This window comes from Mus musculus, chromosome 10 (assembly GCF_000001635.26).
Source record: "Mus musculus strain C57BL/6J chromosome 10, GRCm38.p6 C57BL/6J".
NCBI lineage: Eukaryota > Metazoa > Chordata > Mammalia > Rodentia > Muridae > Mus > Mus musculus.
The window spans coordinates 111131815-111420172 of record NC_000076.6 but is presented as its reverse complement, the minus strand read 5'-3'; the positions used below and the strand labels follow the sequence as shown (position 1 = coordinate 111420172).

Here is a 288358-nt window from a genome sequence, read left to right as displayed (position 1 = left end):
GTCTCGGCATTTTTTTTTAAAGGGGGGGAAAAAAAAGAAGACGGTTCTCAAAGCAGTTAGCGTTTATATGGTGCATAGCTGGAAATAATTATACGATAATCAAAGAATCTGGGTTGCCTGCAAATCATGTGCAAATCACAGAGGCAAGGGGCTTCAGGAAAGCAAGGGACCGTTCTGAATCTCAAAAAAAGACCACAGGGCAGAGGGACGCTGGAGGATCCCCTGGCTTCCTTCCGTTCAGTGGTAAAACAACAGCACCGAGAACTTTAGCAGGTCCTGCAATTCCCTGCCTCCCACGCAGGAGCCCCTTCTAATTAGGGCATTCCTCCCACTGCTTAATTAAATGCCTTCTTGGAGCAGCTTCAGATCTGACAGGGACAAATAATCGCTCCTTCCTCGGCTCAGGATGTATGTAGGTAATCTCGCTCCAGCTAACAAAAACTGGCCCGAAAACAGCAACGGAACCGTGAAGGGTTTTGGATACTGGGTAAGGCCTGGTCAGTGATGCCCAAGTGTGAAATGAACAGGAGGTATGAGCTCTGAGCATGCCACTGTTATGCTGGGCAATGTGACATGTTAGGATAGACTGTGTTAGGAGACAGCCACAACGATTCGGTGCTCAAGTGTATACAATGTTCTAGTTTCTTTCGGGATTCTTTATGTCTCCATTAGCAGCAGCTCAGGAAGAAAACGCCTGGGGTGGGGGTGGGACTGATTGGGGCTGAGACTCATGTGTGTTCACACACTCCACGTCTGTGACTCGTGACTCCGTGATCTTTGCTGGATGAAAACTGGGGCCATTTGTTATCTTATCTGCAGAGGGGATGGTGGGAAAGAAAGATAAAGGATTTTGAAAGTACTTTTCCAGCCCTAATGTTGGCTTATTTTACAGCTAAAATCTATACCCCATTAATTGGATTATTTAACTCCCCCCACACACACACCAACATCCAGTGGATTTTACAATGATGAGGTGTCTGTGGTCTGATATCCTGTAGTAAGGAGTAGGGTGTCCTGACTACTACCAGGAGTGGCGATTCAGGAAAGGATAAACTGTGGTGCAAGAAGGTCTGAGTGCTACAACTTAAACAATGCAATTCCTTCTTCATGTGAAAGAGTATCCACTGCAGGAAATCCAGAGCTGGCCCTGTGACATTATAAAGCCTTCAGAAGAAGCTCCATTGTGTTTGACAGTAAACCTCAAGCATACCATATGGCTGCTGGGGTGCCAACCATTACATCTGTATTCCAAGAACAAGAAGACACAGAGCACCTCTTTTTTTTTGAGATATACTTTTTTTTTATTAGATATTTCCTTCGTTTACGTTTCAAATGCTATTCCCAAAGCCCCCCCATACCCTCCCACTGCCCTGCTCCCCAAGCCAACCACTCCCACTTCCTGGCCCTGGCACAGAGCACCTCTTTTGACTAGGGAAAGTTGTTCTCTCTCTGGGCACACTCCTGCTGCTAAGACAAAAGGGAAGATGGGTGCCAGGCAGCTTAGCAGCTCTGTCACAGTCAGTGTCTTGGCAAGATTCCTTTGTTGAAGGTCACTTTCCTTCCCTAGCCCTGTGCATCCTTCTCTGAGAGGATGAAGACAGATGCCTGTTTCCCACACCCTGAGTCAAAGAGGGGAACTGTATTATTTCTGAGTACCCCACAGACCATCTTCCCATGTAGAAGTCACCAAAAAGCTTACTGCAGATGATGCCATGGAAAAGTGGTATTTTTAAAAGCTCTTATAAGAATTTTTCAATTTTGTCTAGGAAATAAACTAATTGCTGCCTTCCCTAAAACATCCCCAAACTGTTTTTAATGGCTTTCTCGCTATAAATAAGTTGCAGTGCTTAGCAACCAGGAACAGAGGGGAGACATATAAAGCTCTTTGTTTTTAAGATAACAGCTCTTCCCAGGGCTTGCATTAGGTGAAGGGACCTCACTTCCTGACACTGTTTTTCTGTTGTTAAGAAATGCTGTATTTCTCATTGGTCTTGGTTTGTTTTTAAATTCTAATCAAAACAAAATAAAACACGCATGGATTTTAAGAAGTTAAGATTAGCCGGGTGTGGTGGCGCACGCCTTTAATCCCAGCACTTGGGAGGCAGAGGCAGGCAGATTTCTGAGTTCAAGGCCAGCCTGGTCTACAAAGTGAGTTCCAGGACAGCCAGAGCTATACAGAGAAACCCTGTCTCGAAAAACCAAAAAAAAAAAAAAAAAGTTACGATTAGTTCATAGAAGAAATACTGTGTTGGTTGGGGTTTGTATGGCTGTAATGAAACATCATGACCTAGAAGCAAGTTGGGGAGGAAAGGGTTTAGTCAGCTTACACTTCCACATTGCTGTTCATCATCAAAGCAAGTCAGGACTCAAGCAGGGCAGGAACCCGGAGGCAGGAGCTGTTACAGAGGCCATGGAGGGGTATTGCTTACTGGCTTGCTCCCCATAGTTTGCTCGCTCAGGACTACCAGCCCAGAGATGGCATGGAGGCCAGGGACAACAGGTTGTCACTCGCAGAAGAGCTGAGCACAGAGTGGGATCCTCCGGGGAGTGAGGGAAAAGGGCAGGAGGAGAGCTCTGGCAGGTTACCGTGGGGAGGAAAGTCCTTGGCTTGCTCAGGAGGCTAGCTTGGTTTGGCTGACTTGGCTGCCTTGGTTGGCAGCCATGGCTGAGAGCGTAGGGAGGCCTTCTGGCAGGAGGTTAGATGCGTGGCTCTTTAGAGGGAAACCTGCTCCATTGCTCCAGCATGGTGGATCCCGATGAAAAGAGGCAGTCCATGGTTTTGAGGTGTTTATTGTAGAAAGGCAGAGAGAGGGGGGAGAGTAGAGAAGTAGAGGGCAGCCATGGCCATGTGGAGAGAGGGGGGAAGGGGATGGGGAGAGAAGGGGAGCTGTTGCGTTCAACTCGACCAGCAAGGAAAACGCAACCACCGGTTCTTCTTCTTCTTCTTTTTTTTTTTTTTTGGTTTTTCGAGACAGGGTTTTTCTGTGTAGCCCTGACTGTCCTGGAACTCACTCTGTAGTCCAGGCTGGCCTCGAACTCAGAAATCCGCCTGCCTCTGCCTCCCAAGTTCTGGGATTAAAGGCGTGCGCCACCTCTGCCAGGGTACAAGCGTTTTTATTCACTCAAGCCACAATCATGCCTCAACCAATCACCACAGGTCACATCACCTCACCAGGCAGGCTTGCTCAGTCAATCAGGGATTAAGGGCCAGCCATCCACCAAATATGGGCTTGTTTACTGCCTGGCACAGATTTCTGGCTGGCTGGCCAGGGAGTCTGGAATGGCTTCCCACAGGGAGCAAGAGTAAGAGCAAGAGAATAAGAGGTAAGAGAGAAGAGAGAGAGGAGGGGCCAAGCAGCTCCTTTTATAGTAGGCTGGGCCATCCTGGCTGTTGCCAGGTAACTGTAGGGGTGGAGTCCAGACCAAATACCAGGAGTTTGGGGCATTGCCTATGTGATTTATGGCCACACACCTCTCTGCAGGGGTGGGGGACTATGGGAAGCTGTAGCTGCGACAGGAGCCAGGGGCCCAGGAGGCATGGCCGAACACTTTCTGTCCCTTATGTTCACTGGGGTTCCAGGCCTTTGCTTGACTGGGGATCAGGCTGTCTGTGCACAGCTCACTGCCCCACACCATGTCATAGTTTAATTTACTGAACCTCTCATTTCTCTACTCCATATATCCATGAGTGACTGACAACGACTGTATGGCTGGGAGTGGTAAAAATGAAAGACTGAAATGGAATCACAATCCCTAAGTTCTGTCCTCTGACAACCCTCACACTCTCTGAGCTCTGGCAGCCACCTCTGTAAAATGGACCATGAAATGACTCTGTTTTAGGGACTAGATGGTCTGAATAGTCATGACAAAAACTGAAGGAGCCCACTGTCAAGGGCACTTGCTAATGCTATCTAAGCACAGGTTCCCTTTGGCTTCCCACGCTATCAGACATACTATCAGAAACTGAGGCACACACACATTTAGGAACATGCTGAAGGTCAGAGGTCATGAGGAAGAAGCAGAACCACAGCGAGACGCCTTTGTAGTTGCCCAGCACACCCTATAATCACTATTGGGCTTTGATCAATTTAAGTCATTTAAACTTTGAGAAGATTCCACAAAGCCTTTTTTAGTTCAAGCTTGATTACTTCAGAGCTTCTGTGTGCCAAGTGCTATCCTTTTAAAATTGAGCCTTTAAAATGTAAAACCCCTTTTAAGAGTAACATTTCAAACTTTAGAACATAAATATTTTCATAGTCTGAGGTAGCTAGTGACAATTGTTACTTTGTTACAAGTCTGTGCTCGCTGCTTTGTTTGTTGCTGGGACAAGATACCCTGAAAACAGCAATGGAAGGGGAGGCCTTTATTAGGGCTCACAGTTCCAGGGGATCCAGTCAGTCCATCACAGCAAAGAAAACATGGCAGCAGGAGCTGGAGAAACCTGGTCACACCAGATCCACAGTCAGGAAGCAGAAAGACAACAGGAAGTAGGGACAAGCTATAAAAGCTCAAAGTCCACCCAAAGGGACTCACTTCCTTCAGTGAGGATGTTCCACATCCTAAAAGTCTCACCTGACCTCACCAATCATCACCAGCCTTTAGGAATGTAGTATTCAAACCTATGAGTCTCTAGGGGGCATTTCACATTCAAGCTTTCATTAAACTATATCTTCACCCCTCCCAGCATCCATTGCTGCCATCTTCCCCATCAATGCCGATCTCCCCTCTGGTCCATGAGTATACTCTTTCTCATGCCATGAATGTACTATCTCCTTGGTTTACCTTGGTTATCTTCTTTTCCTTTGTTCTTCTAGTCCTACATTTCACAGACTTGACACCCAGATCAAATGCTGCCTCCTATAGGACGCTTCTCTCTCTGAGACAGTGTCTCACATTTTTTTCCAGATTGGCTTCAAATTCACTATATGGCTTCAGACGACCTTGAATTTCTGATATTCCTGCCTTTACCTCCTGTAGTGGTTTGAATAAAAATGGCCTCCGTAGGGAGCAGCACTATTAGGAAGTGTGGCCTTGCTAGAGAAGATGTGGCTTTGTTGGAGGAAGTGCATCACTGTGAGGGCGGGCTTTGAGGTCTCAGATGCTCAAGCTAGGCCTAGCTTGGCATTTTCTTCCAGCTGCTGGCTGATCTGAATGTAGGACTCTCAGATCCTTCTCCAGCAACACGTCTGCCTGCATACTGCCAAGCTTCCCACCACCCACGATAAAAGACTAGACCTCTGAATCTGTAGGTCAGCTCCAATGAAATGTTTTCCTTCATAAGAGCTGTTATGGTCATGGTGTCTCTTCACAGCAGTAGCAACCCTAACTAAGACACCTCCCAAGAACTGGTATTAGTGATGTGCACCACCAGGCTGGGTTTATGCCATGCTGGGGATCTATGGGTATTAAGCAAACATCCTATGAACTCAGTTGCTTCCTTAGTCACAAGAAGCCTCTCTTGATTTCCTAACACTACCTCTTGGATCTCTCCCATCTCTTTCCCCCCAATCCCCTCCCTCCAATCTCCCTCTATAGCACAAACTGGCCTTGAGCTTGTAGCAATTGTCCTTCCCCTACCTCTCAAGTACTGAGCTTTGAGGTGTGAGCTACCTCGCTCTTACAAATTCCCAAAGCATACAATTCCAAACAAGTCCAACTCCAAATGAGCTACCTCAATCCCAGAAAGCACAGGAGGCATCACACGAAGGCCTTAGCTGCAGGAAGGAAGAGATGGCTACCGACAATCTTATCTGGTGCTTTAGAGATGAAACAGCCGTCCAAGATTCTGTTTCCCCCTCGGCCCCCCTAACCAGATGGCAAGACTCATCTATCTTAAAGATGATTTGGGAAATGTTGGATGCATTGGGGAAGGACCCATCCTCATGCCTTAGGGTTCTGCTGACACATGGTGACCTACATTCTGCCTGTCATCAGTGAGTGAGTCTATAGGCCTGTTGGTCCTTCCATACTTGAGGCCATGGGGAAGCCACTACCTTTCCCAAGCTCATTGGATGTTGTCTAGTTATAGTACGATTTTGATTAATGTACAGCATAAATATAGAAAAATCTATACATAAATTGAGTATACAAATTGATGGGTTTCTTAAAAAATGAATGTGTGTATGGTGAGACAGTGGTTCCCTGAAGCCCTAGAGGTCGCCCCCAAGATGATCCAGCTACTCCCTTGACCCCAAGGAAGTCATGTGTAGTCTTTTAACACCAGTTTGTATTTCTGCCAGTTTGGAATTTTGCACAAATTTAATCAACCATGGTGCTCTTTTATTGTGTACCTGGCTTCTTCTGATCCCTGTTTGAATGTATGTGGTTTAGTCTACAGCTACAGACAGTTGCAGACAGTTCAGTCTTGGGCACTACTAAATTTTATGACCATACCAAAGTAGGGCAAGAACCTGGAGGCAGGTCTACTGGCTCCTTGCTCCCCATGGTGTGCTCAGCCTGCTTTCTTACAGCACCCAGGACCACCAGCCCAAGGACAGCCCCACTTACAATGGGCTGGGCCCTCCCCCATCAATCACTAATTAAACAAGTACCTTATAGGCTTACCTGCAGCCCAGTCTTATGGAGACATTTTCTCAGTTAAGGTTCCTACCTCTCCAATGACTCTAGCCTGTGTCAGAATGACGGCAAACTAGCCAGCACACCTGGAGAACACTTCCTTGGAGAATTCTCTCTGGATGCTGCTGGCATCTAGTTCCCCCAAATAATTCATATAGGCATGTTTGTACCTTCCCTTGTGCTTACATTTTCTCCACTGCTCCCTTTCCTAACTCAGTCTGACTGTTGTAAACACAGGTGAGGAAGTAGGAGTGGGGGATGGGTGAGGAAGTAGGAGTGGAGGATGGGTGTGAGGGAAACAGACAGGGTTGGGGGGAGTGGGCAGGACGAGAGTGTGGGAGAGTCAGTGGGGTGGGTAGGATGGGTGTGAGGGAAACAGTGGGGGTGGAGAGTGGGGATGGGGGGGAGGGGACGAGAAGGGGAGTGGGCAGGATAGATGTGAGGGAGACAGTGGGAAGTGGGGGTGGGAAGAATGGGTGTGAATTGAATGGGTGTGAGCGAACTGGTAAGTGAGGGAAGAAAGAGAAATAGCAGAAGTGATGAGGACAAATAGCATCAAACTGCAAGTGAAAGATGCTCTGGATCTCTCACATCCGGAAGCCCAGCACTTGGGAGGCCGAGGCAGGCTGCTGTCTGTGAGCCAGAGGCCACACTGTTCCACATAGCAAGTTCTAGGCCAGCCAGGACTCCATAACAAAACTCTGTATCAAAAAAGATAAAAAAAAGAAAGAAAGAAAGAAAGAAACAAACAAACAAAATAGGCCTGGCAGTTAACAGTTAAATAAGGTTTAAATGTGCTGATTAAATAAAAATAAGTAGCTTAGGATATAAGGGTTTAGTTTTTAAAAATTAGACTTGAAAGGGGATATAGAAAAAAATCGAAACCAGCAAAATGAAAACAATTTGTGAGTAGAGCTAGATATTTCGAGTTAAAATTAGCAGATGATATATGCAGAATAAGTATTTATTTATTTATCTTTGGTTTTTTCGAGACAGGATTTCTCAGTGTAGCCCTGGCTGTCCTGGAACTCACTCTGTAGACCAGGCTGGCCTCAAACTCAGAAATCCGCTTGCCTCTGCCTACCAAGTGCTGGGATTAAAGGTGTGCACCACCACGCCTGACCTAAAATAAGTATTTAAACTTTAAAAAACCCAAAAAAAACAAAAAACTGGGGATTAGCAAAATGAGAGATGAACGCTTTGGAAGGGAAAGCTGTTAAATCAAAATGGAGCCGAAACCAAAATGATAGGTGGAAAAAGGTAAGGTAAATGCGGTTTAAAAAGTGGAAGAAAGAAAAATAACAACCCCCTCCCCCTCCCCCCAAACAGCGCATGCGTGCATTCGTGGGTATGTGCGTGGTAGAAGTTGGAGATTCATAAAAACAAAACCTAAAACAAGAACCTAACCATCCAGGTCAGGCAAAGACAACTAAGAATTAGGAAGCTCTTTGGGCAGCTACGATTTTGAAGCCCTTAGACTGGGGTAGGATCTTCACATATGTGTACAGGAACATTCAATGGAGCAAGTCAAAAAGAAGGCTTTGCCTCTGAAGTTTATGGCTGTGGCGGCAGCAGAAGGAAACATTCACTGAAGAAACAACAACAAAAGCGAACCACTAAGTGCAAGTTGTAGTAACTTATCAAGAAAAACCCCAGGAGTTATGGCATCTCTGGCCAGCTCCGAAGCCGTGCGTCAGTCTGGGATGCTCGATGGCTGTGGGGGTAGGTGAGCATCAGGGAATCTTCTGTGTGAACAAATCAGTACTGAGATCTGAAGGGCTCAGGGATCCAAGGAGACAAAGCAGATAGCCAGTTTTGTCAAGTCCTGAAACAGGAAGGCTTTGGCTGATATGAGGAACTAGAGGAGACCCGGGTGGGAACAGACAGGGCTCTCAAGGGAGAAGTGAGAGATGCGGTTGAAGAAAGGGCTTGGGGATGGCTTATCTCCCGAGTTAGAAAAGGCGCTGGGGGGCTAGCAGGTAATCAAGTTAAGGGGGGTGGGGTCCTCTGTTCTCAGGAGTGTCTGGAAACTAGGTTGTCGCTCATAGGAGTGAATTGGAGGAATAGATCAGTGATTAGTATGAGGTTGATATAAATCACCTCACGTGCTTGGTCTCTTCTGCATGTGGTCATTTACATCTCTGCTTCTCTACTGTATTGTGATCTAGTCATGGAGGCCTCATCAGGTTCCAGCCCCCTGCAGTTTAGTCTTCCAGCTGGAAAAGTCATAAGCCCAAGAAACCTTTTTAGCTATAAGGTAGCCAGCCACGGGTACTTTACTATAGCAACACAAAACTGACTAGTACATCAAATGAAGAGGGTGGGTTATTTTTGTTTTTGTTTCTGTCATTTGTCTCAATCCTAGAAATAATGGGAAACTATTCATGTGTTCATTTCATGGCTTTAAAGACAAATCTAAAGTGCTTAACCTCTTAACTGTTTAATTCCTGTTGAGAAAGGCAACATCTGTGCCGGGCATGGTGGCGCACGCCTTTAATCCCAGCACTCGGGAGGCAGAGGCAGGCGGATTTCTGAGTTCGAGGCCAGCCTGGTCTACAAAGTGAGTTCCAGGACAGCCAGGGCTACTCAGAGAAACCCTGTTTCAAAAAACCAAAAAAAAAAAAAAAAGTTTTATTTGTAATTGAATGTATGTATGTATGTATGTATGTATGTATGTATGTATGTATGTATGTGTGTGTCAGTGTGTGGGTATGTGCATATAAGTGCTGGTGTCCACAGAGGCCAGAAGAGAGTTTTGAGTCCCTTGGAACAGGCATTATAGGTTGTAAACCACCTCATGTAGGTACCGGGGGACCTAAGTTGGGTCCTCTGCAAATGACTGAGCCATCTCTCTAGCCCCAAGAATAACTGTTTAGGGGGCTGGAGAGGTAGGTCAGTGGTTAAGAGCACTGACTGCTCTTCCAGAGGTCCTGAATTCAATTCCCAGCAACCACATGGTGGCTCACAACCATCTGTAATAAGATCTGCTGTCTGCTTCTGGTGTGTTTGAAGACAGCTACGATGTACTTGAATAAATAAATAAATAAATAATCTTTTTTTTAAAGAATAACTGTTCACATGAATTAATATCAAGTGACTTTGATAGGATGCTGACTGAAGGGCACATATTCTTGTGCTTGCCCAGGAAACCGTATTACTGCCTCAGGAGAGTGCATTCTGTCCTGTCTGCTCATGCAGATGGTAAGTGCTGGATGTCCCCTTCAGGGCTCTGCTTTCCCTAGCTGTACCAACTTGCCCTCTCAAGCATAGGTTACTCCTGGAAATTTTGGGAATCGCTGGTGGGCTCCAACTGTCTCCCATGGTAACAGCTGGATGTTGTGGCTAGTCATCTGTGACCAGCTGTGCCAGTGGATGAAAGGCAGCTGTGGTTTTTGCTTGTTTTGTTGTTTTACTAAATATATACAGGCCTGACCTTTTTCCCCGAAGAACAAAATGACAACTGCTCTTGTCATCTTTACAAGTCTCAGAAAAAAGTCTTACTGACCCTCGGAGAACAGTGGTGGGAGTAGTCTTCGACACCTGGGGTAGACGGCTTTAAATACCCCCAAGTTGTATAAGACAAGGCTATTGTAAGACTCTGGGGAGCCTTAGCTTACTGGGGACCCCCTGAGTGAAGCATGTGGAGTCAGGATCAATGCAAAAAGCAAGAGGAATTTATTGTTGAAGTGCATTGGGGTCGTCCCAGACCCTAAGGAGAGGCGCTGATCACCAGCACCAGTTCAGTGAGGTTTTATATGGTTTCCAGGGGCAGAACAGAGCATCAGCAACTAGGCACAATATGAATGGCGGAATTCTGCACCCTTTAAACTGATTGGTCTTTAGGGAAAGAGGTGACAAGGACTTCCCTTGCCTGAAGGTGGGCAATAGGTCCTTCCTGTCCCCACCTTCGGGGCGGTTCTGCTCTGTTGTCTTAGAAATGTTAATTAGGCTCTCCCATCCAGAGGCACGAGTGTTTCAAGACCTTCTCAAAGTTCCTAAGCTGACCTTTTCACCATCTTTAGTAATAGCCACATAGTCATTAGGACTAATAATCCACCCCTTGGTTTTTGTTTTTGTTTTTTTCATTTAGTTTTAAAATTCACAATGTAAAATGAAGACTTCCAGTATTAAAAATATTTTTCTAAGTTTTTCTAAACGGTGTCACCCACCACTAAAATTTGCTCACACTCAACGGAAATATCACACGGTGCCTCTTGCGTTCTTCATCGCTGCTTTCAAATTTAAATACAAGTTAAAAAGGACTCAGCAGACGTCAGAAACGAAGTCAGTCAAATTTGGCTAATTATTTTTGGTCTACTTTTCTTTTTTAGAGTTCCACTACTTTGCATACTTAATTAGTGTTCTGAGGTGAATTGAACCTATAACCTATAAACTCGCTCTGCGCAAACACTCTGCCACTGAACTACATTATCAGCTCAAACCCCAGGTGTGTAAGTTGTGGAGAACTATTGGGCCTTGAAGGAATTTGGCAGGAATTTGTCGTTGGGCTAGGACACAGAAGTAGGCTCAGGCAGGAATTTGACTTTGGGTTGGGGCTCAGGAATTAGGCTCAGATTAAGAACATTTACATTTGGGCTAATGCAAAGCTCAGAGAGAGCTCACATCATCCTGAAACAGTGATCATGGGACTTTTGTGTTTATTGCCTTATCTGTTCCTTAACCTAGAACTGAACTTATTATTTGCATGTACTTAAAAGCAGACTGGGAAAAAAATAAACCCGCTTCGGCCTCAGCACAGGCTGGGGTCATGCTACAGTCTTGTCTAATTGTCTTTTTCTGTTTAATCTTCGCTCCCTCCCTGGAGAACCCTTTGGCTGACTGAGCTGGCTTGGTCAGTCAGTGTAGGGATGCCCAGTGCTGCAGGACTCGGAGACAGCCTAGGCTGACTCAAACGATCCCCGGCTCCCAGAGTCTGCCCTAACCAGGTTCTTTATTGTGATTCCACACGGAGCTGTGGGAAGGAGGTGTAGAGGTGGAGGGTCAGCGTTCCTTCTGGGCTCTGCCGGACAGTTACCTGACAATAGACTGGCAGGCCTGCCTTACTATAAAAGGGCCTGTTTGGTCCCTCCTGGCTCTCTTACTCCCTTGTTATCTCTGCCTCTTCTCTCCCCCACCCCTTTCTCTGTCTCTCCCCTCCCCCCTCTCTTCACATGTTCCTGGCAGGCCTTTTCTCTCTCCCTATCTCTATCTCCCTTCTCAACTCCCCTGTCTTTCTCTGCCTCTGCTCCCTTCTCAACTCCCCTTCCCATGTCCTAAATACACTCTGTTCTATACTATACTCATTGAACTTATGGCTGGTACCTCAGGGGGAAGGGATGCCTTAGCATGGGCAGACAGAGGCACCCCTCCCACCTCAACATACCTGACATATCCTGACTCTCCTTTTTCATACAACACAACAGAGAGGGCAGAGAGGGTAGAGAGCGAGCAGAGTCTGCGCAACTGGGGCTCCTCTTACCCCTACAGGAAGTACAGTGTTTGCTAAAGGATCAGGGTAAAATGTGCTAAATTGAAGCATTTGCACGTTTACTTAAACAGTCAAAAACAACCTGCGGGTCACAACCCCTCTGGAGTCCCAGGGGTCACCTGAGACCACCCGAGAACACAGCTATTTACCTTCTGATTCATAACAGTAACAAAATTACAGTTACAAAGCAGCGAAGAAGATGATTTTTTTTTTTTTTGGTTGGGGAGTCAGGACAACATGAAGAACTGTATGAAAGGGTCGCAGTGTTAGGAAGGTTGAGAACCACTGCTCTAAAACTTCAACCAACTAAATATATGGGGGCGGGAAGAGTCTAAACCTGATGTTGTTTAGAATTGCTGTCAGGTGATAATAAAGATCAGACTGATGTTTAAATTCATTGTTCAGAATATCTCCATACGAAATCTTCTACGGTAGCTCAGTACTCCTCTACGGTAGCTCAGTACTCCTCTACGGTAGCTCAGTACTCCTCTGTTGCCTGGACCCAAGGGGAACAAGACCTGAGAGTCCTTCATCTGCTACTTTGGGAAATAACAGGAAACCTCTATGTGACGGTTTGTATATGCTCGGCACAGGGAGAGGCACTATTAGAAAGTATGGCCCTGTTGGAGTAGGTGTGTCACTGTGGTTGTAGGCTTTAAGACCCTAGTCCTAGCTTCCTGGGAGTAGTATTCTGCTAGCAGCCTGAAGATGAAGGTGTAGAAGTCTCAGCTCCTCCTGCACCATGCCTGCCTGGATGCTGCCATGCTCCTGCCTTGATGATAATGGACTGAACCTCTGAACCCATAAGCCAGCCCCAATTAAATCTCGTCCTTTAAAAGAGTTGCCTTGGTCATTGTGTCTTTTCACAGCAGTAAAACCCTAACTAAGACCCTCTAGTAACCTGAATCTTTAAAAAGGTTTTAGGGCCAGTGAGGCATTCAGCTGGCAAAGGCACTTGCCAGCAGGCCTGATGACCTGAGTTCAGTCCCGCAACCCCACATGACCGAAGGAGAGGTGACTCTCACAAGTTGTCCTCTGATCTCTGCATGCGTATGCACCATGACACTCATGTGTGCGTGTGCATGAGTCAAGTTGTGTGCACACATCCACTAAATTAATAATAAATTTTAAAAATTTCAAACAAATATTCTTGTATACTATTCCCTTATTTCTCGGGTGGGGGGGGCCTGCAGATTATATTGCCAGCCAAGGAGTTCATGAGTTTGAAAGTCTTTTTATGTCTGCCATGCATTAAACTGACTGACCTGGAACTATGAAAAATTATCACTTTGTATCGCAAAAGCTCCTCCTGTAGCCATAGAAACTGGTTTTCTTTGTTTTTTTTTTTTTATATCCCAACCCTTCTCTTTCTCTTATGACACAAGGTCTCACTCGCTCTTTGTCCCAGCTAGCCTGGACTGGAACTCTCTATGTAGCCCAGGCTGGCCTCTAACACCTGGCATCCATGCTGAGATTATGGCCGGAGCTGCCACATCCAGCTTGATTTTTTTTTTTCTTTTAATAACTGAATTTAGACTTTCTGGGCTTTGAAATAGGAAACATTTATGATCAGCAGGACAGATTTGGGGAAGACAGAGCTCTTGGTAACAGCTAGAGTAAGCCTGCTCCATAGGATGCTATAGGGTGTCACATTCAGATCAGAATAAAACGCCACCCTGCCCCGGACTGATAATAGCATCTATCCTCCTGCTTATTTTACCAAGTCCTTTACAGAGATTATATTCCTCCAAACAGATGCCTGAAATTTCTACAGTAATCAGGGTGAGTTTTACCTATAGTTGGGGTTTGAGTCATAAAACACGAAAGACTAACAAAGATGGAAGTGTTTGTGCTGGGGTATGGTTCCAAAGTAGAGCATCTGCCCAGCACATGAGGCCCTGAGTCTAATTCCCACAACTGTGGACATACATACATACATACATACATACATACATACATGTATGTAACAGGGACCCAGACCTTAGCACAACTGACTCCATGATGGAAGTACCACTCAGGCGATGAAACTTAGCGTGTAGACAGGACCATCTGCCAAAATGAAAACAAAGACCTGCCAGGCAGTGGTGGCGCAAGCCTTTAATCCCAGCACTTGGGAGGCAGAGGCAGGTGGATTTCTGAGTTCGAGGCCAGCCTGGTCTACAAAAGTGAGTTCTAGGACAGCCAGGATGATACAGAGAAACCCTGTCTCAACACCCCCCCCCCAAAAAAAATCCAAAAAACCAAAACCAAAAACAAACAAAAAAAACCAAAAACCTAATCCACCAAAGTCCACAGTTTTGGGAAAGTCTCTAAATGTGCTAACCTTGTTTTTTATCTTTCGTAGTTTCACTTCTGGCTGGCGGTTCTTGTTAAGTGAAGTATGCCAACCCAGAAGATGGGTTTGTGTGCTTAAAAGCTCACAGTGAGAAAAGTTCCAGGCTACACTGGGATCCTGAACTGTGTAGTTACCAGCCAGCTAATAAAGACTTCCTATTGGCTTACAGCCATGTCTGAGCAGCCTTCTCTGGAGGATACCCGACAACAATGTGCATTTTCATTAGGATGCAGGAATACCATGGACATTGAAGGTTATGGGATGGGGAAGACAAGGGACACAGACCAACAAGAGTGTCAAACTCCCAACTCATTATTTGAAAGCTGCCCAGGGGAAAATATTCTTTTTTCTTCTTATTCACATTTGAGTGAGGATCTCAAACTCAGAAGTACATGGATTTCACCACATCCTGGGTCAAAGGTGCTTCAGTAGGAATCCGGGTTACACGTGTAAACAGCCGTGCTTTGACGACATTGTTTCTGATCAATGGTGGAGTGTACACACAGTGATGGTCCCCTCTGATTGCCTAAGCAGAAGACGGCGGCACATAGCTACAATCCCAGTATTTGAGAGGTCAAGGATGATGAGACCAAGGCCACAGTGAGATCATATGTCCCAACCACAAAACAAAAACCAAACAAAGGCAGCTGAGATTCCACACATCTGTTTTCCCAACATTTTAGAGGCTGAGAGCCTAGGATTTAAGGCCAATTTAGGCATTCTTCTTTTAAAAACTACCTTTTGTGGGAAGCCACATACGCCATTACAAGGTGGCGCTGGCTACCACTGGCCACCACCCATAAGTTTGGGTAAACAACCAATGTGCGCATGTGCAGTAGAGTTTTTTGCCAAGTCACTGCCTGGACCGGGGCATGTAAATGAGGTACTGAAAGCATAACCAATCAGGGGCAGACATGTAAATGAGGTACTGAAAGCATAACCAATCAGGTTTAGACACACCTCTCCTAGACCTATATAAGCAGTGCCAGTTCTGGGGCTCGGAGTCTTTTCGCCTCTGCAATCAAGCTCTCCCAATAAACATGTGCAGAAGGATCCTGTTGTGGCGTCTTTCTTGCTGGTGAATCGGGTGCACACACCTTTAATTAAATTATATTAAAATATTTTCATTATATGTGTGAGCATCTATCTATCTATCTATCTATCTATCTATTTATCTATCTATCCATCCATCTAAATGTATGTGTGAGACTCGGTGCATGTATTATAGAACATGTATTAGGGTTCACTGGAGGAATAGAACTGATAGAATGAATCTCTACCTCGATATAGAAAGAGGATTTCTAGAGTGGCTTACATGCTGTGGTCCAGCTAGTCCAACACTGGCTGTCTACTAATAGAAGACCTAAGAATTCAGTAGTTGTTCAATTCACGAGGCTAGATGTCTCAGCTGGTCTTCAAGTATAATCCAGAATCCAAAAGAGATACCTCAGCTGGTATTCAGTACAAGCCAGAATCCCAAAGATGGAGGTAGGCTCTAATGCTTGTGGAAGAACAAACTTGTCTGAGAGAGCAAAAGCAAACAGGCAAAGAGCAAAGGCTTCCTTCTTGCAAGTCCTTTATATAGACTTCCAGAAGAAGTTGTGTCCCGGAAAAAAATTTTCTCACCTTAAAAGATCTGGACTAAAGGTGGGTCTTCCTACTTCAAATGATTTAATTAAGAAGAATCCCACATAGGTGTGCCTGGCTGCTTGGGTTTTACTTAAGTCCAGATGCAGTCAAATTGACAACCATGAACAGCCATCAAAGACCATATATAGCGATCAAAGGACAATCTTCAGGAGTTGTTTCTCCTTTTTTACCACAGTGGCCCCAGGCATTGAACTTATGTCTTTATTAGCCTTGGAAGAAAGCACCTTCTTTTTTTTTTTTTTTAACAATTTTTATTAGATATTTTCTTTCTTTTTTTTTTGTGGTCTTTTCATTTCTTTTATTTTTTAATTTTTTATTAGGTATCTTCCTCATTTACATTTCCAATGCTATCCCAAAAGTCCCCCATACCTACCCCCCAACTCCCCTACCCACCTACTCCCCCTTTTTGGCCCTGGCGTTCCCCTGTACTGGGGCATATAAAGTTTGCAACTCCAATGGGCCTCTCTTTCCAGTGATGGCCAACTAAGCCATCTTTTGATACATATGCAGCTAGAGACAAGAGCTCCGGGGTACTGGTTAGTTCATATTGTTGTTCCACCTATAGGGTTGCAGTTCCCTTTAGCTCCTTGGGTAGTTTCTCTAGCTCCTCCATTGGGGGCCCTGTGATCCATCCAATAGCTGACTGTGAGCATCCACTTCTGTGTTTGCTAGGCATAGTCTCACAAGAGACAGCTATATCTGGGTCCTTTCAGCAAAATCTTGCTAGTGTGTGCAATGGTGTCAGAGTTTGGAAGCTGATTATGGGATGGATCCCCGGATATGGCAGTCTCTAGATGGTCCATCCTTTTGTCACAGCTCCAAACTTTGTCTCTGCAACTCCTTCCCAATTCTAAGAAGGGGCAAAGTGTCCACACTTTGGTCTTCGTTCTTCTCGAGTTTCATGCGTTTAGCAAATTGTATCTTATATCTTGGGTATCCTAAGTTTCTGGGCTAATATCCACTTATCAGTGAGTACATATTGTGTGAGTTCCATTGTGATTGGGTTACCTCACTCAGGATGATGCCCTCCAGGTCCATCCATTTGCCTAGGAATTTCATAAATTCATTCTTTTTAATAGCTGAGTAGTACTCCACTGTGTAAATGTACCACATTTTCTGTATCCATTCCTCTGTTGAGGGGCATCTGGGTTCTTTCCAGCTTCTGGCTATTATAAATAAGGCTGCTATGAACATAGTGGAGCATGTGTCCTTCTTACCGGTTGGGACATCTTCTGGATATATGCCCAGGAGAGGTATTGCGGGATCCTCCAGTAGTACTATGTCCAATTTTCTGAGGAACCGCCAGACTGATTTCCAGAGTGGTTGTACAAGCTTGCAATCCCACCAACAATGGAGGAGTGTTCCTCTTTCTCCACATCCTCACCAGCATCTGCTGTCACCTGAATTTTTGATCTTAGCCATTCTAACTGGTGTGAGATGGAATCTCAGGGTTGTTTTGATTTGCATTTCCCTGATGATTAAGGATGTTGAACATTTTTTCAGGTGCTTCTCTGCCATTTGGTATTCCTCAGGTGAGAATTCTTTGTTCAGCTCTGAGCCCCATGTTTTAGTGGGGTTATTTGATTTTCTGGAGTCCACCTTCTTGAGTTCTTTATATATGTTGGATATTAGTCCCCTATCTGATTTAGGATAGGTAAAGATCCTTTCCCAATCTGTTGGTGGTCTTTTTGTCTTATTGACGGTGTCTTTTGCCTTGCAAAAGCTTTGCAACTTTATGAGGTCCCATTTATCGATTCTCAATCTTACAGCACAAGCCATTGCTGTTCTATTCAGGAACTTTTCCCCTGTACCCATATCTTCGAGGCTTTTCCCTACTTTCTCCTCTATAAGTTTCAGTGTCTCTGGTTTTATGTGGCCTGGATGTTTTGAGTTAGGATCTTTTTGCATTTTGCATTTTCTTTGATTGTTGTGCCGATGTTCTCTATGGAATCTTCTGCACCTGAGATTCTCGCTTCCATCTCTTGTATTATGTTGTTGATGCTCGCATTTATGGTTCCAGATTTCTTTCCTAGGGTTTCTATCTCTAGTGTTGCCTCACTTTGGGTTTTCTTTATTGTGTCTACGTCCCTTTTTAGGTCTAGTATGGTTTTGTTCATTTCCATCACCTGTTTGGATGTGTTTTCCTGTTTTTCTTTAAGGACTTCTACCTGTTTGGTTGTGTTTTCCAGTTTTTCTTTAAGGACTTGCAACTCTTTTGCAGTGTTCTCCTGTATTTCTTTAAGTGAGTTATTAAAGTCCCTCTTGATGTCTTCTACTATCATCATGAGATATGCTTTTAAATCTGGGTCTAGCTTTTCGGGTGTGTTAGGGTGCCTAGTACTGGGCTAGGTGGGAGTGCTATGTTCTGATGATGGTGAGTGGTCTTGGTTTCTGTTAGTAAGATTCTTGTGTTTGCCTTTCGCCATTTGGTAATCTCTGGAGTTTGTTGTCATAGTTGTCTATGGTTAGAGCTTGTTCCTCTCGTGATTCTCTTAGCCTCTATCAGCAGACCTGGGAGACTAGCTCTCTCCTCTGAGTTTCAGTGATCAGAGCATTCTCTGCAGGCAAGCTCTACTCTTACAGGGAAGGTGCACAGATATCTGGCATTCAGACCTGCCTCCTGACAGAAGATGAAGACCTGAAACAGGGCCTGTCCCAGAAGTGGTTAGCTTCTGTAATCCACACTCTCACCTGCGCAGACTAGTCTCAGAGGGATCCAGGAACCAAGATGGGGCCCCCAGGTGCTCCAGCAAAGCCCTCCTGGGCAGGGCGGACACCTCTCCTCTGGCAGGGAAGGTGCCTGGATGTCTGGAGCCTGAAATGGGGTCTGCTTCAGAAGCTGTCCTCTAGGGACCTTGGGGGTGTCTGCCGACTCATCGCCCAAGTTGACCTGGTGCTGGTACTGCCCGGAAGGGATTTGTGACCCTGGTCAGGCCAGCTTTTCTGCTTTCCTAATGCTGTCTCAGGTCCTGCGCGATTTGATTGAAAAAGAAGTTGTGTTCCACTCATGGGTGGTCCTAAGATCGCGTGGAGAGTCCTCTAGGGGACCTTGGGGTTGTCTGCCGACTCCGCGCCCAAGGTGACCCGGTGCTGGAGCCGACCGGAAGGGCAGAAGAAAGCACCTTTACTCACTGAGCCATCTCGCCAGCCTCTAGCCTGGACTCTACAACCTGTTTCAAAAACAAAATGGTTGTGGCTCAAGGTAGCCTGACTTCTTGGCGTGCACAAGGCACTGTATTCTATGGCAGTCACAACTTAAAAAGATATTATATGGCCTAATGATATCCAAGGTGTTTCAGTTTGTGAAAGTATGTTGTGTGAGACTCACACAAATCACTTAACTATACATTTCTCAGAATATACCCCAGTGTTTAGGAAGTGCCTGGCTGTACATACAGTGCACATAAAACCACATATATGACTCATATATACTATAAAGCTTACATGGAAACAGGTAAGTTCCATGCAACCACTTAAAAATTATTTTGTCAGCGCTGGTAAGATGGCTCAGCAGGGAAGAACACTGACTGTTCTTCTTAAGGTCCTGAGTTCAAATCCCAGCAACCACATGGTGGCTCACAACCACCCATAATGAGATCTGATACCCTCTTCTGATGCATCAGAAGTCAGCTACAGTGTACTTATGTATAATAACAAATGAGTCTTTGGGCCGGAACAAGGAGAGATTGAGTGAGCCAAGTTGACTGGAGCGAGCAGGGCTGACTGGAGCAAACAGAGGTCCTAAAAATTCAATCCCCAACAAACACAAAGGCTCACAACCATCTGTACAGCTACAGTGTACTCATACATAAAATAAATACATATTTAAAGAATATTTTGTCTTTTTTTCCACAATAAACATGTAGATTGAGATTAATTGAGTTTTGGAATATGAAGTAGATTAGTTTTGCAGTTTTTAATGAACGGAAACAGAAATCTGTAAGTCCATCAGTGCCTGCGAAGCAACAAATATCTGTGAGCTAAAGTAAGGTGTTTGAAGAAATCAGATGGTGAACTAAAAATATTTCTACGTACCTTGTGGATCAAAACACCTCTAGATTATTAACAAGATACTACAGGCATGGGTTAAAGAAAAGGCTCAGTGGATTAGACTACTTGATAGTCTTCCAGAAGACCTGCGTTCAATTCCTAGTACCCACACTCATGGCTCACAACCACCTGTAACTCTAGCAACAAGGGATCCAGCACTCACAGGTGCATATACCCCTACATAGATACACATCTACATATAATTTTTAAAATAATAAAAATAAATCTTAAAGTTTTAAAATAAGATACTACAGTGCAGAAGGAGAGGAGGAGCCAGTGAGGCTGAGTTCAGCTTCCAGAGCCCATCTGTGGACTTGTAGAATGCAACTCACTTCCTATCATGTTAGAGCAGTGATCAAAATTAGAGAATCTTTTGATCAAGTGACTTTATCGGAGAATTTGCTATGTGTGTTGGCATAAATGTATGGCAAGGATTTCATACCCAGGTAAATGGAAATTGTCACTAATTTTACCAGCTCACAAGAAACTGAAAGTCTATATATTTTATTTTCCAGAGAATTTTACTGTACTCACTCATTGAGAATTGACAGCAACAGCATAGTAATCAATTTTGTGAGATGACAATTTTGTGAGATAATGACTATCAGAAGCACAAAGGGAAAAAAAAAAAGTGAAACACTTCTACCTTCCCCCAAACCCTTTGAAGCCAGAGACTTTAAGCAATTAAGGCACCAGAACACAATAGGTGCATTATAAGTGCAAAACAAAACTGACTGAAGCTGTGCCTGCTGATGTGTTTATAAAAAGATAGAGAGGAGATATGTTCTATGGAGTTGTGATGAGGTGTGGGGGAAGGGGATGTCTCAGTGGGCCCATGCCAAGGCAGCCCTTCCCCTGAGGGACCAGTCATAGGACAATATATAGAATAGAGTTTATTCAGGGCATGGGGAGGAGAGTTAAGAGGTTAGTAGAGGCAGAGAAAGGGAGAGAGAGAAAGAGAGAGAGAGAGAGAGAGAGAGAGAGAGAGAGAGAGAGGTAGAAGAGAAGAATAGAGGCTGGCCATGGTCATGTGGAGAAAGGGGGGATGGGAAAGGGGTGAGGGGACAGAGAACAAGAAGGGAAGAGCAAGAGAGGAACAAGAGAGGGAGGAAGGGGCAAGCAGCTCCTTTTATAGTGGGTCAGGCCTACCTGGCTGTTGCCAGGCAACTGTGGGGTGGAGCTTAGACAGAATGCTAACACCTGCAAATGAGGAAGACAGGCCATAGTTCATTTTAAGAGCCTTTAGCCCAATCAGCCAGGAACTAGATGCTTTGGCCCATGAAAGGAACCAAAGCAATTTAGCAACCATGTGCTTAAAGGCTTATGCTCTAAAGAAGCTAAAACACAGAGCCATTAACCACTGATGGAAACAAAGGCCCATTTCCAACAAGGCAAACCTCTTGACCCAAGCCAGTGTGCTAGAAGGCAGGGGAAGCACCTAGAAGACCACTAGAAAGAGATTCTTTGGTAAGAAGTTGTAGGAACAAAATAATACACATTTAGACGGTGAGGACTTAAGCCACTATGGGGAAAAAGTAGAATGAAAATGGTCTCTTCATCCCAGCATTAAAAGCTTATAGTAAACTGTTCATAAACCCTTGGGTTTCCTGAAATCACAAAAGCAGTCTTGCTGTCTGAAGTCTTAAAGAGCCAGTGCCCTAATGTGCTTTGCTAAACACCAGAACCCAAAACGACTTGAGGGTGGCAGGATAGGGGTGAGGCAAACGGGCACCATTTCAACCTGGAGAGAAGCCAAGGCAGGAACTTGGGAGCAGAAGCCATGGAGAAACTCTGCTTATTGGCTTGCTCCGCTGCCTTTCTTATACAACCCAGGCCCACCTGCCTAGGGATAGCACAGCCCAGAGCAGGCTAGGACCTCTGACATCACTTGACAATTAAGAAAATGCCCCCATAGCCTCAGCCACAGGCTAGTCTGATCTGGGTGATTCTTTAGTTAGGGTGACTCTAGGTTTGTGTCAGCTGTGGAACTGTGGCAGCCAACACATAAGGCGCTGGAAAAACGGCTCTATAGACAGAGTGCTCGATGAGAGAGCATGAAGACACAAGTTCAGACCTGAGGTACCCTTGTTAGCCAGCTAGTCTTGTGGACTCAGGCAGATCCAGTCCATGAAGAGCTCCCGTCTCCAAAGAGAAGGTGGAGAACATTAGAGGAAGATGCCTGATACCCTCTGGCCTCCACACACAGGTGGACAGCGTGCGAATATATGCTGCAAACATATGCATGCATACACACTCACACTGACACACCCATACATACATATACTCACACTGACATACACTGACACATATACACATTCACACACACAGTCACTAACTCATATACACATACACACACAGTCACACCCTCACATACACACACATTCACACACACTGACACACAGTGATACATACATATATACAATCACACACACAGTCACACACTCACATACACATACAAACACACAGTCATACACTCACATACACATACAGTCACACACATACACATACACTGGCACACACACACTCACACACAAATACACACTCACACTGACACACACACACAACTCACACACACTCATACGCACTCACATACTCACATTGACACATACACATACACCCACTGACACACATAGATACACAATACACACACACTCAGGCACACTCACACTGATACACATACACACTCACACACACTCATACACACATACTCACACTGACACTCATACACACATACACACACTGACACACAGATAGACAATACATGCACACTCACACTGATACACATGCACACACACCAACACACAGATACACACTCACACAAACACACACACACACATGTACACATGTATATATCATCCATATAATAAACACAAAGAGCTGGTGAATGAATCTAAAACTTGCCCCTTTATTTGCTTCTAGTGAGTTCACTGGTTCTCCACCGTCCCAGTGCTGTGAGCCTTTAATACACTTCCTCACGTGGTGACCCCCCAACCGTACAATTTTCATTGCTACTTCATCTTTGCAATTTTGTTACTGTTATGAATTGGAATGGAAATATCTGATATGAAGGCTATCTGATAGGTGGTCCCCGGAGAATCGATGCCTACTGGAAAAGCTGTTACTTTTCAGGAAAGCTGGACAGAAACACTTTGAAGGTGCACTATTGGGATAGTTCCCTGCGTTCACGGGAAAGGTAATGAATGAATTGTATCCCTGTTATTGCCAACAGCACTAAGAAAAACGTTGTGAGGCTCGATGAAGGCTTTTAGCTCAGTGTAATCTTCTCAGCTAAAGTCTCTTAGCTTTGAGGGGAAATGTATTATTAATTAAAGATGCTACCTAAAAGCATGTTCCAACCACTCACACCAACAGGCCAGCCTGTACCTTCCGAACCAGCCACAGATATTTTATGTTGGGGCCTTCCTTAGCACCTCTTTTTTGGTTCTTTGTTTTCTCTGTGATACAGTGGATTTATGAACACAGACAAAAAGCTGTTTCACACTCATGGTGTATTTTTTCCATTCATTTCTTTGGAATCTGAAATACAATTCCTTGTGTGCAATTTTATTTCTAATGTAGAGAAAGCAACATTTAGAGACAATAACAAGCTCACCACTTGGCTCTCAGGCTCCATTTAGGCGTTGCTGTTGCTTTGAGACGGAGTTCAGTATGTAGATTTTGTCTGGTCTAGAACTCTCTATGAGGATCAGGCTAGCCTTGAACTCACAGAGATCCACCTGACTCTCTCACCCAAAAGCCGGAATTAAAGGCATACACCACTACCGCTGGTGGTAATTTTGTTCTTTAGGTTTGCAGAAAGAGAAAGTGGAATTGGTTGCAGCTGCTATGGAAAGGGTAGTGGAAGGTGGTAGGGTGGAAAGCCGGGCTGTGGGTTGAGCGTATGTAGCTGCAGGAACAGTTGTGTTCCTCGGCTACAGTTACTGCTCAGTTTCACCAACCATCAATCCTTCCTACTTCGCCTTTTACCCCAAAGCAGTCAGTGGTAGCATTCATACGGGAAACAGCCGTTGCGACTTTCGAAGATGTCACTGTTGTGAGGACTCTCTTGAGCATGCCTTGGTCTTGTTTGAGGTAGTGTTCGTCTCTGAAGATGTGCAGCTGGGACAGCCCCCATGTTCTATCCTCAGCACTAGCATCCAGGCAACATCCGTGGTGTACAATGCTCCATGGGTCCTTCTGTCCCCTTCAGTGCTGTCACAGTGAAACCCATTTTTAAATAAATAAATGATTGAAACAAATAAACAACCAAGTGAATATCAGCATGCACACAGGTCTTCGAAGGATGCTTAACATGCAGAACATCAACGAAATAGCTCATGCCTTGCTCGGCAAGCATCAGGACAGTGACCGCAGCTCTCTTGGATGCGATCGCGGGTACAGAACTGGTACCAGCAGTGTAAAGGTTCAGCTATCCTGGTAGTTTAGAATGCTTTACTCTTGTGACCCTGAATGCTTTTGTTAGAGGATGGGACAAACAGGTATGGGTCTCAAATGACAATATCCCTATCCTCAGATCTTAAGCTACCTGAGAAGACTCGGATTCTGTACTAGGCATGGCTGTTCTTGGCCAGACTCTTTCTCTCCAGCGGTTTCCACCTGGATCTTCTTTTCCTCACCAAGCCTTGGTGTTCTTTCATGCAAAGAGAGGTAATGAAAGTGCCTAGCTTGAATGGCCCTTGTGGAAATGGATATGTTATAAGCAGTGGTATGGTACGCAGCCTTTAGCAGAGGGGGCTGGAAAACATTAGTAGTTATTATGTACTTATATCTCACACAGAGTAACTGACTTCTCTTTCTCACTATTCATCACAAAAGACCACACTCAAGAACCCGGCAAATTGCAAGTCACGGTGACACACGATTATCTGAGATTACCTTCAAAAATGTCTCCACGGAAGTTGGATCAGTGCAGACACAAGTCCTTTGATTGGTACAGACACAAGTCCTTTGCTCTCTGTCCCTATAGCTATCCCTTCTGTTCCCCCTTTTGTGTCACCGGGCTTTCTTGTCAACCTCGGTAACCCACTGAACACAGCAACTGATAGGTACCCCTGTTGCCTCGGAGATACTTGATGGCGTTGCGTGCTTGTTTCTTTGTACTTGCTGCCAAGCTGAAGAATGATCATCACTACCCTTGGTTCTGTGCCGGCTTTGGTATCTATAAATATGAGAAAAGGCATAGAGAAGATTTGGGAGAAAGTCATGATTTTAGAATATGTGACGATCGAGCTTGCAGGTGACAGAAAAATCTCTTCCGGTGGGTAGGATGGCTGTCGATGAAGATTAGCAAGGAACACACTCAGAGGCACAGTAACCAAGCCTGAGAAATACCCTGTCCATAAGCTCTTGAAGGTATCCAACACTCCCACCCACCCCACCGCCACCTCCGCACAAGCTCTAGAACCTAGGCGAGGAGGAATTTACAGAACCCAGATGACTCTGAGACGAGCCATCACCTCCCACTCCAGCTCTGACTTCAGGTCCCAAGAATAGCAATGGGATGGAGTCCTAGTATAATTCCGGACTTTAGATTGGCTTACCTAACCCGAGTTTTGTCTTGCTCTGAGCAGTGCCCAGCTCTCCGAGGTAGGACCAGGATCCTCCTTGTGATCTCTAGTCACTTGTCTGAGACTCTACGTCATGACGAAACTCTCTGACGTCAACTGCCGTTTGGCACAGACTCCGGGTCCTTGTATCTTTCTTCCTCACCTGAACCCTGCCTCTTCGGGACTGCTGTCGATGACCCTCGTTATCAGTTCACCCATCCTACTCACCAGAGCTGGGTTTAGCCAGCCTGGCAGAAAACCCATTCTCAAGTCTGACTCAGCTCTTAGTTAACGAGTACTTATGGCTCCCTGCTCCTCTCAAATGTTCTTGCCAGTGTCTACCAAGTGTCTCCATAGACAAAAGTCTTCACGACAATCTATCATGTACTGTATGATAAGTATCAGCACTTGATAAGCCAGAAATCAAGTTACCCATAGGGAGCAAGTGGCTGGATAAGAACATAGAGTAACCACAGAAATCAGGAAACACAATGGACCAAAGGTTGGGAAGAGGAATTGTAGGCTACTGTGGTGGATTAGATATGCTTAGTTCAGGGACTATTAGGAGGTGTGGCCTTGTTGGAGGAAGTGTGTCATTGTGGGTATGGGCTTTAAGGCTCTCCTCCTAGCTGCCTGGAAGCCAGTCTTCTCTTAGAGGCCTTCAGATGAAGAGGTTGAACTCTCAGATCCTCCTGCACCATGCCTGCCTGGGCACCAGCATGGCTCCCAATGGACTGAGCCTTTGAACCTGTAAGCCAGTCCCAATTAAATATTATCCTTGTAAGAGTTGCTTTGGTCATGGTGTCTGCTCGCAGCAGTAAAACCCTAATTCAGACAGAAACAGATTATGTAAAGTGGGAAATGGAATAACAGGGAGGGAGCTCCAACTGGGAGAGAAGCAAAAGACATCAATCAATCCAAAAGGAGAAGGGACAAGGGACACATCACACCAAGGTTGTTTGAGAAAGATTCAAGGAATCACATTATTTATGTTTACCTAAAATTATATGTAATATATAAATACATTATATATAGTGCATATATACATCATCTAAATTTATATATATATGGAAATTAAGCCACTTCTTGTGGGGAGTATAGTCCCCACAAGAGTCACAGACTAATAAAAACTCAAAGACCAGTCACCTCCATTTGAATGGTTGGCCAAGGTAGTTCAAGTGACTCCAATAATAATAATAACAATATGTATTTTAATAATTTATTATTAATAATAAACTGTTACTTTAGCTCTTGATTGCCTCTCAGGGGTTGAAGGTGGGCCCCTATTGTTGAAGACACTGGACTCTTGGACACAGAACTTAGATGGTTCTAGCTGAATCTGATCTGAAAGTCTCTTTCCTGTAGTCTAGCTTCTACAGTTCCAAAAATACTATGCAAACTGCCAAGTGAAGGAAGGAAACAAGTCTGACTAATTGAACTTAAGGCCCACTCAACAGGGGAGAAGTCATTCCTGGTACTGGAAACCCAGCTTCCTGGGGACCAGTGAGGTCATAGACCATAGAAAATAACTGACCACCACCACCTTGCTAGACTAGCATAAGCACTTACTACAATCTCCATCTTATCCTTATACTGTATCCATATGCTTTCCAGCAAATGGAGATGGTCTAAGGGTTATTATTGCTGTGATGAAACACCACAACCCAAGCAATCTGGGGAGAAAAGGGTTTGTCTGGCTTATGCTGCTACTTTGTAGTTATCACTAAAGGAAGTCAGGTCAAGGGTTGGAACCTGGAGGCAGGAGCTGATCCAGAGGTCATGGAGGAGTGCTGCTTACTGGATGGCTCCCCATGGCTTGCTCATCCTGCTTGCTTGCTTGCTTGCTTGCTTCCTCCCTCCCTCCCTTCCTCCTTTCTTTCTTTATATTTAAATGTAGTCTTCTCCCATACAATACATCTGCAGCTTCCTCTTTGTCCACTCTTTCCAGTATCACCCCCCCCCCCCCCACCTTCCCTCTTCCCCAGATCCACTTCTTCTCTGTTTCTCTTCAGAAAAGAGCACACTTATCTCCCAGGGATATCAACTACACATGGCATAACACGTTACAATAAGACTAGGCACAAAATCTCATAGCAAGGCTGGACGAGGCAACCGAGGAGGAGGGAAAAGGGCCTAAGAGCAATCATCCTGCATTCTTATAGAACCCAGGGCTAGCAGCCCAGGCATGGCATCCACTGGGCTGGGCCTCTCCCATCAATCACTAATTAAGAAAAAGCCCTATGGGCTCGCTTATCGCCTGATCTTACGGATTTAATTGATCTAAATTGAGGTTCCCGCCGCTCAGATGACTAGCTTGTGTCAAGTTGATGTAAAACTACCCAGTGAGACCATCTCAGAAATCTACTACTGCACACAATGCAGAGATCAAGAGGGCATGGGGAACCCAAGCCCAACAGCTATAGCTACGTTCCAGCTCCTGCATCTACGGCTCAAGAAACATCTCAGCTGAGGAAGCAGAAAGAGTATGAGAACCAGAATACCAGAAAATCTTCTGTGAGACAGTCCCTCCTAGAAATGACTGCATAAACAAGACTTGAGCAATGGTGGTCTCAATGGACATGTAAGGGAGAAGGGGAAATTTTCATGGGCTTCCAATCCTTTTGACAAAGAACTGCAGGCAATTAATGACTACTAGGAGACAGAGAATTAGCCTCTTTCCTGGGACAAGTACCTTTATATGTTGTCCAATGAAGGGTGGCCATGCCTGGATCCATATACATACAAACGACAAAAATGGACTTAGTGGCTGTATTTATACACACACACACACACACACACACACACACACACACATACACATCAACAATAAGAAAAAAGAAGGATCAACTTGAGAGTGGGGGGTGCATGGGAGGGGCTTATGCGGGCTGGCTGGTAAAGGACTAGATGGGGCAAGGGAGGGGAAGTGATATAGTTCAGTTTCAATTAAAAACACATTTTAAGACCGGCTGGCTACAGGACACAGAAAACTAGATTTTCATTGCCATTCAACCTAGACGGTTACTTACATAGGAGATATGCCTTCCAGCTCTGTGTCTTCAGTTTTTAAAAAGAAGCTAGAAAACCAACCCGGGGGGGGGGGGGGGGGGAGGAAGGCATTTGTCTCTCCTTCTTATGATAAATATAACATCTCACATTTAAAGGACTTTTACATTCATAATGAAACTTTCATTACAAAAGGTATCTAGCCCAGGAATATAGCGAGCTATTCCTGGGAAACTTTTGACAGCCGAAAGACTTGAACGCGTACAACCGTATACATAAAAGCAAACTTTATTTATGACACTTTTTATCTCTCTCCTTCTCACAATTCATCTCTGCCAAGTTCCTTAGAAGCCCAAACCTCTGGTCCTTTCTCTACCTAGGGATGATGCATATGTCTTACCGCTCTGGCTCCACCCTTGTATCCCACACATCTGTGGGACTTGTGTACATGTGTATACTCTTGGTGGGAGTGAAATATTTTAAGAATATCCTTATGCCCTTCCCTTCAGCTATCAGACTATCAAGATGATAACCCAAAGAAGTCGCTACTTTCCCAGAAGTCTCAAGCTGGGTCAAAGAAAAGTCTGGAGCTCTTGAGGTCAGCCAGAAGAGAGGAGTTGACTCCCAGGAAGAAATTTCAGAGTTCAGACAACTTGTCCCCTCTTGTCCCCTGTTTAAACCTAAATCTCACATCAGGATGGACTGGGTGTGGGGTCACATGACTTCATAATTTCTCATTTCAATGTGACCACATTGAATGACTATCTTTTTTCTCTTTTCCTACCATTATTTATCTGTTTAATTGGCTTAGTGAGAGTGGGTGAGAATGGGCGTCCATGGTAACCTGTTAGCGCCTAGGTTCTGACCCTAACAACTCCAGTACCGTGAACTTTATTAAAATTGCTTTTCTCCTGTTAATCTGTCTTCTGCACATTTAATTCTTAGGCCAACCATAGAACCCATAAGGGCAGAAGAAACTGTTGTCTTCTCTAGAATAACTATCCATTCCAGATCAAGAGAATGCAGGAACAAGGACCCAGTCTTTAAGTTTGGAGTTTTCATTATTATGTGAGACTGAATATGTTACATTTCTAAAAATAAGGCTGCCTCACAGCAAAAAGCAATTGACATCAAGAGCTTAAAAAAAAAAAAAAAGACAAGGGAAGTTCGTCTCCACTGAATAGAGTCTAACGTGATGGAAAGAAAGAAAAATAATGTTGGGATCGCGTTCTGTGGGCCGGCTGGCACAGCTGTACGGTTATGTAAGCACGGAGCATGGAGCAGCACCTTCCCTAAGAGAAGCCCTGAGCTAATTCTGTGTGCTGCATCCCCAGTCCCAGCTCCCAGGATAAAAATGTCTACTGAGAGAGGATCTGAAACAGCCCAGCCTGGAATTTGTCAGCTGGCAGGGTGCCAGGTGACTCAGAGCCTTGTAATGCAATTAAGTGAGTTGCGTCATCTCCGCGTGTGCTGTGGGAACATGTGGTCTTGAAAGTGGTGGCTACCCTTCTCTGAAACACAACCCTGTCCCCCAAGCACCTATGAGGCACTATCGGTCAAAAATGCACAAAGCCCAGACACCAACAGTACAATCTGCTGTGTTCATCTCAGGCAGGGGAAGGAATGAATCTAAGAGAGGGGGCGGCTAACCCGAGTTTCTGACTAGGGACCAGGAAACTCTCAGCCTCCCTCATCCCTCCATGATGTGCTTGAAATCACTTGAGGTACCTCAAAACCGCCATGCCCCATCTTTGAGAAATTCCAGTTTATTTCCCACGTTCATGCCTGGGTGCGAGAATTAATTTTTTTAAGCATATACACACACAAACAAATCACACACCACACAGATACACTATATACATACACACACCATGCACGCACATCATACACACATACCTCACAAATGTCCCACATTTATACACATAGACCACACAAGCGTCTATACTACCACCAATGGTCACCACCTTAAGGCTCTTTGGGGACTTTGTCTTGTTTGCCTACTATACTAGTTAAATTTACAAGTAGGATTAGGGTGAAAAACAGATTTCCTTCCTTCTTGTGTCATTGTGCATTTTCACACACACCCCTTAAAGCAGTCTTTTCTCTTGGATATTTTTTGTTCTCTAGCCTTGCTTCCTATCAGACACCTATCCGCCTACTTGGTCCACCTAATCTTCCCTGAACCCACTATTTGTGATCTGACAGTTCGTTCTATTCTAGTTGACTGTCTTTCTGAAGATAATGCCATGTGATGTCAGAACTTTGAAGATAAAGAACATGTTGATTTCTTTATTGACAGGCCGAGTAGCTTGCTTCATGCTTCAACTTCTCTGAGCAAAGTTTAGTTAGTCATCAACATGTTGGCATATAACAAACCGGAAGTGACGTCTCAGCCAGTCTTTCACACACTTCCAGCATCCCTCTCGCAGTGCCCCACTATCCCTTTCCACCAGGTGCCTCTTCACTGCATGGAGAGGCTAGGGCAAGCATAATTCATGCTTGTAATTCTTCTAAGTTCCACCTTCTTCATCCCCTGTCCCCGATTTTTTTTTCTCCTTATTTACATGTTCGCCTCTGTCCTGTGCCTACCTATGTACAAAGCCAAGAGGCAATACATTCCGTCATCAGAGGGCCTCTGAAAAGGGCAAAGCTGGTCAGTTTGCTCACCTCAGAACAATGGATGACTGGTCAATAAGAGAGGCAAGTCCTAAAAGGCAGATGGCCATGTGACAGCTGTGCTGGGTTTCTGTGGCTGTGTTAGGGCATGTGACTCAGGGCCGGGTGGCAGCTGGGCCACCTCTCCAGCCCCATGGCTCCCTTTTGACCTTAGGTTAAGGCAAGCCTAGAAATTGGAGGTACATTGTCGGGTTCAAGAAACTGGGCGCACTGTGGATATGGACCCTTTGAAAATATGCGATGCTTACTAGAGATCCTAGGACCTTAATGTTTGTCCCAGATTCGGGAGATAGCGTCCACACTGGAAAGCGCGATCCACCTTTTTCAAGCAGAAAGACCTGGGCACAGAGCTTCGACTCTGCTGCCTCCTCTAGTAGCCTGGGGCGTCCCTGACACATCCTCACAGCAATGCCAACCCCCGTTCCCGGAGGAATCAGAGTTCTCACGCTCCTGACTCCCTTTGTCCAGTTTAGATTTTCTGCCAATCAAAGATAATCCCTGAGGGGAAACTGTCACTTCCACTCAGGCGAGTCTCCACAAGAGTGCCAACGTGACTGCTACCGCAGGGTCTTCCCCATCAGCGATTGTGAAGTCTGAGAGCACAGGGGGGTGAGGGTGGGGGTGGGGGTAGTGCAGGAATCCTAGCGGGATGCTGAGCCTGTTCGCTTTCTCCTCAGGCTTCCACCTGCACAGTGTTAGCCTAAAATCTTAAGGGGTCTAAAACAAATAACAAGATGAGCTGGGGTGCAGCTATGACGCCTGCTCCGGAGTCTCAGACAAAAACATGAGGTCTGCGCAGACTCAGAGGGTCTCACTGGATCCTACCACACTGAACTCTCCTCTCATTTGCCCTCCCAGGGAGGATGCAGGAACCAAACTTCCTCGTTCTGAGAGTCTCTTCTTTTTAATGTCAGGAGTTCTTTTCTGTTTGTCTATTATAGTACTTTTAGGCCCCCAACATCTTGAATCTCCGACAGTTTTTATATGCAAACCGTGACATTTTGAGTGGTACCAAGTTGAAAGGTGGGGAAAAGGTGAAAATTTTGAGTTTACGATTTTTTCAGAGTTATCTGTGGCTTTAACATATTCTTTTTTTTTTTTTTTTTTTTTTTTTTGGTTTTTCGAGACAGGGTTTCTCTGTATAGCCCTGGCTGTCCTGGAACTCACTCTGTAGACCAGGCTGGCCTTGAACTCAGAAATCCGCCTGCCTCTGCCTCCCGAGTGCTGGGATTAAAGGCGTGCGCCACCACGCCCGGCTAACATATTCTTTAAGGTATCGGAGTATAGTTCCCATGGTAGAGTGAGTGCGAACAAGGCCCTGGGCACCACCCCCACAAAACTGTGTATGTGCACGTTGCAGATTCCTTAAATGTAAATCAAGATAGATGCAAAAATAAATCCGGACCTGGTAGCGCCAATCCTAGCAGTCATAAGGCTGAAGGGAGGAGATTGAGAGTCTGAGGTCTGCCCTAAGCTCCAAGGTGAGATTATATCTCAAATCAACAGGAACATGGGAAAAGTCTGCATCAGGGTTGAGTGATCGCTGTCTCCCAGGGCCACGTTAAAGAGTGGGTAGGTGACTTTTGTAACAATATCTCTTCAAATCCTCCAAATAGCCCAATTTCCCCCAGGGAGATATTTTTCATAATACCAACGCATTTGTCAACTCTCTGGACACAAGCTGCACATCTTGCAATGTATTCACAATGCCAGTGACCCAGAATTTGCGCAGACCCCACAGGCTAACTGCTCAGTCCCATGGAATTGTCTTGTGCTTCTGCTTTCAAAGGTTCCAGATCAGCACGTGTACTCCTGACCAGTTTGCTATAAACTGGAGAGACCCCTCCCTCCTATAGATAATTTTCCATAACTGTTCATGGTATTGATTATTATGTCTACTGGTATATCATAAAGGACATAAGAGCTAGGCACCGTAGCACATGACCTTAATCCCAGCACTCGGGAAGCAGAAGTAGGAGGATCTCTGTGAGTTCAAGGCCAGCCTTGTCTACCAGCCAGCGCTTTGTTTCTTAACCACAAACAAAAGGATACAATAAAGGATGCAGGTGAAAAACCAGACCAAGAAGTTCATTGAGGGAGGTTTAGAAAAACTCAGAGAACAGCAGCTACTGTCCCTTTGGAGTTAGGGTCCATTGCCCTCTTGGCAGGTACCTGTGACCAGCAGCCCAGCAGCTCTGGACCCATCTTTTGAGAGTTTTTATGACATCATCACCATACAGGCATTAGTATTCTCCAGTCCCTATCATCTCCCCAAAGGGTGGATGGAGCAGGCATCTGACTGAAGCTATCATCCTTCTGGTAGACCTCCTGCATCCTGAAGCTATTAAAGAATCCACCAAGAGTCACTTCATCAGAACAAGAGATGTTCCAACCACCCAAGAAGTCCCAAGGGATTTAGGAGCTTTGAAATCAGGAGTCAGAGGTACAAACCAAATATTAGAACACAGGATGCTCCCAGCATCTTTATCACTCAGGAAATAGAAGAGTTTTAGGGCTCTGTCAGAAACTAGGGGCTGAGACCAAATACACACACACACACACACACACACACACACACACACACACACACACACACACACCGTGTATGTGTATGTATATATACATATATGTCACATGTATGTGCATATCTATATTGTATTTAGCTGGGCAATATTATGTATCTATATACACTGACATCAAGCCCCTGTGCTATGAATCTGAATGGGGTTCTGCTGCCCACTTTTGGCAGTTCTCCTGGTTTCCTCTATGCCATGTCTCCCCGAAGCAGCAGGAGGAATTTATGTAAAAAGGATTTCACAGAGTTTTCCTGAGAGAGTTGCTTTGAGTTTCTGTTGTCTGCACTGATTATCTTAAACGCAATACCTGACCTACTTTATTTCTTATTTCTTGGTTTTTAAAAATTCCAGTCACGAAACAGCCTCCTCCCCCCACCTCCATCCTACCCTGTTATTTTCATAATGGATTTGTGGAAGTCACCATGGAAGCTTTTTTAAGACACATGGGGTTGGGCTGAGCTGTCATCAGGTGCTTCAGAGAGAGCTTCAGGGTGTGGAGGTGGCTTCAAACACCTGGGACGGAAACTTCCACATCCGCTGTGCTCAGGAACGGAAGCCACCAGCGGGGAAGGGAGAGGCTGCTTACTGATGGCAACTCTTAAGATCAAGTATGAGCACTGGGGAACGGGAGTGAGGCACAGGAAGATGGCGTCTTCCAAAAGCAGCCAATGATTATTCCGGAGCATAGAACAGAAACAGAAGGAGAGAGTAAAACACGGGAGACACAGGAGCAAAGAAAGCAGAACTCAGAATTAGCAAGTCACAATCTGCCCCTCCTTGTGGGATAGCATATCGCCACCACTAAAGAGTCAAGGGGACAGCAGATTCACCAAGACTCGAGAATGGCTGTTTGGACTGAACAGAGACAAAACTAAGTCTCCATAACAAACAAGCAGGCTTCAGCCTGCATGGACTAACCACTTAGCTCTTACCTACTTTAGCCCTCATACAAATTTCCTAACAACTGTCTATAGACTTGGTATTTTGTTTTAAGGTACTTTATTTTATAGTTTTGCTAACAGGGTTTCACACTATAGCCTAGGCTAGTCTAGAATTCACTATGTAGCTCAGGCTGGCCTTCAATTCAAGGGATCCTCCTGCATCAGAGTCCCGAATGCTGAGATGATAAGAATTAACCCTGACCCCCTGGTATAGAGCTGCTGATTCAAAACAGCAGAAATTGGTGGGTTTGGTGATGCAGATTTGTAATCTGAGTTCCTAGGAGGCAGAGGTAAGGAGAGCTGAAGTTCCAGGCCAGTTTAGGCTACAGCAAGACCCTCTCTTAAACAAAGCAAGTAAAACAAAATCGAACAGCCTTGAATGTATCCCTTCACAGTTACAGAAGCCAGGAGTCCAAAATGACTCTCAGTAAATATCGTCTCTGGGTAGAACTGTGTCTGCAAGCTCCAGAGAGATCGCCCTTCCCTGGCCTTGCTCTGCGGATACTTGGCATCTGTGCCTTGTGGCCACATCGCTCCAACTTCTGCCTTCTTAGCTATGTTGTTTCTCTTCTGTGTCCTCTCTCATGTGTGTTGTCTCCCTCTGTACCCTCTCAAAAGATATGTGCAATGGTCTTTAGGGCTTACCTGTACAATCCAGTATAATGTACCTGTCTCAAAATTCTTAATATTACCACAGTAGCGAAGGGCTTTTGTTGTGGTTGTTGTTGTTGTTGCTGTGATTTGGATGTGTCCCTTTCCCAGGCTATGGGTTAATGGAGGAAGGAGCTCTCACGAAGCATCTGGGCTTGCCCAGGGTGTCTCCTCTGAGCACTCATTTGCCTTCCGACTTTTCCCCATGGCGTGATGACATGTGGCATGTGATGATGATGACATGTGACATGTGATGACATGTGACCCTGGAGCTGCCCCCATGCTTGTGGGTCTTTATGGTCTCTAGAACTGAGCACATAAACATCTCTCCTTTTAGTTATGTTTGAGACAGGACCTCACTGAGTAGTTCGTGGTAGCCTGGAACTTATTATGTAGACCAGGCTGGCCTCAAACTCAGATCTGCCTGCCTTGTCTTCCTGAGGGTGGGATTAAAGGTACGTTCAACCACTCCCAGATCCTTAAATTATTTTCCTTTATAAATATTCACCCTTTTCCGTGAGACCTGAAGCATAGGTTATGACAAACTGGAAGAGATGCAGGTGAGCTTTCCAAGAATGGGAAGGTCTATTAGATACATATCAGCAGGGGACTGATAGGTTTTGTGTGTGAACTTGACACAAACTAGAGTCATCAGAGAGGAAGGAGCCTCGATTGAGGAAATGCCTCCATGAGATCCAGTTAAAAGGCATTTTCTCAATTAGTGACCAATGAGGCAGAGTCCAGTCTATTGTGGGCTGTACCATCCCTCGGATGGTAGTCCTGGGTTCTAGAAGAAAGCAGGCCTGAGCAAGTCATGGGAAGCAATCCAGTAAGCAGCATCCCTCATGGCCTCTGCATCAGCTCTCTGGCCTCCAGGTTCCTGCCCTGCCCATGTTCTAGTCCTGACTTCTTCCAATGACAGACTATGATCTGCATGTGTAAGCTGAAAAAGCCCTTTCCTCTTCAACTTGTTTGGTTTTTGGTCATGGTATTTTGGCCCGGTAATAAAAACCCTAACTAAGATAAGCATATCAAAGCAAAGCAAAAACAACCTTAGTGCTCTGCGGATGGTAAACTCCTGGACCAATCATAGCTGTTTCAAAAGCTGAAGCAGGAAATCATGAACTAGAGGCCAGCCTGGTCTATCAAGCAGGTTTCAGGCCAGCTTGAGATGTCAATCAGTCAATGAATCAATCATTCAATCAATCCTTAGACACAGAAGTGCTACAGTCTCCTGTTCTTTCTTCCTTTTTGGGTGTGTTGGGGCGACGGGGTATAGGGAAATAGGGAAAGCTTTTTTTTTTATTTTTTAAATTCCTGAACCTGGATGTTTCATTTGGAACAGTAGGTGATAATGATGGTGATGATACACACACACACACACACACACACACACACACACACACACACACAGAGTGATTCACTGACCCCTAAACTCCAACTGGTCATGTTGCATATTTTTGGTTAAATATTTATGATCTGTGTGTGTGTAAGAGACAGAGAGACAATGTGTGTATGTGTACGAAGCATGTGTGTTTATGATGTATGTGCATGGTTGTGCACATATCTATGACACTGTTTGTGTACATGTCAGAGGACATTTCACTTGATGAAAGAGATTTTTCTCTTGTTTCTACTGGGACTACAGGAATTCAACCAACATGCCCAGTTTATGGGCTCTGGGGATGAACCAGGGCTTCATATATGCTGCTAGGCAAACACTCTACCAATTCTACATATCCAGCCAAGAAAAATGCTTTAAAGATAAGTGTACACACACACACACACACACACACACACCAGCAAGAATGACACCAGGAACAAGTCTTGTCAAGACATATAGCATGGCTCTCTCTTGATAATCTCAGAGCCTGTATCCACCCACTGTCTTTTCCTTAATAAGCCACAGCTTTTCTTGACAAGGACTCTCCCTGCAGCTTAAGCCAAGATCCTGGCTGTATCAGAATAGAAGTCTTTGGACCCCCCCAGGCAGCTGACAGCGAGGGGCAGTGCCTTCCTCTGGCAGTGAATTTCCCCTGGAAGGGGCTGCTTACCCCATCAGTTGCAGCAAAGCCTGGCCTTTCCCTATTTGCTGCTTTTAATGCCACCCTCCCTACATTGTGACAATTAAATGTCTCCACCTATTATCTCTGTGCTCCAGTGGGAGGGTGAAGGTTGGCAAAAGTACTCCCTGTCTGAACACACCCCTACTCAATGGAAGACACCCCAGTCACCCCTTCCCCCTCCCCTCCTCCTCTCTGTTATGCAGCCCAGGCTGGCTTCCCTCACTTCAGCCTCCCAGAGAGCCTCGGACTACACATGTGTGCCACCACGCCTGGAAGAAGAACTATTTCTAAATCTGGGACAAGAGTCCCCTGGCAGGAGGAGGAGGAGGAAAGCCACCTTCCAGACAAATGCCCTAAAATCTTTTCACCAGAGGTAGTCGGTGCCTAAGGATTCCCGTCCAGTCTGCGGTCGTGAATCTCCGCTTCAGAGAAGCCCTTGGTTTTTGATGTTTTGCTCTTTCTCTTTTAGGTGTTTCTCACTTCTTTACTGGAAGTACTTGAAAAGCTCCTACTGTACTGATGTAGAGAGAAGAGGATTGCTGTATTTTTGGTACTCAGCAGGGCCATGGCCTGAGACAGAGGCAGATGGGAACCTAGGGAAGATGACGGAATAGGTCCCCGACCGCTCCACGCTCAGTGCTGGCCTGCTTCACAGCGGCAGCTGGCATCCAGCTAGAGAGCGCGTGCGCAGTAATCTGTCTGAACTTTCAGATCTGGGTTCTTTAAAACAAAGAGTGTATTTAGAGTGCCCACGTAGTACATGCGTGTGTGTGCGTGTGTGTGTGTGTCCACATGTCACAGTGTGCAGGCGGTGTCAGAGGACAACTTGTGGGATCAGTTCTCGCCCTCTCCCATGGGTGCTCGGTATTTAATTGACAGCAAGCGCCTCTGTAGGCTGAACCATCCTGCCAGCCCATTTCTGAGGATTCTTTTTTTCTTTTTTCTTTCTAAATAAAGCAAAGCGAACAGAGGAGCTTAGGAGAAATCATGGGATGTTTAAAAAACTTAGTTATATTTGCTTCTGCACCTTTCAGGCAGGCGGTCTGGAATTCTTCTCCATAGGAAATCCATCCCTTTCTTGTTTCCTCTTGAGGACCCTATGAGGAAATAGCTTAGCAATTGAATATGAGCTTAAAAAACTTACAAAGCACGGAACCTTCTCTCTCTTCCTCAATGAAGCACTTGTACCTCATGAACTCCCACAGCAGCCAAATTGAGGGGAGAGAAGGAAGATGTTCTTTTATAATCAGTGCTTAAAATATTTGGGTTAGGGCTGGAGAGATGGCTCAGCAGTTAAGAGCACTGATTGTTCTTCCGAAGGTCCTGAGTTCAAATCCCAGCAACCACATGGTGGCTCACAACCATCTGTAATGAGATCTGATGCCCTCTTCTTACATATAATAATATATATAATAATAAGAGCGAGTAGGGCCTGATTGAGCAGAGGTCCTGAGTTCAATTCCCAGCAACCACATGAAGGCTCACAACAACCATCTGTCCAGCTACAGTGTACTCATATGCATAAAATAAATAAATAAATCTTTACAAAAATATTTGGGTTAATGTACTTTGTGTGTGCTAACCGTTCTCATTGAAAAGCTGACTTCCTAGGACGGCTGGGTTTCTCCTCCCCTCTCTTCCCAGGATTGGGGTGTCTATGGAAGGGATAGATTGTTCCTTAGTGGCACTGGAAGGCTGGTGTGCTGTCTATGTGTCCGTGTTCCTTGTGACAGCTGTCTAGCCCATCCGTTTGGTGTGGCAGGTTGGTACCCCCTGGGATGCGAGAGGATGGTGATTCTGCTCATTCGTGCATCCTGCTGGCAGTGACTGTAAAGTCTATAGTTGTGTTCTTTTGGCTTGGTGAAGATGTCCTTTCTGACCCCACGGCAGCTATACTCTACAGAATATAATTCTTTAATAATAGGGCTGAAACATTGAAATCATTCCTTGATCTGTGGGTTGCAGGGTGGATATTATTATATTTTCAGGTACAGATACAGTCTCTCCATGCAGTTCCATTCTGACCAGGAAAATTATCAACGAGCAGTATATATTTTAAAAAGAATCTCCTATCGCCCCGATTTTCAAATATCTCTATCTCTATATATGCCTGAAATACCCAGTAATCCATGCTGCTGTGTCCGACAGGCTGTCTCCACACCTGGCCACTCTTTCCAGAAAGCACAGGCAGGGTAAGTGTAACAACATTCTTCAGGGTCCCAGAACTGTCATCAGAGCACCTAGTGAGTAGCCTTGGCTTCATCTTTCGGTGACCAGCGGTGTCAGCCCTGAGCAGGAGGCAGCCCTGGCGTTTTGAAGGCCAGGCTTTGCCTTCTCCTATCCAACCACCACAATGTGATAGAAGGCTGTTTTCCGGATACGGAAGACCATTCCTGCTGACCGGATCTTCTGGAGAGCAGGCTGCAGCTTTTTGACACAACCTTTCACCTCCATGTTTCTGAAGGAACACTTTCACTCTCCTCCGGCAACTGTTCCTTAAACAGCTTGACAGTAAACCCTGTCACCGGCTTTCTGTCCTTCTCACTTTCTTCGTTCATCTTTCTCACTAGGGGGTCATCACTTCCAGCTGTTCATTTAGAGTAAGAAACGTGTGATTACTCCTCTTACCTGAAACCTAGAACACACTGTAGAGTTGATAACTGGCCTGATTTCAAAACCCTGTGTCTGGGAGAGAAGAGAGGCCTGAGGACGGGGTGGGGTGGGGTGGGGGTGGTGGGGGTGGGGGGGGGTTGGGGGGGACACGGGTCAGGGTGGAACAGTCGGAGCTCACACAGATTTAGCACTTAAGTTAATTCTGTGTGGCTTGAGTGTGTCCCCCTCTGAAATCCAAGTGGCCAATGCCTAGGCCTTTAAGGGGTGATTAGGTCTTGAGGGTTCCTCCCATCATTAATGAGGCCCTTTCAAGGCGATTTCTCACAACACCCAGATCTTCCACCCTCCCATCTTTTGTCACACAGACATATAGAATTTCCCCCCTCCTGGGACTGTGTAGCCAGCTCCCACCTTGGAAATAGAAATGGAGCCTGCATCAGACACTGAACCTGCTGCCACCTTGATCTTAAATGTCCCTGCCTCTAGACCTCTGAGAAAATAAATTCTCGAAGCATTATCTAGACTAGTTATTTTGTAGTAGTGCACACAGACTCAAACGAAGGTCTAATCACATTTCCCCACCCCCAAGAGATCCATGGAAGACCTCCTTATTAAGTCCCCTTAGCACATAGAAACGTGAGAGAGTGGCCATATTAGCTACTAAATGTTAGTTAGCACCTTTAACAACCAGAGAATGGATAAAGGCAAGGTAATTTTGCTTGGGTCAAGGAAGAAGAACTGGGAAGGGGGAAACAGGACCAATTTTTCCATGCCTATAAAGGGGAAAAAAAAATCAAAGCAAAACAAAACAATAAAAAAGGTAGAAGCCAGCTTGTATTTTGTATTAGCTAAAGCAAGTTGCAAGGTCTTTTCTAACTTCCAAATGGGCCATGATGGCCACCCATGATGTCTATAATCCCCTCTCCACCCGGGAGGCTGGGGGAAAAGCAGGTTTATATGATGCATTGTGTCAGATCACAGTGCATTGCCTAGGGCTGGGCACAGGGCAGCCTGGGACACAAGCAGGATTCTGCATTGGCAATAGAGTCAAAAACAGACACTAGGTTTGTCCTAAGTGTGCAGAAAGAAGCAGGTGACAGAAAGATTGCTGCATCTCATGTTCTTCCACTTTCAATGGAAAGTGTGTGCGGTGAGTGTGTAGGAAGAAAAGGAGAGAGAAAACTCAAGAAGAGGGAGAGGAGGGGCGGAGACAGAGAGGCCCAGTGGCTTTGTCAGTGGCTGATCAAGGGAGAAGGGTAGGGAGAAGCGAAGGGCTCCTGAGTCTAACTTGGAGCCCTCCAAGAACTTCTCCAAGAAAAGCAGAGTTAATGTTTATGCTGAGATGTCAGAGAGACCAAAGGAAAAGAACGTTTTTTTGTTTTTTTTTTTGTGTGTTTTTTTTTAAAGAGGTGTGAAAAGGCATTGCATTCTGGGTGGTTGGTAGGATTAAAGCAGAGCCGGCAAGGTTCCTGTCAGGTTGGGCTTGGGGGAGAGGGCGATTCTCCAAGCATGGAAGCAAGAACTTGAGCCCAGGAGAGCAGTCCTCTCTTTGTTCTCCTCTGCGTTCTTCTGACTTACCCACAGGTTCTCCCTTTTCAGTTAAAGCTAAATCCAAAAGAATTAGCCTTCTCAGCCTCTTCTAGCGTGGTGGAAGATTAAGTTCTAGAAAAATGCTTAGTCATTTCAATGGGCTTCTTCCGGGGTGGGGACGCAGCTCAGCTGAGAAAGCACTTAGCCTGTGAAGCCCAGGAGAGAGCATCTAGCATCACGTGAGAGCCCCTCCCCACCCCCACCCCCCTCGGGCGGTGCAAACACTTGATCTCACTGCTTCAGAAAGACCAGGAGTTTGAAGTTATCCTCACTATACAGTGAATTCAAGGCCATCCTGGGCTACATAAAACCGGAGGGTGGGAGGGGGGGAAGATGGAGAGAGAGGGAGGGAGAGAGAGAGAGCTAGTTTGTCTTCTCCGGATTTTATTTATCACCCTTAATTAAACCTTAGGTCCTTAATTAATCATGGGATTTAGAAATGTTCTTGGTTGACTGGTTCGGGAGCGGCTACTGTTTATTGCTTCTGTCGTAACTGCCTCCAGTATCTTCCCTCTAAGATCCGCCACCTCTCTCTCTCTCTCTCTCTCTCTCTCTCTCTCTCTCTCTCTCTCTCTCTCTCTCTCTCCTCACCCCTGTGAATAAGTCCTCCACTAGACTCCCACCTAACAGCTACCGGTTTTCACACCTATGGAGAGACTTTCTTGGCCTAAGGATTCATCTCTCTTCCCTCCGGTCTAGTCTCTTTTCTTTTGCAAAGTCATGCTTGCCCGCGGGTCAGGGATGAGTATTTGATCAGCGTTGCGATCCCTACTTAGGAATATTTTCTCCTTTACACCGAAGCCTCAGGTTCATCTCCTTTTACCTCTTCCTTGCTGTCCCTTCCCTCCCAACCCCCTCAGGTACGTCGGATGGATGGTTCACTAGGATTCTTTGGTCTTGAGTGAACCTTGAGGGCCTGACCCTCCTTCCTGTCTAATCGTCAGGTCCACCGCCCTGACCCTTGGCTCCTTGGGCCTCTGAGGTGAGTTACTCTTCTCTCATCGTCCCTTCTTAGGAATGACTCAGAGCCTCTCTCCCAGTCTTTCCCATTTCTTCACTGAAGAACTCCCCATCGTGCAAGCGTCTGGAGATAATGAGAATGGCCGCGGTCATGGGTCTACCATGTGTGAGCCTCCGTGCTGAGCGCTTTCTGTAGAACATTATATTTACTCTTCCGGAGAAATCTGCACTGAAGGCGTAGAGCCAGGGACAACACTGGGGCACCTCCTTTATGCTTTAGGAAATCTCTCACTGTGCCAGGCTCAGCACCTTGTATCTCGCTCTACCGTCACAACACTCCTACACGCTCTCTGGATGCTCTCATCGCTACCTTGGAGAGGAGGTGACTGGGGATGGAGTTAGGCCGTTCATGAAGCAGGTCATCTCCTCTTCAGCCACACAAGACCACTTGCTATCCTACTGTGAGGTCTTTGTTCTGCTTACATCCATTATCTGAACACTCTTCTTCCACAACCACACAACGCCTAAATATTACCTTCTTCTCGGCTGCAAGTGTACCCTGCTCGCCTTTCCTCTTTGCCCCTTGCCTGCCTCACTTTTCTCTATCATACACACCAGTAGCTGACAGTCCCTCTAGCTTACTTACTGGGATAGATGCTCTTTTTCTTGCTATTTTGCAGAACTGAAGCCTGACCCCAAGGCCTCCTTCATACTAAGCAATTGCGTGAGCTACCCTGAGAATGTATTTTTTGGATCTGCCAGCACTCTTTATTAGATTGGTTCACTAGGGAGTGTACAGTCCCTGAAAAAAAAAAAAAAAACAAAATAAAAGCAACAACAACAAAAGCCTGGTCCCTAGTCACCACAAATACTCCACTAATTTATGACTGTATCTCCCCCTTGTATCTGGGCAATCTGTTAATTTGGGGTTAATGAGGGAAAGCAGAGGCAAACTCAATCTATGCTGACAGCATAGATTTCTGCTATAACAAGCATGCCCTGCTGTTTGTGACGCTCTGTTCATCATTGTGCAGAAATGCTTACATCCAACACCATCCTCCTGCCCCACCAAGAGACCCAGCACAGGCGCAGAGGACCAAATGGGGTGTATACTCTGCAGGCAACACAGACCCAAAGCTTGGGTAGTCAGGAACTATTTCAGGATGGAGAGAGAAAGAGAGAGAGGTTTCATTAATAGGATAAAATTTGTGAAAGTGTTTAAGAGAGAACCTTTCCATCCCAAATATTTCTCAAGGGGATACCATCACCAGGAAGCAGTTTATCCTGTCCATAGTCTGATCCCTCTAAGTGATCATCATTCGCTTCCGAAACATTTGACTGATAAAGCTATAATAACTTAGAGTAATATAACTAAAAATACTACAAGAAGCCTAGAACCCTGGCTGTCAGCTTGCACGTACCTCTGCACGACGGGATCATCTGATTGAGCAGCTCCCCTTGAGACCCTCAGTAACTGTAGAAGATAAATATTCAGAGGGAGTGGGGAAACTGAGAGAGTCGCCAAACTGATGGAGTGCTTCCTTTAGCAGGCACAAAGCCCTGGATGCTCTCCCAGTGCTACAGGAATCAGCTATCAGTGGCTCGCAGCTGGGATCCCAGCACTCAGCATGTGGAAGCAGGAGATTCATAAATTCAAGATCATTTTTGGCTATACAGTGAGTTGAAAGCTAGCCTGGGCTACATAAAACAAACAAACAAACAAACAAAGCCACACCTATTAAAAACATTCTTTGAATTTGATACATTTGAGCTAATTCTTTATGTAGCATTAGATAACTATTTACCTTTTCACTCAAAATTCTGCCCCCCTCTAGGACACATGACCAGTGCCAATTTCAACATTTCTGGAAATTACACAATTTGTTTGATAACATATCCGTTTTGTTTGTTTGTTTGTGTTTTAAAAGGGGGATGCTACTTCCAGCACTTGCTTACAAACTTGGTTTTTTAAAAATCAGTTTTGCACACACACACACACACACACACACACACACACACACACACACACACGAGGCTTGAGAGATGGCTCAGCATTTAAGTACACTGGCTACCCTTCCTGAGAACCTGGGTTCAATTTCCAGCCCCCACATGGCAGCTCACAACCATCTGTAACTCCAGTGGCAGGGGATCTGACACCCTCACACCAATGCACATAAAATAAATTGAGCGAATTTTTAAAACTTAAATGACACAAGCTGATGGTGTGGCTCAGTTGGTAGCGTCCTTGCAGGAAGGCTTAGGTCTGATTCTTCATATCACGTAAGCCAAGTATGATGGTATACACTCATAACACCAGGCAGGGGTTGGAAGATAAGAGTTCAAGGTCACGATCAGCTACGTGAGGAGTTCTGAGGCCACTCTAAAGCCTGGAGAAGCTGCCTACAAACAAACAAACAAACAAACAAACACCAAGATAGATGTTGTAGTGATTTTCCTATTAATCCCCTGTGCTTCAGCTCTGTGTCTTGCTTTAGTTAACTGCCTCCCCCGCCCCCAGCCCCTTTCATGCCTGTTCACTTGCTGACTGTCCTGCTTTCAGAGCCAGCTATCTTGTCACTCACTGGATGGACAGAAACAAACCACAGGGCAGGCTTCTCTTCCAGCAGGTCCCACTTTTGCTCTTAACTTTATGACAATATGACTTCTGAAGACCTTTAAGAGGTACATTATTAAACCTTTCTTTTTATTCAAAAGGTAAAACAGAATCCATGGGTTTTAGGACATAACGTTGATGGAGCTCTTGGACTGCTTCCTAACATGTAAGTATCCAATAAATCATTATTTATACAAACATATAGACTGACCACCTATTAAGCAGATAAATAAATATCTAATGGGACCTAGAGAACAACTGGAGAAGAGCCACGACGCAGCTAGATTCATGGCAAACGTCAAATTCATGACAACTACAGTAACTCCTAAGGACTCTCTTACAACATTTCTTTCCAAACAGAGCAGAATTAGAAACAGGGTCCAGCCTGAGCTACATTAAACCTTGTCTTAAAAAATATTCCTAAACTTAAATTTCTCTAAAAAGCTTTTCTGAAAGCTGGGTCTTGTGGCACAAGCCTGTAGTCCCAGCTATTCAGAGCCTGAGGCAGAAAAGTTATGGAATTCAGGGCCATCCTGAGCAACTTGGAGACCTTGTCTCTAAAAAAACGAGCTTCCTGATGCATCAGAGAAAAGTCATCGCAGAATGACATAGTAAGAAGTGACTCAAAAACATGGGAGGATGGAGCTGTTATTGCTGTGTCACTGTGCCTTTGTGCAAACACATTGGATTTAAACTTACAACCTAGTGCCCTATCCTGCAGAAAACCTGGAACACAAGTCTGTGAAGGTGTGGCCTCAGAAAGAATGTTAGATCCTCTTTTTGTCAAAGATAGAGGGAGACTTGCCTTGTAGGGTAGTCAGTAATACAGATTCTGCTTTGTATTATTCGACATTACTAGATTTTCACACATAAAACATCTGCCAGAACATAGTGATTTATGATTCCCCATGGGAGATTTGAGAGCCGTCTGGGGGGAGACAAGGACTCTACAAGGACCATGAACTTGAAACAAAACTGTATTAGAGGCCAAGGAAGAAGCACACCAAGTAACATGCTCACACCTAGAACCATGCTAACTGGAAGATTCCAGAAAGAACTTCTGCTTCTAATGTCCCTAATATTCTGATCTCTTCAATCTAGACACTAGAAAATGGGTGGATTCATCCAAGAGAAATCTATGCTAAAATCCTACTTCCAGATTCTGCACATATTTAGCCAAAATCTGATGGATTTGTGGACCAAACATTTTTTTTTCTTGCATCATAGTGATGAGACACAGAAAGTGAGTCTGTAGGATGAAACAAGAGCTTCAGACAACCATGGCTTCAAAGGAAAACACAGTTGAGCTGTAAACTACTCCCTCAAGATTTTACAAGGGAAATGAAGAGGAACCATAAAAAGATAAGAGAAATCCCGGCACATTCCTTGGGCAACAGAAAGTGTTGTCCAAACAAGCACTCAGCAGGAAATGGTATTTCTGCTCATCTTGCACTTAGAAAGATGTTATCAATTTTCGGGTGACAAAAGTCATTGAAGGTGGTTACATTTGTATGTTTGTCCTAGTAGGAAAGATTTCTTCTTCTTTTGCCTCTATTACAGTTTTGTTTCAAGTTCATGGTTCTTGTAGAGTCCTTGTCTCCCCCCAGATGGCTTTCAAATCTCCCATGTAGACTCACTAAGTTCTGACAGATATTTTATGTGTGAAAATCTAGTAACCTTTGGCATAAAGCATACATCATTATTATTATACGACAACACAAAATGTCTTGTTATGAAACCAAAGGACTATTGCACCTCATGTTGGCTGATTATGTTCTTGAATGTACATGATCATTTGTACCCAATTGTACCCAATTGTACATGTGTGATCAATGGTATTGAAGACATATGACCAATTTGACCCTGTAACAGAGGGATGGAGCCCTTATTGATACTCAGATAATCTTGGCTCAGAAGTCATGGTGCCAGGCGTCCACAGTTACATGAATCATTCGCCCGGTTAGTGACCTTTCAGGTTCTTTTCCTTCCGAACTGGAAGAGTGAAATTCACACACCACAGAGGGTGAGTTTCAGAAATAAGCCTTTTATAATAAGGAACTTAAGGGAAGAAAGAAGGCAGCTCCTCTCTGCAGCTAAAGGGGTCCCAGAAGACAGACGCCATTGACGATCCAGCCTTGGAGTTAACCAGGCCTTCCTGGATGGAGGAAAGGGAGTGGGCTGGCTAGTCCAGGTCCTAGGTGTAAAAGTGTCTCGAACTTTCTGTCACGTCTTCAGTGCCTTTCCAGGAAAGGCTTACTCCTTCAGGGGGAAAGAGCTTAGGCAAAAACCAGAGTCCCTTTCTGGAATTCCCCAGCCTCTGGTCACTGTGGAACCAGTGACATTTTAGTTTAAACACTTCTGGCATCTCTGGCCTCCAGGGACTACAAGTTTACTGACAGACTCACAGACATTTCCAACTTTTAGCTAAGAAGGAAACAGGGAGGAAAAGGAAGGACAAAGTCCTAACTTGGCCAAGAGGCTCCTCTCAACTGTTAGCAGCTAGAGACTGTCGGTTTTCTTCCACAGGATGGTAATGAGTGTGTCAGTCACACTCCAGGACAGACCTCATACTCAGGAGAGGCTGGGCAAAATGAATATCACTCCACGTTTATTTTAAGAGAGGAAAGAACATAAAGTTGGATGGGTATGGATGTAGGGAAGGATCTGGGAGGGGTTGGAGAAGGGAACAGAATATCCTCAAAATATAGTGTAGGAAGTTCTCAAGAATAAATAAGAACAGAAAAATATAGCTCTCCCCACCCCGGATATCATCCACGACTTCACCTGCTCAGAGCTTCTCATCTCTCAGGTCTCACCTGCTCTGAGAGTTTCCAACCCAGACCTCTCACCCCACACTGAACTGGGACCCTGTTTACGTCACAGAAGCCCCACTTCTCCCAATGTAAGGCTCATCATAGCATGTCAGTGTTTCTCATTCAGCTTGCTTCCAAGCGGGGAAGGGATTTGTAATCCTGTTTACTCTGGTTCCCTGGAAACTTACCCAGGGTTGCTACAGAAAAGACCCTCAGTAAATATGTGCTATTTGAAAAAAAAGTAGATTAAGATTTATTAGACTTGAGATATGGTGAGTATGTACGTAATCCCAGTACTAGGGAGGCAAAGAAAACCATAAAAACTGGTGACTACTCATCAGTTTTAATGTGCCCAAATATTCTCAGTCTGGTTTGACAAGCTTAGAGGTAATAGCTTTTTACATGTAAGAATGTTATCAGCTTGTTGTTTGTGGGCAGTGCTGGGCAGGTGGTGGTGTCTACAAAATGGATGTGGCAGCATCCCGCATCATGACCTCTGCACTTTCCCTCAAAACAGAGCCAAATGACATGTGGTAAGATGGAGTCACCCAGGACAAGATCTAGCCTGGAAGCCACTGTTGCTCACGATATGGAGCAACTTGGATGAGGCCACTGCCTGATCCACACAGTTACTTTCTTCCTAAACATGATTATCCACGAAGTTAGTAGCTTTAAACAAAACCACTGTGCCAAGAACAATGTCCTGTGTGTGTGTAATCCCAGCATCCAGCAGCTGAGGCAGGAGGATGGATCATCAGTCCTAGGACAGCCTGGGATGCACAGCAAGACCCTGTCTAAACAACAACAAAAGCCCTAGTTCCCATTACTTAAGCTCACAATCCATTGTCTCACAATTGAGTGGGGCTCAGCCTCAGTTCTTGGAGGGTTTCTTGGGCTCACTACAAAGTGTCCTTGGCTCCCATCCTGGCTAAGTGGTGGCTCATGAGGGAGTAGACTTGTATGAATACATTACTGGGAGATGCCATGATGTGTCACTCTGTCACATTATCTTAACAGCTTACCTCCTTGCTCTGGTCCCCTCTACTAGATCTTCCTTAGTTATTTCTCTCACTCATCCCGAGGCGTCACGGTACCTCCAGCCATAGCTCTCCCTCTCCATTGACCTTTATAGTGAATTTCTTATAATTTTATAAATGTCTTCCTTCCTCCCTTCCTCCCTCTCTCCTTCCCTCCCTCCCTCCCTCCCTCCCTCCCTCCCTCCCTCCCTCCCTCCCTCCTTCCTCCATCCTTTCTAAGATCTGCTATCCACACTGTTAGCCCCCAGAACATACCCAAACTGTCCTGGTCAAGATTATCAATTACTTTTGTATCGCTAAATCCACAAATCAATTTCTAGCCCTCACCTTCCCTAACATCTGAACATGTGACACAGGTCACTGTCCCTTTCATAAAGCACCTCCCTTACCTGGCTTCCCCCTGTCCTCTAGGTATTTAAGGGCACCTTCTCTCTTAAGGTCAAAGTCTCCCAGAATTGACCTGTTCATTGTTTTCTGTCTTCTCCCCTCCCCAGCTCTCTTCCCTTTTTATCGGCTTTTTTGGCATTGTCATAAGGCATTTAGTTTTAAGTTGTATCATATAGCAATAATTCGCAAGTTTATACCTAGCCTGGACCTCTATCCCAAATCCAGACCCACTTCTTTGGCAGCCTACCTGAGATTTCATGTGACTCTTGGGTCTGTCTAATGCTGATGCAGCAAATTGCTGCAGAAAAAAAAATTCCTTCCTCCCTCCCTCCCTGCTGCTTTAAAAAATGGCTTAAAACAAGGCAAGTTTATGTAGGGCAGTGGTGGCGCACGCCTTTAATCCCAGCACTTGGGAGGCAGAGGCAGGTGGATTTCTGAGTTCGAGGCCAGCCTGGTCTACAGAGTGAATTCCAGGACAGCCAGGGCTATACAGAGAAACCCTGTCTCAACAAACCAAAACAAAACAAAAACCAGGCAAGTTTATTATCCTGTGGCTCTGGAGCTCAAAAATCCAAATGATATCACTGGGATGATCCAATTGAGGTGTGAGCAGGGCTGTATTCCTTTCTGAAAGTTCTCGGAGAACATTTTGTTTTGTTTTCTTGTTTTTCTTCATCCGGCTTGTGGAGGCAGTTTCTATTTGTTCAAATGTGATCCCCTCCATCCTCAAAGCCAGCACTGGCTGGCTGAGTCTTGCACCACCAGCTCCTCTCTATCTTTATCCTCCATGTAAAAGCTTGTGACTCCACAGGGAAATATCTAAATTTCAAGTGAAGCTGATTAGCCACCTTGTTTTCCCTTTGCCAAGTGACTAAATAGACATATAGGTTCCACGGACTGAGCATTGGGAAAGCTCCTTCCAGGATCCACTAATCTAATGAAAGACCCACAACATGAGGACTCCTCCACATTCTGACTCAGGAGAGGTGACACCCCAAATCACTCACGAGAAACTGTCTTGATGCAAACCGCAAGAGGACCCACACTCATACACCATGCAGGGGTAGAGGACCATGGTGCCCCAAGTAGCTGGTTAAGGGGATATTTAAAGGAAAAAAACCAAAACTCAAGGGAGTGGGGAGGGCATTGTTGGGAAATACCAAAAATACCAGTTAAGAGCCACGAGGAAGTGCAAAGTCACAAGAGTCACAAGGAATACCTGGTAATTGTGCAGGTTATTTCTCAAGACAGTTTCTATGAGCCCCTAACAATAGCACATTTGCATAGCTGGTTTCAGGATCGGTCAGGGTGACTTTCTTTGAATGAACACTCCCTGAACCCAGGAAGCGGGTGGGTGGAAGAATGTTGCTATCTTTTTTATGATTAGCATGCCTTGGAGCACTGAGTCACAAAGGTCACATTCTCCAGCCTGGGCCTAAAGGCCTAGTTTTTTTTACACTTTTTCACTAACAGATGTCATGCTTATGTTAAACACAAAGTATTAGAACTAGATCTCAGAGCTAACTGAGCCCACCTGCACACCTCCCTGAGTCTATGCTAACCTCAGTAATGCTGCCCTCACCCTTCTGTCTGCTTTTCTACCACACATCTAGTTGACCAGAAAGTCCCGTGGACCTTTCAGGGTGCCATTAGGCTCTGGTGAATCCCATCTACTTGAGTGCAGCTGTCATGGTTCTAGCTTCCCTACCACCCTCTCAGGTTATTAGCAGCCTCCTGGGTTGTAATCACTTCCTAACCCCTCTCTGGATTCTGCCATAGCCCAACAAGAATGAGAGGAATGAGTAGAGAGAGCCTGGCAGAATTGCAGGGAAGTAGACTGCCCCCTGCATGATACTCGAGTATCGGTTGTGTGTCTTGATTGTCAAGGTTCAATGCTTTGGCAAGATTTTTATTATTTTTTATTTTTTTCATTTTTTTATTTTTTTGAGACAAGGTTTCTCCTTGTAGCCCTGGCAGTTCTGGAGCGCACTCTGTAGACCAGACTGGCCTTGAACTCATAGAGATCCACCTGCCTCTGCCTCAGGAGTGCTGGGACTAAAGGTTTGTACCACCAATGGCCAGCGCGATAAGCAGACAAATGGCTCTGAATGAGAATCTCCTGAACTTTGCTTTGTCTTTCCCTCATTCAGGGACGAGCTCTCTCAAGTTCCCTTTTCTGCCTAAAGAAACTTCTTGCAAAAGAGTTTCCTTAAAGCCCCCTTCTGGAAATACATCGAATAACTAAAAGAGATTAGCCATCAAAACCACCACCATATCCTGACAACCTTTATATTTGTTCATCAGAGGGTAGCTCAGAGAGGTGGCCCAGGCATCATAAGACAAGCTTCGAGTACAGCGACATTCACGGTGCTGTTCTCTGTCTTTGAGCTTACACGAGAAGCCATTTACTACTAATTTCTAAGGCTCCAATGTGCCCAGGGTGGTTTCAGAGCCATGGCAACCCCTTTGCCTCAACTTCTGGGATGCTGGGATTACAGATGTGAGTCAACAATATCACAACAGCCCCTTCTTCCTGAGACATCTCAGCTCCATAAAAGCCAGCTTTTGCCAAGTCTACCATCCCTACCAGTCCTCCCTCATCCTGGCTTCTTTTCCTGTATCACCTTCTACACTGGTCTTACTCCATCCACATGGCCTTCCTGCTTTCTCTAGAGCATACCAGGAAACCCCTGAGCTGAGACTCTTGGCTGTGTACTTTCATTTGCCAGGCATTTGCTTGGCTTTGCGGCTTTCCCTGTCAATCATCCTTCTAGATTCACACACAAGCACTCCCTTGGAACCACCCACTCTCCCCTCTCCCTCCACTTCATCTTCGATAACTGTGTCATTTACATATTTTGATTGTTTATTTTTTTGTCTCTGGGAAATCAGAATATGCTATCCCAAAATATTCCACGTTGGCATATGGACAATTTTGAGAAACTGAAGACACAGGATTCTGAAAACAGAGCAGAGCTTTTCATTTCGTATGAGAGATTTACATCTAGGAAGGAAACCTCCATTTAAGAAGTTGTCTCTGCAGCAAGAAGGAAAAAAAAATGCCTGTTAGTCACGGGGGCTCCTTGTCAATGGGGAAATCGTGTTAAGAGAAACCACAGCTGGGTTATTTATAAAGAGATGTAGCCTTTGTTCCCAGTTTTGGAGGCTGGGAAGTCTATATGAACACAGGGTCTAACCAGGGTCTCCTAACACGTGGCAGAGGGTATCAGTTGAGGGGCTGATTCCTCCAGCTTGAAGACATTCCTTCCTGGAGAAGGTTCCCAACACTCAGAAAGTCTGCAACCTTTAGAAAACTGTGGAAGTTCACAGAAGAGACAAGGCCTATGGAGCTCTCTCCCTGGGATTCTGGGATTATATAAGCAGTCAATAATTGCTGGAAAGAGGAAAGCTCGTCGGTAGAGCTCCCTGCAAGATGCAAGGGAACACCAGTGACAGCTTTTGTTGAGTCCTAAGCCATGCTGAGGTCCGGGGGTCTGGGAGTGTTTTCAACGATGCTACTGCCAGAGTCTCTCGTGCTTCTGTAAGTAGCTCTGCTTAGCCATATTCCTGTAACTGCAATAAGCCCATTGGTTCATGTCTTAGTCAGGGTCTTTATAAAGACCCTGTGGTAAATCACTATGACCAAAAGCCAAGATGGGGAGGAAAGGGTTTATTTGGCTTATACTTCCAGGTCATGATCCATCATTGGAGGACGTCGGGACAGAAGGTCAAACATGGATGGAACCTGCTAGAGGCAGGAGCTGATGCAGAGGCCATGGAGGGGTGCTGCTTGCTCCCCATGGCTTGATCATCTTGGTCATCGGGACTTGCTCAGCCAGCTTTCTTATGGAACCCAGGACCACCAGCCCAGGTGTGGTACAACCCACAACGTTCTGGGCCCTTCCCCACTGATCACTAAATGAGAAAATGCCTTACAGCTGGATCTCATGGAGGCATTGCCTCAACTGAGGCTCTTTCCTCTCTGGTGACTCTAGCTTGTGTCAAGTTGGCACAAAAGCAGCCAGTGCAGTTCACTAAGCTAGATGTGTGGGATTGTTTCTTTGGTGTGTTGTCAATGACCCATTTGGGGGTGAAAGGACATTTGTTCATGACTCCCTAGGAAAAGTCACACAACAACATCACAGGATAAAACACCAAGCTTGCTAGCTCTAGCATCTGTTCGTCTTTTTATACTGCCACTAATGTCACCACAGGGGCTCCATCCTCAAGACCCATCTGTGCAGGGTCTCTAACTTCACTCTTCTTAACTCTTCCACCAAAAGACTTACAAGCTCGGGTGATACTAGTTGTATGGACAAAGAAGGTGCGGTCGAGTTGTTAAGAGCTAAGTTTTGTCCCCTCGAAACTCATGTGTTTTTAAATCGTCATCGCCCACAGCTCAGAATGGGATCGTATTTGAAGAAAGGATCTTTAACCCCTGCAAAGCACTAACTGCATTTTTACTAGTTGTCTCTCAAAGCACACTGCCTGCTCTTCCTGTAAGGTCAATGAGATGAGAGAAGGAAAGAGAGACAAGAGAATGAGCATCATAAGAGCACAGGCTCTATTTGGTGTCCTGACTGGTTTAATATCAACTCGACATAAGCTACAGTCATCAAAGAGGAAGGAGCATCAATTGAGAAAATGCCTCCATAAGACCCAGGCTGTGAGCAAGTCTGTAGGGCACCTTCTTCATTTGTTGTTGATGGGGGAGGGCCCAGCCCTTTGTGGGTGGTACCACCCCTGGGCTGGTGGTTCTGGGTTCTATAAGAAAGCAGTCTGAGTAAGCCATGGGGAGCAAGCCAGTAAACAGCACCCCTCCATGGCTTCTGCATCAGCTCCTGCCTCTGGGTTTCTAACCCTGTTGAGTTTCTGTCCTGACTTCTTTGAGGATAAACTTTTTCTCCCCAAGTTGCTTTTGATCACAGTGATTCATACAACAATAGTAACCCTAAGACGTTTCGGAAAGACCTGTGAAGGGGGCAGGCAGTTCTAGTGTAAGACCCGAGCTCAGAGTTCTCTTACAGGAAGACTCTGGGTGTTCCTCCTGGGGATATATTAGTCTTCTGCTGTCACTCCTTAAAGCTTATAGCAAACAGAATCTCAGAAATTCCAGGAGATATAGGTCCATTTGTACCATCGAGGACAAAAGAGAATGAGAATTAGCCTCAGTCGAAGCAAACGTCTGACGTACACAGTAGAAATGGCAGCGTCTTCTCCAAAGACAGGAGAAATGCATCTCTCTGTGGCTGTGTGGTCAGCCTTGCTTCCTCTCTAAGGCATGGAAAGCATCCAGGAAGTTTTGTAATGAACAGGGTCAAAGGGGAGTGCTGGCTACTGATTAAAAAATCCAGTCACTTCAGAAAGAATTCTAGCACACCAGACTCTTGCCAGTCATAGGGGGAAGGGAGCAGGAGAGTAGGAGCTGAATACTTCTTTATATTCTGGCCTACAGTAGGCTATGGCTAGGGGTAGCTATGGAAATGACCTGACTGGTGGATTAAAGGAAGTCAGATGATCGCAGGGCCAGCCTTGACTGAGGATTGATAGATGGGGTGAGAATCTACAACTCACAATTGCTTTACTTCCAGGAACTGTTTAACCCCACTAGAGGGGCTGCACATGGAGTGCCCACGGCTAACATCTCCTGTCACTGGGAACAGTGTGTTAGGAAACCCAAAATACAAGTCACGAATGAGATCGAGAAATACAAAGCTAGATAAAATGTTACGCATTGAGGATATACTGGTCTAGCAATGAAAACGTGCAGTTCTTTGCATCTTTATACCTGCATTAAAAATCATACACTGTTTACCACTGGGCTGCAGGAATATGCTGAAGTCCAGAATACTAGAATGTGTTTCCCTTCCTTATGCTTGTGTGCACTGATTTTTTTCTCTGCTTTTCTTTCTATGGGGCTGAAGATTGAACCCTGGGTCTCATGCAAGCACTCTACCTCTGAGTAATGTTCTTATCCCCCACCCCCACCCCTGCCCCCAAGCCCCCGGATGCACAGATCTTATCCTCGAGGCTGCAACCCAGCAGGCTCTTGTCTGCTCGGAACTAGCACAAAGGGCAGAAGAGATTAGCTAAATCCTCCTGGCTGCCTTGTTTCCACACAGCTTTGTCAATTAGTCCTGGGATTGGAGCAGGGACTGCTGAGTCCAGAGATGCTCTATTCTTTACCAGTTCAAATACTGGCACAAGCAGACCTGACTGATCCTGTTTCAAAATGTCAAGTTCCAATGTTCGGAGCGTTTGAAGCTGTACAAACACTCTGCCCAAGCGGAGGAAAACTCCGGGTGTTCCTCCTGGGGGTGTATTAGTCAGTCTGCTGTCACCCCTTAAAGCTCATAGCAAACAGAATCCCAGAAATTCCATAGGTCCATTTTCACCAGCCAGGACAAGACAGAATAAGAATTGTTATCTGGAAGTTTAGTTTTAGTGGGGGCACTCTATTGAGTGAAGCCTTCTTGCTTATCCTCTCAGAATTTGCTATCTTGTGGCTGCTGTGACTTAAAAGAAATAGGAAGGGAGAGCGACCAATTGACTGTACAGTGACAGAGCAGGAGGGCAGCCACTCTTAATCCATGGGGACAGAAACCCTGGCTCTGCAGAGAACTTCAAGCTTCTCTCCCTTCAAAGGCCAGTCTTTCAATTAGAGACAGGGTCAGACTGCGAGCGAGCTGTTCAGCAGGATTGAGAAAGAATGTCTATCAGCTAGCTGGTGTGTGGACAGCTTTGGTTTGTAGGTGCGTTTGATTTTCAAACCGCAGCAAGTTTTTTTTTAAAGTGGTCTCTGCGTGTTCAGTCGCCCTGTGGGGGCAGGGTGTGCAACAAAATGAGAATAAAATGGGGGTGGGGGGGCTCATGTTTACCTCAAACACGTCACAGTCTTCTCCATCTGTGCACGCTCACACACACACACACACTCAGCATTGTTCTTAGCGACATCAGTGGATGTCACCTGCAGAGGGCTTCTTGAGTTTGGAAGGAAGAATTGAGCAGAGATAACCATCCGAGACCACTGCTTAAGACAAGATGTAGTTCCCAGTGAGAGTGGGCCGCTAAAGGAGAGGGAAGCTTGGCGTCCAATGTGCTCGGCTTTTATGCTATGCGCCTGCCCGCAGGTTCTCTGGGACATTTACGTAGGTAGGCTTTTTCTGCGCATGCTCTATCTGTCACATGGTTTCATGCATTGGCAGACATTTGCACCTCACTATACTCTTGAGACTCCACAATGTGGTCTTTAGTATTACCTACATTTTGGGGATTCCTCTGGGCCTGGACCAGTGGCCAGGTTCAGTTGTTCTAGGGATGGAGGTGGGAGCCAGCCTTCATCCATGACAACTTGCTCTTTTCAAACGATGTTTTTCAGATTTTACACAATCTCTGCCACAGCCTCTTGCCTCATTAATAATAGTGATCATATTAGTGTGCTTGATACTGATTGCTAAATAATTTACTTATTATACAGTTGATTGTCACCTCCAAACAGAGAGCTATATAGGTACTATGGAAATCCTGGAACAAGGATTTTCTGCAGTAATATAAATATTATATTTCTATACCAATAAGGTAGAACCTAGCACATTGAAACCTAGCTACTGTAACCAAGAAGTTAATTTTTAAAGTGTTACTTAATACTAATTTATTTCTATTCAGTGTTAATTAACATGCCAACATTTATATCTAAATAGCTGATAGTTACTTGATCTGCTCTTACATACAGTTCTCGAAGCTCCTCTTCTTCTACAAGAATATAAACTCTAGAGACGGTATCATACAAAGGGGCCCCATCGCACACTAGGAGAGCAATCACAAACTGGCATACGGCTTAAGCCATGCCAAGTACACCCACATGTTGCCCTCTGTCATCTAGTAGTCAACCTGAATGATAAGTTATCACTGAAAGGAACATGTCATAATTGGAGCTGGCTGACAGTTCAGAGCGGTTTAGTTCATCATCATCATTGTGGGAAGCATGGTGGCGTGTAGGTGTAGGCAGATGTGATGCTGGACAGGTAGCTGAGTTCTTTTTTTTTTTTTTTTTTTTTTTTTTTTTTTTTTTTTGGTTTTTCGAGACAGGGTTTCTCTGTATAGCCCTGGCTGTCCTGGAACTCACTTTGTAGACTAGGCTGGCCTCGAACTCAGAAATCCACCTGCCTCTGCCTCCCAAGTGCTGGGATTAAAGGCGTGAGCCACCACGCCCAGCGGTAGCTGAGTTCTAACACCTGGATCAGCAGCCAGGAGGAAGAGAGAGTGATTCTGGGCCTGGCTCAAGCATCTGAAAACCTCAAAGCCCACCTCAAGTGACACACTTTCTCTAACAAGGCCACGCCCACTCCAACGAGGCCACGCCTACTCCAGCAAGGACGCACCTCCTAATAGCGCTACTCTGTGGATGAACGGGGGCTATTTTTATTCGAAGCGCCACAGAAGGCTGGTGGAGAAAACGGAGTTTCAGGATGGTTGCTGGAGGCGGGAGAGGCTGAGAGACGAAGAAGGAAAGGACTGAGGGACTCAAAGATACAGGTCAATGGGAGCAGTTGGTGAGAGAGGCAGCTGGCCTGTGCTCCACCTGGTGAAAGGCTGGGATGCAAGGGAAGCAAATATGGATTCTTAGCCCTGATTGGTAACATGAGATGTCGCTCATGAATAATGTGGCCACTGGGAGGGATAGTGAGCTAAACAGAAGATAATAGACTAAAGGAGAAGGATTCTGCAAAAAATGTCAAGTGCCGGGACCAGGCCCGAATGAGGGCCTTTTGTAACTTTGTTCATTTCCTTAAACATGCTTCTACATAATTGGAGATCAGCTGGCTAGCTTGTTGGTTTGTGGGCCTGTTCGCATCATGGGTAAAAAGTTAGGGCAATAGTTAAAATACACACTGCCATTTAATATTGAAAGTAGCCCAGCCCTGTCACCACTGATACTTTATTTGCTGCTGTGATTTTCTGCTTCCTCCCTCTTTATTTGCACACACACACGCACACACACACACACACACACACACACACACACACACACACACACACACCATTTCTGTCAAACACCATTTTTAGGACACTGCTTCTGAAATTACTGGAGGTAAAGTACTTTCTTCTTCTAATCTGTCATGAACACATGTTTCATAAAATTCAACAAAAGTGTGATTCTAGAAAAATGAAAAGAAATGAAAGATTTGGGCCAGCTTCTCTAGTCTTAGATTCACTACAAAGCAATGTGGTCAGGCTGCTTTAAAGCCTTCTTCTGCATCTTAGGCTCCAGTTTTGTTTCCATGTATACTGGTGTCTATCTGTCTGTCTGTCTGTCTCTCTTTCTGTATGTATGTTTGTGTGTATGTGTGTGTGTGTGTGTTTCACTCTCTATCTCTCTGTGTATGTCTCTCCATGTGTATTTTTCTCTCTTTGTCTCTCCTCCTCTTCCCTCCCCTCCCCCTCCATCCCTTGCCTTCTTCCCTCCCATTCCCTCCCTTCCTGTCCTCTCCTGAGGGTTGACTCCTAGGCCTCAGCAGGCATGCTGGGTAAGTGTACCACCACTGAGCACCACACAGCATTATTTGTTGGATGCTGAGTAGCATTGCTTAGATGCTGAAGTGTCTGTCAACTGGTGTATTACATGTGTGTAGAAATATATGTTTTGGGGGCTGGAGAAGTGGCTCAGCAGTTAAAAGCACTGACAGCTCTTCCGAAGGTCCTGAGTTCAATTCTCAGCAACCACATGGTAGCTCACAACCATCTGTAATGGCATCGCATGCCCTCCTCTGGTGAGCATGAAGATAGTATACTCATACACGTAAAATAAATAAATATCTTTTAAAAAAGAAATATATGTCTTATTTGATCTTCTTCTGTCTACTCACATATAGCTTTAAAATAAACCTAGTCACTTTGCATTAATGATCTCTAAGGAAATGAGATTTTGTTTGGAAAGGCATTCGATGTTTTATTTTCTTATATATACTCATGTGTAAAGGAGATTCCCCCACCCCCCATGAAAACGTAACAGCATTAATCGCTCATACCTAATACGTACACCTAAGGGGTCCCAGCCAGGGAAGGGCACCCTCCGGAGAACAGTCACACACTGTGGCATACAGCTTAAATCACACCACACATCTACATGTTCCCATCACCCAGTAAGCCATCTGAGTTGTAAGAGATCGCTGTAAGGAAGGCTTGCTGAGAAAACAGTTTCAGGGTGGTTACCAGGGGCAGGAGCAGAGCGACAGGAAGGGGGACAGACTATTGATGGGTTTCCTATTAAGAACATTCTGTTTGCTCTTGAAATGAAATCCTCTAAGACAGGTGCAAGCCAGGCTTACAGTACAGCTTGTTGTCATGCCAAATACAGAGCTGCCAATAAGTGACCAATCTCCTTCACAAACACTCATATTCACTGATACAGGAAGACACTGAAAATCACACCTGGCCAAGAGAGAGGTGAGGTCAGTCTTCAACACTGCGCGGATCTATAAATGTGTAAAAGTTTAGACTGTTTCCATTAAAAGCTCATAAACGCGATCTCCTTAAAGCTTTATTTACTTCAAACTTTTCCTTACTTGAAATTCCCCTTCTTGCGGTAAAATTTAGGAGAGAGGTAAAATCGTAGCAGATGCTTACAGGGGGAAAGGCAGATGCGTGCCATTTTGGAGCAGCTTAGGGAAATGCTGGGAACCAAAGCTGGGAGGCTGGTGGCATTCACTCTCTCCTCATCTCCCTAGGACTCAGAGGAAATTGCATTTGATTGAATGGAATGCCTTCTTGGTTTAACATTTCCATCTCATACCACAAAAAAAAAAAAAAAAATCAAGGTTGACCTTCAAAATGTTTGAGACAAAGGCTTTCTTTTTCTTTTCTTTTTTTTCCTTTTAACTTTTTATTGGTTCTTTGTGAATTTTTCTTTTTTTTAAAGATTTATTTATTTATTTATTATATGTAAGTATACTGTACCTGTCACTCCAGAAGAAGAGGGAGTCAGATCTCATTGCAGATGGTCGTGAGCTGCCATGTGGTAGCTGGAATTGAACTCAGGACCTCTGGAAGAGCAGCCAGTGCTCTTAACCGCTGAGCCATCTCTCCAGCCCGTGAATTTTGTACCATGCACCCCAACCCCACTCATCCCCCCCCCCCCCCGTACCCACCCCTCACCCTTGCAACCTCAGGGGGAAAAAGCACATCATGGAAGCTGTAGTGTGTCACAGTGTGTCCCACAGGATACCCTTTTGTCCACACTTCTTTCCTCACAGTTATTCATTGCAGTGACTCTGGCCTGATTCGAGACCTCTGACTTCTGTTACACCATCAGTACTGGCTCCTCACTGGGACTCCTCACAGATATCCTGTTGTTGCCCTGTGTCTTGGAGATCCTTTAGTTTTAGATCTGCAGGACTAGCTCCTTCATGCATTTCAGGAGTGCATTGATGGGGTAGATGTTGGGGTGGACAAATTCAAAGCCCTGGATTTAGCCTTGAATGGTGTCTGAGCTGCTCAGCACCCCTGGCTCTCCTGCTCTCACGTCTGTCACAGATGTCAAGGTGCTACATCCACTCCAGTAGTGACGAGCTCAACAGGCCCTGAAAACCTGGGCACTGTCCCGAGACAAAAAGTTCATGGAAACTTAGTCTCCTGAAACCGCGGCATCCTGCATAACGAACGAATGCTCCAATGTCCTTGCTTTAGTTGGTAAACGGATCTGTGTGCTTTCCCTTAATATTGCTTTATTACAAGTGCTCCTAAGGATTGATATTTTGACATATAGTTAAGTTAGATTCTAGGCAGTCCTTGATCCGACTTGGGCATGGATAGCTAAGTCACTGCCCTACACAGACATTTACCATTATCTAGGAAGAAGGAAGTTTATGACCTAAAGAGGAACCAGAGTAGATACTTAGAACTTTAGATAGCTGAGTTACACCCATATACAAGTATTTACAATGGCCTAGGGGGAAGGTGGACTATACAGTAGACAAGAGTAGGAACTATGGCAAGGACATGAAGCCCTTGCCCCTGGCTTCTAAGGTTAAGTGGATCTTAGGTGGAGCTGTTTTTGATCCCAGTTGTTAACATTGAATTTTATCCCAGTTGGTTCCTGCCAGTTCTTTCATGTTTGCATTCCTCTGTTTTGTGTAAGAATCCAGTAACCTCTTTGTACCTTGCTGGTGTGTCACCCAACTTCCCTATTTTCTTCTGTATAAAGAGTTTGATGCTCGATTTGACAAATTACATTCAGATCCACACTCCCTTGTGTCGGGTCTGTCTGTCAATTCCCACCGACTCCTTGCCCACCTGCACTAGAGACTCGTTCCATGCAGACAAGGGACCAAGAGGGTCTGCAGCATCAAGGGATGGGGGAGGAGAGGAGGACATCTCTCTCTTGTCTGAACCAGGACAAAAAGGTACAACAGGCAAATAAAAGCCAGGACCCACTCTTCCACCAGCAACCCCCAGGTCTGGCATTTCTAAGGCAATGGGGAAATTTTGAACATAACTTGTATGTTAGATTACTTTATTTTGTCACATGAAACTTCTTTGGGGGTGAAAATGGTTTTAAAACAGGACGTCCTTGTTTTTAGGAGATGCTTCATATGATACTTGTCAGGGGGAGTCACATGGGTCTGCCACATATTTTTAAATGGCTCAGCCTTTAAAAGGTGCACATTGACAGAAAGGCACTGTGAAAACTGTTGGCCATTGGTGAACCTAAAAACAGGTTACTTTTAACCTGAGCGGGGGGCCTGGGACAAAAGTGCAGGCGCAGGTACATATACTATAATCTAATATTTTAAGTTACAAGTTGTACTGGCTGGTTTTGTGTGTCAACTTGACACAAGCTGGAGTTATCACAGAGAAAGGAGCCTCCCTTGAGGAAATGCCTCCATGAGATCCAGCTGTGGGGCATTTTCTCCATTAGTGATCAAGAAGGGAGGGCCCATTGTGGGTGATACCATCCCAGGGCTGGGAGTCTTGGGTTCTATAAGAAAGCAAACTGAGCAAGCCAGGGGAAGCAAGCCAGTAAGTAACATCCCTCCATGGCCTCTGTATCAGCTCCTGCTTCCTGACCTGCTTGAGTTCCAGTCCTGAGCTCCCTTGGTGATGAACTGCAATGTGGAAGTGTAAGCTGAATAAATCCTTACCTCCCCAACTTGTTTCTTGGTCATGATGTTTGTGCAGGAATAGTAACCCTAACTAACACTCAAGTCAACCTTGAAAATAGCAGGATATCCTTACACCTTTTGTTTTAACAATATATCTTTGCAACAATCTACAGGCTGAATTCACATTTATCATTTACACAGTCCCGCGAGTCTTGCACTAAATAGGGCAATGCAGGACAGCCGGCCCCCTCATCTGGCCAGCTATCCTTGAACTTTCCACCCCTGTATCCATTGCAACATATGAGAGCACCCAGCTTGTGCATCCAACATCACTCATACATCTCCCATTCTCACATCCGACCCTTGGCTACACCAGGATCCGGGTGGTCTACCCTCAGGAACAGACTCCAGAATATGAAAGCAGCAGTCATTTCATCATCTGAGATTCCTGAAACTTGTAATACAAATAAAGGACTAAGAATGGAAGATGGGGACCAGCAAAATATAACTCAGTGGATGAAGGTGCTCGCCATCAAGCCTGGAGACCTCAGTTTGATGCCCAGGATTCACATAGCTACAGGACAGAATCAATTCTTGTGTGTGGTCCTTTGACATTCATACATGCTTTGTCACATGTACATGCCCATACAGACATATCATGCACACACACACACATGTACATACATGGACATGTGCACACACATATAAATAAATATAAAAGAATACACATAAATAAGTTAAAATGTTTTTAAAGAGTAGAAGGTACATCCCAGATGGGTATATGTCTTGGCTCATAATTCTCCTCATTCTTTTGTGAGAGGCAAGGTAGAGAAGGGATCGGAGGAAGAAAGGCCAGTGGGGGAGGGGTATGGACAGTATATACAGGAATTGAAATCTTCTAATGAAACCAGTATTTTTATATGCTAACCACAAAAAAAGTAAGACTAGAGGAAAGCAACCAGACTTCCTTAAAGTATGATGTAGGCAAAGAGATCAGTTATTTTCATTGCGCTTAAATCTTTCAAAAAGCAAAATATATTTTAAAAATTCCTTAGCCAGGTTTGGTGATACAATCTTGTAGTCCCAGTACTCAAGAGAGTGAGATGAAGGACTGCCATAAGTCTCTGTTTATCCTGGGCAACATAGCAAAATCACTGTAACCAAACATAAGAAAATGGGCTTACAGAGATGACCCAGCAGGCAGGTGTGCTTGCTGGGCAAGCACAAGGTCCTGAGTTCAAATCCCTAGCAAGGACATAAAAATCTGGGTGTGGCCAGACACACCTATAACTCCAGTGTTGTGGGAGGCAGAGCCAGCACGTTTACTGGGGCTGCTGGATGGCACCCGGGTTCCAGGTTCAGTGAGAGACCCTGCTTCAAAGGGGTAAGACAGGAATAGAACATGGCCCTAACTAACATCCTCTTCTGACCTCCACAAGTATGCAAGGCACACACACCCATCACACATACATGCACAGATACCACCCGCATACACCTTCCCACACACATACAGAGGGAGAATAAAAATAAGAAATTTTACATTACACAAAAACTCATGCTGCATTTACACCATTTTACACGTATTAGCACTCGCTGCTTATCACGTGATTAAAAACTATCTACAGATATTGTTTTTAATATTTACAGTCCCTAATCTAATCATCGTCTCGACACACTATTTCCAAATTCTGTTAAGGTGTTGGTTTTAATTTTTGCATCAATTATTAATATAACGTCTGTATTTGCATTATTACTTCAAGGCGTTCCATCTTTAAAATGGAAACATGGCAAGGCTCATGCCATAGATGACAAAGTACTTTATAGCAATTTGTTTGTGTGTGTGTGTGTGTGTGTGTGTGTGTGTGTGTGTGTGTGTATGGCTTGTCTGTTCAAATATGAAGCAGTATTGTTTGTTTAACCTTTTCTTTCTTTCTTTTTTTTTTTTTTTTTTTTTTTTAATTTTTTGGTTTTTCGAGACAGGGTTTCTCTGTGTTGCCCTGGCTGTAGACCAGGCTGGCTTCGAACTCAGAAATCCGCCTGCCTCTGCCTCCCAAGTGCTGGGATTAAAGGCGTGCGCCACCACTGCCCAGCTTGCTTAACAAACACACAGTAGGATATTGGCTGTCTTCTTTCCTCCCCCTCAATAAAGCTTTCTTGCTTGTTCTTTCTCTCTCTCTCTCTCCCTCTCTCTCTCTCTCTCTCTCTTTCCTTTCTCTCTTTCTTTTCCTTCTTTCCTTCCTTCCTTCCTTCCTTCCTTTCTTCCTTCTTGGTAGTTCTGGGAGTATCCATGGTTGGTATACATACTTTTACCACAGTTGATATCAGGCTACTAAAGGCACACCGAGCATTGACTGGGGATTGGAGCCTAACCCTTGGCTTTCTGAGTTGGTGGCACCTGGCTCCTGCACACACTGCATTTCCCTTGCTAAAACTGCCCAGTTCATGTACTGTTGACACCAGACCTTTGCTGGTTATTTGCATGTACCAAAGACTCTAATGGTGTCCCCTTGCTTGCATCGATAGCGACTGAACCGGACGGTTCTGAAGCCAACAGGCTCCTGCCAAGACATCTAACTGCAACAGAGATGACACATTATGGGAACAAGGACATTCTGCAGCCAGCTGCACAGTCAGCAGCTCCTTTGTTTGGCATCTGCAGAGGCTGCTCGGTGGCTTTCCGCACGTGACATCAAGAGCTTTGCAAGAGCTCAGCCTGGAGACCAGCCGACAGCCTTCCTGGGCTCCCAATCCCAGCCCTGTGTCAAATCCTTTCATTTGGGTGGATTTCATTGTCTGCAGCTGAGTCCTGTTTGACACAATCCTGGTTTCTTACCACATACCCAGGCTAAAACAGCCTAGAAAACTTTTTTTTTTCTGAGACAGGGTTTCTCTGTGTAGCCCTGGCTGTCCTGGAACTCACTCTGTAGATAGACCAGGCTGACCTCAAACTCAGAAATTCACCTGTCTCTGCCTCCCAAGTGCTGGGATTAAAGGTGTGCACCACCACTGCCCGGTGATGGTTCCTTTTTTAGAAGACTTTTTAAAGTAGGAAGATTATAGTCTCTGAATAAAGTTTTTAAAGTAACATATTGAATGAATACAAAATTATTTTGCCTCCTGCTTAAAATTTGTTGGAGCAGGCTATAACCTATACATTAAAATTCCAAATTTAAGAAAGAATACTCTAGGGCCAGTGAAATGACCCCATGGGTAAAGACATTTCTGCCAACCCTAATGACATGCGTGTGATCCCCCAAGACCCACAAGGTAAAAGAGAACTCAGTGTCACAAGATGTCCTCGACTCCCACACACATATCATGGTACCCATGTAGACACGCACACACGAACACACACACACTTTTTTTGTTTTGTTTTTTTTCGAGACAGGGTTTCTCTGTGTAGCCCTGGCTGTCCTGGAACTCACTCTGTAGACCAGGCTCTCCTTGAACTCAGAAATCCACCACCTCTGCTTTCCAAGTGCTGGGATTAAAGGCGTGAGCCACCACCGCCCGACTAACACTTTTTTTTTTTTAATTTAAAAAAACAAAAAATGGCCAAGCGTGGTGGCACACACCTTTAATCCCAGCACTCGGGAGGCAGAGGCAGGCGGATTTCTGAGTTCGAGGCCAGCCTGGTCTACAAAGTGAGTTCCAGGACAGGGCTATACAGAGAAACCCTGTCTCGAAAAACCAAAAAAAAAAACCAAAAACAAAAACAAAAACAAAAAAACCACAAAAAACACAAAAATGTAGTACAATACTATAAAATATAAATAGTAATAACAGTGAATTTTTATGTAGAAAACATCTTTAGAGATAATTGTCATATTAAAAAACATAGCTTCACCTCTTTTATAGTCACTGTTGCTGTGGTTTGTGTAATAAACCTGAATCTTTATAGGCAGCGCTGGGAATCTCAATTGTATTCACACTCCCCAAATCAGAACCTGAAAATTAGAGTCACTAACTCAGTGTATTCAGAAAGTTTATCTGTGGGCTGGAGAGATGGCTCAGTGGGTAAGAGCACCGACTGCTCTTCCAGAGGTTCCCGAGTTCAAATCCCAGCAACCACATGGTGGCTCACAACCATCCATAATGAGATCTGACTCCCTCTTCTGGAGTGTCTGAAGACAGCTACAGTGTACTTACATATAATAAATAAATAAATCTTAAAAAAAGAAAAGAAAAGAAAGTTTACCTGTGACATCCCTCAACAGATCTCAAGCACGTTCACCCAGCATCTCTGAGCAGGCCAGGGGCTACTTGGACACTTGAACACAGAGGCTCATGGAGCAATATGTTCTCTTTCCTGTATTCTATGTTTAAGTTGCTTTAAATTCTAGAAAGCCATTTTTATTACATTTCAATTAGCATACAAAATAATATGCTCAACTATGACATTTTGATGCACATACAGAAAATTATTTCTGAACATCACCCCAGCAACAGTACCTGTTTTTAAAAAGCCAAAGATAAATTCTACAGACAGGCAGGTTAGCACATAACTATAGTGCCAGCGTTTAGAAAGCTGAGGCAGGGGAATTGCAGTAAATCTGAGACCAGCTTGGGCTACATATGGGGAAACAAAAACCAGAAGAAACAGAGCTGGCAAGGTGACTCACAGGGTGTATGCTCTTGCCACCAAGACTGGCGGCCTGAGTTCTGCCTCACATGGTGGGAGGTGAGAAACAATCTCTTGGCAATATCTTCTGACCTCCACGTGTGCTCTGGGGTTCTTGCATGAGAGCACACATGCGTGTGCGCGCACACACACACAAACACACACGAACACACACACATGTGAGTACACAGATACATGCACAAATGCACACACACATAAATAAGTAAATAAACATATAAATAATAAAAGCAGTTCTGGAAGGATATGGAGAAAGGAATCCTTCCTGGTAGAAATGTAATTCAGTATACCCATATGGAAAACAGTACAGAGGGCCCTCAAAATTTTTAAGGTAGATTTGCCATATGATCTAGCAATTCTACTATTGCTATACACTATATATGTGTATATATATTTATACTACTGCTATATACTACATATATTCATACTATTGCTATATACTATATATATGTATACACACACAAACACACACTAACACACACATACTCATTGGAACATCTCATGGTGCCCTGTTGATATTGATAATGTCCATTTTTTTTTAAAAGGCTTCTTTTATTTATATGAATACACTATAGCTGGCTTCAGACACACCAGAAGAGGGCATCAGATCCCATTACAGATGGTGGTAAGCCACCATGTAGTTGCTGGGAATTGAACTCAGGACCTCTGGAAGAGCAGTCAGCACTCTTAACTGCTGAGCCATCTCTCCAATCCTGTACATTTTTATATATCAGTTAAAAACAGAGTTTTAAAAGGCAGCACTGAAGCCCAAATTGAGAGTACCCCAGAGCAGTAGATACTTTCTGCAAAGCTCCTCATTGATCTCAAAGTCTCTCCATCATGAAACCTGTCTTTGGATATCAACAGAGAACACTGGAAAGATTAAGATTGACTCCAGCACCCAGGAAAACTGGGTTGGGGGCCGTTGCTCCCCTCCATTCCTTTCCTGTACAATGAGACAACATAAACTTCTAAGTCTCCCAGCCCATGGATCCCTCACTTACATCCTTGTGATGTTTTCCCTGCTGATATAGATTTGTTTTTCTCCTGCTAATCTGTCGGCTTGTCAGATTCTTTCATTAGGTTAGGTCACCAAACCTTCAGAAGATAAAGGGGACTCCCTTTTACCCCATACCAGATGATAGAAAGCAGGTTCCAGCAATCTAAATGAAGAGGGGAAGATGTTATCCTATAGACAGTTCAGAGCTTCCTACTCTTGGTTATTCACTTGCCTTTCAGCCAAGGTCTTCAGAGGAAATGGAGTTGCTCCAATTTTACTGAGAGAGCATCTGAAGAGGCCACTGAAAATGAGCCTGGTAAGATAGCCCTCTGGGGCACCTACCATCTCAGACAGGGATTTAGTCCACTGTGGTCCCAAGTGCTTGCTGGGAGCTGATTGTTATACTCAGTCATGCTATGGTTATCAGGAAACTCTGGTTCCTGATGCTACAAGAAATAATCAGCTTAGCCTTAGCTGCCAGACAATGACAGAAAAAAGAAGAAGAAGAAGAAGAAGAAGAAGAAGAAGAAGAAGGAGGAGGAGGAGGAGGAGGAGGAGGAGGAGGAGGAGGAGGAGGAGGAGGAGGAGGAGGAGGAGGAGGGGGAGGGGGGAGAGGAGGAGGAAGAAGAAGAAGAAGAAGAAGAAGAAAAAGAAGAACAAGAAGAAGAACAAGAAGAAGAAGAACAATAATAATAAGAAGAAGAACAAGAAGAAGAAGAACAAGAAGAAGAAGAACAAGAAGAAGAAGAACAAGAAGAACAAGAAGTTGGCACAGACTGACTTCCTGTTCAAGAATTACAGTTATCAAGGTGGTAAGCCCAGGGCATTGTGGGTCATGATCAGGATTCAGACGTCATGTGTTGGACTATATCCGTGATACAAGGTAATGGGGCAGAATCCTTGGGATTTGAAGTTACCTTAAATGTTGCAGGAATGACAGACAGACTTTGGGCCAAATGTACTGCATGATACAGATGTGTGGCCTAAAGGGTTTTTTTCTTTTTAATTTTTGTAGTTTTAAGTGTGATTTGGCCAGGTGTGGGAGCACACAATATTAATTCCAATACTCAGGGGAGGCAGAAGCAGGTGTATCTCAAGTTCAAGGCCGTCATAAGGTGCTTTGGATGAGAGCGTCCGTCCTAGGTTCATGTATTTGTATTCTTGGTCCCCAGTTGGTGGTGATTATTTGGGGGAGGTTCAGTAGGTGTGGCTTTACTGGAGACAGTGTGTCACTCGGAGATTTAAAGACTGGTGCCATTTCCAGCGCGCTCTCTGCTTTGTGGCTTCAGCTCAGGATGTGAGCTCTCAGCTTCCAGGTCCAGTCATCATGTCTTGCTCCCAGTCACGATGACAGTTATCCCTCTGGATTGCTAAGCCCCAAATAAACCCTTCCTTCTATCGTTGTCTTGGTCATGTATTTCACAGCAACAGTGGATTTGGAATAAGAGGATTTTTTTGTTTGTTTGTTTTTCGAGACAGGGTTTCTCTGTGTAGCCCTGGCTGTCCTGGAACTCACTCTGTAGACCAGGCTGGCCTTGAACTCAGAAATCTACCTACCTCTGCCTCCGGAGTGCTGGGATTAAAGGTGTGCGCCACCACGCCTGGCAAGGATTTTCGATATTTACACAACTCTCAGCTCCACTTTAAGGAAGGAGAGGAGGAAAGCCTCTTTCACTCGCCTGCTAGTCCATACCGAATACCCTAGTAAAGACACGAAAACTCCAAGCTCCGTCACGCTGCAGAGCAGCGCCAGGCAAATGAACTTCTTGGAGCCGCAAGAGACACCAAAGCAGGCCAGGAACCACAGCTACAAACCATGTTCAAGGCTGTTGGCCACAGTATCTGCCTGCACAGCCCCAGCCCGGGGACTCCTGGGCTGCTGTGCTCAGTGCATGGTTAGAGCAACATCTCACAGGAGCATAGCCCGACACAGAGGCAGGGTGGATCTTGATCTATGTCACTCTTCCTTGTTCCATATTTCCACCCTGGATAGCTCGTGAAAAGTAAATTTCATAAAATTTAAAATTCAAGGTCACAGATGAATCTAGTTCCGGTTAGTTCTGGGTAGTTCATTCTGACTATCTTGTATGGGTAAACTACCTAAGCTTCTCATATAAAGCGAGAAGTTTTCCCAGCCCAGAACCTTTTTGTCATATTGATGATTTCAGGCATTGAGACTGAATTATGAATAATATACATAAAGTGAAATCAACCCTTAACCACTCTGAAACAAACATATAGAAGTATAACAGGAAACACCCGCAGTGAGGTGTGACTGTGTCCCCCTCAAATTGCCCCCAGGATCCTATGTCCAGTTTAGTGCTGTGCCTGATGGGAAATTTTAAATTACTGTTTTCTTCATCCTGTCCTTTTTCAAATCGAATTTAACTTAACAGAAAGGTACACACTCCCATACTATACAACGTGAAAGGAACAGAACGTGGCAGACCTTTACCTGACTGGCTGACCTGTGCATCCTTGTTACAGAGACGTAACAGCATTTATAAATGGATTTACAGAGATATCTTTTCAAGGCATTACTTTTGGCAAGCTTTTTATTATGTCTGTGTGTTTCCACAATCAGTAGAGAGTCTTCGTTTTGTATTTCTTCTGTTTTATGTAACAGATACCTCCAATCTAAGTAATTTTTTTCTCCCTCTCAACTGTTTTTTACGACTTGAACAAAATGTTGCCTGCGAATCTAGTCTATTAATTTAATGCTGGTCTTCTGTATGTGACAGTGTTGTGGATTATTGATTGATCTTCATATTAGAAAGCATGATCTCTCCTTGAAAATAACTGGAGATTTACAAAGGCCTGTCTGCAGACGGAGATGCGATGGGATATGGAATGAGGTGTGCCTAGCAGAATGTGTGTAACTGTTAGGAAGAGTGGGGGAGGGGCACTCACTCGGAAGATGCACGAGATAAAGTACTAAGCATATCAAAGAACCTTGACTTTGTTTAGACATGGATAAATGCATGCATGTACTAGCTATGCACGGGAGAGACACCAGACACATAGCAAACACAGCTGGTAAACCCAACAGAAGCCAATAAACTAAACGTTGATTGGCACGGCAGCAGGACTGGATAGGATCGGAAAGCTGAAGATTTTTAATTTAATGTCTCTGTGGGGTTTGATTGAGAATTGCTGTTCTAACATAAAATAGCAATAATTACAAAACACTAAACTGAGAAAAACAAGACAACACTCTTTTTTGCTTCAGACTTGCCTTTCTTGATGCTAAGTGATAAAATAACACCTTCCAAACACCCAGTTCTCTCTCCTCTCCCTCAATGTGCCCTGGAGCCTCAAGTGCCAAGCTAATTCCTCACTCCTGTGCCAAATGATGAGCCAATTCACACTGCCATGTGAATAGCTGCTGTCATCTTAGCCTTGATTCTTCCCAGAGATGTTAGAGCATCTCAAAGGGCTGTGGGCTAGATGCTAGCACTAGGTGCCTCTGCTTCCTTTCTCGTTAGACACTGCAGATGACCCAGGAGCAGCCCTGGGGATAGAAGGGTCTCTGGCGGCCATCACTTCCAGAAGCTTGGCCTTACTGTCCCATACAAGCACATATGTACAGGACAGAGGCAGGGAAACAAGCCTCAACCCATTCACCCACCTGCCCACTCACTCCCACCCCAAGCCCTTCCAAAGTCACGTGGGCCCTTTCACTCTCCATCAACTACAAGAGGGGATGGGAAAGGGTGTCCTGGAGTTCAGAGGTCACGTAGCTCACATCTGCCCACAACTCCAGCTGCAAGGAAGCTGCCTCCCACCTATGGCTTCCTCAGGTACCTACGCATTCATACACATCCCACATATGCACAGTACACACCACACACTTGAAAAGAAAATCAAACTAAAAGTCTTTTGTTTCTGCGTTATTCCTGCCTGCTATACAAACTTCCTGGCTCTGCCTAGAAATCCGTAGTTACTAACAAATCCTTTCCCCGTATGAGCTGACTGCCAGGATCTATTCTGCAGAGATAGAAAGGTCTAGACTAGTCTGCCCTGTTAATAAACTCAAGGCTGTTTATTAACTTGCTTATTAATGTTTTCAATACTGCTTGGCTGATAACTTGTCATGTCACTTCCCTCGAAGCCTCTGAACTCCTGGTCCCTGCTTCTGACAACAGTCACCACCCTGTGGTAGCGCATCCACATTCCCAAAGACCCCTAGAAACTCCGCATCCCTCATTACCATCATCAGAGGAGTCCTATCTTGGGGAATTTTAGTTGCGAACAAAGTATGAAAAGATTCCATCGGCATTTTTTGAAGAAAAATATTTAAAACATTTCCATTTCCTGAGACGTTCCAAGATGTTCTACATGTGTGAACTTAGAATCTACAGGCTGCCTGAGGGAAGGTCCTCGTATAAAGAGCAATCTCGGTTCCCAGGAAATGTCATTGGCTCTGCAGTAATCAATAGCACATATCAGTTTTGTTGTGTTTTCTTGTATTTTAGAGACAGGGTTTCTCTGTGTAGCCTTGACTAGCCTGGAACTCACTCTATAGACCAGGCTGGCCTCGAACTCAGAGATCAGCCTCCCTTTGCCTCCAGAGCACTGGGATTAAAGATGTGTGTCAACACCTGGTTCATTTCCATTTATTTTATTTTATTTTTCCTTTTTATTTATTTCTTTTTACCTGACAAGGTCTTACCCTGTGTCCCTGACTGGCCTTGAACTCATGAGTTCAAACCTAAGCCTTCTGCTGAACAAACCACACCTCACAGACGTCTAGATCCGTTCATCTGCTCCCTGTGCATAGGGAGAGATTCTCTTTGTCCTCCTATGCACATCTTTACTTAATACCCCGGCTGTTCTTTGGTGGCAACACAATGTGTGGAGAGCTTGAGAGAAGGTTCCAGAGGCATTTTCCAGGGAAACCAGCCTGTGCTGCAGCTCTACTTCTGAGAAGAGACTCAGCTCCTCAGAATGCTGCCATGACTGTCTGTGGCCCTACCAGCTGTGACCCTGGCCAGCTCCAGCCTCCTCAGAGTTGGGTGTCCTGGGCAAACTCTGTTCTTTGTTTTCGGCGAATGCAGAGAATGTTCCCACAATTCATTTCTCACTGCCCTTTTCTGGACCTCATTGGGTTGAGATTCCCAGCTCCTGCTGATGTGGCCAGCTGACTATGCAGCATGAATCACCGTCTTGGGGCAGGAGACATGGCTAGGCATTTAGGAGGGCTTGCTACTCTTCTGGAAACCCTGGGTTTGAATCCCAGCACACATATCAGGTGATGAGCCAACACCTGTGCTTCCAGCTCAGGGAATCTGATGACCACAAGGGCCTCAGGGAGTTCTCTATTGCTCCTCTGACAGCATCTGTAACACAGAATGGAAGGCGGTTGTAGCTGCCTGTTGCTTGAACTGTTGCTGTACACATCTGTGCAGTAAGAAGCAATAAAAGGGACGCCCAATGTTCTAGGTGTATAATAGATGACAATTCTTTATCCCCACCCCAAGAAAAGCTGCTCTCAAGGTATTTATCCTTAGCCATCATCGAAACACAACAAAGACTGTACTGAAACTAGCCATGGTGGTGCAAGCCTGTGATCCAAGCCTCAGAAGCTGAGGCAGGAAGGTCTTCAGTTCAAGTCCAGCGGGTGGCATGGCTCAAAAGTAGACTGCATGTCTGACTCATCCCCCAGGAACACAAGAAACTAAACATGAAGAGCAAGGGCTGCGCTAACAGCCCACCTTGCAGTCAGAATGGTTATCATCAAGTAAACAAAGACCGCAAATGCAGATGGGGACATTTGGAAAGAGGAAGCCTAATTTCCCAGTGGTCACCACCAGGTAAACTAAGGGCCACAAATACTGATAAGGACTTGTGGAAAGAGGAACCTTAATTTACTGCTGGGGTGGGGACTTTTATCCCAGGGCAGCCACTGTGGAAATCAGTGCGAAAGTTCAGGAAAACAAACAAACAAACAAACAAACAAAAAAACCAAACCTAGCTAAAAGTAACTCCCTCACAGTCTAGCTCCACCTCTCCTGGGTATGTGCCTAGAGTAGAGGAATCTGAGTCAGCGGCTACCCACATCCATGATTATCGTTGTTATTCACAGTAGCCAAGATATGGAACCAACCCTGAATATTTATCAACAGATGGAAAGGTGAAGATAACATGACACCTATATGATTTATTATAAATGTATGCATTTTAAATAGAATCTTACCAGTCACAAGAAGAGTGAATTATATTGTTTACAGGAAAAAGGGTGGAATCAAGTAAAGTTAAAGAAGCCAAACCCAGAAGTACAAACAGCACATTTTATCTTCTGTGAGGGGTTTAGATTGAAGTGTTAACATACATTGATGCATATAAGACATGAAAACAGAAGGCAGATGTGAATTGGGGAGGAAAGATGGAAAGGATGGAAGGGTGGGGAACCAGAGAAGGTATTGGGCAATAAAGTCAAAATACCACACATTTTCCCTCACATGCAAAATGCACACACACACACACACACACACACACACACACACACACACACACTTCATGTGACATACAGGCAGAAGGAAGGGATCCGGTGGGGTGGAGAGGCAATATGAGAAAGTAAAGTGGGGCTGAAAATTACCATGGTTACAGTGATGCACATGTGTGAAAACGGTATGGTGAAGCCCATCATCTTGTAGGCTGTGTCAGCCAATCAGTAGAAAAGCAGGGACGCCCTGGGAGGAGGAAGGCGAGGTGAGGTGACGCTGCAATTTCCTGGACCTCGTGAAGGTACCATTTCTGGAGAGCTCACAGCAGATAACTACAAATCAGGTGTATTAACAGCATTCAAGAAACTCACGCCTTTAATCCCAGCATGCTTGAGGACAGAGGCAGGCAGATTTCTGGGTTCCAGACTAGCCTGGTCTAACAAATGGAGTTCCAGGACAGTCAGGATTACCTAGAGAAATGCCTTCTCAAAAAAAAAAAAAAAAAAAAAAAAAACAGACAAAGAAAGAAAGAAAGAAAGAAAGAGGAAGGAGGAGAAGGAGAAAGAGAAAGAGTGAGAGAGAGAGAGAGAGAGAGAGAGAGAGAGAGAGAAAGAGAAAGAGAAAGAGAAAGAGAAAGAGAAAGAGAAAGAGAAAGAGAAAGAGAAAGAGAAAGAGAAAGAGAAGAAAGGAATGTGTGGTACCAGAGAGAAGAGCACATTTTCTCTCTCTCAAGCAGAGGTGGCATAGTCGCAATCACACGATCACGGGACTCTGGGGCTTATGTAGTTCATTTAGATTCAGAAAAATAATGAAAGGGCATGGAAAGGGTTGGGTGGCTAGGCACGTGTGTTGGGGTAGATGGTGGAGACTAATGTCATAATGAGCAGGGTGGCTGCAGTTGGTGACTAACTTGTGTAGCATCCCATCCACAAAGACCAGTGCTCCTTTGGCCACTGTAGGAATGTTGGTTTTGTGAGTTGATTGAGCCAGAACAAGGACACTAGAGTGTAAAACAAGTAACGGACAGCATTGGGTTGCTTCAGGTTACCTCGTTGTACAAACAGAAGCAAAAGGCACTTTCTTCTGCTGTCTTAGACTAACGGGGTCTCTCTTAGGGTTGACTGCTAGGCGTCTTCTGTTTGTGGAAAACTGGTTGTGAGGATTAATCTCAATGGTTAGTAGGACAGAATTTGGAGTCATTGAGGAGATAAATCTCTGGGTGTATAGTAAGGGATGTAGGAAGATTCATCCTAAATGTCAGTGGTACTGTACCAAGGGATCCCAGGCAGCATAAAAGGAGAAAGGGAACTGAACACCAGCAGCCATCTGACTGTTGATGTAATGTGACCAGCAGCCAGCTCATGTCCCCGTAATTTCCCACCATGATATACTGTACCTTCAGAGTTTTTAGATCAAGCAAATCCTTCCTTCCTTAAATTGCCGTTCAATTTTGGGGTTTGTTGCTGTGAGAAATGCCAGCCAAAAGCAGCATGGGGAGGGAATGGTTTCTTTGGCTTACACCACTATGTCCCAGTCCATCACAGAGGGAAGTGGGCAGGAGCTCTGGCATGGTCTGAAGCAGGGATTGGCTTGTTCTCCTTGTTCTCCATTCCTGTCTCTCTCTTGTCTGTGAAGATACAAAGAGAAAGCAGCCATCTATAAGCCTGGAGGAATCTTCTCCAGAAACAGTTGGTGGCCACGCTGATCTGGTACGTCAGAGCCACAAGGAGCACATGCTTGTCATTTTCACCACCTGGTCTGTGGCATTTTGCTACGGCATCCCGAGCCAACAAACTCATGAGTCAAATGTGTTGATACTTTTGCAGTGAAATAATGTTTAAACTAAGTGCGCTAAAGACAATAAATACTATTCTTATTTATAACAGGTCACTAAGAGAAGTAGTTAAATATAGATCTTAAAATACCATAGTGTTTTATTCTATTCTACATACTAAGATTGAAACCAAGTTAAAGGCTCTTTCTCCTCAGCTGTTATACATGCAGATACATTGTACCAATTTCCTTGTAGAGCAGGATTTGTCTATTACGTCAGTTATCCGTCACAGATGGACAGCCGGTTATGCACCAGGGAAAGAGACACTTAGGTCCCTGACAATCAGTTTCTTATCCTCAAAGCCAGTAATGGAGAATCCATCTAACATGTGACATCTCCCTTCCTAGGCAGATAGCCTCCTTCTCATGTGCTCATATGACAACATCAGGTGACCAGAAATGATCTCTTTTTCTTAGAGAGATGTGCACCACAGGCTGCATCCTTAATTCCAGGAGTGCGTGGCTCATTACGTACCCAGTTCGTGCTTCAGTGAGGGCATGGACAGAGATCGACACCAGGAATACCAACAGGGAGCTTTGCTGTTGACAAATAAATAGTTCCACCACCAATGTTTACCTAAGACAATGCCTAATGAACGTAGCAGAATCCGAGTGGCTTCACTATTAGTGGGAACGATTACACGATATACTTCATGATGACTGTAAATTCAGTGGGTAGCTGTGATAGGTTAAACATTATATGATTTGTTATGTAGTGGCTACTTGCTTGGTCAAACTCTCCCTGGCATTGTGACATTATCTTGTAAATGTGATTGGCATTCTACAAGCATCCGACTTTAAGTAAAGGATATTAGCTTGTCAATGTGCTATGCAATGATTATGTATATACACATCAAAAATATTCTATTGATTTTTGTTTTTATGAGAAAAATCCAACCTAGCATGTTGTGCTGGCTGGTCTTCTGTCTGCTTGACACACAAACTTGAGTCATCGGAGAGGAGGGAATCTCAATTGAGAAGATTCTGTGAGATCCAGCTATAAGGCATTTCCCCAATTAGTGATCAATGGGAGAGGCACCCAGCCCTTGGTGGGTGGCGCTATCTCTGAGCTGGTGGTCCTGGGTTCTACAAGAAAGCAGGTTGAGCAAGCCAGGGATAGCAAGCCAGTAAGTAGCACTCCTCCATGGCATCTGCACCAGCTCCTGTCTCCAGGTTCCTGTCCTGACTTCCTTCAATGTTGAACAGCAAGGTGGAAGTGTAAGCCAACTAAACCCTTTCCTCCACAGCTTGCTTTTTGATCATGGTGTGCCATTACAACAATAGAACCCTTAACTAAGACACACACTAATTTTCTGAACGTTCAAACTGCTCTTACTTTTTGGTCTTTAATTTATTTTATAAGTTGCTTCTGACCAGTGATTGGTGGCATTTTTCACTTCAAGACTGCTTTTACCATGACAGCTCTGTCCTCGCCATAACAAAAGGCTCCTGCTTTTGGTGCCTTGGGGATTTTGTAATCGCTGGGAATGGATTTCGGACCTACACCTGCCTCCTGATGAAGTGTCACGTGTTTTGAGATGTGCTTGTCCTTGTTTGAATAAGTACTAAGACAGAGTGTTCTCTGCAGGGAGAGTTCTTCCTGCCCCCCACTTTGGTTGCATGTGGGGGCATTAATAAGATGACAATGATCTCATCCTCCTGGCTTGACTTCCTTGGCTGAGGCTCCACAGAAGTGGCAGCGAGAGACTCCAGATGCATTAGGCAGAGCTGGCCGGTGAGCTTGCCCAGGCCCTCAGACCTACACGTTCAGAAGGAATCCTTCACACTCTACAAGAGCTTTCTTCTCTTTTCTTCTTCTTCTTCTTCTTCTTCTTCTTCTTCTTCTTCTTCTTCTTCTTCTTCTTCTTCTTCTTCTTCTTCTTCTTCTTCTTCTTCTTCTTCTTCTTCTTCTTCTCCTTCTCCTCCTCCTCCTCCTCCTCCTCCTCCTCCTCCTCCTCCTCATCTTCCTCCCCTTCCTCCTCGTCCTCTTCCTCTTCCTCTTCTTCTTCTTCCTCCTGCTCCTCCTCCTCTTCCTCCTGCTCCTCCTCCCCCTCCTCCTTCTTCTCTTCTTGCTTCGGCCCCACTCATTCTGGCCAAAGATTTATTTGTTTGTTTGTTTGTTTGTTTGTTTATTATATGTAAGTGCACTGTAGCTGTCTTCAGACACACCAGAAGAGGGCATAAGATCTCATTACGGGTGGTTGTGAGCCACCATGTAGTTGCTGGGATTTGAGCTCAGGACCTCCGGAAGAGCAGCCAGTGCTCTTAACCGCTGAGCCATCTCTCCAGCCCCGGCTCTTGCTTCTGTTAATTACCTTTCTCGTTCTTGTGAGCAAAGACTCAACGTAAATCCATGAAGTTGGAAAGGCTTATTTGGTCTCAGGGTTCCAGAGTTTCAGACCTCCGTGGTCCACTGATGCTGAGCCTGTTGTGAAGGGGACTAAAAGGCAGTAGGTGTGCTCAGCAAAGGAGGGTGCTCACCGCATGGCTGGCAGGAAGCAGACAGCAGCAGAAAGGGTCTGGGGTAAGATACAAATCCAGGATTCATCTTTAGTGACTTATTTCTTCCATCCAGGCCCTATCTCCTAAAGTAGCGTTTACTAGCTTGGAGCAAGCATTCAGCTATGGGAAGGCAATAGCCCTGGTGAATATGCTTTCTTAATCTTCTGAATATTTCATCTGTCAAAAAGACTGGACAGACTGACGGCCAAGAGACTCCAAATACCTAAGTCCTGTTCTGAAACAAAACATGCACAGAAAACCACTTGGGACAAAGAAGCAAGTTCCCTTTAGACGGGTTTGATACAACCATCAGTGGGCCACATAGACTTGCATGTATTTTGCCCAGATTAGACTCGGCTCATAGGTTGTCTTAGTGATGGTTTTACTGCTGTGAAGAGACACCATGACCAAGGCAACTCTTATAAAGGATAACATTTAATTGGGGCTGGCTTACAGGGTCAGAGGTTCAGCCCAGTATCAAGGCAGGAACATGGCAGCATCCAGCCAGGTATGGTGCAGGAGGAGCTGAGAGTTCTGCTTCTTCATCTGAAGTCTGCTAGCAGAATACTGGCTTCCAGGCAGCTAGGATGAGGGCTTTAAGCCCAAGCCCACCGGGCACACCTCCTCTAACAAGGCCACACCTCCTCCAACAAGGCCACACCTCCTCCAACAAGGCCACACCTCCTAATAGTGCTAAGGCCAAGCAAACGCAAGCCATCACACAGGTCTTCAAACCTAGCTCTGGCTCCACATCCGGAAGCCTATAGCCCAGCCATAGGTGATGTGGAAGGAAGAAGCTGGGGCTGTCTCCTTGCCGCTAGCATCTCTTGAGCTTTGTTCTACTTATTATCCAGCCCTATTATGCAATGGGTTTCACATCCATCCCCATCTAGTCTGACTTTGAGGGGGATGAAAAGTACCCAAAGACTCAGCCTCAGCAGAGTCTCCCCACCAGCTATTAATCATGGAGAGCCTTCCACAAGAGCAGGCTCTCCAGAAACCTGCCTGAGGGAGTCATCCTGCTTTTGACAGAAAAGCAAATCACGCGGGAGGGTGGAACTCTGAGCCACTCGTGGCTGACCCAGTGGATGCCATATGAAGTACTGTATGAAGACGGAGTACAGGAAAACAACCCATCTTCTAACCAGGGGCATCCCCTCTCAGAGAATATAGTACAAAGAACAGTGCTCAAGGGACCGGGGACAGAGCTTCCTGGTAGAACTCCTGCTTAGCATGTGCAAAGCCCTGGCTATGATCCCTAGCATTGTTAAAAACCATACCCAAGCAGGATCGACTGCAAACATAGTTGCTCAGACCTCTTTTACCTTCTGCCTCAGAGGAGGTAAATATTTTTCAGCTTGGGTAGCAAATTAAAGACAGCGGTGGCGTGGCGACAACATAGGAATCTGCAGACCTCAGCAGGCCCTCTGTAGTAGAGGTCACCCCCAACACCGAAGCACAGCCCGCAACGAGCTTTCCTCATCCTGTCTTCTCAATTAGAATCTTGGCCTGATGCTCTCGTCTGTTTGTGTTTCTTCCAGGAGTGTCTAGACCTTAGATCTAATTGCCCTGCTTGTTAGAACAACCCGCACTAATGGCATTCCACCAGGCCCTGTCATCTCTGACAAGCAGCATCCTTTGGCCCAGATCTGTCTCCGTCATTTCACTTGTGCCTGGATCTGTCTGGGAGAAAGGTCGTTTTGCTATTTGGCGAGATCTGGGCTTACTCTCAAGTCTCACTGGAAACTTACTGCTAACATTAAAAAAAAAGTCATTTGTTAATTAACTGGACTTCTATCTCTGATGAGTGGCACTCTCTTATTAATTATCATATGCTAAGTAGTATGAAACACCACCCCCAGTGTAGTTAATACAGAAGCCACTTTGGGTACTGATGTAAGTAAAGGCTTGATATGTCCTATAAATGACAGGTTCAAGAAGAAACAATTTAATTTAATCTCTATCTAGAAGCCAAGAAACTGCTAAGACCATGTTCAAGCCTGGTTTGATGTCATTAATTTGAGGAGACCAAGGCACGAAGAGATGCATGCGATAAAATGTTCCGGATTACGTAATTAATAAAACTAGCTTTTGAACTTCAGAGAAGTTGCTGAGAGACACTGTATACAGCTGGGCCTCAACAGAGCTCCACTTTACCGAGGCCATGAGGACTTCTGGGACCGAGCTGCTCATACCTTAGAGGGGTCATTCTTGGTCAGGATTACTCTACTCTAGCCAAACAACTCCCTTGCTAATCCTTCAAGAATCTCAGCATACCATACTTTAGGGCACCTGAAACCCCTGTCCCCACAAACTTCCGACTCTAAATAGCCTCAAAGTTCCCCCCTAATACTTCTTTTGGAATCAAATACCACCTCACCTCAATATAGTCGCCTTTTCCTTTCTCTACACATCATGGCCCTCCTCGCCGCCAGTCTTTTCCTCTGAATCATAGCTCCTCATGGCACATACTAAATATTCCATTGTCACCAATATATTTGTGTTTCATACAGGTAAACTGGACTGCCATGTTCACCACTTTAACCAGCTCCTAGAACAGGCCCAGCACATGGTAAGCACTCAATAAACTTTTACAGAAAACAAGGAAGCAAGGCAAGAGGTTGATGGAGTCAATAAGATTGTGATGTTGGCTGTCTGATCAGTAAGCCACCACCTTGTGTGATTTTTCACGACATTCTTACCTGTAACTTCCAAGATTTGCTGTGTCATTTCTGGAATTGGCTAAGAATCCTACCTCTAGCATTCTCAGTGCCTGACAATTGCTTATGTATCTGTTACGACACTTATCAAGCCTAGTATATATAAATCGCTTAACAGGGCCAGCTTGAGAGTGGTGTGGATCAGATCTGTACTGCCAGCACACAGGAGACTTACACACACACACACACACACACACATACGGGGGGGGGGGGAGGGAGGGAGGCAGGGAGGGAGGAGGAAAGAAAGAAAGAAAGAAAGAAAGAAAGAAAGAAAGAAAGAAAGAAAGAAAGAAAGGAAGGACAACAACAAACAAACAAAACAAGCCAATAGCCAGGCTATGAGCTCCGTGCTTCCTGTGGTTTATCTCATTAGAGCGCTACAATGTTCTTTAAGAGAAAGTGTGTACAGTGTTTATGTGTTGTGAGCCTTAGGGGTTAGCCAGCCACAATTAAATGTCTTCCTTTATAAGAGTTGTCATGTTCATGGTGTCTCTTTGTAGCAATAGAGCACTGGCTAAGATACCCCTTAGACTTGGAAACATGCTCTGCCTGGGGCCCCCAGTGGCCACACCTGGCAGACACTCAGAAGTATTACCCACCAGGAACCCACAGCCACCACACACTCCTACGATCTACAGAGGACAACAGAAACCGAGGGACAGAATTCCATCCAACAAAGACAAAGCTAGGAAACAACACCTAGAATCACAATCATCCCAAACCCAGATGCCCAGACACCAGCACAAAAACATAATCACTAACCCTGAAGAAAATACACCTCCACTAGGCCGGGCATGGTGGCGCACGCCTTTAATCTCAGCACTCGGGAGGCAGAAGCAGGTGGATTTCTGAGTTCGAGGCCAGCCTGGTCTGCAAAGTGAGTTCCAGGACAGCCAGGGTTATACAGAGAAACCCTGTCTCGAAAAACAAAAACAAAAACAAAAAAATAACCCAACAATAATATTCTGCTGTACTCACAGGTCACTTTGACACTTCCTGACCAGTCGTCATTGGACAAAGCTCCCTACTGCAGGAGATGGGAATAAATTCAGAAATTCTCAACTGGACAGTGAGCAGAAAATCAGTCCTTGGAACACTCAGCCCTAGAAGGTTTTCTTCAGCAAATCTCTTCCCTCAGGGCTCGTGGAAGAAGAGTCAGAAAGATTGTAAGAACTACTGTGTGTGTGTGTGTGTGTGTGTGTGTGTGTGTGTGTGCACGCATCAAATGTGTTCCTGTGCTTTTCTTTGGCTTTTTTTTTTTTTTTTTTTTTTTTTGGTTTTTCGAGACTTTTTTTTTTTGTTTGTGTTCTCCAACTCCATTTGTTGTAGTTGCTGTTGCTAAGAAGAGGGGTGTGGATTTAGGTATTTAGGTGAGCAGGGAAGTTGGGGGCGGGGAAGACCCAGAAGAAGTTGGGAGAGGGGGAACGGTGATCAGAATACACTGTACCAAAAAAAAAAAAGCTACTTTCAATGAAAATGAAAATTGTTAAAACAACAACAACAACAAAACCCCAAAAAGTCAACAAAAGACACAGACATGAATTTCACAAGAGGTCACCAAAATGGCCAATGAAATTTGCATATATTTAAATCCGGAAAATGTGAAGAGCTCTCAATTAACACCTCAAGGTTAGGAAGTCCAGAAGAGTCACGCCATCACAGAAGTCATCTATCCAAGAACCGTCCTGCTGAAATTCCCGACTTAGTCAAGCTCCTGCTCATTAACGTGGAGCTAAGGTCTGAAGCACGCAGCGCTCACATAGCTTGAGTCTTCATTAAAGGAACAAGAAAGCTTGGAAGAGGTTGGGGCTGAACTGTGTCCTGGGGGGTGCGCTCGCGTGGCCAGAGGCAGCTTCTCCTTAGCGGCTGGGCTGCTGGCATTCAGGACAGAGATCAATAGGGGAAGTCTCAGCAAGTCTCCCAAAGTGACTCCTTAATGACAGGTAAGGCACTGGCAGTAAAAAAAAAAAAAGCTCAAGGTTGTACTTTGAGTATTCAAAGAAAATCGATCAAAAGGAAACGCCTCTGTGGGTCATCGCCCCACCCCTCCCCACACCCGCGTGGAACAGCCCCACTCCTGCCCCGGGCTTGTGCAATGCGAATCATTCCAACTTCCAGGCAGGCCTTTTCTTTCCCGCCGCTGAAATCGAGGCTTCTCTCCAGCCTGCACGGTTCCCCATTCTCTTCAGGGCTGGGGCGCGCCACTACGACTCTTTGCGTTTCCTTTGGTCGTCTGTGAACTCACTCCTAGGAGTCTTTGATCTGCAGAAACTTCTGGATACACTTTTTTCCCTCATTTGTGGGAGACCCAGAGCTGCTCTTTGAAACAGCCTCAGCGCTGGGTTTCACAGGAAGAACGAAGGCTCTATCTGAGGACCAGATGGCTGACTTCCAGCGCTCCCCTTCATCTCCTCAGCGAGGGCGCCCAGGGTCAGAGTCCTTTGATGTCAGTCGTTCTAATACAGTGGCTCTCAACCTTCCTACTGCTGCGACTCTTGATACAGTTCCTTGTGTCATGATGATTCCCAACCATAAAATTATTTTCGCTGCTACCTCATAACTTTATTCTGTCAATGTTATGAATTTTTGGAAACAGAGGCTTTCAAGGGTCGCGACCCACAGGTTGAGAACCCCTATTTAGTACTAAGCACAAAAGCATCGATCACTGTTGTCTTCAAAACTGTGAGCCTCTCGGTGTTGTTTAGTGAAGAGATTTAAAAAGCAAAACAACAACACCCCCCACTACAAAGAGCGCTTTCCAGGGAAAATAATTTCCAAGTGATTTTCTGTTGTAAAGAGGGTCTCACTATGCAGCTCAAGAAAGCCTCAAACTCCCAGAGACCTGTCTGCCTCTGCTGCTTCCCAAGTGCTGGGGTTAAAGGCATGTATCCTTATTCCCGTTCCAAGTGAATTTTTTAAGGTGTTTTAAAATTGATACATATGCATTGTACAGTGATAAGTTTTGTAAAGACATTTTCATGTCTCTATGGTCATGTGTTTTTAATCATACCATCATGCCTTCTATTGCTCCAGATAATCTCTGATGTCATAGATGTACAATATCACATATGTATATATATATATATATACACATATATATACATATATATACACATATATACATATATATACTGTATATATATTATTAATTCTAGATTGTACATATAACATTGTATATATATCACATATATATGGCACTGCATATATATATACTGTATATATATGCAGTATATACATACATATATATACCGTATATATATGCAGTGCCATATATACGTGATATATATACAATGTTATATGTACAATCTAGAATTAATAATGAGAAAAATGTGATATTTGTTTCTCTCTCTTTCTCTCTCTCTCTTTCTGTCAAATCACAGTAGTATATTAGTCAGAGTTCTTCAGTATGGCAGAACCATAGACTGAATATAAATGTGTGTGTGTGTATGTATATGTATTTATATTTGTATATGATGCCTATGTATATGACATATATGTGTATGGTATGTATATATATTATGTATATGATATATATGGTATATATGGTATATATGTATGGTGTATATGTATATGATATATATGTATGAAACAAAGGGATTATTAGATTGGCTTACACAATAAGGGTGAGTTAGTTCTACAATCATTGTCTGTATACTGAAGAGGCAGAGACTCTAACAGCTATTCAGTCCACAGGCTAGATATCTTGGCAGTCCAATCTGGTGCTTAAAACCTGAAGGAATATTAGAGAGTTGCTGGTGTTCATTCCACACTGGAAGAGCAACTACACAACTCCCGTGTCAGTGAATGAGGAGAACAGCAGCAGCAGCAGCAGAGTAGATGCACGTACCAGCTAGGAGTTAAGAAGGGCGGGCAATAGCAGCATGGCTTCTCCCTTAGGCCTCTTTATATGTGAGATTCTTGGGGATAGGGTCTTCCCCACCTCAGTTAAGTCTTCCAGGAAACACCCTCTCAGACCTGCCCAGGAGCAAGCCTCTTGAACTCACTTCCAACCAAGCTGAGATAAGCCATCTGGCATGGCAGCTTCCTTCCTTAACATTCTGCTAAGGCAAGGCAGTGGTTCTCAACCTTACAAATGCTGTGACTCCTTTAATACAGTGCCTCATCTTGTGGTGATTCCCCCAACCATAAAATAATTTTCTTTGCCACTTCCTAACTGTAATTTTGCTACTGTCACGAATCATCTGTAAATATCTGTCATGCAGATGATCGTAGGTGACCCTGTTAAAGGACTGTTTGACACCTCTTCCCCAAAGGTGTCTGTGATGGTTTGCATATGTTTGGCCCAGGGAGTGGCACTATTAGGAGGTGTGACCTTGTTGGAGTAGGTGTGTCACTGTGGGTGTGGGCTTTAAAACCCCCACTTTAGCTGCCTGGAAGTCAGTATTCTGCTAGCAGCCTTCAGATTGAAGATGTAGAACTCTCAGTTCCTCCTGCACCATGCCTGCCTAGATGCTGCCATGCTCCTACCTTGATGTTAATGGACTGAACCTCTGAACCTGTAGGTCAGCCCCAATTAAATGTTGTCCTTTATAAGACTTACATTGGTCATGGTGTCTGTTCACAGCAGTGAAACTCTAAGACAGTGTCATAACCTACTTGTGGAGAACTGCTGACCTAGGATCTTGTGGAGGATTGTGGGAAGTCAGGGGGAAACTAACAAAGATTCTTGAATAAAAAAAGAAGTTCTTAAAAGTTGGATAGGGTTTTCAACAAACTTTCAAGACAGGTCCACTGATAAATGTCTTCTGCTGTCCTTCATATGATGATGGTATAAATACTCTCCCTGTGGCTCTTCGGCCATTGAGATGAGGAATGGACACTTCCTGAATGAACAGCAACATTTTCCATCAAAGCCCACAGGCTCTCTCCTTTCCACCCTGGAGGTGATAGCCAACTATAAAAGCACTGACATTCTAGGAGTGCGGCAATTATGGCCCAAAGAGTGTAAGAAGTGGCACAGTTGAAGCACATATTATTTCACATCAGGAACTGGCATGGCTGGAGCAAGTGTTATTTTTTACATTTGTGGCATAAGAATATGGATCATAAATTTCATATGAGGCTAAATTACAACTCCCATTTCCCTAAGTGCACTGGGTCAGGCTTGTATTCCTCTTCAACATTAATAAAGTATGATGGCGGTCTCCAAGAGCATCTCTGGTTGATGTTAGTCTCAGGTCACGAGCAAGGATGAAGGAAGTACCATGAAGGAGCTAGAAGACCAGAAACCCCTCTCTTATTCCCATTCAGATAATTTGTAAAGCATCCTAACAGTGTGAGCACTAACCCTTTCTTCTTGGAGTAAAGCATAGGAATTATCCAGAAGCAACATTTAACAGCCGAGAACATGACGGCATACCTCACAGACCTGAAACTCAGTAACTCTACCTGCTTTCTGAGTCTTTACCAAACAATCATCTTTCATAGGGCCAAAAATATTTTTCATTCATTCATTCACTCACTCATTCATTCATTTAGTTGGCTAGCTGACCAGTTTTTGTTTGTTTTGACAGTTTCACTATGTAGCCAGAATGGCCTCAAATTCATGACCCTACCTGGCAAGTGCTGGGATCGGAGGCCTTGTACTGGCCCATGCATTCTATAATAGATTTTAAACCAAGTTGTTTGTGTACATGGCCTCTCCCACTTTGCCCCCATGGGCTGAGACACCCCAGAAGCAGCCCTGTTAAGACTTCTGTAACAATATCCTAATCAGGCTCGGCTTTTTGCTCTCTTCATTTGTTAGTACATCACCCAAGTTGTCAAGTGTATGGCATGTGGGACCTGTGCTACCAGACAGGCATGAGAACCGGTAAGGCTGAGTGAGCCCAGACCCTGGGAATCTCAGAGATTTGAGAACGGCAGGGGTTGAGCCACTTTCTACCTGTATCTGAGCCTGCTCTGGGACAAGTAACCATGACACCCACTGAGAGGACCGTGGGCAGTCAGTCACGTATGTAACTCGGCACCTGGAGTCCTTCCCCATGCAAATAGAGCACCAATAACATCTCAAACATCAGCCAATGGAAAACATCTACCCCCTAAATCCTATCCCATTCCCCAAGATTTATAAAGCCCCATCTGAGTGGAATAAAGCACACAGTGACTTCACCAAGGACTGTCTGACAGTGGCTGTCTTTACTGAGCTGTAACACATGGGGAAGAATTCTCTCCCCCCCTCACCCCCCCAAAGCATTCACCCCTGGATCTTGGACCCACCTGGCTGACCAGGCTCATGCCACCACCTCTGCCGCTGGCGTTGGCACTGCCACTGTAGCTGACCGGTGACCCAGGAACCCAGCTGCCTGTCCCTCACAGGCTGCCCAGACCTCTTTGCTTCTCTTCTAAGATCTGTGACACTCCCGGCATTTCTAGCCTGACTGGAGCCCCATGGAACCTGCTTCTCAGTCTTCTCTCTGGCACACAGAGGCTTCTAATTCCTCAGAGGGAAGACAGTCAAGGTGTAAATCTGATTAAGATTTTTCCTTCTTAAAGATCATCCAGTACATAGGGAAGCAAATACCAGTTCCCCGGCTCGTATATCGTTTGTGATCTGGCTCCGTCTTGCTTATTTTAACCTCTCCCTTTACGACACCCAACTCTGTGTCGAAACTACTGGAAATTTCAGAACCCTCAGTGCTCCCAGTGCTCCTCCCACTCTTGCTGTGTCAGATAGCTTTCTATGACTTTAAACAATAACTTAGAAATAGAACTCACCCTGTGCCCTCCCCTTCCCGCCTTGCTAGTCTCCTGCATTGTTCCAGGTCTCTTGAATGTCATGTATGACACATGTGGTCTTATGTATGTATGTGTAATCTATGATCCCATAAATGAGGAAAACACATGATACCTGTCTCTTTCTCTTTAAAGCCACTATAAATCACAATGTATTCATCACAGTTCAAAATTGGTAGAGGTTTCAGTCCAGGACAAGTTGGCTTTACTGTTCTGGGCAACATTCAAGCTGCAATGTATGGTATAATAAAACTGGTCCTTTCATGGCCTAGGTGGTTAGAGGAAAGATTGAGAGGATGGGGGAGGCAGACAGACACAGCCTGGGTCCACGCTCCCTGTCAAGTCCACAGGCTCAATCATCTGAAAGATCCCAACTCGGCCCATCCCCCAAAGCATTTACCATCTCCCAGTAGTCACCTGGGGAGCAAGTATTCACCATACTGTCCTTTGGGGGGTCACTGCAATTCCTATAGCATCAGTTGGCTTTGTCAATGTCTGTAATCGTGACACTTCTAATCTTATATAGTCTCTTTCCAACCTTAACCTAACACTCGGCCTCTTTGTTCCCCGAGATAACGAGTCTGAGACTGATTATGAATAATTGTGTAGGCCATAAACTAGGCTTGTTCTCTGGCTGGCTCCTAACTCAGTAAACCAGTTTATTCTATTCTATGAGTGCCATCATCTCAGTTTTTATGGGACCATCTTCCTCAGAGTTCCAGGGCTCATCTCCCACACCAACTCTCTCCCAGAATCCCGCCCCCCTCTAGGAACGTCTACCTCCCTATTTCCTGCCTAGGCTCATAGGTCAACAGCCTTTTATTGACAGGTGAAACTTCCACACAGTGCACAGGAGATTCTATCTACAAGTGACCCTGGATGTCTATCAAGGCTTACTCAGTTCCCCATTATGGCATCCAAATTCGCTCCACTCTCCCAGACGGAGGCAAAGGAAGAAGGCCCAGTATAGCTTGAAAGCAGGGGGTAGGTAATAGTTGAGGTCAGGCGATATCGGGTACCTAGAAGACCTCAGGGTGTTTTGTTCCAAAAGCATTAGGAAGTCATTGGATGGAACCTCCATCAGTTATGGTCCCCATGTCCCCGAGCTGTCTGTCTCTATGACAGTGTTCTAGATACGTGTCACGGGAGGTACAGCAGCTTCTGCTTCTGCTCTCTGAACATTCCCAAGTAACGTGTAGGATATTCAGCTACCCTGTGGAAGAGGCCATGGGAGGGGGCCAGTTGGAGAGAGAGACTCCACAAGACCATATGGTCATAGGAAGAGATCAGGTCAACATCTGTCCTTGGCATGGGGACAGGCATGTGGAGGAACTATTTTGGTAGCTCCCACCCCATCCATAGCTGCATGGGAGTTCTATGAGAATTCTACCCAACAGATTGGAGACGTGACTCCGTGAAGTGCATACTGCTCTTACAGAGACCCCATAAGTTCTCAGCATCACATCAGATGGCTCACAACCATCTGTAATTCCAGCTCCAGGAGGATCGGACACCTCTGCCCTACAAGGGCACCTGCACTTATGTGCATATAACCAGACACAGACACATAACTTAAAAAATAATAAATAAAGGAGAGAAAGAATCTACCTGAGCCCAGTGAACCCATGGAATCATGAGAAAGGATGTTTTTGCCAAGCTAGTAAGTGAACTGGTAAGCAAACCCAAAGCTCACAGATGAGAATAAGCCTTAGACCCAGGCTTCTATGAGAGTGTGTCAGGTAGTTGAGATGCAGCAACTATTAATGAGATTCACGTCTGGTGTCATAAAGCAGGATTCAGAGAAGACAGGTGAGCAGAGGGTGAAATTTCACATCCAGCAAGGTGTCACATGCACACTTTTTGACCTAGACAAACCTTGTTCCCTCTCATCCAATCGAGAGCCATAACAATGCACAACTTCAGTGTGACCTCTATCCAAAGCTGGGACAGGCGGGAAGGGAAGGCAGCCATCCAGCTGGCAAGAACGGAGGATGACAGGAAGCCAATATCTGATGAGATGCTGCAGCAGAAATGGCTGGAGCTGATTACCAGCTAGCCCTCTGAACTTCTGGTCAAGGGCACAGATTCATCCCAGCTCATTTGGCCTTATTCCACAGCCACGGACCAAACCTTTAACCCTAGCCAGCTGTCCAAATTGGATGTCCTCTGCTAGCCTTGAAAAAGCTAGAACAAGACACAATGTCCAATTCACAGCTTCCCTGCACACCCCCCCACCTCCGCCCCAGGAAAATGCTCCATTGAGTGAGCCCATCTGTAGCATCAGCATCTAAACAATAGCATCCACCTGTCTCCTCGTTCTCTCTTTTATAGCATCCTAAATTTGGTCCTCTACTTCAACTCCCTAGTTTTGTTAATAAGACCAGTTGTTTCTCCCCATTCCCTGGGTTTAAGACTGTGACATTATTTCATCTTTTCAACTATGTTTCTTAGATCCATCTTAAAGCCTTCTTCAAGCCTTGATTTTATCTAGTATGTTTGAGACAGAATCCCACTATATAAGCCAGGCTGCTCTCAGACCCACAATCCTCCTGTGTCAGCCTCCTTAGGGTTAGGAGTATGGGTGCGTACCACCAGATGCGTCTTCAGCTCCTCTTTTAAATTGCTATTCATTTTTTTAGTCAGCATATAAAATATTCATTTGCATCATGAGGACTTCAGACATATGTATCACTGTCCCTTGATTTTATCCACCCCTAATCTTCACTAATGGAACTCGCTTCTTGGTGTGTCCCCAGATTCCTGTTTCTATAGCTCTAGCTTGGGAATGCATAACTCTTGTAGAGTTCCAGTGCTTCTTAATGGTTAGTGCAGCTTTCACGTTGTTTGTTTATTTTACTCTCCTCCAATCTGAGCTTCATCTCCCTGCAAGAATAATTCTTTTGGGAAAAAAAAAATACGTCCTGATAATATTAATTTCCAGCTCACAATCTGCGCGAATTTCTCTTATACCTGCAAGAGGCCTGAAATTTCAAGACTGTAATGTGGGGAAAGTGAGGGTTTCGTGGCTCCCCTGGTGAACTGAGAGCTTGAATCCTGCTTGGGGCATTTACTACTGTCCTAACCACCTCATAAATTCCACAAAGCTAGAGCCAGTTTTCAGTTTCAAAGCATTCTAAGCTTTCCCTGACAATATCCAAGAGCTTCCAGTGTCACTGTGTAGCAAGCATGATGTGTGCGCTGGTGCCGAGACTCTCCTACCCCTAGTCAAGGACGCGGCATCATGATTCACAGCCACTTTTTCCTTTGGGCTCAGTACACCCTCAGGACCATCCTCATCTCAGCCCTCCAGAGAGCAACTACAGACTGTAAGTTTAACATATTCATGAACACCAGTTTGTCCCCATGTGCAGGCTTATGACATGAGGAAGGCCAGCACTGTACTGGCTTGCCCTGCAGACCAAAGTCCTCTGAATAAACTCCCAGATCACGTCCTCCTCTGGTACTCAATTAGCCGACCCACCAGCTACAGGGTCAGTCCTGTCTGGTGAATAGTTCTTTCTCTACACCACAGATTCTCATCCTGGTAGGTTGCTCAAGATGCCTGGCTGAGAGTCCATCTCAGCTAAAGCATAATCCACAGACAATCCCCATGGTGGTTTGACTGAGCACTCTCTCCCGTAGGTCAGGTATTTTAACCCTTGATTCCCCGTCTGAGGTGCTGTTTGGGTAGTTTGTTTAGGTCTTGTTGGAGGAAGCGCATTGCTGCGGTAGGCTTTGCGATGGTACAGCCTTGCTCTACCTCCAGGTCATCCTCTCTGCTCTGTGCTTTCATTTGCATAATCTCTTGGCTTCCCACTCCATCCACCATGCCTGATAGTGATAGGGATAAAAGACTATCCATAATAGTCTTTTATCCCTCTGGAACCATAAGCTAGAACAAATTCTGACTTCCATAAGTCACTTTGGGCCGTGGTGCCCTGAACATGCTGTTTATAGCAACAGAAAGTAATAGTACAACCCCCTCTCCCTACACCCCACGGACAGGACGGTCAGGAGTGTAGGGCCAAATGCTGGCTCCTGATCCCAGTGTCCCTCCCCCTACTCCTGAGGTTTTAGGTTACTTCATGTGCAGTCTCCCTAGTCCCCAGCATCCTGGATGTTGTGGGTCACTTGCCAGTATCTATTAACTAGGTCAGTCCCCCAGAATCACCCAATTGGCTCAGCAGTATGAGAAGTGTGTGGGAGATGTCGCTATGCTATCATGGCGGCAATGGACAGTGTGGGTGGTAAGATTTCTCCCGTGAGGACTCATTCCACTTTGCAGACAATGACTTGGGATTCGCTTCACTTTTTCTCACTGAGTCCAAAGACATCAGTTTTCCTCATTGTTTGGCAAAAATCAACTGGCTTTATTTATTTTTTATTTTTTTTATCCTATAGGAGATGGCAAGACAGATGTTAACCGTATTTCAGGCACTAACTCAGAACCTTGAGGGTAAAGATGAAGAAAGAGTCACTTATTTTATGAGTTATTCAGTGATGTCAGCTTGTCATCATTTTTGATCCCCTGAGGGGTCTTCAGCCTGATGCCTTCAGCAGTGGCCATCACACCTGCTGATGATGTGGTCATGATATCCTAATGGAGGCTTGACTGTGACAAAGTAGGGCTGCCCGGTACATTATTCTAAGTGCTGCCCTGGTTTTATATCCAGGTTAGCATGCTTCATGCAAACCTGTAGAGTGATGGGGTTACTAGGCAACCATAGCTAGAGATGAAACAGGTATGAGAGACCACAGCATGATGTTCTGCATGGATGTGGTAGAGCTGGGAGCCCAGACCTCACAGATACCCACAGGCTTCAACCACTGAGCATCATGTGTGAGGTAATAATTCCTAGTATGGGGGGCCAGTGAGAAGGAATAGAGGCACTTGCCGCCTAAGTCTGATGCCCTGAGGTTTGATCCATGGAACCTCACGGCAGAGGAGGACCCGCTGCTGAAAGTTGTCCTCTGACCTCATGTGTGCCCACGTCACTCCCAATCATGATGATAATAAATAAATTAAAAGGAATCCCTCTTATTTGTTTTGTTATATGTATTTGTCTTGGTTCAGGGGTAAATTCTGCTAAAGACTACATATATGTGTCCCTGTCATGGTTTGTTATATCAGGCAAATGAGAGCAAGCTCCCAAAGAGTTAGCTACACATTAGGACATGGATTGAGATGAGATCCATGCCCAGGACCATTTCCAAAGGCTATAGTCTCCTCCCCTCCTCTCCCCTCCCCTCCCCTCCTCTCCCCTCCCCTCCTCTCCCCTCCCCTCCTCCTCTCCCCTCCCCTCCCCTCCCCTCCCCTCCCCTCCCCTCCTCTCCCCTCCCCTCCTCTCCCCTCCCCTCCTCCTCTCCCCTCCCCTCCCCTCCCCTCCTCTCCCCTCCCCTCCCCTCCCCTCCCCTCCTCTCCTCTCCTCTTCTTTTCTTCTTTTCTTTTCTTTTCTTTTCTTTTCTTGTGTGTGTGCGTGGTGTCTAGTTTTTTTCTTACATTTCAAATATTATCTCCTTTCCTGTCCAGAAACACCCTCTCCCTGCTTCTATGAGGATACCCTCCCTTCCACCCATCCCCTCCCACCTCACCACCCTAGCATTCGCCTACACTGGGGAATCAAGTCCAAAGGTTCTTGTCTAGAGAAAGTGGTTACTGTCATCTACACAGAAGGCCAAACTCATACAATTACCTCCCCCCCCAAAAAAGAATGTGTTTGTGTCTGCTTCTGTCTTTACTAATGACAGAGATACTGATATGAATGCTGGCAAATGGGGGTGGAGAGGCTTTGTGCAAAAGACAGAACCTGGTGGCAAAGAACCCCTAGAACCCCCTATAATCCAACTGTGCGTGTTCATTATCGACAATTCTCAGCTGTGACTGTAGCATTGCCCTGCCCTTGGCTCCAGGCCTGTATGCACCCTCCCCACCTCCTGATACCTTAGATCGGATGTCTAAGAGATATCCAACAAATCTGCCTAGAGATGACCTTCTAAACCTCAAGGATGACCAAACACATGGAGCTGTCTTTGATGAAAAGATCCCCTTCAGAGAAGAAGACCACTTCATGCCAGCACCCACCACGACGCCACCATTAAGTCTTTGTTTCACCGGGGCCTAGCAAACACAGAAGTGGATGCTCACGGTCAGCTATTGGATGGATCATAGGGCCCCCAATGGCGGAGCTAGAGAAAGTAACCAAGGAGCTAAAGGGATCTGCAACCCTATAAGTAGAACAACATTATGAACTAACCAGTACCCCGGAGCTCTTGACTCTAGCTGCATATGTATCAAAAGATTGCCTAGTCGGCCATCACTGGAAAGAGAGGCCCATTTGACATGCAAACTTTATATGCCCCAGTACAGGGGAACGCCAGGGCCAAAAAGTGGGAGTGGGTGGGTAGGGGAGTGGGTGGGAGGGTATGGGGGACTTTTGGGATAGCATTGGAAATGTAAATGAGGAAAATACCTAATAAAAAGTATATTAAAAAAAAGTCTTTGTTTCATTAACCATAGGGTAACTCTGTTCATGAAAATCCACGTTGATGGGCCATACCTGAAAGTAACCTTCCAGCTGAGAACCTGTAGGCTACAGAAGAAAGCAATGTCTGGATAAGAGTGACAGAGTCATGGGATATTGAAGGTCTGCAAATGATGACCTACAGCAATGGTTCTCAACCTGTGGACCATGACACCCCCCCCCAAAGATTGTTGGAAACCCCAGATACTTACATTATGATACACACTCACAGGAAACGCTCATACAGATAAAGCAAGTCTTTTAAATCAGTGGTTTTCAAACTGTGAATCACGATCCCTTTGCGGGTTGAGGGATCTTTCACAGGGAGGGCATATCATATATCCTGTAGATGAGGTATTTACCTTATGATTCCTAACAGTAGCAAAATTACAGTTATGAAGTATCAATGAAAATAATCTTGTGGTTGGGAGTCACTACAACGGGAGAAACTGTATTAAACGGTCACAGCATTAGGAAAGGTGAGAACCACTGCTCTAGAGAATATGTTGGAAAACTGACAAAACTATCTCTCTCCCAATGGTTGTAGGAATGTTAGCTTCTGTGTTGTTAAGGTGTCATGAAGATGGGGATGATCTCAGAGGAGTTGTGGGGAGAGGAAATAATAGGATCAAAATATGTTGTATAAAAAAAGATCACAAAAAAAAAAAAAAACCAAACCAAACCCCACAAAGAATAGATCTCATTAGGAAATACAATAACCAGTAAAAGCTTTTTTTTAAATCACAAAATGTCATAAAGAAATCATTAGAAAAAAATTCCAGAAAGTGGTCACCTTTTCCATCAAGGTGTTTATTGCAAGACATCAGTAGTCAATCTCTACACAATCATTGGGTTTCTTTGCAAGGCATTAGTAGTTGATCTCTTGCTACCTCTTGGGTGCTCTTGGGTGGGTGAGTTCACTGGCCCCAAGGACCAAGGCCGGGGAAGTCACCATGGGGAAGACAGGACGGGGGAGGGAGGAACAGGGAGAGAGGGAGAGAGAGAAGGGGACACTTGTGCAGAGAAGAGGAGAAGCACCTCTAATTTTCTTAAAGTCACCCTTTCTGTTCCTCTTCACTTAGTTTATTTCTCAGCAGACACTTAGGTTTTTATTTTCCTGGTGTATATGAAGTTATAATAAATCTTCCATGACCCATCTTTGTCCTCTCTCTGCTAAAGATTGCTGTAAATGGCATGCCAGGCTACAGGCTAGGTGACACTCTCTGAGTTATTTTGAATTGGGGGCTGTAAATAAATCATAAATGTTCCACATGGTTCATGAATTATTCATTTTGCTTGTGCTTTGTATAGAACACCGTGAATCAAAATCAGATCCACTCCACCATTACCCTGGGGGGTGGATGGGTTCAGATCACTCCAATAACTGGCTATTGAGCCCTAGAAAGGGAATTTTTGTTTTTTGTTTTTTCCCCCCATGTCTACATAAAGGTTAGTACTTGGAAGAAGTAGCTGACATTCCTATACCAACCAATGGCTCAGAGAACACCAGGAGCTAATGATACACGTCGCAATGCCGTCGGGGTGTTCCAACAGGAACAGAGAACAATGCTTTCCCGTCACACATTTACCCCGTCTTCAGCACTGCATCCCAATTCCTCACTTTCTCATAGGGTTCAGCGTCTTCCATAAACAAAGTCAAGGCTGTATCCAACTTCCTAGATGCCTCAAATCGCCAAAGTTTCATTCAGAACTTGGTTGTTTGGAACAGATCCGAGGGAATAGGTAAATAATTCCATTCCCATTCACAGACTTCTAACTCACAGAGTACCCTAAATAGGGCCAAATGACAATCTGGGACGTGGCCAGATAGTGACACACATTTCCCAGGAACTCTCAGGTGGGGTTGAGTGTGGAGCAGGACGTGCGCCACACTGGGTTTCCCTCTGTGCTCCGTCTTCCTCCCTTACTACCCAGCTTCTCGCCAACTGGTCCAGAGGAGTGGGAACCAAGGAGAGGGCCAGGGTAGGATGTGTGCCCATGCGGGGAGGTTGGTCATTTATTCCCGAGGTCTGTGGATTCATACTCCTGTTTTATGTGTGCTTTCTGTACACTTGCTTTGAAGCAAGGCAGTCTGTTCAATTCTTTAAAATGCTGGTTCTCAGCCTTCCTAATGCTGTGACCCCTCGTCCCCCTTCTCACAGGTCCTTGTATTGTGGTGGTCCCCAGGCATAAACTTATTTTCATTGCTACTTCATGACTGTAATTTTGCTACTGTTATGGATGGATAGTAATGTAAACATCTGATAAGCAGAATATCTGAAATATGAGCCCTGTGAAAGGTCACCCAACTCTCAAAGGACCCGATTTACAGGTTGAAAACCACTGATTTAAAAAGTCTTAGAATTTGTATGTGTATGACTGTTTCCTGCATGCGTGTATGTGTGCCATACACATACCTGTTGTCTCTGGAGGCTGGAGAGGGTGTTGGATTCCCTGAAACTGGTGTTACAGAGAATTTTAAACCACCATTGGGTGCTGGGAATCGAACCCAGGTTCTTTGGAGAAGCAGTAAAAGCTCTTAAACACTAGCCACCTCTCCAGTCCTCCATTAGATTCCTTTAGGGCCTCAGACACCCAGACTGGAATCCCCACACCATCATTTTGCCCTCCTGGGAAGTCCCCTGAGACATTTGGAATGGATGAAGGTTCCACAGTTAAGGGCTCTGGCAAGATCAGGTTTTTAAATCAAAGTTCATCTCCCTCTGTTGCCCTGGAAATAGAAGACCTGCTCTGGAGGCAGTTTCTAATACTTCTTCTGCCTGAGAAGAAAGGAACGCTGGCTCAGGATTACAGATCTCTCCCTTTCTCTCTCTTCCTGCTATGGAGACAATTTCTTTTCTCACGGATCTGGTAAGAGGACAATGCGGAAAATGCCTCCCAGTCAATCCCAGTCAAGTGTTAGGTATGGAAGGGAGACTGTAGGGCAAGAAAACTGAGAACCACTGAGGTTGTGTGAGAGCAGAGAGAGAAAGAACTGCACCTACTCAAGTCAGATACCATGGCATGACAGAGAAACTGCCAGATTCACACAGGAAAGGAAAGGGACAGATTCACACAGGAAAGGAAAGGAAAGGAAAGGGACAGAACTGCTAGAATAGCTGCCATTAGTACACACACACACACACACACACACACACACACACACACACACATACACACATACACAAGCGCACACGCGTGCACACACACACAGGTATACGATTAAGGACTTTGAGATGCACGCCCTTGTCTCTTTTGAAAACATGATGAGAACACACACCTAGCCTCCTGGATCCTGACCTCGGGATGCTCCAAGGTTTGCTGTGTCTTCCTTGAACATGTCTGTGTCCCTCTGGTGACTGACCAGCAAGGAGTGACACTTGGAAAAGTCCAGCAGGAAAGGAATTATTGAGGCAAAGGGACCACATGTAATAGAGAATATCATAGAACTTCTCCAGTGGGGAGCAAAAGGAGTTCTTGAGTTTTGTGGTGAAAATACCCGAGTTTAGAGAGTAAAAAGTCCCATGTATCTGGAGTTTCTCTTTCCAGTTTCAGTTTCCCATGGTCAACCATAATCCAAAAATATTAAATGGAAAGTTTAGAAATACAAATGTGTGAGTTTAAAATTGTATATATTCTGAGTAGTGAAAGTGAAATCTCACACTGCCCTGCTCTGTCCATCCAGACATGAATCATTTCTTTGTCTTCACATCCAAGTGACATAAGCTATGTTGTCCTCCCTTGCCCCCACCACCCAGACTTTGGTAGCCATCTTGCTTGTCAATCTCACGATGCCTGTGTTCAAGAAACCCTGATTTTATATAGCAATAGCCTCAAAGTGCAATCATATTGACACTGGCAATTTAGACACAAGGGGCTGGAGGCTTCCTTTAAGCAAAATAAAGAAAAGGTATTAATAAAGAAAAAAGATCTTTCATGGGATAGTTCTAAACTTCACAGTAAAAACAAATCTGTGTTTGAAATTGTGGAAAAGAAAAAAAATCTGTGATTGTTTTTCTGTGTGTACTTCAAACTACAAAAGCGACCGTCACAATATGTGAAAACTGTTAAAATGGAAGAGAAATAAAATTTGTGTGCACATTGTGTTAGCTTTGCTGTGCCTGTGACATAATGCCTGACATAACTAAAGACAGGAAAGACTTATTTTGCTCTAGATTCAAACATTTCAGTCCTTCATGGTGAAGAGGGTACCACAGAGTCACCATTAGGCAGACAGGAAGTACAGTGGTGCAGTAACAGGAAGTGCTGGTGCAGGAACAGGAAGCTGTGGTACAAAAGCAGGAAGGGCAGTGGTGCAGTACCAGGAAGTACTGGTGCAGGGACAGGAAGTACTGGTGCAGGGACAGAAAACAGCCAGTAAGGCAGGATAGACAGAGAGAGAAGGTTAGGGGGACATCATGTTATTTATTCTAGCATGTAGATATTTGCTATAATGGTTGCATATATAGAGATAATATTCTTTTTATACCCAGATGTTGGAATAAGAACATTAACACAACAGTGAATCATGTTTAATGCCTAAGTATGGTGGTCTTTCTACTTTCTCACCTGTAAACCTACAGTTTTCCTAGAAATCTCACCAGAACCCCTGTTTACAGTAAAGGTCGTGTCTTACCTGCCTTGTATAACATGTGACCCAAGAGTGTCATCTTCTCAGTTTATCGTCCTGAGGATCCTTACTAGCCACTTTCTACTCTCAAGAGGAAACAAGGGGGAAACGGTTTCTAGCAACCCACTGAGATATAACTGGACAGCCAAGACCATACCTAGGCCGATCAGTGAGCTACTTACAGACAGTTGTCCTTCGAGAAGCCCACTTTTTCTTTGAGAGCATCTCTTGTTACTGACCCTGCACTTAAATCTATGCTAAAAACTTCCTTTTAAGAAACCCAGCTCTACTTCATACTAGCTTGTTCTGAAATTCTCTTCTGTAGTGCAGTCAAGGGCAGGTTGCTGGTGGCATTTCTGGGTGACGTTTTGCTATACCACCAACACCATGACAAAATATTCTCCAAGGATGTGGATCTTGTGGCTTCCTCCAGTCAGGCCCCACTTTTCACAGTTTTATACCTCTTAAGTTTTTTTTTTTTTTTTAATTAAATCCATCAATGAGTCAAACCATTCATCATGTCAGAGTCCTCATGACCCAATTCCTTCTAGAAACTTCCTTACAGAAACATTCAGAATGTGCTTTGATAACTTTCTAGGCATTCTCGATCCAATCAAGATTAACCTGGTGTGTGTGTGTGTGTGTGTGTGTGAAGAATCCCTACACACAGAGCTCAGAGGTCTCCACAGTTGGAGTTCTCAGCATGCATTGCTTGTGAATCAGGAGAATTAATTCTGGCCAGAGAATGACTGATCTGGAGATAGACTTGAGAGATAAATTGCAAAGATTTCCTGAAAGTGAAAATTTAAGTTTTTTGGTTGACTGAGCAAAGCCATGGTCTCAATAAGTAGAAAGTGGAATTACTCTACCTGTGCATGACATATGTCATAGAACACAGTGAATGGGGTCTGCAAGGGGACAGGAACATGTCCTCCAGATAGTCCACAAACATTCCTCATGAGAAAAATTGGGCCAGTTCTTGGTCTTTTTCCATGAGAGAAGATGTTCCACACCCAAGAGAGATGTCGAAACAGCACTGGCCGAATAACATTCTCTTCAAGTCCTACCACCCCTGCCCCTCTACCCTTTGCTCCAAATGTGCAGGAATCAGTGGAATCCTGGGAGGCAGAAACAGAGAAGGGGGGAGAACGGGCTGCCCCCCACTTCCCAAACATAGGTTCTGAGCAGAGAAGAGAAGACATTTTTAATTAAGGGACTGAAAGTTTGATCTTAAATCTGTCTGGATTTCCCAATAACTATAAATAAAATTGTTTTGTTATCTGAAGTGATGGGTGAAGCAGGGGATCTGGCGGAGCTGCAATTGGGAGATAAGAGGGAAGAGAAACAAGAGAGGTTGAAACAGTGGAGGAAGAAAACCAAAGGATCCTCCTCAGGGCCGCCATCTTTAAGGCAGTGAGTGACCTTGGCAGTCTGCACACACTGCAAGGCGTGGGGACACCAGTAAGGGCTGTCCTGAGATAACTGAGACAAGACTGGGGCTCAGAGAAAGGCACCCTCATGCTGTACACTAGATGTCTACATCTCCACCCTGCTACATTTGCATCGTGCTCGCTGGCTCCTGTCGCACCATTTCCCCAAGCTTGCTCTCCTCCATTTCTAGGTAGTTCTTAAATTTTATTTTTGCTTTCTTAGATTCTGCAGGTAACTAACTGGAAGGCATTACCGGGTGGGGGTTTCTCCTCAACCCTTTTCTTCGCCAGAGAAACAAATCAGCCAAGAGGCACAAGTAAAGCTGAAATTAATTTAACCAACGTGACAGGACATTCCAGAGACAAGTAGGAGTGGGCTGACCTGAAAGGGGGCAGGTGGAGTAGAGTCTCTTTGGGTTCTGAATGGTTTCTTATTAAAGTTTATTAATATTTATGAAATACATGGCATATTTGTGGAAGTAAGGTGGCCTTTCCTCCTCCTGCTGCCCCAGATCATGATGGAGCCAATCTCCCTTTTAGAATTCTTCCTCCCGTGATCTTTTTCAAGACACGGAAAGGTAGGTACAGGGGTGGGGTGGGGTGGGTGGGTCAAAAATCACAGTGGAGATGACATTAGAACAGCTCCAGGCACTCTTGGGGGTACAGACCCTTTGCTAGTGCGAAGGTGATAGCTGAGAAAACCTCTGAGGTCTGGGATTCACACATAGCAGGAAAATCCTACAGGCAGATTCAACAGTGTTTAACCACAAGGGGAATTCTTAGCATCAGGAGACAGAGCTACCAGGACACAGCTGCAGTTTCCATGGTTACCTGTTACATAACGGCTTACTTAACAGGCCCCAAGGTGGTGCAGTATCTCTCTTAGCAAAATGCCTTCCACTTTGAACTTAGTTGTCAAAAATAGCAAAACTGTTTTCTCGTTAATGACTGAATGGTATTCAGTTGTGTATACACAGAACAATTTCTCGGTCGACTTACCTGTCAACTGCACGCAGATGCCGTGAATAGCACCAAACGTGGATACACTTAGGTGTTATTTCATTTCCTTTAGTCACATACCCAGAACAGGAGTGCTGGACCCACTGCTGATTTACTTTTAGTTTTGTGGGAACCACCCACGCTATTTTTTTTTCCAGAATGGGTGCATTAATTTCCTAATTTCTAAGTGTACAGATGCGGGGAGGTTCCTCTCTGTTTAATTCTGGCAGTCCAGTCTTGCCATGAAAGCCAGGCTTACTTCATCTTAAAACCCTCTCACCCTTAGCCTCTTACATGTCCCAGGCGTTCCGGGAACTTGATCACAGGTTCCCTTTCCTCCTCGTCTTCACCAGTCCTTCCTGAACTAATGAAACACTAGGACCAGAAGCAAACTGGGGAGGAAGGAACTGATCTGGCTTACATTTCCACAGCACTGTTCATTGTTGAAGGAATTCAGGACCGGAACTCACACAGGGCAGGAACTTGGAAGGAGGAGCTGATGCAGAAGGCATGGAGGGGTGCTGCTTAATGGATTGCTCCCCATGGCTTGCTCAGTCTGCTTTCTTATAGAACCCAGGGACACCAGCTCAGGGATGTTGCTACCCACAATGGGCTGGGCCCTCCCATATCAATCACTAATTAAAGAAATTCCCTACAGGCTTGCCTACAGCCCAATCTTATGGAGGCATTTCCTTAATTGGGGTTTCCTCCTCTCAGATGATTTTAGCTTGTGTCAACTTGATATAAAAATGAGCCAGCATGTGTCCCTTATTGTCATGTTCACGGCCACTCTGCCAGGTGATTTGCAATTCCTGGATCATAACAGATGTTATCACCCAGGAAAGCTCTACTTTTTCCTTCATGCCTTCTATCTTCTGAAAATTAGAATTTTAACCAATCGTCTGTTAAGAAATAAAATTCATCATCTATAACCACAGATGTTCCTAACTTGCACTGATAGAGTTTAAGGCAGTTTGCATACATTTAATATAAGACAATATGCTATATATAGTATACATTTATAATATGCTATATATTTAAGGGTATTCAATTAAGGAAAATACTGTGTGGGTTCTATTATTAAAATAACCCCCATGGACTCTTAAAGTCTAGATTGGGTCCACCGAGAAGCTGGTCTACAAGATCCTTGCTGACACAGTGGGTCCATAAGTAGTTTAGAGTTTCTATTATGTATCTTTTAAGGATTTGATCATTTGCTCTGAAGTTTAATGTAGTGGGGAAGATAAAACTAAGGAGGTAGTTAGAGACCTATTAAGCACTGGACTATATCCCCACTGCTGTGTGAAATCAGAAGAGGCTTGTGCCGGGTGTGGTGGCGCACGCCTTTAATCCCAGCACTCGAGAGGCAGAGGCAGGCAGATTTCTGAGTTCGAGGTCAGCCTGGTCTACAAAGTGAGCTCCAAGACAGCCAGGGCTACACAGAGAAACCCTGTCTTGAAAAACCAAAAAGAAGAAGAAGAAGAAGAAGAAGAAGAAGAAGAAGAAGAAGAAGAAGAAGAAGAAGAAGAAGAAGAAGAAGAAGAAGAAGAAGAAGAAGAAGGAGGAGGAGGAGGAGGAGGAGGAGGAGGAGGAGGAGGTGGAGGAGGAGGAGGAGGAGGAGGAGGAGGAGGAGGAGGAGGAGGAGGCGGCTTGTGTTACAGGTACAGTCAGGCTTGACTGAAGTTCACAGGGGATGGAGTTTTCTGTGGATCTTTAGCAACCCAAAGGGAGAGCGTAGGCCTTCAAGGTTAAATAAAAATGAATGGCATCCCAAAATAGGAGGAAAGGAGGCAGCAAGGAGAACAGACCCTTGCTTGCATTGCCCCAGTTCCTTTTCTGTAAAAAATACAAGTATCTACATCTGTTCCTTTAATTATAGACTTAGAGGATAAAATCCAAAACGTCGTGTGATTTAAGCATTTTTTTTTCCTTCTCCAGCTTTGTTTCTAGCCACCCCCAAACTCTACACTGTATTACCAGGGCTATCAAGGGAAGAATGTTTCTCAGATGTTGCTCCATCCACCAAGTTTCTTGAGACCAAACCCTAAAAATTATCTTGGTTCCACCCTGGCTTGTCTTTCAAAAAGACCCAGACACTCCAAGTCTAGAATTTCCACATTATCTTTATAAATGCAAATCAGATTATTGTCATTCCTCTGCTTAAATTGTAGGCAGATTATATATATATCCTCCCTTTTCGTTTTGCAAGAAATCCCTATCATTTCCTTCTTTGGGTCTCAGTATAGAATGAAAACCAACCACTCTCTAGCAATCCTCTGAGCTCCAGAACTTCTTAGACACCAGTTTTGTGACTTAACAACAATAGGATTCTTAGCCTTCCTGTTGGAAGACAGGCATTGTTGATTATCCAGTCCATAGCCTATAAGCCAAGCTGATAAACTCATATGTGTGTACTCTATCAGTTCTGTTCTTTTAAAGAACCTTACTAATACTTGAGTTTGATTCCTAGCCCCACATACATGAAAAATCGGTTCTAATTCCTTTCTGAACACTGGATCAACGATTATGTGAATTCAGGGTATCAGATATCAAGATGTGTCTTTAAGGCAGGGGACTCTGAAATACCTGAGACACTTTTTGAAAACAAACCCGTCTCTGAGGGGTCATTTACTGTTTGCTTCTAAGTCTGTAACACAGAACTTATGTTACATTCTGGGAGCACAGGGCTTGAGCAATATGTAAGAAAGTTCTTGGAATTCCAGCCACAGGAGAGAATTCAGATGGGTTTCATAACCAACTCTGGCAAGCACATGGCAAATTCCGGTGAGAAAGGAAGATGATGTCACAGCAGGAGAGAAGAGAAACTCACCCATATTCCCGGGGCTGGAAAGTAGAAGCAGATTGCTAATGAGTCCGCCAGCCAAGCACATAAGAGAGCTCTCTCTCTACACAGTGGCCATCTAGCATCGCACAGTAGCATGGAAAACAGTGTCCATGATAGCAGCTGTTAGAGATCTAAGCCGAAGGCCACTCCTCTACCAGCGTGTGCGAGATGGGTGTTCAGAGATGGCATGGAGTAGCTTTAGGAGTATGGGCTTCCCCTGGAGAAATGGTGACTTTATTCCCCACACATGCTTTCTTCCCCTCTGATGTCCAGCAGTGTGGTCCGTTCTACAGCTCACAGGTTTTCAGAAGTTCTGAGAAAGGAGATCAAGTCACTTGCAGCCATGGTCCAGGGATTGAAGGCTGGGAGTCCATGAAAGCAATGCCCAGGAACAAGAGCCACATCTCAGTGTCTCTCCTCTCAGATTCCATCCTCCAGGGGTCCCCCAGAGTCTTGCTCTGCAGTTGCTCCTGCGGGGCTCAGCATCCCTGCTTTGGCTCTTCTGGGAGTCACTTTGTTAAGTGATCCAGGCATGCCAGGCTCAAGGCCATCTCTGAATTCTCCACTCGGACCCCTCCACCAATGTTCTTTTCTGCCCTGCATCCACAGCTCCCAATAGCATGGTGCAGTAGCGTGGCATAGCGGAGAATGCCCACATCCACATTTTAATCCATCTATTCTCTAACTCACTCATTTAACAAACACTGCTACATTGTGGGGGTTAGAGATAAATGTGACATCACTTCTGTCACTATGGAGCTCACTAGGACGGAATGCCACAGCAGCAGGGCAGATGACCTTGCCAGTGGGAATGAAGGCAAGCAGGAAAAGAGCAAAGGCTTCCTTTTTCCACCTTCTTTCACGTGGGCTGCTACCAGGAGGTGAGGCGTGGCCCAGATTTAGGGTTGGTCTTCCCACCTCCAAGGCTTTAATCAAGAGTATCCCTTTTCAGGCTTTTGCCCAGTTGCTTGGGTTTTAAGAGAATCCAGATGTAAAGTCGACAACCAAGATCAACCGTTATGCTAGGCAACTGCTGGTCCTCTTGAGCATTTTTGAGAAGGACTTACAAAACTGATGCTTGCTTGGTATACAGGTAGTGGCTAAATTTTTACCATAATCCCCCAGAGATTGGTCCTTCAAGGGGGTGGATTCAAAAGAGAGTGCTCCCTGAGCACAACTCTAGGTCCCCTCACACTTCCTGAGGTACCTCTTGACTTCCAACAAGCTGCGAACTAAAGGCTAGGTCCCACTTTTAGGAGACACTGCAGAACTTAGTGACAGCTTGTCTGTGTTGAATCTGTCAAGTTCCTGTCACACCCAGCGTCAGGTTTTTGAAGGATGCTCTTGTAGCTGAGGTATTTCAGGGGGAAAGGTTCTGGCAGCAGTGTAATAGGGGGTTGGAGCAGATAGACCCTAGAGTCAAGGAATTCAGCAAGCCTGATGGATGCCCTTAGTCAGAAGGTAATGCTCTCAGTTAGCTTTCCATCCTATAACAAAACATCTGACATCCTACGCGTATGAAGAGAAAGCTGGCTTGGCGCTCAGCCTTGGAGATTGTAGTCTATGACTGGATGGAGATCTATAATGAGGCAGCCAATCATGGCAGAAGTATACATAGGCGTGGAACTGCTTACCACATTCCTGGGGAGAAAAGGCAGGAGAGAGGTCATGGTCAGGTCACTTGCTAGAGGAGCTCCTGTGTATGCCTCCCAGTTAACGATTTCCCCACCTCTCAAAAATGCCTCTGATACGCAGGTCATGGAAAATGTTTAAGACCTAAGCTATAGCACTAGAGTCTGTGTTGGAGGAGAGAGAGCTGATCTGAGTGGCCTCTCAGCCCAAGAGGAACAAAGGCCCTTTCAAAGTATGTATGTTAAAGGCCAGGTCTCAGGGAGCAAGGTCAAAACTCAGTCCTTTTCTCAGGTTTACAAGGTCAGAACTGGACCACCAGCCACATCAGCCTATTATATCTAATGACTGTATCAGAGAAAGATTTAGACTAGGAAATGTGGCAAATCCCTTGTTCCACCCAGTGTGCCTCAACAGAGCTAGAGAGATGTCTGAGCAATGCTCAACACCTCAGAGTTAAGGATGCAGAAACAAGGTGCTGGGCTGAGGAAGTGCGCGGTTACCAGACAAACCAGTGGAGCATGTAATCAATACAGGTGAAGATGGAGGACAGACCCAACCTCTGCAACTTCAAGTGACATGATGTGAGGTTAAGATGGGAGTGAAGAAGAAAACGGAAGGAAAATGCAGCATGAACTACTGAATCTCCAATTACCAGACCTTCCCATGAAGAAGTGCAGAAGTGTCAGAACCCTACAGTGGTTATGTGATCCATAAATGAAACTCAGGGAGAATGCACACTAAGTTGTTGTTTTGGGGTTTTTTTGTTGTTTGTTTTGTTTTGCTTTTTTGTTTTTTTGAGACGGGGTTTCTCTGTATAGCCCTGGCTGTCCTGGAACTCACTTTGTAGACCAGGCTGGCCTTGAACTCAGAAATCTGCCTGCCTCTGCCTCCCGAGTGCTGGGATTAAAGGCATGTGCCACCATGCCCGGCTTAAGTTGTTGTTTTATAAAAACAAAAATCCCAATCATACCATGAAGACTCCAGAGCTGGGGTGAAAACCTACCTCAGAGAGGCTGAGAAAGCACCCAGCTGACCTTCCTACTCCACCAATGTCCCAGAAGGAAAAAGCCTGTTGTTCTCCACAATGTCTTAGAAACCCTTCAACTCACTGACCCTCCTTATGCTCATTCCTTGTCACTGGTTGCTTGCTCTGCCTCTTGACTTAGGGTTGACTTTAGCTCTTGGATGAAAGGTGTGTGCTAGGGCTAAGGCATGCTACAAGGTTTTTGCCCGTTTGCAGTCTTGGGATTCACAAAGCAATCAAATATCCTGCCATACTAAGTGGCTTCGTGCTTATGTCCTTCTTGATCATCTTTTGGAGTTGAATACTGACAGCTGGAGGGAGGGGAGAATGTTCTTGCTTTTGTTTCAGACGACATTACATATGGAGCAGGAGAAGGACTTCGGCTGGACAGAAAGCAGCAACAAGGCTGAATTCTGCATGTGTGCTAGACTCTTCTGGAATAAGAGGGCATGTGGAAAATCTTGGACCATTAAGCAGATGTGCCGTCATGCTAGGCATGAGCGGCAGGAGTTAGCCACGGGGTCACAATCCCACGTCCTCTCAGAGGAGCCATGAATGTGCAAAGTGATTATATGAGACCTTATTATATTCTGTTTTCCAACTCTATCTCCATGACTCCTGGCTTTTAGATTTCATCAATGACTTCACTTCCAATGACCTTGGCTTTCTCTCCCTCACAAATGTAAGTTTTACTAGGACGACCCGTGCAATCCTGGTCACATTGGTGGAGAGGAGGGAGGAAGACCTTAAGGGAGGAGGGACAGTGAAACATGGGTGATAGGAACAGGGGAAAAGGAGAAATAGGTGAGGAGAGTCACGGCAGGGTAGCGCAGAGGATAGCAGAGAGGGGGATAGCTTACACTGAGGACTAAAGCCATATAGAAGTCTACTAATACATGTCTATATGTGTGTGTGTGTGTGTATGTGTATAATGTTTATAATATATAATCACATAAGAGCAAAAGAGAGAGGGGGACTTAATTGGCATTACCCTACACAGGTGATAATGCTCCTCCATTATCAAGAAGCCATTGATTGCCAACTTAAAAGCCCAGTGCCAGGTGTGAGATACCTCCTTATGATTCGTTGGTCAGGGATATCACAGAGACACCCTCCCCCCCAACCAACACAGGATATTGTCGTTGCTCTTGCTTGTCCAGCGGAGCTTTATGATAAGGCCCTATTGCTGAAACACCACATATTTTGGTCACAGGACCTGGAGAGATCAAGTTGTCACCAAACAGGAAGCTTTCTTCCCCCAGGCTAGCTGTCATAATGCTGGAAGATGCTCTGTGACAAAGTCGTCAACAGTGTTCCCCACCTGTGACCGTATGACCTACAGTGATGACCACTGTAGTAACGTGTGCCCATGTTGTACCATACCTGCCTCAGAGGTAATCAAACTCTTTCTATTGGGTTTAAGATCCACTAGGCAAGAGGAACAATATGCCTGACACTATAAATCTGGCCAAAGACCCAGGGAAGACCTGTATAAAGATCAAGCCAGCCAGTATCCTGTCATGGAGGAGGTGGGGCCTACAAATCCCACCCCATACTGAGAAGATACTGACAGTTGAAGAGAGAGAGAGAGTCGCCTTTCTCTACAGGCGACTGGTAAACTAACCCATGCACTAGTAGATGAGTATATTTGGTCAGCATAAATGTAACTCAGTGAGTTATTACAAAAGAAAGTTGGGAGAGGCTGGGGAGGTGGGGTTGGATCTGAGAGAGATTAGGGTGATGAGCTGGGGGTAACTATGATGGAATGACTTGTGTAAGACATAAACAATCACACTGTTCTTCTGCCTCCACCCTCCAGTGATCTGTCACCTCCCCGAGCATCAGATTCAACCACTTGGCCATGGTGGCGCTGACACATTTCTGATTCTTTCTGGCACCCCCACCTTCGACTTCCCAGTTCTCTGACTCCTGTCACTGTCGGGGCAGGATTGGCCATTGCTGGTCCTGCACCTCAGAAATTCTTCCTCAGAATTCCCTTCAAGTCTCTGCTCGAACCTCATTTCTCAGAAACGCTTTCTCTCTTCCCTGTAGACAACATGGCGGCCTTGTCCCAGGGAGGAAGGCCAGGGGCCCTGCAGAAGGAGATAGACAGCAGTAGTGTGGTACCCAAGTCATTCTCATGTAGGAACATCATCTGGCTGGGTCTTTCAATACCTAGCTAGCAGCCGTGTTTCTTGGTCACGTGTGACCAAGTGACCATAGCAGTGTAAGTCGGTGACTTAGGGACTGAGCTTCCTTTTGAAGGAGGTTGGAAGGAGATTTCTCTCTGTCTACCGTGCCATTTTGAGTTTTGAATTATTTGAATATGGCTGACCCAGAAACAAAATAAAACTTAAAAGCACAGGCCCTGTCACACACAGAGAGAAAGCTCTTGAAATAGTAATAAGGGCCTTGATGGAAGAAATGCAAATGGCGTGTGGAGGCAACGCTCCGAGAGTTGGAGTGGCAAATCAGCGGGATGGGGACGGTACAAAGGGATGAGGCTACGAAAGAAAGAGAATACTCTATTAGTTCTACCTTCCTGGAAAGTTTTTTCCCCCTCTATTTGTGGAAATGTAAGCAGCTTTGCCGGGCAGGCTACAGAGAAAAGAGAGCGAGGGAAGGGGCAGACAGCTGAGCGGTGTCCGTTTCCTTGGGAAATTTCGCAGCCCTGTGCCTGGCTCCTCCTGGGCAGACTACTCTCTAACAGATTTTGCCAGCCTACTGGATGACCCTCAAGGGAGCTACTGGAACCAAGCTGTGGATGTGGCCAATTTATCACAAAAACTGTCCCAGGAACTAGACTGTTCCAAACCTAGATGGCCAGCTTTTCTTTTACTGGTAAATCTGTAGGGAGAGTCAATATGCTTTTTCGGGAAGTCAATATGCTTTGTCGGGAAGCATGGGATCAGACCAGAAGGAATCAATGCACTCCACTTCTTTCCAGGCTGTTCACGCTCCAGTTACCCAAGAACAGACCGAGCCTCCTTTCTGACCATACCCGAGTCCTAGGAGGTCTTGTTTTGCTCTGTAGTTTAGACATCATGGGTTCCAAGTTTTACAATTTTAGCTCTGACTTATTTTCTGAATGTACAACATATGCATCTAGATCTACCGAGTGCACAGAGGGTGCTCCTGGAATAGTACTAAGAACCCTGACCAAAAAAAAAAAAAAAAAGGTCCAAATGACGTGTGGAAGAGCAGCCTGCAGTCCCCTGGGAAATAAGTCCTTTCTTCCCCAACTTGCGTTTGCCCGGATATCTTCTTATAGCAATAGACAAGACACCCACAGCAAGTTGCAAAGGTACAGTGAACTGAAGTATTGCCTTAGCATTAACCCGTTTTATTTACATATGTACAGGCAAACACAAACACATATATTGGTGAACCACCTCCAAGCAAGCTGTAGACACATTTCTCCCCCTAACTGCAATGCGTGTGTCTCATAAGCGCGAATCCTCCCCTACATCGCTAGGTGCTTCTCAGGAAATGCAAATCAAATTATGTAATTCCTTAGCTAAAAATTCTCCAAAGGTTTCCCTCCACACAGAATTAAGGAAGAGAGGGATTAAGCAGGTGATGGGTTTGTGGGAGTGCCTGCAAAGGAGAAGGTACTGAAGAAGTCACGTGGCAGGAGCAGGGCCCGCAGGGCGCAAACGCAAGAACACAGGCCGGTGCTACCACTCTATTTCCAGCAAAGCATGCTGGGTCCACTCACAGGAAAGCAGCGGCTGGCAGGACGGAGAGAAAGGCCATGAAGGAAGTTTGGGGAAGTCATGATTCTTTTGTTTGTTTGTTTGTTTCTTGATTATGATGGTTAAAAAACTGGATGTACTTGTTTAAACTTAGAGCACTATATAACAAAGGAGTTGTGCTTCGTTATTATGTAAATTATTTGTAAAGTATGTTTCAATAAGTTGGACATTTAAAAATATCTTTGCCAGCTTGTCTTGGTTTTCTTTCTGTTTCTGTGATAAAAAAATACCCTGACAAGGAGCAATATAATGGAAGAAAGGGGTTGTTTGGCTTACAGTTCTAGGTTACTGCCCATCGTTTTGGGGAAATTGAGGCAGGAACTCAACAGCTGGTCACATCATATTCACACTCTAGATCAGAGAGAAATGAATACCGTCACATTACCTGCTTCCTGATCATCGAGTTTTCCACTGTCCCACATAATTCAGGACCTTCAGCCTAGGGAATGGTGCTGCCCACAATGGGCTGTTCTTCCTACATTAGTGAACAGTAAAGACAGCCACCTACAGACAACCCCAGAGACCAACCTGATAATAAAAATGTGCTCTATGGAGACTCTCTTCCCACATGATTCTGAGTTAACATTTAAAACCATCACATCAGCTTTCTGTTAGTGTACCAGAATACCTGAGATCATCAGCTTTAAAAGCAGGGAACGTTCATTTTGCTCATAGTGTTGGAGGTTTTGTCTGAGGTCAGGAGGCCTCGTTACTCCTGAGTCTGTGGCACGTTGACCCATCACATACAGAACATGAAGCAGAGGAAGCTGAATGCCTTGTGTAGCTGGGAAGCTAACAGAAGAGAACAAAGGCTCTAGAGTTTGCTCTCACTCTCCCTTTTGAGGAGATGACCCCAATGACATAAGAACTCCCACCTAGACCCCACTGAAAAGTTCCACAAACTCCCCATAGCATCAGGTTGGGGACTAATGCTAATCTGAACATTAGCATTGTTCATACAGAAATTTTAGTGCCAATGCACTGTAATACTACTGAATTTTTCTTTTCTTTTTCAGTCCAAACAGTATTGATTCCTAATATATCAAAAAGAGTACAGCGATGATATTTAACTCATATAGTGATTTATCTATAGTTAGGCCTTAAGTCAGTGATGCTGTACTGGTGAAGATACCATCTGCAGTCAAGAGCTGGTCCATCAAGCTTTTACTATTTCAAGAATAATGTTAGTAAAGAATAGAGTTTCTCTGCATAGCCGTGGCTGTCCTGGAACTCCCTCTGTAGATTAGACTGGCCTCAAACTCAGAGATTCACCTGCCTCTGGCTCCTGAGGGCTAGATTTAAAGATGTGTGCCACCACTGCCTGGCAGCACTGGACTTAATTTTCAACAGTTAATCTCTTTAGAATGTCAAGATCAGATGATGTTTATGCAAATGAAAGATGGAGGGAGCCTATCGAGATAGCTTAGTGAGTAAAGGCACCCTGCATCGAAACCTGAGGACCTGAGTTTGATTCCCCAGGACCCTCATGGTAAGTTGCCCTTTGACGGCCACCAGTGCACTGAGATACATGTGTACACGCAGGTGTGCACTCACACACAATAAATAAATAAATGAGATGCAACAAGGACTTACAGAGAAGATGAAATTGATAGTACCATTGAGTAGTCATTCCACAGTCCATCTATTCCTTACAAAGCAATGGGGATGGACAGCAGACAACAGCAGCTGCACACAACACGAGGAATGGCTCTCACAAACAGAAAGTTCCAGATGCAGAAGAGCGCAATTTCACCTATCAGGTGTGTAAAACCTGGAAAAACGACTTAATGTTACAAGGGTGTCCGCTTCAGAGGACCTGGGAGCTGGCAGCTGAAGGAAGCTAACAGAGAATGAGGCTATTAAAGGGCAACCTTAAAAACAAACAAACAAACAAACAACAAAAAACCCTACACAACTCTAAAAGGAAGTATGTGGAAGGTGGTTGCTTCTTCCCTGTGCAGACCCAGAGAGACTTCAAAGGAAAGTCATCCTTCAGGAAGGCTAATCTGGGGCTTGAGTGGGAAATGTCGCTCCCAAAGCCCATGAGTTGGTCTCGCCTTCCATGATGCAGTGTTAACAGGCAGGGCATTTGTGAAAGGACTGGGGCCTGAGGCCTTTGAACTACAAGGAGGTGGTAGGAACTTCAGGACTTGGCATAGTTGGGGCAGTCCCTGGAAGGGCATATTTTGTCTCCATTATTTTGATTCTCCATCCCTCCCTTCCTCCCCCCTCCCTCCTCTCTCCCTCTAAATCCCTTCCTACCTCCATGATGTGAGCAGCTTTGCCCCATGATGCTCTCCCCTCCCTCCACCCCATGATGTGCCACACCACAGGCCTGGAATTGATGGTGCCAGTTACCGTGAAAACACAAACCAAAATAAACCTTTCCTGTTTTTAGGACAATTTTACCCGGTATTTTATTACCGTCACAGGAAGTAAGCACACAGGCAATGCAGAGCTAGCTTCTTTCAAGAGTGGGAGTGTCCTACCTTCACGGGACAGCATTCATCTGTATTTAAAAACGAGAATCAATATCAGCTCTCTACAAGATAGCTTCGCTTCCTACAAGTCTTAAGTCAAGGATCATGAAGCCGATAACACTAGAAGAATACTTCCTCCAGAGTCTTTGCCACGTATTCAATTTGTAATGCTTAATCTCCTTCGTAGGAACCAAAGACTGGCCTCAGTGGGTGGGAGAGTTGAATAACTGAATTCGAGAACCTGTCTTCCAAATATGAAATTATAAGTTGAGTGTCATTGTGCTTTGATTCAAAGCGCCTCCCCCGCAAATCTCATGTGCTGAACACTAGGTTCACAGTTGATGTTAGAAGGGAGTGGAAACTTTAGGAAGTGGGGCTGAATTGGAAGACTTTTGTGGGGAACACTTAAAAGGGTGTACCTGGACTCTGGTCCTTCAGTGGCTGCTATGAGACAAGCAGGTTTGCTCCCACCATGACGTTGAGCCTTGCCAAACCAAGCAACCAAATACCTATCAGATGACTATAGACTAACTGCAAACCATCGCAGGATAAGTCTTTTCCCATTTTAAGTTAATTACATTAGGTATTTGGTCACTGTGGTGCAAAGCTGACTGGACTACCACAGCTTTAAAACTACAAATATTCTTCTATTTCCATAAAGCCTTCTGGTCTAATCCACGAGCATGCTGACAGCACAATAACCATGCATACTTCTAGCTATCTTCCTAAGATTAGCTGTCAGGTCAACCAGGCATTGAAAAAAAAAAAAAGAAAGAAAGAAAGAAAGAAAGAAAGAAAGAAAGAAAGGAAGAAAGAAAGAAAGAAAGAAAGAAAGAAAGCAAGCCAGCCGTCACAAGCCTGTGGAACTCCCTTAAGACACGTGTGGGGATGAAGAGCTATCTCAGGATCACTGTCTCTCTGGGAGGGAACAAGGTTTGCAAGCAGGCGCTGTGGAGTATCTGGATAAAGTCTTGGAGCCAAAATAGGTCATGACAATCAATACGCGTGCACAGCACTCCAGGTCTCTGGCAGCGCTGGCCTCTCGGACAGTCCATGCTTTTACTTAGACGCTCCCTGGTGACTTTCTGCATCAAGAAGCTCGATGCACACTGGTTCCTAGGGAAGGGTTCAAGAAATAAAGACATGGCCCATGGTGGATTTCCTCCTTCAAAGGAAAACAAACGGAAGGCGCCAGGAACACATGGAGGTGGCACCCCCATTTGGGGTTGAATAGGAGAGAGAAGCTGAGGAGGCAATGCAGTGGTCTGAATGAGGGCTGAATGGGCAAATTGTACATCAAAGGGATACAGAGCACGGGCCGCAGCTGTGCTCGTTTAGTTTTGCTTAGTCCGAGACAGCCCACTGGTTTATTATTAAGTTGGTACAGTGTTCAGTATGATAGCGCTGAGTTTATGCTTTCATCTCTTCTTTCATGTAGAACCAAAATGCGCTGGGTGGTGTTTTGATCCCAGTGACTCAAGGCCTTTGTTGTTTGGTTATTCTGAGACAGTGTCTATGGAGCTCAGGGTCTATAATCTGTTACTATTTTTATATTTAAATTTGAAAAAAATGACTTGAATTCCATGGCATTCCATATGTAGCATTCCTCTCAATCAGATTTCTCACCACCCTCTCAATCAGTCTATTCTTTTCTTCCTTCTTTTCTCTCCATCTATTGGCAATTCCTGTGCCTATTATCCCCCAGGGTACTGTCCTTGACTGTGGTCAAACCTCAGCTACAGACAAGCCCACATTCCCATTCACAGGTAAGATGGAGTGGAAACCCTATTTTTTCCCTATGTCAGCTAACGGAAGTGCACGTGTCCCTTTTGGGAGACAATGAGCAGTTCCGGATCATGCTTACATTGCATTCATCCATCCCGTTGTTTTCGGCTTGAAACGTGAATCCCGCGACATTTCTTTCCTGTATAGCATGAGTAAATATAAATAGCTCTTTGGGCGGAAGATGTTCAATTATTTAGTGCCTAGTGGTTTGAAGATAAAAATGGCTCACGCAGGCTCAAGAAGACATAAGGTTGATAAAGGTTCCTGGAGGAGGTGTGCTTGTGGGAGGTAGGTTTACATGAGAGGTCACAAAGGGTCAGTGGAGGCGGCACATTAGCCTCCTTTTTCTTCCTGTGGCACAACAGACTGCATTTCCAAGCAGCTAGCTGCCTCCATGTATCCAGTTCACAGACACTAACAATATGACACCGACACTCTCGCCATTGAGCAGTGAGGCTGCTGAGTTCTCTTCCCTCGCACTTCGGCTCACCCTGTGACCCTGCACAGAGAAGTCCAAGTGAGCTCCACCAGCCAGAGACCCAAGAGGAGTAAGACACTTTACTAAGTACCCAGATTATTTCTCATGCAGCACTAGAAAACAAGAAAACGATCTTGACTTTAAATTTGTCTCAACATCCCCCGTGGTCCCACATTACTTCAGACCCATACTGTAACTTGGTTCTTACTACAGGTCCCTTCAAATCCCTTGTGAAATTTAATTACAGCTAAAAAATTATATAGTTGCTGGGAAGTGATAGCGTTTGACTTTAATCCCAGCACTCGGGAGGCAGAGGCAGGCAGATCTCTGTGAACTCAAGGCCAGCCTGGTCTACAGAGTGAGTTCCAGGACAGCAGTCACACAAAGAAATCCTATGTTGAAAATCTACAGGGGAAAAAAAAACCTATTTAAGCCAAGGATGTAAACACCCCAGTTTTAACTCTGTAACGATCACTGACTTAACAATATCCATGAGGGATAAAACTTTAATTTTAGTATTATTTTAGAGAGCAGTTCTACATCGTTCTGTTTTCCCCTCCCGCCCCCCACATGCCGGATCTCCTTCTCAGTTGGTCTCACTTTGCCCAGACTGGCCTTCAACTCCTGACCCTTTAGCCTCCACCCTTCCAGTGCTAGGGTCACAGGCACATGCCGTCACACATAAGTGCTTTGTTCTACACCTTCTGGCCTACCGAGATTTTTTGTCCTTGGAAATTTTTAAGAAAATTATTACCCCATGAAGTTTGGTATGAGCACCATGTGGCTAATTTATTCACCAAATATGCCCTGAGCATACTCTTACCGTAAAGTCACTTCGCAACTGGAACACCAGGTGCCAACCTTTCAAAGACAAACTCAGTTTACCGAAGTCTGACTACTGCAAGGCTGAAGAATATTCGAAGCAATAAAATAGAAAATGAAGCAAAATAACTTGTCAGCCAATTAAAAATGAACAGAGAAGTCGTACAGTGATTTAATGTAGATTCATTCATCTATGAATTGAGATCATCTTCCCTATTTCAACAAAATTGAAATAATGCATCATATGGCATAAACTTTTAAGGCACTGCTATATGTAACATAAGATCTGGGTTCTGTATGAAGATACTGTGGGGCATGATACACGTTTGTACATATGTGTGTGTATGTATGTGTGTGTGGTATTCAACTGCAAATGCACATATGGAGGGGGGAGGGAGCTGACTTTGGCTGTACTTCCTCTATTGCTCTCCAGTTACTTTGAAAGAGTGAGGTCTCACTGAACCTGGAGCAATCAGTTGGCTAGTCTGGCTGGCAGGCACGCTCCAGAGATCTGCCTGTCACCACCCTGACCGCCATGCCCAGCGGCAGGGTCAGAGGCATGCTCCGAAGCCTGGCTTCTGGGTAGATATTGGAGATTCAGACCCAGGATCCTCATGCCTCTGCAGCAGACCCCTTTCCCAGAGCTACCCCAGGCCACTACAATTTACAAACATTATTCGTCAGAAGGCTTTCAAATATAAAGATGTTTTTGTTTTACTTTTCCTAAATCCAGTCAGAAGTCATCAACCTACCTATTAACTTTGTAGAAAGTGCACAAGAGCATATCAGACTCACTGTCCAGCCTAGTATTTGCACAGTTAAGAATTTATTTATTGAATGAATAACCTAGGAGCATGGACATGGGTTGAGATAACACTGTTACTTAACAAGCACATTTAAACACTGGTGTAAACAAAACATTCTTTTGGGTGTTACAGTTACTAAAAGGAGAAGACCCTGTCCTTATTTATGACTACACACACAATAAAGTGACAGGGAAGCACTTGTGATCTACACTAGAGATAACTGTCAAATTATTTGTTGCTACTGAAATCTGGCAAGCACTGAAACAAAGAACAACTAGCAACTGTACAGAATCCTTACAAGACTTAGGAGCCAGGAGAAAACGAAAGGAACGAATTCCCCATCTTTTCTGGCATTAACTTCTAATTATAAAAGGTGAATTCACAATGAATAGTCCTATTTTTGAACAGGTATTCAAAGGTGCAGATTTTGGAATTATTTACTGTTTACGTGCATGCATGTGCATGTGCAGTGCCACAGTGTACGTGTGGAGCTTTGTGGAATTGGTTCTTTCTTTCCAATTCAGGTTGCCTGGCTTGGGTGGCAAATGGTCCTACTTGCTGAACCATCTCCCCAGCCCCCAACCAACCGTTTTCAATAACTAGAAATAAACCAAATGACAACCACAAGGACAATTAACTTACATGCTTCTTACAAAGAAAAATTGACTTTTATTTACTGCTTTACATAAGAGATAACATTTTATACTCATGTTCACAAACAATGTAAGATGGCATGTGAAGACCTCGTTCAAGTGGGGAGGTTACACGACTCTATGACATACAGAAAGTTCAAGGAAACAAAGTGGGAAAAGGTACAGAAGAGGGAGCTATAGAGGCAAGCTCCCTTAGACAGACTAGCGCAGACCAGAGACAAGGAGACAGATTTAGCCAGTTTTTGTTCCATAGAGCTGATACCTGTTGTCTGAATGGTCTGGTGGACTCAATGGACTTAAGGACTGGGTTGACTTCAGTCAGCCAGAAGCCTGTTTTAATATTTAGCTTGAGCTGAATACATTTTTTTCCTAACGTTTAGTGTTTGTCTGCGAACATGTGTGTACAACAAAGGACATGTCTCAGGACTTCACCCTCTCCTTCCACCCTGGGTGATGACCGCAGGCAGTCAGTCAGGTTTGCCATTAAATGCCTTTGCCCACTGAGCCATTTCTCTGGCCCCAGACTGAAAGTTCGAGCAACAGAAAACTGAGTGTTAAAATTCGTCTTCTGATTCTTGGTCAGCAGTTTTCTGAGGTTGCCTCTTGATGTTGATTATTAAATCAATGGTTAATATTTTCATCAAACACTGAAGAACTGAAGTTAGTAATTGGTACTTACCAGCTACTGACTCGAACCCTGATTGACCACTTACCATGGGTTGACTGGCTTGCAGTGCATGGAGAGACCGCATGTATATGTGTGGGAAACTGTCCTTTCCCTTCTTAGGCTTATAAAGGATTTTAGGGATGCCTAGAAGAGCATCAGCTATTAACATACTGATGACAGTTTCATCTGATTGTCGGCATTGTTTGGCATAGCTGAGAAGGTAGTAACTCATCAAAATCTCAAAACTTCCACCCACTGGCAGCACACAGCCTGCTGGCACAGTGGATGAACAATAACCCTGACAAGTACAGGTATCTAGTGACTTGCGCATCACTGGCAGCGTGTAACCCTTTCCGGCATTATCTGAGACCTGTAAGTGTTCGAAAGAAATTTCTGTTCCAGTGTCTTCTGCTGTAGGATTTCCAGTGGAATGATTCTCAATTGACAGGTCACAGTTATCAATTATCCCGCTTCTTTCTGGAGGCAAGCACTTCAGCATTTCATCTGTTTGGGATGGAGCTATTGGTGTCTTCTTGTGTGCTGACCACGGCTTACCTGCTCTCAATTCTGTATCTGAAGCCCCCAAACCTGAATATACTTCTAAATGTGTTTGAGTTTCCAATTTATTTTTGCTCTTTGCTACTATGTCCTGATACTTATCAGTTTCTGGTGAGTGATTACGCTCTCTGCTATTGTCATAAGCAAGAGGACTTGGGTTACATTGCTGTTTGGTTTGTATGATGTAATTTAGATCAAGGTCAGTAAATAGCTGCCGAAGCATCTTAAATGCTCCGTGAAAAGCTCTCTCATGCTGTTCAACAAGACCCAGAACCGGTCCACAGAGGACCATAGAGTGAGGTATAAATGCACATGTGCTAATCAAGCCGAGATGAACATACCTCTTGGATCTAAGGATGAGGGGCTTGCAAAACTTCACCAAAGTACTATCAGAAATTTCACACTGTGAAGCAACCTCTGGTAGGACACAAGGAGAAAGACCAGTGATCCTCTGGACAAGGGAAACTTCTTCGGCTGATAAACACTCCACCACTGATATGCTATTAAGTCTTGCACAGTAAATAACCAGGTCTGGTTGCTTCACACTGGTCAGGAGCAGTTTTACATTCTGACCACGCAAGTGGTTCATTACTGTTTTTGTCCTGTCCGTGATCCAGCACTGAGATGCCTGAAACTGTGTTTCTGAATTGAGAACAAACTCCGAGCCAGCCGATGAAAACTGAGGCTGGAGGATTTCTGTTACTATCACCATCCTAATGTCACCATCTGCTGGGCAGTACATAGAAAAGTCCCTGGGAAGCACAAGGCCATCTATGATTCTAGAATCTGAAACAGGAAGGCCTGTCACGCCAACATTCAACTCTGCAAAACAGTGATCCAACAACTCAAATACTTCAACCCCACTTTCACAAGCCATACACTTGAAAACGTAGTCACACATCAACTGTGAAATGAATCTGTGATTGTTTCTTCCCACTCTTCCACAAAAGTATGCTTCCAGGAGCAACTCTAGCGAGTGCCTGCACAGTTTTCTTCCTTCAGTGGATGAAGAAAAGACAGACAGGTAGTGCCTGCTTAAACTCCGGTCTACAATACAACCTAGGGTTTGTGTCTGAAACGTTTGCAGAGCCTGGGAAATAGATTTCCACTGACAACAGTTTTTCCAATGCCTTTCATGGCTCTGAATATTTTCAGAAGTGAATGAATCTTTTCCTTTTTCTCCGATTGCATGAAGTCCTCTGAGTAAATGGCAAAGAAAAATAATAAATGTCTTAGCACCATCTCCTGTCTTTTTAAGGTGACTGGAAACACACGCCACTATCATCCTGTATAGGAAGGGAAAAAAATAACTCAGATTTTCTGGGTTAAATCCACATTTTCATAGCTATAAGGCACACAGATTGTCCTTTTGACATATAGGCTTTGCTTTACTTTTCCTTTAACTACTTCATTCAGGGATGGGGAAAGAGTAAGAAGTGTTCTGTGCACGTGATGAGGTTTGGGGCTCGGGACTAGTAGTTTGGGCAGCTCTCTGATGTCTACACTGGTTTTATCCAGGTCCACGGCCTCAGGATGGGATGGGAGATTGAGGGAGATGCGCGCCTAGTGGAGGGCAGGAGAAGTGAGGTACCTGGCTAAGGGATGCTCTAAGTGCAGCGCCTCCAGGAGGCAGCCTCCATCCCTGCTAAGCAGCACCTCGCCGGTGGGCTTCGTACACAACACTTGGCCGCCCTCGGGCCCCACGCAGCGGTTCGCGATGCTCTCCAGCACCTCGGCCACCCGCAAAGCCGCCGTCACCGACCCCTGGGACGCCATGGGTAAGGAACCACGGGTAACGCTTCCGTTAGGTCAGGCCCGCAGAAGGGCGGAAACGGAAGAGGCGGGGAAAACGGCGGAAGAGCAGTAGCTTTGGCATCGATTGGCGGAAGAGCTCTATGCCCCTCGGTGGGGTGGAGCCCCGCCAGCGGTGGGCGGAGACTCGAGTGGTCCTGGGACGTCCTTACTTTCCTGGTTCACGTCCCGCGGGCCTCCCTGGCCACTGCAACCGCTAGGTCTCTGCAGGGAAGGGCTCGGGCTCGGGGGCGTGATTACCGCCCCATCTCGAGCTTACTTCTCTAGTGCCCCTGCCGTGTAGTTTGCTCTCCTTGCCTTCAAGCAAACGGTTTTAGAATGCAGGGCAGGCGGAGAGAGCTTGGGCATAGCCATTTCTAGGCTCGTGGCTTCCGCTGGGGTGTGCTACCTTGTGTGTGTTCAGGTATGGACGAAACCCCACCTAGTTAAACCACTTGAGCAGAAGTAGATGTTTGCCTTTTATTCACATCGATGATCAATTGTATTTGTCATTTGTACTGTATACCATCCCAAAGCAGAAATGTTTCACCCAGTAAAACACAAAGGCTTTAGGGAGCGCACGAGCGCTGGATTCATAGCTAAAGGGCTTCTTTCAGCCAGAGACCATCTGTCTCTGCTTTCCTCATTTAAAACAAACAAGTTGGTAAAACAAAACAAAACAAACAAAACCAAAAAAACCTTTAAAGTTCCGAGGTGGATAAGTTAGTTTTTGTACTGTTTCTAACTCGAAGTACAGCCAAGTATTTGTCATTTACTCACAAAATTCTCATGGTGGATCATTACCCAGGCTGTCATACCCACAAGAAATGAATGCAGAACAAAGCTGTCAATGTTAGCAGGAAAGTGATCTTGTAGATAGATATTCAATGACGTTTAACACTGACAGCAGTGTCCTTACCCCACACGGGCAAGAGGATTCTGAGGGACAAGTTAGAATGAGGTGAAAGGAAGACAAAATCATGAGTAAAGCCTTCCTGAGGTTTCCTCAATAACTCAGTAGTAAACGACCGGGAGGAGAACAGCATTTCAGTGTCTAATGATACTGCTTCAGTGTTTTTTCTTGGTTGCATTCATCACTGGACATTATCTTTAGACTGAAATAGTGGGATATTTCAAACATTTAAACAGTACAATCAAGTGCACTGTGTAGTCGTGATTCAGGAGGCTTTTACCTGAGAAAGACAGACCGCCTTTATTCTTACTGTGTAGTTTTTGGGGTCATTTAGATATGCTGAGCCTCATCTTTAATGTATAAAATATGTATAAACTCCACTTATTTTAAAAGAATATAAAGTATCAAGTAAAACATATATTAGAGATTGTCAAAATTCCTGTCAAGCCTGTACCCATCTTTTTCACACACACAATAAAAAATAAGAGGATTAATTTAGTACATTATGCATTAATACATTATATCAAGAGTCACTGGATCACAGATTGCTCTTTTAAAAAAGTTTATTTAGAATACCTACTTGTAGAAGTTAACATAATTTTACAGATCATTAGAAAAATTCTTTTCTCTCTGCAAACATGACAGGTTAGGAATAATAGATTAGAAATGTATACATTACAAAACCGCCTGTGACTATCTATACATTTACTATGCACCTTAAGAGAATTCTACAGTGTGCTGTATTTACACTGCAGGTGAGAACACACTTACATCCTATCATACAAAACTGACCAATGCTAGTGCTTGACTTTATAAACCCATTAACTGAAGTACTTAAAATTAAATCTATATTTAACATGCCAAAAGTGGAAATAAATTCAACTGAGGTTCTGTGGCTCATCATTCAAATGGTTCATGACATTTTTTCAAATAAAGATTATCAATATTAGCCGGGTGTGGTGGCACACACCTTTAATCCCAGCACTCGGGAGGCAGAGGCAGGCGGATTTCTGAGTTCAAGGCCAGCCTGGTCTACAGAATGAGTTCCAGGACAGCCAGGGCTACACAGAGAAACCCTGTCTCGAAAAAAACAAAAAACAAAACAAAACAAAAAAAAAAGAACATCAATATTATGATATTAAAATAATTTTATGATAAATAAAGAGGCTGATTTTTCGAAATACTTCATAAAGTATAGTCACATTCATTTTTGTCAAGGTTTTCCTGTGGCTCTCACTAAATATGTTAATCTTATTAATAAGACACTGGTCCTGTACAATGTTAACAGTCCATCTTCAATTAAAAACTGTAACAAAATAGTCCTTTAATTGTAACAAAAATTGGATATACTAAACCCACACAATACATAACAAAATGAAACCAAATTATGCAGTGGTGGCAGGTTATACATTTTAAAGAATCTCTTTATATGTAGTCAAATATGAAAGACATTGAAATGTAAACTTATTGAATTATGAAAGGTCTCTCCCACTGGGTCAAATCGGAAAATTTGTATAAACGAACATGTTCTTTATTTATATTTAATGTAATAGTCTACAGTCTCGTGTATGGCTCATCGCGTACGTATGCCATCATACCTGAAATAAGACAAAAACAAAAGCAAAACCAGACTATTTACTGCTGACTAGAAATGCTAAACACTGAAAAAAGATGAAGTTTTATACATTTGTTTTTTAAAATTTTGATGACGATATTCTTCAAAAAGTTAAAACTGCCTTCCACAAAATTCTGTGAATATGGCACAAGTTGACACCCGAAAACAGTGTGAATTCCATCAAAAAGGCACTGTCTACAATACTCAGAGCCATCTGACAAGTTTACTTCATTGATGTCTGAGTATGAATATATTTGAAATAGTTACTACACAAACCCTTATAAAAGTACGGCATTACTGTTTACATATTCTTCAGCTAGATAAAAGGAAACACAGTGACCCAGACAAATGACCCTTTTATGACAAATAAGCTACAAACACTTTGAACACATTATGGTTCTGTAACAAAAAACTAACAAAAATATTTCCTTAAAGGCACAAAAGCATGAAATATTAAATGAGGATTGTATCTCACAAGGCCAACTTTTTAAGGGAATGCAGCTGTCAACTGAGCTGTGACAAAGATGACCACTGCCGCTTTCCAAGTCATACTAGAGACAGAAGTGGTAGGAATTACAAGTTAAATCGATTGCTGCAGCACACTAACACCACACATGCCTGTTATTGTCTTGTCTTAGCCAGCAATATCTCACTAAATGGCAGAAAACTAAAGACATTTAACAACTGTGTCAATAATTGTGGTTATCTAAATTTTTATGTGAGAAAATGAAGTTTTGGATAGATGAAAAACAAAACAAACAAAACTGGTCATAGTCAGAAACCCTAGAAATCACAATGAGTTTTCAGCAAGTTTGGAACAGTTTGTCACATATACATTATGAATCCATTTATGAAGAAAGTTAACCCTTAGATCAGATTGTTCGAGGTCTGTCACACACTGGCTAAACTCAAGTTCAATTATATGTTGTTTAAAGGACTTACATATGAATCCTCCAATTCCTGAGTTTTGTGTTCAGTTCACAGAAAGAAACTCATACAACGAAAAGCATCAGAAAAGCATTTGATTGAACATAAGCTTTTAGTGTATAAGAAACAGTCACCCTGTTCATTAGTTTCTGACTCCTTGGGTAAGGATCCATTAACATAAGCTCTAAAGTGAAATTAAAAAAAAAAACCCAACAATTACCTTTCCAGTCGTGGATATCAACACAAATAAAGCACTGTTCAGATCACAAACAACACAAAGGATTTAGAAAGAGCTCTAAGGCATGTCACCAACAATTTTACATTACAGGGTTTAACAATGAAAAGACTTTTCGTGATCAACCAATCAAGTTATATATAATATAAATTAATAGTAATTTAAAATCATATAAAGATCAAATTGTACAATATTTACAAAATATCACATCAATGAATAGGCAGTTGAGCATAATATTGGTAGTAGAATATGAATACAAACAATATATTGACAAATATGAAATATAACCCAAAACTCCATAATGAAATACTGGATACAGGTACATCTTGCTTATGCTGTTAAAAGTTTAAAATATTTTCATATGAAATACAGCATTGTTTTGCTAACACCACACTGTAAAAGGCTGTTCATAGGAACATAAGGACACCTGTATTCATCAGAAGAGGCTTTCAGTGTGAGCACTGCAGCTGTCCTCTCACAGCAGAGTTAGCTTTCCTTGTAGCTCAATCTCTTCTCAGCTGAAGGCCGATGCAGCCAACAGCAGCTCTTTCTTAGTTGTCACTCAACAAACCCTTCTAAAACCTGTAGTTTGAACAATCTACATTTTATGATGTTTCAAAACTTAACTACCTTTTAAAGAAGTGTTTTTGATAATAATAAATATTTATGTAAAAACACAATTATTAAACTGAATAAATAGGCAAAACCTCTTAGGAACAAATCTGCCTGAGCAGAGCAGAAAGACTTGTACAGAACTGGCTTGCCACAGGATGATGGGAGGAGATGACAAACTTCATAACTTGACATTCTCCAATGCTCAACTTATTGCACATTTAAGCAATTTTATTTTAATGTTTTAAAGGCCACTGCAATCTGTTCTTACCACCTTTTTTGACTTTTGAAGTAAGATATTACATTTTTCTCTTCTATTTACTCCTTGAGTACTCTTGTGTCTAAATGAAAGCTAAAAAGTTTTTCATAAAGAAAACACCGAATCATCAGGATTTCACATAACCTACTTAAACACCTCTGACCGTTCCTTTTCAGCAAGTGCTTAAGTTGGGATTGTAACATATAGATCCATGTAGCTGCTTACCAGTCTTTAATAGTGAGATATATATATATACACACACACATAACTATGTATTCACCTATATCTGTAACATTAAATGCTAGGGGTTAGAAAATCTTGTGTAAACTCTTAAAAATTTTCTACTTGTCCCTTACAATATATTAATTCTGATCACTCACGTATTTTTTCTTGGTGTATCTAAGAAGACTAACTGAACTAGGTAACTTGGAGATGGTTTTAACAGTATAATGTATTGACATTACTCATAATATGTCTATTATCTACCATTTTCCCACTGTAATTCCCTAATGAAAGTTATATGCCGGTCTTCTGAAGACAATAGTTGACCCTAGATGTATTTATAGGAGTGACGGCATCTTTGTTATGAACACTGGTATCAGAATACGTCACAGCACACTGTAGAACACAGGAACTGCTGTCAGGGAAGAGCTCTTTATACACACGTGGGTCTACGATACTCACGTGTAGGCACAGTCTCATACAAGTGTTCTGGCACTTAACACACAGCCCATTGTAGTAACCAAACACAGTAGCTCTTGTTTTGGGTTAAGGATAAAAGATGTGAAAAGTAGGTAGACATTTCTACATTTATCTCCTAGTTTTGTTTGTTGTGATGCTTTAATAAAGAGCAAGCCAATTTGAACAATGGTCCCAGATCACATCTAATCTTTCTTGTTCATGGATTCAATGTTGAGAACTTCTACTTAAATATAAAGTTTATTATGACTTGAAGCAAAATCAGAAGGAAAATGACGAAGTAGTCTTTCTGTTGCAGAAAATAATCTGTAGCAGGTGTACTTGAAAGTAAATGATTTCGAAGAGCCATAATATTTCTGCAAAATAAGCAACAATACATTTTATAATTATTTTTAGAAACATTACCATAAAACATCACGATTATAATGTTATCTGACTGTCACAAGGTATCTAGTTATATTACCTAAAGTAACCAGCTCAGTCAACTACAGCCCTGAGACTGAGAGTGCCAGGCTTCAGGCTAGGATGCTGCAAGTTCACTAAATCAAGCTTATTACTGTATGATTCCATGTCAAACATAGTCATCAGAGTTTAATGATCCAGAAATATTTCTTCTATTTTAATATAGTGTATAAATATAATTTTATATAACAGAAATTACATAAATATAAATAAAATATAATACACATTTATCTTTTCTATTACAAGAGTGGTTTTAAGAAGAACATTTGCTCTTTAGTTGGTTAAGTTTCTTTTATCTTTAATTGTGAGACAAGAGCGGAGTAAAAATTCCAAATTCTTTAAGAAAAAGTAATGGAACAAGTTTTTCTTAACACTGTCAAACTGAAGAATATTCAAGAGCCTTTTTTTATGCTACAAACTGTGAATTTAGTAATAAGATATACTTATAGAGTCTTCAAAAGGAGCTGACGAGTGAATTAACATGACTTCTTTGGAAATGTGCTATGAAGAAAAGAGGGCAAAAGCAACCAAGTAGGCTTATACAGATACTTAAACTGTATAATGTGAACACCATTTCAAGGCCTGGTACTACTCAGGGTGCACAGGCCGTCCTGCCGGCTCTGAAGAAGTGAGCAGTCCGGCGGGACCAAGAGCACTTACAGGAGCAACTCAGGGGGCTCTGAAGGAAGGAAGGTCGATGAAGTTAGGCAAGCTCCCGTGCAGGGCAGGCTAAATCATCAGAATGTTACAGAAAAGGTGACAGTGGAAAGCAATCTAATGGATAGGCTGGGTTTTTCGAGACAGTGCCCCCTGGAATGCTCTACTCAGCCCAGGCAGATGTGTGCCTGCCTGTCCTCCTGAGCACTGTGAGGGGAGGCCTGCAGGCCTCAGACTACACATGGAAACGCTCACACAGCTAGTCTCCATAATGGACAGGAAGGGGCCGGAGCTTCTTCCCTCTAGGCCCACGGTTAAGAGTTAGTAACTGTTAGGTGCTCGATTATGGGATGGCTGGGTCCCAGGGCAGTGACTGTTCTGCTATGCATGTATTTCAGTGAAGAAATGGCATAGTACAATCGCAGATTAGCCATACACAGAGGGGATGGCAGGAGCAAGTTAGCCTGCCGGCTTTCTCAGAAACAACTCTTCCTGCACATGGACCCCAGCCACATCCCCAGCATGCCATTAGCAGTAGAGCACCCTACCCTCAGAGAGAGCAAACCCTAGTGACTCCATCCTTCTGTATGGACGTAGGTCAGTATGGGAGGCATCTTCAAGTTTGAGAGTTCAGGCAACAGAGGCGGAGTTATGAAAACACAGTGCATGATTTCCTGTAACAAGGTCTGACTGTCTGCACTCTTACGACTCTTACGCCACTGTCAGAGGCCTTACCTTTTAATCTCTTCCTGTGTCTGCTTTATAGACTCAATGGAACTCTGAATGTCTCCCAGGTCTATCCCCTTCTTCCTTCGTGTACTTGGTTTTACAGATTGAGCTAAAAGACATTTAGAATCAAGTTGTAGGCACAATCTATAGTTAAATTTAATGACTTGCATAATAACAATCTTTCTAAGCATTGGTTTGGATGGCCCACAGACTAATAAAATAAATATAAATTTCTGCAGTTTTAAGTATTAAACATTTCATATATCAAAACTAGAACACCGAATAGAGTAGTGAGGAAATTAATTTGTGTAATCAGTTTTATTTTTTTTAATTTACTAAAACAAGCAAAAAATAATCCACTTAACATCTGTATTAACAGGGCTGAGGAGGTGGCTCAGTGGCTAACGCACTGGCTGCTGTTCATTTCCCAGCACCTACATGGCAGCTCGCAGCTGTCTGTAACTTCATTTCCAGGGGCTCAAAAAGCCTCACACAGACATACATGCAGGCAAAACACCAATGCATAGCAAACAAAAATAAACAAATGTCTACACATCCGAATTCCTTTGGGAAGATACTGCTGTCTTCCCTGGCCCGCTGGCCCGGATCTGGAGAGGGCGCCACTCTGAGCTCCCTTCCCCTCTAGCACTCTTGTTCCTTTCAGTTCTTTCCCACCTCTGTGTGCATCTGGTTCTCAGGGTTTCCTGATCTAAACTGAGGATCATGGGATTGCCCCCACTCCACTGCTGTAAGGCATCAAGTGGGCAATAGATATTAGCAGGCACATTACAGGTAATACAGTGGCAGGCACTGAGAAGAGAGGCAGTTAGAGTTAGAAATATCTGTACATTCCAGAGGTGAACATCCCACACACCCATCCTCCAGGCTCCCTGACCTTACACAGGCTAACTCATTCCGAGGGCAAGCTGGCCTCAGTCTCCTGTGCTGTACAGTGACACTCAGTCTCTTTCTGCCATCACCCACCCCATGCCCCAAGCCTAGGGTCACAGGCCACGGAGACTTAGAAACTCATCCATTCCCCTCCCCTGGCCTCATCTCCCTTTCTGGTAAGGCCCTCTTCACGGAGCATCTAATGGACTCACTCACTACTTAGCCCTCTAGTGTCACCACTGCACGTAAATCAGGCTCCCAGCTTCCTGTAAACTCAAGACACTGTGTTGAAAGTAGATTGAAGACATTTTTTTTCAGTTTCCTACAATGTCAAAGGTGTTACCTTAATCCCTTCTTAACTGTATCCAATATAGTTGAAGTCAGTTCACACTATATCTGACTTGGTCAAGACACTATTTAATCTAGTTGTCCATGACTTTTCCATATTTATATTCTCATTTGTCAGTGACTTCCAAATACTACTAGCTTATTTAGGAATGAGAAACTCTTTTGAAACATGAAGTGACTCAACACTAAGAATCTATGCCTTGAACTCAGTCATCAACTCCTGACCGCCATGCAGAGGGGCTGCTCCTGCAGTGTACGGCTGGCTCATGTGCAGCTTCTGTTCACCACCTCCCGTGTCTTTTCTTCAGTGACTATAAGCTGATTGATTGCCATCCATAATCCAATCAGTATTCACGCCCACTCACTGTTTGTACATCCTCGAGTTACATATACCCAACAGCAGAGTAAAAGATTTACTTAAAATGCCCCCCAGTGACAGTGACCAGTCTCTGACTCATATCTTTACCTTCACTTCCAGAGGAATCCTGGATGTCAGGTTCTGGGGAAGAATAGCCTTTTACCACTTTCTTCTGCTGCCTTGTTGGTTTATGTTTCATTTTTGGAACACTAACCTGAAAAAAAGTATTTATTATGTGAATTTTCACTATAACCTGGAATTATACCATGTGCACTTGCACATACAGCTGGCAAACCATCGATGGGGGCAATGCTTGGGAATGAAAGTGTGGACAGTCTCGTGACATTTAACAAGATACGATGCATTCAGCAAGCAACCCTCCTAGCTGAGTTTACATGAGTACTAAGACTAAACATGGAGAAATCTATGAAGTAACTTCCCTCCCATTCCTGACCTATATACACAGAATTTCTCCTTCCTTCACTGCTGCATGTGGCCAGTGTGTATGCTCTTCACCTTTGCGTCTATACAGACACAAATACATCCATACAACTTGTGTTCTGTCCCAGAGCATCGCCAGTGTTTTATACAGCAGAGTTTAAAACACATTCTTATGTTGTTCTCTATGTTGAACATACCCACTGGATGATGTTAGGTTACTTGGGTAAAGCAAAAGGAGTTTATGGCAAACTGTCTTGTACCTACTTAAATCTATTGGTAGTTTCCTTTAGGAAGTTCCCCATTATAGTACTTTTCAGCTCTTCTATTCTGTTTGATTCCTTTGTATAACATCTTATTATTGACAGTCTCAGGATTGAGTGCTTCTATCTACATGCGCCTTCTAGGTAGCAAGTGTCCTGATGGGCAATGTGTGCACACATGCTGTCTACTTTGCCCTTTCTGGACTCAGGGACTTATGCTGGAACACAGACCTCACAAGACTGTAGTTGTGCTCAGGAAGATGTGAGGCAGGCACCCCTACAATGCTTTGAAGCCTTTTCTTGGTCCTTTATCCCCTTAGTTGCTCAAATGTTTCAATATTTGGAGAGTTCTGGTAGTTTTTGCTTTTTTTTTTTTTTAATGTCTCTTTGGGGTGTTAAGAGCTGCCTGTTATGTCATTTTACTTACCTAAAATTTTAAAATTGAAACCTAACTGCCAAGGATACTAAAGATTTAGCAAATTGATAAGCCTATAGGATCTAGCTACGTTTATGTTACATACCATTGGAGTGCGATGTTTCACTTTGGTCTGGATAACTCCATCTTTTTCAAATTGTATCATATCATTAAGTGGGTCCCATGGTCGAGTACTAAATTAAAAAAAAAAGAAATTAAATAGCTATAGAACTTAGTTTCTTATTAGATTCCATTAAGTAATTACAAATGCTGTTTTAATTTCAAGATTTTCTGTATCAAATCTTCTGATTCTTAGCTTATTTGGAAGAGTACTATCCTAGAGCGTAAGTGAATACTAGAACATCAAGCTTAAAATCTCACGCCACCAAGCAAGGTGTATGACACACCCCTTTAACCTCAGCACTGGGAAGGCGCAGGTGGATCTCTGAGCTCAAGTCCAGCCTGGTCTACATATCGAGTTCCAGACAGCCAGAGCTATCTCAAAAAACAAAACAAAACAAGATGAATGAATAAGCAAAAATAAAAATAAAATTTCACTTTATGGGCTGAAGAGGTAACTTAGTAGTTAAGGGCAATTACTGCTCTTGCAGAGAACCTGAATTCGGTTCCCAGCATCCAGATAGTGGCTCACAACCATCCTCAAGTCTAGTTCTGGGACTTACCACTCTTCTGACAGTCATGGTCTCCTGTACATACCTGGTACACACCAACTCACAAGGCTCATACAATACACATGAAAATTTACATCTATAAAAATAACATTTCACACTAATTCATAGGTTGATAATAAATATACTAGAAATTTAAAGGCAATAAGTTATGTATTTTTTAAATAAACGTTTAACTTACTTACTCTGAAAACTTATAGTGCCATTCTCCAGTGAGTGGGTCAAGTTCAAATAACTTACAAACCCACTCTTGAGTTTTTGTTTTTCGATCTCTGGCAGCTTGTCTTTGAGCTTCTTCCAGAACATACTTTTCTTGAGTAGCTTCCGTTTGGTCTTTGGCATTTATAGCTTTTGTCACTCGTTGCCAGAGTCTAATATACATGTAGAAATAATATTTTTAAAAATCAACCAGAAAATGAAATATATACAGATTTTTATTTTTTGTTGCGAGTAAATACTGCTTGTGCGGCTTTTGACAATGTTTCTGCTCATAAGCTTAGAACGAAACCCAGTGCCTTAAAGCAGAAACACTACGAAGCTCTTCTTGCAAGAGAAACAATTACATGCATTCCTAAACACACAGTGAAAACTGTTGTCCGAGGCTGACAGGAAGAGAGAGAAGGAACTCCCCGAAGTCCTCCGCATTTTTAAGTAGCTCCATAGATGATTCTGGCACACACTCCTAGACATCAGGATGATCCACCAAAAAAATCTTGGGTGAAGGAATTATCAGAGAACTTTTAAATTAAGTTTCTAGGACCAGGCCAAAGATAGACTTTTTAACTGCTTTCTAGATTTGCATACACCAATGCTGCTGAGAACCACACTAATTTAACCAAAAATTGCATGAGAAAATGATTTCCCTTATTAAAATTTACCTTCTTTCAGCAGTGAAGTAAGAGCATAACACCACCTGTGTCTCACCTGGTTGAGAGGGACCATGTCACAACTGGAAGAGGCTTTGAAATTTGTTACACATTCTATTTAGCTGGTAAAAAAAAAGGTTTCTTTTTCTAAGTCTTACTATCTCATGCTTAAAATATGTAAGCTTGCCCAGTATAGTCCCAGTATTGGGAAGTAGAGACAAGAAGATCAGTAATAATAGTTCATGGTCAATCTCAGCTATATAGAAAATTTAAGGCCACTTTGCTCTGGATAAAACTCTGTATTAAAAAAATAAAAAATATTGAATTACATATACATATCAAAATGGATGTATGTGTTGATTACATGTCCCTTGGGACAGAAAGCATCATGTAACTTTTACACCAGAGATAGAATTTAAAAATGGATGCATACACATTTTCCAATGCTGACAACCTTGACTGTCTGTAGAAAATAAAGTACACGTAGACTTGAGCATGGAAGCAGGACCGCAGAGTAAGGACTCACGGGGATCACATGTGCACTAAAGCAGCATTTCCACAGAACTCTTAATGAGGAGTTACAAACAGCAACTTTATCCAAGGCTGAGAGTTCTAGAAAGAATTTCCTGACTTAATAACATAATCTATGGTAGTGCCAATTAATTTAAATCCTTTAGAAGCCAGGACATCAAGTGGCAGTACTTGTTTCAGAGGACAGAAAATGTAGGCTTTGTACTCTTCCCTTCCTTCACTTTCCAGCCTAAGCCAGATTAGAAAGCACAAGCCAGGCGGAGGCTGAGAGCCACTGAGAGCTCCTGTAATTGTATGCAAACAAAAATTAAAGCACTGGAGTAGAAGAGAAAAAGGAGGACATTTTAGCTCTGTGCTACAGAGAGATAAGGTGATCTGTGAAGTTTCGTGTGTCACATACACCAACCCAGAATGCTTCCAACCCCACAAATGACAAACTCTCTTGCAGAGTTAACAGTACAGAAGACAGAATATAGTGTGACTACACTGTTTTGCAACTCAAAATACTCCTTAATTTTCATGAAGTTAGCTAAAAATGGTGTACTTACTTCTCTGATTCGAAATCATCCTGTTCTTCAAACTTTACAGTGTGCCTTATTAATCTCCACTGTTTAATGTCAGGAGTTGGATTCCAGAAAATCTCTGAGTTATCAGTCTTTTTGTCATTAATGAAAACTTCACTATCCTATATTTAAAGGAATTCAACATTAATAAAGTTTATTTTTACTTAGGAGAGGATCACACAGTATAGTAATACACTAACAAATTCTTCCTGCTGATGAATTCTATTAAAAAAATATCCTAAAACAAATGTTAACTAGTACATTTCTCAAAATCCCAAATTCTTTCCAGTTGTATAAAAAATAGGGTGGCAGCAAAGAAAGTTCATGAGATTTTTTTAAAAGTTTTACTTAACAAATTTCAAATATTACAGGCAAAGCTCAAGATGTTCACCTGAACTGTCAAAGAGAGCACAGCGTTTGCAGTCCATGTGACGCGGTACACAATGAGGAAATCAAATTCCTGAAAAGCATGCCAGGCTTTCTTAGCATTAAAAATTGAACACAGTCTTAGACACTTTGTTTTTAGAACAACTATTTGTCAAGCTGTGGTGGCACATGCCTTTAATCCCAGTGCCCAGGAGGCAGAGGCAGGCACATCTCTTGAGTTTCATACCAGCCAGGGCTGCAGAGTGAGACCTTGTCTCAAAATAAAAATAAAGTGACAAGATGGCTTTACCAATATTCCAAATAATATTCAGATAGGAAGTCAATTAAAACATTTTGCAGGGACCAGGGAGATGGTTCTATGGGTAAAGGCATTTGCCACCAAGCCTGATGACTTATTCCTGACACCCATATGGTAAAAGGAAAGAACTGACCATGCAGGCATGTGCGCACACACACACACACACACACACACACACACACACACACACACACACAAACACACAGAGGCAGAATTTAAAAAGCCATTTTGCAGAAGCTATGTAGCCATTGGGTGAGTCCCTAAATCTCTCTTCATTTTTCACTTTTTCTTTTTTTTGCTTATTATAATACAGAATAGCATATACTAAGTGAAAATACATCTAAAAACATACCACAATTTATTTCAGACCCTTAAGCGCCTTGCAAGAAAATATATAAATGTGAATCTAGGTTGGCAGAGAGGTAAATCAAAGCTATTATTGTTAAACACTTTCCGATCTCCTACAAAAGAAAAACCTCTCAACCTGGGCAGTGCTGTCCAGGCAAAGTGCCAGGGCACAGGTCTCAGCTCCCTGCTTTCTTTATGCTAATGCTTCCATGTTCTGGGCTCCTTTCCTCCCTTTTCAAGTGGAGGCATCTTAGATCTGTGTCAGAAAGGTGGCTCAGCTGGTGAGGTACCTGCCACCAACTCTCATGGCCTAAGCCTGACCCCTGGAACCCTATTGTAGAATGAGAGTGCTGGCTTGTGTTGTTGTCCTCTGACTTCCACGTATGTGCCATGGCATATGTACAGATACATAGATACACACACACACACACATTCTCTCTCTCTCTCTCTCTCTCTCTCTCTAAATAGATGAAGAATATGAATGCGTATCTTTGTACCCACTTCATGAAGTTCAACTAAGTATTAATAAGTATGGATAAATAAGAGTTACATTCTTAACAATGAACATAGTAAGCAATTGTCATAACTGACAGCTACTTCTATCCATTTAAACGTTTTAGGAACAAAACATTATACAAAACAAAGTGCTACTGGCAACAGAACAATACCAAAATACCAGCTTCTAAGATAAAGTTTATTTAACTGCGTTACTTTTACAATATGACTGCCCGTTTTCTCTATCAGATAAAATTATTTTTATAATGCTAACATATAACAATACTTACCCAATGGCCTTCCAAAGTAGCTAGGACTTCTTTTCCCAATTTAAGTTTCCCTGATATTTGGTTAACATAATCACTACTCCCTAGAAATGGCTTTTAAAAAAAGAAAGTATTGAGCATTTTAGTTTATATTTACATACATTGTAGATAACCACATTTCAAAAAATTATAGTTACCATACTCTTGAAAGTAAAAACAGTGAATTCCTGACTCAAATTTCAGTTAGAGACTTTTAAGGAAGATAAATTTTAATTACGACTGTGTAAAATACAGCTAAAAACAGACTATGAAATCTAACTAAGTTAGAAAGATGGCGCAGGTATAAAGACCACAGCCTGTGGTCTGGAGTGCTATTCTCGCCAAACCTCCAGGACTGTGTCCTGTCCAGACGGCAATGTGTTGTTGAGAGAAACCCCTCAGAAGACTGAGGGAATTAAAAAATTAAAAAAAAAAAATCTTTCCAAAAAAAATTAGAAGAAAAATACAATATTGCCTAAAGTGTCTCCTCAGAGAGAAAGCTTTGATGCTTTGATGCTTCCTGACATCAGAATCGTCCAAGAGCACTCGGGATGCTCCGGCGAGTGTCACCACATGTGTAAGAACAGGCAAGGCAAGGGACACTGCAGCACATAATACTTCCGAGTTCCTTTTCATTAGAAAAGAGATTCCAGTCACTGAAATACCAACATGGAAGCAGTTAACAACAGCTATCATTATAGCTCCTATTTTTATTTGAACACAGTGTACTAGATAATAACTGACATTGTGAAAAGGATTCAACATTCCCTTTTGTTGACAGAATTTTCTAACGGTGGCTTCAACAGTGCCTACTCATTTCCTCCCCCGCCCCACACCCTTCTTCAGTGAGATCTTGCCACCTCCTGAGAAGTACAGTAAATATCCCCTCTTCCCCTGGGCTTGGGTGGGTGGGTAAGTCTTCAATAGAAGCTAGCAGAGATTTGCAAATTTGGCTTCTAAGTCTAGTAATGGAAGGCAGCTGAGTTCTCACCTTGCTACCATGACACTCATATTTGGAAACCTTTGCTGCTAAGGAAGACCTCCAGCTGCTGTACAGCGGCCATGCTCTCAGGAAGCTACGTCCCATGGAAAGGCCACAGGAAAGAGTGCTCAGCATGGCCTTTCAGGCGGCAGACTCATAAGGGGACCAAGTCTTTAGAAGGTTCTGGTCTCAACTAATCACTCATATTTTCCAAGACTTCCTGGTGCTCAACACTTTCTGAGACAAGCCATCTCTAATATGCCCCGTACAAATTTTTGGCATATAAATATGATGAGCACACGGTTATCCATAAGCATGGAAGTTCAAAGTAATTTTTTACACAGAAATAATAACTAATCTAAAATTGTCTTACTGTACACAACCCGAGTCTCATTCATTTCTCCCTTCTGGGGTTTTGTGAAGCAGTGTTTTAATTCACAGAGATAATTCAGACACTTAAGTCCTATTTCCTCTATAGCACCAGGTTTTACCATTAAAATTAACAAAAGGAATGGTGGCGTTAATGTTAATTTATCTCAGGTTGTACCAAGATACTCACAGAGAATGCCCTCGGATGGATTTCTCTTTGACCTGACATAAATCATGCTTTTTATTTAGTTCTTATTTCACAACTAAACTTTTTCCCTTCAGTATTTACAGCACAGCTTCCCTTAGTTAGGAAATACCACTGACAGGAAGAGGACCAGCTCAGGACTCCCAAGTTCTCAGCACAAAGGAGACTTGTTTTCCCCAGAGGGACAGAGGGCAGGGATAAGGGACAAAGATAGGAGACAGAAGAAGAAGAAGAAGGAGAAGGGGGAAGGGAACACGGAGAAGGGGCTGGGTTATCTGTTTGAAAATGGGACAAAGAACTGCCTCTGGACAGAGAGAAGACAGATGTGGCACACAGAAAAATGGCAGTTTGTGAAGATATAGTGGAAACCCGTGTTAGGATGAGGTGTTTAATGATAATTGGGCTTGTTAATTAGATGACCCAAAGGGGTCTTTTGGTAGCTGGGACCTTGATAGGCAGCCTCAGGAGGAGGTACTGACCCAAATATGGGAACAGACCTTGGTGGCTGGCTTTAGGAATGCAACGTAGCGGTTTTTAATAAGAAGGAGGAAATGGAGAGATGGGCAAGAACTGCAGGGCCACATGTCCAGTGGGCTAGTGTTCCTTCAACCTCCTTTTACCAACCTTTAGTTTAAATTCAAGTATCGCACTGTATCCAGTCTTCTGACAGGTAATATTGACAGTTCCACCAAGCTCCAGGGTCATTGTGCCATAAAGAATTCCTAAAGAAAAAAAAATGACAAAAGTGGAGGACAGAGACACTGATGTACAACAGGCAGCGTTAGGTAACTTTATCCTTCTAGCAGAAACCTGCCATCTAAGGGCACTCTGTCTCACTCAGTAAAAAGCTGGGGCTGGAGAGATGGCTCAGAGGGTCAGAGCACTACTGACTGCTCTTCCAGAGGTCCGGATTTCAAATCCTAGCAACCACATGGTGGCTCACACCATCAGTAATAAGATCCGATCCGACGCCATCTTCTGGTGTGTCTGAAGACAGCTACAGTGTACTTAAATATAATAAATAAATAAATCTTTTTAAAAAATTTAAAAAACTGCAACAGATATAAAGCCTGTTTTAGAACATTAGAAAGTGTATTCATACTATGTTTAGCAATTTTACAGGCTCTATATTTAAAGTGCACCTGCTGCCAGACCTTAGGCTCTGAGTCGTATCGCTGGGACCCCCAAGGTAGAAGGAAAGATCGTATTCCTAAAGGTTACACTCCAACCTCCACATATACACAGGAAGTATACTAAACCTTTCTAACAACATGGGCAATCCTCAAATCAGTACCCTCAGAGCTTGGTGGTAATTCATGGACATGCTTGGGAGTAAGCTCAGTGGAGGTAGAACTGGGCCCACTGTGCGGTTTTGATGCCCATACTGTAAAAAAAAAAGTCGTTCTGCAAAATATTTTCGTTATGTGTTTTGCACTTTTGTGCTTTTTTTGTTGATGATTTTGCTGTTGGAAACTGATTCAGTGCAATGCTGAGATACTGGGTATAGTGTTCTGGAGTACAAGGTCATGACGACCCTTACAGAGGGAGATTTGCTTATGCTTCATTCAGTTGAGCTAAAGTGTTAGTCAAGCACGCATCAGTGATGGAAGGAACACTGAATAAAATGCCCTCAATACAAGCACACATAATACAAGATTTATGTGCTTCTTAGTAGATGAAGTACTGTGACAAGAGACTCCAAACAATGCAAACTTATCACTTTCTCTAGAAACAATGGCTCTGTATGTGATAGCAAACAGACAATATTAACTTCTGAGAGGACACAGACAATGGAATGTTGTTTCTCATACTTATTTGGTCATGGAACTCCCCTTTTATAAAAAATTAACGAAACTTGGCAACACAGAAAACAAATGTTATCTTCTTTTATGAATCATTCTATCCCCATGCTCTAACCTTATTTTTCTCTAAGCAATACACTACTTTGGGAGAAAAAAAATCCCCATTGCTTGTTGGGCATTTATGTAATAAATGGTATAAAATTTTAAAATTCTTATTCATTTGAAATTGTAGTTATTTTATTTCACTCCTATTTTAAGAACTGTAAGCCAAGCTCTGAGCATTATCTGGCCTCCTGCCAATGTAAAGTAGGCATTGTAGCCCCCACTAGTGATCTCAACAAGAGGGAGTCTGAGGCAGGAGGATCCTGACTTTAAGGGCAGCCTGAGCTACACAGTAAGGCTATGACTCAGAAACTGTCAAATAGAGTGACGAAAACAAATTCCATTATTATAAATCAGTTTCTTAAGGATTGCATCACAAAAAAGGTAAGTGTGTGAGAATGACTTCACCATTGAAGTAGCCAGCAAACAGCAATATGCTCATATAACTATGAGCCAAAGTTTTTAAATAGGTACTTCTCAGTTCAAATGTAACAAATTCCAGTCACAAAAATTTCCTTACAAAAATGCTGTAAGAAACACCTGCTATAGGAATTACCTTTACAGTGAGCATATGGCATTGTCATGACGTAATCTTCACCTCTGTTCAAGAAAGTTAACCGGGCTTCTCCCTCCAATATGGCAGATAACGAGTTTCCTAAAAAAAAAAAAAAAGTACTAAATCTCACAAAACGAGTGCAACCAATTCAAAACAAAGTATACTTGGGACATCTACATTCCTTCAGTAGAAATATTTAAAATATCTTAATCTCATTACATGTGCCAAGGCACATATTCAGCACCTTATAACTAAAGCATTACTTGATTCATAGTCTCAATCTTATAAGATTTGATTTTTTTCTTTTGTTTTTTGTTTGCTTGTTTGTTTTTTGAGACAGGGATTCTCTGTGTATCCCTGGTTGTCCTAGAACTGACTTTGTAGACGAGGCTGGCCTCAAACTCAGAGATCCACCTCTGCCTCCCAAGTGCAGGTAATAAAGCCATTTATGCATTTAGCCAGGATGTGCCCCCATCGCCTAGACAAAATGAGTATTTCCAAAAGGCATACTTAACTATTTGTTTAGTTAAATCAAATGAAAAAAAAAATCCCATCATGACTAAGTCACAATATAGGTAACTCTAAAGTTGTAACTATTTATAATTGATTCAATAATTATTTAAATGCTTTAAAATTATGCAATATTCAAGTGATAAAATGCCATAGTGATTTCTTCTAGCTTGGGTCTCATGTTTTTTTCTTTCCTTAACATCTGGATCTTTAATGGGGCATAATTAATGTACAATGAACAGGCTATTTTAAGCATTAAGTATGATAGTATGTGGTACTACATAGAGGAGTCTGGCTTGGTAGCACATACCTGTATCAACATTTGGGAGGTAGACACAGGAGGACTGGGGGTCTAGCATCAGCCTGAACCACAGAGAAAGGTCTTAAATGGCTATTTCGAATGACTAGGGGCTGGAAATGTAGTTCTGTCCTTATCTACCATGTTCAAGGCTAGGGTTTGATCCCCTGTTTACTTGTCTGTCGATTGGCCTGATTATGTATGTACTTCCTATCTACCTATCTACCTCCATGCCTAACCTATTATCCTAAAATGTCCCTATTATCTCTGGGAAAACACTGATCTGTTCCTACCATTCTATTATTACCAATTCTAGCAAGCATTATAAAATATATAATTTATATTTGGCTTATTTTACCTAGCACATATTTTTCAGATGTCTATGCTACTGTCTCAAGCATTCATTTTTTTTTAAAAGATTTATTTATTTATTACATGTAAGTACACTGTAGCTGTCTTCAGATACTCCAGAAGAGGGCGTCAGATCTCCTTACAGATGGTTGTGAGCCACCATGTGGTTGCTGGGATTTGAACTCTGGACCTTCGGAAGAGCAGTCGGGTGCTATTACCCACTGAGCCATCTCACCAGCCCGCATTCATTTTTTAAATAGAAACTCAGTATTCTATAGCTATGAAAGGTCTACAGGAGTTGGTGTTGGATGTATGTACAGCCATGACCTTCCCCTGGTTCCCAACTAGCCCAGCCCTAATAGCTACCATTTCTACTGTCTCTTGATCAACTTTTCTAGGGTCCAACATAAGAGCTGCCATGTGCTATTTGCGTAATAGGCTACTTCATAAGTTATATATACATAGTCTCCTCAGATGTCTGCACTCAAAGGAAAAAAATGAGGATTAAAAAAAAAAAAAAAGAGCCAGGCGTGGTGGTGCACGCCTTTAATCCCAGCATATGGGAGGCAGAGGCAGGTGGATTTCTGAGTTCAAGTCCAGCCTGGTCTACAAAGTGAGTTCCAGGACAGCCAGGGCTACACGGAGAAATCCTGTCTCGGAAAAAAACCAAAAGTACCCTTGTAAAGTCTGGATTCTTTCAAATTATAAAGAGCCAGCCCTGGGACATGTAAGTTGTATTAACACATAAGAAAAAGAAAGCAAAATGCAGAAACAATACCAGAATATAAACCATGAACCTGGTCCACAGTAAGGGATGTCTACAGGGAGGAACAAGGACTCATTAAAGCCACTGATAGTGTAGCTGGGGTGGGTAAGGGGACTGAAGCTTAATAGGAGTAATCTCAATATAAAATATGTGGAACTTTGGGAGAAAAAAAACCCCACCTCAAATCAAAAGCAAAATTGGTGTGGGGGAGGGGGTGTTGAAGCTGTAATACTGTAGGGTTCCTGTCACAGACTCATTTCTGACTGTGACTACTCACATAATTAAAATTTAAATTTCTGTTTACATATTTTAGCTTTTCTATTTTGCACTTATGTTTGTTTTCTTAGGTTTAAAATTCTTAAATTTAATTCTCTGAGTTTTTAAGTATTTCTAAAATTAGAAAGCCAAATAATAGCATTTAAAGATAATATTCTACCACTATATAATTTTGTACCTCTGTCTTCTTTGAATTGTAAAGATACAGTATTAAGGCTTCCTACCATATTTTTCTATAATCCTCTCTATACTCACAAACATTTTCAATAGTATGTCATTAGCCCAAGGTTAAACACCATTGCTCAATGACCCAGGGTCAAAGTAGATTCTCTCTAAATTCAAAGACTAGAAATGAAAGAGCAATTCCCTCAGGTACCCTGAAACCAAACCAAACACACTGGTGAGATAAAGGCAAAACAAACTCACAATGCATGAGCGGGATGTGGTAGGCACTCACTGTGTCCTGCCTTAAGCGATGCTTTATATGTGGTGCTGAAGTTTGATAAATGTGCCTTTATAAGAACTAAAACAGGCTCAGTTAAAGATGGTACCTAAATGACATGAACTCCTTGCCAAAAATGACAAATAAAATCCATTTATTGCTGGGCATGGTGGCGCACGCCTTTAATCCCAGCACTCGGGAGGCAGAGGCAGGTGGATTTCTGAGTTCAAGGCCAGCCTGGTCTACAAAGTGAGTTCCAGGACAGCCAGGGCTACACAGAGAAACCCTGTCTCGAAAACAAAACAAGCAAACAAACAAAACAAAAATCGTATTTACAAATGAAAACGTACCAGAAAACACAACATTTTGGAGAAGCACAGTTTAGGATAAGGGAACACTCACCATAAAACTTGGACTTAGCCAGGATGCTACCACTAAGGCAAAACCCATCTTTCCGGTTACTGACATAAAAGGCAGATATTGGTGGGTGATGGGACACCTAGTGAACACAGGAAAAGTCAAAGTCAGGACATTTAAGAAAACAAGCTTGCAACTGTGCTAATAGCAAGCGTTCAGAAGTCAGCACGAGTAAGAGGACAGCTGGTAAGCAACAGCATAAGTATTAGTCACTACGGTAACCAGATTTCTGTCTCTAAGGAAATGGACCCCCTGGCAATCGTACCACAAGACAAAAAAAAAAAAAAAAAAGTTTGATTTTGGGTGGAAATGATAATACACCATTTCTAACTTGAGATTATAATACAGCTTTCAGAGAGGAGGGTTTTAGGAGCCCCTCCAGCCCTGCCCCCAACCCCAACAGCAGGTGCACAAAGCTCAGAAAACCCAGTTTTTGTGCTGTTAACAATGTAGGGAAGCACTACCAGCCGAGGAACTAATAAATTCTTTCCTCAAAAGCCATGAGATGACCATGGAAAGCAATCATCTATCCCAGCCAAATGTAAGGAGAATTATAAACTGGTGGGCAGCCTGACTGGAGCCACGCAAGAGCCAAGTGACGACAGCCATGCTCAGCAGCATGGTATTCAGTAGTGTCCTGCTCTAGAATGTTCAATGCTTATCAAAGCTTACCTAGCAATAAGCTAAATAACAGTGATTTACCAAGTAAGACTTTCTCAGAAAATGTCCTAGCACCTACAGATCCTCTTGGTAACACACACTTCTCATACCTGTTCAGCAATATAGAAAGTTTTGCTGTTTGTTCTGGGATGAATCCATAAACATCGGAAAGTCTCACCAAGTATAGGATTATATGGTTTCTTTAGTCCCTGGTTTTAAACAAAACAAAACAAATCACTTTTAAAATTTACAAATACAGGTTTAAAGTTAAATTGTCTTGTCTAAAAGACCATCTTATAAAGTTTCACAGTAAATAAAATTTACATGAAATAAAAATATAACTTCAATCAGGATTCTATCTAAAGACAAACTTTGCAATTTCATGGTAACTGCTGGTATACAACCTTAACATTATACATAAAAACTTAAAAAGAGAGAGAAAACTCAAGAATATATAAAGATGAAAGAGGGCAACGGGCATAGAAAATGGCCAAATTGTAAAATTATACATGTGTGAAAATGTCAACCAATAATAAATAGGATGTAAAAGTAAGACAGCAACTCTGAGAGGCAGGCATTCTTGTGAGATGCCTCAGGAGCAGGGGTGGCCTAAACCAGCTGCACACTGACTGATCCAGCATTTGTCCATCCACCTGCTGCAGGCCGAGGCCAGCCTATACTGTGGTTACTGCAGAGTGCTGCAGTGAACATGGAGGGCCAACTATCTTTTGAATATAAAACTGCCATTTTTAGTATTTACCCAGTATTGGAAATGCCAGATAATACAGTATTTGTATGTCAACATCTCCATCTTTTGAGTCTTTTCAGATAGACTTAAAATTTGATTTGTCCAGGTTCACACATATAGTTCATAATATTCTTAGAAATAAATTTTTTATTGGATATTTTCTTTATTTATACTTAAAAACTGAATTTGTGAATTCCTGTTTTGATGTTCTTCCCATGAAACTCTACTGTGTTCAGTTCTCAGTGCTTGACCAGCGCAATGCAAATGTATACACTCTCCTAACAGAAGGAATGTGAACTCTACTTTATTAAAACCACACTTCTCTGTGGATACAGTGATGTCACATCATTGGGTTAGTGGTGGCACCTATCCTCGGATGGCCGCTTCACCTTTCCAGTTAAAGCATTTTATATGAGCCTCATAAGTCTTTCCCACCACTGTACCTTCAAACATATTCCTTACTCTTGCTTTCTGATTGTAGTCCTTGGAATAGAAAAGACAGAGAAACTAGAACAGGAAGGCGGCTCTAGTTCTAGCTACCACAGTGCACTTACCAGTCTGTCATAACGGTTAGGACAACGAATGATCACAAACATGAACTGCCCTCAGATGCTTTTGGGAGTCAGTTGTGCTTTCTGTGTGCTTTAGCAGCCCCACAGTGGGTCAGTGAGACGCCTCAGCAGAGAGAGGTACTTGCCTCCAATTCTGCTGACTTGTTTGATCTGCAAGACTCACATGCTGTCGAAAGCACTGACCCCACGTGTACACCATGGTACCTGAATGCCCACACAATATATACACGGAAATTCTCTTAAAGGGAGGAAAAAGAAACAAAATATAAACATTACCTTTGGCTTCTTATAAAATCCTGACAAATACCATTTCACGACTTTCTTCAAACGGAAATACGGATTTTCTTCTAGAGCAGCTCTAAAAAACAAAAACGGTAAATATAGTCTTGGGGGTTGCAGGGAGGTTTTCAGTATCTGCAGAGGAGATGCTGAGCTCTGACTGCCCCTCAGCACAGGGAAATGTGTTTTGCAGAATGAGGGGATTTCATTATAGGACACTTATTTCTGTAATTTAGAATCTCCAAATTATATAGCATTAATTTTAGGCCTGTATTTCTTTTTTGAATTTAGTGACTCACTTTGACTACCAGTGTAGGCATTTTGTGTTACATATGTGTACTTTTGCAAACACATTGGAGAATTAATGTTTTCATTTTCAATATTAGTTACAAATCCTGTTTGCATCTTTGAATGTCATTTTATGCCATCACAAATTCTTTCATACTTTCTATGACTATGTTCAAATAAACAGGAAAGCAATCATATTAATTTGCTTCTAGAATACTTCTCCTTGGTGCTACCAAGATGGCTCAGAGCTTAAACTGCTTACTCCTCTGTAAGGCTCAGGTCCATCCATCCCTAGCAGCCTTGTCCAATGGCTCCCAACCGCCCGTAACTTCAACTCCAAAACATCCAAGCCCTCTCCGGCCTCTGCAGACACGCACGCACCTCTCCCCACCCCTCCTACCTGCTACAACAAATAGACACGCAATTTTTAAAAATAAATCTTTTTTAAAATATCTGTGTACCTTACCCCAGTTTTTTCTGATTCTCTGATGTACTACCCAGGGCACTGCTAAAATGTTTTTGGAAATTCCAAAGCAAAGTTCCCAAATGAGGCTCTGTAGAGCCAGGATTAACTAGGACGTCTGCGGTTAAGCGTGATTAGAGAATAAACACATTCTGCTTTTCCAATGGGCTGGACATGTAATCTCTCAGCTCCCTGTTCAGGCCATCTACTGCCCTGCCTCCACAGGATTAGGATTCTCTCAGGAACCATAAACCCAAAACAAAAACCACCCCACACAACGCTTTTTCTTTCATTGAAACAAACAAATACAGCCTTTTGAGATTTGGCATCCTGTGGTGCTTGGTGCCCAGTCAAAGGACTGATTAGGGAAGGCTCGTCCATCACTGCTCACTTGCTTGCATGCAGTCTGACAGTTGGTGTTAAAGAATCAACAGTGCAGAACACTGTTAAGAATTAATAGAGCAGAGGCTGCTGGGAGCCTCTCAGACCCAAGACTGTGATTATATCCCTGCTATAAATATAAAGCTCATGTTTCCACGTGACAAGAGTTAAGATCATTTCAATCACCAGTTTCCTCAACCATCATCCTGCACGCTTCCTGTGTATGTCACCAGCCTGATTTTCCTCTTGAACAAACTACCAGTGTAACATCTACTCTATAGAGAGGAAGTCTGGAGGGACCATGATTCCGCTTCCCTCTCCAGTGACCAACTGACTATTGTAACTCCTACAAAGGAGTGAGTGTGACTGTTCAAAGTGACTTTACAGACAAGTTCTTTTCACTTTTGCTGCTAATGTACCCAATCATTAGGCCCTCATTTATGAAAACATACTCTCCTTCACAAGTGCATCCCACAGTAGAGTCTGACCTTTGAAGATACACTACAAGATGACAGAGTCTAGATCTAGGTTTGCTGACAAACAAAATCATTGAGTATTTCTTTAGTAACAACACACTGATAGTTCTCCTAGTTTCAAAATTCTTATTAGGAAGTTTTATTTAAAACCTTACATTTACACAGTTCAAGAGCCAAAGCACTAAAGAGGCCTGGCTTTGGTTCCTTTCTCGAGATAGGGGGATTTTCTCTTTCCAGAAGACTCTACTTACTCAGACAGGAAATCGGCGTGGTAGTAGTAATCTGAAAGCTTATCCAGGAAAGAGCGGGGCTCCAAAATAAACGTAGGAAGAACCACCCTGGATAGGTCCATGCCGGGACGGACTTGCTTGAGCAGCGTCCAGATAAGGCTTTTGTTTTCTTCAGACACAGTTTCCGTTTGAGAGGCCTCACCTGCCTGTAACAATCAACAGAGCACACTGAAATATTCTATTCCTTAGACACAGACAACACAGACGAGGCAGTGAATGTCAGAAGCATGGCTCTCAGGATCACTCCAGGCATTATGGAATGCGCAAAAGCCGTTAGGTAATAGAATATAGTCTATAAAAGTAAACGCAGGGCTGCAAGAAATATCAAAGTAACAGTGGATATGAAAGAACTAAAGTATTATTGTATTTATTCAGTTAAATCTATTTTTCTATTGAAACAAGGCCTTGCTGTGTAGCCCAGGCTGCCCTTGCTGTGTAGCCCAGGCTGCCTTGAAACCTGCAGACTTAATCCTCACGTGCTGATATTACAGGACTGTGCCACCATGCCCAGCTTTGTAGTTCACTGTTTTACATACATTGAATTCTACGCACTGGTAATAACAAGCAAGTTTTAAATTTATGCTCGTTTGCAATTTACTTTATAGCTGGCAATGACATCAAGCAATATCCTATTTCAAAAACAAACTTGAAAATGTAAACCATAAGAGCACACTGGCCTATGGGTATTTGTTGTTGTTGTTGTCACTGATAAATGCAACTAAATTTCAAAATATACCTTTGAAAAGACATGTGACACAGAATATTCTTTGGGGAAAACAATAGGCCAAGCAAATAATACCTCTCGTTTTGTGTAGGAATTTTCTTGAGTTAGTGAGTCTCTGAGCCACCAGTGCACTCACCTCTCCCAGTTCTTCGTGGCTCTGCTCCATGTAGGTGGTCTCCTTTAAGGGCTCCACAGGCTCAGGGTCGATGTACGAGTCGTCTTGCCTTTCGGACGTGTCTGTGTCGCTCTCCTCGCTCTTCCCCAGCACCTCGTTGTCAGACTCATCGTGCTCCGGGTCGTTCTCCTTGTCAGATTTATCAGAGTACAAATCTTGGTCCTTAAAGTGCTGTCTTTCGATCTCACTGTCATTCAACCTTAGTGATAAGTACAAGGAAGAACAAAGGAGGCGAAGAAGACGAGTTCATAACTGGATAACGTGGCACTTACTGGAAAGGACTATGTGCTATGCACAGCTCTAAAAGCTTTACTGAGTTTCTGTAACCTTTGGAACTCCCATGCTAGGGAACACCCTTCGACTTCCCTTACAGAGCAGTGGACAGAGGCACAGGGACATGGGCAGAGCCTGCAATGACGGACGAGCGAGCGAGCCAGCGAGCGATGACTAACCCAGCTCTTCCCTCTCTCCTCTTGGGGCCAGAATATTCCCAGCGAGATGCAGTCTACGCCTGCTACCCCTGCCCACCTCACGCCTCACAACCACAGTCCTGGAAGCAGGGCCACTGCCACGGTCGGTCTGAAGAAAAACACTAAGTCAGGACTCTCAGGTTCTCAGGGAATTCCGGCTTGTCCCTGTGAAGAGCTCCAAAGTAACCCAAACTAACTGCTAAGAGCGGGATGGAAACGTGCTCCGAGCTATATTTAGCATCTATCTGATAGGCTTCATCAGCAGGGGTAAACTTCCAGGGAACAAGGCAAATAACACTTTCAGCTTAAGGGAATAAATCTGTCGCCCCAAACGAAGCTTTAAATGATAAGAGGAGGAAGGGATTGTTTTCTGTAAAGCAACAAAGAGAGGCCAGCACCTGAAAGAGATGTGTGCACTGCACTGCAGCTTTGCCAGAGAAATATTGTTAGTATTAGCTACAGTGACTACTTCAACAGGTAAAACCATGAGCCAGATAAAGTTACCACTCAAAATGCTTCCTTCCACAGGACCTAGAGAGGCTCAGTGGTTAAGAGAACTGGCCAATCTTCCAGAGGGCCCAGGTTCAATTCCCAGCACCCAAATCATATGCAACTCCTGTTGCAGGGGCCTGACACCCTCTTCTAGCCTCTGAAGGCACTGTGGGAATATGGAGCACAGACACGCATGCAAACAGGCAAACCACACCCATACACACTAAAAAAATATATAAAAATGCTTCACAAATGGCAGACAAAGCCCAGTGCCGTTACAAAGCAGCTAAGAGCAGGACAGCAGAAGGGAAGAGCGATCTCGTTATTTCAATGCAAGATGGGGTACAGGGTTCAAACTGATCTTGAAATGGGATTCTAACAGAAGCAGAAATCATTCTTAATGGAAGGCATATCATGCACACAAACAAAGGAGACACTCAGCTCACTTGTACCTGGAAAAAGGAACAATGACACAGGCTAGAATAAACACAATAGAGCCCTATGCCTGATTTATAGCAAATAAACTAATAATACAGCACGCAGATTTCAATACTAAACACATCACTAAGGTAGTAGAAATGATAACCAATTTAATAAGCAGGATGGTCTCTAAAAATTATTATCAAATCAGCAGCAAGAACTACTTACTGGAAGTTGTCGCCACTGTGGAGATTGTTAGCGCGCAGTAAGCCATACAGCGTCACGTGTGTGCTGTCTGAGGAGATGCTCAGGTCGTGCTCCTTCCCCTCCCTCACCATGGTCCGCTTAAGGAGACTGGAACACTTCAAAGCCAACTCCAAAGCATCCATCCAGCACCTTCCTAAAGACAGATGGGAAGCAAGACCATGAATGAGGCCAGCACTCATTCATTTAACCTCTCACCTTTAAACATACTGTTTCTTTGACAAGCAAGCACTGGAAACAATTTAAATGTAAGTCTGCCAGGATTTTAATGCAATCTTTTGATTTTTATGAGAATGCTTTTTGAATAATGAGAATTTTAAAATCACAATAAATAGGAGAAAACATGTATTATGTAAGCATATCCAATCTAAAATAAATTTTATCTCTGAAACCTTAGAACATTAACATGCAGTTTTAAAGTATCATACAAGGTACATAAAACACAGAAGAGAACATGTTTCTACTGGCTGAAATACTGTCTCATTGTTGACTGCATGTCTGACCCCTCCCTCCATGTAGGAGATCGTGTTGTCAGCTTGCACCGCTCACTCACAGACCCTCTTGGGACAGCCACGGATGCTCTTATGCAGTCAGCCCACACTGGAACACTGGAGGATTCCTTACAACAAGCTAATCTAGACCATACAGTGTGACAGTAAGGAACAGATCCACTATCAATTAGAAAGCTTTGCCCTTATGTTGCATATGTGTGTGGTGTGTTTTGTTCTTTCTGTATTATTTGCCAAATGAATTATGTATATAGCTAAAGGTGTGTGTGTGATGTGATGTGTAAGTTGTCTGTATTTTGCTTTCTTATATAAAATAAGACCAGTGTTATTTGTTCCACAAATGCTAACTTAAAAGTATGACAGCTTATAGGTTGCATCTCTCTCTTAAAATGATAATGTATAATGAATTACTACAAATAATTACTACTAAGTCCCCAAAGCATTCATGTGTCAGTGGAGAGTGAAAGAAAACCTGCACTGTTAACACGGCCCAGTCACATGTATCCTTCTATCCAAGTTCTTGCCTGCAAAGCTAGTAATGTGCTCAATGTTCTACATAGTTTATGATTACAGGAGTTTGCTTCAACTGTCTATGAGCACACGATATCTTCCAAGGTTAACACAAAGTAATATGCAAAATAATCATTTAAAGCCAATCCATCAAAAAGTATTTACCATCTGACTCTGAAGTAGCTCGGATAATCAAGTAGCTGCTAGGTAGAGGCTGGGTTATGGAGCCAACCGCTTCACCTTTAGGACCCTTCAAAGACAACCGGGGAACGGGTAAGTATTGTGATAGACCAACGATAAAATAGCCTGTATTATTCTTATCAGATATGGATTCATCAGGCACAAATAATAATTTAAAACAACCTTTAATTACATCCCTAAGAATGCTGTTTATTAAAGTCTTTCCCAACAAATATTCCTTCTTAATAGAAAATTGAACAAATAATAGCATTTATCACTTAAGTATTATCTTTACATATTGCTCATATACTAAAGAACACCTAATATCTAACATACTGACACAATTTTAACAAAATTTCTCTCTTACAGGTTTTATTACATGAGAAATATTGTATTCTTAAAAGTTTTTAAAAAGTCACTGTAAATATATCTAAAATTCACTAGATTAAAAAGAAATCAATTATATATAATTTATAATTAATTACTATTTATTTTAAATACTGATCACAAAAACCTTGACTTTTTACAAGCCAAGACAGAAAATTGTTTCATAACTGTAGTTATTTGAAAACACACACACACACATCCCACAGAAAACACTGGCAAGTAATCAGTACCATACCAAGGCTAAATTCAAGTGTGGGGCAGGCAGTCCCTAGATCTAAGGCACACTAGGACCTAGAATCAGACCACCGAGATTTAATCTCATCACTTACTAGAAAAACTACTCAAGTAACCACTTTAGGAGTCAACCTTTTAGTATGTCAGGAGAACTCTGTATTCTTTGCATACTTATGCGGATGAGCAGACTCCACTCAAACCTCTTTGCTTCTTCCGCATTTGTTGCTCATCCAGTAAGAAAATCTAAAATTTACCATACTAATACCATTTTAATGTTAGCAAGAATTTTCATCCTATAGGTCTTATGAGGTAAGAAATACTGTGCTTCTAGAAGTATAAATTAGGTAGCTGGACATTTAGTTATAACTCGCTAATAAAAGAAATTGAATTCTACAACAAAAATAACTCTGTAATCCTAAATTTATTTCTCAATGAATCTAGACTACTATGACTAAAAAGCCCACATCTTTTCCTAGACACGTCAATATTGTCTGGTATATAGTTAGTCCTTTATCCAAGGTGAACAACTTAACCATCCTAGACTAAAGCAGTGATCCCATCATGAAAGCTTAAGGTTTGGTGATCTGGTTAATGTAAACAGCACTGTCTGTGGTTTGGAGTTAGAATTCAAAATCAGAAATCCGCCTGCCTCTGCCTCCCAAGTGCTGGGATTAAAGGTGTGTGTTACCACTGCCCAGCAACATCACACAATGTTACAAAGAAGAATGAGGAACCACAATTAATAAAAATATAAAATTAATCTTCAATGACAAAAGAGAAAAATAAGATGTAATATATTGAGGAAATTTTTCAGAAAAATTGTCTTAGGTCTTAAAAAGCAAGAGAAAGGCTTTTTAGTACACATTCAATCATAGATAAAGACAAAAGGGAAAAATAAGGAAGACAGAAACAATATTCTGAGTCCTGGCTGAGTTAGAAGGCCTTTGACTGACTTACGCTACTTCCCCTCACTGTCACATCAACAAGTGCTCACATACCTTCACTGCCCAAATAGACTGCTCCAAAGGATGGAAAAGCTTGAAACAAAAGCCATCCTTTTTTGATGGACGTTCAATGATCTCACAAGCATTCAGAAGGACTGTTCCGACCCACTGACCATTTTTTTGTGTTTTATAGATCAGAAGCACGCCAGGTTTCAACACACACCACAGCTTGGTCCAGCTCTTCAGGGTACCACGAATCTGCAGAAAGATAAGCTCATTTTAAAGACTGACATCTGTTTCTCTTTCTAGACTACAGAATAGTAGACTGAATAAAGGCTACCAAGATGTTTTAGTCTAAAGTTATATTGCATGTATATTTACACTGAATACATCTTTAGTCAAAAGGCTACCTCATGGCAATGCACTGCAGATAAATGTTGAGTCCACATGGCTCCTGATTCTAAGAAACTCTGGTTTTTGTGGGACAGTAGGCCAAAGTTTCAGATACATTAAGTAGAATCTCTAACTTCCTCCATCATTCAAGGGTCATTAAAATAAACTTCCATAGTACTGAAATTATTCTGTGATAGCAGTTACAACTGTTAATTTTTGTGAATAAATGATTATTCTGTCTTTTTTAACTTTGCTCTTCTGAATGCTTTTAGTACTTCCAGGGCTTCTCCTAAATATTTGGTAAACAGTAAGAGGAAGAAAGAACCCATACCTAGTCCCTAAATGTACCCTTCTTAGATAACTGTTCTCAGTCATTACCTAAGGTATGCTATATAAATGTCTAGGGGGAAGTCTTTAAGTGTAGGCACATTATTTATTTTTATGAAATATTCCTCACCTCAAGCTCCAATGCCACCAATAGTTTTATCAACTTTTTCTATCACTTCATACATCTGTACTCATTAAAAGCTGTTGCTAGGCAATTCACTCGCTTAACAATGCTGAAGAGGTTGCCACTATTGTATTCAAATTACACTAGGAACTTCCTTCACATTTACTCATTGGATGTACATGAATATAGGGTGAATGAATGTACAACTCCTTAAGGAGTTAAGTGGGCAGAACCCTCGTAATCTAAGATACAGAGAGTAAGAGAGACTCTGAAGCCAGGAATAAAAAGACAAAAATCGTCAAGAAAAGGTGTGTGTGTGTGTACATCTCTCTATATAAATGAGATGGTAAATCAAGAGAATCAAAGAAAAGATAGTTACTCTGACGTAATATTCTTGTCCTTGGAGCTGTAACAATAAAAAAGAGGGCCAGCTGTCAGGGATGAAGGTATGGTTTAAAGGCAGCCGCGGTGTCAGATGTGAGATGCCGAGGCTAGAGGATGGCCATGTTTCCAAGGCTGGTCAGGGCTGCACAGCAATGCCGTGTTTCAAAAGAACAGAGTGGGCTGGGGAAAGGAGGCATGGTCCATCCATCCCGAGGCCGCCTGGGGACTTGTAGAGGATAAGTTTGACTCTGGAAATGAAAACAAGTAGGATCCAGAGCTAATTTGCTCTCAAGAAGAGAGAAAGCAAGCTGGAATTTATTTTCAGCACAAAACTGAAGAAGACCCTTGCAGTATTTGAACCGTGTGCAACCATGATGACCAGCCTCATTTTAAAGGGAGACTTGTTTTCAGTCTCTAGGAGCCAGTCGGTAGCAGTTCTGCTAAGTCATTTACTTTCACAGTCGGGAGTAAAGATGTCTGCAGCTGTCTGTTAGGTGAGAATGGGAGAGAAGCCTGAGTGACCAGGGTAAGAGGGGACAGAGATCAGTGAGGACCTGCACTCACGGCACAACGCTTTTCAAGCAAAACCTTTAAAAATTTTTTTTTCAAGACAGGGTTTCTCATTCTGTAGACAGGGCTGGCTTTGAATTCAGAGACTGCTCTGCTTTTGCCTTCCAAGTGCTGAGATTAAAGGCATGTACCACCACTGCCTGGCTCAGGTACAACTTTTATGTCAACTTGTCCAAATTCCAATCTGCAATAATACCAAATGATAAGTGGAGCAATAAAATATTTTTATAATGAGTTATATTAAACAATATGGCTTCACACCAGTCAAAATGCCGTAACAGAGCTGCTATTCTGAGGCTACTGGAGTCCCCTCTTGAGACGACTGGCACATAGGACACACACAAAGCTCCGAGCATCTACTGTTTTGTCTCACACTTCCTCATCCCCACAAGTAAGCGCTCTGTGAGAGTTCAAACCCAAGCCCCGACCTTCAGCCAGTCGGCCATGACAATGACAGAGGGGTCTGTGATGGTGCTGAGTAACTCCTTCGTGGCTCTCTTCTTCTCTTCACGGTAGTTTTTCTTTTGTACCTAACATAAGCAGAAACAAAAGACTCAGCAGGAGAAACAGTTTTACGGTTCTGGCATTTTCAGATAACAAATGAGACAGGAATTTTTGACAAGCAGGTTAGAATCTGGTTTCCATGGTCACTACACCAGGTCTATGCATGCTAAGTCAATACTGTGCTTTCACATGCACACAATCTATAGAAACACACACACAAAGTATCCCTTTTGATTTTTTAAAAAAGAGTTTCTGTGCCTATCATCTTCTTTTAACTGTGCCACAAGATTCCTGACATAAATAATATTGGCAGTGTTGGCATTGAGTGCATTGGTGAACTGATATTATTCTAAGCTCATATTGATAACGTTCCTCCATTTAATCCCTACACCAAGCCTTTCAGGTAGAATTATTATCAGCTTTATTTTACATGCAAGAACACTGAGGCCGAGACAGTAATGTGCCCCGAATCACACAGCTAGCAAAGTGTGAAACAGGATCCTGATGCAGACTGCTTTCCAAAGCTGCTCGAATCGAATCACAAGGCTGTTGTTCCCAACGCATCTCTTCCTGGTAGAAATCTTCTTAGCTACTAGCTTTTGATTATTATGAGCAATGCTGCAATTTCTCCCAAATGGAAGTTGTGCCTCTTTTTTTTTTTTTTTTAAATAAACTCCAAGATAGGATACTAAGAAACTATGAGATGAACTTGTTAATCTATTAAATGTTTTATTTTCTTAGGTAAATTACTTCTTTGAAATAACCCATGAAAGCAAAAGTGAAGTAATAGTTCTATTGTTGTTTTTTTATTTGAATGGGAAAAGAGTAATAATCTATTAGTGTTTACATTTTTTCATAAATAAGACAAAATCTAATGAAGTTAAATTTAATTGAAGTTATATAACATAATAAAGTTTAACTATTAGTTGCCTCTAATACCCAAAACTTATGGTCATTTTACTTTAGGAGGTTTTATTTATTTTTATTTTGAGTGTGGGTGTTTCCCCACCAACATGTATGTCTGTGCATCCCATACACGCAGTGTCCATGGAAGCAGGAGAGGCCAGCAGATCTTCTGGAACTGGAGCTACAGAGGGTTGCTAGCTGCCATGTGGGTACTGGACCTGAACTCAGGTCCTCTGGAGAGCAGCCAGTGCTACTGACAGCTTTACTATGAGATGGCTGATGCAGATGCACACAGGACCAGCCATGGAACACAGATGGATGTGATGGATGAGGAGGGAACGGACCTAGTAGAGAGCATGTGTTCTTTAAGCTTCGAGATCTGTGGCCACTCAGGAAGGGTAGCCTCCACACTACACATTTCTTAAGAAACAAGTTAGCAATCTGGACTTCCATTGTCTCAAAATTTAAAACATGATACAGATCAAGCAAAATATATATTCCTATGGGCCTGGAAATTAGCAAACTAACTTAAGTGGATGCCAGAAATGTCCTCTGGAAGGTCCACATCAATGAGGTACCCTCTTCATTTTCTTTTTTAATTTTTTTATTAGGTATTTATTTCATTTATATTTCCAATGTTATTCCAAAAGTCCCCCACCCGTTCCCCCACCTACTCCCCCACCCACCCACTCCCACTGGCCCTGGCATTCCCCTGTACTGAGGCAGATAAAGAGTCTACTCCAGAGCCTGTGCTATGGCGAGCTGAGGTCTAAGCCTGCTCTGGAACAGGCACCAAAATATCTTATGAGCTGAACCCATGGCAGCATAAAACACGGACATTTTGCATGTATGCTTGCCCTTCCATCTGTTCCCTTTAGGAGGATACATATCAATGTTTTGTGTTAGCCCATATTCAAAAGCAATGCAAATACAATGTGAGAAGATCATCAACATTGCTGTAAGACTGGCTCCTAGGAGTACCAGAAGCTGAAGCTATGTCCCACCAACATGACCACCCAATGAGCTGAACAAGGACACCACCAATGGGCAGGCCAAAGGAAAACCCCCACGAGGCCTCAACCCCACACAAAGAACTATATGCAACTGTGGAAATCTGGGGTGAGGAGAAGTGGCCTTCCTCAGAGAAGAACATACCAACTGGCTATTCAGTGCCAGTGGTCAGCTTTGAAAACATACATACAAGTAACATTATATGGACCGAGTAGGTTATATTTAGGACTATACATATATGCATGCAATAACAATTAACAAAAGAAGAGGCCATGAATTTTACGGAGAACAGGGAGGGGTATTTGGGAGGGTTTATAGGGGAGAAAGAGAAGGGAGAAATGCAATTATAATATACAAAAAAATTAAAAATAACTATAGAAACTAACCTTAAGAGACTCTTTCTTCGTGAGTTTACTTGAAGTTGAACTGTCCTTTTCTGAGCCATTATATAGTTTAGATTCAGACTGAGATAAAAATAAGAAGATAATTAAAACCTACAATTTTTTTTACACACCACATAAAACTTAACATTATCTTTCTTACACTCTTCCCACTTGCTATGATTTAAGCAAACAAGGATTTTAATACAAAGTTTTCCCCACATGGTATTTGTGTTTTCACATGCTTGTATGCACCCTCAAAAACTAATCTGCAATGTGAATTTAATATTCCTAAATCTTATACTGCATTTCTCAGGATATTTCTTTGAAAATATACAATTGTTTAGTTATTCTTAGTATAAAAATTGCTAAAGGAGTGTTAAAATATGCTATAAAAGGAGACCATGTAAGTTTCATCAAATTGACACACAGACTACCCACTACCTCAATTCCTCCATCTTCAAAAATTCAGGCAAAGCTACTTCAATTGTGGAGTTCAACAGAGTACTCCCAGGATCTGTTTCTTCCCACTTCTCCAGTGTACTAAAATTGTGATTAATGGCAAAACTTGCTTTTGTTTTTTAGTTTATAGTTAAGTGTCTTCATGGGGGGCGGGGGGAGTCTTTATAAAACCTGAAAACTTGAACAACACATGTTTCTGTATTCACTTTACATGTCAAAAAGAGGCTCAGAGAGGCTGATTTCTCAGACACAATCGTTAACATAGAAGTGACTGAAACCCAGCTCTTCTGATGCATTGCCCGCAGTCTCTCATTAGGGTACAAAAGCATACATTTGAGTGCTATCTCTATAAAGCTTAGAACAGTATCTACTCCCTCAATGTCCTACACATCTTCATTTCTACCACTGTCAGACGCAGGGCAGCATACTAGCATTCTTAGTAGTCTTCTGGGTATACATGGAACTTGATCCAAAACGGTAGCCCAAATGTTGAAAAGCTACACCTGTGTATCACTAGCTTTAACCAAGGATCTTTCACTCAAGTTCATGACCCACGGTGGCAGCACCATGGTTATTCCCTGGTGAGAAGACAGCCAGTGTACCAGCTGAAGAAAAGGAATGAACCAAACATTTTTGATCAACCAACGAAATGAAAATGTCATTGAAGTTCATTTATCTTGTTTATGTTAAAAATACCTCTGGTGGTTGGCATGAAATACCTTTACATAAACGGGGCATAGATGAGGAGAAAAGGAATGAACCAAACATTTTTGATCAACCAACGAAATGAAAATGTCACTGAAGCTCATTTATCTTGTTTATGCTAAAAATACCCCTGGTGGTTGGCATGAAATACCTTTACATAACGGGCATACATGAGGTTATGATGATGGTCGTTAATTGACAGGAAACGAGCTGTATTATTTTCAAAGCAGAAAACAGAGCTCAACCCCCTTAAACTTTTAAGTCACTGACCTAAGCAGCTTGAAATACCACACTGCTTGTTCTCATGATGATGGCATAAACTGTGATACCAAAACAATTTTTCATAATTACTCCTGCTACACAGTTATCTGTTTCCCCAAAACAGATAGCGCTGAGGACCTCGCCCCAAAAGATGACCCAGCTGCTGTCAGAGGAACGCAGTGCGTTACAACAGTCACAGAACTCTGCTTCCTACAAATAGGAAGAGCACACATTAGCTACTGCTGTCTAACGAGGAAGAGCACTCGTTGTTGGCTTGAATGTTGATGACATTAGTGGGTGCACACGACTTACAAAGGACTCTGTTAAGCATTGTGTATGTGCCACCTCACTTAATGCTTAAGCATTGCTGAGATAGCAGTAGCACTCCCTTTACTGTACCTACAGAGTAGATGGCTTCCCTAAATCACACAGACAGCAAATAGATAGAGTGCTGTACCTTGGCCTAATACTGAGCTTAGTGGTTTTGGTGGTCTCACTTTACTGGTTTCTTGCTTTTGAAAGCTCTTCATATAGTGTAGCAACCAGCATCAAATGTAAGACGTTTTCTCTATACATAAGAGAAAATGTCTCCCCAACAAAGTCAAGTGACAATATCTGCTTTGGCTACTCCAGGATTCCATTGTCCTATGAATAATTATCAGGCAAGAAGCATGTCATGTGGACTGGTATATCAGAACACAGACGCCTTTAGCAGCTCTGACAATACTGTGCAGTCTAGTGTGACAAAACAGCCAAGTCAGTAACCAAGTTTTATGACCCAAACAGCACTGCCTCAGCTTTCTGAGCCAGCACATTATTTTTCTTAAACTTTGGTAATGGGTTGAACATATGGCCTCTTGCATGTCAAAAAATGCTCTCTCATTGTAACAATGCTCTATCACTTAGCTATCCCTAAAGCCCCCCTTTTTTCCTTTTTACATTTTAAGAAAGCTGCCCAAGTTGTCTTTGAACTTAAAATCCTCCCGCCTCAGTCTCCTAAGTAGCTAAAATTCCAGGCATGACCCAGAAGGCCTGACTCGGAATTAACATTTTTTTTTTTTTTTTTTTTTGAGACAGGGTTTCTCTGTGTAGCCCTGGCTGTCCTAGAACTCACTCTGTAGACCAGGCTGGCCTCAAACTCAGAAATCCGCCTGCCTCTGCCTCCCGAGTACTGGGATTAAAGGCATGCGCCAACACTGCCCGGCTGAATTAACAGATTTTTAACAGAACAAAACACATGAACCATCTTTGTTTCTTTGTTGACAATATTTCATTACAGTAAGCTTTTTTCCCTTCATTAACATGACTGGTCACCATCTTAATACTGTCAAGGCTTTTAATATAAAGGGCTTCTTGAAGCCACTGTTAAGTGGCTTTAGAATGCTTAGCCCCCAGCCCCCCGGTCCCAGACACACACACACTTAACTATTATGGCCTTTCAGGCAACGTAACTTTAAAGTTATTTCTCTCTTAAAATATCCTAATTTTCTATTAACTCACAGGGTTGTTTTGGGGGTTAATTGAGGTAACACACAAAAAGTATTTAACATTATACTTGATATATGCTGTGATTCAGGTTTCTAATTATATTCTTGATTGCAAATGTAGTCAAAATCCGCCTCTCAGAATAAGGCATTATGCATCAAATCTCTTCTGATTTCCTTTAGAAACTATAAAACACTACATTTACTTAAAAAAAAAAAACCAGCAATTAAGTTACTGTGATTACAAAGATACTTTGGGCTGGAAAGGAACTTATTCAGGTAAGCATACTGTTTTTAAAAAACAAGTACTAATAACTTACAAACTTATAGGTACATACACAGAAGTTGGAGAATTAAGTTACGGGATCTATGCTACAGAAAGCCCTTATCCTAGCAATAGGATTCCGTTTATCTTACTACAAATTACTCAGACTGGCCATTCTTGTCATGAAAAAAAAAATAAAAACTTCATTTAAAAATTTTTTTGGTGGCTGGAGAAATGGTTGGTGGCTGGAGAAATGGTTGGTGGCTGGGCCTTGTGAACACCGACTGCTCTCCCAAAGAACCAGAGCTCAGTTCCCAGGATCCACATGGTGGCTCACAGCTTGTCTGCAACTCTACTTCCTGGGACCCAAAGCCCTCTTATTGCTCCTTCGGGTACCATATCTGTGGTGTACAGATATACATGCAGGCAATACACCTATATACATAAATATAAAATGAATTTTAAAAATTTAAATTTGTCCCCCCAAATTACTTAAATAAGAATGAGCAAGTTATACATTAAAATATTTAGGAACAAACTAGTTATTGTTTCTCTTGAAAAATGGCAGAGTGAGTATAATATTATTAATACCAAAAGGTTATCATGTTAAGAGTTATTAAGTATAGTTTTTGTTCAGGACAAGGTCACAAGCGGTCCAGACTGCCCTCCATTTCACTACATTTGAGTAGTCTGACACAGGAGCCACCAGCCATATATATTTACTTAGCAGCTGAGGTGTACCTAATAGAATGAGTATCCTTTTAATTTTTAAATTCTACACACAAAATAAACCCTGCATACAAGAATCACAGTTGTAACAAGGCCCGTTTCTGTGTCAGTTATTAGTGTCCACCAAGTCTGCAGAGTTCAGCCTCCTTGCCATTTCCTTCTCTCTCAAGGTAGACATGACACAGTAGCTTCATGTTTATATTCATAAAGGCTTCTGCACAGGAATATTTTTAAACCACATTTTCCACAATTCTGGTACTAAGTGCTTAGAAACAAGCCTTTAAAATAAATTCTACTGTATTTCTAGCTATGGTTAAGATACATTTTTTTCTTTGATCTTTTTTTTTTTTTTTGGTTTTTTGTTTTTTCGAGACAGGGTTTCTCTGTATAGCCCTGGCTGTCCTGGAGCTCACTCTGTAGACCAGGCTGGCCTCGAACTCAGAAATCCGCCTGCCTCTGCCTCCCGAGTGCTGGGATTAAAGGTGTGCACCACCACGCCCGGCGTTTCTTTGATTTTTAAAAGTTACAGGTTCTATATAATAACCAACAGAGCTCAGCACACACTGCTCGAAAAATGCAGCATCTCAGCAAACTACTTGTTTTAAGACAAAGGAAGCTAAGAGAAAAGTGCAGAAGGAAGAAGCCATTCTGACTGCACCTTATCTGTCTCCCTGGGACAGGCCACAAATGAATATGTAATTTTAGGCAGAAAGGGTCCAATGACACACAGACACCAAGAAGAATCTCAACAAATAGTCTTGACTTCTGCCCTTCCTTATCCTCAATCTGTGCTGGTTAGTTTTTATCAACTCATCACAAACTAGAGTCACCCGAGCAAGACTCTCAACTGAAGAATTCCCTCCATCAGATTGGCCTGTGGGCATTTTCTTGACTAATGATTGACTAATGGGAGGGCCCAGCCTGCTGTTGGTAAGGCTACACCTGGATTGGTGGTCCAGAGTGGTATAATAAAGCAAGCAGACTAAGCAAGCCGATAAGCAGCATTTTTTTGTTTTTCACGGTCTCTTCTTCAGTTCTTGCTTCCATGTTCTTAATTAAGTTCCTGCCCTGACTTCCCTCAGTGGTGGACTGTGACATGAAGTCTAAGCTCTACTCCCAGAGTTTGGTCACTATATTATCACAGCAATAGAAAGCAAACCAGAGCATCGTCTTAATTTTTTTTATATTTATTTATTTATTATATGTAAGAACACTGTAGCTGTCTTCAGACACACCAGAAGAGGGCATCAGATCCCATTACAGATGGTTGTGAGCCACCATGTGGTTGCTGGGATTTGAACTCAGGGCCTTCAGAAGAGCAGTCAGTGCTCTTAACTGCTGAGACATCTCTCCATCCCCCTCTTAATGTTTTTAAGGAGCTAAATCCCTGGATGAAGAGAATATCGCTGGATGAGATCTCCAGCCCTTTGTTACCCTTTTTGCTCCATCAGACTTATATTCTTCATCAAACTAAAACATAAAAATATACAAGTTTCCCTATTTGCTTCTTGGGAGGGGGGGGGCGGGCAGGCGGGCAGGCGGGCGTGTATTCATTTCTAAAGGCTCCAATGTTATGTGACATTACATTAAATAAATGTATATCTTAGTCTTGTTGATATGTCTTTTATTATAGGGGAATCAGCTATGAACCTTGCAATGAATTAAAAAAAGAAAAGGAGTACATTTTCCCACCTATATGACTAAACACTTCCTCATTATAGACATACAATGTACTGGGGTTGGAAGATGACTCACTTGGGAAGCATGAGGTCCTGAGTTAGATTCCCAGAACCCACGCAAAAAGGGTGTGTGTGTGTGTGTGTGTGGCCATGTGTGATTGTAATTCTAATGCTGAAGAGTGGGGAAGCAGATTCTCTGTGCTCACGGGAGCTAGTCTCACCTACTTGGTGAATTTCAGGCCAATGAGAGACCCAGTATGTTAGAGAAAAGATGGGTAGTGCCAAAGGAAAATCAATCAAGGTTGTCGTCTGCCCCTCACATGCCTACATGCACACATGTACTTGCACACATATACCCAATAAATAAATGTCCTGTGAAACTTTCATCCTAAACATGCACCTTGACGCTACAAATATTCGTAAAGTTAACTATACAGAGTATGGACACAGCAGGAATGAAAACATGCTATGTAATCCTTTTCACTATTCCTAAGAGCAGGAGCAGAAATATACGGCAGGATGAACAAGGCCTACTGCTATGGATAGCAGAGTTCACTGGGTTAAGAAATAGGTTTCTGGGATTGGAGAGATGGCTCAGTGGTTAATAGCACTGACTGCTCTCCCAGAGGTCCTGAGTTCAATTCCCAGCAACCACATGGTGGCTCACAATCATCTGTAATGGGACCTGATGGAGTGTCTGAAAACAGCTACAGTGTACTCATACACAAAATAAATAAATAAATAAATCTTTTTAAAAAAGCAAGAAAGAAATAGGATTTCTTTCAACCATTAAGTTGATTCCAAAAACTTTTAAGAAGCTCTCACCACTGCTACTAAATCTTATCAAAAAAAAGTTGGAAGTCAAATCCCTGGACAAATTTTTAAAATTCATTTAACTTTTATCAATCTATAGAGTGCTAGTTCTTCACTATACTGGTGTTTTAAAAAATACTAACATAGAATAACCATGTCCTATTTTAATTATAGGAGAGTATTGCAAAGATCTTTGTTCATTATCTGCTTAATGTATATGACCTGGAAGTTTTTGGTAGTTTCATGCAATGCAGACTCCTGTGGTGTTTTGCTGAAGCAAAACCCATGGGAGGACACACGATGTTTGGAGAGTATACATAGGACTTAATGGGCAGTGATGGGGCTCTTGCAAAGCTAGCTATGCAACAGTTCATTGGTCTCTCATCTTCGATATCTTTGCTTAGTTGAAAGAGGCACACAGGGAACTCCTGGCATCCCTGCTTTTCTGGTTGCTCCCTCTGACTTATGCAGATTCGGTAGAGGCTGGCTGGTTTTGCTGGATCATGTCACCACTGCTGACTCATGATTGGTATTCTGATACTACTGAACTGGACTGCTGGTATCCTAACAAAGGGAGATTAGAACTGCCCCCAAAGAACTACTTCTAAACAGGCCCACATCCCTTTATCCTATTTACCATCTTTTCTCACCTACCTTTGGATGGCGGACTAGGAGGGAGGGGAGGGGGAATCAAAATGTTTGAGAACCCTTATTAAAAGTAGGCTTTAAAAAAATCTAAGCCTACATGTATATATCTTGATGGTCATATAAATAAATTTAAAATACTTAAAAATGTCTTGTTAAAAACATTAAGCCTGAAACATCTCTGAGTGGAGCTATCAGATTTGGGGTTGAGAAGTTCTGCTGCAGCCCATGTACATAGTCAGTATTACTCCGATGAGAGCAATGGTTGCCAGTCAGTACACCCCAAGTACTCCACAGCACCTCAGTCAGTCCAAGTAGAGACCTTTATACTTTTCATATATACACGTGGTTTAAAAATACCAACAAAAATTTCTATCAACACTTAGAGAATTTCAGTTTAGTGCCTTCATTTTAAATGTCAAAAAACGTCCTATCACATACTGAGAACAACAGTACGCCTACCTTGCTCTTTGACATTGAAAGTGAAGAGTCATCTTTATTTTGAGAAATGTCTTCTTTTCCTCTTTCAAAACCTTTGGGAGAAATGGCAATATTCAATTAGTACAACTTTGAATATACAGTCATTAATGTTAACGAGCAAACATGAGCCACTCAATTTAGATATGCTTGCTATTTATTTGTACTCAGAGTTCAAACTACTATGGCTTATGTTCATCTCACTGCATTTCATTCAAATTAAGGTGGAGCCTTAGAACGCTCAGCCCGAGCATCACTGTCTCCTGAGAGGCTTCATCCAACAGCTGATGGACGCAGATGCAGACACCCACAGTCAAACACTAGGCAGAGCTCCAGGAGTCTGTGGGTGAGTGGGGGGATGAATTGAGGGAGCCAGAAGTATCAAGGACACCACAAGAAGACCTACAGAGTCAACTACCCTGGGCCCATTGGGACTCGCAGAGACTAAACCACTAACCAAAGAGCATTCAGGGGCTGGACCTAGGCCCCTTACACATATGTAGCATACGTGCAGTGTGGTCTCCATGTGGGTCCCTTAACAAGAGGAGCAGGGGCCGACTCTGAGTCTGTTGCCTGCCTTTGGAACCCTTTGCCCTAGCTGGGCTGCCCTGTCTAGGCCTCAGTGGGAGAAGATGAGCCTTAGTCCTGCTGTGACTTGATGTGCTGGGGTGGGTTGGTCACCATGAGAGGCTTCCCCTTCTCTGAGGAGAATTGGAAGCGTTTATGCAGAAAGAGGGGCTAAAATCAGGATATAAAGTGAATAAATTAATGAAAAAAACTAAGGTAGAGCCAAACTAGATTCTGTAGGTTTTTGTTTTTACTTGGAGGGATGGCTCAAGGGTTACGAACACTTGCCATTCTTCCCAAGGGCCTAAGAACTCTCATCAGGCAATTCAGGGATCTGTCAACTCCCTTCTGGCCTCGCACTTAACATATACATGGTATTCATCAACACAATCAATCACATGTATATATTAGGAAAAAGAAAATTTAAAAGGGCAAAGTTATGAACAGGGAGGAAGAAGTTATGAACGGTGGAGTTATGAACGGTGGAGGAAGAAGGGGGTGGATCTGGGAAACGTTACGGGGAGGATGGAGGGTGAGTATGCTCGTATGACAGAACTAGGTTGCATGCATTGAGACATTCTTAAGGAACAAAGAGAATGGCAATGAAGAGTTCTCGAGTCCACCAGTGCCAACCTGAATATTACTTTCTGTGCTACTGGAACAATTCACATGATATCATCCTCTTAGACCTTTTAGCCTAGCAAGCTTTTTTTTTTTTTTTTTTAAAGATAGGCCCTGGTGTAGCCAAGGCTAGCCTTGGACTCAATATAGAGCCAAGAAATACCTTGAACTTCTGATTCCCACTGCCTCCACTTTCGGAGTGGCGGGCTTACACAGGCTTGCACCGCTCCACCCAGTGTACACAGTTATAGGGAACACAATCACTGCCATGCACAAGTTAGAAATGTCTTCTGCAAACCAAGATACATCCCCAGAATGCTAGTGAGCTGATTTCTGAACTGAAAAAAAAAAAAAAAAAAAAAACATCCAAGTAAGCTTTTCACTCTTACTGTCAACTAGAAAGATATTTCATAAGGTGATAAAGAAGGGTGGGAAAATAAATCTTCAATAAGAATACATCAAAGAGGGGAGAAGGCACAGGAGAGGACATGGCAGGGGAGGAGGGAGAAGGGAGAAGGAAAGGAGAAGAAAAAGAAATAAGAAGAGGAAGAGAAGAAAAGGAAGGGAAAGAAGAGGCAAGAGAATACAATCAACCAACCAACCAACCAGCCTGGGTGTAGGGCACGTGCCTGCAGTACCAGCTATCTGGGAGGCAGGGGCACGAAGAATAGTTGAATCTAGCAGCTTGAGACCAGGTTAGGTAATACAGTGAGATGCCATCTTAAAAGGGGAAGTAAATATCTAATAATGTGTTTATTATAAGAATTAGATGAACATGTATATAATGTTGACTCTGACTTCTAAACAGTCTAAAACTGTGAATCTAGAATTCACAAACAGGGCTGGAAAGACTGTGGTTATGAGCATTGTTCTTGTAAAAGCTTGGGTTCAGTTCCTGGCACCCACATAGTGGGGTTCCTAATCATCTGTAATTCCAGTTCCAGGACATTCAACTCCTCCTTCAATCTCTGGGGACATCAGGCACACACAAAGAGCATATATATATACATATATATATACATAAATATATGTGTGTGTGTGTGTGTATGTATGTATGTATACACACACACACAACAACAAAAGGCAGACATAAAAATAAGTAAGTCTAAAAATACTGATGCTCCTTTTACTTGTAGGGCAGAGTGTTAGCTCTTCCCATGTCACAAAGATGAATCAACAACAGGACCAATGCCCGAAGCATTTCAAAATGATTTCTAATTTATTGTTTGATGTTTATAAATTTTAATTCTATTCTATCTTATTAATTCTAATATTTTTACTAAAATAAATCTGTAGCATGAAAATATTTCTCTCTCTAGAAAAAGTAAAGATTACTCAGTTTGAATATGGGGGTGGGGAGATTTTCATAACTGCAACATGGATTTTCAGATGAAAACTTACAGGAATTTGAAACTTAAATATAAAGTGAACTAGAAGTTACAAAATTAAGCTTGAAATAAAAAAAAAGTACTCAAAGCAATAAATACACCCATAAAGAATTCTCAATACTAATGACTAACACAACGTCAGGACCCTCTAAATATACACATGGAAGAACACATAAGACTTCAGATTTCCCAGTGTTGTTTTAGCCTTGGCTCAATCTGTATCAACCCACTTACTAGGTTAAAAAAAAATCCAGCTCACTGTGTCTACATCCACATATTATTTCTAAAATAGAACCATAATGAAAAGAAAGCTATAAATTAAACTTTGTGTGTATGTATACTCTTTCCTGTGCTTGTGTGTATGTGTGACTAAGTTTCCTGTCTGTGTGTCCCATGGCTGGCGTCAGTGTCTTTTCAATTACTTTACACTTTATTTTCTGAGATGAGCTCAGTCTTGCTCTGAACCTTGTCCATCTGGCTACTTAGCCAGAAATCCCCAGCAAGTCTCCTGTCTCCACCTTCCCCGCGCTGGACCACAAGTATGCTCTGCTATACCTAGACTGTGCGTGAGTGCTGGGGATCTGAGCGCAGGCCCTCAGGTTTTCATAGAGCACCTTGCCAGCTGAGCCATGCCCAGCACTACAGCAAACAACCAACAATGTCCAAACTGTTAGAAAACAGTATTCATGAACCTACATTATATACGACTTCTCAAACTAAATAAATGAATTCCATTTTAACAGTGTCATATTTTGAACTTGCAAATCACATAATTTGCTTCATATCATAGTGTATGATTAAATTCAAATTATTTTTAATTTTATCTATAAATGAGGAAGTTAAATGCTTTTTAAAATATGCAAATCTGGCCAAATTCCTTAAATGTTAACTAAAATTTTAAAAAAGCAGATGGTCAACATAAAATATACAAAACATATAAAAAAAACACCCCTCTAAAATAAAAAATTTCCAAACTGCATACTGGGTTTCCATGGGAAATTCAACACAGTAATGTAAAAAAATTGTTGCTAGTGTTGATGCTAGATCTTCTCATGAGACTGGATAGATCTTAATTCCTAAAAAGGTACAAAATGATCTATCCTTTAAAAAATGTCTGCCATAAAAGTTTGAGAGTCAGGACCTTTCCTTTAAGTCTTATGCCATGAAGTATAGTTAGTAGAGTGCTCAGCAGCAGGCAAGTATGGTGGTGCTCACCCTTCCTCCCAGCACTCGGGGAACACAAGCTGCTGGATCTCTGAGTTGAGGACAGCCTGGTCTACAGAGCAAGCTGCAGGCCAGCCACGTGAGAGCCTGTCCAGGCCACTACTTCCTACCATGTGACAGAAAAGGCTGCTGTCTAGAGGGGAGGCAAGGACTCCAACAGAGACGGGTGACAGTCCCACTGCTGTCACAAGGAAGGCAGGTAACAGCTGAGAACACACAGTTCTTGTCCGGGATCCGAACTGTAGAGCTTGGACAAGCAATTGAAGCCAGGGCTGCCACAGGGGAGGACGCTGGAAGAGAGTGCCACAGTACTCTCTAAAACCAGAATAACTGAGGCCTCTCCAAAGCAGTCTCATCAAAGCTACAACAAGAGAATTCCCTAATGACAGAATCAGTCACAGGTAACTTGGACACCTACGGTAGCCTTTGTTCTAATGTTTCCATATTTGGAATAGGCTCACAATAATTCTACTGAAGAGAACGCTTCTGTCAGGTAATTATAAGTCCATGTCAAGTTGTGTTTACTTCTAGTGACTTCAGTTTCTTGTCTAGATAAATTTTATATTAGATAATTTCTTAGCACACAGAGTTTACTTCTACTAAAACAGGACACTGGTTCTGAGTAAATGAGCTTTCTAAAGAATACAAATGCTAGCATCATTGACAAGCTGCGTCACAGGAGCAAACTCGGCTTGCTAACCATTGCTGTTTAGATATAACAGCAAACAGTTTATGCTGCTTTGGTCTTTTTTAAAAAACTGCTTGTACTTCTACCAACGCAAGTTTAACTAACAGCCATATGCTGAAGACCCAAGAACTATAAAATGTATGGTAACAAAGGCTGAGGGTCCGGAAGGTGGGTGAGCAGGTAGCAGAACTTGCCAGCCACTCACCATGACAACCTGGGTACAATCTCCAGGACCCACATAGTGGAAAGAACCAAATCCTGCAAGGTGCTCTCTGACCTCGACATGAGCCCACAGCCTGCTCTCTCTCTCTCTCTCTCTCTCACACACACACACACACACACACACACACACACACACACACTAAATAATTGTAACTTTAAAAGTGTTTACTATTTATCTGTGGATATTTTGCTTGAGTTTATGTATGTGTAGCACATGCAAACCTGGTACTCATCGAGTCCAGAAGAAGGTGTCCGAACATCTGAAACTGGAGTTATAGGCGCTGTGAGCCACCATGTGGTACTGGTTATGGAACCTGTGTTCTCTGAAGGAGCACTCAGTGCTCTTAACCACTGAACCATCTCTCTGGGCCTGAATAATTCTAATTTTTTAAAATTTAAGAAAATTTAAAATTTAAGAAGTAAAACACTATTTTTAAAAGCCTGAAGTAAAGTCTTTTATAGGTGATTTCTTTGCTAAGGATTTCCCACAATTCTTAGGTAGTGTTCTAGAAACAAGTACAAAAGCTGTAAATAAGATCTGAGATTTAGAGATATAATTAGATCCTAACTAAGCAAAGCATACTGCATCACAATGGTATAATGAGCACGCAGGCAAGGGCGGAGCTCTAGAATACAGCTCATTATCAACAAAATAATGCAGTTATTGGTAGAAGGGTGTGGGAGAGAAAGATAGAGATAGAAGCAGAAACAGATAAAATTTCCTATAAAAACGAAAAATGAAAAAGTAACTGCTGTATAAGATAAAGTTATCTTCAAATATCACTGTGGTAGAATTAATTCTCCTTTAATGCTACTATATGAAAGCAAACGCATCTAAAATAATCTTTCAGAACAATAAAATATCTCAAAAGGCATCAGATGTCTATTTCTTTTTACCTTTAACTTCAACACATAACACAAAGCCCTTTCTCTGGGGCACCTCACTCTACTGCTTGACTGATAGAGCGGACACTCTGAAGAGCTTTTCTCACAGCACACACAAGAATCCCTACAGGACTTCTCTGCTGGAAGAACTGAGTGAGAGACTCAGCACATCATTTACTCCTCTGACAAAATAAACTCACAACAATGCCTTCAAGTTTCCTTACTTTGAAGTTTTATACCAAACTTTCACACCGTCAGGTTTCTATTGTTTACGAAGGTCACTGATTATTCCTTAATACTAAACAGATCTTTGGTGTGAAGGTCAACAAATGGCATGCGCTACTATACCTAGCAACGGCACAAAAAACAGTCTGGAAGATAAACACAAGACAGGAACAAGTCTCGTGCAAAAACACAGGCTGCACATACAGTATTAAAAGCTACACTGTATTTTAAAGTCACTTCTGAATAAGGACACACTAAAGTTTACACTGCTTAAGGACATAAACGACCCATGATCGGAACCACACTATGTTAAGAAGACAATACAGATTAAATACTATTCAAAGCTTATGCTACTTAGGTATAGCTTAGAACCATGGGCTTTTATTTTATTTTATTTTTTTGAAAACATTGTTAGAAAAGAATCTGAAATTAGTGAATTTATAATTTATTTAATGTTTAGGTATCTCAAAACAATGCTTTATTGTCATTATAGTTATTCACAAAGACCCAAAAAGGTTAGGGGTAAAACTAAAACTCTACTTCAAATTCAAAAAATGTAAATGTCAATATATATATTTATTTATTTTAGTTAATATTAAAATGAATAACCAAATATTTGTCACAATAGTTTTCAAATATAAGCTCAAGTTTTCTACATCTTATTGACCATTTAATGCCTAAATGATAGCTTTAAAGTATCTAATTTCATTTAATAAATATTATACTGTATATAACATATAATTTTCTTAGCAAAAATTAACTCCACATGAATAAGTCTAGCAAAAAATATATACCTAGAAAACTTTACTGTCGTCAAGAATTAAAAGGTTGTAAGAAAAGCACATATGATAAACATTAATTATAATGACTCCTTTACAGAAATGGCTAATCATGTTAAATGTCTGGCTTTCATCTGCTAATACCTCTGTCAATACCATTTCTTTACAGGAATATATATGTATTATATATCAAATTCGGAAATGTTTTAACTGTCATCAGGGTCATATATTTACTACTACATTAAATCAAAATGCACATGATAAAAAAATCAAGATTCATATTTTACTGACTCGGAGCTCTCAAGTTTCAGCTGAAGAGACTAGTACAAGAAGATGAGGGAGAGCCCGGCTACAGATAGGCAGCTACTGAAAGCTAAGCTTTCACAACACACTTGTTTAAATGAAACATGATGTTAAGATTTTAAAAATCCCCGTATTATTTTCATTAAGAAAATGTAAGAAATTAAGGCAAGAACACAAGATGAAACAAACCAACCTTGTAAGGAAGGAGAAAGTTCATTGTATCCTCCAAACGAAGCATTCCGGACGAGCTTTCGGCCATCAATTCGTGGAGGGAATAAAACAGACGAAACCCCAGTACATGAAGAAAATCTACGATGCTGTGAACTCTCTTCTTTCATGGTTTAGAAGGTCTATTTAATATAGATGCTCACCCAGAAGGCTAATTAGCCCAATATGGCAAAGACAGGCTTTTCTCTCACATCCAAATGTAGCAAACCAGCACAAACAAAGGACACACACATTTAACAGCAAAGGAGGACCAGAGACTGTCAAATCAGCAATAAACAGATAGAGAGACTGACGGCAAAGGCACTGAGCCAGACAACTGGTTCCTTTTTAAAAACGAGTTGATTAAAGGGCTATTCCACTAATGCTTTACGATTGTATCAAAGAAACGATGCCCTGCACTGAGCTGCTCACTGCTCTAGAAAAACAAAGCAAGATCAATACTTAGCCATTTTCGATGAAGTAATAGGGTTCTTTCTTCTCTCAAGACGACAAGCCTGTCATTACATCTATTATATTTCTGTAGTATCTGGCCACATCTCCCTCTTCTCCCGACTCTTCTCTTTCCAGCTTTTGGTTACTTCAAAAACAGATCCCAACATTATACTGTTTATCTTTACTGAAGCTTCTAGATTTATATCTAATCTGCTGCTTGTCTTGGCCATGATTAAAATTTCACAAGGAAAGATATTCTTTCAAGTACAATTTTGGTGGATCAGAGCTGCTAAAGCAGAGAATTAACATGTAAGTTTTACTTCTAAGAGGAATACAGGAGTCTTAGGGCACCGTGAATGTGAGCCAATCAACACAGAAGATTAAACGACAGCATAAAGACGCCGCACACCCTTGGAGCATTAGCTGCTTCACTTCCTCTCCCCTGTGTTTGTTCAAAATACATAATCTACCAATGACTTCTGTCCATACAAAAACAAATCATTTGTTATCTCAAAAGTAATAACCTATACCATCTCTTTATGCCTAACTTTTAAAATTCCCAAGAACTCATTTTATTAAATTACTTTTGCCTTACCCTATCTTACTCCATTCAAGTTAAACTTAGTGGTTTATTCTTATAAGAACTTTGCCCTAAGATTCAGTTTCTTTCTTACCATGCACACACTTTAAATCTGAGTTTGGTTCATATAAAACATCAGTCCATATAACCTTAAGAGTATTTCTTCTTAAGGGGGGAAAAGCATTTAAAAACTCAGTTTCCAATAATGTGGGTGGTACATGCCTTTAATCCCAGCACTCAAGGGGCAAAAGCAGGGGGTCTACATAGTGAGTTCCAGGGCTACATATAAAACAACCAAACTTCCTGTATAATGCTATCCCTGCCCACCTTGGGCAAAGGCATTTCAAAAATCATTGTTAAATTAAGTTTATGGAGCTGTGGTGCTGTCATCTGAGGGCCTCTGTTTTTGCCTTGTTTCACTCTTCCCCATACCATAAAATGGAAATTAATAACCATAGACAATCAGAAAATTATAATTAATTCATACAGTTAGTGCTTGCCTTTAAAGGAATAAAGAAGGTATCACAAAAGGCATTATCCTCTTACAGTTAAGTAGGGTTTAAACTTAATAGGGTCTCCATTTCCTTATCTATAAAATACTAAGAGTAGCATCTATATTATAAGATTATTGTGTGAAGTCTACAAAGGTTCCGGGTAAAAACATTAGAATACTGAGTTCTCTCCTAAAGTTCAAGGAACATCAGAGGAAAGAAGTTGCTTTTGCTTTTGTTTTTAATGACCATAAACAAGGATGGGAATACAACTGCAACACAAATTTGACAGTGAACCTAAGATGCACAAATATAGGTGCAAAGAGGCACAAAAGCCATGTCACACGTCAGTCTTTATATCAAAAAGTCCTTTTGTATACAATTCACAGCAGCAAATTACACTGGATTGCGTGTCAAATGGATGAAGTAATAATTTAAAATATTCAAGTGAGACACACAAGCAATGTCTTTAATATCTCAAAGAGAATGGTGTCCCACTTAGAAATCTTTTTGTTTGTTTGCTTGTTTGTTTGTTTTTTGAGACAGGGTTTTTCTGTGTAGGCCTGGCTGTCCTTGAACTCAGAAATCCGCCTGCCTCTGCCTCCCAAGTGCTGCGATTAAAGGCGTGCGCTGCTGCTGCCACCACCACCACCCAGCCCCATTTAGAAATCTTAACCCTGCCAAACTCTCAATTATGCACATTAGAATATATTAACAATATTTAAGATACTATAGGTTTCAAAATCCTACTTTTCTTTCATGTTTTATTTACTTTTGCATGCTTTTAAAGAGTCATCAAGCGCACCTCTTGTCACTTGTGGTTCTAATACAGAGTCAAATTTGATGCACAAAGGATGCAGTGTTCAGAGGAGTTCTCCCCCCAAGCGTCTGTATCATCTCCAACCAGATGCTATGGGACTCTCTCCCCAAGCCGCTCTTCTCTGTCTGGCAGAACTGAGACAATTCTCATGTAAATAATTTCTTCTAGAGCTTACTTCTGTCCAGCACACTTAGAAAAGACTGTACAACATACACTGTACAGCATATATACTGTACAAAAAAAAGGTAACAGTAAATCAGCACTGTTTAGGATATAAAAGATCACCAAGTCAAATAGCTCCTTTCACCAAAAAGTCCCCTACCAGGGTACCATCTTTCTTGGGTCTCCTTCACCCAGGTTCTTCTCTGGCCTGTAGCGTTTCCTAGTGTCTATTAGAATTGTCTCTTTCCCTAGACTCACAGTTGAGTTAACTGACAATACCTCTAGTACAAGAAGGTGTCCTACTTTTCATTTGATAGGCTACACAGTACAGACTACTTCTGCCGTCTTCCTGCTATAGCAACAGCCCAGAACCACACCACAGGCAATGCTGAGCACTCACAACGACTAAACAGTCCTTTCACATGGAGCATTTGGTGACTGTTGCAAAATAACTGACAGACAACATTTCAAAGGAAAAAAGAAGGGTTTAGGCCCATGGTCCCGGATGTTTTAGTCCATGTTTGCTTTGGCTTGCCCTATTGTTAGGCATGCAGTGAGACAGAACACCTTAGTGACAGCAGCATGTGACAAAACCTGCTTACTTCACAGCAGCCAGGAGGCCAAGGAGACACCAGGACCAAGATTTACCTTCTACTAGACTATTCAGAAGCTAGGCTTTATTAAAGGCTTATTCCATTCATGAAGTTAGAGCCCCAGAGATCCAGTTACCTCAACAGCCCCAACACCAGGGGACTAAGCCCAAAACACATGAGCCTTTGGGTTCATTGATATCCAAACCATAACATGACTCTTAGTAGATTCTCAAAGAAATCAAGGCCACGCTACAACCCAGAGTTTTTTGGCTTATACTTCTCCAGCAATACTGCCCCTTTACACAAGGACTTGTTGAATAGGCTGAAGATATTTGGACAGAGGCTCTCTCTGTAATTTGAGTTCCTATAGAATGAACTACAAAACAACTTGCTTATAAATGAATGTGAACTTAACTTGGTCTAATTTTGCAACAGAAAATCAGATGTCTGCCAAGACCATAAAGCCACTGAGCTTCAGCCAATTACAGGCCACGCTCAAACGAGGCCAGAAGCTCATCTTGTACTCCACTTGTGAGTTCTGTCTGTCAATATTCAGTGCCCCATACTGCAGAGCAGAACTCTTGGAACCTCTGTCCGGTATGAAATGCTGCCCAATACATGAATTACTCTTGTTCAAATAAACTATCAAGTTTATCTAGTTTTTCTTTGAACACTTACTTAGTCCTTCCAAAGAAACATTTTAGATATGCACATATGATAGTACCATTACTATAAATACAAGTCAAGAGAAAGCCACAGGTGACATGGGTCCAGCAGGCGTGACACTACAAGCTGATTAGGAGCTGCCTCTGAGGACTTCTGAGCACTAAGCAATGATCCCTTCTCATTATGCATTTTCACGGAATAGTCTATTGTACACTTACAGATAGTCATTTCCTTTTAACGAAAGCTGTTCAATTGTTGCCTAATGCACAGAAAACACAAATAGAAGCTACTGTGACGCACAGAATTTAAATTATAATTTTATACTCATTTGTTTGTTGGTTGGTTGGTTGGTGTGGGCATGCAGAGGGGAGCAATCAGCCCATGGCGTACTTAGAGGTCAGAGGGTAATTTGCAGGGACTAGTTCTTTCCTTCCATACCATTTGGGTCTCGGAGATCAGACACAACTCTAACTGTCTGGCATATTATAACAGTAATTTTGTTGTAATTTTAAAAAATACACTGGAAATCTGGCTCTACAAAGAACTGAAAATGACAGCAGCCAATGGAACTGAAGCCCTGTTATTACTTTGTAAAGAGGACAGTAGACTCTCCCAGAGTTTCCAAACAAAGGAGATTAAATCCCAACAGCAAGAACTAACTAGTAGAGGTAATATCTGATCATCCTTAAAGAATCTTAAGTTAAAAATATACTTAAAACATTTCTTTTCCAAGAAAAAAAAGTCCCTTGTTACACTTATATTCCTCTTTCTACTCTGATGAGAACAAACAAAAACAGCAACTCAAAAGGCCTGACATGCTAGGCCAGACCTCCCTGCAACCTCTACAAAGACGCTTAGAACAAAGCTGGATTAGTCATCTTCATTTTCAATAAACGCTTTCAAGGTATTGTAGTTTCTTTTGTAGACACAGTGTTAAATATAGATATTATAACATTGGCAAGAGGAATTTAAAAATATTCTATTCTTATTTTCTTAATTTGCAAAATGTTGATTTTCATTATGTTATAAAGCAACTTCCTAAACACAAGGAATTTGAAACCAGATAATAACCATATTAAAAGAAGTCTTTGTAACTTCAGAATTAGCATTAAGACCCCTAAACCTCAGAAGGTGACACAGCCTGTAATCTAGACTATTTCTAACAAAACTCCTATGGCTGGAAGCCAGCAACAGGACTCGGGGTAGAGTTAAAGATGAGGGACAGGGAAAATCAAAGTCCTCTTCCAACAATACCGGTCTCATGGGATATAATACACACACATTCAAGAACATATCCGTGTGCTATGGCCAATACAGGTTCAGAGCATGTTCAAACGTCTTACCGAGGAAGGAAGAATTGCTTCGGTTCATGGAAGAGCGTGACTTCTAGGTGCCTGTACCTGTGAACCCCTCTACTAAAGGTTCTCTTGTGTCTGTCATCTGAGATTATAGCAGCAGCGCCTACCATAGCCCTGGGGAATATGATACAACCCTCGACAGTAGAAAGCTGCTGCGCAGAATCTCTCTTTTACACGCACATTTTCTATTAGCTCTAGCTACAGACTCCTAGTATTTTTAATTCTGCCAGAACAAAGAGGGAACTGACTTTGGGGCTAAGAGTACTTACTAAAGGATAACAAAAATGCACTACTCAGATGGTCTAAGTTAACTCGGGTAAAACCATAACCACACAAAGGCTTTTGTTATATGATAATTCAAAACTGTAACATTTAAGAATTTGTTTGAGCCATGTATAATTGTACATGCCTGAGATGTAAAGGGAACCTGAATCTCAAACAACAACAACAAATATGAAATGGGCTGAAGTTTCAGCAAGGAACATGGGCTGTTCTCTCAAAAAGCCAAGTATTTGAAAACTAGCTTAAAAATAAAAATGTCGAAAATAGCTTTTTACATCAAAGAAGGTTAGCTACCAATCGCAGTGCACCACGAAGCCTGAACACGAAGCCTGAGGGAACGAGGATCTCTCCTGAGATGAGCTATGATTTAGTCCCATGCTCCTTCGACACTCCTGTTCTTTAAAAACAGCCAGAGGCAGGGAGAAAACAGGCTTAATTAGTCAAAATGTCTGCCTTTCCTGAGCAACAACTGAAAGATGCACTAAGCCCAAACAGTAAGAATGAAACACGTCTTACCCTTACTGAGATTGTAATAGTATTTAGCTCAAACTACTAGGGAGTAAACTGGTTTTTAAAAAAGCATGGAGTGAGTAGGTGGGGGGCTGAAGAGATGGCTCTTTGGTTCAAAGCACTGGCTATTCTTCCAGAGGACCGAAGTTCGATCGCTACCTTCTATCTGGTGGCTCTCTCCTGTCTGTGCCTCCAGTTCCAGGTGATCTGATGCCCACCAGGCAGGAACATGGTGCATAGACACACATGCAGGAAAATACCCACACACATAAAGTCTACAAAAATTGTAATGGTAAGATAAGCTGATGAGAAAAAAAATGTGGAAAATGTACAGTTTGGGGAAGAAACTGAGTCATTGTTCTAATACAATGTGTAAGAACTAAAAATTATCCTGACAGATGTGGGTTGAGAAAGTCAATCTCTGCAGATATTCTAATGAAAACCAGGAAAATCCCAAGAAAATGGGAAGAAACGCTACTTCAGAAAACAATTGTGTTTTTAAGTAATTATGTCCTCTCTTAAGTTGTTATGAGTCAATTTACATGAAAAAGACACAGCTAGAAAACAGAACAATGAAACTAAATAAATTTACCAAATAGTAATAATGGCTTACTAAGCTTGTAATTTAAGGTATTTGAATAGAAATTCTACTATAATAACCATATAAAAGGGCAAGTTATAAAATTTCAAAAGTACTGATATGGGAATTTAAAACTGGAAATAGCAGTATTATTTAATAAGGTCCTGTAGAGGGGTAACTGTTTAAGCTGCATTTTCAAGCCAGGAAGTGCACACGAGTAATGTCAGCACTTGAGAGGTTCCTAGGTAGGAAGGAGTTCAGGATGCTGCTAAGTTTGAGGCCATCCCAGCCTACTCAAGATGCCATCTCAGTGAACGAATAAAGAAGCAAGCCGGATCTTTAGAAATGGTTCACAAGGACAAGGGAGAACACTGTATCTTAATTAATTTATTTTATTTTTTAGTTACTCACTTTACATCCCCACTCACTGCCCTCTCCCAGTCACCCCTCCCACAATCCTTCCCCCTTCCCCCTTCTCCTGAGAAGGTAGCCCCCCAGCCCCCCAGTATCCCCCATCCTGGCACATCAAGTCTGTGAGCCTAGGTGCATCCTCTCCCACTGAGGGCAGACAAGGCAGCCCAGCTAGGTGAACATACCCCACGTATAGAAAACAGCTTTTATTGTTCAGGACTCACATGTGGAACAACAGCTCCAGTGTTCGGGACCCACGTGAAGACCAAGCTGCACATCTGCTACATATGTGCAGGGAGGCCTGGGCTCAAATAAGCTAAACAATGAAGTCACAAGAAAATACCCTTGAATCTCACTTAGAAGGGGGAATCAAATAGTCCTAAGAAGCAGACAGAGGAAGGGAACCAGGCAGGAGGGGTTGGGGAGAGGAGTGGGAAGGTTCAGGATCAGGTTTGGGGAGGAACAGTAAGGATGACCAGAAGGCCATGAGAATGAATGGAAATCTGCAACTGATGGGGGTGGGGAGGTGAAGGGCATCTCTAGGACAAGACAGAGACCTGGGATAAGGGAGGCATCCAAGAATCAATGGAGGTGACCTTAGCAGTGACTCACAGCATTGGGGACATGGAAGGTGAAGAGACCCTGTAGCCAGGCAAGAACTCCAGTGGAGTGATAGAGACACCAACCCACCCACAAAACTTTCGTCCTATAATTTATCCTGTCTATACAAAACACAGGGATAGGGAACACAGCAGAGACTGAGGGAATGCCCCACCAATAACCAGCCCAAATTGAGACCCAATCCCTGACACTATTAATGATATTCTGTTCTTCTTGTACACAGGAATCTAGCATAGCTGTCCTCTCAGAGGCTCCACCCAGCAGTTGGCTCAGTCATTTACAGACATCCACAGCCAAACAGTGGATGGAGCTTGGGGACTCTTATGGAAGAACAGGAGGAAGGACTGCGAGCCCTAAAGGGGATAGGAACTCCGTAGGAAGCCCAACAGAGTCAACTAATACTTAAGAGCCTTGGCTACCAGATACAGAACTTACAACACACTTACATCACATGGTTACTGCTTTCCATTTGCTGGGTCAAATGGTGCTGCATGAGGTACCCTTGGAGATGCTTATGAATAAGGGTTACTAGCTACGCACAGCTCCCGGATGGCCCTCAGACATAGCTCAGTCTGTCACACAACCCTAAGTACTGTACCCACTGTCTTTTCACTACCAGGAGTGACACAAATGCAGGTGAGTCATCTAACCAGCTTTTCAATGACAGGCTGGAATAATTACAAAGTGTTATTTTGATTTATAATTTTCTATTTTCATTCACATTATTTCCTTGGAGATCTACTGTATAGGTTTCATATATTTGTTGGCCATATGCACATGTCTGTAGGGGCCTCTATTTCACCATAACCTCACTTAATAGTAATATTTTTTTTGTTTAGTTGCTTTGTAAGGAAAACTGGATGTGTTGCATTAGAAGGCAGGGGCTTAACAGAAGAAGAGGCTACAGCAGTAGCCACACAGTTATATAACAACAAAGGCCTGACCCAAGATGGTGATATTAAATTATCAAGGGAGACATGAAGCCAGCTATGGCGGCACACCTCCTAGCACCTGGGAAGGCAGAAAGATAGGAGTTCAAGGTTGAGGCTAGCCTGAATCATATGAGACTCTTTCTCAAAAAATCATGAAGGGGATGAGAAGAAGGGAAGGAGGAATGGAAGAAGGGGAGGGAGAAAGAGGGGGAGAGAAGAGTGAGAGTGAGAGCATATCCTGACACTAAAAGTTGAGAAAGACTTGCATGGAATATACTCACTTGTAAGTGGACATTAGCCATAAAGTACACTATAGCCATACTACCATCCACAGAGCTACGTAACAAGGAGGGCCAGGGGAGGATGCTTTAATCTCACTCACAGGGGAGATAAAATAGACATTGGAAGTGGATGTAGAAAAGGAACTGGGTGGGAAACGGGGATGGGAATCAGGTGTGGGGAGAGGGGGGTGAGAGGGCTGAGAGAGAAGAGAAATTGGTGGGTGGGCATTTCAGGGAAGCTCCTGGGAGGATATGGGAGTGACTCTAGCTGAGACGCCTAGCAGCAGGAGATATGAAGCCAGGAGTGGTCATCTCATGTAGCCAACCAGGACCTCCACTGGAGGAGGGAAGACACCAACTCACCAACAAAACCCCTACAAGATGTACAGGGATAAAAATGCAGCAGAAACTGGGAAAATGGCCAACCAATGACTGGTCCAACTTGAGATCTACCAATGGGAGAGAGACAGCCCCTGAGTAATGATACTCTGATATGCTTGCAGACAGGAGCCTAGCACATCTGTCATTTGAGAGGCTTCATCCAACAGCTGATGGCAGATGCAGACACCCAGAGCCAAACATTAGGCAGAGCTCAGGGAGTCATGTTGAAGAATCAGGGAAGAATTGCTGGTACCGGAGTGGTCAAGGACACCAAAAGGCCTACAGAGTCAACTAATCTAGGCCCATGGGGGCTCACAGACACTGAACCACCAACCAAAGAGGATGCAGGGGCTGAACCTAGGTCCCCTGAACATATGTAGCAAATGTGCAGCTTGGTCTCCATGTGGGTCCCCCAACAATTAGAATGGTGGTTGTTTCTGACTCTGTTGCCTACCTCTGTATCCCTTCCCCTAGCTGTGTTGTCTTGTCTGGCCTCAGTGGGAGAGGATGTGTTTGGTCTTGCAGTGACTTCATGTGATGGAATGGGCTGGTGGCGGAGAGGGGGAAGTGCCTCTCTCCTCTTCAGAGGAAGGGAGGGAGTATGGAGGTGGGAAGAGAGGAGAGAGGGGGCTGTGATCAGGACGTAAAGTGAAGAAACAGCTTGGAGAAAATTAAAAAGCTATCTACATTAAAATTAAAAACATCTGCTCTGTCAAGGAAATCATTAAGACACTGATAATGCATGCCAAGACTGTAAGAAAATAAAGTACAAAGCCATTAAAAGATGGCACAAATATATTTAATAACTCTTAAAACTCAATAATAATGTAAAAATCCAATTTTGCTTTTTTTCCCCCCTAGGCAGGGTTTCTCTGTGTGGCCCTAGCTATTGTAGAACACACTCTATAGACCAGGCTGGCCTCCAGTTCAGAGATCCATCTGCCTCTGCCTCCTAAGTAGTGGGATTAAAGGCTTGGACCACCACTGCCCAGCCTGGAAAGCCAAATTTGTAGATGGACCAAATAAGAACTGGTATTTCCTAAAAGCTACATAACAGGCATGAGAATGTTCAACATGAGTCCTTAGGAAATGCAAAGCCAGACAAACAAATGAAGCCCCATAACATGGTCACCACAGGACCAGGAGAATAGCTAAACCCGAGAAGGCCTAAGCGCAGAGTGACAGTTCAGCTCACAGGCTGCTAGCAGGAAAAGGTGAGGACCCACCCTCAGGACAGTGCACAGCTGGAATGCCGGCTCTCAGCAGGCAGAAGACCAGTTCCTGGACTCTATGGGGGAGACCCTGCTCCCAACCTTCCCACCTCCCTGCAAACAAATGTGGCAGTCTTAGACCTTGTAAAAATGTGAGAGGTTAAGAACTGTATTTTTGTTTTAACTATTCAAACAACATGGATATATAATAGTGCTTAATTTCTCCATTATAATAATTAAAAAATCTAAACCAGATTATCACCACTATAAGTAGACTACATATCATTAGCCAGCAAAAGAAACGTAACAACTATCTCTCTACAAATCACTGTATTCATGTAAAAAGATTATTAAAATTTAAAATCGAGATTAAAATTCTTTTCCAGATGAGAGTTCCTTTGTATACTGTGAAAAGTTGGTCAGAAAAAAAAATCACTCTTCCCAACTGTTCAAGCTCATTTGTAAGAGGGGGAAATGGCTTGTGCAGCATTGATGCTCCTATAGGAATCCTATGATCTAACACATGGAAAACACTAGAAGACATTCGACTTAAGCATTAGTCACTATACTTTTATAACTAACTCTTCCCACACAGAAGCTGAAACGCGGCCGTGAGTGTTTGACGTACTATGGACTCTCAAGGTTTTCTAGCTGCCTTTATCAGCTCTCACAGCAGACCACTTCATCAGAGACCTAGCAGACCTTATTTGTTTGTTTTTATGAGGGGGTTGTTTATTTTCTGCTGTGCTTGTTCCTGACAGGGTCTCCCACAGCCCAAGGCCTTATCCTCCTCCCTCTAGCTCCCAAGTGCTAGGATTACAGGCATGTACCATCATGGCATAATTTAGTTGTTTTAATTTTTTTTTAATTTAGTATTAGGCATGGGCTTATTGACACTAAAAGAAATTCTTTTTTATTTGTTCATTATTATTGTATGCATGCATGACATATTTGGGGGAGGGAATGCATGCATAGGTAAGAGAAAAACTGATAGAATCAGCTCTCTTCTACCACTTTATGAATCTTGAGGCTCAAAATCAGGCTGCCGAATTTGTTCATGAAGTACATTACCCACTGAGGCACTGGGCCAGCCAGCCTCATACTAAAATTCTAAATGAGCCTATTACCTTCAACCAAAGTGACCATTTTTGTCAAAATAGTTATGACTAGTGCAATAATCATATCAACTATGGGGAGTTATCTACCACATTCTTCTGTGTTTTTTATGAATATGATCTGATTTTAAAACTCAGTAAAATATGATGTGCTACAAAACTATAATCTTGTGTGGGAAGGGATATTTGTGCATGGGAGCAGTACACAAGGAAGCCAGAAGCCAGCTGGACATAGATGCTAAGATTTGAACTCAGGTCCTACAGAAGAGCCAACCGCACTTCTAACCAAAGCTCTCTCTCATGTGCTTACTATCTCACTTTTGTTAAAATGAAAACATAACGAATACCTAAGAACACTAATTTATCCATAGTAATAATTTTACATTGAAAACAGCCAGAAATATAAAGAAGATCTCTTCTTTTTAGAAAAAAAAATGATAAATGTTAATATCAAAAGGAAAAGGAAAAAAAAAGTAGAAAGGCGACATTGTTCAACTGGTTCAGCTTTATGTCAATTTACTACAAGCTAGAGTCAACCGAGAGGGGAGTCTCAGTTAAGAAACTGCCGCCTTAAGATCTGCCTGCAGAGCATTTTCTTATTCAGTGAGCAATGGGGGCGGGAAGCCCACTGTGAGTGATGCCACCTCTGGGCTGGTAGATGTTTGCAAAAGGCTGATGGAGAACAGGGTGTTTGCAGTGCCAAACAGCATTTCCTTTTTACTTAAGTCACTTAGAGAAGAAAAGCTGCAACTTTCAATAAGGAAAATCAGACGAGTGCAACTTGAGTCTATAACTCATCTGCATGTCCCCACTAGTAGGACAACCAGAAACCAAGTGACTCCTCACATGCGATGGAACATGTTATAGAACACCTTCCTTATAAAAACTATTGTTCAAAAATGATGAAAATTAATATAATCAAACCTTGACGTTCTCCCATTTATAGGAAATACCAGAAGGTACAGAAACAAATTAAGGGCTGGAGCGATGGCTCAGCGGTTAAGAATTCCGGTTTCTGGGCTGGTGAGATGGCTCAGTGGGTAAGAGCACCCGACTGCTCTTCCGAAGGTCCAGAGTTCAAATCCCAGCAACCACATGGTGGCTCACAACCATCTGTAACAAGATCTGACGCCTTCTTCTGGTGTGTCTGAAGACAGCTACAGTGTACTTACATGTAATAAATAAATCTTAAAAAAAAAAAAAAAGTGTTGCAGGTAAATGCACAGTGAAGAAAACACCAACATTTTAAAAAAAAAAAAAAAAAAAAAAGAATTCCGGTTTCTCTTCTAGAGGTCCTGATTTTCAATTCCCAGCAACCACATGATGGCTCACAATCATCTGTAATGGGATCTGATGCCCTCTTCTGGTGTGTCTGAAGACAGTGACAGTGTACTCATATACATAAAATAAATAAATCTTTAAAAGAAAGAAAGAAATTAAGTAATAGTTGCAGGAATCAAAGTGCCAGCATTATTTAGGACACTGGACCAGTTTACTGAAAAGTCAAAAGTACATTTGACAAAAACAAACAAGGACATTCTTCAGGATTGATGATATAATAGCCTAACAACGAATTTGTTTTAATTTCAACAATCCTACTAAATAAAGACTTGGGGCTGGGATGTAGCCAGGTGGTAGAGGTCTTCCTGGCATGCTGAAGGTTCTGGGTTCAAGCCCCAATAGGACATCCACTGGGCTTGGCTGGCCACATGGAGTCCTGGCACTCAGGGGCGAAAGCAGAAGGAGCGTGAGTTCAAGGCCGTCACCCTTGGTAAGGTTTAAAGGCAGCCTGCATTATCTGGGACGCTGCCTCCAAAACAAGAAGGCTGGGGAGAAGAGGGGTGGAACAAGCTTCACCTCGGAAGCTAAATCACAACGTTAAAACACTAAAACCTGACACGGCCAGTTTAGTTATGAGAGTCAGAGGTCTCACTGTAACTTTCTAAAGTATGAGCTTACTAACAGTCCCTTCCCTTTCCCATGGGTATTGCACTCCAAGACCTCAGGGGATCCCTGCAGCCACTAACAGTGGGAAGCCTTACATAGACTATACTGTATCATGTTTAGCTTATAAGTGGGTACCATAAAAGAGTAATGACAACTAAGACAATAATTACAACAGCATACTGTAATACAACCCCTCCAAAGCACAGGGTGGGAGTTGCATCCAACAGAATGCCCTCCACGAAGGGATGGTCCACATTCCTGCAAGGACAGACCAGGATCCTGACAGATTTCATCACAATACTCAGAACTGAGTGCAACTTAAAACTGAGGAGTTGCCCTTTCTGGAATTTCCCATCTAACATTTCAAACCATCATTTGGAAGATGACTGAAATCACCCAAAATAAAAAACACAACAACAAATTCAAGTTCTTAAATTTTAAAAGCAAAAGCTCTTTCACTGCAGCTATGGAGTGTGGCTGGGGAACAGAGAGTATGCAATAAAACTCTAGCTGAGTACCAGAGTGCTCATAAATTAGAAAGTGCAACCCACAGACTTGTGGGAGTCTCCGACACCCTTTTACGGGGCCTGAAAGGCCAAAGGCAGTGTCATAACACTACAGATATTAGTCACCAAATTCTTTGCTGCCATGTACTCGTGGAAAAAGAATGAGTTTCATTTATAAACGTCATCAAAGCAGCAGTGGAAAAAACCTTAATCTTGAACCTTTATATACAGATTTAAATATTCTGTGCAATAAAATGAGAAGTGTATTAAACACTACTGTGTAGTACATTTTTAATACACAATTCAAGGCAGACTACACAGAAGGCCTGACTTGGTCTGTGTGTGTATGTCCAGATCTTATTTATATTTTTCATACGATCACACCATAGCCCTCTGACTACATAGGAGTGGAAATAAAAATAGTCTTTTTTATTAAGATAAGCACTTAAGCCTTGTGAAAAAACCCAAACTTCAGTAAGGGAAAAAACATCTTTTGTAATAAAAATGTTATTCATGATCCAGCAATTCCAAATACTCAAATACAGAAATCAGTAAACAAGCAGTACTTGAAAACGAAATCCTATCACTTGTAGCAAGAACTAAAGATTCTATATTAGATAAAGCAGGCAGAAGCCAACCACCAGAGGTACGGGAGCTAAGAGAGTCAACAGCATAGAAAGTAAAAGCCCTGGTCTTACAGAAGTGGGTGTAAAATAGTGCTTACAAACTACTGGAAAAGGAGAAGGAGTGAGTGTGGGGGAGGGGTAAGAGAAAGAATGGTTAAGACCAGGTGCAAGTTTCCATATTTTTCATTGTATATGTAAGGAGACTAGAAGACCAAAAAGTGAATGAATCCCTGGCTTAGAAGAGTCAAACACTGGTGAGGCTAAGAAAAGGCAAGTAACCAGAAAGGAAAGTGTGTTCATTCCAAGCCCACTGCAAATGACCCAAACCATATAAACAGCAACAAAAATTGTATAAAGCCAGGCAGAAATGCAATGTGGCACCACAAGTGCCAGTCTTTGCCCCCTGGAGACCTCTTACCCTGGCTGTGAAGGCTGGCGGGGCTGAGAGAAGGCTGAGGCAGATCTCTAGTTGGGGTTGGGTTAGCGTCTCTGCCTTGGCGCTGACTCATCTTTCCTGGGGTCAAATGCTGAGGTTCGTCACTGTTCGCTACAACAGCTCAAAGAAAAGAAAAGAAAAGAAATTACTATTGAATTAATAGGTTTTATAGCATAATTAATAACTTGAAATAAACCTAATGTGCCTTTTCGATGATATTAATCTTACCACTTTAATACTTGCATGATCATTTTGTTTTTATGTTCGTGTACTATAAATCCAAGAGGAATGGACAGGTAAGACTGAGTTAAGTACACATATTATAAACACTATCCTTATCCAGCTGCTAAGGCTCCCTAGGAGTAACTGTCTTTCACAGATATAACCCTTCAATATCTGTGAATACAAGTCATTTCAGAGAAGAAATAAAATGATCAAAATGTATAAGGAAAAATGTATAGCTTTATTAATGATCAGAAAATACAAATTAGTAGCAAAAGAAAAAATACTTTATAGTCAACTGAATTTCCACTCTGGTTTCTAATTTTTGGATGGCAAGTAGGTAAGATTTTGGTTTCAAAGGGAGTGAAAGTGAGGTTCAGAGACCACCTTCTCCACAACTGACCAGTAAATAACCCAGGCAACCTATTCAGAGTCTGTCTTCCAAAGGCTTCCTGGCAGGGGCTGGAGAGAGACCTCAGCAGTTAGGAGCACTTGCTCTTTTGGGAACTCTGGTTTAGTTCCTAGTTCCGAGTTCCCACATGGTGGCTCATAACCATCCATAATTCCAGTTCTAGGAGATACAGTGCTCTCTTTAGATCTCTGCAGGCACCAAGGCAGGCCTGTGCTGTACAGGCATACAGGCAGACAAACCACTGCTACAGAAAAGTCTTTTTTTTTTTAAAGCACCATGTTTGGGGAAAAAAAAAGGTAAGAGAGAGAGAGAGAGAGAGAGAGAGAGAGAGAGAAAGAGAAAGAGAGGGAGAGAGAAAGAGAAAGAGAAAGAAAAAGAGAAAGAGAAAGAGAAAGAGAAAGAGAAAGAAAGAGAAAGAGAAGAGAAGGAGAAGGAGAAGGAGAAGGAGAAGGAGAAGGAGAAAGAGAAAGAGAAAGAGAAAGAGAAAGAGAAAGAGAAAGAGAAAGAGAAAGAGAAAGAGAAAGAGAAAGAGAAAGAGAAAGAGAAAGAGAAAGAGGAAAAACAAACTTGCTATCCCAACTTTCAGTTTATAGTGGACTTCGCACTTCTCACCCGCCTGGCCAAGCTACCCACGAACTAGATGCGAGGAGAAATGGAGACTTAAGCGGTGAGGGAACGGGGTGGGCAGACTCGGCCCCAGGCCCTCCACACACTTGCATGTTTCTGTACTTGTGGACAGTTTAGTTTCATCTTAAAAACCCATGACTTGGTCTTTACTTGTCATTTTAACTAGAACATCTCACTGATATTTTTTATCATTTTATCTTTTTTTTTTTAAAATATGAATACACTGTAGCGGTCTTCAGACACACCATAAGAAGTCATCAGACCCATTTCAGAGGGTTGTGAACCACCATGTGGTTGCTGGGAATTGAACTCAGGACCTCTGGAAGAATAGCCAGAGCTCTTAGTGGAGAGGAATCTTTCCAGCCCCATCATTTTATCTTTAAAAAAAATCCAATTGTTTTACATATTTCTTACTGTCCTAAAGTTTTCAAAATTATATTTATCTCCTTATACTTCAAAACCAAAATATAAAACACTCTCATTTATCCCCCAAGAAAAGGTATAATAAAGTATGTACCCCAAAGTAAAATTATCAAACCAAAATAAAAACCAAAAGCCTATGAACAGGTAGCTCCCAAATTTACTTCTCCAGTTACAGTCGCTCCCTGACTAAATCTCCTGTCTCAGCTGCCAGCCCAGGCTCACTGTTCCAACAAAAAGGGAACACTTTTTGTGATACACACGACCACTACCACATTAAAATTATGAGTTTGGTCATCAGATGATCAATCACACAATGAACCTGAAAAAAACACTCAACAGGAGAATATATCACAGCCATATATTTAAAAGTCTGTACCTGAAGTGTTTTAAACCTAGAGCTCCTATACACCAATTAAAAAGACCGACAGCAACAGAAAACTCGAAGGAAGAACTGAGCAATACTGCAACAGAAAACCAAATATCCAATGAGTACATAGAAATATTCTTTCTACTTAAAATCAGAGAGGTAGAAATCAGGTTCACAGTGGGATATTTTACAGTCATCAGAACTAAAAAAAATAAATAAGCTTGAAAATATCAAATAAGATGGGTCATCAAAATCTCTCTGGGCACTGCTGGAGTAGAAACTGATACTAGCACCTGGAAAACAATTTGGACCTAGCACATACTTGATGAATGCAACACAAACTTGCTCTCATCCCTAGAAAAACTCTTATAGGTGCATACTAAGAAAAAAGAATAAAAACTATTTTGTGATGGTTTGTATATGCTCGGCCTAGGGAGTGGCACTATTAGAAGATGTGGCCCTGCTGGAGTAGGTGTGGCCTTGTTGGAGTAGGTCCATCACTGTAGATGTAGGCTTTAAGACCCTCATCCTAGCTACCTGGAAGTCTGTATTCTGCTAGCAGCCTTCAGATGAAGATGTAGAACTCTCAGCTCCTCCTGCACCATACCTGCCTGGATGCTGCCATGTTCCCACCTTGATGATAATGGACTGAACCTCTGAACCTGTAAGCCATCCCCAATTAAATGTTGCCCTTTGTAAGTGTTGTCTTGGTCATAGTGTCTGTTCACTGCAGTAAAGCCTAATTAAGACAGAAGTTGGTACCAGGGACTGGAGTATTGAGGTAATAGATCTGGCCATGCTTTTGTTTGGAAGGATGTGGATTTGGGGACTTTGGATTTGGAAAGCCCTGGAATGCTTTAAGTGCGGCTTAATGGGCCAACCTAATAGGAATATGGAAGACAGTGGTGCTAAGGGTCATTTGAACTAGTAGGCCTGCTGGCCCAAGAAGTTTCAGTGGGGAACTTTAATAAGTGGCCAAGAGACTGTTTTTGTGATGTTTTGTTGAAGAACATGGCTGCTTTTTGCCACTGTCTGAAGAGACTGCCTGAAGCTAAGGTAAAGAGATTTATATTAATTGCATTGACCCTAAGGAAGTCTCAAAAAAGCCCAAAAAACTTTGTTCTCTGGGTCAATCTGATGAAGAGCATTTTGAACAAGCACAGCAAACTGAGAAAGGAAAAATACAAAATATATAGTCTGAGTGCCTTATTTATAATAGCCAGAAGCTGGAAAGAACCCAGATGCCCCTCAACAGAGGAATGGATACAGAAAATGTGGTACATCTACACAATGGAGTACTACTCAGCTATTAAAAAGAATGAATTTATGAAATTCCTAGCCAAATGGATGGACCTGGAGGGCATCATCCTGAGTGAGGTAACACATTCACAAAGGAACTCACACAATATGTACTCACTGATAAGTGGATATTAGCCCCAAACCTAGGATTCCCAAGATATAAGGTACAATTTGCTAAACACATGAAACTCAAGAAGAATGAAGACTGAAGTGTGGACACTATGCCCCTCCTTAGAATTGGGAACAAAACACCCATGGAAGGAGTTACAGAGACAAAGTTTGGAGCTGAGATGAAAGGATGGACCATGTAGAGACTGCCATATCCAGGGATCCACCCCATAATCAGCATCCAAACGCTGACACCATTGCATACCCTAGCAAGATTTTATCGAAAGGACCCAGATGTAGCTGTCTCGTGAGACTATGCCGGGGCCTAGCAAACACAGAAGTGGATGCTCACAGTCAGCTAATGGATGGATCACAGGGCTCCCAATGGAGGAGCTAGAGAAAGTATCCAAGGAGCTAAAGGGACCTGCAACCCTATAGGTGGAACAACATTATGAACTAAGCAGTACCCCGGAGCTCTTGACTCTAGCTGCATATGTATCAAAAGATGGCCTAGTCGGCCATCACTGGAAAGAGAGGCCCATTGGACTTGCAAACTTTATATGCCCCAGTACAGGGGAACGCCAAGGCCAAAAAGGGGGAGTGGATGGGTAGGGGAGTCGGGGTGGGTGGGTATGGGGGACTTTTGGTATAGCATTGGAAATGTAAATGAGCTAAATACCTAATAAAAATGGAAAAAAAAAAAGAAGTAGAAACAAAAAAAAAAAAAAAGAGAGAGAACATCAGAAAGTGAAATGGAGCTGAATCCTGTGTTCCACAATATTTCATTGAATTAAGGGAGTAATGACCTTGGAGCAAGATTCCATCCAGCTAAATTTAGGTCCAGGCATGGTAGTATAAGCCTTTAATCCCAGAAGGCAAGGACAAGCAGATATCTGAATTCAAGGCCAGCCTAGAACAGAGCAAATTCTAGGTGAAGAAAAACTTAAATCCAGGCTTGGTGGACTATATACCTTTAGTCCCGGTCTTGAATGCATGAAGGCGTCATAAAGAACAAGCTGAGGCTCGGCACTGTGAGAGGCTAGGGAAGGCCATTGGTGAAGGTGCAGCCTCAGTTGCAGTTGACAGCCCAGGACTGAAGGGGTCATGCAAACGAGTTGAGACTTGGCACCATGAAGAGAGCCCATAAGAGGTTATTGGTCAAACCTCATTGCAGCAGAAGACCTCAATGTATTGGAGATGCTAATACCATGGGATGATCACCAAGAACAGCAGTGGCAGTGGAGTGGATCAACATGAGCTTAGAGTGCTACAGAGAACAGAGATGGAGAAGTGATGCCAGCCCTTTGGAGGAGCCTAAGATGTTTGAGATGCCAGAGTCATGGTCTATCTGCTAAGAAAAGCTGCTAACAGGGAGTGGTACCAGCCCAGGAGAAAGAAGTTTGTTGCAGTTAACAAAGATGAAACAGGAGCTGGATATCTGAAGACTGCTTTGACATCAGACATGGAGACGCAGAGTTTGGAGTTTTTAGCTGGTTTCCTGTCTTGCTTTGGACATTACAGTTAAATGACTGAATCTCAGAGAGACTGAACTTTGGACTTTTAACATTGTTGAGACTGCTATAGACCATGGGGACTTTGGAAGTTGGACTAAATGTATTTTTGCATTATGCTATGGTTAGGTATGGTCATCATAGATTCATATGTTTGGACAAGCCTATAAGGGCCAGGGGTGAAATGTGATGGTTTGTATATGCTCAGCCTATGGAGTAGCTCTATTAGAAGATGTGGCCCTGTTGGAGGAGGTCCGTCACTATGGGCATGGGCTTTAAGATACTCATCCTAGCTGCCTGGAAGCCAGTATTCTGCTAGCAGCCTTCAGATGAAGATGTAGAACTCTCAGCCCTTCTTGCACCATGTCTGCCTAGATGCTGCCATGTTCCCTGAACCTGTAAGCCAGCCCAATTAGATGTTGTTCTTGTAAGAGTTGCCTTGGTCATGGTGTCTATTTACAGCAGTAAAACCCTAACTAAGACAATGCTTTGCAGAAACCAAACAAAGTAAAACAAAAACAAAATTCAAAGAGCTTAAATACTCACCAATTAAAAAATAAAACAGAGGAGGTAAGAAGTACTAGAGAGATGGCTCAGTAGTTACAAGCACTAGCTCTCTTCAGAGGCCCCGGCTTTAGATTCCCATGCCCACATGGCAACTACAACCATCTACAACTTCAGCTCCAGGGGGTCCAGCACCCTCATCTGACTTCTGCTGGCACTAGGTACAGAGCATGCACACTCATAAACACAGCAACAATAATAATTCTAAAACGAAACAAACTAAATGTGTTATCCAAGGATGGTGTACATCATTAATCCCAGTACTCCAAGGGCAGAGGCAAGGAGATCTCTGTTAGTTCAGGAGCAGCCTACTCCTCACAGTAGGTTCTAGCCAAGCTGGTCCTACACAGTGACTCTGTCTCATAAAAATAAAATAATAAAGTGGGTTAATAAATTGTGACACAAGCATAAGCTACAATAGCATATGCCGTCTGCTTCTGGGTCAAACAGCATGCGTGAGTCACAGAAACAGAACATCAACTATGAAAAGCCAGTTCCCAACATATTACATACACTCCGGTACAGTGCTTAAAAACCAGTGTTGACAGGGCATGTGCTTAGCATGTGTGAGAGGGGGGTTCTGGATTTAAATTTTAGTATCAGAAAAAAAAATGTGTAAGAAATAAAAAGCAAGCCAAGCTCAACAGTAAAGGCACCTGCCACCCAGTGTGATGAGCCACATTCAGGACCCACATAGTGGGACAAGAAAACTGATATACACAAATCGTCCTCTGACCTCCAAATGCATACTGTGACCACATGGACGCTAACACACACACACATACACACACACCCTGAGATACATATGTAATTTTAAAAATTTAAAATTTAAAAACAAATCCTTACCCCTTCTCAAGCAAAAAAAAAAATCAAAAAATAAAAGATTAAAAAACCCACAACATAGTCATCATGTCTAGGGAGAGCCACAAGCTAGAGAAAAGGAAGCGATTACAGCATGTTTGTGCATTTCGTTAGTACACACAGGCATGTGTTTAAGTAACTCCACTACATACACAGGAAAACAGTTCTGCCCACCTTTCCGTCCCAGTGTTTACGTGCTTCTCCAAAGAAGAGCCCAAAGTGGAGAGACCTCATGTGCTCCTGCCGGTCTGGCATTACAGGCCTGTGTCTCCATGCCCAGCTCTCAAGCAACCTCTTTTTCAGACTGCTTTACAGTAAGACAGAGAGCCCATCTTCCTGTGTGTTTTGTCTCAACTAGTTCATAAACATTTCTCTTCATAACACAAATTAGTAGTGCCCTACAGGAAGTCTATAACAGTGCAATATCTGAACAGAGCTTAAAAAGTACAATGACTTTGTTGTTGTGTGTTTACACTGGCACAACTGATAACTATTTGCTAAATAAGTGAAAAGCTATTTGGCAAAGGAATCATTGTGGCAGCACAGCTTCTTAACAAGTGACTCACCTGCCAATGGTGACACTACAGTGCCCCCTGCTGGCTCCACTTATAGTGCATGCAGCTGCTGGGCAGCTTCTCCCACTGAACAGCAAGCACACTGGCATAACATAACAGTTGCTAACAGTTACTGTGCCAGGTAACCGATCACCCTCCCTACACCCTCAGCAACTCGTCAAACTTTAAAGGCGTTTGCAACTTCTGGCATTTCTCTTCTGCTGCATGGAAGCTAACATAAGATACCTAGGTAATCTGCAAGTCCGCCTGACTGCCCTGAAGATTTGAGCCTTTCTTATATAAAATTAAGGTACTAGTAAGATTTAGTGATATCTGTAAGGCGTTTTAAGATTTAAAAATATTCTTGGAATAATAAAAAATGTGTACAAAGAGATTTATGTTCTTCTACTTTTGTTTTCCACTACCTGGTAATATTGCGTGTAATATGTATCATATTGTAAGAACGAACTGCTGTGAGTTAAAAGAAATAGTGTATTACTTTAAATTAGCTTTCTATAAAAAATTAAATATTCTTTCTAATTTATTTGAGAGAAAAAACTAACACAGACCAAAGATATATATACACAGATATACATATATATTAATTATAGAAATTATGGCTTTGTTACGTGACCATGTAACCACATTCATGTCACCATTTGCCCTCTCTTTAGAACAGCACCTGAAACCTCATTATGAAGAACTTTTGCCATTATCTTGCTCATTCCCTTTCTTTGAATCCCCCCCAAATGAGGCCCAGAGCACAGAGATGGCTTGCAACAGTGAGGTGACTACTAAATATAAATACAAACTTTGAAATTAGTTTCAAATGTGTCTGTCATTCAATAAAAATCAAAACCTCTGTTCAATTTATGATGGAATAAAATTGTAATTACTCTGTTAGGCTTTGCTCTCAGTGCTTAGCATAGTACTAGCAGTCCTCAGTGGACCGTGCTTCTGCAGAGCCGAGCTTCAGGCTTACCCTGGAGGATCAGGGTTTAATGAACTGATCTCGGAAGCACTGTTCAGTTCAGTGCTGCTATGATTTCTAATGTCAGCTGCTCCCGTCACTGTCTAAATGGACTAAAACCATCTGAGGTGGCATGTTTTATTTGCTGTGCTTATTCAAAAGCCACCACAATGTCCATCCCTATCCAGAAAACAACAACAAAACCAGCAAAATCTGTTACAGTAAATTGAATATAATTTATCTTAAAGGGTTTCTAGATCTCTAAAATAAAACATGCTTTCATAAAAAGCTCCAAAATACAAACAAAAATGACAATCCAATTACTCTATTAAAATTCTATAAATGAAAACACTTTCTCAGTTTCAAAAGGCAGTAAATAGGTCCCTTTTTTTAAGAAGGAGGTCTTACTAAATATTGAATTAGCTTCTAACTTAGTGGTTTCTCAACTTTCCTAATGCTTCCAAAATACAGTTTCTCGTGTTGTGGTGACACTGGCCATAAAATTATTTTTTCTTTTTAAACCTATTTTTTTAAAAAAGATTTATTTATTTGTTTGTTTGTTTGTTTATTTATTTATTTATTTATTTATTTATTTATTTATTTATATGAGTACATCGTTCCTGTCTTCAGATACACCAGAAGAGGGCATCAGATGGTTGTGAGCCACCATGTGGTTGCTGGGAACTGAACTCAGGCCCTCTGGAAGAGCAGTTAGGGCTCTTAACCTCTGAGCCATCTCTCCAGCCCCCATAAAATTATTTTCATTGCTACTTCATGAGTGTAATCTTGCTACTGTCCTGAATCTTATGTAAAGCTCTTGCTTTCCGGAGCGTGAAGGGGTGGTCTGGCCCTGCAGGGTGCAAGCCACTGCTCTGGATGACTGTGATTAGGTACAGACTCTGTGGCTCACACAGATCATAGCAGCAGGTGAACACTGGTCACTGAGCATCTCACAAGCAAAACTGAAACACTATTTTTCATTTGTAAGTAACACCAACAATATTATTGCGTCCTTAAAACATGACATTCCAACGTTAGCTACTTACTTGATGGCCCAAGGACATCTTTGCTATCACCAAGAAGCTTTTAAGGCAGAGGAATTGAGCAGCAAACACACACAATCCAAACCAGGGAGAAGCAAACACCGGACGGACGGAAGCAGCAGCAAGACAAAAGGACAAGAAGAACAGCGTTAGTCTGTGAGTAGGAGGCACGTGCACAGTAGTTTCAATCATCATAATTTATAAGGCATTTCCTTCTATATACCCAAAACAAAACCAAAACAAAACAAAATAACACTTAAACCTTGGCTTAGGTGATACCAGATATTTGCTTAAACTTGGGGAAGTGAAGCTACGAAGAGACAGCAGAATCACCAAAGCACGCTGCTTTACAATTACTCTAAGCAAACGTTTCTCCTGATTACAGTTCAAGAGAGGGCTAAGCAGCAGGAAGGACCATTCAGAAATCTAAGCTCACTCGTGGTTACTTACCCTTTTAAATGGAAAGCTTTACAAGTACCTAACACTCAATCACTAGTAAGCATTAGTTATACACACCATTAGAGCACTCTACAGAGATTTAGTGTTAGAATATTATAAGTCAAGCAAGATATAGGTTCTACAAAGACATCGATAAAATAGATCATTTTTAAACCAATGGCAAAAATAAAAAGAGAAACAGTTGTCAGACAAATAACCCCAGGATAAATTTTAAGTCAGACATAATTTTCTTAGGACTGACTAAAGACAAGCATAATTTACAGCTACTAATCCTTTAGGAAGTCAAAAGCACATCCCATGCTGCCCACCCCAACACGACCTCATTAAGTATCCTAGGCTGACTTCAAACCCACAGTCCTCCTCCTTCAATCGCCTATGTTCTACCACGCCAAGTGGAAGACTCAGTTCTTTAATGAAGAACTTAAACTGACAACAGAAAAATAGCTGCAGACCTCTGTTTAGAAACTCTTTTAACTGACAGCATAACTTGGGCTCCCTTAGTAGGCACAGAGCTCTCAGGTAGCCAGCACCTCACAAACCAAACCTAAACCTCCCCCTGATTGGCCGGTTTCCGAGCACAGAGGTAAATACAATGGGACAAAACAAGGCGAGGGAGCCTTTGCTGCAGGCTTCTGTCATCTCCTTGGAGAAACTTCCCTAGCCTGGTAGCTGTTGAGCAGCTATGGATATCATATTCTGGTCTCCGTTTATTTTTCTTCAGATGCTAAGCCATGCCTATTCTTCTATGAACAGATTTGCGTTTCACAGACAGAGCTCCGCTAACAATGAACTCATGTGCTCAGGTCCTCCTTACAGACAGCAGGCTTGACGGAGGAGATTAAAAGGGGTCAGAGATTAAAGTGTGTGTGAGTCAGAACTGGAGAGATGGCTCGGCTAGAGAGAGCACGTGCTGCTCTTCCAGAGGACCCACACTGGGGCAGAGGAGTACTCACAACCACCTCTAACCCAGCTCCAGAGAACCCATTTATGCACTCACACACGCACACACCCACAAAAGGCATACAAATAAAGACATACTTTAAAATAAAAAATACACCTTAAAAATTAAAAAGGCAAAAGTACTTGTGAAGACACTAATCTTAAAATAACAGCCAGTGCTCCTCATTTCCTGGTAAACAACCCTTCTCCTCCAGAGTATACACAACTTCTGAATTTCCTTTTGTTAGTTTTGCTTGGGGTGCAGAAGGTATAGGTTCGATTTTAACATGATGTCAGGCTGTTCTGAAACCCTTGATCCTCCTGCCTCAGCTCTTGGACTGCAAGCACGCATGACCATGCCTCGCTCACTACTAATGAAGAGAAAAATGGCAAAAAGATGGCAACCTCTTCTGAGACTGGGTCTTGTCTCAGTGCTCTCTCACAGGTAAATGTCTATGGCGGCCCTCCGTAAGGCAGCCTTGCAGAGAGGCCTAGGTCCACACTGAGGTGAGGATGGAGTAAGCTTAAAGAGGATCCCTCGTGTGCAAGCAGTCATCAGTGCAGACAGCGACAGAACCCCTCCCTGTTCTCAGCTGCAACCTCCCGACAAGCTGCAGCCACATGATAAACTTCTCTTGGATTCCTGACTCATAAAATTTGAAATAAATGCTCACTGTTTAATATGACTTAATTCTGTGATCATAATATAACATGAAATATTATATATAATAATATATAAATAAGTAATACTGGAAAACTGTACGAAGGCAGGAAGCTGACAGAGACAACTATAGCCAACTTTGTAAATGTTTCAAGAACATCTATTTTTTAAAATTTCTTCTTGTGATGATAAATTTAGAGAAAACCTGTATGTACCTTTGTCTTAAAACAACCCCTGCCAAAACCATGCTAAAACAAACAAAAGGAAATTCAGTGGTTCTGCGCTCTCTGGAGGGAGGGGACTCTCCTCCTCCTCACTTTCCTAGTCACCAGCGAATAAGGACCGCTGGCGACCATTTTGGATTGTCTTCACAAAACGTTTTTAAAATTTTTTTTAGATTTTTTTTTCATTATTAGTTTCCCCCTAGATTTACCAGTAACTTCATAAGGGAAAACTGTAGTTTTAATCACATACAAACACACAAGCGTAAACATGGTGTTCACACATACGCATACATAAAAGCACATTACAAACATATTTGAAGGTTTTAGAATTCATCTTCTATTTGGAGTAAATGGTTAATAAGCTCATTTCCATTGTACAGTTTTGTTTTACACTCTCCAATTCTATTGATTAGCAGTTCTGTGCTGACTTTTGTGCAGTCTCTATTCCTTACCCATTCACTCTCCAAAACTGATTTCTCACATAGACAGTAACTTGAAGTACTGTTCCAGTAACTGCAATATGAGATCAGCATTACACCTTTCAGCATGTTTGCGCTATTCGCGGTTTATGCCATTGGATTAATCCTAACTGGTTCAGTTTGACACAGTGAGTAATGACCTGAAAGATATACTATCCATACAGCCAATAAATATTTACTGAGTAACAACTATAGACACATATTTTAAACACCAAAAGATCCTAGCAGTAAATGAAACAGACAGAAATCCTGTCTTAGGCTGGAGTTTGTCCATCAGTGGTAAATGTATGCCTAACTCTAGCCCTGAATTTGACTCACACACCACCAAAACCAGAATTCTGTCAAAGTGGTACTTAAATTTTAGTGGGGGAAGTATAAAAGAACATGGTCATAAATAGTAATAATTCATAGTATATTACATAGCTTAAAAATAAAGCAAGCAGACAACAGGGGCATACAGAACATTAAGGAAAAGGAGCTCAAAGCTTCAGACAGGAAGCCCAACAGCACCCTACCACAGTGTCCACACACAAGTAGGAGAAAACTGCCAGAGATGGCTCCACAGGGCAGGAAAACTCTATACAGAGGATTGCTATGCAAGCCATTGCCAAGGGTATGGGGGTCAGTGTGAGTGTCAGCAGAAGCTCGACACACCAGGAGAGTAAAGAGTAGTAACACTGCAGTCAGGGTGGCATAAGATCCTCGACTATAGAAGCCTTTTCCTAGGCTTGCTGTGGCTCTGGCTGTATTTTGAATGGGATCAGGGAAGCAATGAACAGTTTTGAGAAAAGGACTGACATGGTCTGATTGTATTTTAACAGAATTGTTCCAACTTACTATTCCGAAAATGCTCTAAGAACAGGAGTATATATGGCATTTACTGAGACAACCTGGGGATAACACAGCAGCAGCAGTGCAAGTGGTGAAAGGTTGTTCAGTTCTGAATTTTTTGAAAGTACAACAGCTGACTTTCCTAGCAGACCAAGTAGGAGGCAAGAGACAGGGTATCGAGATGATGCCACGTGGTCGGAATTGAGCGCCTGCATGACGGAAATGCCATTAGCTGAGCAGTTGCAGTTGTTACAAGGAGAACTCCAAGGGGCTCAGGAAGACATCCAAGCGGATGCCAAGAAGGCAGCTGGATGTATAAAATCTGTACAGAGAAAAGGGTGAGGCTGGTAGAAAGCACAAGTGATGATATGTGTGAGTTAGCTTATGACCTCAAGGCCTTGGTCACTGACGACTGACACATGCATGACAGGTATGTTCTATAGTATAAAGGAACAACCACAAGAAAACCAAATTATAATGGACAACAGATCTAAGACTCGGGCAGAAGCACTCAAAAGCACAGCTGAAGCACAATGGGAATGCACACAGCATGGCTTCAGAGCCATTCCCAGAAGACATGGCTGAGAGGCGTTCCATGGCACGATGCTAATGGGAAGTGAGTTACAGTGAGTTAGTATCCTCTTGGCAAGTAACTTTCAGCACTAAGTGGACCACAGACTAGTTTGTTATCCTTATGTTTTCAGGATGCAGTACCATATTGTGTAATACATAAAGACTGTGAAATATCTAATGTGGAATAACTCTACATAAGTATCCTATACATTTTTTTAATATAAGCTAGGCACTCATTGGCGTTCACTAAAGTACTAAGATACTACTCACATCTCAAAGAATCTAGAAACTTCTCAGTATGTTTAAAGAATGACCATTAAGATAAGATAAAACATTTTTTCTTTTAATTCAATAAATATTCAAACTCATCTCAGTAATTTGTTACAGAAATAAGTCTTCTAATTTGACTGAATGCAGTTTAAAAAGAAACAACTAATTTGGCTAGAAATTTTTTTTTAGGAATTTGTGTGTTACAAAACACCTTGATTGGAAGCACTAAATATTTACAAAATTATTTAAATCATTAGTCTATGAGTATCATAAAAAGTATTATATGGGAACTGTGATCTAATTTTATTTTATATCTAAATGTATGCCACTCATCTATGAATACTCTACATAAATGACAAAGTAGAAGTTTAAGCCCTTCAAACTAGTAACTACTCCATCGCAACAAACCAAGACAACAATCGCCCTGTGGTACAGAAACGACTCCATGACACTGGTATCTATCAAAAGCTTTACCTACACTTTCTTCCCTGTATATGCAGTGCCTTGACTTAGGCCATCTGGTGAGCGTAAGGCAAAGCACAGAGCTTATCCAGCAAGGCTGCAGCTGGTGGCTCCTCTTCCCCAATACAGCCAGCAGCTCAAAAAGTCTCTGAAGCACTCCCATGGCAGGCAGCGCCCAGAACCCACACCTGGGAGGATTACACAAAGCATCTCAGGTGTTCTGCTCACTTTCTTTGGCTGAGACGGAAACTTCAGTGATGGATATGCAATGCAGCTGGGAACGACGTGTTCTTAGAACAGGAGCCACTCTCTACTTAGCTTGAGTTTCTCATATTATTGTCATCTTCTGCAAAAATGTGCACATTTTATACTTTAGTTTTACATGAAAGTTTTAAAGGACCCTTTTTTTCTGGGAACTAGAGCTTTTCACTATTGAGTAAATAATGTGCTTTGGCCTGCTAGGTACTCAGTCCATTTTACAATATTTAATGTAAGACAAATACAAACACACTGAGGAACAATGTACCAAAATGTGGTTATATTTAGAAGGCAAGATTTTACTTCTTGCATCTTTTGCATAGTATTCAATTATGGCACACTACTGTGCACTACTTTTATAGAGAAATAAGAAATTGAAACAAAATTGATCTTTCTATAACTACACTGGATGTTTTGCATAATGACAATGTGTAAAGTGCAGTGGAAAATATCCACTTCAAACTTAAAATCATAGAAAAGCCCAACAATGTTAGCATCTTAAATGAAGGACCATACATTACTCACTGTCTCTTGAACTTCAGCAACTTCTGAATATTATATGATCTTTAAAAAATTTTTTTTTCAGGAGCAATTTTATCTCACATTCCTGAGGTCAGAGATTAAAGAATCTCCAGAGTCGGCCAGTGGTGAAACACTACTCTATGAAGGAACATGGAGAGGAAGGCCAGTGGTGAGACACTACTCTATGAAGGAACATGGAGAGGAAGGCCAGTGGTGAGATGATACTCCATGAAGGAACATGGAGAGGAAGGCCAGTGGTGAGATGATACTCCATGAAGGAACATGGAGAGGAAGGCCAGTGGTGAAACACTACTCTATGAAGGAACATGGAGAGGAAGGCCAGTGGTGAGATGATACTCCATGAAGGAACATGGAGAGGAAGGCCAGTGGTGAAACAATACTCCATGAAGGAACATGGAGAGGAAGGCCAGTGGTGAAACAATACTCCATGAAGGAACATGGAGAGGAAGGCCAGTGGTGAAACAATACTCTATGAAGGAACATGGAGAGGAAGGCCAGTGGTGAGATGATACTCCATGAAGGAACATGGAGAGGAAGGCCAGTGGTGAAACAATACTCGATGAAGGAACATGGAGAGGAAGGCCAGTGGTGAAACAATACTCCATGAAGGAACATGGAGAGGAAGGCCAGTGGTGAAACAATACTCCATGAAGGAACATGGAGAGGAAGGCCAGTGGTGAGATGATACTCCATGAAGGAACATGGAGAGGAAGGCCAGTGGTGAGATGATACTCTATGAAGGAACATGGAGAGGAAGGCCAGTGGTGAAACAATACTCTATGAAGGAACATGGAGAGGAAGGCCAGTGGTGAAACAATACTCTATGAAGGAACATGGAGAGGAAGGCCAGTGGTGAGATGATACTCTATGAAGGAACATGGAGAGGAAGGCCAGTGGTGAAACAATACTCTATGAAGGAACATGGAGAGGAAGGCCAGTGGTGAAACAATACTCTATGAAGGAACATGGAGAGGAAGGCCAGTGGTGAAACAATACTCTATGAAGGAACATGGAGAGGAAGGCCAGTGGTGAAACGATACTCTATGAAGGAACATGGAGAGGAAGGCCAGTGGTGAAACAATACTCTATGAAGGAACATGGAGAGGAAGGCCAGTGGTGAAACGATACTCTATGAAGGAACATGGAGAGGAAGGCCAGTGGTGAAACGATACTCTATGAAGGAACATGGAGAGGAAGGCCAGTGGTGAAACAATACTCTATGAAGGAACATGGAGAGGAAGGCCAGTGGTGAAACGATACTCTATGAAGTATCGTGGAGAGGAAGGCCAGGGTGTTCGAGAACTAAGCTAAATCCTTCCCTTTCTCTTTTAAATCCTGCGAATTTAGGAAATTATATAAAATTATCTCTCAAGATATAAAGTTCTCTCTGGAATGTTCTGGAAGGAATATTCATCTGGTGTGATTTACATTCTATCAACATTTTTCTATGAAGGGCTTTACTGGACTTTCCCAAATGTACTACCGTAGCCCTGTCTTACTGCCTGGTGTGTCCTCTCAGTGAGTGAGTGATCAGCAGCCTCCAGCCCCATTACCCAGATAACTTCCAAGTCTCTTCTGCAGACACAGCTTGTCTCTCCAAACACTTCTACCCATGCATTTGGACATGCTCGGCAATTAACTTCTTGTTCTAAAATTCTGTTAGAAAAGGAAGGCTTTTAGATTTACTTAGAAAGCATTTTTTTTTCCCCTGAAAAACAAAACACTTATTAGCTCTCTCTCAGAACCCAGTTTTCTTCCCATTTATCCATCTTTTTTCCCACCTACTCAGACAGACCACCCCATCTCCATTTCTAATCAAGCCATTAGGTTCTAACTCTTCTTCTCATTTGTAACAATGCTCTCTCAATCCAGGCCTTTCTTTAACTTGACACTAACAGCAAGCCATGTTCAGTGCTTGCTCACCCTTCAAAAGCTGCGTCCATAATGACTTCATACCACTCATTTACCACGCTAAATACTGAAACTCAAAAGGTGATAAAATGTGCTGCCTACTGCAAAGACCAACAACACAACACAAGTATGCATAGTATTCCTTTGTCACTAAAATGAGTTATATCTGGACTACTCAATTTTAATAGTTCTTCAAAACAGCCCATCAACTCCTGTGAAGTTTCTTCTCCTCTGCAAATGCATTAGTTACTAAACTGTATCATTTTCTGGAGTCACTGTGAAATTTAATAACATTTTGTTTAAGTATACTATGTGTATTCTTTCAAAGCATGACAACACAAAGAACCAAGCTGGAGAGATAATTTCCTAAACCATCAAGTTGACTGTCTTATTCTTCCACTCAAAAACATTCGCTACACTATTTTTTTTTTTTAACAAAATATGCCTCAGACTCTGGTACTTAAAACCTACAATTCAGGTAAATTATTCATCCCACAGAAATGTTTTGATCTCCCATAAGAAAGCCTAAAAACTCCACGTAACTTTCTGCCGGCCAGAACTGACTATGCAGCGTGATTTGTCACCTGTGTCCCACACGGCCCCACTCTCCACCCCAAGCTTTCTCTTTGTTTAGCTGCCCAACACTTTGAAAATCCTCTGATCTTAGTGGCAACATATAATTCATTCATAACAGACTTACAAAATCAATTCTGTTAGCAAAGTTCAATGTGGGTTATCCTTCCCTTCTGACCCTCAGAGTATTTTTCCTTACTGCCTCGTGTATGAGCATGCTATCCCACGTGCACTGCCTAACTTCTGTTAGCAACAGGCAGGACTGTGGCAGAGCCCAGAGTCCCACCTACTCCTTGAAACACCAGCCCTGCACCTAGCATTTACAGGCCAACTCAACAGACCCACAAGTTCTAAGAACACTGTCACTTTCTGGTCAGAAAACAACCCTTATAACCAAGCTTGGTTCTGCAAGTCTGCAATCACAGCTACTTAGGAGCCTGAGGCAGGAGGATTACAAATTCAAGGTCTGCCTAGGTTATAGAACGAGTACAAGGCCAGCCGAAAGAACTTAAGCAGACCCAGATCTCACCTCCAAATGTACACACAGAGTGTACAGAAATGGGCAGAGCACTTCCTAGCTGGTATAAGGGCCCATGCTCAATCTCCACCAGAGCAAGGGGTATGGGAAAAGGGAAGACGGGTAAGTCCTGAAGATTCTGCTCAAAAGCTGCTGCTTCAGAAGACTCTTTGTATGCCCCTCCTTCTCCAGGCTGCCACTCTCCCTTCCTACTCTCCCTTCCTCCCCACACTGACTGTCTCTCACCATCCCGACCTTACTCCACTGCACTGAGAATGGGCCTGTGCCCTGCTGTGTTCACTGATGCTGTCCTCATGCTCACCTGCAGCCAGGTCTTAGGGAGGCCTGCTCTCAAGTGAGGGCTCCTCCTCTCACATCATCTAAAACTAGCCGGCACATCTGACACACAAAGAATTAACAGACTATAAGTAAGAACTCTATTTTTACTGCTTTAAAGCAACAAAAAAATCTGACATATTATAGACATTCAATAAATAATGAATGAATAAGCACATGAGTGAAAAGGGACTTACTAATTATTATAATCTTAACAAACAGTGAGGTTCTTAGTGTTATTTCTGGTAGGGGATATGGGAGGTGCTCATGGCAGAGTGCAGGTGGGGTCTAGGACAACTCTGTGGAGTCACTTCCCTCCTGTCACCTTTACGTGGGTTCTGAGAATCAAACACAGGCCGTCAAGTTCACGGAGCAAGCCCTTTCTCCAGTAAGCCTCCTTACCAGACCCATGTAAGAAATTTCTTATGTGTCCTTTTCTGCATTCCTATCTGCTAAACAGATTAGTTCAACTTTTCTAAGACGAGTAAAACTTGCCTAGCCTCTTTTATTTCCAAAATGTTAATATATTGCACATCTAATGTCTTGAAAGGAAGCATAAGCCAAATAAACCCCGATCATTATTCATCATTGAAGGAGTCAAAACAGGAGCTAAAACGAGAACCTGGGAGCCAGGAGCTGATGCAGAGGTCATAAGAGACTGTTGCTTACTGGCTTGCTCTCTGTGGCTAGGCCATCCTGCTTTCTTATAGAACTCAAGATTACCAGCTCAGGGATGGCAGCACCCACAATGGGCTGGGCCCTCCACATCAATCACTGTTCAAGAAAATGCCCTACATGTTTACCTACAGCGAGATCTTAGGGAGGTGTTTTCTCAATTGAGGTTTCCTCCTCTCACATGACTATAGTTGTGTCAAGCTGATCTAAAACTACCCAGCACATCTAATATGACACACAAAGAATTAATATACAGTATAAGAACTCTATCTTTTTTTTTTTTTTTGTCTTAAGGCATGTAGACCAGGGTAGCCACAACACAGACACTGCCTCAGTCCTACAAACATCCTCAGCTGTCATCAACAACACAGCTGGATTCTTCCCACTATTCTAAACTCATTTGTAGTGATGGAGCATAACTGGTAATTCTTCTGGAACTGGTAGTTTCTTGTCATAACTAAACCCACCCCCCTTCATCAAAGTACTTACACAGAGAGAAGCTCAAAAACTCATCAATATGATTTCTTACTCTAAATAATGTCTTTTAAATGGTGGGGCAACAGAAAGAAAATTGTGGTCATAAAGCAAAGAAATGTCCCAACTGCCCATGAAAGACTTAAACCTACAAACCCGACCATTGACGTCATGAAATCTTTTCCTCTAAATCTGACTCAATCAACCAGTTACTTGGAAAGGTTATAGAAACAATACAACCAAAACCACTTGTCATACCACAATCACACCAGGTGAGATATGAGAACCGGTTATATTAGAAATGCAGGTTAGTAAACATTTCAGTAGATCTTACAATGTAAGCTTAACCTCAGGATGGGTTTGAACCATTTTAATTTTCAGTGTAAAAGAACTTAGCTTACCTGGAATTTCACCTAGAAAATTATATGCATTGTTTACACAGATCCGTGAATTTTATGTTGGAGGGAGGGAGGGAGGAAGGGAGAGAAGAAATGAGTCAGGACCAAGATATGAATGAAGACGTAATAACAAATTTCTTCTCAGTTCCTAGAAGTCTATTCTCTTTCTAAAAATTATAGCATAAAAATAATGGCAAAGTATACCTTGCTGAATATTACAAAGCCATAGACAAGATTGCTAATGCTATGGAAATATTGATTTCTGTGACTCATAAATCTACAACAGACAAGAACGTAGTTACTTGTTCTCCAAGCCTCAGAAACCACGTGGTGCCCAGTATCAAATGAATACCAGCCACAAAGACACAATTAGCTTTGAGAGAATCAAACTCTGGGAAGTGGTCATGTCACACAAAATTTTCAAAATGTGCACTACATTAGCTACTGAATACAAAATACTTTAAAAGGGTGGTTAAGAGAGTATGTGTAATACAGATGAGCTTATGACATAAAAATATGTCTTTGCATACAATGACAAGAAAAACAGTTAGAATATCTGTACTTTAAATCTCAGCATTACCCTTTGCCTGGCTAAGGGACCTTACTCAAATGGCCCTTTGAGGATCTCACTTTCTTCATTTCTACAGAGAATATTTACTTCATGGTATTATAGAGATTCCCATGAAAGTGTGTGAGATACATAGCTCAGGATAGAGCACATAATTAAGAATGCAAGAAATATTTTTTTTACCACACAAGTATAGTAATACAACAATAGTCTAAAAATCTAATGGGGGAGGTAAACAAAATTCAGAAAAACCAGGGTGCAGATAACTATTAAAAGATGTAGCAGCTCCTAGAGAACACATGATGGGGCACTTTATTAATCCTTCAGTTACTCTCTTATTCTCTTGATTTTTGCATCTAGGATGCCTTTTGACCACAGAGAACAATAAAACAAAACAGAAAAGTCTTGCAGTGAAATAAGCAATGTTAAGGTTCTGCTAGGTTCAACTTGCCTACAAACAGAAATAGTGGCCAAGTTATTTAACTACTGCACTATGGCATCATAAAACTCCAAGGGTCTTAATGGTTCTTTCTAAAAATAGTGCTCTCATTAAGTACCAAATATACATCAGATACTAAATGGAACCTTTTCTAAGTACTACCATAACTCCACCATATCTACTAAATAGAGCAACTGAAAAAGCCCTGACGTAAAAAAGGGTAAGAACTAACAGTAACTGGAACAACAGAGAAACAAGTGATGGGTGACAATCACGGGAGACCCACCATGAAATAAAGAGCTAACGAGCTTATCTAATGCTAGCACTTGGGTGGTAAGACAGAAGGACCAGGAGCTCAAAATCATCTTCTTATACATAGTTCAAGGTCGGCCTGGGCTATATGAGACCTCATCTCAAAATAAGCAAACAAAACCCCAATCGAAGAGAGAAGCACCCATCTCCAAAGCTCATCACTATGCGCTGTTCTCATACCTACTGGTCCAACTAGACCTTTAAATGTGCTTGAGGTCCCTGGTGCACCATGTTAGATTGCTGCTCCTCTGCCTACAGTGGCATCCTCACCTTCACAAAGGCAGTAAGGGAACTATATTCCTTTCAACCCTAAAGCCAAGCATTCTCTCCAAGGCCATGTTCTAACAACACTTTCTCTCTTCCTCTAAAATAACTGACTCCTCTGGTCCTCTCTGCATCATACACTATAATCTGCCCATACATTTAATCCACCTCCTATGGTCCATGTATTAAAGCCCTAAAGCTCACAAACTCACAGATAGAAAATACTATCAGATATGGAAGCCTTGAGTCCACTTTATACCTGCTTAAAAAAATAAAAATAAAAAAGCAAAGCTATACTTTCCCCTAATATTAGTTTCTGTATCCTTAAAACAAACAAACAAACAAACAAATAAAGATACTGTTGTCACTTACTCTTCAGGTCGTCTTCCTATGTATCTCTAATTCCTTTCACACATTTTCTATACGGACACTGCTACCCTACAGTTTAAACTGCTGTTTAGATAGTGTGTTCTCTACTGTGACCAGTAGCCTCTATTTCCATTGTCAATCCTGGTTGCAATTGCAATCACCTAGGGAACAAGTAGGAACTGATGCCTGCATCTCACCCTCTGGTGAGATGAACAAAGATGCAGCCATGCACTGGCATTTCATAAAGCTCACTAGATAACCCCAGTGCTCAGATTGAGCATGGTAACACAAACCTGAAATCATGGCAGAGGTAGGAGACTGGCCACAAGTTCAAGACCTGGACTACATTCCTAGTTTCACACTATCCTAGGGTACACAGTGAAAACCTATTTCAAAACAAAACAAGAAAGAAAAACTCCAATGCTCGGCCGATTGTCAGTTCAATATTCCACAGTTTTCACAAGACGATTTCCCCTAAATCACATCACTTGAATTAGTTTCTCGTTCATTTAAACAGGGTCTCTCTATGTAGCCCAGGCTGTCCTGAAACTCTCAAGGGAAATCAGGCTGTCCTCAAAGTCACAAAGATCTATCTCCCTGGCTCTGCCCGCCCCCCCCCCCAAGTGCTGAGATAAAAAATGCACACCACAATGCCTGGCATCTGGTTCAGAAAATGTAATGGTCCAATACTAGCTTAAAAACAAAATCCAAAGAGTAAAAACTAGCATTCAAGCCCCTGTATGATCTCATTCTAGGATAGGTGAGATACAGGAAAAAATGTTTGATCTACAAAGCTAAAATGTACACCAGTTCTGCTACTTAGTAATTATATGCCTTAAGAAACCAATTTATGGCCTGGCAATGGTGGCACACGCCTTTAATCCCAGCACTTGGGAGTTCGAGGCCAGCCTGGTCTACAGCCTGAGTTCCAGGACAGCCAGGGCTGCATAGAGAAACCCTGTCTCAACCCCTGCCCCCGCAAAAAGAAAGAAACTAATTTACTTTTGTCCGTATCCATTAAGCAGGAGTGACAGTTCTCTCATGAAGTTGAGAGAGTTAAATGAGCTTACTGGAAACCACTTAAAATCATTTCTGAGGCAGGGCAGACATTTACTACATCTTAATTGGTACTCATATCTCTTAGCATACTTCTGAAAATTCCTCTATTGCAGCAAACAGCACTGGCTGCGAGCCCCAAACCTACTCCCAATGGTGCAGGTATGACTGCAAGACACTGTGCTCATGAAATGTGCTCAATGAAGCAGATTAAGTTATCCAACATCATAGGTGAATGTTTAAGCAAAGTAGCTTTTCTGCATCTTGTACGCCGTTCATCTTGCCTCCCGCCCCACCGCACACAGGAAGTCATCCTCAAGCTTGCTCTCCCTCCATGGCGCTCCTTCACCACACTCAACGTGATATCATGCTGAGCAGCCATAAGCAAATGAAAACCTACTGAGTCTAGAGGAGAACATTTTGACTGCTCCATTCTTGTTAGATAAAATGGTAGACTTCATTAGACTTCCACTCCAATTTTATCTTCATGTATGTCTAACAGGTAAGATTTCTTTCTATTCCTGTTTCTTTAATTAGCCAGTATGCAAAATAACAGTATTGAGAAATTTCCCACGTGTGTATCACTGCACCACCCTCATTTCCTGCTCCTACCCCTCTCGCCTTCCCTGTGGCTCTTCCAGCAGAGACAAGCCTTGAGGAAAGCTTACTTGGTCACTGTCTTAGTTAGGGTTTTACTGATGTGAACAGACACCATGACCAAGGCAAGTCGTATAAAAAACAACACTTAATTGGGGCTAGCTTACAGGTTCAGAGCTTCAGTCCATTATCATCAAGGTGGGAGCATGGCAGCATCCAGGCTGTCATGGCGCAGGCAGAGCTGAGAGTTCTACGTCTTCATCCAAAGGCTGCTAGTGGAAGACTAACTTCCAGGCAACTGGGGTGAGAGTTTTAAGCCCACACCCACAGTGACACACCTATTCCAACCAGGTCACACCTATTCCATCAAGGCCACACCTCCAGATGGTGCCACTCCCTGGTCCAAGAATATACAAACCATCACAGTCACTCAGCCTAATGAATCAGAGAGCTCCAAAAGAGCTCTTGATGAGAGATCCCATCACAAACAATATGAAAAACCATTTAAAAAATCATTCCTCCAGGTGGTGGTGGCGCACACCTTTAATCCCAGCACTTGGAAGGCAGAGACAGGCGGATTTCTGAGTTCGAGGCCAGTCTGGTCTACAGAGTGAGTTCCAGGACAGCCAGGGATATATGCCCCCACCCCCACCCCCAAAAAAAGGTTAAAAAAAATCATTAAAAAAATCATTCCTCTCTGGCCCATACATACACATATTCTTGTGTGTACACAGCCACATACATATGCCAACAGGTACACATGCAGATTTCACACATACATAGACAATTTTTATATACATATATGCATACATACATGTCCATGTGTATGTGTGCCTATAAAAATCAGTATAGGTTCATTATGTCAAATGTACCATACTAAATATAAAATAATAGGGAATAGTAGATACAGAAACCATCATTGTAACTAACTTCTCTGCAAGTCTAAAAGGAAATCACTTTAATAGTAAACCCTGCTGATGGAGAGTGGCTCTCTCTCAGTTAAGAGCACAGGTTCTTATTCCTGCTGAGGATGCAGGCTGCAAGCCCAGCTCCCTCATGATGGCTCACACCATCCATAACACCAGTTCCAAGGGATCCAATACTCTCTTCTGATCTCTGTGGCACCAGTATGCAGACATACATTCGAACAGAACACCCACTCACATAAACTGAAACAAATACATCCTATTTTTAAAAGGCCAAAATAGCCTGTGGAAAAAATTAAACTAAAAAAAGGAAATCACAAGATTTCACAAACATACATTGGAGTAACTACCAAACCAGTCTACAGGTGCAAGAAAGTAAGAAAAAGCAAAAAGTAATCAAATACCATGGTAATTACAAAGATAATTGTGATCTCACATTTTGTGAAAGTCTTTTGGGAATCCAAAAATCCTAGGACCTTACTTTAAGGTTCCCAAGCAGGCCTGGGGATGTCGGAACAGCAGTAAAGCATTTACCTGGATGATCAAAGCCCTGGGTTCTATCACCACCAATGGGGAAAAAAAATCTCCAACCAAAAATGCAAATCGAAACACACAATTTTAGCTAGGAAATGTGCTGCTAGACTGTGTAGAGAACTGGCTATTTTTCTTAGAACTAAGTCTTCTTTTTACTGGCCTCCCCAAATGTATTGAACAGTCTCACTGTGTATTGGAATGTGTTGTTTTATTTTTTCTAAGTACGTAGACCTACTTTGAATATCAACATGAAATTATGTAATTCTAACAAGACATTGACTTTTAACTATATTTTACTTTTTAAAGAGTCAGATTTTTCCTTCCAGAATGCGTGTTCTGGAGATCAAATTCAGGCTGTCAGGCATGGTGGCAAGTGCCCTTACCCAGTGAACCATCTCAACAACCACATACCTGGCAAATTTTATTACCTTACTATTCAAACCTTGAACAATATTAATCTCTAACAACAAAAATGTGTTTAGAAAGATGGAATATTTAGTACCTGTCCAATAGGAAATATTATTTTCCCACTTGGGAACTCAATGACAAATAATTGTTATTAACATAACTTTCGTAATTTAAAAAAGATATACACAGAATATAAAGACTGTCTTTCAAATTATCTATGCCTTTAAAAAAATGTTTCTCTTTAGCAGTCTCAGTGTGCTGGCTGGTCTTGTGTCAACTTGACACACAAACTGGAGTTATCTGGGAATCTCAATTGAGAAAATGCCTCCATAAGATCCAGCTGTAAGGCTTTTCTTAATTAGTGGCTAATGGGAGAGGGTCCAGCCCATTGTGGGCAGTGCAGATGATAGTCCTGGGTCCTGTAAGAAAGCAAGCCATGAGGAGCAAGCCAGTAATCAGCACTCCTCCATGGCCTCCACATCATCTCTTGCCTCTAGGTCCTGCCCTGTTTGAGCTCCTGTTCTGCCTTCTTTTGATGATGAACAGTGATACAGAAGTGTAAGCCAAATACACCCTTTCCTCCCTAACCTGCAGTAAAGTTTTTAAATAGCAGAAAAACTAATAGTCTAGAAGACAAATACATCACAAAATGTGATCCGTTAATTGCCTAGCTTAAAGATCATTATAGTCACCCTCTCAAGCCCTCACTTTCCTAAGCTGAGTTAACAGATGTGGGCAATGATTGCCAGTGACTCCCACTTCCACAAGAAAAACACCATGGTCTCCTGGTGGTGATACACAAAGCCATCTATACAGTGTTTTGTGGAAAGAAAACAGAAATCTACATCTAAGCAATCCTCTACTAATTCTGATTCAAGAAACGGACTGGGAAGCAAATTTTAAAGTAGCCATGTTTTTCTTTGTTTTTCAATGGCTCAATGGGAGAAGCGCTTGCTATGTGGGCATAAGGGCCAGAGTTCAATCCCTCAGCACCCATGTGAAGCTAAGCACAGCAGCACACACCCATAACTCCAGTGCCTACGAGGCAGGGATTCTGTAGACTTGCTAGCTGCCAGTCTAGCCAAAATGCTAAGCCCCGGGTTCAGTGAAAGACCCTGCCTCAGGAAAGCCGGTGGAGAGCAAGGCAGAGATGCCTGACAGCAGCTCGGGGCCCCACGTGCTTCAGCGTCCTCAGTCTCCAAATCATTTCAGACCCAGCTCCCAAACTCATTCCAGCCGCTCAATGAAGATACTAAAGGATCACCATTATCTGCATATCAAGTCCAAAACCCTTGCTTTGGCACCCTATGTAAATCTGGTCTTTATCTGCTGTGGCAATCATTTTCCACATAAACACCACTCATTTCATTTCCAAACTAGCACATTCAACTTTTACTTTCAACTTTAACATCTGATTCCCTGGTGGTCCTCACCTCCTATTAAATCCTGAAATGTTATCCTGCTCATTTTCAATCAAGTAAGCCCTTGCTACTCCAACTTCTGCTGGGCACAATTCATATTCTCTTAAAGCTTTTCCAGGTTAGAAAGATGGCTCAGTGGACAGAGAACTAGCTGCTCTTTCAGAAGACCTGGGCTAACTTTCTACCCCCACCTGATGGCTGTCAACTGTCGTAGCTCCAGTCCCAGGATATCTGCTGCACTCCTCTGGCCTCTACATCACCAGGTACGAATATAGGCAAAACACCCACACACATAAATAAAAATCAAAAACATAAAGCCTTTACAACTATCCAATGTATATAAACAGATTTCACAGACTTCTCCTCATATTGAGCTTTAGAGAGAGTTCTTTTAAGATAGATGTTACAATTATCATTATATAATTCATAAGGAAACTGTAACCCTGTACATTTATTTTTATTCATTTCCCATATCACACCAAGGCAGAGCTTTCTCCTTTTTCTTAAGGCAGGGTCTCACTAGTAAAACCTGCCTTCAAATCCATGATTCTCCTGCATCAGCCTCCTGAACACCGAGATGATAGGATTATACCAACACAGCCAGCTCAGCTCAGATTTCCAGCCAAAAATCTTCAGATCCTAAGTTCTCATCCACTAGCTGGCTCAGGGCATGAGGTCCAAAGGTGCTATTTTGTAAGTAAATAACTCAAAAGTGAACCATAAGTGAAGTCTAAGTTCATATTTCTGTAGTTTATATTGAAATTACCAGTATTATCTTTTCTACAATAAACTGTAATATATCACAGAATACATAATTAACAGGAACAAAACGTTTCCTCCTACTTTTTCCAACATCTCTGTTCTAACTTCTCAAGGAACAGAATTTAGAATTAAAAAAAGAAACAAAACCACTGAGGTTTCATTAATACAGACTCTGGTACAGAATTGAATACTATTGATTAGAGCTTTATTTCCTTTCCTAACTATTCCTTTCTGTTGCTGTGATAAAAGACTGAGCACGGGCAACTTAAGAAGGAAAGGATTTACCTGGCTTACACCTTTACTGCCCACTCCCAAGAGAAGTCAAGGAAAGAACTCATTCACAGACAGGGAGCTCAGCAGGAACCCTGGAGGAGAGCTGCTTGCTGGCTCCCTCCTGCTGATGCTTAGGTAGCTTTCTTTGATAGCTCAGGCCCTCCTGCTCAGAACAGTAACACAGTGGCTTTGGGCCCTTCTATATAGCAAGCCCCATTATTGACAATTTTTTTTAATCATCACTAGGGCATCAAGCACATTTCAGCCACAAGTACAGTGAAGTAGCTTTCCTAAAGATGATGTTATGGTCACGTAAATATAATATGCTAAATACAAGGTTTGTTGTCAAATCTTTCTGAAATGATAAAGATAAAATAACCTCCCATCAGTTGTCCATTTCTAGCCAGCTACGGTGTCCTGTGTAAGCCAATCCATTGCATTCTCTGTTAACATGTAACCACTTTTAGGTTTACCTTTTTTTTTCTTTTTTCTTTTTAATGTTTAAGGAGCCAAAACAAATCTGAACCAGAACTTCAAAACAGGTCTCAATCAAGTTACTCCAAGTCATCAAAGCTGCATGTTGCTATTAATTATTACACTGTTCTTACACTGGAGCCTACGCAAGACCATCCACCCAATTAAAGTTTACAAATACCTTGAAAAACTAGTAACTCATTTCCTTAGTAAATTAAAGACAAAAGCTGGCTCTTGCCTTGCTTTAATTTACTTTGATTTCAGAATCTAATTCAGGAAGGAGAGCTTACTAAACCTTCAAATGTCCACACACTACATAGCGCACTTGCTTTAACTCCTGACTAGTTTAAATGTTTCATCCGCTCTCCTTGCTCAGAGCTGCACAATTTGAGACTCGGGGGTATTTAATGTCTTCTTGGGTTTTACTAAGAGCCAAAAGAGGTTTGAAAGAACAATACAAACTATTACATCAGAATGTCTAAGACAATATGGCTGGGAAGACATAGAGAAGGATATGAAATAGAACTACCAGAAATATGACAGGGCTCTGCTCCATGAGCCGCAAACAGCCTGTAATTCTCATGACAGCATGAAAGTTTAAGTAAATGGCTTTTGCAAGGCCTAAGGCACCTGCTTCAATTCCAGCACTTGGGAGGCAGAGGACTCAGAGCTCTAGGAACTCAAGTCCAGCCTGGTCTATCACAGTGAGTTCACAGCCTGCTGGGGCTACACTGTGAGACCCTGTCTCCAAAAAACCTGCAAAACCAAGCAACCAAAGCAACAAGCTTTTGCTTTCAATGAATGCTTTAGAATAAAGTCTGGCTTATATCAGCACTCTCCAGCTGTAGATGACATATCCTTATTTAGTGTTGTTAAACTACTCACCGAAGATCTGTCAGGTTCTCCGTCTGCTAAGGCTGCCTCCATAATGGACGATAGACTTATGCTTTCCCTTCCATTAATGGTTAGCCATCCTATATGTCTGGAAACCCTAAAAAAAGAAAAATTGTGTGTATTAGGTAAGTAGAAAATAAGTCATTAATTACAGTAGAAGGGGGAAATTATTTTATGCTAAGGTTACTGGAAAATTCAACAACAAAAATGGATTTTGACAAAAGTTTCTTTTTGTTTGTGTTTGTTTGTTTGTTTGTTTTTAGAATTAATCTGTAGAGACGGCTCAGTGGTTAAGAGCACTTGCTGTTCTTTCAGAGGACCTGAGTTCAATTCCAGTACCCCCACGGCAGCCAACATCTATGACTCCGGTTACAGGGGATACACCACCACACACCTAACAAAATAACGACCATAATTTTTTTAAAAGAAAAGAAAAGTATTCCAAGCAAAAAGAAATCCCCAGAAGCAGGTTTAAGCTAACACAGCCATCCTGCATCAGGAGCAGAGCCAAAGGACTGACAAGGCTGCGTGAGCCTCTGCCTCAAGAGAGCACAGCCAAAAGCAGCTCCCATGCTGAGTCCTCATACAGCCCTGTCTGTGGCAACGGAGAGAGAAAAACTAGTTCATTTCATGAGTCCCACAGATTAGAACTGAATGCTTTAGGCATCCCTTCAAAAGAATAGTATATATACAAATATAAAAAGAATAGTATATATACAAATATAAAAAGAATAGTATATATACAAATATAAAAAGAATAGTATATATACAAATATAAAAAGAATAGTATATATACAAATATAAAAAGAATAGTATATATACAAATATAAAAAATCTACCATACAAATATAAAACAAGTAGACTAATGTCAAATCAGACAATAACATGTGATTAAAAATTCAAGACAAAGAAAGGGAAGTGGATAGGCTGGGGCTGGAGTTGAAGCTGGCAATCTAGGAAACAGTAAGATAGGATATGATGTGTACACAGGCATAAAATAGTCGGTAAGACAGGATGTGATCTGTACGCAGACATGTAAATAAGTAAGATTTCAGAGTAGCTGATGAAAATCAAGAAGTATAAATGGCCAACATTCTCCTAATAATGAATCTATTATGATCCAGGTGTGGTTACCTGTGACCTCAGTACACAGGAGACTGAAACCGGAGGATTAAACTAAGAGTTTAAAGGCCACCCTGGACTACATTCACAAGATGCTGACACCATAAAGAAAAAACAAAACAGAAACCCAATTCCAACAATTAAAAATCAGTATAAAGGAAAAAGCAATTAACAAAGGAAGCTCCTGGACATATTCCCAAAAGATGCCCCACCACACCCCAAGGACACTCGTTCCACTATGTTCATAATAGCTTTATTCGTAATAGCCAGAGACTGGGAACAACTCAGATGCCCCTCAACCACAGGATGGATACAGAAACTGTGGTTCATTTACACAATGGAATACTTTTTCATTAAAAACTAGAGCATCATGATTTTTGCAATATATGGATGGAAATAGAAAATATCATCCTGAGTGAGGTAACCCAGGCCCAAAAGGACACGCAGGGTATGTGCTCACTGATAAGTGGTTATTAGCCATAAAGTACAAAATTATCATGATATACCCCATAGTTAAAGGCTATTATTATTAAATTAGTAGTACTAACGACTGACATTCTCTAAAAAGAAGCAATTCTGCTTCCTGATTCCCTTTCATTCAAGACTCTATTATCAACTCTCTAGGTTTCCCATGTGCCTTGCATATTTCATAAATACACTCCTCACCGTCACAATGAACCAATTCCTCAAAATTGGTAAATGGGCTTCAACCAGCTGGAGCTTTGAAGAGAAACTAAGGTTCTCTAAATAAGAAGAAAGTCTGTGTTGTAAATTTTAGAGGTTTTTAATTGTTTTTAGGGGTGTGTGTATGTGTGTGTGCATGTGAGTGCACACGTGTGTGTGTGTGTGTGTGTGTGTGTGTGCGTGCGTGCATGTTGTTAGCATAGAATGATCTTGAACTTTGCTTCTTTGGTCCTCACTTCCCACAGGTGGAGATTATAAGCATGCACTCTTAGACTCCGTTTAATGCAGTGCTGGGACTCAAAGCCTTCTGTATGCTAGGCAAGCATTCTACTAACTGAACTATAACCAGATTTTATTTCTGAGCCTCTATAATCACATTAACCAATTCTCAAAATCAATCATGTGATATCCTACCAACTCACTTTTACACACCACACACACACCACACACACACACACACACACATCCACACACATCCTCACACAATTGGTTATGTTTTTCTGTAGAACTCTAAGTCCAAAAATATGTAGGCATATGTGGTGGTTTAACTGGGATGTGCCCCATATTCTCAGGCACCTGCATTCTTGGTATCCAGTTTGGTGAGATTGTTTGGGTAGGTCTTGGAGGTATGGCCTTGCCGAAGGAAGTATGTTTTGAGGTTTCAAAAGCCAGCACCATTTCCAGTGTGTTCTTTCTATTCCTTGTATGCCATGCAAGATATGAGCTCTCAGCTCTTCCTGCTACCATGTGTGGTGCTTACTGCCATACTTCCCCACTGTCATACTGTCATACCATAGTAATGGACTCTTATCCTTCTGGAACTAAGTCCAAAATAAATCTTCCTATAAGTTGCTTTGGTTATGGTGTTTTATCAAGGCAACAGGAAAATAACTAATGTGGCATACATATGTCCATATGTTATCCATATGTTATCCACATGCACGGGCACGAGTAACACGCTACAGTCCATCAGTGCCTTCTGCTCTCTTCTGCATCCCAGAAGCTAAAGGCAGACACTTAGTAAACATCTCTGTCTCTGAAGTTCCGAATGATTTGCATTCAGAATTACATTTGGAAGGTTCAAGGGAGACAGAAACCAATCCGTTTTCCATCTGGCCACAGTAACCATGGACTTTGATAACCATGAGCTTTTGGAGTGATTACCAAATGCTTCCCTGTCAGCTACCCATTTGGCACGGCCAGAGAACTGCAGTCATCACTGGTGATAAAATCAAAGGGCAGAAACTCATCTGCTTTCACATCTCTAGCGTTCCCAATAAACTTCTCAGCATCTAATTCCTCATATTCATTTCTTTTTGCCTTAATTATCTGTAGTAATTGTTTTTCTCAAAAGCCATCTAACCTGATCATTTTTAAATAGCACTCAGTGCTAAAGAAAAAACTCAGGCAGGAAAGAGCATAGGATGGGTGGGGAGACCTCAGAGATGATCCCTCAGAGTCAGGATCCCAGTAGCAGGAGGGAACGAGCCACACAACAGCCGGGACAGAATGGGGAAGGAACACCGGGCGTGTTCACAGGGCAGCAGGGATTCCTGTGATGAGGTTACTAAGGAAGAGGATGGCAAGCAGTGAGAAGAGAAGGGCCCCGAGCTCCTGAACCGGTCAGTCTGACAAGACAAACAGGACTGAAGGTTACTGCTGAAAACAACGTACCAGAGAAGATTCAACTTGATTGCGTGGGATTGCTCTAGCTGCTAGCTCTGAACAGTGGCAAGTGAGCCCTTGCTGCTACAATCTACATAAGAGACAATGGTGGCATGCTGCAGGAAGGCAGAAGACATGGTGGGCGGTGCCTGACCATATAGTCAAATTATCATTGATGACCCATATATAAACTACAGAGTAGGTTGGGAAACCTGGCAAGCATTTTTGCCCTAAGCAGCTAAAAATACAAAATACAGTCACCACTAGCAGGTACTCAGTATATTGTAGGAACACTTGGGAAGAACATAAATGGATATGAGCTTGTCTCCAGGTGGACACTCAGGAGGCAGCACTTAGAGCTCTGAATGGAGCTATCAGGGACCCCGCTGAAGACTGGAGAGATGGCTCCGCTGTAAGAGCAGTCGTTGCTCTTGTAAAGGACCCAGATTCAATTTCCACTACCTACATAGTGGATCACAACCATCTGAAACTTCAGTTCTAAAGGATTCAACACCCTCCTCTGACCTCCGGCTCCAGGCATGTATGTGGTATATATGCATACATCAAGGAAAACATTCATACAATAAAATAAATCTTCAAATTAAAAAAAAGGCAAACGAAGCGGTTGAACAAGAAGACATGCCTCTGAGGCAAGTTAGTCTAGAAACCTAAAGTGACGACTGTCTGTCTGCACACGTAACAGATGAAACTTAAAGGAGATCTGACCTTCTTGGGAAATGAGTTGCAAGCTCAGTTCAGAGCCATGTGTTACTTATGTTTTAAAAGATCAATATTTATCTTTTTAAAAATCTTTTTAGCATTCAGTTTGAAGAATTTTCTATCATTACTCTTTACAAAGATAAACTCACTCTACAGAAAAAGGACACATACACACATAATAAAAATCATAGCTAGCATGTGTAATTAATAAAGGGAGCAGAAAAAAGGAAAGCCTAATAAATTCATCAACTTTGAAAACAAAGTTAAACACTGCTAATAGCAAAACTCCTGAGGGGAGAAGGTGGCTGAGCCTCCCTGGTTATGGGTGTCATCATCCATCATGCATGAAGCTGGACCCCGGATAGGATCAAAGCAATGGAAGCTGAGCACCCGTTTCCATCTGTCTCTGCGTCCTAACTATATCTGCAGCTTGACCAGGTGCCTCAAGCCCCCTACCAGAGTGAACTGAACTCGGGAGCCATGAGCCAAAATACCCACCTCCCCCACCCCCTCACTGGCACCTGTTGGCTGCTTTGTTGCACACAGAGCCTTCAAGTGTCTGTGCACTCATCTCCTAAGCTCCTAGGTCTGAAGAAATGCAAGGGTATTTTTTTTTCATTGAAAACAAACTTAATGGTCCTAGGTTCCAAAACACAGGCTTGAGGACAGGATAGCGTCTCCTCTGTCACTCAGCAGCTCTTCAGAGTGCCTTGATTCTGTAGACAAACAAGACTTAATGACTTTAAAAGGGCTCTGTATCAGAGCACTCAAGTCTCACTTCTCAAAGGCTGCATGTTAACTTCAACATAATCACTAACTGAACTCAAAGTTTAAAAAGGACCATGCTCTTTCTTTTGATGTCAGTACTCTAAAAACACGGCCTCAATCTCTATACTTAGCCTATCGAAGTACAGAAACTACATTTTATAAAATTTATTTTGTATTTTGGGCTTATCATTTTGGTCACAGAGCAAAGGGAGGAAGATGCATATACCGAGCTAGGCTCATGCCATTTGTAGCCACCCAGTATTACAGGACACCCCAGAAAGATGGATGGATGGATGGTTTGCAACAACACAGGCTCACATATTTGAACACCTGATGCTGTTGAAGGGGATTGCAGCACCTTGGAAGCTGGTGAAGGCCAGAGAAAATAGCCCTGGGCCAAGGGTGATGGCTAAGACAGGCCAAGTCTGTGAGTTTTAGAGTGGTTTAGGTTTACATAGTGAGACCCTGTCTCAAAGAAAGGATCTGACACAATCTGCATCCATTCGTCATAAACCCTTTAGCTAACTGGGAAGAGAGGTAACCCTTTCAATCTACAAGCCTGCAACAAACCCCACATTCAGTGGTGAGATGCTAAGTGCTTTCCCTGTACCGTGCTACATAGTGCACCACCATCTATCTCCATCTAACCTCACAGAAGGGATCCTGAAGAGTGTTATGAGAAAACCAAGTTTACATTCTAAGAACTGAAAAGGACAGAAACTGTATTTCAAGATAATGTGATTGCATACAAAAGAATGTGCAAATTGGAAAAATTAATAGTTGTGTATAATGGCTAATCTTGGTCATCAACTTGATCAGAGTGAGAGATGTCTTAATTAAGCACAAGGCTAGCTGTAACTATGAGAACACTTCCAGAGAAGGACATGCCCATAATGACAAAAATCAATGGCGCAATCCTTTGGTGGGTCAAATTTCTTAAGTTAGAGCACTCGTGAACACTGAACTGTGAAGAGTGGGACCTAGGGACAAAGCAGGTCAGGACGTCTTTGAAGGGCTTCTCCTGGCCGAGGCCACTTCCTGTCACTGCTGTCACTGATGGCTGCTGTGAACTGACACTCCAGTTTCCTCATGTGCTCTCTCCATCAAATGTCTGAGGCCCAAAGCAATCCAGTGAGCTGACTATGGACCGAAACCATGAGCCAAGCAAGTCTTCCCTTTTAAGTTGTCCTCTGAGGACTTTGTAACTGAGATCAAGGTTAACACAGAACAGTTAGCAACATCATTTATAAAGAAAATGGACTTTGTCCCTACACATCAGCAACTTTGAGAAAATGACTCAATTTGTAATTGAATATGTACCACATATTTAGAAAATAAACTCAATATAAATAGGAAAGACTTCTACAATACATACAAAGCTGCAAAGTGTCACAAAAGAAATAAAGAAAATCTAAACCAATAAGATCTATACCATGTTCCTGGCGTTGATACTTTTAAAGTGTTAATTCTCAGGTTAGAGCTGGCTTGGCAGTAAAGAGCGCACACTGCTGTTACAGATGCTCCAAGTGCCCATGTGGGTAAGGGTTCTCAACAACCTGCTTCTCTGGTTCCAGGGGAATCTGACGGCACTGGTCTCCTCGGGCACCTACACTCACCAGCATATATCCACACAGACACACACAGAGACACACACATGATGAAAATTCAAATTAAATGTATTTAAAGTTGTTACTTCTTTCAAATTAATTTATATACTCAAAACTGCAACCAACCAGCCAGCAGGCTCCTTTATTCTTAAAGTAAACACACTGACTTAGAAACGGGATGAACAGAAGAGCAGAGTTTACGTTTTCTTTCTCTTTTAAAGAAAGTGAGTAACAAACAGGAGAGACGCGGCCACGGCAGTGCACACCAGCAATCTCAGCACCAAGGAGCCAGAGGCTGCAGTTCTCTTTGCATTCCAGGCAAGCTAGAACTACACAGAGAGACCCCCCATCTCAAAAAAGCAAGCAAAAAACAAAGAATCATTCGGTCATCTGTAGCTCAGCGGCAGGTACTTGCCTGTCATTTTCGAGAATCTGTATTTAATCCCTAAGAGTTTAAAAAAAAAAAGTGAACAGAATTTTAAAGTCCTTTTATAAGATTCAAATTCTAAATTTCTAATAAAATCACTTTTACAAAAAAGTGGCCCATTGACCCCTAATACAATACATCATGAGTGTCCTGGCTAGTCTTATGTCACTTTGACACACTCTAGAGTATCATCAGAGAGGAGGAAGCCTCAGTTGAGAAAAATCTTCTCTAAGATCCAGCTCTAAAGCATTTTCTTCATTAGTGATTGATGGGACAGGACCCAGACCATTGTGGGTGCTGCCATCCCTGGGCTGGTGGTACTGAGTTCTTTAAGAAAGCAGGCTGAGCAAGCCATGGGGAAGCAAGCCAGTTAGCAGCACTCCTCCATGGCCTCTGCATCAGCCCCTGCCTCTAGGTTCCTGCCCTGAATTTCTGCTCTCATTACTTTTGATTATCAACTGTTTTATGTAACTGTGAGCGAAATAAACTTTTCTCTCCTATTTGCTTTGGTTATGGTATCTCATCACCCTAACTAGGGTGAAACCCTAACTAGGACAATGACATATGGGAGCTTAGCAGCATTCTTTTAAAAAAACAAACAAACAAACAAACAACCCTTTGTATTGATTCACTGTAAGCTTCACAGCATGAGCTCCAATACCACTTATGTCCCTCTGTGTCCATCCTCCTCCACGCTTGCAACCTCCCGCTAGAAGACAATGAAATTAGAATTAAAAACCAAAACTTGCTTTGGAAGCTGTGGTGTCACAGTGTGTCACCCCGTGTACCCTTTTCTCCATACATCTGTTCACGGCAGTGAGTCACTGGTGTGGTCCATGGCCTCCTGCTGCACCATCAATATTGGGTCCTCACTAGGACTCCTCTCAGATATGCTGGTGTTTCCGTGTCATGGAGATCCTGCAGCTTGGATCTCTAGGGCTGGCCCCTTCACTTGCTCCAGCAGATTGTAAATCCAGTAGATGTTGCGGTGGGCCATTCAAAGCCCCAGATCTGGGTCTGGGGTAGGCGAGTTGGTCAGCCTGCCAGCTCTCCTGCACGGGTATCACTAGGGCAGGCTCTCCAGCACTGTCCTGCTAGCTCACCCAATAAGGGGAAGGGGCAGCTCCTCTGGTCTGTGTCCTCAGGGCAGGCTCCTCTGTCTTCACCACCAGGCCCAGCTCCACTGTTGGTGCCATGTGAGGTGTAGAGCCCCACACTCTAAGAGCTGCAGCCAGTGAGGGGTAGAGCCAGCTTTCCTGTTCTCATGACTGCAGGGTCAGCTCCTCCACATGCTACAGGCAGGAGGGGAGAGGGGGCACCTCTCGCCCACCCCACCCTACAGTAGATGAAGGAGGGAGCCAGTTCACCAGTGCTTCCACTTCATCAGGGTCAGCTCTATTGTGCTGCCCAGGCAAGAGGTAGGGACAGCTCTTCTGAGTGTGGTGGTCAGCAAGAGGCAGGGCTAGCACAGTGCTTCGGGCAGCAATCCAGACCAGGGGCATCTGAATGGCTTTTGGTGGTAACATAAGCCTGGGACATTAACAAAGACCCAGAGTGCAATAGGACCACAGACCCAGGCATGCCCCTGCCCCATCAGCAGCCAAGGCAGCACAGCCTCATATATCCACAAGGTCTCCAGTGGCAACCCAGACCAGACATCCATCCACTTGGCCTTTAGTCACTGTGGTGGTTTGAATATGCTTGGCCAGGGAAATAGCCCTGTTGGAGTGGGCATTGGAGGAAATGCATCACTCTGAGACCCTTCTCCAAGCTACCTGGAAGACAATCTTCTCCTGGTTGCCTTGGGAACATGACATAGAATTCTCATCTACTCCAGCACTATGCCCGCTTGGGAGCTGCCATACTCCCTTCTTGATGATAATAAACTAAACCTCAGAACCTGTAAGCCAGCCCCAATTAAATGTTATCCTTATGAAGAGTTGCTTTAATCATGGTGTCTCTTCACAGCAATGGAAACCCTAACTAAAACAGTAGTTAACTCTGGCCACAGACATGGACACAGACTTCAGCTATAGCAGGGGCATGGACCCAGACTTGGCTCTTGGTGGCAGCCTGGGCCAGAACCTCACAATGGCCTCCTCCTATCTGCTTGCTCCTCACCACCATCAAGTCTCAAGTTCCACCTTTCTCCACAACATATGAACCTCTCAGCCTTGCTTTCTCTTCCATCTCTCCACCACATACTCATCTTTCCCATCTCTCCATCATACATCCATCTACTGTAGTGGTACCTGAGGCAGCTGGGGGTGTGTCTGTCTGCTGGATGCCCCAGGCTGGCCCTAGCAGCATTCTCATATCAGTTGTTGTGAATTCATCCATAAGAGCCACTTTTGAAAAGTATCATTACTTTAGATTTACTTTTAATTTTTTAATGTTCTCTCTCATGTGTGATGTGTATGCATCTGTGTGAGTGTGTGTGTGTGTGTGTGTGTGTGTACTTTAAGTGCAGGTACCTGGAAGGACCAGAAAGGGACATTTGATCCCCTAGAGCTAGAATTACATACACAAGGTTATGAGTGACCCAACAGGACTGCTGGGAACAAAACTCCGCTCCTCTAGAAAAGCAGCAAGTGCTCTTAACTGATAAACCATCTCTCAGCCCCAAGTATGATCACTTTAAGCTACAACTAACTTGTTAGCTAGAAGATCTCATGGTCTTCAAAGACTTGTTTGACTTCACTCTCACTGACATTGGTGCTGACAACGGAATCCATACCCTCTGCAAGAAGAATATGCACCTCTTAACTGCTGAGCCATTTTTCCAGTCCCCAAAAGACTACAACTGAAAATAGCAAAATAAGAAAAAGTTGAATCGTTATGCAGGAAACAAGAGTAGATGAGACTCCTGAATATACATGCAGGGGCTTGGAACTGAAAGCTAGTCTTTTACAAGATCAACAAGTACTCTAAACTGCTCAGCCATCTCTTTAGCTCCTCCAATGAATGTTTTAAAAGTTGAGTTTTTTTTTAAAACCATGAAATTAACAGAGACAGACTTTCATTATCATCTCAAAGCCTAGTGGAATTCTGAATTCACAGTGTTAAATAAACCCTTTAACATTCATCCTGTTCCCCAGCTGTAATAAAATGGTCTTGTAGGTTATTCTTATTTCTCTAGTGTGCAGTGCACAGCTCTAATGAAGCTTCCCTGTGTCTCATCCTCTCTCCTTCCTGTCATTCTATAGACATCCCTGGCTTCAGCTGCCATCACAGGCTGACTATTCCCAGTCCCATCACTAGCACCCTCAACTGCCTCCTCAGTAACTCTCTCCTGAAGGGCTCGCCTCAACCCACCATGCGGCTCTCCCACAATAGAGTTCTCCTTTTCTCATCTGCACTCTCCGTGGCCTACCCTGCGATCCTTCCACTTCTACCTGTACTCTTTAAAGAGGAAGGGCCTCTGGTGTCTTCAATTTTGTGCCATCTATTATTTTTCATAACTACAAATCCTATCTTGTTCTTTGTTTCTCAAAATTATGTAAAGGTCTCCCTCACAGGCCTTCCCACTACATCTCTTCATAATCTAGCCTTGGACTTGTTCTCCAGGACCTGCTACTAGGAGCCACTTCCAGAGCCCAGCTCCTGCACCTTAGCAGATTCTGTAAGAACCTGCTCTACTCTTCACGTTCCTAATGCCCGCCTGTTGTTCAAACTGCCCAAGCAAAGTTTCTCTTCTGAGAAACGGTCAGTAATAGAAAGTTTCCACCATTGAGCTATACCCCAAATCCCAGATTTTACATTTAAATGCTGTATTCTGATACACAACTTGAGTTACTTCAGCCCCAAACCACAGATCTTCTTTAAAATTAGCAAGCTAGTGAGATGGGATGACATATGCCTTTAAGTCAGCCCCTGAGAGGCAGAAACAGGTGGATCCCTTATAGTACAGAGCCAGCCTAGTCTTCACAGCAAGTTCAGGGCCACATAGTGTGACTATCTCAGAATAAGGTAAACAAAAAAACAAAAAACGACAACACTGGCTGTTACTCTCCAGGACCTGGATTTGATTTCCAACACACACACACACACACACACACACACACACACACAGTGGCTCCCAACTCTCTGTAACTCCAGTTCCAGGGAATCTGATGCCCTCTCCTGACCTCTTTGGTCACTACAGTAATTTACAAGCATTTTTGGCAAAGCACTTGTACATATAATAGTTAAAATCACACAGCAAGCCACAGCTTCGTAAGCCATAGTTCTGAAACCATTGACAGCACAGCTAAAGAAGACCCCTACGGACCAGCTCAAAGTTCTCTCTAACTCGTCCTTAACATAAGCAGCACTTATACCCAGAACCAGCTAGCATAAGTCTCTGCTGGAGAATGGTAAAAACAAAAACAACAACAAAACAAACAAAAAAAAAAACTTCTCAGGAGACCAAAAATATAAACTGAGGGTGGAGTACCTGAACTTCATGTGCCAGACATCATAAAAATTAAACTCTTGCTCAAAATCATAGTTTTAGGAACAGAGATGGCAGAGTGCTTGCAAGCATGCGTAGTGTGCACAAAGCCCCATCACCAGGCGTGACACCTGGAATCCCACCACTTAGGAGGGAAAGGAAGGAAACCAGAAGTTCAAAATTATCCGCAGTTTCTGAGGAGTCTGACATCAGACTGCTCTACATAAAACATGGCTCAGAAAAATAACAGTTGCGTATAAATTCTTAGGTCAGTGGGAGAGGGAGGCACTGGAGAAATGAAGTTAGGAGCACTGACTGCTCTTTCAGAGGTCCTAGGTCCGGTTCCTAGCAACCACATGGTGGCTCACAACTATCTGTAACTCCAGTTGTAAAGAATAACACCCTCTTCCGGCCTCCCTGCTCTAGAGTACTAGATGCATGTGCTACACAGACATACATGCAGTCAAAACATCCATATGCATAAAATCTCAAGAAATAATTTTTAAGTCAATAGAAAATTGGTTTAAAAAAAACAAGATGAGAAGAAGCAATAATTTGAAAGCAGATTAAAGATTCTAGAGCCAGATTTATAGATCACATCTATAATTCCCCCACTCAGAAGGTTAAGGCAGGACTGCTGTGAGTGCAAAACCATCAAAGGCTACAATATAAGGTACTGCCTTTAAAAAGAAAGAAGGAGCCGGGCGTGGTGGTGCACACCTTTAATCCCAGCACTTGGGAGGCAGAGGCAGGTGGATTTCTGAGTTCGAGGCCTGCCTGGTCTATAGAGTGAGTTCCAGGACAGCCAGGACTACACAGAGAAACCCTGTCTCGAAAAATCAAAAAAAAAAAAAAAAAATCAAAACAAAATAAAAAGAAAGAAGGAAAAAAGGATACATATGACCAGTTTAAGCAAGATGGTCAGTTCCACTAGCCATCAAAGAGATGTGTAGAAAAGCCACATAACACACTACTGAAGAATGACAAGGATAGCTAAAATACTTTTAAATGACAATGTAAGTATTGATGATAATGAACAAGAACTAAATAAAACACTCCTCCATTGTAGGCCCAAGAGAGATGGAAATGTAGCCAGCCAAAGACCTGCAACATAGATTTCATTTCTGTAACAGCTTCACTTACAACAGGCACAAACATGAAACAAGCCAAATGCCTGTTAACAAGTGAGCAAATAACTGAACTGTACCATAGTCACATACACGCAACAGTATCCAGCCATAAAAAGGAACACTGTAAAACGTATGCCAAGCAAAGAAGTCAGACTAGTGTATATACTCTAACTGTATGAAATGAGAACAGGCAGAAGTGTTGAGACAGAGCCCAGATCAGCTGTTATCTGGGGGAAAGTGGGCAAGAAGAGGGATGAAGGGAAAAGGCATGCATGAATTTTAAAGGGCTACTGGGAAAACTGTTTACACTGTGGTGCAAATTTCATGGGTGTCTACACTACAAAACTACAAACTGTTCTTTTAAATGGGTACTTTTTTTTTTTAATTTCATGCACACCATACCTGAATAAAGTAGTCTGAGGAGTTTAAAGTTGTGTTTTAACATATGAGAACAATGAGAGAGGGGGGAGGGGAGAGGAGGGGAGGGAAAAGACTATACTATCCCAAGCAAAGCTGCTGGGTGTCCTGTACATGCCTGTAAGTCCAGCCCTTGGAAGGCTGAGGCAGAAGGATCATCATGACTTTGAGGCCTGCCTACAGCCTGTGTTACATAGTGAACTAAGGCCAGCCTGGGCAACACAGTGAGATCCTGTCTCGATACATACACACTAACTTTTAAAATGTTCAAATTTTAGCACAGCTAAACCTAAGAGTTTGCCTTAAGAAATGCATGTGGTAAATGAGAAAGTCCATTTGTTCTGTTGCCCTGTCTGTGAAATGGAAGTCACAGAGCAGCTGTGACAATTAGATGGGGCAGTTAATCTTAAAGAGCAGCTATGACAATTAGATGGGGCAGTTAATCTTAGCACCGAATGGGTGCTGGCAACTAACAGCAACACAACTCACAGCATTAAATCTCCTGTCTGTATTAAGGTAAAACAAAGATGGAGGCAATGATGAGGGCTTTCTAGAGGAAAGAATTTTGCATGCAAATTTTGAAAGGAAAAATAAAGAAGGGAGTGTACAGCAAGTGGAGGGTCAGGCAGGTGGAGGGTTAGGCAGGTGGAGGGTCAGGCAGGTGGAGGGATAGGCAGGTGGAGGGACAGGCAGGTGGAGGGACAGGCAGGTGGAGGGACAGGCAGGTGGAGGGTCAGGCAGGTGGAGGGTCAGGCAGGTAGAGGGACAGGCAGGTAGAGGGACAGGCAGGTGGAGGGTCAGGCAGGTGGAGGGTCAGGCAGGTGGAGGGTCAGGCAGGTGGAGGGTCAGGCAGGTAGAGGGACAGGCAGGTAGAGGGACAGGCAGGTGGAGGGTCAGGCAGGTGGAGGGTCAGGCAGGTGGAGGGTCAGGCAGGTGGAGGGTCAGGCAGGTGGAGGGTCAGGCAGGTGGAGGGTCAGGCAGGTAGAGGGACAGGCAGGTGGAGGGTCAGGCAGGTGGAGGGTCAGGCAGGTGGAGGGTCAGGCAGGTGGAGGGTCAGGCAGGTGGAGGGTCAGGCAGGTGGAGGGACAGGCAGGTGGAGGGTCAGGCAGGTGGAGGGTCAGGCAGGTGGAGGGTCAGGCAGGTGGAGGGACAGGCAGGTGGAGGGACAGGCAGGTGGAGGGTCAGGCAGGTGGAGGGTCAGGCAGGTGGAGGGTCAGGCAGGTGGAGGGTCAGGGCAGGTGGAGGGACTGGCGCTGACAGAAGCACGGAGGCGTAAAGGAGCAGTCGTGAGGAGATGGAAGAATTAGTGTGCCTATGGCATCAAGTCCATATGTGGGAGAAAAAAATCAGAGTGTCCTTCCATCTGATTCAGATACCCATTTAAATTTCACAGTAACATCCAGAATTGTAGCTTCTTCATCTAGGAGATGCAATGTTATGTATGAAACACAGAGGCAGCTGAGAGAGAGAGAGCTCTTCCTGTTGAAAACAATGTGAATATCCATATTCACCAGTTTCACTCTCTTGGAACTCAGCCATAGCCCTTCTCTAAAGCAAAAATAATGATTGAACTATAATAATAGACCCACAGCATATGGGCCTGCTGTGCATCTGTCACCGTGTGCTAAAGAAGCTCTGAAAGCTTTTACAGTTTTTCAGAATCTCAATTCAGTTCATTTGGAAATCAAGATGTAAAAACTCTCCCCAGAAAGCTATTCAGGCATGGTGCGCCATGCCTGTAATCCCAGCACTGAGGCAAAGCCTCAGGAAATTAAGACCACAGATTCCTTTTCTTACAGAGAAAACTCAAGGACAATCTAGGCTACAGGATTTATAAATAAGTCAAGATTAAAAACTAAATAAAGCAATGATCTCATGACATTACAATATATTTCAAGAAACCTAATATGAAGCAATGTGATAATTCTCTGTGTGTGTGTGTGTGTGTGTGTGTGTGTACACTTCTGAGACAGTACTGACACGCATCCTACACTGGCTTTAATCTCCTCGTGTAGCTCAAGCTGGCCTGGATTTCAAAATCCACCTGCCTTGGCAATCCAGAGCTGGGATTACAGGTGCTGAGTAAAATAAAGTAAAAATAAATGCTTTCATTTTGAAAAATATTTTATATTATTTCACTTTAATAATCACTTCTCAGTCGTGGCCATGTTCAAATGTAAAATGATGAAGAACACAGAATTGCTTTTTTTCTAATACTCATACTCACAGATTTTCCCTGGGATTCTGTATGTACAATAGTGATTGTCTTCTACATTTTATTTAGATAGTATCCTTATTTCTTAGAAAGGACAGCTGAAATACCAAGTTAAAATTCTGAGCCATTTCATTCTCAGCCTAAGAATAATGTGCGATGAGAAAGCGAGACACAGTGAGTGAGAAATGAAACTTGAAAGATCAGCAATGTTGACCTTGAAACAAAACAGGGGAGCTATTGCAGGAAGTAAGGCTACAAGATTAAGTCTCTGCCTGGCTGGTTTTATGTCCACTTGATACAAGCTACAGTCAGTCATCTGAGAGGAGGAACCTCAACTGAGAAGATGCCTTCAGAAGATGAGAATGTTCACACACTGGCAGGGCATTTTCTTCATTAATGATTGATGGGGCAGGGCCCAGCCCACTGTGGGTGGTGCCATCCCTGGGCTGGTCGTTCCTATTAGGAAGCAGGCTGAGCAAACCATGAGGAGCAGCAAGCCAGTGAGCAGCATCCCTCTACGGTCTCTACATCAGCTCCTGCTTCAAGGTTCCTGCCCTGCTTGAGTTCCTGCCCTCACTACTTTTGATGATAAACTGTTAATGTGAACTGTGAGAGAAATAAAGCCTTTACTGCCAACTTGCTTTTGGCCGCAGTGTTTCATCACAGCAATAGTAACCATTTTGGTGAAAGGGTGTAGAAAACAAAGGTTTTATCAGATCCATAACAGTCACACCAAAGCTGGGCAGTGGTGGCACACGCCTTTAATCCCAGCACTTGGGAGGCAGAGGCAGGCGGATTTCTGAGTTCGAGGCCAGCCTGGTCTACAGAGTGAGTTCCAGGACAGCCAGAGCTACACAGAGAAACCCTGTCTCGAAAAACCAAAAAAACAAAAAAAAACTAAAACAGTCACATCCAGTTAAGGGCCTTGGCGAGTACAGAGCAGAGGGCGAAGCCTTAAAGAATGTTGCTTTCTCCCTCCTGGACACACATAGACACACTCACCTGAACTACATATTTACACACACACACATTGTGTGTGTGATATTGTACAGAATCATACATGATTTCTCCTTTATGTTTTTCATGATAGAATTCTAAGGTATAGAACATTTTTAAAAGCATTTATCACTCGCTTTTGGATGGTGGGAGGGAAGCAGACAAGACGTAGGCCAGGGGCTGTTAGTTCAGGTGGTTAATCCACCAGGATCCGTCACCGGAAGATTTCTAACATGGAACAGCTGGGGAAGTTAGGATGCTAGATTCCGAGCCCAGTGACTGTTATACTAAGATTGTCTGGGGTTTTCCATTTCGCAGCCATTAAACTGAGCTCTAGGGGAAGGTAACCCTGGCAGAGCATGGGTTTGCGAGAGTGCATCCCCAGCTAGCAGTGGAAATTTGAGATTGCTTATAGGTTTGACAGCAGCCAGCCGCAGGGGTTAAATGACTGGGACTGTGAGAAGTTGAGCTTTGGAGGCAGCGAGACTGCCAGGGCCGGAGAGTAGCCCGCAATAGCATGGACTGATTTTTAATATTACATGCAACAATTAATATTGTCAAAATAATTATATTACTAAATGTAGCCCATCGATTCGATGGACTCCTCATCAATATTCCAATTTTTACTTCACGTAGATAGGACACAACAACAAAGCAATCCTAAAATCATATGGAAGCAATTATGAGAGTAATGCTAGAGGCATTATAACACCTGATTTAAAATTATGCTGCAGAGCCATAGTAAATACTAGTATGAACACACACACATAGACACGCGAGGTTTGACAGAGGACACACAGATAAACCCGCACGCACTGCTACAGTTACCTTATTCTCAGCAAAGATGTCAAACAACCCAAATGCTGGAGGAATGACAGCCTTTTATCATATGGTGCTGGGGAACCAAAATATCCATATGTAAAGACTAAAACTACATTGTTGTTTAATTCTGTACAAAAGTTAATTCAAAGTGAATAAAAAACTATAATGGAAAATGTGGAACTTTGAAATAACTAGAACATAAGGAAAACACCTCAAGATACACGCAGAGGCAAGGATTTTCTGTGTAGGATTTTAAAAGTTAAGGAAATAGTAACAAGAATTGACAAATGGGATTGCATCAAAATAGACAGCTTTTGTACAGCCAAGGAGAATCTACTACCACCACTTTGCTAGACCAGCATCATTTCTAAAGACACTTTAAGTTTTATCCTTATACTAACAGAAGTGTAGTGCTTATGCCTCGTTAAAGAATCCTCTCTATGGAGAAAACTGAAACCATCACAGAAAACCACAGCTGGACACAATGCAAAGACCAAAGGATTGTGGGGATCCGACTATACAGGCAGCACAGCTCCAGCATCCACGGCTCAGGAAAGGTCATGGAAGAAGGGTGGAAAGACTGTAAGTGCCAAAATGCCAGGAAGTCTGTGAGACCGTTTACCTGATCTACCCTAGAGATGGCTGCATAAACAAGACTTGAACAATGACAATATCGACACGCTAATGCAGGAGGAAAATCAGATGGGGTCCTGCTCCTAGTCAAAGAGCGAGAGGCAAGCAATGACTGATCAGAGGGAGAGAATTAACCCGAGGGTTGAACGCCCCCATTGTTTACTCAATACAAAGTGGTCAACCCTGAAACAATACGCACACAAGCAACAGAAAGGGACTTAGCAGACTATTTGTATATGCATGCATATATGTAACACTAATAAAGAAAAAGAGGCTATCAATTTGAGGGGGTATGAAAGGACTTGGGGGGAAGGGACCTGGGAGGGGCTGGAGAAAGGAAAAGGAAAAGGAGAGATAATATAATTATATTTTGATTAGAGTGCATTAAAATATTGATACTTAAAATTAAAAAAAAAAAGAAATTATCACTCTTAAGAAACATAAATTACATCTTTAAGTTTAGCAAGTTATACTATGTAAGCGTAATCCCAGCTTTGGGGCTATCTGCTGCTGAGACAGCTCAGCAAGTAAAGGTTCCTCCTACCTGCTGCCTGGTTTGATGACCTAACTTTAATCCCTGGCGCCCACACAGTAGAATCAAAGAACGAACTACTCAAACTGTCCTCCGAGACAATTGTCCTATGCATGCCCCACACCCATACACACACATACACAAAATAAATAAATAATGTGAAGTTTAAAGTTTAAACACAGGTTAACACTGCTATAGACAAAAATTTTTAAACGAGGCTTAGGATATTTTAAACCAATGCCTTCAAGAATGCTTACCATAGGATAGAGGACCTGCCCTGCCTCTTTAAGGCTCCATTATGGGAGATTAGAGTGAGAGTATGGAACGCTGCATGGAACATCTATTTACACACCTCTAACTTGGAGAATGAGTTTAACAACTTAAAAGGGAATTAAGAAAAACTCTTACAAGAAATGCCAAAAGCAGCTATAAATGAGTAGAAGAGAAAAATACTCAGAATTTCTTGTTTAAAGTAGGAAATATACTTTGTATTCATCTTAGAAGATGGCTCAGAAGTTAAGAGAACTTGCTGCTCTTCCAGTGATCCTAAGTTCAATTCCCAACCATCATGGTGAAATCTGGTGCCCTCTTCTGGTGTGCAAGCATACGTGCATGCAGAACACTACACTAAAAATAAATCTTTTTTTTTTTTTTTTTAAGAAAAAAAACATGCTATTCAGCAGCCAGGAGCATTCAAAGAAGGAATATGTGCAGATATAAATTTTTAAAAGAAAATCTTTTTAATCTATTAGCTCAATGAGAATCCCACACAATGTTCCTCTTCACCTTTCACCCTTCTCCAGCTACTCCCAGATCACTTCCTACCTCCCAAGCCTGAGTGGCCCACCCTGTCCAGTTTGGGTTCCCTGTATACTAATAGGTGTGGGACTATTGGCTGAAGTATAATGTACTTACCAGGGTCCCACCCTTAAAGAAAACTGACTACCCCTCTCCTAAAGCCTATCAAGTGTCCACAGCTCCTTGGTTAAAGACACAAGCTCAGGAACCCCTCCCCTTCCATGCTGGAACACTGACTGGCTTGTAGAAAAGAAGTTTAAATTAAAGCTCTGCTTACATAAGCCCCTCCTATAGGCTGTTTCCTCAGTTATCATTATCCATACAGAAAACTGTAAGGGGGAAGGGAGTGGGTTCAAATAGGAATAAAGTACACAAAGGCTGAAGGTGTGAAGCTCTGCAGGTGGAGTGCTTGCCTAGCCCCCACTGGCCCTGTGTTCTATCTCTAGCACCAAAACAAACAAAAAAGCAGAGAGAACAATGAATGATATACATCATGGTAGAGGACAAAGAGCATATATATGGACAAGGAAGAAAAAAGCAAAACTAACTGGGCCTGTGAGATGGCTCAGTGGATAAAGGCATTTGCTGTCAACCCTAGCCCAGGACCCACATGGTAGAAGAAAACCAACTCCTGCAAGGTATCCTCTGATCTCCACATGTGCATTTATGTGTGTGCATACGCACACACACGCATATAAACATACAGGGGACACTGAAAACAGAGATTAAAAACTTAAAAGCAGACCAAAATGAAAAACTACAAGGAAATAAAGAGTCAACAATTTAGAACATGACAGGCAAAAATCCACAACCTACCCTTTTGTTTGCTTCAGTTTTTGAGACAGTCTCATATAGTCCAGGCTGAGTTCAACTTCCTTATACAGCCAAACATGAACTTAAACTTCGGGTCTCCTGCTGACACAGTGCTCCCAGATGCTAAGACTATAGGTGTGCACCCCACCCTCAGCCCCAAAGGTATTTAATAAGCATGTAATTAGTAATAATAAAATACTAATGCTAATTCAAAAAACAACACCTTCATCCAACTTAAAGCTAAAACTGCCTTTCCTGAGCAAGCTTGCCAAATGATGTTAAGGCGGAAGCCAAAGAGTGGAAAGCATACCCTGGCTTTCTCTCAGTGGCTCTAATGCCTCAGCCCCCACCCAGCTTTCCCAAGGCACTCACTGTAAGATGATGGCATAAGTCTCACAACAAATCAAAACATTCCCAACATCCCAAAACGTGATTTAAATTCTCAATCAAAAATATATTCAGGCCTGGCCTACAGTGAATGGCTGTAATTCCAACACCTAGGAGATAGAGACCGGACGGAGGGTTAAGAATTCAAGACCAGTCTGAACAAAATAGAGAATTCAAAGCCAGCTTGGGCTAAATGAGACACTATCTAAAATAACGTCCCCTGCCTCAAGTGACACACACACAAATACAACCACCATAAGCTTCCGGGAAGTTATTTTTTTCCAGTTTTAGGTCATTGTTATCTTAAAAGTAGCAGACCCACCTACTGGTTACCCTAGGAAATAAGAAATGGTGGGTTTGAATCTGGTTTCTGACACCCACTCTGCCCCCTACCCCTTTCTGACATCATTTTCAATTTGCCAAGAGTTCGCCCCGTTACGTGTTCACAGCTGGACTAAGATAATCACTTTCTATATATAATGCAATGAACTGCCTGCCCTTTAAAACCCTGGAGCTCCTCAATAGCATTTAGAGCTGTTAGGGAACTTCAGCTCAGCTCTCAACACCAGACATTTTACAGATGAAGGATCCAAGCACAGAGTGCCCAAGCCAGTGGGCAGGAGGCCAGGTCCTAAGACTCTTTAGTACCCAGCTAATGCTTTAAAACAAAACTCAATGTGAGGACTTACTAACAAAACTGAGTAGTGGGGAAACTGGAAACCTAACACTGTAACACAGCTCTAGTTCTGCTTCTAAAATATCCCACAATACAAACATGTACATGCATTTGCTGTGTTCACAGAAAACCAGGGAAAGAGGACGAGCACTTGGCGCTCTCAACACCATGTCAGACAGTCTGGCGGCCTAAGAGCCAGTCTCCACAGCTTCTGGGTTTATCCTTAGTGCATGCTGGTACATGACAATCTTGTTCCTTGGAAAAAATTAGTAAAACTCGGTGGTCATGTTACTATACACCTCTAATCCCAGCACTCAGGAGGCATAGGTGGATCCTGTAGCCTGGTACCCAGTTCCAAAAAAATAAATTAAATTTTAAATAAGTGCATTATGCACGTGCACACATGTATAGTAAAACTAAAAAATTTGGGTTAAAATCAGAAAATATCTAAAGTTCTTATTCTTTTCACCCCTCTTCATCCTTCCTTTCCTCTCCCCCCCTCTCCCTCCTCTTTATCTTTATCCCTCCTCCTACCTTATAACCAGCACTGACACTCAGCTGGCCTTAATTGGTCTTCATGTTAAATGAGGTAACATTAGGCAGGCTAATTGCTTTAGTTCAAGGTTAGCCTGAGAATCAGAGTGAGACCATCTCAAAAAACAAAATAAAACAAGTAATCTTTAAAAGTGGCTTTCCCTTATGACTACTACAACCTCAGTAAAATGTGACCCATACCTGTAATCCACTCTGACATGCAGGAGTCTGAACAGGAGATCAGAACTATTCTAACACATTAGAATAATTAAAGAAGGGTTTGACTTGTAAGATATATTTAAATATGTTTGTAGTCTAATATATGATATATATTATATATACATTGTATATGTAATATATAATGTACATACATATATACACACACCTACTAGTTATTCAAATGTTTTCTTTTGTTTTGAGACAGGGTCTCATGTAGCTGATAGTGATCTTTAATTCCTGATCTTCCTGCTTCCATCATCCTAGTGTTGGGGATTACAGGGCTCAAACTGTAGCATGTTTGTTAAACTGGCTTTACTCGTGTTAAAGGAGCATTTTTGGCAGGCCACATATCCCTACCTGAATTGCCTCTGTACCTTTAAATATTGTTATACCATATCTGGAAGGCTGGTGAAGACAATGACGAACAAGTTCATCAGATGATCTAGAAGACCTGGTGGCCAAAGAACCAGTCTCCATAACTTCTGAATTTTACCTTTAGTGCATGTTGGTATATGACAATTTTGTTGCATGCAAGTTAATGTGGGAAGTCCAAGATATATCACCAGTGGTAGTACAGGGCAGGTAAGCATGCGCAGAGAGAAGTGGGGAGGATAGCTTTGTAACCAGCCACTGAGGAGAATAAATCTGCTTCCCTAAGAAAGGTATTAATCACTTCTAACAGGCTCCTTAAATGTCATACATCAGGGGCTGGAGAGATAGCTCAGTGGTTAAGAGCACTTTAGGATCTCTTCCAGAGGTCCTGAATTCAATTCCCAGCAACCATATGGTGCCTCACAACCATTTATAATGCGTTCTGATACCCTCTTCTGGCATGCAGACATGCATGCAGATAGAACACTTATATACATACAATAAGTAATAATTTAAAAAACACATCAAAGCCAGGCATGGTGGTGCACACCTTTAATTCCAGCACTTGGGAGACAGAGGCAGGAGGGAATTTGTGAGTTTGATGTCAGCCTGGTCTACTGATCGAGTTCCAAGATAGCTAGAGATATACAGAAAAACTGTCTTGGGGGAAAGGAAGGAAGGAAGGAAGGAAGGAAGGAAGGAAGGAAGGAAGGAAGGAAGGAAGAGAAGGGGAGAGGGAGAGAGGGAGGGGGAAGGGCAGAAGGGAGGGAGAGAGAGAAAGAGAGAGAGAAAGAGAAAGAAAAAGCCAAACATCAAAAGGCCTACAGCAAGAAATCAAAATCTTTCTTTAAAAGACTTACTTTTTTTAAAAAAAATTATTGTATTTTTTTACATTTCAAATGTCATTCCCTTTCCTGGTTTCCCCCCTGCAAACCCTCTATCACATCTCTCCTTACCCTGCTTCTGTGAGGGTGCTCCCCACCCACCCTCACTCCCAACTCACTGCCCTGGCTTTCCCCTACACTGGGGCATCAAGCCTTCACAGAACCAAGGGCCTCCCCTCCCATTGATGCCAGATAAAGCCCCTTCAGCTCCTACAGTCCTTCCCCTAACTCCTCCATTGGGGTCCCTGTGCTCAGTCCGATGGTTGGCTGCGAGCATCCGTATCTGTAGTGGTCAGAATCTGGCACAGCCTCTCAGGAATCAGGCTCCTGCCAGCAATAGTGTCTGGGTTTGGTGTCTGAATGTGGGATGGATTCCCAGGTGGGACAGTCTCTGGATGGCCTTTCCTTCAGTCTCTGCTCCACACTTTGTCTCTGAATTTCCTTTAGACAGGAGCAATTCTGGGTTAAAGTTTTGAGTGGTTCCATCCCTCAGCTGGGGGCCATGCCTAACCTCTGGATATGGTCTTGACAGACTCTCCCTCCCCTTTGTGGGGTATTTCAGCTAACGTCATTCCCATGGGGTCCTGAGATTACTTTTATTTTTAATTGTTTGTGTGTGTAGGTGCTCAAAGGCCAGAAAGGGCTTTGGGTCATCTGGAACTGAAGCTACAGGCCATAATAAATTGCCCGACTTGGGTGCTGGAAACCATACCCAGTTCGTATGCAAGTACAGAGGACTTACGCTTCTGGGACCCAGGTTTAAAGTCACTTTCACCGTCTACGAATGCCTATCAAGAGGTCTGAGGATACTGCTCTAAATTTGGTAACCTTGGAAAGGCCCTCTGGAAGGCACTGGAATGTTCCGGCTGTTGAGAAGATGAGTATTCCAAACAGAGAGGAATTGATTTGTTTGACCAATCTGACCTAGCCTAAGCTACAGACAGAAGAGCCAAGCTGACCAGTTGACCAGTATTTGACTGGCCATAAAGATTCCCACGTGGCTAACCAGGTCCTCAGGATAAGCAGGACCTCTTAGGGCTTACAAGGGAGAGAGAGATAAGCCCCATCCAGGCTTCAATGTGGTATAGATCTTCCTAGAGGCAGGGAGCAGGTGGCAGTGAGCCCTCCTTGATTTAGTAGCCACTAGAGGGCCCCTATCCAGGACTACTGTTGGATGGTTATAATGTGTGTGGGAATGCTGCTGAGGCTGAACCCCTAGCTCCTGGAGCCGTGAGGGGCTTTGAGCACTGGACTAGGGATAATCTGGGCAGCGTTCCTCAGACTCTCCCTGATGGCAGCTTCAATCTGCTCTTGACAAGTCCAGAGGCAGTCCACTTCACTGTCTCTGATCCCTGCTGACAGCTCTATGAATTTGTTCCCAGATGTGCAGCAAGCATCCAGGCCTTGCACTGCAGCCTACTACAATCATGGATGGCCAATACATAGCAAAGGTGTAATTAGTAGCACAGAGGGCCAAAAAAGGTCTGAGCGTGCTTTCTGACCATGGTCTGTTGGTCACTAGGCGGAGTCTTGTAGAGACAGGTCCAGGAAATTAGATGCAACTGCAGCAGCCAGGGCCTATTTGAGCTGCCTTCCCCAAGCCCCGTAACTCCCACTTCCACAACTGACAGGGAGATTCTGCTTGATGTGTGTGTGGTCTTATGTGGCTTGGAGGACACCAACCAGCGAATTCTACCAATGAGCTGTACCTGACCTTTCTGTGGTAGGGATGCAGGGCAGGCGGAGAGCAATCCAGATAGTTCACAGACAGGGGAAGGCTTCCTCCTTACAGCACTGTTCCTCATACTCCTCCAGTATCAGAGTGCCAGCACCTTCCACACCACGCGTGCATCTTGGTCTCTGGATGTTCACTCCAGAGTATGAAGTGCAGGGCATGCAAGTGCTCCTCCAGGCACAGCAAGCTACAGGATATACTGGTCCCTGAGCAGATGCTCACCCGTAAAGAGCCAAGAGTCTAACCAGCCTGGAGGGCCATGAAGGGTACCCTAGCAACACAGCAGCTCCATACCAAGGCAGTTCACAGGTAGAACATAAATATGGGCTTGTGAACCCAAGAAATCCTAAAACAGTAATCACAACTCTTAAACTGTGCTTGGCAATACACATCTATAATACCAGACAAGCCAGAGGCAAGAGTTCAAGGAAGCCAGGGATAAGGTACACATCTTCAAACACAGCACTTTGAAGGCAGAGGGAACTTCCTGGGCAAGCTGGTCTACAGACCAAGTTCTAGACCAGCTAGGGCTACACAGTAACACCCTGTCACCCTCCCTCTCATCCCTCAAAAACAGTCAGAGCCATCCTTGACTGCATGCAAAGTCTGAGAGCAGCCTGGTCTACAGGCTACATGGTATCTCGCTTTGGTGCCTAGGAGTTAGGGGTCAGCGGCAGACAGACTCTTATTAAATTCTCATGCCTCTGATGATCCAATCCTTTTCCCCAGTACTATCTCTCTGCTGCCCACTCTTTTCACACATTTCCCCCAGGTACAGTGAATTCTTTCAGTTCCTAGCAAAGACCCTGCCAGAAATATTTTTTATTCCTTCAGTTCATGCCAGCTTCTTTGGATCCCTTCATCCCCTAGGTCAGCGAATCCTTATAGCATCCTATACTCCTTCCTATTAGGAATCTCCACAATGGAGATTACAAAGTCAAGAGGCTGAGAAAGGACTGCAGTAGTTTAGTGCTTGCCTGTGCCACAATAGTTCCTGGCCATCCTGACAACCCTGTCTCAAAAAGTAACAAATAGATTGATAAAACAAAAATAGAAGGGTACTATAGACATTTTTATTATTTTTTAATCCTTAGAAATGAGGATATGAGGAGTTACAGAGACAAAGTTTGGAGCTGAGATGAAAGGATGGACCATGTAGAGACTGCCATATCCAGGGATCCACCCCATAATCAGCATCCAAACGCTGACACCATTGCATACACTAGCAAGATTTTATCGAAAGGACCCAGATGTAGCTGTCTCTTGTGAGACTATGCCGGGGCCTAGCAAACACAGAAGTGGATGCTCACAGTCAGCTAATGGATGGATCATAGGGCTCCCAATGGAGGAGCTAGAGAAAGTAGCCAAGGAGCTAAAGGGATCTGCAACCCTATAGGTGGAACAACATTATGAACTAACCAGTACCCCGGAGCTCTTGACTCTAGCTGCATATATATCAAAAGATGGCCTAGTTGGCCATCACTGGAAAGAGAGGCCCATTGGACTTGCAAACTTTATATGCCCCAGTACAGGGGAACACCAGGGCCAAAAAGGGGGAGTGGGTGGGCAGGGGAGTGGGGGTGGGTGGATATGGGGGACTTTTGGTATAGCATTGGAAATGTAAATGAGCTAAATACCTAATAAAAAATGGAAAAAAAAAAGAAATGAGGATATGTCATTAAACTCAACCATTTGCAAGTTTTATAAGGAAAATGACAGCATCGGAAGACAGAATGACATCACAGACTCCTCTGTAATCATGTCTGTCTATTATTATTACCTGAACCTTGTGACTACTGACATTCAAATGCCATGCAGTTAGGGATAATGTAACCTATAAGTCTAAGGAGGTTGTTGTCTGGATTTTGTTAGGTTTTGAATAGGGTTCTAGCCAGCTAAAGATAACCTGCAGCCTGCTGTACTGCCACAGGTGGCTGGGGGCTTCTCACCGTCTTCCCTCTACTTCCTCATGCAGGCACGCACGCGCCGCAGGCCTGGCTTATGCAGTGCTGAGGACTGAACAAGGATTCTGGCAATGCTAGGCAAGCACGCCACCCAACACATCTGCAACCCCCACTTACATTACATCTAAAGTTCTCAAGATTAAATTTAGATGTAAGGCTGCATTAGGGAGTGCACTCAGATGGGGTAGCTGCTTGGATTTATACCGAGCCAGACAATCAAAACTTATGTAACACTAGTTATATTTAACCAATAATTATCATGCAAACTTCTGCAAACTGTTCTGCAAAATCTGACAATCTTTAAAATGGAAAGAATTCATTCACTAACTTCTTTCTCCAAAGTACAGTGCCAGATCAGCACAGCATCAACCGAAACAGGAAACAGAACCAACAATGCAATCTCAGGTTAGAATTCTAATTAATGTGGCAGAATTTATATTATCCATAGAGAGGTTCTCAAGCCAGGCATGGGGACACAGGCCTGTAACTGGTCATCTCAGCACCTAGGAAGTGGAGACAGGAAAACCAGGAGTTCAAGGCTATAGAACGAGTTTGAGACAAGCCAGGCATGTCTTGGGAACATGAACATGGGACCATGCTCACAAGACAAGAGAAAAACACCAAGTCCCGTCCTTGCAGAGTAGCTAAGTTTTTGTTGTTTTGTTTTCTGAGACAGGGTTTTCTGTAACCAGGCTGGCCACAGTGACTCCTGACACTCCTCTCTCTACTCCTGAATGCTCTATTACAGGCAAGAACCACCGCGCCCAGCCAGACTTTTAGTTCTAGACTACTCAAGCTGGCAATGCACAAGGGGATTCTGAAACTACTCTTTTCTCATCACCTAGTGAGTCGAGAATGTTTTCTTCCTCTAGTCACTGTTTATGTTTAGCTAAAACTGACGGTTACCGTTTTGTTTCATAAGTAGCAAGGAACGGTGGTCTGGTTCAGAATGAGGCTGTTTGTTTTCCAAACATCAAACTAATTCCCAGAAGAGCTAATTTACTACACAGAATATATGTTAAAATAATGAGGTCAAAGGCACTAAAATAAAATTGAAAGAAAGTCTGGGCACAGTGGCATATGTATGCGGCTCAGTTCTTGGGAGCTAGTTGTCCGGCTTGGCTGTTAGCAAGTTCAAGGCCAGCCTGGACTAAATCGGACCCTATGTTGGAGTAGGGAAACCACAGGTCCTAGATATGTTTTTGAACAATGTTATTACTAAAATAAATACAAGATAACTTTGGACTCACTGATCACTTCCTGATGTAAGCTCTATTTATCTACATATGTATAAAATAGTAATACAATGAAGAAAAGTCACTAAACTTTGTCTAACCTTGAGATTGGTCAGAATTTCTTTTAGGAATAGACTTTCAGTATAAGTCATCTCCGTCATTGCTTATTTTTGGTAAGCAATTGAAAATCTTTTATCTATTGAAAAACTGCTTATATTTGTACTTTGTGCACAAGCCACAGACAGGTCTGATATATGACTTCTAGTTTTCCCAAGTGTCATGCTTAAACACAAAACAAGCTTATTACAAGCTATAGATTAAGAGATGGAACAAGTTTTAAGAATAAAATTCAATGCTCTAATATAACAACATGGCTCAGGAAAGCTGTGTGGCAAACTAAACAGAGCATGGCCACAGAACAAGGTAGATCATGGTTCAACTCCACATTTGACCCTTTAGCAGCTACATGACCTAATGTTTCACTTAAACATGGAGTCTATGAAAACTGAAGTAATTCCATTTGTTCTGCCAATATCATTTATTCTAGAATTCTCATAAGGATCATGCTGTATACCACATTTCCTGATATGGATTCTAATCTCAAAAAAAAAAAATCTTCCTCAAAAAAAAAAAAATCCTCAAAGCCACCTGTCCCCAGTGTGCTTCCTTACTAAGACCATGAGCACCTAAGTGGTCTGTCAAGGTCACACATCTACCTAGGAAGATAACACTTCTGACAGGATTCTTATCTTCCTGTGTCTGTTCAAATGCACTGTTTCCTAGTGTATTTGACATACTAGGATCCCTGGGCTTATCATAGGGAACTCAGAGTAACCCCAGCCTTCTTAAGGATTGTGCTCAGTTATGTTGCTATAAACTCATATTAACAATTTACATGTTTAAATAATATATAGATTATAGTTAAAATCCACCTGATTCTACATATTTATTGTTTTCTTGAATGTTTTTTCTAAGAACTATTAACCGTGTTTTGACTTGAACTAGAAAAGAGAAATATGATCCTCATTCATTAAGTATGGCATACAGTTATAATAAACTTAATGAGCTACCAAGTTTCCCACAAGCACAAATTCACAACCATGCTTAACCTGAAAAATCTATTAATAATCAAAGTTTAAAATGCAAGCTCTAATCCTATTTCAAAACAATCTTACATAACTATATCACTGACATTCTATTCCTTCATATTTAAGGAAGGTTCAGAATGACTTTTTAACCTGGCCATCTGGCCTTGATGTTCCTAGATTTTAGTTCTAGGTATAAATTACTACAACCAAAGTACTCATTATTTTTAATTTATAATGTAAGTAAACAAGATACTTAATTACACTTCCATATGCCAATTCAAAAAAGGTCTCTGAAAAACCAACGCAACTTTTACTATTCAAATTAAGGATAGTTAGCAAAAATAAGCAATGACGGAGATGACTTATACTGAAAGTCTATTCCTAAAAGAAATTCTGACCAATCTCAAGGTTAGAAAAAGTTTAGTGACTTTTCTTCATTGTATTACTACTTTATATGTGACTTGAGGAGCAGGGTGGCACATGTCACAATACATGTCAGAGGACAACTTTCAGGAGTCACTTATCTCTTTCCACTGTGTCCTAGGGATCTAACCCAAGCAGTCAGACTTGCACAGTGGACTCTTTTATTCACTGGGCCATTTCATTTGCCCTTGTGAATATTTTGGCAAGAATGTATCTTCTACATATAATTAAAATCACAAAATGATTTATTTCAGTTGAAAAGTTTGAAGCAACTACTCTGTGAGTTACCACATTCTATAAAATAACCAATTAAGTAATACCTTACCTTACTAGTTAACATACTGAATAAATCAAACAACCAAGCTCTTAAATCTGTAGATTCAAAGCAGTTTTTCCTCAGAAATGACAAGTCTATCTGGTTTTAGTGATCCTGGGATTAAACCCAGAACTTGTGCTTTGGAACCATTCAACCCACTGTGCCTACGTTTTTCTGTTTTATTCTGTTTTTGTTGTTGTTTTTTGTTTGTTTGGTTGGTTGGTTGGTTTTTGAGTTTGTTTGTTTTTTTGGTTTGGTTTGGTTTTTTGTTTTTTGTTTTATGTTTTTTGTTTTTTTTTTTTTTGCTTTGCTTTCCTTTCAAATTCTGGTATTTTTCCCCCCAAAGAGAAAATGAAACTTAGGCAGGGATACAGACACCAAATAAAACTGTCTGTTATTTAAAAGGCCTACAGCCCCAGTAGCTATTACCTCCCATTTAACCTAAAACAAAGGCAGCTAAAGGACACTCTACTGCTCTGACATCCAATGCTCCATCGTCCACAACTCAAAGGAAAACCTAACACAGGGGAAGGGGGAAGGGGGAAGGACGCCCAGCCCTGGTACACGCTAGGTCAACCAACAATCACCATGCATCTAATGGAAAACTAAGTACGGAAAAGAAATGATTACAAAAACAAAAAATGACCAAGGGGGATAGTTGGGGATGCTAATACAATGTAAGTAGAAAACAAAATGTGTTGATTAACCTCAGGGAGAAATGCTAGGCATGGAGGCAAAAGGGAGCCTCTAAATGTCTAAAGACAGAACAAGAACCAGAAGGATAAAAGTAAAAGTAAGATAAGCAGAACCATCCTAAGAAAACCCTACAAGCAAGCAGAGAAATGAAAACAGAACATCACCAAGGACTCAGTAGACAGGCATTTCAGAAAGTTAGAAAATGCCTATAATTCAGACTGTAATGGCAACTGAGTATAATATTGCTCCCTTTTGAGGATAGAGTAGTTTCAAAACACAAGTCTATAGCCAAGCTCTCCGATTCCCAGGCAAGAGGCAAGGAAGAGAGCTGGATATAGGATGTGTGTGTCACCACCAAAAACAAGAGCCCTTTGAGGTAAACTCATTTCCCCAGGTAAAAAAAAGATCTTGGCACCTGGGAGTCTGTTAGCTAGAGACGCCAAGAAAATGTCTCAATAGGGTGCCTGTTGCTATCTGTGAAAGGGGAAAGGCTGTGAATGGTGCCCATGGCCAGAGCAGCAGCTAGATTCTAACATTATAGTCTTACAAAAAGTTTACAGTCATCCTCAACTGTAAAGTGAATTCAAGGAAAGTGTGGGCTACATGATTCCCTGTCTCAGAAAGAACAAAAGTGAGCTGAGGACATGGCTCAATAGGAAAGAACACTTGCTGAGCCAGCAATAAGAACCTAAATTTGGATCTCCCGCACCCTAAGAAGCCAGATGGTATGGCCGGTAATCTCAGGGTTGAAGGGCCCTAAAATCGGAGGACTGAGACAGGAAGATCACTGGGGGTTGCTAGCTAGCCAGCCTAACATGAAAACCAGCAAGACGTTCAAGACTGAAACCCTGTCTCAAGGGCATATGTTAGAGAGCAATAAGTCAGGGCTCCCAACACTCATCTTCTAGATGAATGGACGGATGGGTAGGTGGACACACACACACACACACACACACATACACACACCTGAGAATGTATACTTCCACAAGACTATAGGGGCAAAGGGAAGTTACATTATCCAATTAAAGAGTTCTAAAATGAGGACTGGACATGCTGGCCCATTCCTAGCACTGAAGAAGGATCCGATCGCTGTAAACTTGGGGTCAGCTGGGCTAAACCTGGGCTACAGTGAGAGTCCGTGTCTGAAACCAAGCAAACAAAACAGCATATCAGAAGAAAGTGATAGGAAGAGACCTAAAAGGCAAGCTGTCTAATCTAGAGGCTGACCACTCAGATTGAAAGCACAATAGAATAGATGGGAGTAAGGAGGCAGTGTAGGGAAGACTAGGGTAGAGACATATACTGTTAGAAGAGGGGACAAGGAAAAAATTAGGGAAACAGGAAGTCCTGCCCAAACGTTAAAAAAATTCAATAGTCAGAACCTTGGTATTATCAACTGTTTTCTTTTTTTTAATTACTCGGGGACTACATAATAAAATCTACAGAAAAGGAATCACAATCTATGCATACTACCTGACCCAGCCATAAATAATAGTTACATAGTCATAGTGTCAACATTACTTGCTTTTATCAATTATAAGCAACCTCAGGACATAATGCAGAGATAGGGTTACATAGCGGAAACTGTGTTTAAATAGGAAATACAAAGTACCCATAATTAGGAGGAAAAATATAGAAAAAAATGAAAAACTTCAGTAATGTCTTCATTTGGGCTCAGCTAACTGGTAGCTTTCTTGCTGTTTGAAGGAAACTAAATATGAAACTGATAGAACTAAGAATGGGTCAAGAGTCAACAAGTCAGACATGGTGGTACAAAAACAAAAGGATCACATGGAGTTGGGGCCCTGCCTAGACGACACAGGCCAGCCATAGCTCAACAATGAGATCTTGTCTCAAAAGGAAAAAATAAATAAAAATCCAACAGAAACTATAACCTTTACAAAAACAATGCACATTTCCTTCACTCCACATCCATAAACAACCTCCCATGAACCCTCATCTATTCCCTAACAGAAGGGAAAGCTCTTTAACTAAAGAGAGGGATTTTCTATAGCTTACAGGTTCACTCTGTCTTTAAGGTAGTGTCTCTACTATCCCAGAGGACATTTAGCAATGTCTTGAAACATTTTCTAGCTGTTACAATTACGAGAGTATTCCTGGAATCTAGTGGGTTCAGGGATGGGGTAACCCATTCTCTAACACGCAGGAACACATAACCAAATCATCACCCAGCTGAAACACTGCGTGCCAGGACAGGACATTCTGCTTTAAGAGAACTCTTCTAATCCTAGTTCTTATGGCAATGTCTGCTACAAGACAAAACTTTCATGGCATGGATACTATCAGCATTCATCGAAATACAGACTCAAGGACTACCCTGTGCGTCCTCACAGGCATCTCAGGCTTGGCCAATGGCCCTCGCTGAATCCACGGCGTATACTCTGTGTATCTGTATCAGCAGCAGCTCAGCATCACCCACCTCAGCTACCATTCTTACAGATATTCTTAGGATCTCAAGCACTTCATCTACTCAATGGCTTGCAGCTGTGACACCATTAACTGCTAAACCCCAAATTTTCAGTAGCTTCAGCCAAAATTCCAGTCCACTTGGTATGTCCCTGTTTAGTGCACACTTTGCTTCTACCTGGAACCCGTTTGTTTACTTAGAGAGCAGGTGTGTGTCCATGTGGTGCGTGTGCAGGCGCCCATGGATGCACTTCTGTGTGGAGGCCGGAGACTAACCTTGAGTGTTAGTCCCCACGCACTGTCACCTAGGTTTTCTGAGACGGTCTATCGAAGCCCTGGGGCTTCCCGACTAGGTGAGGCTAGCCGCCCAGTGAGCCCAGGCATTCACCTGTAACCTACCTCAGGGCCGCATGCTTGCACAGGCATGAACCAGCTACCCAAGCAGCAGGACCTCGCAAGCACTTTACCAACTGAGCTATCTCCCGAACAATCAGGGACTAGATCCTTTGAACCTATGTCTACTTCCCCAAAAGACCTCCAACCTTCAGACTTGACTCCACAAATGGAAGAAAAGGTAAAGAAAGGACACCCACTCCTCCGTCATTTCAATCCAGCGTGACAGCACAGCACATCCACCACACCCACCTGATGACAGGGAGGAAGGAAGACTGTGGCAAGCAATGAACTGCACCTGCCCTTCCTATCCCTCTTCAGTATGGTCTCACCCCTCCTAACAGCAGCCTCGGCACCAACTAGCTAGCTTCTACTGCTAATTTCTGTTTATTTCAGTTTCTAGTAAAGTCTCTTCTCTACTAAGTAAGAACTGAGAAGCCTACAGGTTCTGTGCCTGGCCTCTACACACTTTCCCTTTCAGCCTGTCAATTCAGCCTACAGCTGCATTTTCTTCCCTGTGGCCACCCCTGGTCAGCCAGAGACAATAAAGTAGTTCTGAACTTACAGTCTGGCACCAAGTCAATGTTATTCTGTTTCTTTACATGTCTAAAATGATGGTGATAAGAGAATCCATTGCTGCCAATATTTGTATCCACACAGTATTATTACAAAAGCCACACTACAATGCACAGTGCTGTTTTTCTTAGCTTCTGAACTGCTCATCTTCAATAATAGACAAGACACAAAAGTATACACTTAGCACACCTGGTTTCTTCCAGTTCCCACCTTCTCACTTGAACAATGTATCCATGCCCTCTTGGCACCAGCTTCCAACCTCATTCAAAATACCGCTTACATCAGCTCCTCTCTTCCAGAGGGGTAGCATTCCCACTAGACATTCAGTAATTTATAAAGGCTTTGGATTCTTTGCAAGAAACTGTGACATCTCATAACTAGTGCTCATGTGCATGCATTTGGTACATGAGTTTACTCTCCTGGCCATGTGTAAAAACCAGACAGAGGCCTACATGTACAGTCCCAGGGCTGGGAAAGGAGAATTACGGTCATACCTAAAGCTCACTGGCCAGCTAGCCAGTTTAGCCTACTCAGCAAGCACAACACTGGCATGTACACACAAGTACATACAAATACGCCTGTACACACAAGCACATGTGGAGAGAAATGTTGGAGAGGCCTATCAGTCAACTCCAAAACTTCTGAATTCTAAAATAAAACAGAAAGTAACCATCCTCATGGTTTACACCCATCTATATCTCTACAAGTAGAGAATGCTATTTGAAAACTCCTTGGCTTTTTGTCTGTTTCAAAAACAATGGACAGAAAAGTATGATGATAAAGGTAACTTCTTTTAAAATAAATTTTAGGGGTTGGAGGGATGGCTCAGCAGATATAGCACTTGCTGCTCTTCCGGAGCCCAAGTTTGGCTCACAACACCCATGTGAGGTGACTTACCCCAGCCTTCCAGATCGAGGGCACTGATGTCCCCTTTCTGGTCTCCATGGGCACCTGTACTCATGTGCACTTAATTAAACAATTCTTTTTAATTTTACAAGAAAGAAAAGCCTAAAGAATCAGACGTTCTGCCACTCCTGGTTAAAACAGATTTGTGGTAAGCAGCCTCTACCATTTCAAAACTCAAAGTCTACCTCAAGCATCTTATATGCACCAGAGTGCTGCTCAGATCCAGACAGAATAACGAAGCTCTGAGCGTCATAGAGAACCAATGGGCACTGGAGCTTCACGATTCTGAGGAAGCCAGCATTCCTTGTAATCTGTGACAAGGGTCACTAATACAATTAAGATTCACTTCTATCAGAAAACACTAAGGGTTTGTTGTTGTTGTTGTTTTGTTTTTTGGTTTTTGGTTGTTTTGATACAGGGTTTTTCTGTGTAGCCCTGGCTGTCCTGGAACTCACTCTGTAGACCAGGCTGGTCTCAAACTCAGAAACCCATCTGCCTCTGCTTCCCAAGTGCTGGGATCAAAGGTATGCGCCACCTGCCCGTCAGAAAACACTAAGTTTTACACAAAGAAAAACTACCTTTGGGGAATGAATGGGCATTCCTGTAGCAACAAGACCAGACTGGAGGATAAGGAATTCAGTGTCAAACCTGACTACATGAGAATTTAGGAGGAGACAGACACAGACAGAAAACTATGAATCTAAAAGGATATTACCATGAGTCAATTAGGTAAAGAAAGTAAAATATGTGAACTTGGGAAAAATGGCCTAAGTAGTCCACTAATAGTGACAGAGCACTTACCTAATATATGCAAGGCCCTAAATTCAAATTAATGACAACTGAACCAAAACAGTACTTAAAGATCTAGATGCAAAGAAAAAATTTCACATAATTTTATAATTGTTGAAAAATCTCCACATGCTAAATATTGAGGTAGGCAGATGAAAACACATGTAATTGCATTCTCCAAACCACCACGTAAGGTAAGGTTAGTGTCCCACTCTACAAATGAGAAAGCCAAGGCTAGTAACCTGCTGAAGGGCCCATTACTTGTTTAAGATATACTCAAACTTCCCTCTGTAACTATAATATTGCCATTCCGAAAAACTGAAGAACTCTGTATTTTCACTTTGTGTTTTGTTTGGTTTTTCAAGACAGAGTTTCTCTATGTAGCCCTGGCTATCCAGGAACCCTGTAGCCGAGGCTGGCCTTGAACTCAGGCTTGCCTCTGCCTTGGATTAAAAGCATGTGCCTCTGAGGTGACTGCATAAGCACTGGGATGGGAGAAGAAAAGTTCTTGCTAATGTAACACAAGATAAAAACAACTGTGCTTATTTGTGACGCTGTTTAATGTTTGTTTTGCTGACTGAAACATGGTTGTTTTGTTTAAGCTACATCCATTCCCAACACGATTTTTAGCTTCCTTTTTTCTTGTCTTCTTTTTGTTTTTGCCATGAACTCAGAGATTCACCTGCCTTTGCCTCCAAGTGCTGGGTGGGGTTGGTTAACTTACAGCTCTCCACTGTAAGCTGCCTCCAGGCAGCTCTCCACTGTAAGTTACTCAGGCTGCCCTCTCTCTTAGTTTGCATTTATTCATTAATTTATAGGGGATGGGTCACAGAGGCTGTGTATGGTGATCAGAGGACAACTTAAAAGAGCTGCTAGTCTCCTCCTACCACGGATCAAACTCAAAACACCAGGTCATGAGGCTGGCAAAGCCATCCTGTCAGCAAGTTCAGGCTGATCTTGAAGTCACTCTACAGATCAAGTTGGCTTTGACCTTGTGATCACCTTATCTCAGACTCCCAAATAGCTGAGTTACAGGCCTGTATCACCAGGTCCAATTTTGGTTCACTCTGTCTTCTACGCTCTGAATATACCAATGCACAACCTCCGCCAAAGCCTACCATAAAAATCCCTTTCTCCAAGGAAGTGCCCAGATTAAAGGGCTTCTTCCCTTCATCATCTCACTACTTGTATCTACTCTGAGTGGCACTACCACATACTCCTCTTGTTCTCCAGTCACATGGGTGGAACTACAGGTTTGTTTTTTTGGGTTTTGTTGCTGTTGTTGTTGTTGTCTTCATACAGTAATTGATGAACAATATGGATGGTTGCTATACTGGGAGAGTTTTCACTGACTGGTAAACAAAACGCATTATTGCTTTTGTGGCAAGTACACATCACCTAGGACTACACAGGTAAACTTAGAAGGATGGAGTTCCAGGTTAAGGACTTCTTCCCTATAATTGTGTCTTCTAGAGTCTATCTGATTGCATGCTTTTGTGAGAGTGTGCAGTAAAGGTAAAAGCCTAAAACCTGTTAGCACATACCGCCAGGAAATCTTCCAGTAGCTCTCTTATTTTCCTAGGGTCCCACACCCAGGGAACCTACTTCAACCACAATGCTGCAGTTAAGAACTTCTATCTCCTTTCCATCAGCCACCTACATTCAACTGTTCTCCGAGGTTTCCGGATTCCCCCCCTCCCCCGCCCCCCTTTGGATGTTTGTTGGTTGGTTGGTTGGTTGGGTTTTTGGGGGGGTGTTTTTGTTTGTTTGTTTTTTTTTTGGTTTTTGGTTTTGTTACAGGATCTCAAGGTTAGCTATAAACTCAAGGTAACCCTCCTTTCCCTATCTCCCAAGAGCAGGATCACCAGCAAATGCCACACCCAGCGTCTCAGAAGCTCTAGGCTGTACTTATGGCTCATTTACAGATCATATTTATAAGAATAAGGTATGATCTTATCTCATTCTTTTGATTGCCTGACAACCCAAGATTATTGTTATTCATTGTTGGTTTTTGTTTTGTTTTGTTTTGTTTGACTGTCTGGCATGCAAAGATTACTGTTATTCATGTTTACAACTTTGGATATAAGAATATCAAAACATGACACTTATTGCCATAATGTAAATGTTTTCAAGAATAATATTACAAAACATCTAAATATCAATTCCTTGTCTAGGTTATCGATCGTTGATGGATTAGTAATTACCCAAACCAGATTGAAATATACTAAGACCACTCAATGTTTAGCTAAAACTTGCAATTTGTCCTTTAAAAACAAACATCTTTGTGTAATGGCACATTATGTAAGTCATAATTGTACCACTATTTCCAAAGTAAGATGAAAGAAAACATCTTTTCAAAGGATTGCATGGGTATCTCCAAAGCATATTTTTAACTCTCAATTCCAAAGTGAATTCAGAAGCAAAAACCATTTTACCAAATATCTAAATCTTATGAATGTGTTAAGAAACATTTCTTAGCTCCAAAAATGTAACAAAAGCTAGGCACAGTGGAATACATGTGGAAGTCGGGAGGCTGAGGCAGGAGGATTTTGCCATGCCGGAGCTACATAATGAATACCATGGCCAGCTAGGCAACACAGCAAAACCCTATCTCAGAAAAGAAAAGCAACACATAAAAATGACAATTCTAAATGAACAGACAGACCATTTGCACAGACCACACATTCAGTAATGAGCACAACTCAATGCAAGGAGCAAACCATGTCCAGGTTTAATTAAACAGCATTTCTAGGCACCTCTGTGATCTCTGGGGCTCAAACTGTTCACATGGAATTTGACCGCAACAACGTAATCTCCATAATTAAAGAGCTTTAGGAAGGTCTTAAATTTCATCTATCCCCTTTGCTAACACTTTGAACAAGCACACTGCAGTCATTCTTGCTACCAAAAGACAGAGTACATACTTGCTACCCAAAAGAAAGAGCAACATGTTAGAAATTAGTTGGTCTTTTAATAGAGTGCATTTTAAATTGCATGGCCTTTCCCTTCCTTTTATAAAACCTGTTTTTATAAAACCAGCATTTTAATAATCTCACTGCAAAACAGGTTCTAGCAAGCACAGCAACTGATCCCAGTCTCTCGGCATGATCAAATTTAGATGAAACCCCAGGGGAAGAGAGAGCGTAACAAGCAATTTACCTATACCTCAATTGTTCTCTGGAATTCTTCAAGAGGCAAAAACTATTTTAAATGGTTATCTTGAAAGACCTTTAATTGCACTAATTTGGGGCTGCACTAATTTGAGGTTGTTTACAGTGAAATTACTTTGAAGAATTCCCTGCTAACCCAAGGTATTCTAATACTACTGTTACTTAAGTCTTCCAGCAGCAAAAAGGCACAAACTTCATTAAGTTATTGAAAGCAGATATGCTATCGTCAGATAAGTGTTCCCATCTGTTTAGAGACGAACCCAAGTTAACTTATTTCAGACGGCATTTAGTTAAAATGAAATTAGGTTATGTTTCACGACGCAGATGTCGCTCACAAAGAAGTGTTAAATGACTTTAGTGAATGGAAAATCTGCATCTACTGTTGCTTCGCATCAGCCGGTCTTGAGTGGGTTGCTCAATGAAGCAAAAGCATGCTCCATATGAAACTCCCTGGAACCTGATTACACTCTCCACAGCTTAGCCGCAAACAAAACGTAAAAAAAAAAAAAAAAAAAGTGCAACGAAGACACCGCCTTTTCTCCAGTGTGGCAAGAAGGCCAACGGAGCTGAGGTTTAAGGAACACCGCGACAGTCTCTGCAAAGGCGGGTGCGGTCCGCCTGCGAGCGGCACAACCTCTTCAGGGGCTGTCACAGGAAAACCCCAAGCCTTGCCTTAACCGCCCGGGGCGACAAAGCGCCAGGTTTTCACCCCCTGCGCGGGGGGCTTCCGGCGAGCCCCGGCGTCGCCCTGTCAAACTTCGGGAGGGGCAGACACACTCGGGACCCGGAACGCCGCCGAGCCGCCCCCGCCCCCATCCCAGGTCCCCACTGGGCTTTGTACCGCTGCAGACGCACCTACCGCGGGCCCCAAAAAACACGCCACCCCCGCCAGCCCTGCCAATCTCCCTCTCAGAAGGGACAAAGGAGAGGCAGGAGGGGAACTCGCGGCGCGGGGTACCCACGAGTGCCCACAGCCCGAGCTCAGAACGTAGGACTGAGGGACTACAGTCACCCCAAAAGGCACGACTCCGCTGCTCCCCAACACCGGGCTGAGCGCCACTCACCGATGCGGAGCCCCAGAGGAGGCGGCCCGCAGGGAGCAGGCTTCCGTGGGATCACAGGGACGCCGGAGTCCGGGGCCTTAGTGTCCGGTGGGACCCCCCCTCCTCAACTTCTCTCGGCTGCGGTCGCCCGCGGGAACTGAGAGCCAGCCCGGACGGAGAGCACAGGCGAGCCGCGGCGGGGGCTCGGCCCGGAGCGGCGAGCGAACTCGGGCTCCTCCGCCCGCGGGCCAGGGCGGAACCTCTTCCTTCTCTACCGCTACCGCTCTCGGCGGTGGCCGAGTCGAACGCCGCTGCCGCCCCGGCTGCCGCTGCCGCTGCCGCTGCCGCTACCACCGCCGCCCAGCTGGGAGCGCGTCGCAGCAGAATGCTGTCATCCGCCCTGACACCGCCTTTCTGGGCGCCGCGAGCCGCCACCAGCCTTCACATCCCAAGGCCCGCCCCTCTCGCAGCCCCGCCCCCAGCCCGGGCCTGGGCCACGCCCCCTTCCCGTCACGTGACGCCGCAAGGAGGCGGTCCCCGGGTAGCTTCTGCTGGGCGGGCGCGCAGAGGCAGCTGCTGGCAGCTCGTGGTGATGGCGAGCTGTCATGTCACCTCCCCTCCGCTCCCCTCCCCGCCCTCGAGGTTCCCTCTCAGGAAGCCCTGGGGTGGAGGGCCGGCTACCCGCAGGTCTCTGAAGTGCTCGCTGGGCAGGACCCGCCTCCCGACCTCTGGCCGGGCCCACAGAGGAGGCTGCCAGGAGAAATTGGGGCTTGAGAAGCAGCCAGGAGTCCCTGCTGCCTAAGTTCCAATGACACGTTCACTGTGGTGTCTCATTAGCTGTTGGCCTCACAGGAGGTTTGAGATGTAGACTTCAGTCACGCTGGGATGAAAATAGCCTAGCAGGCTTTCTTGTTATTGTTCCTAGTCATGTTCAGAATCCTGGGTGCCAGCTTTTACAGTCATGAAGTTTTACAGTGAGGTTGGTGACGGTTTTAGCGACGTGGCAAGTTGATAGTACCTCTCAATTTGAACAGAAAGCCTAATTTAACTCTTCGGATTTTGTTGTTGTTGTTGTTGTTTTGTACCTCAACTCTTGGCTTTTTTTGTTTTTTGTTTTTTTAACCATGACCCCAGAAATCCCTCCCCATCCTGTGGAGAGGAAAGGGGCAGAACTCATCACTGGAAGAAAGCCAGTTACAATACAGAAGAAGAGAAAAGCGACCTAACAGTGCAGAAGGAGGAATGAGCTGCCTCTAACAAGGCCATTCTCTACGATAAAAATTCAATTCCTTATTCCTTTATCCTTCTACTCTGGAACCAAGAATTTTTTTTTTAACTTTACACAATTTCCATTACATTTCTTGACAGGAAATCAGATGACATTCTGATCGTTTGGATACTTAAGTAGGCCATAGGATTCTGCCTGTTACTGATGTATTTCATAGCAGCTCTAAAAAATTTGCAGACGTGGCCATTTTGTTGCCCAAAGAAAGAGCAATTTACTGCTCAGTTAAATAATGCCAGGCCGCTGATCTTTAAAACACATCTTGATGCAGCTATGTTAACATTTGAAAAACAATTAGATTTTGTCATGAAGGACTGTTCCAATGAGGGAAAGATTCTGCCACATTCTTCTGTTAAGAAACCTAAGAAATTATATTTGTATTTTACATAAACATAAGGGAAGTTTATTGTTTTCTTGTTTTGTTTGTTTTTCTTGCTTGATTGTTTTGTTTTGTTTTGTTTTTCAAAGAGACAGGGTTTCTCTGTGTAACCCTAGATGTCCTGGAACTCCTTCTGTAGGCTATGCTGGTCTCAAACTCACAGAGAGCTGCCTGGCTCTCTCCTTTCTGAGTGCTGAGGCAGTGCAAGGCAGGAAACATTGTTATGTGATGGCGGTAACGTTCCAGTTTATCAGCAGATTGAAATGTCACTTATCTGAAGCAATGCTGTTTTTTTCAGACTAACAAAAGCCAATGTCATTTTTTAATGAATTGGGTTTTAATGAGATATAATCTAAAAGATAAGAATGCATAATATCTAAACCAAGCAATAATCAGTTCGTGGGAGGCTGGAGAGATGAGGCAGTCAAGAGTACCTGTTCTTGCAGGTCCTGGTTTCTATTCCCAGCACCCATGTGCTGGCTGGTGGGTCCAGGAAATCCCACCTCTTCTGACCCCCTCAGGCACAGGGCATGCACATGCAAGCAAAACACCCGTACACATAAAATAAATCTTTTTTAAAAGTTACCTTGTGAGTAGCTGGCCATAACAGCCCATCTCTGTAGAGTTTAAGACCAGACTGTTCTTTCTACATAGCAAGTTCAGGACTACATAGACTCCTAGAGAGACCCTGTATTTAAAAACAAATAATCAGGGTAAAAGTATGTCCCTTGTTGTTATTTAAATTGTATTTCTTACTGTGACCTGCAGTTAAATATATTTAAACAATTTTCCTAGAATATTAGATAACAAGAAAAATATACCTTCTTGGCTGTTTGGCTGTTTCCTTTGCTTTCACCCTGAGAATTGAAATTGAAGATTGCAACAAAGGAGGCGGCAAATTGCTTTGCCTAATTCCCTTCTGCCTCAGCCCCAATTTCTTCAATTGGCCTTTGAAAATCTGGCCATTTCTGCAGTGTAAAAGAGGGTATGAGCAATAAAGAGACCTACATTAGAGACGTAGCTAATTAGATATGTATCTAGATAAATTACTGTACCGCCAGTTCTGATAAGAGTCGGGCTTTTGACTACAAACTCATTAAGGAGTGGTAGCTTCCCCACCCCACCCCACCCCACCCCACCCCCATCCGTATACTAAGGATTACACAGATTCCTGACAGACTAGTTGTAGCTTTTTAGTTTCACTTAAAAAGAGAAAAAAGAAAAGAAAGTGAGGTGAACTAGGAGGGTCTCAAGAGTTTAAGTCACATAGTGACTAGGCTAAAGACCTGAGTTTGATCACTGGGACCTACTAGGGGGGAGTCTACGCCCATAAGTTGTTTTACACCAACACACACACACACACACACACACACATGCATATACACATAAAATAAATGTGGGTTTTTAATTTTTTAAGGCTAGAGATGTGAATTAATGGTTAAGAGCACCTACTGCTCTTCGAGAGAACCAGAACTCAGCACCCATACTGGGTAGCTCACAACCTCCTGCAACTCTAACCCCCAGAGATCCTATACCCACGACTGGACTCCACGGTTACCTGTACTCACAAACACATAAGTGAAAATAAAATCTTTTTTTTCAAATTGAATGCAAGTAATTGAAAGTAAAGAAGCTGTTGGAAAGCAAATGTAAGTACCTCTTTCAAGCACTTCCATATCTCAATGCTAAAATTTGTCATGAATAATTAGTGATTCTGACATATATCACAGCTGACTAGAATAAATATCATAACCACAATCAAAACAATGCACAGACTTGTAATCTTAGCTACTGAGGAGGCTGAGGCAGGTGGATTGGAACTTCAAATCCAGCCCCATCTAGGGTATCATAGTTTTTGTCAGCCTGACACAAATCTAGACATACCTAAGAGAGTCTCAATTAAGGAATTGCTCCGGTCAAATTGGCCAATGGACTATGGGGCATTTTCGAGATTGCTAACTGACACAGGAGGGCCCAGCCCATTGCAGGAGGTGCTATACAGATGGTCCTGGGTTGTGTAAGAAAGTAGCCGAATTCGAGCCTGAAGGAGAAGCTAGTGTGCAGAGAAGTTATTGGCTCTGCTTCAGTTCCTGCCTTGACTTCCTGCCTTAGTCCGTGTGACAGACTGTGCACAGTAAGCCAAATGAATTCTTTCACCGCCCCCCCCCCCAAGTTGGTTTTTTGGTTTGGCTTTGATTTTGGTCAGAGTTTTATTATCACAGCAACAGAGAGCAAATAAGAACAGAAATTGGTACCAGGAACGTGACGTATTGCTGTAATTAACCTGACCATGTTGTTTTTAGGAAGATTGTATAAGGATTTTGGAACATTGGGCTAAAAAACCACTGGTGAGCGTTCAGAGCTTAATAACAGTTGTGAGAGCCTGGACGGTAAACATATTGAGAGAGGCCCAGGACAGAGGAGGCCTGGCTTGGGAAGTTGCAGAATCAACTATCAGGGCCAGTCGTGTCATATTTTTTTGGTTTGGTGTGGCGGTTTTGTTGTTGTTGTTTGGTTGGTTGGTTGTTTTTTGTTGTTTGTTGATTGATTTTTTTGTTGTTGTTGGTTTTGGAGGGGGGTGTTGTTTGTTGTTGATTTTTGTTTGTTTGTTTTTTTGAGACAGAGTTTCTGTGTACCCTTGGCTGTCCTGGGTACTCAGAAACTCAGAGATCCTTCTGCCTTCCTCCCAAGTTTTGGATTAAAGGTATGCGCCACCACCGCTCAGCTCTTGTCATACTTTGAATTAAGAATCTATGGATATAAGACCCTGACCATGATAACTGATGCTGTAGCATTAACTGAGACTGAAAAAAAAAAAAAAAACCACTGTGACCAATGTTAGGGAACCTCGGAGCTGGCTCAAGATACCCAAGATTATGTTCTCAGCTCACAGAAGATTCATTTGTCCCAGAGGGACAGAGAGCAGGGGTAAGGGACAAAGACAAGACACATGGGAAGAGGAAGAAGGGAAAGAGGACAAAGGAGAGGGGAGAAAGGGGCCAAGAGAGAGGGAAAAAAGTTATTTGTCACAGAGTGGGACAAAGGACTGCTTCTGGATAGAGAGAAGACAGGAATAAGCAAACAGCAGTTTATAAAGGTAAAGGGGGAAACTCCACATGATGATGAGATGTTTAATTTTAGTTGGGCATGTTAATTAGATGATGCAACAGGGACTTTTGATTGCTGGACTCAAATACGTTGAACCTTGAGCTGAACCATGGTAGTCAGCCTCAGGAGGAGGGATTGACCAAATAAGGGAAGAGACCTTGGGGGCTAGCTTTAGGAATGCAAGCTAACAGTTTTTAGCAAGGCAGAGGGAACTGGGGAGAAAGGCCAGGCCTGCTAGATTCATATCTGCCATGCCAAAAGTGGCTAGAGTCCCTTCAACCAATGTCACTCAGATGAAATCTTCAGGGAAGTATTTCCTTCAGGACCAGCACACAGAAGCTGTGCTCCATAGGGGACAACGGATGCAACTCAAGCTCGTAGCTAAATTTGACAGTGTGTTTCCGGGTTGCTACTAGTGCGAAAGTTACAGGACTGAAGGGGTCATGGAGAGCAGCTGAGGGCTGGAACTGTGAGGGGCTGAGAAAGACCACTGGTGGAAGTGAAACCCCAGTTACAGGGAAAGCCCTAGGTTTGAAGGAGTCCTGGAGAGAACTGAAACCATGTGCCATGTGGTACACAGACATACCCACATACACAAAAGTAAAAATAAATCTTATTTTAAAAAACCATTTTAATCCTGCAACAGTGCTTTGTAGCCCACATTTGTTTTGATTAAAATTTGGAGATTTATTTTATGTGTATGAGTATTTTATGTGCGAATGTGTGTGTGAATATGTACCATGTACATGCCTGATGCCTACGAGAGTCAGAAGAAGACATCAGGTCCCCTGAAACTGGAGATAAAGATGGTTATAAGACACCATGTGGGTGCTGAGAATCAAACCTAGGTCCCCTGAAAGAGCAACTGTTGTAATTGTGGCATGGTTCCAGAAAGACCACACCAGGCCAAACAGTTCCACAGCAGGTTTATTGAGAGAGAAAAGGGTGAAGCTGGGCGTGGTGGCCCACACCTTTAATCCCAGCACTTGGGAGGCAGAGGCAGGCAGATTTCTGAGCTCGAGGCCAGCCTGGTCTACAAAGTGAGTTCCAGGACAGCCAGGGCTATACAGAGAAACCCTGTCTTGGAAAACCAAAAAAAAAAAAAAAAAAAAAAAAAAAAAAAAAGGATCACTGAGAGAGAAAAGGGCAAGGTGGAGGCAGAAAGAGAAGGGGGAAGAGAGAGGGAGATCAGAGGGGGTCTTCCTTTTTATATATGGATAGTGATGTAGCCACAGGTAAAGGTGGGAGGTGAGCCAAGTAGATTCTGGGAATATGGTGGCTGTTGCTTTGGCAACAGGTGTGCAGTTCGCACTGTCGCCTAGATGTGATGTCAGAGGTCCTGATACCAACAGCAACTAGTGCTCTTAATCACTGAGCCATTTTCCCAGACACCTACATTTGTATTTTGAAGTTGTTTCTTTAATCTCTTCTGAAACAGGCAAAAAAGAAATGTACTGTTTATCATTGGAACTTGACATTTTAATCACTTCCTGGGGAAAATTAAACAATATCCAACATGCTTAACACCAAGACGCCAAAGCCACAGGATACCTGCTGGGGAAAACTGCTAACAGGGAGTGGAACCAGCCCAAGACAAAGAATTGTGTTGCAGTCAACAAAGCTGAAAGGAGTTGGCCATCAGACATGGAGATGCAGAGTTTGAAGTTTGCCCAGCTGGATTTTAGTCTTGCTTCGGTCCAGTATTTCCACACTATGACATTTTGGAATGGTAATGTATATCCTGTGATGTTGGAAGTATACCATCTATTTTTTTAAATTTTATATTAAAGGAGATTACAGTTGGGAGATTGCATGAATCTCAGAAGAGTCCTTGAACTTTGGACTTTTCAACATTATTGAGACGGTGATAGACTGTGGAGGCTTGTGAAGTTGGACTAAATGCATTTTGCATTATGCTATGGCTATAAGCCTGTGGGGGCCAGGGAGTGGAATATGATGGTTTAAATCCGTTTTACCTACCCCATGAACTCATGTGTTTGCATGTTTGGCCCACAGGTTAGGAGGTTATACTGTTAGGAGGTGTGGCCTGATGGAGTGAGTGTGGCCTTGTTGGAGAAAGTGTGCCACTGTGGGGGTGGTTTTTGTGGGCTGCTAGTTCCCAAGCTCTACCAGTGTAGGAACCCTCCTCCTGGCAGCCTTCAAAACAAGATGTAGAGCTCTCAGCTCCTCTAGCACCATGTCTGCCTGCAGGCTGCCATGTTTCCTGCCATGATGATAATGGACTGAACCTCTGAAACTGTAAGCCAGCCCCACATTATAAATGTTTTCCTTTATAAGAGTTGCCTTGGTCACAGTGTCTCTTCACAGCTGTAAAACCCTAAGACATCCTCAGAATTAATGCACCTGACATTTTGAGCTCTGAGACTTTTAGCCTTGTAATTTCTTTGCAAATGACTGAATGCACAGCAATTAGAGCACCAGGTATTCTGGTATCAGAGACCTCTAGCTTTCGCTTGTCCTATGGTATTGGCATGATGCTCTTGAGAGCCAATATCATTTGTGCCTCTTATCCACTCATCCATTGGGGCTGCTTGTGCCTTTAACGGGCTAATAACTCTCGAACACCAAAGTCTCTGTCAACACCTGATTCCGGTTTGTTTACAGCTGAAACCAGTCTCAGAAATCTCTGAGGTCTTCTCCAGAGCCTTATATTATCTTAGTAAATGAAGTGGGTCTTTTCCCAGGCTCCTCAACTTTATCACAAGCTCTTAAGGCCACCGAATGGCATCGTTCTACAAGACAGGACTCCTTCTCCTCTCGCTGAAGTGGGGTGGGGGGAGGCTAGAAACTTTTTCCCCAATGGCAATGGCAGCAGCTATTTCTTCTGGGGTGGTTATATTCAATGGCAGCACACACACACACACACACACACACACACACACACACACACACGCACCTCTTTGGAGTACAGTTATTCAATGGTCTCTTTGGGTTCCTACTTCAGCTTTGATTCATCTAGCTTAGCGCTCAATTTCACAGTTTCACTTTCTGAAAGCTGCAGGTGTCTTTCATTTTGCAAACAGTTTCCGCTCAATATCCGGGGCCAGCTGGCTCTCAGATAACGTCTTCAGTCTCCGTATGGACAGTTTGCCTCTTGCGCCTTCTTCATTTTCTTTGTTCAGTTTATCAAGCTTTAGCTGAAGTATGTCTGCATAATAGGTGATGTCTTCTAGGGTATAGGGGTTGCCTGGTGTGGACGGCTTAGATTCCATACTTTCATGTAAGTTCTTAAGTTTCTCCAGATTACTAACTTCACGTAAGAGGTGTTTTATTTCACCATTCTTCTGTTCCAATGTGTCTGTGAGCAGCAGACAACCGTCCCTGCTGCTCACATTCCGTCTGAGATCCCCTCGTCCGCAGCAATGTGGAGATTTGTAACTTCCTGACTCTCATCCGCTCTCTGGTGAAGGGAATGCATTTTGCTTCTTGGGTGACTGATACTTGACTTTCATCAAGCTGAGTGGGCGTTCCACCGCCATCCTTCCATCCCCCACCTCTGCGTACAGAGTTTGCTGTTGGGTTCCAAGGCCTTCTGAAGTTCACGACCCAACTGAACCTATCAAGCTTTCTCCAGGGCATCCTAACAGGATACTGCGTCCTTCTCTCACTCAGGTTTTCCCTCTAAACTGGTCTGTCTGGTGCAGTAGGGAATACTGAAGCATTCTAGTTGCTCTAGTTTGTACTGCAGCTCCTTCACTTCTTCACACCTTCCGCTTCAGTTGGCTCAGTCTGAAGAGCCAGCCTCTCAGAAGACGCGTTATTGAGCCCACGATGCTCGGACGTTAGCTGGAGTTCTTCCGATTCGTGAGAGAGAAGTTCCTCTTGGTGATCCGGCTTCTGCTTCACTAAGCTCATCTAATTCCACTTTGAGATTTTTTTCTGCCTGGTTTTCCGGGTCGTTCACTTCCTGCCTGTGGCTTCTGGGTGGCTGCATTTCTAACCGCCACGGCTGCATTATCCGTTGATGTTACCCAGCTTCGCATTCACACCTTGGACAGTCGGACGCCCGACTATTGAGCTCCACTTCTTTCGGTTATAGTTTTCATGATGGCAGCTGAAAACTATATATATCTCTTCAGGATATCTATCCGATTGCTTCTGCCCGCCGGGTTGCCTCTGCAGTGGCTGTAAGGCGGACCTCACGGCTTTCAGTCGACATTTTTCACACTCTTTGAGCTTGTTTCGGAGATCCGTGATACCTGCCTCCATGTTTGCTGTGAGGCAGCCTCTTATCCCACACCTGGGATCAAAACAAGACCATAGCCACATAACATAGATGGGCTTAAAGAAAGCCAAACTCTCACTGCAGACCCCTGTCGGCACTTCATTAACTGCTATTCAATAACCCTGTTCGAGCCTAGATATTCATTCATTCTCTCTCTCTCTCTCTCTCTCTCTCTCTCTCTCTCTCTCTCTCTCTCTCTCCCTCTCTCCCTCTCTCCCTCTCTCTCTCTCTCTCTCTCCCCCTCTCCCTCTCCCTCTCGTGTGTGTGCATGTGTGTGTGTGTGTGTCTGCGTCTGCCTGTCTCATATTTCGTGGGTTGGTTGGTTTATGTTTTCCTTTCATTGAAAAGAGATTCTTTTCTCAAATAATATATCCTGATTCTGGTCTCCCCGCCCTTTCTCACAGCTCCTCCCCTCCCACCTCCAACCAGAACCACTCCCACTCTTATCTCTCCTTAGAAAACAAACAGGTTTCTAAGGGATAATAATCATAAAATACAAGAAGATAAAATAAAAACGAACACGTTGGAATTAGACAAAACAAACTGAAAGAAAGGGGCCTAAGAGAAGGCATGAGGAAAAGACCCACTCATTTACAGTCAGGGACTTCGTAAAACCACTAAACTGGAAGCCATAATATATACACAAAGGACCTATAGGGTAAAAAGGCAGCAGAAAAAATATGTAATTTTTAAATAATTTAAAATAAGATAAAATGGGGGAGGGGCAGGGAGAGTCCAAACACATCACCATGAGACAAAGAACTTCCCAGGATGCTGTTTGAGCTCAATTCTGTTGTCCATCTACTACTGGGCATGCAGTCAACACTTAAGAGTAGTTTGTTTCCCCAGAGGACTCCTTGGAGGAAACTAAATTTACATTTTCAAGTGGTTATCTGTCAGAGATTGCTTCTGTGCTTGGTTATGAAGGCAGGTGTCCACTTCTCTCAGCTGGAAGACCACATCTGGTCCAGACCTGGGGAAGCCCCGTGCGTGCTGCCTCAGTCTCTGTGAGTTCATATTTGAATTGACCATGTTGATTTGTCATTGTGTCCTTGGTGTCCTCCATCCCCTCTGGCTCTTACGCTCTTCCTCTCTCCTCTTCTGAGGCATTCCCTGAGTGCAGGGGAGAGAGGTTTCACACCTATTTAGGTTTAAGGGTTCCACAGTCTCTTGCTCTGTGCATATTGTCTGGCTGTGGGTCTCCACATTTGTTCCCATCCCTGAAGGAGGCAGTTTCTCTGATGAGAGCAGAACAAGATACTGATCTGTATGTATTGCAGAATGCCACTAGGAGTTATTTTATCACTATTTTTTTGTTGTTGCTGCTGCTGCTGTTTCAGAACATTGGTAGTATTTGATTTTACTCTAGGTCCCTGAGCTGTCTAGTCTCAGGATTGTGGCCTCCCAAACAGTGTCAGGTATGGGTTCCATCTCATGGGATGCATCTTAAGTCAAGTCAGATACTGGTTGGTTACTCACACAGCCTTTGCACCTCCATTGTAATAGCATATCCTGCAGGCAGGACATCTTTGTGGATCAACAGGTTTGTGGCTGGGTTGGTGTTCACATTTCTCCTTTGGTAACATGCAGAGTAGCTTCCTAGACCAAAGATAATAGAACTTAGAGGTAAAGGCTCTTTATAGGCCCTAGCTCAGCTTCTCCATGTTCCCTGAGTTGTTTAGGTGTTATCATTATCAATAGTTCTTAACCGTCAGTTTGCGGAAGGCAAACAGTATGGCAATGGTATGGGTTGTTTGGGGATTCTCATGGGACCCCCTTTGGCCAACAACTCAATTAGATATAATCTAACCCCAGCAGCAGAAACTTTATTTGATGACAAGAGATGTTCAGTTGTGGCTCTGTCTTCCCCATTATTTAGCAATTTCACTTACATGGCCTACTTAAATGAATATATTTTAGGAAGCTTCTACTGAATTGGGTTTGCACGCTACCCCTCAAACAGCCCTAAATCTTGTCCACCTATTCCAGAATTCCCTCCTCCCATCTCACTCCTTCCTTTTCTTCTCCACTTGATCCTCCTGTTCTAGTCTCCACCCAGCCCCAATCCATCCATAACTAATCTATTTCTGTTTCCTAGGAAGCTCTCTCTCCCCTTAGTCCCTTACTCTTATGACTAAGCTCTGTGGTTCTGTGGATTGCAGCTTGCTTACAGTTTGTTAGTCATTTGTATAGAAGGACTACTGATTTTTTAAAGTTAATTTTGTATCCAGCTACTTTACTGAAAGTGTTCATTAGCTGTGAGAGTTCCACAGCTAATATCCACATAAAAGCAAATACGTACCATATTTCTCTTTCTGCATCTGGGCTAACTTGGGATGATTTTTTTTTCTCTAGTCCCATCCATTTTCCTGCATATCTCATGATTTCATATATTTTAACAGGTGAGTAATACTCTATTGTGTAAATGTGCATTTTCTTTGTCCATTCTTCTGTTGAGGAACATCTAGGTTGTTTCCAGTTTCTGAATGTTCTGAATAGAGCAGTAATGAGTATGGTTGAGCAAGTGTCTCTGAGGTAGGATGAGGCATCCTTTCTGTATGTGCCCAATGATAGTATACCTGATCCTGAAGTAGACTGATCCCCATCTTCCCAAGGAGCTGACACACTGATACCCCCAAGAGCATTTGCCAGTCTGCAGTCCCACCAGCAATGGGTGAGTGCTCCCCTCAATGGATGAGTGCTCCCCTCAATGGGTGAGTGCTCCCCTCAATGGGTGAGTGCTCCCCTTGCTCCACATCCTCGCCAGCGTGAGCTGTCACTTGTTTTATTGATCTTAGCCATTCTGACTGGTGTAAGGTGAAATCTCAGAGTAGTTTTGATTTGCAGTTCCCTGATGACTAAGGATGTTGAACATTTAAAGCATTGCTCAGCCATTGGAGTTTCCTCTTTTAAGAATTCCCTGTTCAGTTCTGTACCCAAGTTTTAACTGGGTTATTTGTTTTCTTGATACCTACTTTTTTTTGAGGTCTTTATATATTTGGATATTAGCCCCTTATCGGATGTACAGTTGGTAAAAGTCCTTTTCCGTTCTATAGGCTGCTGCTTTGTCCAAATGATGGTGCTCCTTTGCCTTACAGAAGCTTTGCAGTTTCATGAGGCTCACTTTATTAATGGTTGACCTCAGTGCCTGCACTAATGATGTTCTGTTCAGGAAGTCTTCTCCCGCGCCAATGAGTCCAGGGCTGTTCCCCACATCTATCAAGTTCAATGTCTCTGGTCTTACACTGGAGTCTCTAATCCATTTAGAGTTGAGTTTTGTGTAAGTTGATAAGTACGGATCTATTTAGATTCTTCTACACACAGCCAACCAATTTGACCAACATCGTTTGTGGAAGATGTTACCTTTCTTTCAAAGTCTATTTCTAGCATCCTTATCAAAACTCAGGTGTCCCTAGGTAGATTTGTGTCTGGGTCTTCAATCCAATTCCACAGATCAACATATCAATCTCGTACCAATACCATACTGTTTTTATTACTGTGGCTCTGTAGTACAACTTGAAATTGGGATGGTGATACAGCAGTTCTTTTATTATTCAGGGCTGTTTTGTCTCTCCTAGGTTTCCTTCTGTTTCCACGGGAAGCTGAAGATTGTTCTTCCAAGATCTGTGAAGAATTGGTTTGGAGTGTTGACAGCAATTGCCTTTAATCTATAGATTGCTTTTGGTAGCATGGCCAATTTCACTATATTCATCCTACTGATCAATGAGCATGGAAGGTCTTGCCATCTTCTGATAGCTTCTTCAATTTCTTTCTTCAGTGGCTGAAAGTTTTTATCATTCAAGTCATTCACTTGCTTGGTTGAGTTACCCCAAGGTATTTTTATTATCTAAGGCTATTGTAAAAGATGTTTGTTGCCCCAGTTTCTTTCTCAGTTAGTCATTTGTATGTAGAAGGACTGCTGTTTTTTTTTTTAAGTTAATTTTGTATCCAGCTACTTTATTGAAAGTGTTTATCAACTGTGGGAGTTTCCCAGTGAAATGTTTAGGCTCACTTCTCTAGACTATCACATCATCTGCAAATGATACTTTGACTTTTTCCTTTCCAATGTGTTTCCCCTTGATCTCTTTCAGTTGTCTTATTGCTCTAGTCTTAACAAGACTTCAAGTACTATATTGAATAGATATGGAGAGAGTTAACAGCATTATCTTGCTCCTGATTTTGAGTTTCTCTCCATTTAAGTTGATGTTGGCTAATGGCTTGCTATAAATTGCATTTATTATGTATGTCCCTTGTATCCCTAATCTCGTCAGTAATTTTATCATGAAAGGGGTGTTAGATTTTGTCAAGGCCCTTTTCTGCGTCTAATGAGATGGTCATGTGGGTTTTTTTTTCCTTTCAGACTGTTAATATGGTGGATTGCATTTATCAATTTATGTATATTGAATGACCCCTGCATCTCTGGGATGAAGCCTACTAGATCATGGTAGATCATCTTTTTGATATGATCTTTAATTCAATTTGCAAGTATTTTATTATTTTTGCATCTGTATTCATAAGGAAAATTGGTCTATAATTCTTTTTTGCTATGTCTATATGTCATTTAGGTAGCAGGGTAATGGGTCTCGTAAAATGAATTGGGCAATGTTCCCTCTGTTTCTACTTTGTGACATAATTTGCAAAGTATTAGCATTAACTGTTCTTTGAAAGTCTGGTAGAATTCTGGAGTAGAACCATCTGTCTCTGTACTTTTTTTTTTTTTTTTTGGGGTTGGGAGACATTTAATAACTGCTTCTGTTTCACAAGTGGTTGGTTTACATTGTTTATCTGACCTTGATTTAATTTAGCAAGTGGTATCTATTGAGAAAATTATTCATTTTTTTTTTTTTAGATTTTTCCAATTTGGTGAAGTATAGTTTTTAAAAGTATGTCCTTATGATTATCTGTATTTCCTTGGTGTCTGTTGTCATATCCCTCTTTCTTGTTTTTAGTTTTGTTAACATGGATATTTTCTCTGTGTCTATTCATTAGTTTGAATAAGGATTTGTTCATCTTATTGGTTTTCTCAAAGAAACAACTCTTTCATTGATATTTTGCAATTTATTTTGTTTACATTTTATTGATTTCAGCCTTGAGTTTGATTATTATTATTATTCCCACAGGAGGGAAGATATCAAGGTGTCCCACTAGGATCTGCTTAGACTCTGGGGAAATAGGGCAGCATATGAGGAGAGGCCACAAGAGGTAGTCTGCTACACAGATGGGGAGGAGACTGGAGGATTGGATTTGGGGAAGAGAGGGGAGAGTGAAGATCTGAAGCTACTGGCGTGAAGCAAGAGTAAAAAACCAAGAGTGTTTGTTGCAAATCACAGAGATTTTAAGACATGGCAAACTGTCTAAAGTGAGCCCACAAATTAGTGACTTCAAGGGTAAGTGCACTGTAGAATAATAATATAACATAATCTACAAACTCCTCAGCCAGATTATAAACACTCATCTAAAACCTATGTTTAAAAGGTGGTCTCTCCAGGTATGGTATCATATGCCTGTAATACTAGCCTGACTCAGGGGGGTCAGGAGTTCAAATCCGGTCTCATCTACACAAACAGCTCAAGGTTAGTGTGGGCTACTAGGACCTTGTCTCAAGAAAACGAAAACAAATGAGAAAGGATAGGCTTGTGTGCCCATGGTAGGGTGAGCCTCTCCAGCAAGAGACAACAGTAGCTCTAAAGCCAGGCATGGCGATGCCTCCCTGTAGTCACAACCCTTGAAAAACTGAGGCAGGAGGATTTAAAGCTCTTGACCAGCCTCTGCTACTTAGTGTGACCTAGGATAGCTTGAGCTATATAAAGCAACCCTGTCTTAGGAAGCAAAACAAACCCAATATATGATTATGGTGACCTTTCAATTTATATCATATAAAAGATTGAAAAGACTGACAATTTTGGTGCACTCATTTTATCTGATCAGCTTTTTAGTAAGGAAGATTTTAAGAGGGTCTCCGAGGGTCAGTATACAGGTTCCTAAGCTGTAAAATGCAAACACAGGTCAAGAAAAGTTCAAAGGAATACTCACCATTCACTCATGGGTCATTTGGAAGTGAAGACAATTTTTGCTTATAAGCATGGTTCAGAATCTTTGTGAGATTTTTCTCAGAAAAGTGATTATAGCCCTTTGCAAGCAGTTGGGAAATTCTTGGCAAGATACTCAAACAGATTGCTGGCTAAGCAGTTCTTTCCCTTTCTGTGACCCCTTAATTTCCCCTGTACTTCAATCCGACCTAAAAGTGAGCTTTGCTTTCCGCATGGCCTTCTGGGAGCTAAACGCCAGAGCTGCAGTACCAAGGATTAGTCGTCGTGAAGATATGCTACAAATAAGCCTGTCTTTGCCAATGCTCTTCTCCTCTGGAGTCTACAAGTAAGAAAATCAGCAAATGACCTTAAACCTCTGCTCCTGGTGGACAGCAGGGGGGCAGAGTCATAGCTGAGAATTTAGAGCCGCAGTCCAGTTTTCACCCAAGGACCAGGATAATCCCAGAGAAGCTTAAGCTAATAATTATTGATTTCGACTGATCGAGTTCTCAGGCTCCTGCAAAGCAAACAGCCGTCCTTTCTGAAGCCTTTTTAAAAGATAATAGCGAGAAAAAAACTTACCTGCTTACATTTTAAGTAAGTGTAGGAAGTATAAAATAAAGTAGGAAGCTGTGCTACTTAGCTTAATGTCAACTCGACAGAAACTAGAGTTACCACAGAGGAGGGAGACTTGACTGAGGAGAAAATGCCTCAGTGAGACCAGGCCTGGAAGGCATTTTCTTAAATAAATTGATGGGGGAGGGCCCAGGCCATTGTGGGTGGGGCCACCCTGTGCTGATGGTTCTTAGTTCTATAAGAAAGCAGGCTAACTGACCAATACAGATGTGGCAGCCAACCACTGGATTGAGCACAGGGTCCTCAATGGAGAAAGGACTGAAGGAGCTGAAGGGGTTTGCAACCCCATAGGAAGAACAACAATATCAACCAGCCAGACCCCTCAGAGCTCCCAGGGACTAAACCACCAACCAAAGAGTCCACATGGACAGACCCATGGCTCCAGCCGCATATATATGTAGCAGAGGATGGATGACCTTGTCTGGCATCAATGGGAGGAGAGGCCCTTGATCCTGTGAAGGCTCTATGCTCCAGTGTAGGGGGATGCTAGTGTGGTGAGGCAGGAGTGGGGGAGTGGTTAGGGGAGCACCCCCATAGAAGCAGTGGGAGGGAGGTGGAATAGGGGGCTTGTGGAAGAAGAAAACAGGAAGAGGGATAACATTTGAAATGTAAATAAATAAAATAACCAATAAGAAGAAAGGAAAAAGCAGGCTGAACAAATCATGATGAGCAAGCCAGTAAGCAGCACCCCTGCATGGCTTCTGCATCAGTTCATGCCCCCAGGTTCCTGCCCTGTTTGAGTTCCTGCCCTGATTTCCTTTGATAATGGCCTGTGATATAGAAGAGTAAGTTGAATAAACTCTACATGTATGGATACATAGTAATGTATGCACATATGTGTGTTTTGAGATAGTATCTCTCCATGGCCTGAGACTCAAGAATTTGTCTAAATTGTCTGGCCATTGAGTCCCAGGGGTCTGTTTGTCTCTGACTCTCCAGCATTGGGATTATAATCGAGCATTTTTTATGTGGGTCCTGGAGATTGAATTCAAGTCCTCATGCTTAGTGTGACAAGCACTTCATCAACTGAGCTAGTGCCAAAGTCTGCTAAGTAGAGCTTAAGGAAGTAAGAGATAAATCATATTTTAAAAATCAATGGAGAGGTGTAATAATCTATTTGACACAGCTGAAATACAAGCTGGAGGACGGAAGACAAAAATTTCATAGTATAAGGATTGTTCTTGCGAAGGACCTGAATTCAGTTCCCACCACTCACATTGGGTGAATACCAATTACCAATCACCTGTGACTTCAGCCCTAGGGGATCCATCACCTCTGGCTTCTGAGGGCACCCGCAGTCATATGCATGTATCTACACACTCACACACACACATCATACACAGATGGGTGAAGAAAACTGGTATTTTATTTTAAATTAAAAACAAAAAAAGACTTCTTTGTAACTATGTATATGAAATTTGTATGACAGAGAATCTAAGTGACAATTGAAGACATTGTAAGATTTAAAATAAATCTAATTATGGTTTTGGAAGAAAAGCAAAAAGACAATAAGCAGAAGCAATTTTTGACAAGATAATGGCTGAGAACTTTTCAGAACTGATGATAGACTCCAACCCACAGACTTAGGAAGCTCTCCAAATCCTAAGCAATTTGAAGAACAATAAATCTGCACTTAGATCCACCACAGAGAAGCTGCAGAATTCCAAAAACCAAAGTGAAAGCCTTTAAAGTGAAAAAGAAAAGCATACGTTCTGTACTGGCTAGTTTTGTGTCAACTTGACACAGCTGGAGTTATCACAGAGAAAGGAGCTTCAGTTGAGGAAATGCCTCCATGAGATCCAACTGTAAGGCATTTTCTCAATTAGTGACCAAGGGGGAAAGGCCCCTTGTGGGTGGGACCATCTCTGGGCTGGTAGTGTTGGTTCCATAAGAGAGCAGGCTGAGCAAGCTAGGGGAGGCAAGCCAGTAAAGAACATCCCTCCATGGCCTCTGCATCAGCTCCTGCTTCCTGACCTGCTTGAGTTCCAGTCCTGACTTCCTTGGTGATGAACAGCAGCATGGAAGTGTAAACCGAATAAACCCTTTCCTCCCCAACTTGCTTCTTGGTCATGATTTTTGTGCAGAAATAGAAACCCTGACTAAGACACGTTCCATCAGCAGCAACAGAAACCAGAAGACAGTGGGATGTGCTCAATTGGCCAAAAGAAAATGACTAGACGGGCGTTGTGAAGCTTGCCTGCTATCCCAGGATGTGGTGACAGAGGCACAGAGGCAGGAGGATTTGCGAGGTGGAGGCCAGCCTGGGCTACATAGTGAGTTTGGGGCCTGCTTGTGATTATAATGTCACCTCTCACAAAACAAAAAACCTGTCAGCCGGAATTCTAAGGCCCACGTTGAAAAGCTCTGTCAAGAATGAGGCTAGCTGGGTGTGATGGCAAAGGTCTATAATCCCAGTGATTGAGAGATTGAGGCAGGATTATAAAGTCAAGTCCCTCTGGGCTACACAGTGAATTCAAAGTCAGCCTAGGCAATTTAGTTAAAACCTGTTTCAAAATAGGGAAGGGGAGAAGAAAGAGGAGGAGAAAGAGAGGAGGAGGAGGAGGAGGAGGAGGAATAAGGAGAAGAAGTAGTAGTAGTAAATAAAGAGCTGTGGGTGTGGCTCAGTAGTAGGGCACTTGACTAAAAGTAGAATAGCCAAGCCCTAGCTTCCACTGAAAACAAGACAAGATAAAAAGCCTAATATTGCAAAGATTTTTTTAAAAGAAATTTTCAAAAAAGCAAAGGCAGAATTTGCAGCAAAGTTGCAAATGTGGGCGTTAGACCTGAAGACCTGAAGAAATTCTTTTTCTTTTTTTGAGTTAGAAAAAAAAAATTCCCGTGAAAGAATGACAGGCCAGAGAATTGAGAATAAAGAGCATTATAAGCGGCAAGTGTTTTAAGAAGTTGGGGGCTGGAGAAATGCGCAGTGGGTAAGAGCAGTAGCTGCTCTTCCCAAGGACTCCCTTCCACCCCTAGCACCTAGGTGATGGCTCACAGCCCCGGGAGATTTACACCCTTCGGTGGCCTCTGAGGACGCCAGACATGCGTGGAACCCACATTTACATGCAGGCAGAACATTAGTATAAATAAAAATAAATCTTTTTAAAGACTTACAGAAGTCTTTTGAGATAGGGCCTTATTGTGCAGCCGTGGCTGGCCTGGAACGCTCTATTTAGACTGGACTGTCTTTGAACTCCTAGAGATTCACCTACCTCCATGTGTGCTACCGTACCAGACACCCAGCTTTATAGATTTTACATATAGATGATATACATATAGGTAAAGCTATAGATAGGTTAGTGGCTATTTATAAATGTTTGTTGCAGTTTTCCTATTAGCCCAGCTAGCTCACAAATAATTGAGAATGGGTTATTGTATTTACTTAAAAAGCTTTCAGGGCACAACAACTGAGCGGTATTACGATACTTTAATCCTCTGATCTGCCTACCTCCCAGCCAAGATTCCAATGATTCTTCATTTTAGTACTGAGCTGGCTTTCTAGGCTCCAGGTGTTTTCTTGAGGTGTCTCCTGGACTCACTCCCTATGGCAAATCCCCACTTCCTCTCTCTGCTTCTTACCCTCCCCTGACTGTTAGGAAGTCCAGCCCTATTCTCTCCCTTGCTCAGTCATTGGCTAATCAGCTTCTTTATTGACCAATCAGAGAATAATTGGGGAACAATGTTTTGCAACCATAGATGGGGCACAGAAATCAGCATTTGAATAATACAAGGATAATCTTTACACAATGATTGATAACATTATGCCTACAGAGGTAGGTAGGTAGGTAGGTAGATACGCATGTTGATAGATAGATAGATAGATAGATAGATAGATAGATAGATAGATAGATAGATAGACAGGAAGATGGTCAGCCAATCTTAGGTATTCAGAAACTGTGAATGCATAATTATGTAATTTGTTATGATGGATTTTCATTTTTAGACTTCTATGGTAGGAATCATTAATACTTAAACTCGCCATGCAGTCGAGAGAGACCTTAAACTTCTGATCCTCTATTCTCCGGAGAGAGCTGCTATTATAGGAAACTATCGGATGCTGAGGACCGATCGAACCCAAACCTTCATACTCACTAAGCAAGCAACGTATCAGTAAATCTGATTCATGCCCACAATATCTGTAAAACTCTAAAAAGCATTTGCTATATAAAAACCATAATATTAAAAAAAAACAACTTAGTTTAGCAACAATTTCAAAAGAGTAAAATAACATCAAAGGAATGCTTGTGATCAGAAATCTATCTAACCAGATTCCATTTCCTATCTATTGTCAAACCAGCCTCATCCAGGTAGTTTGATTTATGCTATCTGCAGTTTTTTCCTATTTGGCCTACGCCTTAGAAAGTGAAAACGCTCTGTACAGCCACTCGGTTTCTTCCTCAGCCATGTGGGGCAACGTTACGTTAATATTCTCTAGGTGTTCTCTTCTGAAGTAGCTGTGCTACTCCAACATTTTAAGTGTTCTCCTTCATAATGACGTCCTTATTTTAAATGTGCACAGGGTCCCAGTGGAGACGATTTATTATACAGTCAGTAATTAGTATATATTTAGGAGCTGATGATATAAAGCTATACAAGTCCGAATTACATGAGTTCCACATAAGCATTAATGATTCCTACCATAGAAGTCTAAAAATGAAAACCCATCATAACAAATTACATAATTATGCATTCACAGTTTCCGAACAATTAAGTCCTATTGAAAAGCCAGGCCTACTCTTTCCACCCACGTTGCCTATTCAAAATTAGGTGCTATGAGTTTTAACAGCTTACCTAAAAATAGCTCGGAATCGAGGCTCTAGATGCAAGGATTGACTGCAGATTTTTAATTCGACTCATATAACATCCTAAACTCAAATTCTAAAATGAGTAAGAAGCCAAGGGCGGTTGCACCTGTCTCTCACCCCAGCTCTCTGGATGCAGATTCAGGAGGGTCACCCAAAGTTCAAGGTCAACCTAATCCACAGAACAAGTGCCAGGCCAGTCACGGCCGCAAAGTCAGACTCCATCTCAAGTGAACAAAACAAATAAGAGTCCGTTTTCCTCAGATGATTGCCAAGATGACATAGATTCCAAGCTGCAAATGTGGTTTCTTTCAGTTCTCAGGTGGTCTATGAAAAAGCAATTTATTGCAAATACGATTAAAATCGGAATATCTCAAAAAGCAAACATACAAATGTCATAGCTCCTATATTTCCAAAGCTGTGATGAACTCTAGCACAGGAATTAGACTTTGCATTTTTTTTGAAGGCCTCATCACTATGAGGCCCTGACTGTCTGCAACTCACTTTGTAGACTAGTCTGGCCTCAAATCTACAGAGATCCGTCTTCCAGCCTCTGCCACCCAAGTGCTAAGATTAAAGGGATACACACACCACCACACCAGGCACCCTGAAGGTTTTTTTAGATTGTATTTTTATTTTATGTGTACAGATGTTCTGCTGTATGCGTGTCTGTGCACCACATGTGTGCAGTGCCTTTGGAAGCCAGGAGAGAGGGTTGGATTATCTGGAACTAGAGTTACAGATGGCTGTGTGCTATCATATAGATGCTAGGATTCAAATCCAGGCCCTCTGGAGAGCAACCCAGGTTCTTAACTGCCAAGCCATCTCTCCAGCCCCACTGTCTTTTTTATTTTTTTAATCAAAGCCCTACTTCTTTTTTTTTTTTTCTGTATTTCACATAGAATTTTCCAAACTTTGCCTACCTCTTAATACATCGTTGATAAAATCAGATCTGTAATTTCTCTGCAGAAGATCCTGCTGACTTTTATTTTTCCTGTGTTGTTTGACTCGGTTTGGTCTGGATATTTTGAGGCTGGCATCTCAGGCAGCCCAGAAAGGCCTCATATTCAGTTTACAGGCAAGATGACCTTGAACTTCTAATCCTCACGCCTACATTTTTTTTTTTTTCAGAGAGCTACGACTATTGACATATATCACCAAATACCGTTGGTTTATTCAGGGCTGACAATCATGCTCAAGGCATTGTGTATATGAAGCAAGTATCCTACTAACTGAGCCATGCTCCTAGCTTCTCTATCCTTAATACAAGTTAAAATGCTCATAGTACATATAGTCTCGTCTGTGACTAAATATACTATTTCGGTCAGTTTTGTCTACTCTGTATTTATACAAACATAGTAGCTTCCTGAGAAGTCTCAATTTTATAAGCCATTTCAAATATAATCCTTTCAACTTCATAAGCTGTAAGTTTTACAGGTGCTAGCCTCACCCTAGTCACGCACAATTACCAAACATCTGTAAGTTATTCTACCTTTGTTCTGAAATAGAAGCAAGGCTAGCAAGGGGCCTGGACTCTGTAAACGACAAGAGCTTCAAAGCTTATTTCATGTATGCTGTTGTCAGAGAGTGAAGGTGCCGTGCATGCTTGCAAAATTACCAGGGAGCAGCCATCTGTCCACGTTTTCTAGTGACAAGCCCTGCCTAGATGTCTTCCACCAGGTTTCTAACCTATTCCCCAGGGGTGGCAAGGTAGAGGACAGCTTTTATTAGATTTTGTTTATTTGGGTGATACTGCGCATGTGTGGAGATCCAGGGACAACTTGGAGTCTCTCTTTCCGACGTGCGGGTCCTGGCGATTGATCAGGGTCAAGCACCTTGACCCACTGCAGCATCTCACTGGCCTGAGAAAGAGAACTTTACTTTCCAATAAAGGTCCTTGTCTGTGTGTCTTCACAGTTCATCTTCTGCTCTGAGTTCTGCTGATCGATGGCCTTCCCTCTCCGCTTTCAGTCGATCTCTACGGGAGACCTACTTTTGCCTGTAAACTCTCACGTGCACGGCTTTAATTAGATTCCCAGCTCCAGTCCCACAGAATCCTCTCTCCGGAAATAGACAGTGGTTAACAACTCCATCCTTCCTTTGTTCTCTTCTGGGTTTTGTCTTGTTTTCATGTGGCCATGCATGTGCCTGCTTGAGTTTGTGTCTGTCATGTACCTGCCTGTGGAGGTCAGAGAGTTGGCTATCTCCTGGAAGTCATAGGTAGTTTGTGGGTCACTTGGTTTGATGCTGGGAACTGAACCTCTTTCAAGAGCATTAACCACTCAACTAACCAGCCATCTCTCCAGGTCCTGTTTTGTGGTTTGTTTTACTTTGCTTTGTTTTGCTGTGCTGTGTTTTGTTTTGTTTTGTTTTGTTTTGTTTTGTTTTTGAGACTGGTCTCAGGCTGGCTGTAAACTCACTGTGTGGCTGAGGAAAACCTTGAGCTCCTAATATTCTTGCCTCCAGCACCCCAAGTGCTGAAATTGCAGGTGTGGGTCACCATACCCAACTCAAAACTTAACTTTTGAATGTCAGCTCCCTTCTAGAGATCACCGAACTCATGGACACTGTCTTAGTTAGGGTTTTCCTGCCTTGAGCAGACACCATGACCAAGGCAAGTCTTATATAGGACAACATTTAATTGGGGCTGGCTTACAGGTTCAGAGGTTCAGTCCATTATATGGCAGCCTTCAGGCAGGCATGGTGCAGGAGGAGCTGAGAGTTGTACATCTTCACTGAAGGCTACTAGCAGAATACTGGCTTCCAGGCAGCCAGGTTGAGGGTCTTAAGGCCATGCCCACAGTGACACACCTACTCTGAGGTCACACCTTTTCCAATAGGGCCATAACTTCTAATAGTGCCACTCCCTGGGCCAATTATATACAAACCATCACAGACACTCAGTGGTCTTACAGTATTAAACTAATTTCACTTTCATAATTAGCCAAATCTTTGTAGATATTATTTGCATCTAAACTGCTATCTTTACTGTCTCAATCACTTTGCGTTACTTTCTTAAATTGCTAAAGCACATCATTTGAAAATATCTAAACTAAGGACAGGGAAAATTTTAGAGCAAAATGACCTTTATTAATGACAAGTAAGACAGGTATATATAAATCTGAATCGCAAACTCATGGGAGATAAAACCCAGAAAGATTACTTCGGAGTGGTGGTGATACATAGTTGCAGGTTTGTTTGTTGAGACAGGGTCTCATGCAGCCCAGGGTAGCCGCCTACTCATTAAGTGGCAGATGATAACCTGGTCTACAATAGCAAATTCCAGGCCGGCTTTTGCTACCTGAAACCCTACCTGGAAAAAAAAAAAAAAAAAAAAAAAAAAAAGAAAAGACAGAAAATACTATAGGGCTGAAAACATATCTGTTAGTAAAGTACTCGTATACATGCAAGTATTTAATCCCCAATACCCCTAAACCAGGGGAGTGGTGCACACCTGTAACCCCAGCACTTGAGGCAGGGAAAAAGTATATTGCTGTGATTAGAGTAGATTCATCAGACCTGTCAACTAAATGCAATGTATGGAGTTTTATTAGATTTGAATTCAACCAAACTGCTTAGTCCTAGCACTTAGAAGATTGAAGCAGGAGGATCACCTGGAGTTTGAGGCCATCGTGAGCTACACAGTGAGTTGTAAACTGGCTTGGACTACAGATTAAAATGCTATTTCAGAAATAAATAAGTAAATAAATAAATAAATTATATATACATACATACACACACACACATATGCATACACACACACACACATTGATGGACAATCGTGATTGTGTTCTCCTGTAACTCCAGCACTCAAACAGTGGAGTCAGGATGATCAAGAGTTGGAGGTCATCCTCTGTCACCCAGTGAGTTTAAGAGGCTAGGGTACATGAGACACTGTCTCAGTACCACAGCAACAAAGGGACGGCAGACAAAGACACTGGAAATAACCAGGAAAATTTTAACACTGTTTAGGAATTGGATGCTATCAAGAAATTACTGAGCCTTCATTACGGTGATGATCCATGGTTACCTGTTTGTTAGGACAGGGTCTCCTGTAGCCCAGGGTAGCCTCAAATTTTCCAAGTGGCTTAGGATGAACTTTTGATCCTCTCGCCTCTGTCTCCCAACTGCTGCCTTTAAAAGCATGTGCTACCACATCTGAGCCAAGCAGTGCTATGGACAGAACCCAGGGCCTCACGTATGTTAGCCAACTGAGGTACATCTCCAGCCTCTGTGTGTGTGTGTGTGTGTGTGTGTGGTTTTTTTGTTATTGTTGTTGTTATTGTTTCTTGGACCCTTACTGGGAGGGGGGTATGTCAATGTATGTCAATTTTTTTTCTGTACATGGAGGTCAGTTCCATGGGAATAAACTATAATTAATGCATGTTATTTTTTTTAACCTTAACCAAATATAAAACTATAAAAACCATTGCCTCATTCTCGTATCTAATTTTAGAAAAAGTGCAAGCGTTACAAAAGAACGATGGCAATTGAAAAGACTCGTGTTCTAGTCTATATAAGGCAGTCTACAAACACAGAGTCCACTAGAGAGGTGAAGACATATGTACAGGGCCTTTTGTTCACATGGTTTGGCTGCAGATAGAATTTGAACCGATTCCAAAGGCACAGCTGTCAAATTGATAAAAGTAGCAAAATAGCCTCAAGTGGAGCTTAGACTTCTCCTTGGACACTTACTGTTGTTTGGAGGGGAAAATATCCAGTTAATGTTTTATTTTTCCAGTGCTAATATTTGACAGAGACTCCGCACTTTGATTTTATGCATAGAAGTCTCTGTTGGGTTTAGTGATTAAAGTTCTAACTCTGCAGTTGTTAGGAGTTAGTATTCTTGGATCCAAAGAAAACCTTTTAAAACATTTTTTTCAATTACTCTTATGAGCTTATCAATATACTTTTTTGAGGTAGTGCTCACTCTGTAGCCCGTGCTGGCAGTCCATACTTTCCATACTCCTGCCTCAGCCTTCCAGATGAGGTCTGTGGCTATAGCCATGTGCCAGCACATTTAGGTAACACGTGATTGATTGACCGGCGTGCTCGATTGTAAAGGAGTAAAGATCCCAGAAAGATGTTAAACATATCTTAGTTCTAATCCTGCTCCTTCCACTTGCTCATTATATCACCTCACCCAGACTTCTCTCTCAAATGTAAAAATCAAAGTTGGTTTTTCTTAGATACCTGCTTCATATTGCTTAAGACACCATACACCTTGGTGGTAAGACATTTAAAAAAAAAAGCAAGCTAGAATTGAGCTAGAAGTTTCCTCCCAGCTGATGAGCTTTCATAGTGCATAGAATGTGCTGTGTAAGCTGTTAACTGTCATCAGTGTCTCACTCAGCCATGGGTACCGTGTGGCACACTACTGACCAGCCAAAGAAAACATGCCCATTGGAACAATAGTGGCACAGTTGTTTGGGGATGTAATAAGTCACTTTTTGGTTAGATTAGAGGTCAGCTCTGCAGAAGGGGATTAATGGCTGCCACTGTAATCCTGGTCAAAAACTCCCAGGCTGGGGAGATCATAAACCCTTTCTTGATAGAAGGTGCAAGAGAAGGCACTGCTATTGTTTTGCTAGTGAATATAACGCACCTATCAGATTGCCATATATATGTATATATACATATAAGTGAATACATGCATACGCATATGTACACATATAGTACACACACACACATATATATATACACATACATACACACATATACACACATATACACACATACACACACAAACACACACGCACACACACAAACACACACATACACACACACAAACACACACATACACAAACACACACACACACTCACACACACACACACACACAAACACACACATACACACACAAACACACACATACACACACACACATACACACACACACACACACAAACACAAACACACACATACACAAACACACACACACACTCACACACACACACACCCCAGAGATCAATGCTGCTTTCAGCTTTGGTTTGAGAAGCTTCTTTGGGTAGCAGTTCCCAAAGAGAAAGTAAGTAGTCAGAGCTGACAACCCGGCTACTCAGTGCTCAGCGACGAACAGGACGTGTGGATTGCCCCTCCAAGGCTTAGGAAACCCTGAAGAAAAGGGTGTGGAGAGAATTTCAGAGCCAAGGTGGAATACTGTGTGTACTGGCTAGTTTTGTGTCAACTTGACACAGCTGGAGTTATCACAGAGAAAGGAGCTTCAGTTGAGGAATTGCCTCCATGAGATCCAACTGTAAGGCATTTTCTCAATTAGTGATCAAGGGGGAAAGGCCCCTTGTGGGTGGGACCATCTCTGGGCTGGTAGTCTTGGTTCTATAAGAGAGCAGGCTGAGCAAGTCAGGGGAAGAAAGCCAGTAAGTAACATCGCTCCATGGCTTCTGCATCAGCTCCTGCTTCCTGACCTGCTTGAGTTCCAGTCCTGACTTCCTTTGGTGATGAACAGCAACATGGAAGTGTAAGCTAAATAAACTCTCTTTCCTCCCCAACTTGCTTCTTGGTCATGATGTTTGTGCAGGAATAGAAATCCTGACTAAGACACTGTGGAATGTCTTTCGGGCGTGACATGGCTGCTGCTTCCTTGAACTCTCAGCAGCTGCATTTACCTGCAAAAGACTGGCACAAGGTTGGGCCTATTATCTGTCTGCCCTGGAAAGGGGCAGGCCTTATAAGGCCCTGCCCCTCCTTGAGGATTCATAGACAGGGGTTGCAGGAAGAGGTAGAGATTTTTTTTCTTCAGTGGTGTGGCCACTGTTAAGTTGTCGTGCTCATCTTAACTAAACTCGTTTACTCTCCATAAAATCAAAAGACATGAAAGCAGAAAGGGGCTGTCTGGGAAAGAGGCAAGGGATCAGTTGGTGGGAGGGAGCCAAGAGAGGGTGTTTGTGGTAATCAAAGTTTGCATATATGTGTGAAATGTCATGATGAAATCAATTATATATAGTTATATGCTGATTAAAAAACATTACTGTGTAGTGTAAAACAAAGACTCTCAAAGTATGTATGCTGACACCTGTCATCGCAGAACTCAAGAGGGTGGAGGAAGAGATACAAAAGTCCTCAACAAAATCCCACAACCTGACTCCAACAGTGCATGAAAAAGAACATGATTATTATAAGCAAGTGCTGGATTTACATGCGAATTTCAGCATGTGAAAAATCAGACACTGAGGTAACCCACATCAGCAGACCACGGGACCAAAAGCTCAGGAGTGTTCCAATGAGCAGCTAAAAAGCCTGCCTGACAAACTCCAAAATAAAAATCTCCCAATCCAGGAGAAGGAAATTACCTCCATATGCTAGAGGTTACATATGAAAATCCCACAGTGAACTAGGCCAACAAGCAAGATCAAGATCATCCTGGACTATGCAGCAACCTCCTCCTCCACACACACGCTCAAGTTCAATGAACGGCTAAGACGGCTCAGTGGGTAAAGATGCTTGCCATGGAAGCCTGACAACATCAACCTCTGCCTTGGAACCCATGTAAAACAGGAACTAATCCTAACTCCACCAAGTTGGTGTCTGATCTTTACACAGTACACTGCAGTGCATAAAGTTATAATGAATGAGTGAGTAAGTGAATGAATGAATGAAATGGAGGGCGAGGAGAAGGAAGAATAAAAAGAGAATGAATGAATGAATGAATGAACTAACAAATGAAACAAGGCACTAGCAAATGGGCACAAATTCCACTTTGATGGATTAGAAGAGTTAATACTGTTAAAATATCTACCCCACATAAACTGATCTATGACTCAACATCTTCCATATCAAAGACAAAGAGAGATCTGTCAAAGAGAAAGGGTGGGAAGGAGGGAGGGGGGAACCAAGAGAGAAGAAGAGGAGAGGAAGGGGAGGTGGAAAGTTCAGGCACAGTGTTAGAAGAATAAAGATCAGGCCAACACAGAGTTTTTATTTCTTCCTTCCTCCCTGGCTCCCTCCCTACCTGATTTTCCTTTGTCTGGTGCTGGGAATTAAACCTAGAACTATGAATAGTAGGTGACTATCTATCCCCAGCCCTCATTGTTGGAGTTTTTGTTTGACCTTATAAACATCCCATACGTTATCCCAATGCATATGTAATTCCAGCACATTATCCCAAGGTGTAAGAAGCATTTAGACCAAATAGATCGAAAAAAAAAAAAAAAAAAAAAAAAAACCAAACCAAAACCAAACCAAAACCACAATGCTTAACACACGAGATTGAAATGTAGCATTTGACATCTCTGTCTTCTATTCTACCACATCGTCAGCCTGGATTTTAAATTTTTTTTTTTTTTTTTTTTTTTTTTTTTTTTTTTTTTTTTTGGTTTTTCAAGACAGGGTTTCTCTGTATAGCCCTGGCTGTCCTGGAACTCACTTTGTAGACCAGGCTGGCCTCGAACTCAGAAATCTGCCTGCCTCTGCCTCCCTGAGTGCTGGGATTAAAGGCGTGCGCCACCATGCCTGGCTTTTAAAATTTCTATATCCCATTTTTTTTTGAAACAGTATTTTGTAAATAATGTGTACTCGGTATCTGTTAATGATTTTTTTGTTGAATGCACCTTGGAGATCAAGGTCTTTTGAGTAAAAATTAGGGCTGAAAAGTTCGAAAAGATTGTCGCCAGAGAATGGTAGCATGTAATTTTTCTAGATATTTACATCTTTTCATAATATTTAGATAATCATCCATGTATGCATCACTAGGCAAGCATTTCACTTATATACCCAGTAGTATTTAAATTCTGAAGTAGGAGTTGGAGAAATGGCTCAGCAGGTAAGAGTCACTACTGGGCTTTAAGCCCAAGATGGAGACAGGCAGGTTCATCACTAACTCATTCTTTCCGCTCTTGACACCAGCTGTGAAACAAGCTGACCCTTCACAAATCCCTGTGACATCTGTTGGAGCTGATGAGACTCTCCCCATTTGTTCTTTCTTTTGCTTTTCTTTTATTCTTCCTCTTTCCCCTCCTCCTCTTCTTCTCTTTTTGCCTGGAATTTGCTTTTGCCATGTAGCCTAGGCTAGAACTCACAGTAATCCTCCTGTGTCTGCTCCCTGAATGGCGTGCACCGTCACACCCGAGTCCCATTCGCTCTTCAGGAGAGTTTTTTGGGTTTTTTGTTGTTGTTGTTTTGTTTTGTTTTATGGTTGTAGTTGTGCACTGAGTTCATGTTGTTCAAAAAGCTTTATCAGTTAAAGCAGTAAGGTCTTCTGGTTTTTGTTGTTGTTGTTGTTGTTTTGTTTTTATGATTTTGTTGTTGTTGTTATGGATTAAATACCCTGGCCTCTCACATGCTAGGTTACCCTTTACCACTGAGCTATATAGCTCCAGCCCAGTATGTTTCCTTTCCTCCTCCTCCTCCTCCTCCTCCTCCTCCTCCTCCTCCTCCTCCTCTTCCTCCTCCTCCTCTTCCTCCTCCTCCTCCTTCTCCTTTTTCTCTTCCCCCTCTTCCATCTCCTTGCCCTTTCTCTGTACCCTCCTATTTGAACTCAGATTACAGTTAAGACACATGACAACAGTTATTACTGCTGTTGCTCTGTGTATGTGTGTGTGCTCGCACATGAGCGCATGCACATGTGATTTATATGTGTTAATACACGTGTGCCATGGTGCTTGAGTGGAGGTCAGAGGACAACGCTGTGGACTTGATTCTATCTTTCCACCTTTACTTGGGTTCTGTGAATTTAACTTAGGTTTTCAGGCCTGTGTAGCAAGTGCTTTACCTGCTAAGCCATCTGGTGGGTCTGCTTCTCAATTTTTGAAATTGGATTATCCACTGGGCCACTCCCCAGCCTCCTGAGCCCCGCTGAAAACATGTTTTCCTGAACCAAGAATTAAACCCAAGGCCTTCTTCATGATAAGTCGGCACTCTACCACTTAGCTAACATCCCAAGACCTTCCTCATTTTTTTTTTAATTTACTTTATTTTGAAACAGGATCTTGCTAAGTTGCCCAGGCTGGCCTTGAGTGTGGCAACCCTCTTACCTCAGCCTCTCAAGTAGATCTTGCCTCAGTCTTCCGAGTAGATGATATTACAAGTTTTCCTAGAGCTCTGTATATAAACTAGGCTGGCTTGTAAGCCACGCAGATCCACCTACATTTGTCTTCCATATGCTGGGATTCAAAGAATGAGCCACTGCGCATGCCCAGCCAGAGCCACGCTCTTCGTATGAATCATTTGCCAAGGTAGGGAAAGACAGGAAAAACAACTTTGGAAACTCATAACGGTCTTTTACTATCTCGTCTGCAAAGTGCCATATGTCATCTTGTTTGGGTTGGGTTTTTTTTTTGGGGGGGGGGTGGAGGGGAGGGCCATGTGTTTTTGTTTGTTTGTTTTTGATTTTTGACGTAGCATCTCATGTGGTACATGACCTGGAACACCCATGAAGCTGAGAAGAACCATCATGAACTCCTGATCCTCCTGCCTCTGACCTCCTAGGTGCTGGGCTCACTGGGAGAGACACCACCCCTGGCTGATACATGTCAGTTCCACAACATTTCACCAGGAAGCTAAGTCACATAGCTTCATCGGGCTGCAGGAACACTGAAAAAGGCCAGCCCGCTGTGGGTCCACGGGGTAAAGAGCAGAGAGTGCTGCTTAACAAAGCAAAACGTACCGCAAGTAGCTATTATTGTCCTCTATGTACACGGGGAAGAAGTGGAGAGTTACATCAAAGCCAAAGAACTCATCCAAGACTGCATACAGGGGTAGCTGGGGAGCCAGAGGGTGAAGCTGCAGGATCTAACCAGAGCGTATCATTAATGCTTATCCCCAAGCACCACATCGGAAGCCTGGCTGAACCCAGAAACCCCCAGGGATATTTAATTCAATAATATACCATGGGGGTGGGGTGGGGAGGGGAGGATGCGGGAGAGGGAGATGGGTTGGGAGAATGAGAAAGAATGTGCGCGTGAATCCCACGGCGCACATATGGAAGTCAGAAGGCAACTTGCAGGACCTTAGTTCTCACCTTTTCCCATGTCAATCACAAGGACTGAATTCAAGCTATAAGGCTTGGCAGCAAGCACCTAGACCCGATGAGCCATCTTGCCAGCCTCAAATTCAGTTTAAAAGCCAGTGAACACTGGCTGGACATTCTTTGTTCTAGTATTGGGCTTGGCGGTTCTACCCACGGAAAATTGTTTTCAGTTTTGCAACTGTGATATGAACTGAAGATGATTAATTTTGTATACCAAATTGGCCAGGTCATGTTGCCCAGATCTGTGGTTAAACATTATTCAGGATGTTTCAGTGATGGTGTTTTTAGAAGAGATTAACATTTAAACGAGTGGACTTTGGGTAAAGCAGGTTACTCTTCATAATGTGATGGACCTCATCCAATTGGCCAAAAAACTTATGACATCAAAGACTGACCGCCACAGAGCAAGAAGAAATTCTTTTAGGACCCCTTGACTCAAACTGAAAGTCCTTCACAGGTCACCACAGTCTCGTGTGCCAATTTTATAAACCAAACATTAATCTCTAAACATCCACATTTTTACATTTGATTAGTTTGGTCTCTATAAAAAGATTTAAAACTTAGCCTCTTGTGCTTAGGCGGCGGCACCACATGCCTTTAATACCAGCACTCGGGGAAACAGAAACAGGTAGGACCTCTGAGTTCGAGGCCAGCCTGGTCTACAATAGTGAGTGCCAGGACAGCCAGGGTTACATAGAGAAACCCAGTCTCCAAAACAAACAAACCAACAAACAAACAAACCCCACCACTACCAATAGCAAAAATGTCATCTTTGTATTATAAAAGTCAAAGTAGTAAGTAGAGTGGTGGAACATGGTCTTCTAGGCAATGATGTGGTTGTAGAACTTTTTCTTTCTTTTTTTTATTTTTATTTTTATTTCTTTCCTTTGTTTTGCTTTGCTTTGGTACTCATTGGAACTTGCTCTGTAGACTAGCACAGGAGACCTGCCTGCCTCTGCTCCTGAGTGCTGGGATCAAAGGCATGCGTCACCACCACCACCTGGTTGTAGCACTCTTAAACTCATAGTAACCATGATTATATACATAAGACCTGCACGTGACTAGCCCATCAGAGAACAGAAGCTTGCAAGTTCCCATCTGCCCCGTCCCCCGCCAGTGGTCAGTAGGTAGGTAATGGTTGCTAAGATAGAAATATTCTCGTCCATGGTGTCCCCACTGGAAAGGTGCCCACACTCTTGTAAACGCGCCCTCGCTGGTGTGCCTGTGAGCAACCCTTAAAGTAACTCGCTGGGCAAAGGGGGGAAAAGGGCTTGAAGTTGAAAGGGGACAAGCTGAGCAGAGGAAAATCAGTAGGCGCAGTGGGAGGGAGGGAGAGAGAGTGATAGGTTGGATATGATCAAATTGCATTATGGACATGAACAAAAATATCAAAATGAAACTCATTGCTATGTGTGGTTAGTATATGTTAATAAGGACACAAAATAGCCTCCTTAAAGAACATTAAGAAATGATTCAGAAACTTCCTTTTTTTCCCCCAAGACTTATTTTTACAAGCCGTTGTGAGTCCCCTGTTGTGGGTCCTGGAAACTGACCTTTTAGTCTTCTCTAACATACCAAGTGCTGTTCACTCTGAAGCCGTCTCTAGCCCTGAGCAAATACTAGTGTTATTTTTAGGTAGAGATAAACTGGGTATACCTTAAGTTGGAAGTATATTTAATATGCCTATCCTCTGGTCATTCTTACTTGGCAGTGTATGGAGAGTTTTTGTTATCTTCACCTATAGTTGCTGTGCAACACCAGCCAGTACTGTGCTACATATCACTGGTTCAGCAAAAGACCAAAATTCAAAACTTGAGGGACGGGGTTGGTTTTTTTTTTTTTTTTTTTTTTTTTTTTGGTGCTGTGGATTAAAGCCAGAGCTTCCTACTTGCTAGCACTGTATGGTTCCCTTTCATACCAGTAAGAAGTATGAAGT

General features: G+C 42.8%; 2 protein-coding genes, 4 long non-coding RNA genes, 1 other non-coding gene and 2 pseudogenes across 15 annotated transcripts; 2 read left to right on the top strand and 7 right to left on the bottom strand.

Moving 5' to 3' along the window:
- Nucleotides 1-41707: 41707 nt before the first annotated feature.
- On the top strand, nt 41708-53469 carry Gm30145. Of its 4 annotated transcripts, none has more exons than XR_872034.1 (5): nt 41708-41776; nt 42643-42764; nt 44290-44418; nt 45458-45522; nt 46584-46932. It is a non-coding gene; the product is annotated as a predicted gene, 30145 (long non-coding RNA). The 4 variants fall into 4 exon arrangements; XR_872033.1 differs by lacking the exons at nt 41708-41776; nt 46584-46932 and adding exons at nt 41898-41961; nt 53285-53469; XR_380790.2 differs by lacking the exon at nt 41708-41776 and adding an exon at nt 41898-41961 and having other exon boundaries at nt 44293-44418.
- A 19468-nt stretch (nt 53470-72937) lies between these two features.
- Gm40761 lies at nt 72938-88410 on the bottom strand. Of its 2 annotated transcripts, XR_872030.2 has the most exons (4): nt 88074-88410; nt 76175-76405; nt 74931-75024; nt 72938-73671 (listed from the first exon to the last, which is right to left on the bottom strand). It is a non-coding gene; the product is annotated as a predicted gene, 40761 (long non-coding RNA). The 2 variants fall into 2 exon arrangements; XR_872031.1 differs by lacking the exon at nt 74931-75024 and having other exon boundaries at nt 73007-73671.
- Nucleotides 88411-104274: 15864 nt separating this feature from the next.
- Nucleotides 104275-116737, bottom strand: Gm40760. The gene is made up of 3 exons (XR_872029.3): nt 113850-116737; nt 113019-113196; nt 104275-106655 (listed from the first exon to the last, which is right to left on the bottom strand). It is a non-coding gene; the product is annotated as a predicted gene, 40760 (long non-coding RNA).
- On the top strand, nt 105828-107383 carry Gm30095. The gene is made up of 3 exons (XR_380789.2): nt 105828-105895; nt 105967-106107; nt 107180-107383. It is a non-coding gene; the product is annotated as a predicted gene, 30095 (long non-coding RNA).
- A 1699-nt stretch (nt 116738-118436) lies between the features above and the next one.
- Nucleotides 118437-121494, bottom strand: Bbs10 (Bardet-Biedl syndrome 10 (human)). The gene is made up of 2 exons (NM_027914.1): nt 121266-121494; nt 118437-120960 (listed from the first exon to the last, which is right to left on the bottom strand). The coding sequence occupies exons 1-2, from the start codon at nt 121448-121450 to the stop codon at nt 119004-119006; spliced, it is 2142 nt and encodes a 713-aa protein (NP_082190.1). The 5' UTR covers nt 121451-121494; the 3' UTR covers nt 118437-119003.
- A 1429-nt stretch (nt 121495-122923) lies between these two features.
- Nucleotides 122924-255431, bottom strand: Osbpl8 (oxysterol binding protein-like 8). Of its 5 annotated transcripts, none has more exons than XM_006513637.3 (24): nt 254977-255431; nt 215333-215438; nt 195465-195501; nt 186483-186611; nt 164415-164485; nt 156916-156993; nt 154537-154638; nt 152365-152568; nt 150731-150815; nt 149511-149682; nt 147862-148099; nt 146963-147147; nt 145101-145182; nt 143615-143713; nt 142830-142926; nt 139785-139883; nt 137949-138046; nt 135754-135843; nt 133921-134057; nt 132161-132346; nt 131393-131480; nt 130279-130384; nt 128580-128682; nt 122924-127081 (listed from the first exon to the last, which is right to left on the bottom strand). In XM_006513637.3, exons 2-24 carry the CDS (start codon nt 215372-215374, stop codon nt 126949-126951), a joined length of 2661 nt encoding a protein of 886 aa, XP_006513700.1. In that variant the 5' UTR covers nt 215375-215438; nt 254977-255431; the 3' UTR covers nt 122924-126948. The 5 variants fall into 5 exon arrangements, with proteins under 5 accessions (XP_006513700.1, XP_006513701.1, XP_030100947.1 ...); NM_175489.3 differs by having other exon boundaries at nt 122926-127081; nt 186483-186620; nt 254977-255371; XM_006513638.2 differs by lacking the exons at nt 195465-195501; nt 215333-215438; nt 254977-255431 and adding exons at nt 171525-172136; nt 173868-174016 and having other exon boundaries at nt 186483-186564.
- Gm51266 (predicted gene, 51266) lies at nt 234475-234543 on the bottom strand. The gene has a single exon (NR_162778.1). It is a non-coding gene; the product is annotated as a predicted gene, 51266 (primary transcript).
- On the bottom strand, nt 239380-240221 carry Gm17849 (predicted gene, 17849; annotated as a pseudogene).
- Nucleotides 255432-262639: 7208 nt separating the features above from the next.
- Gm8873 (predicted gene 8873) lies at nt 262640-263776 on the bottom strand (annotated as a pseudogene).
- Nucleotides 263777-288358: the final 24582 nt, after the last annotated feature.

What these genes read in the sequence shown, in the direction of transcription:
- Bbs10 (NM_027914.1), bottom strand. Translation starts at nt 121,450, where the DNA reads ATGGCGTCCCAGGGGTCGGTGACGGCGGCTTTGCGGGTGGCCGAGGTG. An exon ending in TTAGAGCATCCCTTAGCCAG is followed by an intron (nt 120,961 to 121,265) that starts GTACCTCACTTC and finishes CTTCCTATACAG; the next exon opens with GATGATAGTGGCGTGTGTTT.
- Osbpl8 (NM_175489.3), bottom strand. Translation starts at nt 215,374, where the DNA reads ATGGAGGCAGCCTTAGCAGACGGAGAACCTGACAGATCTTCG. An exon ending in TGGCACTATAAGTTTTCAGA is followed by an intron (nt 131,481 to 132,160) that starts GTAAGTAAGTTA and finishes TTTTTAATTTAG; the next exon opens with TACTCGACCATGGGACCCAC. An exon ending in GGATTCCTCTGGAAGTGAAG is followed by an intron (nt 128,683 to 130,278) that starts GTAAAGATATGA and finishes AATGTCTTTTAG; the next exon opens with CTCAATCTGTAAAACCAAGT.